The 283,161-nt window shown below is 42.9% G+C and overlaps 2 protein-coding genes across 7 annotated transcripts; one reads left to right on the forward strand and one right to left on the reverse strand.

Annotated features, from left to right (window-relative positions):
- Positions 1–39,102: 39,102 nt before the first annotated feature.
- On the reverse strand, positions 39,103–60,322 carry LOC133386880 (uncharacterized). The gene is made up of 4 exons (XM_061630652.1): positions 59,932–60,322; positions 59,513–59,601; positions 46,866–47,045; positions 39,103–39,152 (listed from the first exon to the last, which is right to left on the reverse strand). The coding sequence occupies exons 1-4, from the start codon at positions 60,297–60,299 to the stop codon at positions 39,103–39,105; spliced, it is 687 nt and encodes a 228-aa protein (XP_061486636.1). The 5' UTR covers positions 60,300–60,322.
- Positions 60,323–78,173: 17,851 nt separating this feature from the next.
- PLPPR5 (phospholipid phosphatase related 5) lies at positions 78,174–193,379 on the forward strand. Of its 6 annotated transcripts, none has more exons than XM_061633700.1 (7): positions 78,174–78,302; positions 79,274–79,462; positions 130,152–130,284; positions 132,721–132,971; positions 174,798–174,974; positions 176,063–176,182; positions 189,976–193,379. In XM_061633700.1, exons 2-7 carry the CDS (start codon positions 79,274–79,276, stop codon positions 190,006–190,008), a joined length of 903 nt encoding a protein of 300 aa, XP_061489684.1. In that variant the 5' UTR covers positions 78,174–78,302; the 3' UTR covers positions 190,009–193,379. The 6 variants fall into 6 exon arrangements, with proteins under 6 accessions (XP_061489684.1, XP_061489682.1, XP_061489685.1 ...); XM_061633698.1 differs by lacking the exon at positions 78,174–78,302 and adding an exon at positions 78,312–78,532; XM_061633701.1 differs by lacking the exon at positions 78,174–78,302 and adding an exon at positions 78,418–78,435.
- The last annotated feature ends 89,782 nt before the right edge of the window (positions 193,380–283,161 follow it).

The raw sequence follows: 283,161 nt of genomic DNA on the forward strand, positions 1-283,161 counted from the left end.
TGCCTCCCTCATTATTATGCAGAAATTCAAAAACATGGCTTTTATTTTCCAATTGAGAGAATTAGATGAAATCTGCAGGCACAGGAGTGCCTCCAGAGTGGATAAAGCCAAATGGCCAAACGACAGAGAAATATATCCACAGTATGATTTTTTTTTTCAAATAAGCCATCTATAACTTTTTAGTTTTGGTAGAATTGGATGGTGATGTTGGTTCCTTCTGAGAGGGTGAATTGTGTCAAATTTCAGGAGGATAGCTGTAGTGGTTTTCCTGCAAGGGTAGCCTTTACAGTTTTGGGATGGTGAAAAAAAAGGAGTCACTTAATCTTTGTGGGTAAATTATATGCAACAAGCATACACAAGAAGGGTGCCCCTAGATAAGAAACCTGCCAAATCGCAGACAAACTGATTGTGGGATTTTTGTGCTGGGTACCTTTAAAGTTGATGAGGGGATTAATTTCCTTCCCTGTCATTTTGTGGGCAATAATTTTATTATGAAAATAGCATCAATGTGCGGAGGTGCCCGAGACAGTAACCTGGATTTTTTCAGAAGGATGGGTACCATCCAGGGCCAGGGAGTTATGACTAATGAAAAAAAGAACTTCAGGGTTATGTTCTGCTCAATTGGCACAAAAAGTCATAGAGCCAAGTTGACTTCACAGGAGTGTAAGTGTGGGCCGATGGCACAGAGGCAGTAGAATGCCCAGTATTTTCCAAGCAAGCGCCGCTAAGAGAACTAGCAAAAAGCACTGTACAGACAAGAACAAAGCAATACATTACTTCAACATCCCTTCTCCAAAACACTGTGACTGGAGAGCTCCGGTAAAACAATTCCTTCCGATTAGAATCCAAATTACCTCAAATCACTTCAGATGTTCCTACTTTTGGGCACTTTGGAGACATCCTGTTTCAGCTAAGACAAGCCCCTGAATCTGTTTAATGTGGTTCACTTCCGTTTGGGATTTGTCCAAAACCAATGCACATCATTACTGCAAATCCAAATGATGCCAGCCCCCCTTTACATTCAAGCCATTCTCCTTGTTATCGGTCATCCAGATGGTGGTGGCATTGCTATGATACCTTTATTTGACTGGCTTTCAGTTGCCTCTGCATGCTCATATATCAACTTCTGTCCTGTCCTTGGTTTGAGGGCATAGAACATTCAAGTCGCCATCCTTAAGGAATGAGTTGTCCTAACTTAGATGCTTCCCAGTCCCTGTCTGCTTTCCCCACAAGTCATTTTAAAAACTGCACTGCTACCCTTGTAATGTTAACAGTGCAGTTCTGTTTGGTTCTAAAGCCCATCCCTTGCATTAAGACCCCATGTCTCCACCTGTCCCGTTGACCCTGCACGTGGAAGAGGAAGCAGTCCCAAAAATACTACCTTGGAAATCCTGGAATATCTAACGTTTTAAATTTGGTTTTCAGGACTGCACAACCACAGTTTCTAATGCCGCTGTTGCCAATATGTGCCATGACAGCTGCCTCCTCCCCAATGTGATCTGCATAGCACTTTATATCGGCAGCTTTCATGCCAAACAGGCAAGTCTCCATACAGTCAATATACTTGTCATAAAACCATCTCTCTGTTTTTCAAAATATTGTTGGACCTTCCACTACCAGATTCCGTCCCTGGTTCCCACACCAGGACGTATACTCTTGGCAAACAAGATATTTGACCTCTGTATTCCTCTCCACTTATCTGCTTAGTCCAGGTTTATTCAAATTAGAGAAGTTCTGTAAGAATTTCCCAATTTGGGGTGTATGTATAGTCTTGTGAAGTTTTATTTTGTATTGTTTTCCATTTATGTGGCATTGTGCAAAACGTCCCTCCTGGTCTTTTGCCTTCATATCTTTTCATTGTTTTATGTTACCCTTTTTATAAACAGTATTTTCTTTGGTAAAGGTAAGTAGGTTTTCCTCCCTTCTTTTAAAATTTTTTAAAGCGAATGCCAATATTGTGATTAATACATCATACAATTAATATTAATTCCACATATATAAGCAAATACAAGTTGTCAGAGCTGGCACCAGACTGCAGTGGGGCATCAGTACCCCTCCCGATACAGCCAGTGCAGGCTTAAATAGATGCTGAGTGTGTGCACATGCATGCCATCAGCCAAGATAGCAGCGGGGGCATATTGACACCCTACTGCCATTTTGGCTGATGGCAGGCACAGTGACAAAGGAGGTCACGCAGCTGGGCCAATTTAAGCCTGCTCTGGGGGAGGTGTTATCTGGGAGGGTGGAGCTCCTGCCCTGCGATCTGGGCCGGTGTTCGACTGCAGGACATGATGTGCGATTGCAACGCCTTGAGCCAATGCTGGTGCAGATCATGGAGCAGGACCTTCACCCTCCCAGCTGCAGGGGCCCTTGGCCAGTGCCTGACCTGGCCACCCACTGGCACCGGACCTGCATCTTACTAATATGAACAACTTAGTAATATTATTATTGTTAATATACAATAAATATAACAAATATCCCTTTATATACAACAGTTTATAAATGTCCCTTTATATACATCAAATTCTTGTTCATTACTTTCAGTACTGAAGTGTCAAGTGTGGTGTAAAAGCCTATCAGTTTTAATAGAACTAGAAGGGAACATTTACCTATAAACTTCCAGTAGTCTATTTTTTTTTTTAAAAAACCACATCATATTAAATACTAAATAGACTGTAACTTTTTATGTTATCGGTTTTTAAAAACATATTCCAGATCTCATTCATAACATAAGGAGAATACATACCTCAGCATTCCAAATATAGAATCCAATATGCAATCAATCAATCCTTCATTATCATAAAAAATGTAATATTAAAAAATTCAATTTTATCTTCTTCATACATCAAACTTTATTGAATGCAATAAATAAAAGCCATCTATACAAAACAAGTAACCAAAACAAAGACACTCACAGATTTTTACATACTATCATGCAAACCCCACTTACAACCATTTCTAGTACATATAACTACTCATATGCAGTTTACACATTTTATCTACAAAGAGGTGTTTTTTTTTGCTACTTTTGTAGACTGATGTGATCTTGGTAGATATCTGTGTCAACTCCACATTAGCCACATACACAGAATACATTTAAAGCATGTTATTCCCCCCTCAAATAATGGGAACTGTAGTTTACCCCCACAGAGCTACAGTACCCAACACCCATTAAAAAACTACAGTTCCCAGGATTTGGTGGGAGAAATAATGTGCTTTAAATGTATGGTGAGTATTCAACCTTTAACTGCCCTTCTCAGCATTTCTTACTGTAGATGGACTCATCAGTGAGTCAAATTCTCCAGTTTGTAGTTACATTAATTGAGGCTAGTTTAGAACGGAACTGGAACATTTGCAATCCTAGGGCAATTCAATGAGGTCAGTTGACTTAGCTGTTACTAGGAATGTGCATTCACTTCAGGTGAATCCCAAACCAAAATGGGCCACTTCAAACAGATTTGGGGCTTGCTGGAAGCAAAAAAGGATGTCCTCTGAATCTGTCTGAACTCATTTAGGTTCTCCCTAAAGCTTTGGGATTGAAGGGACATGGAAACACAGACAGCCAGTCAGCCAGTCTCTCTGTGGAAACCAGTACATTTTCACCCTAATTTCTCTATATAAGAAAAACGTCAGGGAGAAGGGAGAGGGGAGGGAATTGTACTTTTGTGACTGACAACTTTAGTTACTAACCGGCTCAGCCACACTGGAGTTTAATGTGGATTTGAAGCTGCTTGCATCTCTATTTTGTTGTGGCATCCACAAGATATCCTCATCCAAGTGGCAGCCTGCACTTTCCTGCTAGATTTGGATTTTCCCGATCCAGAGATAATCTGACAAGGGAAGAAAATCCAATTTAATACCGCTTGTTACTTGACTGGAGGCACTGAAGTGCATTGTGTGGACATTACATGTGTGATGATGATGTTTTGTTGGGTGCCATGTATTGCCACACCCCTTCTTCCATTTTGTTTCCATTATTTATTTATTTATTTATTTAATTTGTATCCCACCCTTCCTCCCAGCAGGAGCCCAGTGCGGCAAACAAAGCACTAAAACACTTTAAAACATCATAAAAACAGATCTTAAAATACATTAACAAAACAGCATTAAAAACATAAAAAAAAACTTTAGAAAAGGGTTAAAAACATTAAAAAACATATTTAACAATTCTGACACAGATGCAGACTGGGATAGGTCTCAACCTAAAAGGCTTGTTGAAAGAGCCCAAAGGAAAGGATTCAGGCTGCCCTTTTCCACCAGTTATTGCTGAAGGCATGTTTGCAGTATTCTTGTTTTTAAAACAGCTCTTTTGTGTAGAAATATTCTTGCACAAAACAACTGTATCATTCCTTTACATAAAATTGTAAGGTAGCAGTCATGCAGCTGCAGTTTGCATGGTTGATGATAGGTGCAAACTATAGCTTGATGAGGGGAAGCGGTGGGAAGGTTTAGCGGAGGAGGAAACCAGACTGAGAAGGAGACAGGTAGGAGTAAAGAGAGGAGGAAGGTTTAGCAGAGGAAACAGAGACAGGCAGGAGAAAAGGGTGGGGATGGGAAGTTTTGGTGAAGGGTAAAGGGAGGGTGGGTGGTGGGAGGGTTTGGTGCGGGAAGGCAGGGTTGGTGAGCAAAGCTTGTAGGGGAGCAGTCCCTAGTTAAAAATAAAATTTGCCTTTGCAGGTACAGGAGGCAGGAAACAAAAAGGGGAGGAAAGAAAATAACACCTTTTCATACAAGTGACTCCAAATTCTTGCCTGGATTGGAGCCACACACATTTATCTTTTCATTTTTACTGCTCTTTTGTGCAAATCGGATATATCGGAAAACTCTGCAATTTGTTTTGAAACTCACTTGTTCCACATCTTCATTTGTAACTTAAAATCTTCTAAATGCTTAAGAACTAGAGGTGAACTGTGTAAAAAGCTAAATCTAAATATATTTCTAAACTCAGTTTCACAGTGTGCTTGTTTTGATTCAGTGTTCAGGCCTTTAAACATGTTTTAGAGTTTTATAGGAACAAAATCTTACTACTGTAGATGAAACTTTGTTAACTTGCAGTCAATCTAAAGGGAACAAAGGTTAAAGTCCTAAATACATCTACAATGGAGGAAGCTCTTGTTGCAAGTAAGCAGGCATGGAATTGTATTGTACATCTATATCTAGTTTTCAAACCTTTGTCTTCCTTCCTAATCATGTTCCTTGATTTGCCTTTCTATGAGAGGCTCTTGAATGGACAAGTAAATAGAACATAGCTTCTCTTCCTGTGACCTGTTAGCATGCTCTGTCATTGTGGCTCTTGCATTCCAGCTTTGAGCATCTCTCAACTGAAAACAACGGAATATATATATATAAAAAACCTAGAGAGGATGTGTTTTGATATTCAGGGCCGAATGTATGCTGTAATTCCACTCAAGCACAGAAAAGCCACCAAGGGTAGCATTAGCCACAGAATCCAGCTTTTGAAGAACCACAGCTTACATCAAAAAGAATAGGAAAGAAAAAAGAAAGCATGTTTCCGGCCCTCAGGTTACAAAGACATGTTGGGAAGTCTGTGGGCTAGTAGGGGACAGCAGGGTGGGGCACTGGTGCTCAGGTGCCCTCTTCGCAGCTGAGTCACTGCTGCTTACCTGGATGGAGAGGAAAGGAAGTGCTGTTTACTACAGCTGTCGGCAATGTCTGGTAAAAAAGAAGTTGACGAAGAAGTTTCCAGTGGTCTAGGGCTTCATTGCTTTGAATGATACCTCTTTGCTGCCATAACTTGCAGGAAAAAAAGAATGCACTATGTCCCAACACTAATAACATTCACAGTAAATGATGCAAAAACAGAGAAAGCAAATGGGGGGTGGGGGGGAGAGATGTTTTTTGTTTCTTTACAGGGTTGCCAACTGACTGGTAAAAATGGGTTTAAATGTCTGCTTTCAGGCCAGAAAAGCAAAAAGCACTTTCCCCCCTCCCCCAGTCTTGGTTTTGTGGTACACCTTAGGTGACTGAACAGATTTTGTAAAGGTCCAACCCTGCCCAGATACAGAAAAACTCACTGAGTTCCACTCTCGCTCTTACTCCTATACCTGGACCTGCTCTAAGTTCCGTGCCCAGACTCCACACCCTGGCACTAAAATTATTGTTGGGGTTGGAAACCAGAGTCCTCGACTCCCTTTTCTCTTCTGCACTGTGAAGCAGTTGTGGAATGGGCCCCAGGCTCAGACAACTCTTCCTTTGAGTTCAGTCATGCTTGGTCAGTTTAGAAGTTAAGGGAAGACACAATGACCTCCAAAGTGACTGGATGGATAGGAACCAATGAGTGGGATGAGCCTGGAAAGGACAGCACTGCATCTTGAGAACTCTCAGGAAGACACAGGACTAGTCTGCTTCATAGATTCAGGAAATGGGTAGGGAAAAGGACCCTAGGAATGCTAGTGTTGCAGCTTGGGAGCTTTCAAGATGTTCTGATGGCTACCCTAAAATTGACTTGTCTGGCTGCTTCTTGCATTGGCTCACATGAAGTGAGCTGTGCTTACTTCCTCTCAGTCAACACATTTTCCCTGCTCTCAGGACTGCCAAGAGTCAAGTACAGGGGAACTGATGTAGCAGGCCTATAGCCAGCAGAGGTCCCAGACTCCGAGCTTTTTCATGGTTTTTAAAGTAAATCTCTAGCTCTCCTAGAAAGAAAGTTATGAAGCAAAATGTACAGGTACCCTTATAGGCAATTTCTGTGAGATGAGCCAGTCTGTCTACTGCTCCCTTTCAATGTTTTTAGCCAATGAAGTCAGAGCTGTAACTGATGAGTGAGTTGTTTGGACACCAGAAGATAGGAATCCCTGGGGACCTAAACAGCTGCTGTTTTTTCCCTCTCCTTTAGTGCACTTTTTTTGCTTCTGTTTCATTTTCTGTTCTTTGGAATCTCTGTAGTTTGTCCTTCATCTTTCCTACCAACAGGATGCATCTTTCCTCTGTGGTGGGTTCATCTGACATCAGGTACTTCCTAGCAGTTATTTTCTACAAATGTGTCTATATAATAAATGTGGATGGATGCTAAAGAATCCCCACCCCCACCCCCACCCCCACCCAAAATGACAAATGCAAAGTGTGAAAATGCAAAGAGGCTTGAGTTTGTCTCCTGCTGCGCAGAGGCTGACATCCAGGCAAGAGTTCACTCTATAGTTGACTACAGTACAATGGTATACATATCTGCTCAGAATAAATGTTTGTGTTTAATTGGGCTTACTCCCAGGTAACTGGGATCAGGAGTGCAGACTAGGTTTTGGTTTAGGGTGGGCATTGAGAGAAAGCAGGGTTCTGGTACCTTTAACAGCTGTGTGGCAGGCGAACTTCAACAGGTGATGCCTGTTGTAGAATGTAATATAGAAATACTACTACTACTACTACTACTACTACTACTACTACTACTACTACTACTACTATTTAGTCACTTTTCCTCATGAAATGACCCAAAGCAACTTACATTAAAACTAGAGATTCATGTTAAAATTCAGTGCCCATGGAATGCTACCTGGCAGCTGAAAAAGGGAAAAAACAGAAAACTGGGGTGAGGGGAATGAAGTATCCTTGAAAAGGACCTGGCTGGCTGGAAACGAACATTCCATGCTACAACATTTTGTTGCAGTCTCTGCTTTTTGCATGTAGCCATGACCAGTCAAGGGTAGCATACATCCACAGATATCTATCACCATGGTCTTGTGTAAACTAGGCCTCAGAAATGGGAACATGCAAGGCAGAAGTGTCCCCCTCAGGTTCTGCAGCCCAAGTTCTGCAATTATGGGACAAGCTTCATCTGTTCAAATTCTATCAGGGATTCTATCTATATTTTATTATGTGTGTGGCCACTGATTTATTTTTCGGCCCGCAACTCCACCTGCAAAGGATGACACAAAAGTACATATGACACAAAGTATATGCAAATTATATGCATATCAAAGTCATCTTTTATGAGTGGATCAGAGGGCCCAATCCACACAATGCACTGGGCCCAGAAAATCCTGTTGAAACCCATGCCTGCCCCCCAAGAAGCAAGAGCTAGCACCTGCATGCTGCTTTCAGCTGCCAACGATATTCCCCAGTGGTATGTGGGAAACACATATGAACAACTCCCACTCAAGGTGGTTTGCCTGCCTCACCATTTGTTAAAATCTTTTGAGTGTTGCTTATGTTGGGTTCAGTTGTGGTGTGCTATGCTGTGCCATGCCCTCCTGCCCTAATCAACACTGTGCTAAACATTCATCCTTTTCAATTTTTTGGTTGAAAGGCAAGTCTTGGTGCATGTGTATGTGCGTGAAATATTTCTTGGGGGGGGAGGGGAGAAGCTACTTTAATATTTACCCTTTGTAGCCCGTTTTCATTACTATTTGTCTCTCATCTCTGCTACTATTTCAGTGCCATTTTTTTCTGATTGGGAATTCTTTCTCTTCCCTGGAGTGATTCTAGCCAATCATATTTGTCTACATGATTATGTCACTGCTAGTAAACAAAGCCAATTGAGAGTGATGGTAATGCTTCCTATATCACTAGCATAAGTGGTCACGGTCAATCAGATTACCTTTGCTTCTCACTCAGTGGGTGGAATGCTTTTAACTTTTTCAATGCAGTTCTTAAAAACAAATTGTGTGTGTGTGTATGGACACACCAGTGGGACTTGGAATGCTGCTAAAAATGTTCACAAAAAGCACCCCCTATCAGCTCAGCCTTAATCCTACCATATCCCTTCTAGACCCAAAGCCCCAGTTAAAGCTGCCATATCAAGTATATTTCTTTCCTGGAGCTTGCTTTATTCAGAAGAATTGGCTCTGTAGGACAAAGGAAGAGTTGAAATTAATGCATCTTAAGTTAACTATACAGAGAGGGTTTTTCAAGCCTTCAGTTCTTCAAAGCTCTATTGCTGGCCAGCACTCCTAAGAACATAGCATACAGGGAGCTGCTGCAAGTCTTATGTAGGCAGACCAACAATCCCTTGGAACTGGGTGACTGTACCAAACAGTGCCTATCAGTGCATTGTTTTTCCAGTCTTCCTAACCAAGTGGGAAATGTGAAAGGTAAGTTCTCCATTGAAACAGGTTTGTCCTCTGGAAGGAACAGACAAATCATTCAGTTACTGAAGCCTTAATCTTTATTTAGGCTGTACATGCTTTGTGAAGGCAGCACAGTTTAAACTCATTTGAATCATAATCTACAACAGTGGTTCCCAAACTTTTTCTCCCATGGATCACTTGAAAATTGCTGAGGGTTTTCTCAGACCACTTAATGCTTTTTCTGCCTGTTGTAGCAATTGTAATGCACTGTGATAGATGCTGTATGATTTTTAATTGTGTTTTAATTACATAATTTATTTCTTATAGATTGTATTTTATTGCACTACAATCTGAGCTCTATGGAATACAATAAAATTCAGTACTTAAGAAATAAAAATACAATAAAAATCATGTCTAGCACAGCACATTACAATTGCTACAACAGGCAGAAAAAGCATTAAGTGGTCTGCCAAGACTCAGCAATTTTCAAGTGGTCTGTTGGGGGGGGCGGAGTCTACACAATATATTCGGGAATGCAAAGAAGACTACAGGTCAGACTGCCTAGAACCCTTTGGCAATAAGAATTAGGCCTACTCCAGGGGTTAGGAACCTTTGGCCCTTCAAGTGTTGCTAGACGCCAATCCCTATCACCCCTGCCTATTGGTCATTGGCTGAGGCTGATGGGAGTTGGAGTCCAACAACATTTGGATGACATCACATTATCTACCTCCATAGGTGGACGCAATATGCTCCCAAATACCAATTGCTGGAAACTGCAGGAGAACAGAGTGTTCTTTGCACCCAGGTCCTGCTTGCAGGTTTCCCATGGGCAACTGATTAGCCGCTGTGAGAATAGGATGCTGGATTAGATGGGCCATTGGCCTGACCCAGCAGGCTCTTCTTATGTTCTTATGTACCTGGTGTGGATACCGAAGACAATTGGAAGGTTACATCTACTACCGTTATGTACTGCTTGCATCTTGTGAGCTTTGTGAGTTTCATCTGGCTAACCACTGTCAGAAACTAAAAGCTGGGTTAGATGTACACGGCTTGATCCACCAATCCAATTTTATATTATGTTCTATTTTAAAAAAAACTATTCCTGCTAATGGCCAGGGATGGTGCCAGATGGCAGCCAGATTGGGCCCTGGCCGAGGGCCCCTGAAGGACCCCTCCTTAGGGTGGGAGGGTGGCGTTCCCGTTCCGTGATCTGTGGCAGCATTGGGTCCTACAACCCACTCCTGCTGCGGATTACAGAGAGGGTGCTCCCAGGCACCCCGCCAATACAAACAGCACGGGCTTCAGTAAGCCCGCCCACGCATCCCACCTTCTTCTCCCATCAGTGTGAATGCCATGTGCACTGTGCATGCATGCTTGCCGTGACCTAAGATGGCGGTGGGGGCTCCCCTAAGGGGCTGACACCACCACCACCATCTTGGGTGATGGCAGACATGTGCGCTATGTGTGCACCTCATTCACACAACATGAGAGGTAGGTGGGACACCTGGGTGGGCTTATTTGCCCTGCACCGCCTGTATGGGGGGGTATTGGGCTACGGTGCCATGGGCTCAGGACAGGCTGGTGCCCAAGAGCCCAGTCATACCTGGCACCAGCCCTGCCAATGGCCTTTGAATACCAAGCTATGGGATTAACATGGCTTCACAAATGAAGCTGTTCTCTGACGTTATTTGCTGGTTAATCCCCTTTAGAGATTTGCCTGCCTGTAAAACACATATATTCTTCCTGTCCTTCTTGCATTTAGTAATACTGCATATCGGAAAAATCTTAATACTGGTTGCTAAATGTAATCCTATTAATCCTTTGTTTAGTGGTAATACTTAATGTTATAGCAAAGAATTGCTGAGGTATTTTGAGTCAGTGTTGAATAGGAATTATATCCCCCCCCCCCAGGACCACATTCTATTCAGTGAATTCACACAGTAGTAAATGGGATTCCTCCAGGCTGTGGCTTTATTCAGAATATATAAAGTGAAGGCTACATCCATGTGATCCATGTCATTTAAATGAAGGCCACATCCATATGATTTAAGTCTCCAGGGTCTGCATTCGCATGAAAAAAAGGTGAATTGATAATTCAGGAGCAAATGACTTATCTTCTGATTAAAAGATAAATGGGGTTGAATGCAACTGTGCCCTTCCATTTACAGAAGAGCTTTTGATCCACCACATGCTTCCACTGTACATACAATGAACATGTATTATTATTGCTGTTGTTGTTGTTAATATACTGCTTATATGCCAGAATGGCTTCTAAGCAATTTACAACATAGAAACAGTTATAAAATACATACATAATTAAAATACCCAATTACCATTCAATCAAAACCTTAAACATACTTAAAATATACAATAAGACCAACCAGTCAAAAACACTACAAAACAGTTAAAAACAAAGATTCATATCAGTTAATAAAATCAGAAGTTCAAGTGCAGAGGAATGCTGAAGCTGGTAAAAGGCACTCCTAGCCACTGAGGTCACCTCGGCCTCTAGTGACAAAGATGGATCCACAAGCACCCCTAGACTGTGTTCCTGCTCTTTCAGAGGGAGTATGATCCCATCCAAAGCAGGCAACTGACCAATTATCCGAACTTGGGAACCACCAACCCACAGCACCTCCATCTTGCTAGGATTCAGACTCATTTAGTGTCCCTCATCCAGCTCACCACTGAGTCCAGGCACTGGTCCAGGACTTGCATGGCCTCTCCTGATTCAGATATTACAGAGAAATAGAGCTGGCTATCATCAGCGTACTGCTGATACCTCACCCCAAATCTCCTGATGATCACTCTCAAGGGCTTCATATAGATGTTAAACAGCATTGGACAAGATGGTACCCTGCGGCACCCCACAGCACAACTGCCAGGGGGCCAAAAGACAATCACCCAATGCTATTCTCTGAAAATGACCCTGGAGATGGGATTTGAACCACTGTAAAACAGTACCTATCTCACCAAGTCAGCCCAGAAGGATACCATGATCAATGGTATCAAAAGCTGCCAAGAGATCAAGTAAGAATAACAGGGTCACACTCCCTCTGTCCTTGTCCCGATAAAAGTCATCCATCAGGGCGACCAAGGTTGATTCAGTCCTATAACCAGGCCAGAGCCCAGATTGGAATGGGTCAAGATAATCTATTTCATCCAAAAGTACTTGCAATTGCTGTTCCCCAGCCGTCTCAATCACCTTCCCTAAAAAGGGGGCATTTGTGACTGGCCAGTAGTTGTCACAAATCAATGGATCTAAGGTGTGCTTTTTCAGGAGTGGTTGGCTCATCGCCTCGTTTAAGGCAGCTGGAACCACTCCCTCCCACAATGATGCATTGATCACACCCTGGATCCTCTCAATCATACCCACTCGGCAAAGTTTAATAAGCCAAGAAGGACAAGGGTTGAGAGGACACATTGTTGGCTGCATTGTTGCAAGCACCTTGTCCATGTCATCAGGCCGCATAAACTGAAACTGATCCCAAAAAGTTGCAGCAGATGTTGCACTGGATACCTCACTTGGTACTACAGTAGATGTGAATGGGGTATCAAGATTGCTACAGAGGCGAGCAACTTTACCCTCCAAGTGCCTTGCAAACAATTCACAGTGGGTCTCCTAAGGGTCTAAAACTCCATTTCCTGGAGTTGATGTCAAGAGATCCCTGACAATACGGAAAAGCTCTACTGGATGGCTACTTGAGGATGCAATGGTGGCAGAGAAGTAGGCCTTTTTCGCTGGCCTCACCATCACACAGTAAGCACGGTTATGATGTTTTACTCATGCCCAGTCACCTCACAGCACGACTTTTGTCACTTGCGCTCTAGCAGTTGTCCAGCCTGTTTCATTGCCTTTAGCTCACTGGTGTAACAAGGTGCAAACCGGGCTCCACATTACTGGAGAAGGTGCTCAGGAGCAACCATGTCAAGACCCCAACGTGTCTTGTTGTTCCACAACATACACAAGGGCTTCAACAGGGTCACCTGCTCTATCTACTGGGAACTCCCCCAGGGCATTCAGGAATCCAGTGGATTCCATTAGTCTCTGGTGATGGATCATCTTAGTCTGTCAACCACCCTTGCAGGGGAGGATAGGAGCTGTAAGTCTAAACTTCACCAGGAAGTGGTCTGACCATGTCGAGGGTGTGCCTTGCCCTATGCATCGGGCCAGTGACAACTTGAGAGCCCCATGGTCGTCATGGAGGCTATGAAGTCCCAAGCTGGAATATTAGAAGTAGCCTCAGCATGGACATTGAAATCACCCAGGACTGTTGTTCTGGGCTCCTCCAATACCACAACCAAGACTGCCTCCACCAGCTTGGTCAGAGAAACTGCCAGGCAGCAGGGTAGATGGTACACCAGCAGCAACTCTAGTTTACTGTCTCCTTGGCCAGACACCAGGTGCAGGCCTTCACAGCCAGCTCCAAGACAGTAGTTTCCTGGTGACAGAGATGGAAGTCCTGGAGATCACAGCAACACCTCCCCCTGTCCCTGCAGCCTGTGCTAGTGTTCCACTGAGTATCCAGGTAGGCAAAGGTAGAACAGATCAACTTCTCCCAGCTCACCCACCCAGATCTTGGTAATGCACACCAAAATAACATACAACAATCCATTATATTGGGGAAATTGCTTGCAAAAATGCTGATGAAATTTCACGAGGACTTTTTAAAAAAATCAGAACTGCAACTAACTGAATTTAAGCCTGGAAAAGTGGGAAACTGAGCAAAACTGAAATTGACAGATTCATCCATTCATAGAAGATATATACTTCAGCCCTGGACATGTACTTAGCATGCCAAAGTCTGTGGCTGTCTATATGGTCAGTGTTTTTCACCATACATAAAAGCAACCTATAATGCTTCTATTTCTAGGACAACACTGAAGTCCTAAACAGCATAGTCAGCAACAAAACGCTGTTGTAACTTTCCACAAAAACCTTCACATATAACGGACATCCTGCACTTGCTTTCATTAGATACTGTACATGTATTTCAGGCTGACCTGCCTTCTCTCATTATGCCAAGCTATCACCAACTTGCTGTGGTTCTATGTTTGGAAGAACTAGCCCCAGTTGATACACACATCTCCCATGATGCTTTCTAAGTACACTTGGGACAAGAGGAACTCTCCTTACTTTATGGGATGTCCAAAGGCAATGAGATTTCTACTCATTAAACATTTCTAGTGTGTATATAATGACAGCAGGTATAGCACAGGAGGGAGGAGAGCCTGGCCAGAGTCTGTGAGTTCAAATCCCCGCTCATGTCTCCTGGGTGTCAAGGGTCAGCTAAAGATCACTGCCACAGGGAGTGGCTCAGGGGTTTCGTGCCCTGCCAACCTGTGCAGCCGTGGGCAAGCTGCATAGTCCCAAGGAGCCTAGTTGTCCCCCAGCTGGCAGTTGCGGACAAAGAAGAGGCTGGCTTGTGCAGCTGTGGCAAGTTGAGCAGGCCCTAGCTAGCTGGGGAGGACTAGCCTTTGAATATCTGTTACCATGAAAACCCTATGAATACAAGCAAAAAAAGGATTCATAGGGTTGCCATAAGTCGGAATTGACTTGAAGGCATATAACAACAAGTGTGTATATAAATTGGGGTGGGGGGCTGGACAAAGAAAAGAAAAGATGATGGCTTTATACTGCTAAGAGCAATTTATGAAGTTGACAAACCGATTAAATGTGGCATAAAAAACCCAAACACAATAACCAGAGAGCCTGAAGCATTTTTCACTTCACTGGGTGCTTCTCCAGGTATAATCTGGAGATTTTTGGCATTGATTTTTAAAGGCAATTAGAGGGATTATTTATTTATTTATTCATTTGTAGAGACTTGTACAACCCCAAGACATTGTGGGAGGAACTGGAGGAAATAAACCTTTTCCAGTTCTGGGAAAAAAGAGAAACAACCCAATCCTCCAGTATAGCTGATAGGGTAACTCTGCACCATCAGCATTTCATTAAGTATTTGGAAGAATATACAGTAAGATGAACAGAAGTTATTAGAGTAGAGAGCTTGCAGTAACTCTCTCTGTCAATATGCTCCTGGAACACACACACACACAGAGCTGGTGTGCTTTCTGTTCCCCTTCTCTACTAGGCTCGGTTCCTTAAAGCCCTTGTCACCACCCCATCTTCTCGTCTTCACCAGCACAGGGAGATTAATCTGTGGCACTGCCACATAGGAATGACTCCCTGTGCAGATCACTAAGCCATATTTTTTCTGCTACTCTGATTAATGACTAGCTTAGATTTGTAGCATGATCCCATCTCAAATGGTCAGGGTCAGGCATCAAAAGAGGTGAATGAATGTATGGTAAGGAAAGAACCCAGAGTACAGCAACACAACCAAATAAAATGCCATTGTGTTAAAAGTACCCCACCTTCTAATGACTTAACCTGGAGGTACAAGCCAGCTCAGACTATTCTAGTAACAGAAGTGTGAAAGTTTAGCTATCATGGGACTTCTAATCACAGGAATTTTAGTTTGATGAAGGTCCTGACAATTCTCTAGCAGAGATTCCACATAACTGTTAAACCAATTTAAAGGGGTACAGCAGATACATTTATAGATCGCATGCACACCAAATTTGAGACATTTTTATCTGTTGCAAATGTATATTCTTTAACTATTTATTAAGGAGAGGAATACATATGTCCTGTTGTCAACTTTTATAGTAACCAGGGTGTCTTGGATTATATGCATGTGTATAAAATTCCAGTTTTCTGTGTGCTGTGGCAGCACCTCAACAATTACAATAGTGACAATTATGTCAATGACTGTGTGAGGCCCCAATGTAGGAACAGTGTAGTTTTATTAGACAGCCACGAGAGTTGCTGTATACTATAGCCAGCATGGATTTTTCACATTCCACAATGTTAAATTGAAAATACCCCCGCATGCCATTCTGATGCTTCCCATAAGCTCATTTCAAAACAAAACCTTACAAAACTTATAGTTCTGAACTCTGAAAAGCTTGCTTAACAAGCCTCTCAATTTTCATGGTGATAAACAAAACAGTCAGAGAGAATAGAGAGTTCAAAGTCTAAAGACAGAGGGAAAAAACCCAGAGTCCTTTTGGACTTTTTTCTCTGAGAGTTCTCATAATCTGTTGAAATTCATTAAAAATCAGCCATGCTCACAGAGGACATGTAATCCTGTTACTGACCTTGCCCCATACTCTGACCTTTATCTTCTGCAGTTTAAAGGTTTAAAAAATGTCTGGCTGATTTTTAATTAATTTAATAAATTTTGCATTGAACTGAATTATGATGTTGGGCATGCTCAGTAAGAACCAACTGTCAGTGTTCTAAAAGCCAGACTCCCAGCTGCTGGGCTTGCCTAATCAGGGGGCCACACCCACACCAGACTTTGATTTCACATGAGACAGTCATGGCTTCCCTCAGAGAATCCTGGGAAGTGTAGTTTGTGAAGAGTGCTGAGACTCCTATTCTCCTGGCAGAGCTCCAGTGGCCAGAGTGGTTTAACAGTCAGCCGCTCTGATTGAAGCTCTGTGAGGGGAACAGGGCATCTACTAGCAACTCTCAGCACCTTTCACTAACTACACTTCCCAGGATTCTTTGGGAGAAGCCATGACTGCCTAAAGTGAAATAAAGGTCTGGTGTGGATGTGGCCAGGGACAGCTTTGGTTTAAATTTGGGTGGGAGGCTACATGTGCCTGCTGTAGAATAACAAGGTGGGGGAGACCCTGAAAAAGAATAATACTGTTCACAATGCTTTCCTTTTGGAAAGGAAAGGGGCTTCCCCTATGCCCAGTGCCCACCCACCCAATCTCCTCCTCCCCTCCCCTCTCCCAGGTCAGTTTTACCTATCCTAAGCATGATTGCAGGGGAGTAAATCCTACTGAACTCAATAAGCATGCAAATGATTAATCCATTCTCAGCAAACATGCACAGGATCCCATTTTTTACCTCCTGGACTAAAAAGCAGAGAAATTTACTAATAGGCAAAAAATCTTATAGTTTAAAAATGTACCTATACCCAATCAATATTTCTATCAAACTTTAAAAAGCAGGGAAATTGGGCAGCTATAGTGAATGCAACAAGGGGAGCAGGAGACCTGACCTGTCTATTGTACTGCCCTATAAATTTGTCAAAATGCAAACACAATTTGGGTTCCTCTTTCACAGTCCAATCCACTTCCTATGTAATTTGGAAGAATTTCGTAATGTGCCTCTGAGCATATGGTGAGCGGTGGCAACACCTACGATCAGCCTAAGTAAACATTTTGTTTATTGTCACCAGACCATTTGCAGTCAGCAATCTGAAACCTTCCAATATTTTGCAAAGAGTATCTTATAAAAAAACAACAGTCCTCTCTTTTGAATGAGCCTGCGACAGTGGCCTAACAATTAGATATGGGTCTCCCCCTGAAATCCTTGCAAAGCCACTTGCTCTCCCAAGCTCAGACTCATGTCTCTAAAAGGCGATCTAGAATGTATCTATCGTATCGTATTTGTTTTTATTTTGTTTTTCACAGATGCAACCTCCTGCAGTAGCAATCAGGTAACTGTGATGATGAACAATACAAGGGTTAGGAAGTGCTACAGAACTGATATATAATAGCGATATGAACAAATAATGTTTCAGCCCTATATAGCAGGGCTAGTTAAGGTGGTGCTGTCCAGATGTTGTTATGATGGGAGGTAGAGGCCAACAACATCCAGAAAGCATGATGTTGGCTGTCCCTGCCAATCAATACTTATATACTGCAAACGGCTGTGCACTTGTCCCCCCAACAAGGTTCTTAGTCCTGCAGGGGTGTAATCCCCATTATGAATTAATTGCCTTAACAGTGTCAGCCGTGTTCCCCCATCCCATAATTAGTTAAGAAGAAGAAAGACACATAGCTGCACATCTAGTTCTGAGCAGACCCATCATGCCATTAATGCTCAAACCATTCATTCATTGAGGGAACTTTTCCATTGGCGCCAGTATTTAGACCCATCAGCTCCACACATTCAAATAAAGTTTGGTTCTTAATAACTGCAGTGTGTTGTTGCTTCTCCTCGGTTGAAAGCTAATTTTGCTCTTCTGAATTTATATCCCGTGCCCCTGCTCTCACAATGCCTACTTCTAGGCCTACCCCTTTTAAAATTTCATCATTTCTTTGGTTTTTATCCCAGGGGGGAGGTTTATTCCGAACCGGACCTTCCTCAGCTCCTGTCAGGTTTCCCCCCTCAGTCAGTTTAAAAGCTGCTCTGCTATCTTTTTAATTTTAAGTGCCAGCAGTCTGGTTCCATTCTGGTTCAAGTGGAGCCCGTCCCTTTTGTACAGGCCCGGCTTGTCCCAAAATGTTCCCCAGTGCCTAACAAATCCAAACCCTTCCACCCAACACCATCGTCTCATCCACGCATTGAGACTGCAAAGCTGGGCCTGTCTGGCTGGTCCTGTGCGTGGAACCGGTATCATTTCAGAGAAAGCCACCTTGGAGGTCCTGGCTTTCAGCATCCTACCTAGCAACCTAAATTTTGCTTCCAGGACCTCACAGCTGCATTTCCCCATGTCATTGGTGCCAACGTGCACCACGACCACTGACTCCTCCCCAGCACTGTCTACCAAATTATCTAAACGACGGGCGATATCCGCAACCTTCGCACCAGGCAGGCAAAACACCTTGCGGTCTACACGTCCATCACACACCCCACTGTCTATGTTCCTAATGATTGAATCACCCACTACAAGGATCCCTCCACCCCCTGGAGATATATCCTCGGCGCGAGAGGATAGCTGCTCATCCCCCAAGGAATAGGTCCCTTCTAAGGGATCGTTTCCCTCTTCCTCAGCTGGATGCTCTCCTTCCCCGAGACCATCGTTCTCCATGATAGCAGGACAGCTATCATCGTTGGAGTGGGACACAGCTATAATGTCCCTGAAGGCCTCCTCCACACACCTCTCTGCCTCTCTCAGCTTTTCCAGGTCCGCTACCTTGGCCTCAAGGAAATGAAGTTGTTCCCGGAGAGCCAGGAGCTCATTGCACCGAGAGCACACCCACGACTTCTGTCCAACAGGCAGATAGTCATACATGCTGCAGGCGGTGCAAAACACTGGAAAGCCCCCACACCCCTGCTGGCTTCTTACCTGCATAGTTTTGTTTAAGGCTTATTACGTCAATGGGTTGGAGACTGCGGTTTAGTTGAGGTTAGGGAACAGACGGGCAGAGTGGGGGGCCCTGGCCTCCTTGCCCTGCTGCCAAACTCGCCCTGCTGCCAAACTCGCCCTGCTGCTTAACTTGCCTTGACGCTGTGTCGGCTGGGGCCTTGACGCTGTGTCGGCTGGGGCCTTGACGCTGTGTCGGCTGGGGCCTTGACGCTGTGTCGGCTGGGGCCTTGACGCTGTGTCGGCTGGGGCCTTGACGCTGTGTCGGCTGGGGCGTCGGCTGGGGCCTTGACGCTGTGTCGGCTGGGGCTCCCTCTAGCTTGTGGAGCAGGCTCCCTTGCTAGGGTGCTCTGACTTTATATGTGTGGCTGGTTCCTCCCAGCTACTGCTGCCAGCCAATGATGTGTTACTTGAGGCTGATGGCTCAACTATCAGCTGGGGCTTAACTCTTTAGGATTATCTCTGGCTTCCTTCCTTTGAAGGTAGGAAGGCAGGCTTCCTTCCTGAGTGAGGGGCGGGGCTGTTTAAGCTTTTGGCTGCTTTTAATCTAAGCAAGGGGCTGCGACTTCCAGGCATGTCTTTTTTGTTTGTTGTTTTCCCACCTAGAACAGCCTGACCTTTCTTTAACCTAGGGAAACAGAGCTTGTGGTTGTGTTTCAGGAAGGCTAAAGCTGCCCTTTTTAGCAAGGACTGAGCTGACTCTCTCCCTGTATGTATCGGTGGAGTTTCCTTTTCCCCCTTCTCTTCGACTGGAATTTAGCCTTGTTTACAGTGTCCCCTGAAGCTTTCCTGCTAGAGTGGTGTTGAAAACTAGCTTTCTATAGGCTTCCTTCTCCTAGGATCTGTCTCCTAAGATATAGGTTCTTTCAGGATTTGGCTCCTAGCTCAGGGTGACCTTGGGCTGCCCTTATTACTTTTGCTCTGAGCTGTTTTACTTCAATTAAATAATGGAATAAATGGGAGCTACTTACCCTCTTTTTCGCTCTGTTGCTTAACTCGCCTTGACGCTTTGTCAGCTGGGGCCTTGATGCTTCGTCAGCTGGGGCTCCCTCTAGCTCGTGGAGCAGGCTGTTGTCCTTCATTTCAGACATGATAATTGCATGGGCCAGCCCTGTGATAGAGGAACTCTGCACAAGCTAATTAGCTTGAAAGAGAACACTAGAAATACTCCCATATGGGTGTATATATACACATACACACATTCTCTCTCTGGCTGTGTACAGATTTACCTATTGGTAGGACAAAAATGTAGTTTTTGTCAATATGGAATCGTTCATGCCTGTCCTTAACATGTTGCTTTCAATCTAGATTGATTGTAGATTCTGCCGTCCAGATGGATGGGTGCAGTTACTTGATATGTGTTTGAAAACCCTCCTCTTGCGATCTTGGTATATGCCCACCCACAACATCATTGGGCAGGTGTGGATACACTCCCCATTGCTGGGACTGCCTATATCTGTTTTCAAATGGACACACTGTGGTGTAATGCAGAACTAATATGCAAGAAGATTTTATTTAAGGAATGAAACCAGTTTTCATTCATGTCAAGAAGCGCATTTCAGAGGCAAAAAATATGCAGTAGGTCTAGATTGTGTGTGGACTAGGTAGAAAAAAATAAGAACCCAGGGTCTGTTGATTCTATAATAAAATGTATGCATACAGCCTCTCTCTCTCTCTCTCTCTCTCTCTCTCTCTCCATATACACATATATATAATGGTGTGAATGCACAGATTGGAATAGATTTCCCTGCAGGGGCTTGCACAAGACTTTGGTCATTCACAGAACAATTCTGAAAGCTGATCAAAAATGAATACTTTGTGTGCCTCTTCAACACCAGGTATTTCCCTTTCTCCCTGCCACAGGTGAACATGCTTTCCTATACTAGGCCGCAGCCTCGTAAGATCGACACACTTTTGCCATGCTTTATCTTAGTCGAGGTAAGAAAACACTTTAAGTGCATTTGTTGAATTACCCGTTTACCTTTCTCAACAAATAATAAAAAAGAACCTCTCATGAAAGCAACACACTCATATTTATCATTGCGCTTTCTGTGAGCTTAAGGAGCCATTCTTGGGTCATTATAGCAGCCCATCTATTTACTTGCAATCACTTTCCACAGCCATAAATGGTCCCGTTCCAGCATCACTGTTGTTTCATTCATTGCAGGAAGGAGAACTAACAGTCCTGCCTACTGACATTGCTTCGTGGCAATTTACATGGGGAAGGGAGCGGGGAGACTTGACTTTAATGTTTTTGAAATGATAGATTAAGCTGTGGGGAAGCAAAATCACTAAAGAGGGAGAACGGTGCAGTAAGTAGAAGTACAGAGCGTTATTCATTGTGTGTTATGTGGCATGGATCAATCCTGAGAGCTATTATAGGAATAAATAAGTGAGATAAAAACCAAATTGGAATGCTTTCAGATAGGAACATAGGAAGCTGCCTTGTGCCGAGTCAGACCACTGGTCCAGCTAAATCAGTATTGTGTACTATACCAACTGGCAGCTGGTCTCTGGGTTTTCAGACAAAGGACATTCCCAGCCCTGCATGGAGATGCCAAGGACTGAACCTGGGATCTTCTGCATGCTAGGCAGGTGTCCCATCACTGAGCTACAGCCCTTCCCATAATATGGTTAGCATGGTTGACATAATATGTAACACGATAGACTTTTAAAAAAAAGAATATCTGCACAGTTTTCTACTTAATTCAATTAGCTGAGAGATAGGTATTGGCTCAATGAAGACTTCCTGAAGAATGTAGCCTCACAACCTGTGGCACTAGATATAAAGAATAGCCTGGGACTGAGTCAGTTCATTTATACGTCTAGCACTCTCCTCTGATCATCAGTCAGAGAGAGGCGGACATCCTAGCTAGCCAAGTTTGGGTGTCATGAAAGCACAGCAGTTGAAAGTTATAGAAGAAGAGGAAGAGGAAGTAGTTGTAGTTGTGGTGGTGGTGGAAACAGTAACTGCTAGGGTGTCCATTTTCTCAGGTCAGGAAGGATGGAGCTTGGATAAGAACTGTTGCTTCAGCAATGAAGCAGCTCAGACTGGAAATATACATAGGAACTGGAGGCCCCTCCTGTTCCTGGCTCTCAGCAAGGCCCTGATCTGAACAGGTGCTTCCATGTAGGCCAAATAGCCTCACATGCAGCTAGCCAAGCACTTCAGTGGTGGCTCTGAAATCCTTTGTCTGGCTTGCCTTCTCCTCTGCTCCTGGTAGAGATGGGGGGGGATCTGAAAGCTGGCAGGAAACCAGGCAGCTGGCATGGAACCTCAAGTCCCGGGGCAGGGATATCTGGAACTATTGGCTATTTGGGGTCACTGGTAACGTGGAGATCTGCTGGAGGGTCCTGCTCTCCTTGCTTTTCCTCTGTGGAGACCTCAAACCTGAGGTGTGGGCAGGGCTCAGCCCTGACACAGGGAGTCATTGGGATTTCTGCCTCTGGTTCCAAAATAACTTGGTTGGTCTTGTGTACTATGAATCTTGACTTGGCAGGGGTGGGGGACAGAACACCATTTGCTGCTCTGAGGCAGCAAAATGTCTTAGACTGGCCCTACTGACAGCAGCTCTCTGACAACTCAAGCAGAGGTCTTGCGCAGTTCTATTACCTAAGTACTTGCTCTCCAGCTTCCATGCATTGAACCTGTGACCAAGCAGTCCTTGGCTCATTCCCTTCCCTCTATATTCCTCTTTTGCTGCAGCAATAAGATAAGGGAGATATCAGTCTCTCATAGTTCAATAAGTTCAGGCAACAGCATCATTCCTGGATGGACATAAGTTGTTTTTCAAATTTTATTTTTAAAAATGTATGTACCATCCTATGTCAGTTCAAGGTGGCTTACAATCTCATAAAACAAAATCCCCGTAAAACCATATAATAAAATAATATGACACAAGGCAGAGTTCAATTTAAAATCAGCTAGCATTGCTAAATGGTCTGATTGAACATAAAAGTCTTAATCTGTACCTAAAGGATGGCACGGGAGGCATCAGGAGAACCTCTCTGCAGAAGCTGTTCCATTAATGGGGTGCCGCAGCTGAAAGTGGCCTCTCCATAGTTGTGTCACTTCTGATGGTGTTGGAGATCACCCAGAGAATAGCCACTGCAGATGACCTCAGCACATAGGGTATGGAAGCAGATACCCTTACCTGTGTTTAAGGTTCCTTGGGACTTATTTCCAAGACAATAGGCTTAGATTAGAGGCAATCATGACATGACCCATTAGGACCTTTTCAGCTATCGAGGCCTTTTCTCACAGTAAGTTTGGGTGTGGACTGAATGCACATTTATAGGTCACTTTTTGCTCATGGACCAAACACTTGAAAGTTGCACTCCTATTGCAGGGATTAAGCATTTTTGGGGCAATGGATGCATTGTATTTTGAAATGGAGAAAATACATCTTCCCAGATAGTGCATCGATTGCTGTTGTAATTGCCATGTGATATTTGTTTTTGCAAGGATCCTGGGCACTGATTTGATATTGCCTGTGCCATCGTGAGTTTTCAGCAAAAACTAATTTTGTGACTTCTATTTTTTAAAGTATTTTTTTTAAAAAAAACAAAATAGAATTTCTTCTGCAGTGGTGTGCTCCTCCGTTCTGCAGTCCCTGCACTGGAGCTCTGGGTGACAGTGGGGTTCTGTTCTTGCCACTTTGCAAACGACCAGATTAAATCATTACCATAGAAACAAAGAAATGTTTGCCATGAAGAAAACTCTAAAAATTATCTCGGGCAAATTTCTTTTTAGTATGAAATACCACAATTCAACTAAAGTTAATTGTGACCATTGAAACCAGTGGAAGAAGTTGGCCAAATCTAATTCAGATCTCATGTTTTCCTTTTTTTTTTTTTTTTTCAATAATTTTTATTCAGATTTTCATAAAACATACAAGACAAAATCATAAAACATTCAAAGACAAAAAACAAAATCAAAAATAGTTAAACAAAAAGAAAAAAAGAGAAAAAAAAAAAACAAAAATAAAAAATAAAGAGTAAAATATTGACTTCCCATTTGTCAAAGATCAAATCAGTTATAAGTCTATAATATATAACAATCCTGTCTCTTAAGTCATATTATAAAATCACTTTCCTCCAGTAGTTATCTTACTTAATCATCAAATCTCATAAACATTACTTTATTCTTTCCACAAAAAGTCAAAGAGAGGTTTCAATTCTTTAAGAAATATATCTATCAATTTTTTTTTCCAGATAAGCATATCGATTAATCCATCTCATTACTAATTATGATAATCTTGTTGTCATAACCATAGTCAAAATAAACATTTCAATTAATCCATCACATCAGAATCTGTTAGGTTCAATAATTTCAGTAGCCATTGTTCTATTATCCCTATTAGTTCCATTTTCCATCTTCCATCTTCAGTAGTCTTGTTAAGTCCAGTAATTTCAGTATCCAATCTTCCATTATCAGTATTCCATAATAATCTTGCTGTCAAAGCCATAGTCATATAGTAAGAGTCTGATGGGAATTACCTCTATCCCAAATATTTTCTTGCCATCCATTCTGAATAGGTTGCTGAAATACTGCTGTAAAATCATATCTCTGTTCTTTTTTTCAAAATACACTGGGTCATCTCTTGAAAGTTTTTCCATTGTCACATGGCTGCAGTTAATTCCATAGATTTTCTCTATATTGGGCTCCATCACATCATTCCAGTCCAGAAGATTATCCATGCCATTGATAACTTTATCTCTAGAATCTTCATTAATTTCTTCAGAGATAACATTGAGTTCCAAACAATAGATTTTATTTCTAAAGTCCATAGACTCCAAATCTTGTTCCTGTTCCACGTTTGTTCCAATCTCCGGGATCTCCTCTCTCACAGGGACCCCTGTTCCAGTCTCCAGGGTCTCCTCTCTCACAGGGACCCCTGTTCCAGTCTCATGTTTTCCATGAGACTTTGGATGAATCTTATGGAGGACACTTATTAGACAGTTACTTGTTTCTGAGTAAACATTCATAGGATCAGGCTATTAGGGCATGAACTGCATGACTTTTTTTGTTTTTGCCATTTAAGATGGTCCCCAATAGTTTGTACTAGCTTAGTTCATTGGAATCCTATATTCCTCTAGCAGCAATGCAAAGACACAAGAGTAACATCAGAAAAATGAACTCTGATGTACTGATTCCTGTGGATGTGTATTTGGTTATACACTAACTAAACAAAATGGAGACAATAGTCAAGAAATTCGAAGAAGGCTAGGAGTGAGGAGGGCAGCTATGAGAGAACTAGGAAAGGTCCTCAAATGCAAAGATGTATCACTGAACACTAAAGTCAGGATCATTCAGACCATGGTATTCCCGATCTCTCTGTATGGATGTGAAAGTTGGACAGTGAAAAAAGTGGATAAGAGATAAATCAACTCATTTGAAATGTGGTGTTGAAGGAGAGCTTTGTGCATGCCATGGACTGTAAAAAAGACAAATAATTGGGTGTTAGAACAAATTAAACCAGAACTATCACTAGAAGCTAAAATGATGAGACTGAGGTTATCATACTTTGGACACATAATGAGAAGACATGATTCACTAGAAAAGACAAGAATGCTGGGAAAAACAGAAGGGAGTAGAAAAAGAGGAAGGCTAAACAAGAGATGGATTGATTTCATAAAGGAAGCCACAGACCTGAACTTACAATATCTGAACAGGGTGGATCATAACAGATGCTCTTGGAGGTCACTGATTCATACGGTCGCCATAAATCATAATCGACATGAAGGCACGTAACAACAAAAACAACAACAATTAAACAGCTTCATAACTTTACACCAGCAGGGATCCTGGCATGAGGAAACCTAAACTGAGGTCCCCGCTGGACTCAGCTGGCCACTTCTCTGGTATTCCTACACCCTACCCTACCCTCATCACCCACTCCTCCTCCACCCATTACACTGGTGTAATGACATTGCTATGGCTTTGTAATTCCACTATACCAAAATAAGTTAGAGTTGCAATGACATAAGGAATTTAGTAGTAATCCTGTCCTTATTCACCTAACATAACTCAAGGATATGATTAATCCTTTCTGATCTTTGCAGTGCTCTATGAATTATGGCCTCGACAATGGACTGGATGAGAGTTAACAAACTGAAGCTCAATCCAGACAAGACTGAGATGCTGTTGGTGGACGGGTTCTCTGATCGGATGGTGGATATATACCCTGTCCTGGACGGGGTTACACTCCCCCTAAAGGACCGGGTTCGTAGTCTGGGAGTCTTTTTAGACTCTTCCCTCTCACTTGAGGCTCAAGTAGCCTCGGTGGTTAGGAATGCGTTTTACCAACTTCGGTTGGTAGCCCAGCTACGTCCCTATTTGAGTAAAGAGGACCTTACATCAGTGGTACATGCTCTGGTAACCTCACGTTTGGATTACTGTAATGCGCTTTACGTAGGGCTACCTTTGAAGACAGTTCGGAAGCTACAACTAGTGCAAAATGCGGCGGCCAGATTGCTGACAAGGACCAAGCGGTCCGAGCATATAACACCTGTTCTGGCCAGCTTGCACTGGTTGCCAATATGTTTCCGGGCTAGATTCAAAGTGTTGGTATTAACCTATAAAGCCTTATACGGTGCGGGACCACGATACCTTGCGGAACGCCTCTTCCGATATGAACCGGCCCGTGCACTACGTTCTGCTACGAAGGCCCTCCTCCGGGTTCCAACTCACAGGGAGGCCCGGAGGGTGATGACAAGATCTAGGGCCTTCTCAGTGGTGGCCCCCGAACTATGGAACAGTCTCCCTGAGGAAGTACGCCTGGCGCCGACTCTGCTTTCCTTCCGGCGCCAGGTCAAAACCTTCCTATTCTCTGAAGCATTTTAAGTTACATTGATCTAATTTTAATAATGTTTATTGTATTGTTGATTGTATTTTAATATTATTTTGTTATTCATTGTATTTTTATACTATTTTATGTTCACCGCCCAGAGAGCTATCGCTAGTCGGGCGGTATATAAATTTAATAAATAATAATAATAATATTGTTATTCATTTTCATACTTTGGAAAATGTAACTTTGGGAACTTTCAGTATATATTTGTGTGTATATACACATAGCCAATGTTAGTCATACTCAAAATAGAGCCATAAGTATGACTAATAGTCAATGATCCCTTGATTTCAATGGGTCTACTCCAAGTATGATTAATCAATGTGTGTGTATATAATGTGTGTGTAACTATTTATTCGTATGTCACATGATATATTATGATTTTATATCCACCCTCTACCTGCATTTTCCTTTCCCAATGGCCAAATGGGGGAGAGAATGTTTATTCCATTTTTCCCTATCAGACCTCATAAAAATCCAGCACCACATCTTCTCCTGTCTCAAAGACAAGTGAAAGCGGCTTTTCATTTCCAGTGCCGTCCAATTCCAGAAGAAAAATTATCCAGCAGTGTTACACTTCGAGGAGCACAACTGCCTTCGATAATGTATCCTGCAATTTGTCTTCCATGTAATTACCTCAGAGTGTTCTGTGTGTGTTGTACTGCACAGTTAGCTGGTGTAAGAGTGGCCTTTCAGTTATTTATAAACTTAGGCTGGAATTTACTCACCTGTTCCATGTTTCAGTCTCTCAAAAGACATGTTCAACATCTTTAATTTCTGACATTTATCATCACAATGTTGAAATAAAAATATTAAATGGTGGCCTATCAATGGACACAGTTCTGGACCAATTTATGTGCCCATAGTGAAGTCATTGGGGGCCAGGACAACACATTTCTGAATCATTCGGACATTTGCACCTCCTGACATACAATATATCACAAGACCCCCGAAGTTCTATGAGGTAGCCTAGCCTCATAGATTACTTTTTCAATGCCAGAAAAAAGGGTGTGAAAGTCAAGAAAGGTATTATGGGAGAGGCGTTATGTTCAAGGGAAAAACATCAGAAAGCTGACAGATCTGTGGTCTGGTTCACACATGTACATTTATAACTTGATGATTGAGCATCAAATGTTAATTGCATGTGTGTATGTGTATGATCAAACCTGGTTGTTCTGCTAATACATAGTACAGGATCAGATGACCCTTCTCACCCAATCTGACCCATCACATGGAGGGGAGAGAGCATGTGCCAGTTCTCCTAGCTCACATAGTATGCTTGCCCTGGAAAGTATATTAATATGCCTTATGTGCATAGGTCAAAACAGAAGGTTGAAAACTGGATTCCTTCTTCATCACAAAACTGGTCACATGATTTTGACCTGTGTGATTAGACTGTATGCATGTAGGCTACATTCCGATGTTTTGTCCTCATGATGTAGATGTGCAGGGAGAGGAGAGTCACAGTAAGGGAGGACTTTCATGTACTTGTTCTTCTTCGTGAGATGGGAGGGACTGGGGGAGGGCCATAAAATACCAAGCACTATGTTGGACACTGGAGTAGCGGCAGGAACAGACCATTAAGGCAGCATTTGGTCTTTGAATGTGTTTATTAGGAGAACTTCACACTAAAATGTTGATGAATTTTCATGGGTTTTTTTTTAAAATGCATCAGAATTGTAGAGAACTGAATGTAAGACTGAAAAAAAATAAGAAATGGAGAGAGCTGAAACTGACAGATCTTCCATTCCTAGATGTGACAGCACACATGACTTATCCATGCAGCATCTCAAGCTGTCATCATGCAACACACAACTCAAGCCAAGAAATCAAATGAACCTACAATGACATGTGGCATGGACAGGCATAAGCATCACACAAAGTGGGGGAGAATGAAAAATGCCAAGTTGCAGAAGCAGTTGGAATGATCTGACAGGAATACTTGTAGACAGCAACATCGCTCCCCGTCCAAAATTTTAAAAACTAATTTAGAAAGAAGAATGAAGCAGCTACACGAAAGGGACCAGGAACTCTATCTTGAAGGGCATTTTGGGTTCAGTATATATTTAATTTTGCTGGATATACATTAGTATGTTTTCGATCTTCCTATGGATATTATATTGTACACAGGAAGAAGAGGAAATTAGTCAGGGCATCATATTGGAGACAGATGTCAGGTCTATCCCATACATTTAAAGTAGTCCTTTATCAGTTTCATGGCTTCTCCTGGAAACTGTAGTTTGCTAAGAGTGCTGAGAGTTGTAGAGACCTCTCACAGATCTACAGTTCCCAGTACCCTTAACAAACTACAGTTCCCATGATTCTTTGGGGGAAGCCATGTTACAGAAGTGCTTTAAATGTATGATGTGGTTGTGACCGTATACCATGAACCATAAAACCACAGTTAGGTTGCAGATTTGAAGTGAACGATTGCCTATGCCAGGCTCAGAAGAACAGAGAGAGATCCAGATGATGTTGCTTTAAACAGTGCAACCAGAATAAAGGGAGGAGGCTAGGAAGCAAGGAGAAGGCCAAGAGAGCAGGAAAGTCTACATAGACTGTGGCAATATGAGCAAAGAAAATGGAGAAGGATATGCACTAGGTATCATTCAAGTACACCGGACTCCATAATGTTCTGCAAGTGGTGTAGAGGGCCAGCCAGTGAGGAAATTACTGGCAGGAGCTGCAGGCCACTGTTGCAGGGTGTTCAAGGGGTAGAGGAAAAGCCTGCTCTTAGCAGGAACCATTGGGATGGTGGGGCCGTAGAGGGGGTGGGTGCAAAAACTGCAGCTCAGCCTAATTTTATGCAAGGTTGGCAAGGAGGGAAAACGGGTGGGATGGGGGGAGGTGGTGACTGAGAGATATAAAGGGCTACAACTCCCAATAACCCCAGCCAGCTGATGGGAGGTATAATCCAAAACATCTGGAGAGCACCAAGTTCGGGAAGGCTGCTTCTGAACCAGACAGCACACCAAAGCAATTCCAAAGCTGTCTCCGCAATTACATGGGAACCTTCTGCAGCTGAAGTAGCCATAGAGATAGTGGTGGTGGCCTGTCTCCCAGCACAGCCTTGTTCACACTGGGGTTTCTCTATTCCTTGGAGGGATTACATGAAAAAGTCAGGTTTGTATGGCCCATCGGCTCTTTATTATGAGATCAAGGCTTTAAGATATACCGAGTGAAAGACAAAAAAAGCCATGGAAAAGGCTTAGCTGTGGACCCTCTTCTCAGTATTACAGCTCAGCCTGATTGCAGATATCTGGCAGTAAAAAGGAAGAGCTTTCAGATCACAAAGTGTGGCCTTGAGCTCTGACCTCCTTTTTGAGACTAAGTATTGATGCTTCCCTATATATTCCATGCTTATAGTCTGTAACACCCAGCTAAATGCATTTTACTTGATTTTATGGCCATACATCCAGAAGTGAAATTCTGGTTTGAGTGTTGGCAAGGCACTTCTGGCAACCTCTATAACAGATGTGTCCTCATATGTATTGATTTTTCTAAGTGACATGTCAAATCTAGATTCTTGGCCTTCCTATTTGTCTTAATTATCTGGGTTTAATGATGTCTCTGGGCTTTTTGGGAAAGCATCTTCTGAGCTGTTGGTGCTGATAGGTATTATCTTCCTGGAATTAAAAGCTTGCTCTAGAGTGCAAAGGGGTGTTGCACATGAGTAATAATGCACAACAGTTTGATTTAGGTGTGTGTTTGTGTCTACCCAAAGCTAAGGATATGCATTTCCCATTCCATTAAGAAACAATATTAAGTCTGGGAGTGTAACCTGGCTATCACCACAGTATCATTTTCTGCATATGCAGCATTTTGCACATTTGACGGCTGCTCTTCCAGTCTGTATGGAATTTGTCCTGTGACAATCTCATGCAAGTTTCCATACACTGAAAACAGAACAGTAGTATCTAGTCTTGTTTTCAATTAGAGATGGGGGAAGAAATTGAATTCAGTTCACATTTTAATGCAAATCTATCTAATTTGCACTACTTGAAAGAATACACAAACTGAATCACAGCTATCCTTTGGAATTTGCAATTCTCTGAATTTTGCAATCCAGTTCTCCAACCAAAGATTGTGTTCAAACAGGTATATATTAGAAGTGTGCATGAAAATGCATATATTAGTAAATATAACATACAGAAATGCATTATATTAGGGGAAATGATTGCAAAAATGCATGATTTAGAGGAAATCATGTACAAAAATGTGTGTATGATAGAAATTGCACTACAATTCTGTCAAATTTAGGTAAGGACTTTAAAAAAAATAAAATTACAAACTGCTGCTGAAATGCAGCTAAATGAACTTAAGGTTGGAAAAATGAGATATCCAAAAGAAATCAAAAGGATGGATAATCCTTATTTTTGGTGTGGAGGAGTGTGGAGGACCAACATTCCATGCTCACAAGATCCCTATTAAATGTGGAATATGCTTGCTAGATAGAGGTGTATTTTTTTTCTTTAGGAACAACTGACACATCATCAATCTGCTATTCACTTATGCACTCTGTAAAGTTTTTTTTAATGCAGCCATTTCCCACTGAATCTTAAGATATTTTCTCGCCAAGAATCAAATTAACCTGGACAACTTACTGCTGATTCAACAGTATGAAGGTAATGTTGTCCTTGCTTTTATTTTTGAGGTTTTCTGGATTTTCCTGTCAGTGAAGGATACTTAAGAAGAATGCCCCAAATATACCTTCTTTCTGGTTTTATGTCTTTGTTTCCCCCTCTTTTCCTCAGGCCACAACTAGATGTAACAGGAGATGCTGCCATCAGCAGCAGTGCCATATCTTTTCTTCCTCTCTCCCCCAGTAACATTTAGTACTACAAAATGATTGTCATTGGCTGCCAGTTGCAGTTTCATCACATCATGTGTTTTGCAGTACTACAGTGTAGTACTACAAAGCATATGATGTGATGAAACTGCACTAGACATTACTGGGGGAAAGCAAAGGAGAAGGTGCAGTGCTTTTGTTTTTGGAAGAAGACATAAAGCTCCTATAACATTCAAACCTGGACCTAGATGGACACCAAAGTAATTTAAAAATATTTTCATAACTCTAGTAATAGGAGTTGTGTTTTTACAAAAATAAAAAAAGATTACTGCAAATCACTACATGGAGTGCATCTGTAGCCGTATTCAGACCTTCTACATTTAGGGCAAATGTGTGGGAAAGGGGGAGCAGGACCAAGCTGCTAGCCCTGCCTCCGTTTTGTGTGCACTACTGGCTTTGCTGAGTGATGCATGTGCATTCAGCACAAAGACTGCAAAGGGATAACTGTGTGTGTGCAATTCTAAACATGGAGGTGCTCTAGTTCTACACTTCTAGGTCCCTGCACAACTGGGGTTTCCAATTTTATGGTGGGTCTAGATGTGCAGAGATGCCTCTTTGCAAACATCATGTTGAATGTGGGGACAGCAAGGGGGAAAGGCCAGCAGTGTGGTTCTGCTGCTCCCTCCTCTACATGCTTACCCAATCTGTGGAGAAGGTCTGAAAAGGATATTATGTTATTACATAACATTATTTTGTGTTATAACTAGATTATATTAGTACACAAGAAAACAAAATGATTGAGAAGCTGCCTTATAGAATACAAATATTGTGTGATATCCAGTGATAATCATACTTTAATAGCATTATAATAAATAATTACAAACATAAGAAACATACAATCAAATGCTTGTATGTATTAGATAGTGTTCTTCAACATTTGGTCCCCTGATGTTGATGGACTACAACTCCCATCATCCCTGACCATTGACCATGCTGTCTGGGGATGATGGGAGTTGTAGTTCAACAACATCTGGGGACCCAAACTGAAACATGGCCAACCTTCAAAATTCTCATTTTTCTGAATTTTGTTGTGTTTACAAAGATGCATATATTTGAGGGAAATGTGCATAAAAATTGATATATTAGTGAAAATAACATACAAAACATCAAAATATGAGGAAACATTGCTTGCAAAAATGTTTAGGTTAGTCAAAACTGCATATAAAAGTGTGTTTACTAGGAGAAATTTCACTAAAATGCTGAACAATTTTCATGAGGAAACCCACACATTGCTGCAGAATTGAATTTAAGACTGGAAAAATGCGAAACTGAGAGAACCAGATCTTTCCATCCTTACTAAAGATCTGCTAGCTTAGGTGCTGTAAGATGTGGCTGAAGCCCTGTTATGCTGGCGGAATTCCAGACATGCCGCTGGCATGAAGAATTGCCAGAGGAATACTTTAGAATATTTACAAATGAAAGTGCATGCCAGTGAAATGTCCAAACCAGGGCTAGGATGTTGGCAGCACAGGGGACAGGCATGGCCCTTTCCCTCACGGATGATAAACCTTGATACTCATCCTAGATCCAATGCAAAGCATTTCTCTTCCATTGACTTCAGTGTTTTACAAACATGCATTTTGCTCACAGGCACCCTAATTGCCAGAACTGGTATGTCTTGCCGTTTTCAAGTAATTGCTGTATTTTCCAAGCAGTGCACCTTTCTCCTCCTGGGCGGGATGAATAAAGAATAAATATGATTGATTTGTTGATGACCAGTAGCTGTAGTCTAAATTAATCTAGGACTGGGTTTTTTTTTAGATAAACTAAAACTTTATCTAAACTTAGATAAATAAACTTAGAGAATTCATTCACCAGTACCGTGATCCTACCAAATCCAGACCTGGAAACTGGAGCCTCCATCCACTGCACAGTACCAAGGCGACAAATTTGAATGAATACTTTGTATATCTCATTCCCCCAGACAGACGTCAGCACTAATCTCTGCCAAAATTCTATGCAATGAATGGATTGGGCAGCCCCTTTAAATCAAGAGACGGAGCCACTTTAGAAGATAATGACACAGATCTTAACGGGAGATTCCAAGCAGACCTTAGATCTGCTCATAGTATACTGTGTACAATTTCCTCAGAGAGGGATCTGTTTTGATACCCTCCCCCTGCTATGTGGTTCTCTTTCTGTCTTTTCCCAGCTTTTGTCAGGATCCCAAGCCTTTTTGTACAGTGGAGCCATGTGCTGATGTTGCACTAATTATCCAGACTGCCTAGTGGGCTATTTGAACTTATGGCTGGATGAACTTAAGGAAATGGAGGGGGGGAATCTTTTGGATGAGTCACTTCTGACTTCACATTCATTTTCATGCAGTCTAAATTTTGAAAGTTATATATGGCAGCAGCTATTTTTGTTAGTCATTGTTGGACAGAGCAAGACTTTATTAGAAAATGTGAAGCTATATCTAACTCTGCCTGTATTTTAACTTTAAGAATGACGGCAAATTATTATTGGCAATGAACTGAGAAATTAAGCTTTGGAGCACAGATAATATGGCAATAAATATTGCAGAGGAAGATATCAGAACTGATTGTTTACTGAGAACAGAGCTATGAAGGCTGGGAAAAAAGAATGAAGACTAAAATAATGAATGTATCTAATTTTTATTGTTTGAGTTCCAAACTGTAAGACCACCAGCAGAGGATGACTGCATACATACAACATTTTATTCTAGAATCAATAGAGACTAAGTACTTGTATTTTCTACATAGTACAGACACAATCTAGATCTATTGTAACTTTTTCCCTATGAAAAGCGCTTCTTGGGAAAGTGGATTCATTCCAAAAATAAAAGTTAATTGCAGATTGATTCTGCATTACCCTGCAGTGTGTCCAACTGAAGCTGGATGAAACCAGATGTAGGCACTCCCAGAAATTGGTGGTGAGTATCCACACCTGCCCAATGACATTGTGGGTGGGTATATACAAGATTGTGACCACCACGTCCTTCTTCATTCACCTGGGGGATGTGGAGGGAGGAAAAGACCCAATCAAGAGGAGGGTTTTCAAATGTGTATCAGGTAACCACACACACCCCTTGTGGATAGCAGGATCTAGAATCAATCTAGATTGAAAGCAGCATGCTGAGGACAAACGTGAATGATCCCGTATTGAGAAAAACTATGGGCTGGTGCTTTTGCAGTCAATGACTGTTATTCATAGAATCATAGAGTTGGAAGGGGCCTTGTAGGCCATCGAGTCCAACCCCCTGCTCACAGCAGGAAATCCACAGCTAGAGCATCTCCCGCAGATAGCTGTCCAGCCTCTGCTTGAAGACATCCAGTGAAGGGGATCCCACCACCTCCCTAGGCAGTCGGTTCCATTGCCGAACTGCCCTTACTTTCAAGAAGTTCCTTCTAATGTCCAATCTGAATCTACGCTCCTGCAACTTAAAACCATTAGACCTAGTCCTACCCTCTGGGGCAGCAGAGAACAAATCTGTACCCTCCTCTATGTGACAGCCCTTCAGGTACTTAAAGAGTGCAATCATATCACCCCTCAGCCTTCTCTTCACCAGACTGAACATGCCAAGTTCCTTCAACCTTTCCTCATAAGACTTGTTCTCCATACCTGCTATCATCCTCGTCGCCCTCTTCTGGACCCGCTCTAACTTGTCTATATCTTTCTTAAAATGAGGCACCCAGAACTGAACGCAGTATTCCAGATGAGGCCTGACCAATGCAGAATATAGTGGGACTATTACTTCCCTCGACCTGGAAACTATAGCTCTGTTTATGCAGCCCAAAACTGCGTTTGCCTTTTTTGCCGCAGCATCACACTGCTGGGTCATGTTCAACTTGCGATCCACTACAATTCCAAGGTCCTTCTCACACGCACTACTGCTAAGCCGGGTATTTCCCATCCTGTACCCGTGCATTTTGTTTTTGTGGCCTAAATGCAGAATCCTGCATTTGTCTTTATTGAATGTCATTTTATTAATTTCAGCCCAATTTTCTAGTCTATCCAGGTCCCTTTGGATTTTATTCCTGTCTTCCATTGTGTTAGCTATCCCTCCCAGTTTCGTATCACCCGCAAACTTCATAAGGCTTCCCTCCACCCCATTGTCTAAGTCATTGATAAAATTGTTGAAGAGTATCGGCCCCAGGACAGAACCCTGTGGCACTCCACTCGAGACCTCCTTCCAGTCCGAAGCAGAGCCACCGACGACCACTCTTTGAGTACGGTTTTCCAACCAGTTGTGAATCCACCTGACAGTATTTCCATGTAGTCCGCATTTGACCAGTTTGCTAATCAAAAGGTCGTGGGGGACTTTGTCAAACGCTTTGCTGAAATCTAGATAGATGACATCTACAGCATTTCCACCATCTACTAAGCTAGTGACCCGATCGAAAAAAGAGATGAGATTAGTTTGACAGGATTTTTTCTTGACAAACCCATGCTGGCTCCTACTAATCACAGCATTGTCATCTAGATAGTTGCCAGTGGACTCTTTTATTATCCGTTCTAATATCTTTCCCGGTATTGAAGTCAGACTGACCGGCCTGTAATTCCCCAGATCTTCTTTTTTACCCTTTTTAAAGAGCGGGATGACGTTTGCCCATCTCCAATCCTCCGGCACCTCTCCCGTTCTCCAGGATTTCTCAAAGATGATGGCAAGAGGTTCCGAGAGTACATCCGCAAGTTCCTTCAATACTCTGGGATGCAGTTCATCAGGCCCTGGAGATTTGAACTCATTTAGGTTAACTAGGTATTTCCTGACTATCTGCTTATCAATCTCGAACTGCAGTCCCGACCCCTTACTGAGATTGCTACCGATGCAAGGTTGCACACTGTTCCCTTTTTGGGAGAAAACGGAGGCAAAATAAGTGTTGAGCAGTTCTGCCTTTTCCTCGTTATCTGTCAACATTTTGCCCTCCTCATTGGGCAGCAGTCCCACCGTTTCCTTGTTCTTTCTCTTGCTTCGAACATATCTGAAAAAACCCTTTTTGTTGTTCTTCGCTTCCCTCGCGAGCCTCAGTTCATTCTGGGTTTTAGCTTTCCTTACGCTATTCCTGCAAGCCCGAGCCGCTCGTCGGTACTCTTCCTTGGTGATGCGTCCTTCCTTCCATTCTTTATACATGCTCTTTTTTACTTTTACCTCCTCCAGCAGTCTTCCGTGTAGCCACATTGGCTTTTTCCGATGTCTTCCATTTTTCTTCCTCTTTGGAATTGTTTGCGATTGCGCTTTTGGTAATATGTTCTTCATGAACTCCCATGCGTCTTGGGCTCCTTTTTTCTTTAGTCTATCTAGCCACGGGATCCTACCCATCATTTCCCTGAGCTTGCTAAAATCGGCTTTCCTGAAATCCAAGGTCCATGTTTGACTATATTCTTCTTTGGCTTTCCCCAGAATCCTGAATTCCAGCATTACGTGGTCAGTTTCCCCCAAGGTACCGACCGCTTTAATTCCCATGACCAATTCGTCCGTGTTAGTTAAGATCAGGTCCAGGATTGCCGATCCCCTTGTTCCTTCTTCTACTTTTTGAAAGAGGAAATTATCAGCAAGGCCCATCAGGAATTTGTTGGAGGCTTTGTGCTTTGCAGAGTTTGTCTCCCAGCAGATATCCGGGTAGTTGAAGTCCCCCATCACTACTACTTCTTGCCTCCTTGAGATTTCGGAGATTTGTTTGAGAAAGGCCTTGTCTACCACCTCTTCCTGGCCAGGGGGGCTGCAGTAGACACCTACTACCATGTCGGTTTTATTTGTTTCTCCATTTATTTTTACCCAAATGGTCTCTACCTGACCCCTTTGTTCGCTCTCTTGGATTTCCATAGAGGTGTATTTGTCTTTGACGTATAACACTACTCCCCCTCCTTTTCTGTTGCTTCTATTCTTTCTGTAGAGTTTATATCCTTGAATGGCTATATTCCAATCATGGGAGTCATCCCACCAAGTTTCTGTTATCCCTATGAAGTCATATTTGCCTTGATGCACTAAGACTTCAAGCTCCCCTTGCTTGTTTCCCAAGCTCCGCGCATTGGTATACAGACAGCAGAAGTCTCTTTTGTCCCGATTGGATTCCTCCGTTAATATACCGTGAGCTTTGCCGTGCATCCCTTTCTCCCTCCCAGTGTCTGCTGTACCCTTCAAATCCCAATACTGAGGGAGCGGAAGAATAAATTGCCATCAAGTTGTTGGATCCAATTTTCACTTTTTTCAGCCAGGATTGCCAGTGGTCAGGGATTATGGGATGTCCAAGATTGGGAGGGCTGCAGGTTCCCAACCCGTCGGAAACTGTACTGAGCAAAGTGACGCTTGATAGCTGAGGGGAATTAGCTCAAGCTAATGGCAACAGTAGGATCACCTCAGCCTGCTTGAATGGCCAGCCACTTCAAACATGCTTGGAAAACAACACGATGGCGAAGAGTTGATATGACCAGTGCTGGTCTGATCAGAGCTAGCTGAAGACATTTTGTTGCCTGAGGCGAAGGACATGATGGTGTCTCCTCCCAATTCCATTGCCAGAAGCCAACTGGACCAGCAGCTGAATCTTACTTCGATACTGATGATAGAATATCATCCTCCACCACACCTGAGACAGCAGGCTAGATTAGAGTACCTAGGAGAGGCCATGTGGCAACAGAAGGGAATGGCTGAGGTTTCAGGGGGAACTGCTGCTCCTGAGTATCTGCCACCTGAGGTGGCTGCTTCACTGGACCTAAGGGTCTGGGTCTGATACATTAGTGATGAGAAAACTTTGGAAGCAACTGTTTGAATTCTCCTCTGCTGAGGCTTGGCTAAGGCAGAGTTAATGTTGCTTAGGGAACAGCTGACGTCCGTCTTCCTTGTAGTGTCTGTTCAGCCTGTACATTCCTAAATAAAGTATTACAAAGGCATCAGGAGTCTTTGCTTTCTTTGCAGATTGGCAAAGGAGCCTGCAAAGACTATCATGAATTTTACTGTCAGGGAGGAGAAAGCAGGCTGGCCAAGTGCATAGGAGATGAAGCACAAAAAGTCTCAGCAGGACAGATCACAGGGGCAGACAGATCCATAAGAGGGCTCTGAAGGAGGCAGAGGCTGTCACAATCCAGGGTCTGAAGCCAAAAGGATTGCAATCAGGGCAGCAAAGTACTAGAAAGTCCAAAAGCCAGTGTGGTGTAGTGGTTAGAGTGTTGGACTACTACTACTACTACTACTACTACTACTACTACTACTACTACTACTACTAGCAGCTAAGTCCAGAACTTGCCAGAGTTATAGCCAGATAGATGGTCCACGCAGTTGCCAGAACTACTGACAGTGAAAGTTAGTGTCAAGAAGATCTAGGATCAAGAGCTAGGTGGTCTGTCTGTGGAGCAAGAGCTGGAAAATAAGAAGCATGGAACACAGACTAGGAATCACAGAGCAAGAGCTTGGAAAATCTAAATCCTATGAATTGTTATTGATGTGGCTCCACCTTGCTTAGTTATTCTAGGCTTGATATGGAAGCAGGACTGTAACTCAGAAGGGGTGTAGCTCAGCGGTAGAGCATCTGTTTTACATGTAGAACGTCCTGGCTTCAATCCCAGGCATCTCCTCTGAAATCCTAGAGAGCCACTGCCAGTAAGTGGACCAATGATCTGACTCAGTATAAGACAGTTTCCTGTACTCCTTAGAGTCAGGCAACATCAAAAGTAACATGTGTGTGCATGTGTGTGTGTGTGTGTGTGTGTGTGTATGAGAGAGAGAGAGAGAGAGAGAGGCTATGCTAGCGCCTGAGAGAGAAAAGCCTTCCTCCTCCAATCAGGTATCTCACCAAAAGGAGCACTAGCATGCAAATTGGTTTGAATCATGGTTATGAACACACCTTTGAGAAGGACGTAAGGACTCTGACCTTGCACCTCACATTGCAACACAGAGAGCAGAATGGACCTATGCTCACTTTGGTACAGGTCAAGAACATTAAGATAAAGAAGAGGTCTTTGGTTCACAGATCATACTTCTGATAGAGGCTGCCCTGAGGATAGACATGAAGCTGCAGAGAAGAACTCCTAGAGCAGGGGTGGGGCATGCGGATGAGGACTGCATCCTAGGGTTGCCAGGTTCAATCCCTGAGACTGCTCCTGTATCTTTAGGAGAAGAGAAAGTCAGCCAAGTGCAGGTGTTCTTGCAACACTGTAAAGGGAAAAACCACAAGGTGGAATTCTCCCTTCCCCTTCCACAACTTTTAAAGGTACAAAGGACCTCTTGGAGGCTGGGCCTGGCAACCAGGAGGTCTTCTGTCTCTTTAAAAGTTGTGTGGGGGGAGGGAGAATTCCACCTTGTGGTTTTTCCCATTACAGGGTTGCAAGAACACCTGTACTTGGCTGACTTTCTCTTCTCCTAAAGATACAGGAGCAGTCTCAGGGATTGAACCTGGCAACCCCACTGCATCCCCTTGTGCCCAGCTTTCTGGGGGCCTTGTGCCAGTGGCTGGAAGGGCCAGAGGCAAATGTGGGTGGAGCAATGGATGGGATCTTAACAGGAGACTGCATTCCAGTCATGGAAAAGTCGGAGGCTTCTGCACACATGAGTCTCCATCCTCCATCCAGATTAGCAAGAGGCACTATCGTAGTTCAAGGATACATTCCGGCTAGGCAAAGGCACTTGAAGGGGGCACGGAGCAAGGCTGGTGGGGTGTGTGGCCTAGTGAGGGGGTGTAGAAGAGTCTAGGTAGAGAGGCCTTTAGGACTGCTTTGGCCCCTCAGCCTGAGGTTCCCAACCCCTGTTTTAGAGGGTCTTTCTCAGTGGAGAGCAAGTTTTGTCTCTACCGGTATGCCCAAGCACAGTGTATTCCTTTGCTCCACACTGGTGAATCCCAGCCACTCATATATGTTGGATGTAAATGTGTGTACTTGTGGACACAGTCAGGGTACTGACTGCAATCTGTTTATTGTGTCTCATAAAAATTAATGGAGCCACTGAGAATCAAGCCTGCCCCTATCTCCCCTCCCCTCTCCAGATTCCATTTGTGGTCCGTGCATATAGTACGATGCTAGAGATTTTAAAAAAGAAATGGGAGTTGATTTTTGTCTGTATGTTCCATATGGTTTCTGGCCCTAATATTCATCCCATCGTACGAGGCTATGTGACAATTAATTTGCTATTCGTTTCAGGAGAATGCTGGCTCTGGGGAAAGGACAAGGACTAACAATTTTCCTATCCTGGATTTGTTGTTTCTCTAACAAAAAATGCTGAGTTGTATGAGGCTTTGATAAGGCATAATGGCTCATCACAAACCCAGAAAGTAGGGCAGAATGGATGCCGTAAAAGCATCCACCTGTTGACTAGAGAGGCTTGATCAAAGGGGATGAAGCAGATTGCTGACAGCTTACCTTGTGTACCAAACAGATCAGATAGAACAAAGGGATGGCATTGGAGGCTGCCAAATAGCTTCCAGATTTGATACAAATACGAGTACAAGCATAATCTTAAAAATTAGTTTCCATACAGTGTAGAAAGAAAGAATTCTAGAAATAGACAAGCAACGGCAGGATAATGCCTGGAAGTAGCAGCAGCATATGACTTCTGTTCATAATCCAGGACTCAAATTGAATCATATAGGACTATACTTCTGTAATGACATATCAGTAGCAGGCAGCCGGATGGCAGTGCTCACCTGACCACCCGTGACCCACATTGCTGCTGCTTACTAGGAGGTAGAGGAGGAGGGACAAGGTGAGATTGGTGCACTGCAGACACAGGAATGGGTGCGCTGGATTGGCTCCTCTGGTGCGTTGGCACTGTGCCAAACTTATGGCCATCTCCTCCTCTTCCTCAGTAGCAGTAATGTGGGTGATGGGAGGTTGGTGAGTGCTATTGCCCCATTCCGACAATCGCTACTGTGAGGTACAGCCACATCTGCATTACAGTAATCCAAGTCCCCCCAACCCTTTTCAGCCTGGGGGTAAATTTGGAAACCTAAGAAACTGTTGTGGCCACAATACAGTACCCAATTCACAGAAGAAAGTCTGGTGACGCTTACATCACCTACCACCACCAATAGGCAAAACACCTAGATACATCTCACACAAAGACAAAAATGCAGGCAAAGTTCCCCCAAAACAGCAAAAAAGTCAAATAAAATCCTCATTTTTTAAAAAAAGGATGCATATATGAAATATACAAAATTTGGAGGGACAGGGAGCTTTAGTGAGCAAAAGGCGAGTGTCTGAGGGTGTCATGGTGCCCATGGGAGCCCACTTTGGGGATCCCTGTAGTAGTATTACATTCTTGATGGAACCAAGGCATGTGTCACTGTGGCTAAATCCAGCCTCCCCAGAAATGCACACAGTTGGTGTACCAGCCTAAGTTCAGCCAAGGCCTTCCTGACCAAAGCTACTAGCCTAGTGAACAGAACTGGCTGTACTTCTTTTTTGTTTGTTTGGCTCAGCTGTTGAATTGATGGTTGAAAAGATAGCCTGTGATAAGCACCCCTCAAGTCTAGTGCCTCACTTCCCCAAGCAAGTGCCTAGGATGCCCACCACTAAATTTGGCCATGGAATTGTATGAGGAAGGAGTAGAATTATATGCAAAGTACACAATTCTGTTAGACACCTTTAATTGTAATGGGTGAAGTACATGTAGAGGGAGGCCTTGTATATCACAAGGACCTTCCTGCGCATCTGTGCATGCACATAGTCACCTCTGTGGGCTTCCTGTCAATGAGGACCAGGCCTCATAATAGATGTATCAGGGATACAGGACACCTTTTGCACTGTATGCAGTTACTAGCAATGCTATACTTTGACCCTTGTTTATTTTTATTTATTTAAAGTGTTTATACCTCACTTTTTAGCCCAAAATACTGAAAACAAGACAATCCCTGCCCATAGGCTTACCATCTAAAAGGGATACCACAAAAGGAAAAAGGATGAGGAGGGCAGAGGAAAACAAGCAAAACCAAGCAACATTTTTTAAAAGTGATGCAGTAGTTCTTGTAATGACAAGCTGAAATGGAAACAGTTTAGGGAAAAGCCAAATGGAGCTGGCTTCCAAGCAGAGATGGACTGGCCCTGGTTTCCATCTCTTTCTCTGCTGCAGCCTGATGGAATGGATATTGCTAGGAGTAAGTGGCAGCCATTAGCTTTATATGGAGTAAAATTAAGGGACACGTCATTTGGGTGAGGCTGAACCTGTTCCCTGGTTCTTGGCAACAGCAGCCATCAAGGGCTCCTCCAGATGATCTGTTTCTTAAGTATTCGTCCTGCTTAGCTTGCACAAAGCCAGAGCTTGGAAAAGTTACTTTTTTGAACTACAACTCCCATCAGCCCCAGTCAGCATGGCCACTGGATTGGGCTGATGGGAATTGTAGTTCAAAAACGTAACTTTTCCAAGCTCTGCACAAAGCTTATGTTGACATTAGACTGTATCTGGTCTTTACTGAGCGTTCATTCTGATTTGTTTACGGAGCGGTTATACGACAATGATCATTCATCCTGAATTCATCCTGATTTGCTTGTGGAGTATTTATATGTCGGCCTGTAAATCTTTTGTTCATCTCACACTTTTCAATGTGTGGGGTGTCACTTTCTTAGTCCCTAAAAAGTTCATTTCTTGTTAAAGTGGATTTGTTAAACCAGGTTGACAGAGTACTTTGTTGTTGTTATTTAAATTATTATTCACTTGTTACATAAAGATTTCCAAGTGATTTACATTTTAAAACATAAGCATAAATATACAGATATATTGTACCATAAAGAGGAAAATCATATAATACATTATTTCATACAACGTAGAGAAACAACAACACCCTCCATATCCATGCTAGGAAGTTTTGGCAGCACACTCAGTCTATCAAATGCCTGGAAAAAAGGCAGGTCTCTACTTGACACAGAAAAGATGTCAGCGAAGGCTCCCAGCAAACCTTACTGGGTGTAGCATTCCACAGATTAGGAGCCACAACTGAAAAGGCCCTGTCCCTTGTCATTACCCTCCAAGCCTCCCCCAGAGCCCAGAGAAGAGCCTCAGATGATGATCTATAGATCCAGGTAGGTTCATATCAGGAGAGGTGTTCCAGAAGAACCTGAGCCGTAAAGAACTTTTAAAGTCAACGCCAACACTTTGAATGGGCTTGGAAGCATACAGATATCCAGTGTAACTGGAACAGAATTGGTTTTACATGATCTGTTTGCCTCAAACCTGTCAACAGTCAGGCACTTTAATCCACTTTAATTGCTCAAACCTAAATTTACAGTATGTGCTTGAAGTCCTCCTGCAAAATAGTGACAGTCTGGAGGCATCCTAAGAATCAGGACAGACCTAGGTAGGCTGAAGCTTTGTTGCTTAGCCACTATGGCGTGTGATAACTCATTAGAAGAGTGAGATAGAGAGTTCAGAAGTCCTTTCTGAAGCTTTGGTTTATTTGGGCAATATATGTAAACTGCAAAATCAATTGGAAATAATCTGAAATACGTCTTTCTGCTGGCAAAGGGGCCTCTTTTGTTAATGACTAAGCAGTAAAAAGTGCTGGCAGATTCTGTGTGGAGGACAGTCATTTGCCAAGGAGGCAAACAGGCTTGATTCAGGGGCTTAATTAATCTATTCACTCTGTAGATGATATAGTAAAACAAGGAAGGGCAAAAATAAGCTCTCACAGAAAGAAAGAAGTCCAGCAAAGTTTCCAGTATAATGCTGAGAGTTGCGGCTCCTGCTGCACCTTGTCCAGATTTGACATAAGGGTAAAACAATCCAGGAGAGTTCGAAGACAAAGGAAGAGGGAGGTAAAATGTGAATAGTTAGGAGAAGCAGAACAAAAATGAAGAGCAAATCTGGTCAATCTGCCTTATACCAGGTCAAATTGACAAATTCAAGGAGGATGACATTATCAATGAATACTAGGTTATATACTACTTCCAGCATTGGAGCCGGTAGGCCTCTATATACCGGTTGCTGGGGAACATGAGGGGAGAGTGGCATTGCACACTTATCATGTTTGCAGACTATCTGGTTGGCCACCGTGACTACAGAATGCTGGACTAGTTGGGCCACTGGTCAAGTCCAGCTGGGCTCTCCTGTTATTCTTGCATCAGATGATACATGCATCTATCTAGTCTAATGTTGCCTGTCTGTCTCCAAGGCCACACAGATAGAGGTCTTTCCCACTGTTTGCTACCTGATCCTTCTAACTGGATTTGTCAGGAGTTAAATCTGGAACGTTCTACCTGCAAAGCATGTGGTCCACCACTGAGCTACAGTCCCTCCGCATAAAAAAGAGATAGCCACTGGCCCGGTGACTTCACAGCTGAGTGGGGATTTGAACCTAGGTCTTCTGAAGTTTAGTCCAACACTATCTAAGCAGTACACCAGGCTTATTTTCATTTAAAAGCAAATGATTAGCAGAAGCCAAAGAGAGGCTGGCCAATGATGTGAATAGCCCTACTATTTGCTGGGGAGTGAAGCTTTAGCATTCCTTGTGGAACACTCCCTTTTTCCATGTCCCAACATACTGGAAGACAGTAGGCTAGTGTGAGCTACTTTAATATGGCCAGTAGCAGCTCCCTTCCTTGTACCCCTTACAAACAATGGAGGCTGGCGTCTCTTATGTCAATGGGGCAGTGAATCCGCTTTGGGTTTTAGCTGTCTAAGGAGCTATCCAAGATGCTTTAGTGCTTTTGGCACCTTGGACAGCTCAGACAAAACCCCAGAGCTGATTCACTGCCCCACTGACATTGGAGCTGCTAGTCTGCTCTGTTTACAAGCCTCCGTATTTTTTTGAGTAGACTGCTGCTTGTACTATTGTGTACTTTAAATCCCTCGAAGGTGGTCATGGAAAGAATGGCTTTTGTTTATGCCAAACGCATTGCCAAGATACATCCATAATAACAGCAAAACAAAGTGTGAGTGTGTAAAAGGTGTGTGGCAAAGATTACAAGGCTATTCTCTTCGCTGCAGGACATACGCAGTGGAGGCTGGTCCATTGGGGCAAATGGGGCACTGGCCCACCAACCTCAATCTGCCCTGAGCCACCCCTTGCCTGCCTGCCTTCTTACTTACAGCCAGTCCAAGGGGTGGCCCTGGTTGTCAGCTTCCTCTTCCTCTTTACAGTCTTGTCTTTGTAGAACTCATTAAGGACAAGGATGGGAATGAAACTAGAATTACTTGGCTTTGCTTGCGGGTCTCTGGCTCTGCCTGTCATTAGTCTCACCGCCTTCTACTCTACCAGTTCCAAAGGGCACAGCTACCACTGGACATATGGTTAAGGAGCATAGGAGTGGGGATATTCCACAAATGGTGGATTGATGAACAGTGAAGCCTTTGGCCTAGCAAAAAATGTAAAGGTACTGCCTTTAAGTTGATTCAGACTTATGGTGACCCTATGAATAGGGTTTTCATGAGGCTGAGAGGCAGTGACTGGCCCAAGGTCACCCAGTGAGCTTTATGGCTATGTGGGGATTTGAACCCTGGTCTCCCAGGTCGCAGTCTAACACCTTAACCACTACACCACACATGCTACCCTAAAACGCAGATTTCTAATTGTTTTTTTGTAAAGAATATGTTAAAGAATGGAGGAAATACAGTATATCATCCAGTCCTATGGTACTGTAAGATCTGGGACAGGGGCAGATCCACGTTTATAGAGAACATATTTCTCATGATGACGTTTTTGAAACAGAAAAAAAAGGAAGGAAATTACAATATCTGTCTATATAAAAATGTAAGCCGTCATGCCGTCATAGCGTGCTGGAAGGCGAGCCAGCGAGCTACGTGGTGTGTGGCCATGGTCTAGTCCTCAGCAGCCGTGGCCTACACAGAAGGCTGGGTGACTGCCCAGTGGCTGCTGCATCTGCAGAGAAACCAGCAATGGAGGCTGCAGCCTGAGTGAGAGGCTGGGCGGAAGAGGCTGGTGGCAGCTGTGGTGGTGGTGCTGGTGGCAACAGCAGTAGCTTGGCTGCGTCAGCTTACTGGGTGGTTGAGGCTGGCCAGGCAAGGCCGGGTGAGGCTGATGTGGTGGGAGAGGCTGGCCAGGCAGCTGCAGCCTGGACATGAAGCCCAGTGGGAGGAGATGGTGGTAGTGGTGGTGGCAGCAGGAGCAGCAACTCAGTTGTGCCGACTTACCAGATTGCTGAGGCTGGCCAGGAGAGGCCAGCTGCATGGGAGGCCGGCGGCAGTGGAGACTGCAGCCCGGGTGAGAGGCTGGTGGCAACAGAGACTGCAGCTTGGGAGAGAGGCGGCGGAAGAGACTAGTGACAGCTGCAACAGTAGCAGCAGCAGCTTGGGTGGGAGGCTGGACGGCAGCTAAGGTGACCCAGTTGGGGGGGGGAGAAGCGAGGGGATCAATGAATAAACTCCAACATTCGATAAACTTATTTGGTGCTTTTTGTTCCTTATTTCCTTTATAATATGTAACTTTGGTAAGAAATGCTACGTTTCTCCTGATGTCTGACTGCAGAGCTGCTGGACAGCATTTGCATAGCTCAGACGAAGGGTTGTGCTCGAGGGGACCTTTTGGAGACTCTAAGAAGCCCAAGGGCTGCATGTTCATTTGGGGCCACCACTCACCCTGCCCCACCATTTCATTTTTCCTCAGTAGGAGTATTCTAGATCTAATGATTCCAAAGGTCCAGGCAACATTACAACATGCCTACATCTGTTCCCTGCTGTCTTCAACGAGGCACAAGAGTCAGACTGAGATGGGGTTGTCAACTGATTCCAAGGCCAACCTTAGGGCTGGGACCTGGATGGTAGCCCAAGGTACCGAGGTGAGGAGGGCACCAAGCTGAGCTCAGTAGCAATGTTTTTTTTAATGTACTGTCTGCAGTGAGCCAATGAATATTCTATGGCCAATGAAACATTTGTGATAAATACAGTTGTATACTATGCATTGTCCCTTATAACTGCAATACACAATATTGCTGACTTTTTATCTTTGAGTGCCCCTTTACCACAGTTACATACAAAATGGACTCAGCCTGACTGCCTGTAGCACAGTATGTATTTATTTAATTCCATTTAAGAAACACTTCCCATAAAATATGTCAAAGTGTTTTCACAATAAAAACATCAACAATATTTTGTACATAATTTCATATATAAAAGCAATTATAACAATTAAAAACACCTTTATATATAAAAACTAAAACAGTTTCATGTGTAAAAACAATTTCAAAGCCCATGTAGACATAGATCTCAGTAGCAGTTTTTATTTATTTGTATTTATTTATGTGTTAGGTACAGTATTTATAGGCCACCTTATATCAAAGTTCTCTTTTCTTAGAATTGCTATTTTAAACCAAATGCATTGAGCCTAATATATCTTAATGTCTTCTTTCTTCAGCTAAAGCAAAATGTAATGAATAGTGAAACCTAAGGGTCGGGTTTCAAGGTCCAATGCTGACAAGAATCATCAAACATAAAAAGATCCATAAAAGTTTAAACTTATTCAGCAGAAATGAATCCTGGAAAAGTGCTATGTTCTGGCCAAAGTGGATAAGCTGTGTAAATGCAATTATGCCAAACACTGAAAGTGTTCAGAATCTCCTGGTACCTCGGATGTGTATATATAAGTATAACACTACCTGAATAAGCAGGAACTTTCAGGATCAGCCTTTTTTTAGGACCATAGGAAGCTGCCTGATACTGCATCAGACCATTGGTCAGTCTAGTTCAGTATTATCTACACTGACTGGCAGTGGCTCTTCAGGTTTCAGGCAGGGAATCTCTCCTGGCCCTACCTGGAGATTCCGAGGACTGAGCCTGGGACCTTCTGCATGCAAAGCAGATGCTCTACTGCTGAGCTATGGCCCTTTCTCAACACCTAATTTCCTTGGGCAGCAGATACTGGGGAGCAAGGAGTGGCAGCACAATGTTGGAGGACTGAGCTGGGTGTGCCACAAAGTTTGCACTGTTCCCTGTAAGATAGCCTGCAGTCCTCAGGCATGGCGGATGCAGCCAATGTGTTGAAGTTAGAATTGACAGGCAGTCTCGTCAGGTTCTGCATGTGATGGAATTGCATGGGGAACCATCTTGCCTTTCACTTTGGGCAGCAAAATGTCTTGGTCCAGCCCTAGGAATACCAGAAATGTGCACTGTTTTTTTTGAAATACCATTTTCTTTTCAAATATATGGGTTGAGTGGGAAGCAAGTAGGCATGCAGGCAATCCCAAAGCAGCAAGAATCTGCCAAAAATAAATAAATAAAGCTCCTGTGCAGGGTTAAGTCTTACTTAAGCCAGCTGAGTTCAATACATGCATCTAGCATTCTAGCCTCTCTCTCTGCAAGCTGTTAGCAACGTTTTCCAACTGGGTCAAAACTGTCTGGGTCTAATCAGACGTGATATGATTCTAAAAAGATATATAGAAATGAATAGTGGAAAAGGTAAAATGCACAACAAATCTCAAATTGCCGCCCTGGGCTCCTGCTGGGAGGAAGGGCGGGATATAAATAAAATAATAAATAAATAAATACTATGCCAAATATGCCAAACACGTTTCAACTTGATTTAAGTCTTCATCAGTGGCATCTGTTCGGAGAGCTTCTCTTTGTGCGTGGATTCAGATTATGCAATGCTTAAAAATATATATAAAACAAAGATATAAGAAAATGCTTTTTATTAACCCCAAAATGTACACAGCTGAAGCCCCTCAGTCAGACTCCTATGATAGGCCAAGAAATCATGAGAGATTTGAAAAATCATATAGCTAAAATGCTATTTATGTATGATGTAGTCCTGTCAGATTTTCAAGAACACCTTTGCAGTTATGATAAAAAAAATAAAATAAAAATGAGGCAAGCAGGAGTCTAATGAGAGGGGTGTCAAGAGTTGTAGACCTTGTGTTTCCTGCTTGCCTTTGTAAGAGTGTGCAAGACAGAGTTCAAACATTAGTATTGAATGTAGAGGAAGTCAATATAGGGAGATGGACTCATAGTCTAATAGCAATAGAAACTAGAAAGGTTCCTGTGAAATGATGGGAAAATGGCCTTTGCACATCTCAGAAATAATGAAACCAGTCTCCTTAGTTACAGTCAGCTTGGACTCAGACATTTGTCTTCATCTTTCTTCTAATTGGCTAGGGCTAGGTATCAATTTTCAAGCAAAGGGCTTAAGGCCTCTGCAGAGGTGCTGGCAATTGAAAGTTAGCGCATGCCCATGGACAGCTAAATACTGAGAAAGAACACATATCTCTACACATAAAGGTGACAGGTGGGGGAACACATTCTTCCTTGGTTAGAATCCTCAGGAATGTGGGAAGCTGATAAAGCAATCTTTTTGTAACTATGACAGAATGGCAGAGGCAGCCCATTGATGTTCATCTTTATTATAACTATACAATATTATATCCATAAATAGTTGGTTGCCATTAAGATCCACCTGTGAGTGTGTGCGTTGGAGGGTGGAGGGTGGTCTTCCTTCACAAAAGGTCCGAAGGGCAAACTGATGTTAACCTTGGTGGTTAAAAATATACAAAAAGCCATGATGGTCTCCAAAAATGCTGGTGTGCTGAGAAAAAAGGAACATGTCTGTCCACTAGGGATGGGGGAGAAATTTGATTTGGTTCACATTTAAAGCTGAATTTAAATGAGAAATAGGCACTGCAGAATCTGAAAAAAGCAGGCAAGAGCTAGACAGTACGGAGACGAGCGTAAAGCAACTGAACAGTAAGATAAAGTACAAGCAAATAAAATCATTTAAAAGCCAAATTAGAAATATTGCACAACACAAAATTCCTAAACTGCTTATTCAGCAATACAATCAGAAGGACAAGTCTTATCCCACCCCCATTAAAAGACGAGTAGCACAGCAGGTGATAACTCAGCCACCAAAAGGCTGAGTTGATAAACATGTCTTCTCCTGGTGCCTGAAAACTAACAATGGTGGTACAAGGTGCATTTCCTGGAGGAGAGCATTTCACAAATGGGGGGGGCACTGAAAAGCTCATTGTCATGTAGCCCTCTCCACACCTCCCTTGGATGAGGCGCATGGAGAAGGCCTCTGATGGAGACTGCAGGGTCCGGGCTGGTTCTTGTGGAGAGAGGTCGTCCCTGAGGTATTGGGGTCCTGAGCCTCATCCTGTTTTATAGGTCAAAGCTGGCACTTTGAATTGAGCCTGAACATTAATTGAGTGCAGTCAGGCCAGAACTGGTATAATGTGCTCAGACCTTCTGGCCCCAGCCAGAATAATGCACTAGTTGTAGTTTTGGAACTGTCTTCAAAGTAATCTAACCTAGAGGTTGCCAGAGCACAGACAACTGAAGCAAAGTTATGCCTGTGCAGATAGGGTTGCAGCTGGGACAGCAATGGAACTTTTGCCTCCAGTGACAGAAATGGATCCAGAAGTACCTCCAGGCTATACACCTGCTCCTTTAGGAGAAGTGCAGCCCCTCGCAGAACAGGTTAAACCTTACCCATCCGGTCTAGGTAACCACCCACTAATAGTGCCTCAGTCTTATTTGGATGGAACTTCAGTTTACTGGCTCTCATCCAGTCGATTACTCAAGCCAGACAGGGATCCAGCACATCACTGCCACAGCTGTAGATATAAAGGAAAAAATAGAGCTGTGTGTCATCAATATACTTATTTACTTTTATTATTTAACACAATTTATATACTGCTTGATTGTAACTAGAACCTCTAAGGGGTTTACAAAAATAAATCACACTTTAAAATTGTCAGTAAAAGACAAAGTTAAAAACGGGTAATTAAAATTTTAAAATATATAATTAAAATCAACAGTTAAGCTACAAATCAAATAAAGCACATGTGAACTTCTACATGTCTAGATAGTCTTGCCTGAACAAAAATGTTGTTTAGCAGGCATCAAAATGATATTGTAATATTGATGACAACATACTCCAAATTTCCAGATGACCCCACTCAGTAGTTTCATGTAGATGCCAAACAGCATGGAAGATAAGCTCAATCCCACACTGAAGGTTCCAGTTGGTCTAAAAACATAACAAATATAAGCATCATCATCAACTGGAACCAAAAAGATTGCATTGTTGAGACCAGTCAAGCCTCCCTAGAGAGAGTGTTAGAAAGTCAAGGTGCCACCATTAAAAAGGCCCTCTCCTTTGTGCAAGTGCTGATGATACACAGTTTCTCCTTTTCACCTTCTTCAGGTGAGGCAGTGGATGTGCTGAATCAGTGCTTGGTAGCAATAATGGACTGGATGAGGGCCAATAAAATGAAGCTTAATCCAGACAAGACTGAGATGCTGTTGGTGGGAATTTCCTCTGACCGGCTGAATGGTGTGCAGCCTGCTCTAGATGGGGTCACATTCCTTCTGAAGGAGCAGGTTCATAGTTTGGGAGTTCTTTTGGATTCATGCTGTCAATTGAGGCACAGATGGCCTCAGTGGCACAGGGTGCCTTCCATCAGCTTAGGCCGATGGCCCAGTTGTGACCCTATCTGGACAGGGATAACCTGGCTACAGTAATCTATGCTCTGGTAACCTCAAATTGGGTTATTGCAATGTGTTTTATATGGTGAGTCCACACTCCACTATAACAGACATTCTTAGGAGCCAATCAGAATGAAAAGGGAGGTTGTGTGTTAGCTACTAAGAGAGTCTTCTCAGTGGCTGATTCACCTCCTTTCACTCTGACTGGCTGCAGTCAGCATGAAAGGACAAGGGCCCTTCTCAGTGGCTAGCACACTCCCTTTTCATGCTGATTGCCTCATAGATAGGGACCTGGCTGGGACCCTGCTCACAAAAAAGGGGTCTTCGACCCTCCATAACCACAGAAGACTACACCCTTGCTCGTCCATTAACTCAAGGGTGGGGGATCTGCGGCCCTTCAGATATTGCTAGACTACTATTCCCATCATCCCTGACCATTGCCAATGATGGCTGGTGCTAATGGGTGCTGGGAGTCTTAACAACTTCTGGAGGGCATCATGTTGGCTACCCCTGCATTAACTGAATCACTAGTTTTTGAAATTATTTCACTAGACATGAAATTTCATGAAAAGTTTGTTTCATGAATTTCTTTGGAAACCATACGGACAGTGCATGAATGCAGATGACAATTTATTCATCAAATGGTAACATACCTTGACGTACATGGAACTGCTTGGTAGATCAGTATTGCTGTGCCAAGTGGGGAAGTGAATCTTACACATCAGAATTCTGGTGCACATTTTCTTATTGAATGAGGCAAGGGTTCTGTTATGTCAGCTTATTTGCCAGCATGCTGTCTCATCAGCCCAGGGTAGTACTACAGATCCCAGGCTATTTCTTGTGTCCCTTGGGGGAAATTATCCCACTGAAATTACTTATATGTTTATTGAAAGCTGATGAGACTGGGTCATTTGTTCTCAATTATACCAACTGAAAATTCAATTTTTATCTAACCAGCGATGCCAAAAAGTGCACCAGACTTTGACAAATGCAATGCAATTTACAGTCTTAAGTCTGGTGCCAATTTGTGAATGTGATTCAATATTATATTCACCCATCTTGGCAATAAATTGATGGTGGTTGTAATAATTTTCTAATTCATTTTCTAATGTATATTTCTTACATACAGAAAGCAGTGAAATACCAACTGCTTTAAAATCAGGGTGGACAGAAGACAGACAGTGGCTGAGTCATGGCCTGCTTGTGATGGACTGTTTAGTGACTGCTAGCTGCTATGATTTGTGTACAGCAAGCATGGGGACCCTGGGGCCCTCCAGATGTTGATGGACTTCAACTCCCTTCAGCCTCAGCCAGCATGGCCAATGGTCAAGAACTCCTGGCAGTAGAGACTGCTAGACAGAAACAACAAGCTGCCTGTTCTTGGCTGTACACTAGAGGTGTGGAGGCGGTGGTCTTCCAGATGTTGCTGAACTGCAACTCCCATAATTGCTGACCATTGGCCATGCAGGCTGAAGCTGATGGAGTCCATCAACATCTGGAAGGCCAAAGGATCCTCACACTTGTATTAAACAAATTAAAGGGGAAAAATCTATCAATGGTTACTAGTCATGATCGCCCAAAATAAACAGATATAAAATTTACGGAAATGTTGAAGCTTTGCATCATCATCTTCATCAGCTTTCACTCTGGGAATGAAAGGAGCTTCTGTTCATGGAAGGAGAGCTGCATGCATGGAAGAACCTCTTCCATGAGGAGAACTCTCCTTCCACAAGTGAAAACTTCTTGGTTCTAAGTCACAGTTCCCTCTCCTCCTTTTTTTGCTGAGCAAATAAAGGAATATGAGGGGGGGGGGTTGAAATATATACACCACTGTTAAAAATCTAACCTAAATTAACACTGCTATTTTTAATTGAATTTATATCCCACCCTTCCTCCCAAAGGTGCACAGAGTGGCAAACATAAGCAAAACAATTTAACAAGAAAAAGAAAAACATACTATAAACAGTTACAAGCAATCCAAAACACAATTGCTATTAAAAACATTCTGAAACTCAGTTAAAAATACTCTAAAACACAGCTTAAAAACATTATTGCTTAAGGAACGTGAAATGTATTGTGTATTACTTAGTTTATTTATTTATAAAAATACTTATAGACTGCCCCTCATACAAAATACCAAGGTGCGGTACAACCAAATATGCAAGTACAATAATACATAAAATACCATAAACATAATATTTTATTTATTTATTTATTTATTATTTGATTTATATTCCGCCCTTCCTCCCGGCAGGAGCTCAGGGCAGCAAACAAAAGCACTAAAAACTTTAAAACATCATAAAAACAAACTTTAAAACACATTAAAACAAAACATCTTTAAAAAGTCTCTTAAAAAACTTTCAAAACATCATCTAAGATTAAAAACATTTTAAAAAAGGTTTAAGAACATATTAAAAAGCAATTCCAACACAGACTGGGATAGATCTCAACTTAAAAGGCTTGTTAAAAGAGGGTCTTCAATAGGCACTGAAAAGATAACAGAGATGGCACCTGTCTAATATTTAAAGAGAGAGAATTCCACAGGGTAGGTGCTGCCACACTAAAGGTCCGTTTCCTATGTTGTGCAGAATGGACCTCCTATAAGATGGTATCTGTAGGAGGCCCTCACCTGCAGAGTGCATTGATTGACTGGGTATATAAGGGGTAAGATGGTATTTCAGGTATCCTGGTCCCAAGTTGTATAGGGCTTTGTACACCAAGACTAGAACTTTGAAATATAATAATTATTAGATGAAATTCAATGCTTGGTATATTGATCAAATGCACAAGTATAAATGTCTCAGACCCCCATCCACACTAGACATTTAGAGCAGTATCACATCTCTTTAACCAGACATGTTTTCCCCCAAAGAATTCTGAGAACTGTAGTTGGTTAAGATTGCTGACAGCTGCTAGGAGACCCCTATTTCCCTGTAGAGGGATTGATTGTATAACCGCTCTTACAGCTTGGCAGGACAAAGGAACACAGGAAGTGGCCTTATACCAAACATTTAAGCCAGTATCGTGGACACTGACTGGCAGCAGCTCTCCATGGCTTCAGACAGGAAGCCTTTCTCAACCCTACCTGGTGATACCAGGATTGAACCTGTGCCTTTTTGTAGGCAAAGCATGTGCTTTGCCAATGAGCACCAGCCCTTCCTTGGCCAATACAGGTGATTGTCTTAACCAAATCCCTGATCGTGATTACATGCATAATATGGTAGCTTACCATGCGTGGTAAAGAGTCATTTGTGTTTGCTCTTACACATCAGCACCTGTCTGCAAGATCCCTTCGTTCCCTCAAGGAAACATTTAAATCCCTCCTTTTAAATTATTCTTTTTAAAAGAATAAAAGAGTAACAAGTCTACTCTCAATTCCCTTGTGCTTTCTCTAATTCTGCACAGTGTACATGTGTCTTTTTTTCCAGTTGAGCACTCATACACAGTGGTGCTCTTTGCTTCTTGTTCACCTGAGTAGCTCTGAGAGCTTTGAAAGCATTAATTACTTTAGTCATTTAATCAAATGCTAAACAGCCAATAGGCCAAGATTGTGACTCAATATACCAAGCACGTTTTAGTTCACTGCAACCTTGGTCCCCCACCCGCCTTTTCTGTTTTTTTCTTAGCTGCTGCTTCTCCTCCTCTGCTCAGGTGCCAAACAAGCTTTCAAATCTCTTGGGAGAAGAGGAAAGCAGGATTTGCTGTGACAAAAATATTGGAGGTAGAAGCTGCAAAAATGTGCAGAAGGATTTCCTCTAACTGGTGCACTGAACGTTCAGCCCCATGGCCATCCCACCAGCAGCAGGTCTGAAAGTGCTTGCATAATCAATGTTCTGCTTCAGTTTTCCCTAATAATGCTAGCCACCCACAAGGAAGCTAAGAGTACAGGTGACATTGAGTCCTTCTTTTTTTTGGCACCACCAGCAGCTGTTCTATTCTGTCCCTAAACATGTGTGAGGTTTCTTTCCCAGAATGCTCTGTGACATCACATCAGTTCAGCCAATGGCTCAGGAGCCTTCTTTCTTTTATTCTTCCTATTCTACACTCATTCTTTGCTTCCACACAAATGAGTAGAATCTGTTTTTGAGCATATGAAGACCATTGGGTTGCTCTGAGCAGGATAGAGGTGCTGTGGCTGCTTTGTTGTGGATCCTGACATGCTCAATTTTTGTTTTTAACCTTTGTGATTTTGGAAAAAAACCCTTAAGGAACAGCATGCTTGAAATTCAAACTTATAAACTGGTACAATAGACAATTAAGGTTTTTTCCCTCCTTGCTAGTATCTAGGCTTGTAAGCCAACATTTTCACTACTAGACCTTAGTAAATGTCACTTCATATCTCAGTTAAGCAATGATCAGTTCCAAACATCCTAAGACCTGCCACTTCTTGTCTTACTTTAAAGAGGAAATGAAACAAGTTCATATCCTTGATCCTGGATGATTGGGTTGTTCTACAACTGAAAATAGTGCTTTCTTTTTTTAATTTGATGTTGACGTTATTAAAAGGTTCTGAAATTCAAGCTCTTTGAAAGGAAGCATCCAGACCAGAGTATAACAACATGCAAGGTTTAAGCCCACAATAATACCCAGAACAATATTTCATCAGATTCATAATCCCATATCTATAATACTGTATCAGAATTTCTGCATACAAGCATAATATCTAAAATGGAGCTGCCATTTATCAAGGATTGTCTTACTAATGTCTTCTTTACTCTCAAGTTGAGATTTGTTACAGCAGTTACTGAATATTATAGATCCCCATAGAACTAGAGATGGGCAAGTCTGTCAATTTTGGCTTCTTTCGGTTTCTCATTTTTCCAGTCTTAAGTTCAGTTCTCCATATTTCTGTATCAATTTGAGATTTCCTATTTAAGTCCTCATGAAAATTCATCAGCATTTTTGTGCAAATTTCTCCTAATATGCACATTTTTATATAAAATTTTGCCTTGTATACACATTTTAGCAAAGCAATTTTGCCTAATATAAGGCATTTGGTATGTTATTTTTGTCATGAACCTGTCCTAAAATGGACCCAGTTTGTTGCAGGACTCAATCCCCACCCAGGGCAATTGATCCTGGTAAGGCACAAACCAGTACTTGCCTTACCAGGCATGAGTAAGCCAACAGCAACCCTGCAAGGTAGGTAGACTGCCACCACCCCTTAAACTGGTCAACCACTCTAAGTCAAGGGGAAACCCAGAGCACCAGAAATAAACCTGCCAAGGATTCCAAAAGACAAGAGCCAAAAGTGCACTCCTTGTCCTGGAGCGTTAGGCAAATAACCAAATACACGGTAGTCTGTGGTCAGTAGCCAAGGTACCAAATTCAGAGCCAAATTCCTCCTGAAATGAACACATCTAGTAAACAGAAGTAGCTTTACTAAATATAATATAAGTGCACAATTAATAGCAGCAAAATGGTTCCTTAAAACCCACACCCAAAGGGACAAGGTAAAATACAGAGAGTTCAATCACAAAACAAAACAGAAAACTAACTAACCCATTCTATACTTATGAAGAGGTATGGTTGTATAGTCCCACATCTCCCCAGAGATGCATAGTTTGGGTAGCAGATGGAAATGGAACCCACACAGGTAACCACCTATAGGCAAGATGGCACCCAGGGGAACAAAGGCTAAAGATTCCACTCCCATACTTATGGAAAAGTTCCTAGCAACAGTCCAGAACTAATTAGCAAGTCAGGGGGATTTGTCATGATGCAATGCTTCTTCAAGTCTTCGTGCCTAACTGGCACATACTCCCCAAATCTTCCCAGGCCAGACTGGCCTTGAGTACAAGGCTCTTAGCTGATAAGCAGGTGTTCTTGCTTAGGCCTCACTAATTAGCTTCAGCTGTGAAATGAAACTGCAAAATCATTGCTCTCACACAGAGGCCCCATTTCAGACAAGATGAAACCCCACAGTTCTTTGCCACAGAGCCATTTTAGATTCAGGCTTTCTTGACAATTTTCACAAATATATGCCTTTATATGCACACCGTACACTAGTATATGAATCTTTATAAACATTACTTTTTATGCACATTACTTTTTTATGCACATATCCCCCTAATATATGCACTTTGGTTGGAGAACTGCACTGCAACATTTGAAGAAGTGCAAATTTCAAAGGCTAGCTGTGTTATGGTTACACACTGTTTTGGAAAATGTGAATTTGGTAAGTTCATATTTAAATGCCAACTGAGTTGAATTTCTCCCCCATCCCTGTGTAGAACTCAAAACTAAAATGCAACAACTGAAAACAACATCATCACAAAATATTCAGAATTCCATATCTATAATACTCAATCAGGTTTATCACAAAATAGTCCAATCCATCAGATTTATCACTTGGGTTAATGTTAACATCATCCTGTATTTATTACTGGATTGACCATGTATGGGAATTAAGTGACCTATACACTACATTGATTTTCTATATGCTATTGTGGGTTATATTTGGTGCATGGCAGGATTCTTTGAAGGTTTGTATCATATTTTATATATAGCATTTTAAGCTATTTTGAGGATGATTATAGAAGATGGGATATGATAACAAATATGCTTCATAATTAACAATAATAATATAATTAAAATATCTTACTTTTTTCTATCTTGGACTCCATAGGTCTTAAGATAGTACCTCTGTATGCTCCTGCAAAATATCAAGAGAAAACATGGCACCCAGGACCAGAGCTTGGAAGATTACTTTTAAAAAGTAATAAATTACAGTTACAATTACTTGGCCCAAAAAAGTAGTAATTACCGTTACAATTACAGTTGCTCTGAAAGTAACTGATTACTTTACTTTTTCTCAAAAGTAATCACTACCATTACATTTCAGTTACTTTTTTAAAAAACTCCTACAAGGTGCTGGCCTTGGCTGCTGCACATCTAAGAAGCCTAAAACAATATTAAAAATAAACACACACACACAGGGGGTAGTAGAATAAAAAATTTTATCCATAAGATTAACATAATGGCATAACAGAATCTCACATCCCCCCAAGCAATGATGATACCCCAACTCTTGAAATCAAATTTTACACTTGAAATGCTTTTATAATATGTTTCTGTTATGTCTCAAAAGAACAAGATGCTCAAAGAGCATGTCAGACAAGGAATGTCTTTTTACAGTCATTACGTTGCCACCAGTACTGAACAGGCGTTCTACTGTGGCGCTTGAAGGCATGCCTGTGTTGTGCTGCAAAAAACACCGCAGCACACGTGGAAAGCCATGGAGTGATGACACTTCCCTGCTGGGAGACCTCAGGTACCTCACCAGTTCCTCCTCAGCAGTGTCCACTGCTGACTTCTTGCCCTGGGGCAGAAAGTTAAAGAAGTCATTTCTAAGTCATCACCTTCCTGGTCTTTATCTGAAGACTGATCACTGTCCTCATTAAGTACACCTATCTTTATTTCAGCTTTCAACAAGGCTTCCATTGTGTATCTAAGAAAGAGAGAGGATATGTTAACACATATATGTTAGGAAACCATCATCTGCTCTTCATTTCCTGATGCTTGTCAAGTCCCCTGGTTCAGGGTCCAGCCTGAGCCTGTGGATGATGACATGGAAGGTAGGAAGGTGACCAAGTCACCACACTCATGGGGCAGCACAGCAGACCCTTAAGGATTACCTGCAGCAACCCAAGGTTGTGATGAGGAGCCCCAGGAAGAAAAGGCCCAGCCCCTGCCTACCACCTTAAGCCCTCTGATGCCTCCCTTGAGACAACATTTCCCTTGGAGTAATCCACCCAAAGGGCTTCCCTAATGTTCTTACTTGTTGGTATGGGTGGTGGCCTGACACGATTCCAGCCGATCTAGTTTGAAGCGAGGGTGTAGGCAGGCTGCCAGAAGAAGCCTCTTGTCCTCCCAGATAGCTGCAAACCGCTTTCTTAGGGCTTCGTGCACACCTCTCAGCAGCTGAAAACAGTATGTGTACCTCTCAGGTTTGTTTTCCAGTCCTTCTAACTTGCGGTCCAGATTGCAGAGCGTTGGTAGCAAATACCCCATGAACATGCCGTTCTCCCGTTGCAGGATATCTAGGGACTGGGCTAGTGGCTCCATAATCTCTGTGTATTCCTGTACCACTTCAATCTCAGCAGCTGTGATCCTGGACAAGGAGCAGTGGTCCATTATGGCATGCATTTTTAGTGGCACAGTTGACAGGAGCTCATGTAGTTGCTTCAACGCATCAAAGGTGGAATTCCACCTGGTCTTATTCGGTACCTTCAGATACACACCACACTGCGCACGGATATACTCAGCAATCTGGGCTGACTGGTTCTGCTTGGACCACAACTTGCTGCACTTTCCCATCAAGGAACGAAACTGTTTCTTGAAAGGACCAAGAAGACTACTTTTGGAGGAGCCAGAAAGCATGGCCTCTATGTCTTGTGTTGCCACAAGGTTGAGGGTGTGGCTAGCACATCTCTGGTGTGGTGGTAAAACAAAATCCTCTCCTGAGTCTGCAGCTTCTTCCTCTGCCTCAGGTCCTGTGTCCAGGATCTCACAGATAGGCACAAACTCCACCTCAGCCTCCTCCTCCTCCTGGTTATCACCATCATCGTCACTGGTGCCTGCAGCTTCCACTGGTTCTTTGGCCATGAAAACTCTGAACGCTTTCACAAAGTTGGAGCCATTGTCTGTAGTAGTGCACATAACTTTGTTGTGGATCCTGTACTGCACATGTACATCATGCAGTGCTTTTGAAAGGACATCGTATGTATGGCGCCCCTTCAGACGCTTACAAGCCAAGGCCCCGACCTCACGTTTCAGGGTAGTTGGGTTGATCCAGTGGGCTGTTACCCCAAAGTAACTCTTCTTGCCATTGGTCCAACAATCTGCAGTGGTTGCTATATATGCCACAGCACCCATTCGGTTTGCAAGAGTTTCTCTCATGTGGCACGCTCTCTTCTCAATTCTGTCTCTCAGAGTCTTGGCACATATGATGGTGAGATCTTTGGGGAGTCCAATGCGAACCAGATTAATGAATGATGGTTTGTCCACAGTCTGAAGTGGTAATGTCTCCTCTACAATGAAATCAATGATTCTCCTGTTGAGATTGCTCTGGGTGACAGGCTCCCTGCCAGATCCCCACCTCTCAAGGGTTGTCTGCTGCTGCTTCAGCATTTTGGGAGGCGGGGTGTCATGCATTGGTTCAGGAAGGCCACGTCTCCTTGCCTTTATTGCTTCTTCAATTGCTCTCAGCTTCTCAAGGTGTGCCCTCTGAGGAAGAAGAACAAAGCATGAATCCAAGAAAAAATGGAAGAGGAGCTTCACAATTTAAACATAAATAGACAATGGACACTCTTTGAGGACCAGCATGACAAAGGCTTACCTTAAAATGTTTCTTCACACTGGATGAGGAGGAAACAGCTGATCTCAGATTTTTGATCCTTGGAAGGCAGTAATTGCATCGTACAACAACATTTTTCCCACTCTGGCTCACAAATGTACAAGCTTTCTCAAAGCCAAACCATGGTACTTGCTGTTCTGCAGATGTGGCTGTGGGCAACTGGCACTGCTTCATGCCCTCCTCCTCATGCACAGGGCCTCCTTTCTGAACCTCACTTTCTAGTTTTGCCTCCTCAGGATCAACAAGCTGTGACTCAAGTGGCCGCACTAACTGACTGCTGCTCTCAGCAGCAAAACCTGCAATAGGCGTCTCTGTAATAAACAAGAGATAATGCTCCTATATGGGTGAACTTCAGCTGTGATGTGCCCCCATCTCTTCCCCATGCTGCAAGATCCCCCAGTCAGAGTGGAAGTAAGCAGGTCGATAGCACAATTAAAAGTGATCCTATTTGCATCATTTTTGCTCACTGAATAACCCTGCCTGGGCCAGTCTAACCTACTATCTCACAGGGTTGTTGGGAGAACAAAATGAGACTAGGGTTCAAATCCCCACATAGCCATGAAGCTCACTGGGTGACCTTGGGCCAGTCACTGCCTCTCAGCCTCATGAAAACCCTATTCATAGGGTCACCATAAGTTGGAATCAACTTGAAGGCGGTACATATATTTTTTATTTTGAATATGATGATTATGATAATAAATATGCAGCATTTCAAATTAATTCTGTATGAGAAGCATTCCATGCCAAGCTTGGAAAACCAAGGATGAGGTATAAAATGTAGACAAAAATACTTTTGACAAAATGCCGTTTATCTTTTATATCTATATCTATAATTAGCAATACAGCTGAATGATGTATGTAAAGTATTTTTTCTTTCCCTTTTCTTTTTTATTAATATTTTAGTACTACTGCTAAAGTTCTGATGAAACAATAAAGCATTCATTAGCCAAATTCAAATGATTAGAACACATCACATAAATTCCACTGAAGTTGGAGTTTTTGCCATAGAAAATGAAAAAAACATATAACCTATGATAGCCCAATAGACAATCAGAACTAATATAAAACCCTATTGCTTCTCATTTGCAAATCTTGCAAGATCTAAGGTAACTCTAGATCATGTGAGTTCAGGTGATGCATGTTATGTACATTTGTATAGATATTAGCAGAGATTGTCAACAGTCTATCTCTCTCTGGGACTGGGAATCTCTCTCTTTCTCACAGAACATGAGTTTGAGAGCTGGGGGACTGAGAGGAGGAGCTGCAAGGACCCTACTTCTCACCTCATCTCTGCCAAGAACAAAAAAATCAGCCTTAAACCATTTATTATACGCCTAATGATTTTTTATTTTTATTATTATTATTGTTATTACTGAGACAGTTTTTGTCCCACATACAATTCAGGCTTGTGATTAAACAGGACAAAAATACAAATAAAAAGAAAGATGGAGTTCAAATAAATATACAATAAAAAGCTAGCCGGCATTTTAAAAGGCAGGAGTGCTCTGTCTGGATAAATACAGCACACAGGTATGCATGGGAACAAGGGGGAGAGTTCAAAAAGGGGGGGAAGGAAGAGAAGTACTTCTCTTCCTTCCCCCCCTTTTTGAACTCTCCCCCTTGTTCCCATGCATACCTAGGCAAGGAGAGGCAGTGGGGGGGGCAGAATGGGCCATGGGGGGGCGGGGGGGCAAAAATGCCACGGGGGCGGAAGGGGCCACGGGGGGGCACACACACACACACACACACAAATCATCGTCACCCACCTCCACAGCTCTTCGCCATTCTGCTGCTGCCTTCTCCTCCGTTGTCCTTGCCCTGGCTTTTTCCTCCGGCGTCCATTTTTTCCTCTCAGACGCTAGCAGGCCCTGCCTATTCACCTCTTCCCTCATGCCTCCTAACACAGATCACGAGGGAAGAGACAGTCTGCGCAGAGGTCCAATCAGTGTGAGGCACATGTCTTGTGTTAACCAATCACAGCCAGGAGCTGACTTCCCCTTGTTCCCGCCCCCAAGTAACGTCCAATCTAACGTGGAAACGTTAAAGTTGCAGCTGAAAAGTAGGGAAATTACTAGTCGTTCCATTACTTGCCAAATGTAATGGAATTACCCACTCGTTATCTAAAATTGTAACTAATTACAAGTAACTCGTTAAAAATAACGAGTTACTTCCAAGCTCTGTCCAGGACTGTAAATGATGAGGAGACTTGTGCCCTCTTCAGTTGTTCAGTATGACGGTTAAGGAAATCTGCGAGGGGTGACTATGGGGAAGAGCATGCAAGCTATGCTACATGCATGCACACACACACTGGGCATCACTCCTGTCACTCTCCATGTATTTGGAGGGTGACTGTCTGAAGCAGGGAGCCTCCTCTACTTGTCAAGCATTGTAGAGCCCTGGAAAATTCAAGGTTCTAAAAAGTTCCCTGAGTGGAGAAGCCCATTCCTCCTACACCCCAGCAGAAGAAGAAATGCTCCAAGTTTTGTGGCAGCTTATTCCTTTTTTCCTGACCATTGACCATGCTGGCTGGAGCTGATGGAGAGTTTGAGTCCATCAGCATCTGGAGAGCCATAGGTTCCTTAGCTCTGTGTTAGAACAAAACACAAAGAAAAATGGTTTGCCAGCCTTGATTTTATTTATTTATTTATTTATTTATTTATTTATTTATTTATTTATTTATTTATTTATTTATTATCTTTATTTTTACCCCGCCCTTTTTCCAAAACTGGAACTCACGGCGGCTTCCAGATAAAAGCACACATATAATTAAAAACATACAAAAGTCTAGATTAAAATCAAATTAAACAATTTACAGTATTAAAACCATTCATACATACAGTTAAAATAATTCAAACTCAGTTTAAAATAATACAGTTAGGCAACAGCAATGCAGCACCCTTCAAGACCTGTCCTTAACAGCTTTCACTTCCAAAGGCTTGTTGAAATAAAAAAGTCTTTGCTTGCCGACAGAAGGACTGCAAGGAGGGGGCCATTCTTGCTTCCCTAGGAACGGAGTTCCAAAGCCTCAGGGCAGCCACCGAAAAGGCCCTATCTCGCGTCCCCACTAGTCATGCTTGTGAGGACGTAGGTATTGAGAGAAGGGCCTCTCCTGAGGATCTCAGGGCCCGGGCAGGCTCATATAGGGAGATACGGTCTGACAGATAGCCTGGACCTAAGCCATATAGGGCTTTATAGGTCATCACCAGCACTTTGAATTGTGTCTGGAAACAGAGTGGCAACCAGTGGAGTTTTTGTAACAGGGGAGTCGTATGGTCCCTGTAACCAGCCCCAGTTAACATTCTGGCTGCAGCACATTGCACCAACTGAAGTTTCTGAACAGTCTTCAGAGGCAGCCCCACGTAGAGCGCGTTACAGTAATCTAAGCGGGATATAACTAAGGCATGTGTCACCGTGGCCAGATCAGACGGCTCAAGGAACGGGCGCAGTTGGCGCACTAATCTTAATTGTGCAAAAGCACTCCTGGCCACTGCAGAAACCTGGGCCTCCAAATTTAAAGCTGAGTCCAGGAGCACACCCAAACTGCGAACCTGCGTCTTCAGGGGGAGTGTAACCCCATCCAGCACAGGCTGAATCCCTATTCCCTGATTTGCCTTTCGACTGACCAGGAGCACCTCTGTCTTGTCTGGATTAAGCTTCAATTTGTTCGCCCTCATCCACTCCACCACTGATGACAGACACCGGTTTAAAACCAAGACAGCTTCCTTGGAGTTAGGTGGAAAGGAGAAGTAGTGTTGGGTGTCATCAGCATACTGATGGCACCGAACCCCAAACCCCTGGACAACCTCTCCCAGCGGTTTCATGTAAATGTTAAATAACATTGGGGACAAAACTGAACCCTGAGGGACCCCACAGGCCAACAGCCAAGGAGTCGAACAGGAATCCCCCAGCACCACTTTCTGGGTTTGTCCCTCCAGGAAGGAACGGAGCCACTGTAAAACAGTGCCCCCAAGTCCCATCCCAGCAATGCGGCCCAGAAGGATACCATGGTCGATGGTATCGAAAGCCGCTGAGAGGTCCAGCAGAACCAACAAGGGCACACTCCCCCTGTACAGTTCTCTGCGTAGGTCGTCCACCAAGGCGACCAAAGCCGTCTCCGTCCCATAACCAGGCCTGAAACCAGACTGAAATGGATCTAGATACTCCGTTTCATCCAGGAATCCCTGGAGCTGGGAGGCCACCACACGTGCTATTACCTTGCCCAAAAATGGGATATTGGACACTGGCCGATAATTGTCCATTATGGAGGGATCCAGGGAGGGCTTTTTCAACAAAGGCCTTACAACTGCCTCCTTTAGGCACACTGGAACTCTGCCTTGTTGTAAGGAGGCATTGATCACTCCCTTCACCCACTCAGTCAGTCCCTCTCTGGCGCATTTAATGAGCCAGGAAGGGCAGGGGTCTAGAAGACATGTGGTGGCTCTCATCTCTCCAAGGATCCTGTCCACATCCTCAGGCTGTACAAATTGAAAAGAATCCATTATTATTGGACAGGCAGGAGCCAAAGTTACATCCACTGAGACTGTATCAACTATAGCATCCAAGTCGGAACGAATCTGAGTGATTTTATCTGCAAAGTGCCGTGCAAATTCTTGGCAGCGGTCTGTTGAATGGTCTATATTATCCCTACGGGGGCCAAGATGTAAAAGGCCTCTGACCACTTTTTTAAAAAAAAAAAATACTCTGATCATGTGCAGTTTTAAACTTGCTAAAATTATAGTGCTGTCATAACTATAGAAATAAAATAATGTTTGCTTCTGCTGTCCTGATGCTAAAGATGGCGACAGATAGATATTTTTTTAAAGTAAAATTGATAAAATGAGTATCTGTAACCTTACACTCCTGGCTTGCTGCCTCCTGACCATAAAAGGCTTTTAAACAATAATAAAAAAGGATATGGTGGTGACCAGGTGCTGACACTGGGATTGGCTTCACCAATGTGACTGCACAGCACCACTCCTTACCCCTCCCCTCTCCTTCCTAGTAAGCTACTTTGCTGCTGGGAGGCCAGGTGCATGGTGGCACCCTTCCTCACCAACTGCTCCCACAGACAGACTAAACCAGGGATGAGGAACCTGTGGCCCTCTAGATGTTGATGGACCATCTCCCATCATCCCTGGCCATTGGCCATGTTGGCTGTGGTTGATGGGAGTTGGTTTCCCATCTCTGGACTAGAAGAATGAGGATTGGCTTGAAACAATTTTATTCTCCTGATCTTCTAAGATCTTCTAAGTCAAACATGTGCACAGATCCATAGCCTAAATCTTTGGAACTTCCAGGACCATGTGACTTTAGGGCAAGTCATCAAATTACTAACTTCTTAATACAGTAGTGCCCCGCTTACCGGCGTTCCATTTTGCGGCATTCCGCTGATGCGGTGGCTTTCAATTCGGGGAAATTCCCCGTTTTAAAGCCGATTTTGCGATTTTACGGCATTTTGTGACATTTTCGCATCATTTTCGTGTGATGCGGCCCATTATAGTCAATGGGTTCCGCTTTACGGCGATTTCTGCTTTACGGCGGGGGCCTGGTCCCTAACCCGCCATATAAGCGGGGCTCTGGGACTTTCTCTAAATTATAAACTCTATTGTTACAGCCCCCAAAGTCCAGTCCTATCTGCGCCACTGCATACAGAACACCCCCAAGGACCTCCTGCACACTTCCAGGGGATTCTAGGCCACACTTTCAGTTCATGCTTTGAGCCAAACATGAGGAAACTATGTAAGAAAGTTTCAGGCATGTTGGGCACACCTCTTGAACTGTGCTATCCTTGTTGCTACTTAGGCTGAATGCATGGGAATCCTGCTGAGGCTTTGATAATCTATATATCAGCCTTTCCCAATGTAATGCCCTCCAGACGTTTGGACTACAACTCCCATAAGCCTCATTTTGTAGTCCAACAAAAATGTGAAGAGCACCAGGTTGAGGAATGCTGATCTATGTACTCATAGGTAAAAATGGCTGGGGTCTTTTTTGGCTAAGAGTTTGAAAAAAAATGGATAAAGGGAATCAGGTTTTTTTCCCCTGGGCCCTTCACATTTCCTGTTTTGAAAGAATGACTTTCTCTGTAAGAATATGTAAGTCAGTTGAGGACAGTTATGTGTTCGGAAATGCTTCCTGCACCTGTCTAGTTGCATTTTTTTCTCAATGAAAACTTTATTGCTTTTTCAGCACGCTGTCTTACTTAAGCAAGGTGCACAACAGCTGCTTGTCAGCATCTGGTTCCCCTGCGCTATGGTGAAGTGCAACTGAATGTTCATGTAGGTGACCTGCATGTATTTAGGTTTGTCCTTTTGTATTCAGGATCTGTGTTTGAAAGCTGCAAGGGGAGCCTCACTCAACATGAAAACACAGATTTCTTGCAGTGTTAAAACTTTAACGGCAAAATCCTAACGAAGTTTATTCAAAAGTAAGTCCCATTGATTTCAGTGTAGCTTAGTCCCAGGTAAATGGGGTTAGGACTGCAGAATTTGGTACTAAGAAAACTAGGCAAGTTTCTGTGATTCTTGTGGCTGCTGTGAATATTCTACTTCAGATTGCTGCCCTGGGCTCCTGCTGGGAGGAAGGGCAGGATATAAATCAAATAATAAATAAATAAATAAAATAAAATGCATCTCAATCATATATTTAGCTCATTAGGGAGTAAGCTTACCTAGCTTATGCATGGCACAGTACAACACTGTGTATATGAATGGCCTGGGGAGATATAATGCCTCTCTTTTAAATAGATAAACAGGAGTGCTTTTTACATTAGGTTTCTCATTAACAGGGCTAGATGGGACACATATAGAGATCTCCACTGTGGATAACTAGGCATGTCAGAAATTCAAGAGGCAGGCAATTTTGAGGTTTTATTCCCAGAGGTCCTAGGAAGAGGAATTGATTGTTAAACCACGAATTGATTGTTAATCCACTCTGGAAATTGTAGCTCTGTGGGAAGAACAGGGGTCTCCTAACAATTCTTAGCACACTTTACAAATGACAATTTCCAGGATTCTTTAGGGGAAGCCATGACTGTTTAAAGTGGTACGATACTGCGTTATATGTACAGTGCAGATGGGGTCTAAGGGCTAAACATGATTTTGCACAAAGTACATTGTAACTACATCTGGATTTTTTAAAAAAAAATGAATTCTGGGCACACACACACCCATTTCATTGGATCACAGCATGCGGGAATGGTATGTCTAGCCCTTATCTCCCCTGACATGATCCTGACAAAAATAATTCCATGCTATAATTAATATTGTGGTGGCAAGGGCTCCCAGTGGTGCAAAGAACCCACACCCCTATTATTATTATTATTATTATTATTTTATTATTATTATTATTATTTAATAAATACCAGACATAGTTACTAACTATGCATTAAGCATAACATGGTGTGTGTGTGTGTGTTGGGTTAGGGCCTGAGGTGAGGCAGGAACCTTGGTCCTTACTGGAGGGCATCGCTTGGCAGATACAGGACTGAGCTAGAAGTCCCCTGTACAAGTGCCATGCACAGTGAACAGTAACCAGTGTCCAGGAAGACAAACTGAATCTGAATCCCAAACCTAGAAAACCAGTTCAGAGAGGTATCTTTCAGGGAATCAGACCTGAATCCAAACCTAAAATTTCTCAGGCTGCAGAAACACTAGTTGTTTCAAAAGCAACCAGACCCTTTTCTTTGGCTGCATTTTGAAACAACACTGCCTACAGCTGGACACATCTCCCTTCCCCTCTGCTGATAAGGACCACCCACAGCAAAGCACTGGGCCAATCACTATATCTGCTTGAGCCTACCGCAAAGCATTTTCATTGGACACACCTGGAATGGCAATGGGGTTTGGCCACTGGACACATATCAGTCCCGAAATTTTGAGAAGGTGGCATGAGTACCAGTCACAAAATGGCTGCCTTGGGGGAGTGGCACAACACAAAATGGCTTCTGTAGGGGTGTGTAGGAGAGACTGAGCCAGTGCAAACAGGTACTGAGCAGGAAGAGCAGCCTCTCAGGCACTGAAGATTTTTTAGGAGATATTTACTAAGAACTTTCACAGGTGCCCTGGGAGGCACTGATAAGCAGCTGGTTTCTGCAGGCACTATGCTGTCAATCCCTGGTGCAGGGTTCTGTAACAATCTGGGGGAGAAAATAGGTGGGGAGAAGCAGATTTCCACCTATACTGTGCTTTCAGTTTCCCACCCCCTGTCACCTTTGTAAGAAATCAGCACAGCCTGCATGGGAAGACATGCTGCTACAGTATCCCACCTAATTCTATAACTAAAAAATTGGTGTGTTGATAAAGGGTCTGTCTTTTCTCCAAACCCATAGAACGGAGATTCCCAAACTGTGGTCTGTGGAGCACTAGTGGTCTGCAAGCTTCATTCCGGTGGTCCACAGCATGTCTACGTTAAATATTCATGTTGACGCTTATTGTATTTTGTAGCTTCTGTTATTTCTTATATTGTATTTTATTGTATTACACTTTGGAATTCTACGGGATGCAACTTGTAATACAATACATACAATATAAGAAATAAAAGAAGCAATAAAATACTATTAAAAACCATACAACATCTACCTACACCACACTTCAATTATGAAAACAGGCAGAAAAATAATTAAGTAGTCTTCCATGACCCTCAGCAATTTTCAAATAGTCCGTGGGAGAAAACGTTTGGGAACCACTGCTCTAGAAAGGAAGCAAGAGAGACATTGCACAGCAAAACACTGAAGATGGGTGGGTGGAGAAGAAAAGAGCTGGGTTTGGGGGCTGAAGGTTCTCCAGTCTCCTGTATTTTCCTTGAACCCCAAAAGAGAGTGGGTGGAGAGACAGATTAACACTCCAACAGCTAAATCCACTGCCTCTCATCAGAACTCCAGAGAGAGGCACTCCTGCATTCCTGGACACTTAGCCTACAGAGCCCCCAAAACTCACTTTTCTCTGCATCTCTCCCAGAAACTGCAGTCTTTTTGTCCCCTTTCAAAGACACACATACAGATAGAGACAAAATGACATCATCTGGGAGGGGAGAAAAACATGCCCTTTCCAGACCGTCCAGGTACTTCCTTGCCATCTCCTGGTCATTAAGCCAGCAATCTTCCTGACTGACCAAGAGCAGTGTGTATACCTGCTAACAGTTGATCCTTATGAAAGTTTCCCACTTATGAAAGCAATCCCAAGCACGGCAAAAATGAAATTGCTCCAGGAGAAAGCCAGTATTAATGTTTCATCAAGACCAGACTCTCGTGGTAGTCAATATTCCAGAAACATGACAATGAGAATACTTTATTCTGAACCTGCAGTGCCAGTGGATGAGATTCTCTGCAAGGTGCTTCTGCATAGGAAACTGTCAATCTCAGGTGTCATGTGTAATTAGGGTTGCCATATTGCCCGGTTAGCCGGGTTTTACCTGGATTCTTTGCATGCCATCCGGCGCCCGTTTAGCCCCTTAGGTGGCCCGGATTCTCAGCTTTAATTAAAAAAAAAAAGTTTATAGGTGGTCCGGTTCTTGAGATATACATAAAAACGTCAGCCGTCCCCCTGACTGTTAAACAGTACTGTATAGCACTTTGTAGCTTTAACCCCACCTGTTCAGGATTGCAGCCAATTAGTGAAGCCAGGGTTGCATTTGGTTGACCTGAGGCAGTGTCTAGAAAACCTCATTGCAATGCCAGAAAATTGTGGTTTCCCCCCCTGTTTATCTGAAAATCTCATAAATTGGGTAAGTATATACATTTCAGTTTTCCCCCCTCTTTTGTGCAGGAGTCAGATCCTGGGCAGTGTTTTGAAAACCTTCCCAATACTTGCTTTTGTAAAAGCAATGCTAATCCCATATGCCCAGAGTAAATCCCATTGAATTCAATAGGACTTACTTTTGACATGGTTATGAATGTGCTGAAAATCAATGCGACATTGGAGTGAATGTAAAAAAGAATTGTGTTTGTGTTCTAACTATTTCTGTCCCCCCTCCAGTCCTATTTTAAAGCAAGTAGGCAGGACTTACTTAGGTATTACAGTTTTTATTCTGTAGGAAACTAATACTGATTTTTTTTAAAACTAATACTGATTTTTCTGCAATGACCAACTGGTTTGACAATAAACTATTATATGGGCTGTAAGTATTTATACATCAGCAGTGTGTGTGTGCATGCGTGTATGGAGTGTTTCCAACATCCCTGTGAGGTAGGGTTGGAAACCAAGGCAGCTCACAACAAGAAATAAAGCCATTTAAAATCCAATAACTATAAAAACAAGTATAAACATTTGCAAAACAGCGTAAAGTGGCATGATTCGGAATTTTCGGTTGTGTGAATGAAGTTGCTTATCACTTGAGGTTGCATTTCTGTCCCTGTTTGAGTAAGCCCCACTGAATACACTGGGATTGCTTCTGAATAAATAAACCTAGGATTGCACTATAAATATCTTTACAGTTTGTGTAAATAATAAATATATTTGATAGTCATGCTTATATAAATATTTCTTCATTTATCCTATTTTTGGTTTTTGGTTAGGAATCCTGACTGGTTGTGAGATGCTTAGTTTTCTGCCTTACTCATAGGAATCTTGTTGTGGTTGGTATGGTGTTGCATTTAAGAAATCATGGTACGAAATGGCCTGAATCAGTATAAGGCAGATTCCTTGGTTCCTAAAAGTGGGAAAAGACTCAAGGGCCACAGTGACTTCAACATTTATTTATGTATTTTTATTTACAACAATTATATACCGCTTTATTGTAAAAAATCTCAAAGCAGTTTACAGAAAGAATTAAAACAATAAAATTATTGGCAAAAGCGTTAAGGACAGATACTTAAAAACATTCTAATGTCAATAGGCAAGGAGTTCCAAAGCGTAGGTGCTGCCACTTAACAGGACTGATTTCTTACAAGAGCAGAACAAGAGCAGCACATACTGTACTATGTGGCACCCCTAACATGGATCTCACTCATGTCAGCAATTGTGCTGCAGCATTCTGCATTAACTGCAGTCCCCAGGTCAGGTTAAGAACATAACTGGTGGTGAACTGGCGGTGAACATAAGAACATAACTGGCGGTGACCGACCAGGAGAGAGACCTCGGGGTTGTAGTGGACAGCAGGATGAAAATGTCGACCCAGTGTGCGGCAGCTGTGAAAAAGGCAAATTCCATGCTAGCGATAATTAGGAAAGGTATTGAAAATAAAACAGCCGATATCATAATGCCGTTGTATAAATCTATGGTGCGGCCGCATTTGGAATACTGTGTACAGTTCTGGTCGCCTCATCCCAAAAAGGATATTATAGAGTTGGAAAAGGTTCAGAAGAGGGCAACCAGAATGATCAAGGGGATGGAGCGACTCCCTTACGAGGAAAAGTTGCAGCATTTGGGGCTTTTTAGTTTAGAGAAAAGGCGGGTCAGAGGAGACATGATAGAAGTGTATAAAATTATGCATGGCATTGAGAAAGTGGATAGAGAAAAGTTCTTCTCCCTCTCTCATAATACTAGAACTCGTGGACATTCAAAGAAGCTGAATGTTGGAGGATTCAGGACAGACAAAAGGAAGTGCTCCTTTACTCAGCGCATAGTTAAACTATAGAATTTGCTCCCACAAGACGCAGTAATGGCCACCAGCTTGGATGGCTTTAAAAGAAGATTAGACAAATTCATGGAGGACAGGGCTATCAATGACTACTAGCCATGATGGCTGTGCTGTGCCACCCTAGTCAGAGGCAGCATGCTTCTGAAAACCAGTTGCCAGAAGCCTCAGGAGGGGAGAGTGTTCTTGCACTCGGGTCCTGCTTGCGGGCTTCCCCCAGGCACCTGGTTGGCCACTGTGAGAACAGGATGCTGGACCAGGTGGACCACTGGCCTGATCCAGCAGGCTCTTCTTATGCTCTTAAAACCAACGAGTTAAAAACAGATTTAAAAACACAATAGCTTCTACATGCCTGGAGAGGCTTGCCTCAAGAAAACTGATTTTAGCAGGTGCTGAAAAGAGGCGTCTGCCTAATGTCAATAGGCAAGGAGTTCCAAAGAGTAGGTGCTGCCACTTAACAGGACTGATTTCTTACAAGAGCAGAACAAGTACTGTACTATGTGGCACCCATAACATGGAAAGCACAGCTTGAACTTGGCCTGGTAGCAAATCAGCAACCAATGCAGATTTCAGAGCAGAGGTATTATGTGCTGATAGGATCTCACTCATGTCAGCAATTGTGCTGCAGCATTCTGCATTAACTGCAGTCCCCAGGTCAGGTTGTGCTGCATGGGGATTTCTGTGACCTTGGCTGACTGGCTGCTAGGATTTTTTTAGTTTGGGTTTTTGGTTATGAATTCTGACTGGTTGTGGGATGCTGAGTTTTCTGCCTTACTCATAGGAATCTTGTTGTGGTTGGTATGGTATTACATTTAGGAAAGTGTTACTGCCTTTTGTGTTGTTTTTTTCCTATCTGCATTTCACTTATTTTTAACCTCACTCCGTTACAGCCATAGAAGCAACAGCAGCATATGCAAGGTAATTAACTCTCATTAGTGATAAGAGCAAGAATTTATAATTATTATTTTAATTAAAACAAGAGGCTTATCAGTACTTTGAAGAGGACCAGATATTTATTTTCTTTCTGAGCCCAGGACTGGGTCTTTCATGATGCCCGGTGGGGGGTGGGGGGTGGGCGGTGGGAAGCAGGAGAGTAGTCGATAAGACAGACATCCTGGCATTGGTAATCTAATTAGCAAGGTATGTGTGGGGTTGTTGCACACTTCCAGGCCCAGTTTCATTTTGAGTATGGAGGTGGAACCTGTGTAGATGTGGTTGATCAAAGGAAGAAGAATTTTTGAGTTAAGCAAAGCTCTGCTTTTATAAAACCTAAGAAACATACAGATACTTTGAATGTCTGAGTGCCTGCACCAGTGGAATACTGGAGGAACTTGTAAAACTTGCTGCAACAGTATTTAGAACTGAGCATGTGGTGTGAAAGACTCCTTTTCCTAACATTTTGGCTTCTTGTTTTTCTCCACCCACCACATCTCTGAAATATATCATATATGTAATGGTTAACCATACTAAAAAATGTAAATAAGTTTATTTCGGTCAATGACCAGCAAGGGTGAACCATACTGCTGCCCTGACTTACTTTATGTTTGTTGCTATTTTGTGTTTTTATTATGTTTTTATATTGATTGTGTATTTTTATTGTTTTTATTATATTTGTAAGCTGTGCTGAGCTCTGTTTTTAACAGCAGAAGGGCAGGATATAAATCCTCTTAATCAATCAATATTCCATAGTGTTGGAAACTAGAGTCTAGGCATTTAAGGCTGAAAATGTTGCTTTTAAAAAAAAGATTTCTCACATCTTTCCCCAGTTTTTGGTGGTAATTCCTAGGCACAAAAACAAAACAACTGGACAATCCAAATATTAATATGCAAATAATTTGCATAATATGCAGATTAGCCTGCCCGGATTTGTGGAACTGGAATATGGCAGTCCTATGTGTAATAGATGTACACATGCATTCATTTCACTGGTGCCTTTACATGACCAACAACCCACTGGATTCATGCAGTCTCTCATGTGGAATTGACTTCAGCAGAGAAAATCCATCTTGTATGAAAACAGGTTCATTGATCAGGCAAATATTCACAAGTACCACTGTCTCAGCCACATTGTCTCATATAGCTGTGCCCATACAGTTATGCCCACTAGTGTGAATAGAACAGAGGGGGATATATTTTTTACACACACACACTCTCTCTTACTTGCAATTCCAAATGCATCATGTAGCTTACAGTGGAACAACATTAACTGGGCAGCACACACTGACTGGGTAGCACTAAATACTTCTTGTCTGAAAGCACTCTGTTAGAGCTCGCTTTATATTCCCTTTATTTATTCAGTACAGTTACATCCCCAACTCTACTTCCATTATGGAACGCAAGGAGGCATGCAAGGGCATGTTCCCAGGTAGCCTCTCATCCAGGTACTGGCCAAATCTAGGGTGCTTTCTGACTGTTGCTATTTTTAGGTGGAATTCACCTAAATGGTGGCCCAGGAGAGAGATTTCCCTATGGTAGCCCAGAGGTCATGGAATTCCCTCCCTCCAGAGGTGCATCTGGCACCCGCACTATACAGTTTTTGTATAGCACAGTGGGGAGGAGAGCCTGGCTGGGGAGTCCAGAGTCTGTGAGTTCAAATCCCCACTCATGTCTTCTGGGTGTCAAGGGCCAGCTAAAGATCACCCTCACAGTGAGTGGCTCAGGGGTTACGTGCCCTGCCACCTGAGCAGCCGTGGGCAAGCCGCAGAGCTTGGAAAAGTTACTTTTTTGAACTACAACTCCCATCAGCCCAATCCAGTGGCCATGCTGGCTGGGGCTGATTGGAGTTGTAGTTTAAAAAGTAACTTTTCCAAGCTCTGGAGCTGCATAGTCCCAAGGAGCCCAGTTGCCCCCCAGCTGGCAGTTGCGGACAAGGAAAGGGCTGGCTTGTGCAGCTGAGCAGGCCCTAGCCAGCTGGGGAGGACTACCCTCAGAGGGAGGCAATAGTAAACCCCCTCTGAATTCTGCTTACCACGAAATAGCTATTCATAGTATAGCCATAAGTCAGGAGCGACTTGAAGGCAGTCCATTTCCATTTTCAAAGATACACCTTTTTACCCTGGCCTAGGCTCCTGAGATGTATGTTTTCAGAAACTACCCTATTCTTGTGATTGAAATGTGTTTTAATTCTTTTTAATATTGTATTTTAGATTTTTGTAACCTGTCCTGTGACCTATTGGTCACGCCTTCCGGCAAATTCAGGTTGTGCTATTACAGCTGAGTGGGAGAACTTGCACAACTCACTCCCCCCAAATACTGGATGTTTTGCGATAAGGAAAATGATGGGGTAACGTTTGCTTTGATGCCACATTGTCTAACCTGCTTGCAAACAAATCAGAATAAATGCTCAATCAACAGGTTGTCTGGAAGTGCCTCTAAAATGGCTTTGCTTCAGCTAGGTTGCCACATGGTGTGCTCTCAGACCATGCTTTGACCTACTTGTTTTTACAGATGAGCAGTGGTGAAGCCAGAGTTTCAGAGTGATCCTTAGCACACAGACTGAGGATGAAGTAGTTGCTTTTCCTGTTGGGAAATCTTTCTGTCTTTTGCACTAATTTGGATAAAAGGCAGTTGTATTCTGTTAAGCTGCTCTTGTTTTAGTATTGGTGAACCTTGGAGCCAGCTGCAGTGCCAGGGCTTGCAAGCAGCTAGATGTGGCAGCAGGAGGAGGAAGAGAAGGAGCTTATTAGACAGCCACAAGAGTGGCTGTATACTATAGCCAGCATGGATTTTTCAGATTCCGCAATGTTAAATTGAAAATACCCCCATGCCATTCTGATGCTTCCCATAAGCTCATTTCAAAACAAAACCTTACAAAACTTATAGCCCTTAACTGAGAAATGCTTGCTTAACAACCCTCTATATTTTCATGGCGATACACAAAACAGTCAGAGAGAATCGACACTTCAAAGTGTAAAAAGAGAGAGAAAAAACCCAGACCAGTGTTGGACTTTTTTCTGTTCAGTTCTCATAATTTGTTGAAATTCATTAAAAATCAGCCATGTTCACAGAGTGCCTGTAATCCTATTACTGACCTTGCCCATACTCTGACCTTCATTTCCTGCAGTCTAAAAGTTTAAAAAATGCATAGCTGATTTTTAATTAATTTGAGAAATTTAACATTAAAGTCAATGGTAAGCCCTGGCATGCTCAGTAAGAACCAACAGTCAGTGTTCTAAAAGCCTCACAGCTGCTGGGCTTGACTAATCAGGGGGCCACACCCACACCAGACCTTTATTTCACTTGAGACAGTCATGGCTTCCCCCAAAGAATCCTGGGAAGTGTAGTTTGTGAAGGGTGCTGAGAGGAGACTCCTATTCCCAACAGAGCTCCAGTAGCCAGAGTGGTTTAATAGTCAGCCGCTTTGATTGAAGCTTTGTGAGGGGAATAGGGTGTCTCCTAGCAACTCTCAGCACCCTTCATTAACAACACTTCCCACAATTCTTTGAGAGAAGTCATGACTATCCAAAATGAAATAAAGGTCTGGTGTGGATGTGGCCTGGGACAGCTTTGGTTTAAATTTGGGTGGGAGGCTACTTGTGCCTGCTGTAGAATAAAAAGGTGGGGGAAACCCTGAAAAGCCATGATACTGTTCACAATGTTTTCCTTTTGGAAAGGAAAGGGCTTCCCTCTGCCTAGTTTTACACACACTAAGTATGACTGCACAGGAGTAAATCCGGCTGTACTCAATAAGCATGCAAATGATCAAACCTGACCCCCCCTCCCCCCCTCTCCCCATATGCCGAGAGGCAGGGGTTACCCAATTCTTCCAAGCTATACAGGAAGTGGATTGGACTGTGAAAGACCAACCCAAATTGTGTTTGCTTTTTTTACCAATTTGTAGGGCAGCACAATCTCTCAGCGAGATCAGACTCCTGCTCCCCTGGTGCATTCACTGTAGCTGCGCAATTTCTCTGCTTTTTAAAGTTTGATAGAAATCTGTGGGCTATAGGTTGGCGTTCTTAGTCTGCAATGGTTTTTTTTTTTGCCAGTTAGTGCCAATTTCACAAGGAAGGCTGATGCTTTGATTGACGAGCACGGGGGAGTTACTGCTTCCGCTATATGGGGGAAAAAAGCCACACACCAAAAAAACACACACCACAGTTAATAGGGGAGGAAAGACGCGAGCGAGAAGGAAACGAGTTTTTAAATTCCACCCACCTCTCCCCACCCCCTCCAGCTCCCATGCAGCCTTGGAAACGGCATTTGCGTTGCCGCCGCCGGTGAGTTATAGCAAGGACTGGTTCAAATCAAGGGAAGAGATTAAATGCTGGAAGAGCCGACGAGCCCAGCCAGGCAGCGTTGGCAGGCTCGGTGCATTGGCTACAGGGCGTCAGAAGCCGGGTCATCACCACGGTTAGGAAGCAACTTTGAGGGTGCCTGTGGCGAAGAATCACACGGAAGGTCCTGGGCAGCAGCAGCCTGGGAAGGATTGCTCCGATCCTTTCCTGCGGTGGGGTTTGAAGGGTTGCTGGATCCAAATCTCCAAACTAAGGGACGCTTGGGATTTTTTTTTTTAAAAAATACTGATTTATTGATTTTGCCTGCAAGAAATCTGCAAGGAGATCTAGCCTGCATAGAAACTGGAGACATTCGTCCACTCTGTTCTATGCGGAACGTTAACGCTGTGGGATTAAAGGAACGGTTTTTCTCTCCAGTCGCAGCGGAGGGGTGTATGTGGGGGGAGTCTGTGCGTGCTCTCCAGGCCAACCACTGCTTCGGTCTGCTTTCCCGCGGCGCCTTCCTCGCGCTCTCCTGCCTTGATCTGAAAGCCTTCCCTGAAACGAGAACTCTTATCTAGGACCCCTTCCCCCTCCCCAAGCGGCACTGGGAGGGGGGTCTGCCTGCCGCGGTGGGCACGTGCTTGCTTTCACTCCGGAGGAGCAGCTGCCGGGGCCGTGGCTCCGACCCCCGCCTTCCTTCCTTCCCTCCCCACGTGCGCGACCCGGCGCCAGGGACTGAGCAGCCTCCTCCCCTCCCCATGCACTTGATCGTGCGCCCGGACGCCTTTTCTTTTCCTCCTCCTCTTCCTTCTTTTGCTGCTCCTGTCCGGGACTGAACCGCCTCCTCCTTCCCCGGTGGATGCCGCCGGGAAGCGGGCGGAGCGCGCAGCCGGGGAGGGGGGCTGCCGCGGCCGCCGGAGTACATGCCAGTGCCCTCTCCTCCTCTTCTCACCAGAATGCTTTACTTCCAGATGGTGATCATGGCAGGGACTGTGATGCTGGCTTATTACTTCGAGTACACCGACACCTTCTCGGTCAACGTGCAGGGCTTCTTCTGCTACGAGAGCGCCTATCGCAAACCTTACCCGGGCCCGGAGGAGAGCAGCGCGGTGCCCCCCGTGCTCCTCTACTCGCTGGCGGCGGGGGTGCCCGTTTTGGTGGTAAGCAAGCGAGATCGGCAGCTTCCCTCCCACCGTCCTCTCCCCGTCATCTTCGAGTCTCTCCCCCCCTTTTCTTTTTTTGCACCCACCCCGGGGAATCTTTGCAGGGCATGCTTTTCGCCTTTCAAGTTGTTCAACTTGTTGACAAAGGTGTAGTCAAGAGGGGACGGGAATGCAGAGTAGTGCACGGGAAGAAGGGAATGAATGAATGAATGAATGAGAGCAGTGGAGAGGGGGAAGGTGATCTGCTATCTGTGGGTCAGTGTGGGGCAAGAGATCACCCTTACATGTCTGGTTGATTTCCCCCCCCCTCGACCGCTGAAATATTATTCGCCATTTGCCCTGATTCTTCTATTCCTATCTTGTGATCAGTCTGAATTTCAAATTTATTTCCCATTCATTCCATCTTTGAGATTGGGATCACCAGCTGGAGTCCAGCTGGGCCAGGGGTTGGACTCTTTTATCTTGGTTGGGCTCTCCACTCTTCTCAGCCATTTTCTAAAAACTGAGATGAGGGGGTCCTCAGATTTTCTTGTTCAAGCTAGATTCATTGTTAGTCTATTTTGGTGAAGAAATTACAAAATTTCCCATTCTTTTGAAAAAATGAAACAAAAACCCTGACAGGATTTTTGTTTTGCTTTTGTTCAAAGCATGTGTTAGTCACAGATCAGTGGGTAGTATTCTGGAGGAGACCAGGTGCTGATAATAGCCACATGTTAATATTTCAGCCAGCAAAAAATGACAAGCTTTGGTATTTTCTGACAGTAGATAGCAATTTAAAATGGAGCAGGCATCGTTTGGGGTTTCTGCTTAGTATGGTTAGAAGATGCCGCAACACTTGATGTGGTGTGCAAGTGAAATCTTTTAACCTTGTTATTTTCATGTGGTTTTCTGCACAATATATGTATGTTTAAAAGAATATATACATATGAGTAGACTGCTGTAGTGCAGTTCAACTGGATTCTCAGGGGGGTGAGGGAAGGAAGAAGAACATCAGCAGAAACGCAAGGAAGCATCTGCCTTTAAACAGCTCAATGTACAAGTTGTAGTGTCAGCTGACAAAAGCATTGGCATCATTTAATAATCCTGGACCATATTGAACAGATGCACAGAAAGGGGAGTGTGTGGCCATTAGGGCTGGATTATATATAGACAAGAACACACATGTATCTGTGTGTGTGTGTGTGTGTGCACACACACACACACACACACACAAATGCAAGACACTGCATAGAATTATTTCTGTACTTGAATCTGCAGATTTTCCCCTTGACAGCAGTAAATATAAAGGCCATAAAGATGAAAAATAATATTTCAGAAATGGTAGTTTCATAAAATTAGGAAATTCTGAATGAAAACTATAATTCAGAAAGAATTTCTTTTCCATCAGCATGGTTTTGCTTAGGAATCTCTTGTTTTAAATTAATGATACTTGCACTCCTCTGAGTCTACACAGTGATTTAAAAACAAAGAGCCAGCTTATGCCCTAATCATGAAATAATTGAAGCTTGGTTAGCACAGTTTTTCCTCACTTCGCAAATGTTAAAATACACACCATTGAATAAAAATACTTTGCGCTTCTTTCAGGCCAGAAATAACTTGAAATTGCAAAACTTTCCAAATAACACTCCCCCCCCACACACACATGTGAGAAAATAAAAAACTAATTCACTGTTTTAAACTATGCATCTGTCTGTTCTACTTAGCATACTACATTTTGCTTGCATTATATGACAGCTCAAAGAAGGGAGTGCACTTGAGCATAAAAATATTACCTGCTGTCACTTGAGACACTTAAGACTGTAACTATATGCACACTTACTTTGGAGTAAGTGCCACTGAACTCTGAAATACTTGCCTGAGTAAACATACTTAGGATTGTGCTGTAAATCAGTCCTGAACTTTTAGATGTACAGGGAGAGAGAGAGAGTGTGTGTGAAAAAATTAGTCCAGAATCACCATAGAGTGCTTTACTATTTTTTAAATGTAGGGTAGGCTGCAACCTACTCCATCAGGTACATGAAATGGAATTAGTAGCAGGTAGATAATAGGAGGTGGTGGACACCACTGTTGCCAGTGTCAGCAAGCAAGCAAACAAACCCCCAAAGACTTTGGGTTGTAATCAGCTAAGCCCTACTCAGAATAGAGCTGTTGAAATTAATGTTCCTAAGTTAGTCATATCTATAACTTCTATGGGTCTACTCTGAGTAGGACTAGCATTAAATACAACCCAGTGCATACTGAAGAAATCCGTTCCCTGATATGTTTGGTCCCTTATAGGAACCCTTTAGCAAGTCAAGGTATGGAAATGTACAGTGCTTTTGTTTCAAATATATTTGAGCAGTCAGTGGTTGTATTCTTCTCTGTAGATAATTCTGTTGAACCAAGTAGATCCATGCAAGTGCAGCATGAACCCAATAGTATGTAGTGTGGATCAGTTTCCTTGTATTATTTTGTTAACTTGGTTTTGTTAGGCGAGGAGGGGAAGCCAGGTATGTGAAGTTCCAAGGAAAGATAGGATCCTGAGGCTGGTGGTATCATCAGTCAAGACCTTGGTAAGTCAAAAGCACTCTGCAGTGGATCTCCAGTGATCTGCAGTGGATTTGTGGAGGTGAGGAAGAAAGTTCAGACAGAGCTGTTTATGTTTCCCTGTGCTTGGCTTTAGGAGGAGGTCAGAGATATCCTCTTCTATGCCTTTTCTAACATCAGTGTGGACTGTCCACAGACCTTCACAGGCAGAGCCAGCAGTATCCCCATGACTGCATGCGCAGATCTGTGCATAGTCACCTACGGAACAGATGATTGCTGCTAGATTGCAGTTGCACAAGTTTAGAAGGAGGTTCTGGGTTCAAGGTGGTTGGGAAATACATCCTGTGACCTTTCAGGAACTTGTGCCATGTAATCTATTTGCCCCATTTATTCCTTTGGAGCTTTCTGCAATGATTGTTCTTTTCAGCCATAGTGATGTTTTTCCTGATACTGGTATCCTATATCCAAGGACCACTTGAAAATTGCTGTGAGTCTTGGCAGACCACTTAATGCTATATGAGTTTTAATTGTATTTGTATTGCTTCTTTTATTTCTCATATTGTATTTTATTGCATTACAATTTAAATTCCATAGAATTTAATATAATATAACATGCAATATAAGAAATAAAAATACAGTAGCAATCAAAATGAATATTTAATATGTACATGCTGCAGACCGCCTGAATGAAGCTCATGGACCCGTGGACTACAGTTCAGGAACCCCTGATCTAAACCATAGTTTATATCAGGGGTAGCAAATGTGGTGCCTTCCAGATGTTGCTGGTCTCCAACTCCTGTCAGCCTCAGCCAACACAGCCAATGGCCAAGGATGATGGGAGGTGTAGTCCAACAACATACAGAGGTCACCACTTTGGCTACTCCTGGTTTAAATGATCATCTGAACCTTGTGTGTATGAGATAAATAGGCTGACAGAAATAAAAACTGAAGGAAAGAGTTATAGGCTGAGAGAAATAAAAACTGAAGGAAATAATGATATATTGAGTAGCTGCTGAGAATGGCTCTCTTAGCATTCCTCCTTGCTTGCACTTTTGTATGTGGGTAGCATAATCAAGAGAGTGCTCTCAGACAATTTTAGCAATGGTGACAGGATGTAAGAAAGAAGGCAGAGTCTTAAGTGTGTGAGCTTCAGACACTGCACTGCTTTTTTTGGATCAAACTCTGTGCTCCAAATTATGCCCAGAAGGCTATCTATCAGAAGCCAATTCAGACTGCAGGAAAAAGTAGCCGAGAATTTTTTTTTCTTTAACGATTGAAGGAGTTAATATCCAGAGGTCATAGTCATGTCAAGATATTTGTAGTATCTCTATTATGTCTCAGAATCTATTTAAGAAAGAAAAGAAGTACAGCCTTGCTTGATTCTCCTGTGCATGTGTGCTTTTAGAAAATGTGAACAGTTGTACAGAAATGGAAGTTTTCCATTCAGTGCTATTTACAACCTTTCCCACTATGCTGCCCTGCTCTTTAGTAGGGCTGGTTGCCTTTCTAGAGCTCTGTTTTTGACAGCTAGGAAACTGATGTTGGTCTAAACTTTTTGCTTCCAGCTGAAATGATTTGTAGATTACTTCTTCACAGAGCGCATAGATAAACTCTGGAATTTACTATTGCAAGATGTGGCAAGGACCAACATCTTCGGTGGCCTTAAAAGGAGATTTAGACAAATTTCATAGAGGTCAAGGCATGATAACAAGGTGATGTTCTATCTCCAGAATTGGTGGCACCATGCCTCTGAATACATTGCTGGGGAACAATAATGGGGGAGAGGGCTATTGTTCTCATGTCACGCTTGCGGGCTTCCCATAGGCATCTGGCTGGTCCCTGTGGGCATCAGGATGCTGGATCAGACCAGACTCTTCTTATGTTGTGCCGCGCAGGCAAAAAAAAGAGACAAGAAGTCACCTGACTGTCAGAGGCTGGCCGCAGCTGAGACTTGTCAAGAGGCTTGACACAGCTGAACCTTGTCTCCACAGAGCCCCACAGCTGTGTGAGAGGCACTTTCCTTCCTTGGCATGCCACAAAGAGGGAGAGAAGTTGGGGAGGAGGCAGCCAGAGGAGCAGCAGAGGTTTGGAAGGAAGATAAACTCAAAAAGTAAAGCATTTTCTCAGCATCTGTGATGCAGCAGGGAGTGACAGGGAAGTCCTTCTTGGTTACAGCATAGTGGTGAGCCAGGAAAATGAGCTCCTTAAGGGGACAGATATTGAGAGAGGAGGAAAGGTGAAGGAAATTTGCCTTTTAAACCCGGGGAGAATTCAATGATGAGAAGGGTCTCAACCCTTCTATACTAAGGGCCAAGGATACATCAAGACCCCTGTGAAGAAAAGATGAGGATTTGGGGCTCTGAGAGCACTCATAAGTTGGTTACTCTCATCTGTGGGAGATTTCAGAGCAGTAAGGATGTTACACTGATGTTGGGTGATTGACAGGTAGGCAGCCCCACCCACCTGCCAAACTTGGCCTGCAAGGGATGGGAGAGGTAACCATCTGGCCCACTAGCAAGATCCAGTTCTTCACCTTGAATTTAGAGGTTAGTACCCTTAAAGGTGAGGAGAAGCAGACAGTTTGCACTTGTCAAAATGCACCTTTTCCTTGCTCCACACAAATAACAGATTGCAAGGATAAATGAAGAGCAACAAAATGATAACAGTTTACAAAGATTATATGCTTAAATGATTCTGTGGCATCAGATGGCTAACTACCAACAGTATCTTGTCAAGACAGTTGCCTTTTAGATCAAATATTGTTTTTGGATCTTTGTAAAACAGTGATAAGAGAGTTGCCCAGTAAAGAGATGAAGGAAATTTTTATACAGTTTTGAAACCAGAAGGGGGAAAAACGAGCACTTTGCAAAGCGCTGACTTGTGGAGCTTCTCTGTGTTGTCCAAGCTGCTGTTTGCCTGATTGGGGAAAAACATATATTGAGTAATTTTGTCCCGCTTGTTGTATGGGTGCAGGAATTCTATTATATAGAAGTTTTGAATGTGTTTGTTTATTTATTTATATATATATATATATATATAAACAAACTGCCTTTTCATCGTTGTAGTCATTTTTTAATTGTAAGCTGTTGTTGGACAGGCTTTGCCTGGAAAAGTGGTATAAAAATATTTTAATTTTTTTAAAAAACCATACTGGTGTGTTTTCCCTAATGGAACGAATACTTTGGAGAGGCAATTAAGGTGAGAAAAAGTTAAAATGTCTCCTGCCCCAGAGCCACAGTCCCAATCCAGTTTCTACCTTCTCTGTGGCCACTTTCAGAAGAAATGAAAAGAGATTCAAAGAAATGGGAGATGTGATCTTGAATTTTCAGTAACCCTCTTCAGGTGTTCCTTTATGACAGGCTGTGGGGGACTTCTAGCCCACAGGCCAAATTTGGCTGTCCAAGCCTCCCCATTTGGCCTGTGAGACCATTTTCCCTAAACCACGACTACTTGCTCTGCACCTGATGTCATATGTGATGTCTTGTGTGGGGGAGATAGAGACAGGCCTGGATCCTGTGGCTGAAAAGCAACATGGAACTCGCCACACATCAGCTGATGGGCAGGGAGTTCAATCCTGCTCGGTTCAGGGGCATGAGCAAGTTCCCTGTGGGAAATTTGCTGGTACACCCAAACCAGCAGGATTGAACTCCCTGCCTGACAGCTGATATGCAGAGTATTCAGTTCTGCTTGGTCACTATCTCCCCCCTCAGGACCAACTTTGACAAGTAGGTGGGACCATCCATGTGTCAATTCCCTGATGTCATTATCATGTCAGATGATTGATAGGTAGATGATCCTGTCAAAGTTGGTCCATAACGTAGGGAGTGATAAAGATCTGGCCCACGAGGCCACAAAGGTTCTCTACCCCTGCTTTATGGGAATTATTGCATTCACCCGTCCTCCTCCGTTGCTATTCCTGTCGCATTGCATGAGTTGGAGGTCATGTAGGTTCCCTATCTGTTTTATTAGAATCCTAAATCAGAAACAACTTACCTTTTATGAGAGATCTGTTTCAGCTCATAATGTGGATGCATGTATGCTGATAGTACTGCATGCATGTGCAATTTCATATTTGGCAGGATATATAATCTGGTTTCCCTTCCCATGACAGAGCCCTGTTTGGAAATTCAACTGCCCCCCTCCAAATAAACACATCCAGGAACAAGAGAAGGTTTGGGGTGGTATTCAACTAATTCATTGTGGATTATCACTAGCGGAACTGAATTTCTCCCTTTGTGCACATCCTGTGCCATCCCCAAATCCAAAGAACAGAATGAGAGGCATGGGAAGAGGAGAGAGGGAAATGTTTCATTGCGCAAAGAGAAATCATTGTGCTGATGGAGTGTTCACCTTAGTGCTACGTTGAATACAACCCAATATATTTGGATTTGGTAGGGGGTGACCGGCAACACCTTTTAAAGCATTTGCAAGAAACAATTGAGAAAATTGACCCCAACAGAGAGGAGACACACACCGGACAAAAGGTGACCACACATGTTCCCAGTGATCAACAAGAGTTTCATTGAGAAGAAGGGATTAACATTAAAGGACTTCTGTGCAAGTGCCAAAGTAGTTGAATTTGGGTACCTGGTCTCCTGAACATTGGCCATGTAGGTACAGAATGTAGTTCAACATTCCAGACCTCAATTTGTAATGCAGCCAAGAATGATAAGCTGGGCAAAGGCATAAACCAAACCAGTTTCATATACAAATTTTGGTGACATCACTGCTTTAGACCTAAATGGTCTCCCTACCCCTCGTTAAAATAAAGGTGTCAGCGAATAAGGAGTAACATCATCCAATCATATATTATTTGCTTATAAATATAACTGTGCATTCATTTTTTCTTTGCTAGTGCAACAATTCTACATCATTTATTGTTGTTCCCATATGCCTCTTTGTAGCTAAAATGCAGCATTTCATGGACAATTTTGAGAGGGGTAGCTGTGTTAATCTGTTGCAGCAAACACAACAGTCTTGTGACTTTTTAAGGACTAGCATATTTATTATGGCATAAACTTGTTTACAAATCACAAAAGCTTATGATCAGTTTGTTTGTCTTAAAGGTGCCACAGGGGTCTTTGTTGTTTCAAGGAAAGTGACACAAGCCTGAAGACCTGACGATATGTCAACTTCTCACATCCCAAGACTTTCTCCCCAAGCTACAGCAGCTAGAAATCCCCTTTCTTGGCACTGTCTCCTGTCCTTGATGGCACATAATTTAGTGGCTACTGCTGTGAACATTTTTTTGCATCATTTGAATAGAATGAAAGAGGAAATTTCTTTTGCAAAGCTCTCCATTCAAGAGATTGCCACATGTCTGTAAAAGATGGAGCTCAAAATATTGATTTTGGGCTCCCATTTTGTTTTTAAATTTCAGATTCCTTCTTTACAGTTTACTGAAATGTCAATTTTGGTGCTTGATATTCTTTCATGACTGACACAGGCACGCCCTGGTGAGGTGCAGATATAATACCTGCTCCCTGCGAACCAGGGATGGGGAACCTGTGGCTCTCCAGATGATATTGGGTTACATTTCCCATCATCCCTGACCACTGGCCATGCTGGCTGGGGCTGATGGGAGTTGGAGTCCAACAGCACCTGGAGATTCCGTTTCTGCTGAAAAAAGACATATGGGGTCTTTTAAAGCACAATACACTATGTGTATCTTTCTCTTTCTCTCCCTCTTTCTCTTTCTAGAGTGAATTTTTCCTTTCCTTCCATTCCTTTCAGTGTTAACCATGGTTTAGGGCGATATCTGTACCACCAAGGTAGATGGTCATTAGGTTTTCTTGTAAACCACTTTACATCACATTTTCAATTTCTAGATTTCGAGGGAACCATAGTTAATATTAAACATGATTATTGTTGGTGCACACGGACTCTAAACCATGGTTTATAGCAACAAGGGAAGAGAGGAATCCGCTTGTGTTGGAGGAACAGGAGGGAGATTACATTCCCAAGGCTAGCTGTCTTTCTGCAAACCATGCCTTTCAGGGCTTTCCATATGCATGTACTCCAGATTTTTGTTAATCACTTTCAACAGTAGATAAGTAACACTGGGCTCATCCAGATGACTGCAAAATGTGTGACACGCCCGCTATGTGTGTCCATTATTTTTCGGTCGTCCAAATGACGTCTCGCGTTGGTACGCATTTTTGAGGGTTAAATCCGCTCCTTGCAATACTGGCAAAAATGCGATTTGCTGTTTAAAATCGGGAATCATCCGCTGTGCCTTCAGGAGTTAGGATGCAATACCACGGACTTTACAGCTGATGGGCGGTTCTTGGGCGTTTCCCCTTGCCCCTTCTCCTTATTCCAGCCAATCATGTATCTGCACTTTTGCACATGTGCGAGAATAAGCCTGGGAAAATTGAACCAATCAGCGCAATGGTGGGGTGTTGGGTGTGTGTGTCTGCAACTACTGCACAGATGCATTTTATTTTTTGCCAGCCTGCAAACTGGGCGGCCGCTCTGGGTGATATCTGCAATGCACAGCAAGTGAGAAAGGGGTGGTGGTCAATTGCTGGGCTTTTTGCTTCAAATCAGAAAAGCATACATTTGTTTAAGTGTAATATTGCAAATACAAACAAGAAAAGGGCTGCTGGTCGGTTTCACGCCTGCTCCAGAAAGCTTTGTCAATTTCATTCTCTGTGGGAAGGAAAGGGAGAGGGGGGGGGTGACACGTTTCTTGCTTTTTTGGAGAAATAAGTGCAATTGCCAGCATGTGTATCTCCTTAAATATCAATAAAGGCAGAAAAGCATACATTCATTTAAGCATAATATCGCAAATACAAACAAGGCAGGGGTGAAACCGACCAGCAGCCTTTCCTTCCTAGGCGAGAACTCCTTTACAGCCATATTGTGCTTCGTTGCAAAGGGGGAGAGGAGCATACGTCATTTTTTTGCTGACCAATTGGTTGATAGGGGGAGGTTTTAGAGGCGGAGCTTGGAAAAAGCGAAAAGAACGTAGGGGTCTTACCGCTGCGTGTGCAGGTGCAAAAAAGTGTTTTTTTTAATTAGGAAAGAGTGAACTAAAAGGCAAAGTGAGGACTATCAGATGACAAACTGAATATGGAAACCGTGGGTTATCCCGCTCCGTTTGGATAAGCCCACAGATTGCTACTATGTGATGCTGATGCAAGTTTCATACTGCTTTACCTTGAGAGGATTCAGTGCAGCTGCCTTTTATGGCAGCTTTCTTTCTCGATCCTGAACACTTTACATAAAATTATGTTCTGTTTATTTCAGTCAGATTTAATTCCATCTTTCAAATTAGAAAAGCTGTGATTACAAAGATAGTAACTTTGAATCTTCATACCTCTAGAGTAGGTCTACTGATATCAGAGTATCAGTTCCATTGTTTTCAACAGAACTTAATAAGGCATTGCCTGTTTCATATAATGTACAGGAAATGTACCCTGTAGGAACAGTAATTTCTGCTTTATGATGACTTGCACATATGAAAAAGTGATCACAGAGCAAACGCTGCAGACAAAGCATTTGTATCTCCTCTAATAGAGGCAGTTCATACCTTCAGCTGCGATTTGATGGATGTGTTATTGAGTGATGTACAGTACATCTATGTGTCAATCAGCCATTATTTTCATGCAGTGCAATGATGCTATTTTCATGTCATGTCAGGTTCCATTTGGACTTAATATTATCACTAATGTGTTCAGGATCAGGATGCCAGTCATTATAATCTATTCCAAATGGGCACCATAGATAATAATGAGAGTAAATTTGATTCTTTTTTGCAGCCCATTTCTAAAGCAATTTTTTGCCAGCCTGTAACTTAGGATGTGGTTTACCAACAGTGACATGTTGATGTTGTAAGTGCATACTGTATGTCAGTGCAAATATTTAAGACGGAGCTGTTCATGCAGGCTATGTAGAAGTACACAGTCAACCCATGGTGTGTGACCCACACCACATTTTAACAGACGGATTCCCAAATAACAAGGTATTTCCTTAGATCTGGCATAGAGAGCCACTGGCCTACAAGTTTCATTCTGGCCACCAAGCTTCTTAATCCAGTCCTTGACATTCTTTCTAAGACACTCACTCTTCTCCCTACGCCTTGCCTCCCCTCACCATTCTGAACAGCCTTAGATGCTTCATATATTGTATGACAGTCTAAAGAAAACTGGCGGCTTGTTCAGTGAAAATCACAGTGGTTTGAGATTTATTTTTGAAGGCTGCAGTCTTCAAAATAAACAATTAAAGTGATCTTCCATAGAACTGCTTTACCTGCTGAGTTCAGTTCCATTTGAAATGATCCTGGTCCACCAACATGAATGAACTCACCATGATTAGGTGTTATTTCTTTGTTCTGTATTTTATTGCAGTCTATCTCATCTTAAAGAAACAGATATTTGTATAGCTAAGTTTGACTACTCGCTTCTTAGGTTGTTAGCACCCAGCTATTAAGGAGCCAGTTTATTCAAGCACTCTGCAAAGGAGGATTGTTGTAGTGTCCAAGAGACCTCAATAACCTTGGTTTCAGATGTGTGTGTGTGCGTGCGTGTATGTATGTGTATACGCTGACTGCCCAGGCTCAGGCTGTAGGAAAGCAGAGCTCTGATGCTGCTTCAGTGACAAAACTGATCCAAATATAGGAGCAGCAGCTGCATCCCAGATGTTATCTCACGGGGGCTTTGCAGACCCATCTGTTGGAAACACTTCTGCAGCTGACCTTGCATGCCTTTCCCCTACTGGTCTGGAGTCCTCAGTCTTATCCCCTGCAGAAGAGGGATCTGAATCCAAGGCATTTCCTCTAGAACAGAGATGAGGAACCTTCCCTCCCCCCCAATGGCCACATTTCCTTCTGGGCAACCTTCTGGTGGCTATATGCAGGGGTGGACAGGGCTAGAAGCGAATGTGGAGGGAGCAATGAATGTGAATTTTATGTTCGTATAGTACCCTGATTTCTACACACACACTCACGCACCTCTCTCTGCACTCCATCCAGGTGTAATGAAATATGGCACAAGTTTATGACATTCAGCAAATTACCCCTCATATGCCCCATTTAGGGTTGTGAGAGACTCTGTGTATTCTGTCTACCAGATTAAGAGCTGTACAGGAGGAGGCGTGTGCAACTCAGCAGCTGCTACTGTTAAGAGCTAGAGAAGGGAGTCTTGAGTAGCTGAGCTGAGGTGAAGTATTACTTGTTCTGAAGAATCTTGCTTGTGTAGTGCGTGGTTACTTTGATTATTCTGCTAAGTGAATAATAAACCTACCAGATTAGCACAGGTGGTGTCAAACTTTATTGCTTATCTGAACTCATCATAAGAGAACATCTGTTCCCCCCCACCCCCCGGCAAACACATGGGAGTGGCAGGACACCAGGCAACCAAGAAGCATGATCAAGAGCTCAAGGGCATCTTCCAGTCAGGCAGAAACAAAGGATGGTGGATGAGAGATGTGGCATGGAGAGAGTCCAGAGGGTGAGATAGAGAACCTGCATTTGACCCCTGGGCCAAAGGTTGCCCATCCCTGCTCTAGAAGGAGGAAATGTTGACTTTCTCAGTTTGCATTGAGCATGATACTATCTATAACCTCATTGCACACAATGATAGATCAAATCAACTTGCAGGTCAGATATCACTCAGAAAGCATGAGTTCTTCCCTCTGCTAGACTATGCCTATTTTGTTGTCTGTTAAGCAGATAGGGACTTTCAAATAATCCTCACTTCAAACAAATTGGTATAATTAGGATCCATTAATAGGGAGGGAGGTGCCACAAACCTAATATGTTGGCCTCATGAGTGTAGAGTTATGCCATATTCAGCCCCTTGTGTGAAAGTTACCCCACCCACATTGTTTCTGTCTTTCCCTTTACCCCTCTCAGTTATCTACTTATGGCAAGGAAATGAAGGTTGGGAGCTGTGCTTACCTGATATTTACATATTAATTGGCTTTTTTTGGCTCTGAGGTTAATTAGTTTAAATCTCTCACACTGTGATTGATTGAGGAAGCCATGGGGGTTTTGAGGTCACCAGCCTGATCTTTGCATGCCTTGTCTCTTTAAAAAAAGTAACATTTTGTTCATATAATTGCCTTGGCTTGGGAACATGCTGATCTTTGGCTATGCATGTTTCAGCAGATGCTGTTTGTAATGCAGCTGTGCATACCTTAGTGACCAACATCCAGTTAGGGTAAGTTTTAGTAGATGCATGTATCTTTTGTTTAATTTCTCCAAATGTAGTGGATGATGATAGATTATTGTGGTGGTGGTGATGAGCATCATCATCAGTGCAGTATAGTCAGAAGTAAAGTCCCAGTGAGTTCAATGGGACTTAATCCCTGGTACATTTGTGTAGGGTTGCTGTGTTAATCTCTTTCATTAAGTTACTGTTATTATGTACACTTAAGAGTATTCTGATAAGTAGTCTATACATTTTTCTAAATCTACTATATATTTTGGGAAGTTGTCTGTTCGCTATGTATTTGGACACTTCTTTAGATAATCATATGTTTGCATGATAGTTCCTGAGAGCAAGAATCAGGTTTTTGTCTCTGTTTGGGTGCAGTTGGACACCATTTTGAATCAAGATGGCGGATTGAACCTTTCAGAATTGCACTGATTTTAACCATTGATTTCAAAACTACGTTGAGTTTTTGGTTTCTCAGAATTCTCAAGCTATGCTAGGTATGAGGCTGCTAGTAAATAAATAAACAGAACCATGTTTGCATCTGCATATGCAAAGTCTGATCTCATTTTCCAAAGACTGGTTTAGCCTCTGCTACAGAAGAAAGAAGAGAGAAGGACACTTCTCTAAAATAGGAGGGGAGGATTTCTGAGCTCCTCCGATTTGGGGTAGAAAAATAATTGGTAAGTGATGGTGCCAAAACAAATTATTAAAGCCTGACTCAGTCTCAGATTACTAAGAGCTTCTTCACACACTATGCAGAAATTGTGATTACTGTAGCTAATATCCCAGGGCATGTGCCAAAACCCCCAGATTGGCTGTGGTTCCACAGCATATGTCAAGTAAGTGTTGGGAGGAAGGGACGGATATGCATAGTTAAAGGTAGGCCTGTCTCTAACCATGGCAACTTGGTTTTCTGATCTGCTGTTGCACTTCTTTGCCCTTCCAGAAAACATACTCAGAAGTGATTTTAAGATAATTGATTCATGCCTCAATACTGTAGACAGCAGTGATTTTAAACTGTCCCAAATAATTGTGGGCTCCTTGGAAATTTACCAGGGATTTCTCAATGGGACAGATAAGTAATTGGGAATGGGTTTTTCTGACACCATGACTGATAATCTCTTGTGTGGCCATCAGAAAGTGTTAGCTGACATCTAGGAGGTATTCTCAGTTCATGCAGAGTAACAGAGAGGTGCAACAGGACTAGTGGACCGTACACCATTTGAAAAGAATGCATACTCCGGTACGGGTGACTAACCTTTGACCCTCCAGATGTTGCTGGAGTACAACTCTCATCATTCATAACTATTGACCATGACAACATCTGGAGGGCCACAGATTAGCAGCCCCTACTCTAGAATATATTCTCTGGCACAGGCAGGGGCTCTGTGGCAGACAAACAGGAATTTGTCAGCAGTCTAGTTGACATGGAGAGGGTTCCCTGTAGACTGAAATTTTGAAAACCACTGATCTAAGGTCTCCTGCATGGTTGTATAGCACAAAATGCCTGGTTCACACACTTAGTCCTATGATGTGAGGATCAAGGTTTAAACAACCAGCAAATAACAGACAAGAATTCCCCTTTTGCAGCTGTTGAATGCTACCTTTATCCTTAAAAGGCTGCATTTCTGGCTAAGAGAGGTGGTTAATGCAAGTAAACTGATGTACAAATTCCCAAATCCCATGGTACATTGTTTTTAATCTGAAATCAAAAGTCAAACCTGCTTATAACACCAAGTGCTTTTATTTGTTGTACATCATATGTGACCAAGGATTTGGAGGCCAGTATTCATATGTAAATAAATTTCAGCCAAAGTAAAACTGTGATTTTGATGTAGTATGCTTGAATTTTTAAATGCATCAGGTTTCCATGGAAAGGAATTAAACGTACATTATGGGGATTATACACAGTATACGCACATTGCTGAATAATACTTGCACTGGTCTGTTGCATCAAAAGTGTATTTTGTAAATAGTTACCAACGTCTCAAATTTGATTTCTGTGTCTTACCTGTATCTTCTGCTTCTGTTTCTATTTCTGTTCTTTTTGTAGTTTCTTTGATAGTTTAAATTTTTTAAAAAAGTGTTGTGACACCTTAGAGACTTTGAATAATTTCCTATCTTCCAAAGAAGCTGTGAGACACCAGGCATGAGGGACGTGCACTTTCCTTCTCCAGTCTTCCAAGTCTTGCCTGATGGGGAGACATGATTGCCCTCATGGGGAAATTCATCTTCTGCCTCTGCATCAAGTGAACACACATCCTGCCTCTTCAGCTATAGTGTGGGAGAGGAAGCATATAAGGTCACATCCACACCATACATTTAAAACACATGGCTTCCCCCAAAGAATCCTGGGAACTGTAATTTTGCCATCACAGAGCTACAGTTTTCAGCATTACAACTACAGTTCCCAGGATTCTTTGGTGGAAGCCATGTGCATTAAATGTGCTTTGAATGGTATGGGGTGGATCAGCCCTTACACTCCCTCTCTCATCACTTCTTTGGAACATGTGAAGCTGCTACTATTTAAGAGGCATTTAAGCTGTTTTTCTAATGCCAGAAAACCTGTTTGAAGATCAAGTTGCATCTAGAAGATTTCCTTGTCATGCAGGAGCCGCTCACACAGTCAGTTGTGCACATGACTTTATGTATAGGCTTGTGGAGCTGCATGAATAGTATGTTTCCTTCCACTCAAGGCCCTTTGGCTCCGACCTTAAATGATTTATTGTAGCATGAGTTTTCTAGGCAACAGCATATGAAAGTTTGTGCCACAATAAACCAGCTACTCTCTAAGGTGCCACAGCACTTTAAGGCTTACTGTAAATAGAAGTGCTGCCCGATTCTGAATATTGCAGACAAATCGTTTTGACTTTGGCTAGACATTTAGTAACACACTTATTTTTTTAAGTTTATGAGCATCATCGTGTTGTGTGTAGCTTCTGATTTGGCTCCTCTCAAAGTCTTAAATACTTTGCAGTTTGGAGGCTAATGAAATAGATTGAATATGTACTCTCTCACACACAAGAGCTAAATGGGATATTACTTTGCAACACCTTATAAAAGATACAAAGTTCAGTAACTCTTGCAATCTGCCTATGTGTTCTTTTCAGCAGGGCCTACTGACCTAGACATTTATCTGTGTAATAACTACTATACATTGAAGGGTATGTGTGTGGTTTGGGAAGTCTGCCCTTCCCCCAATGTCCTGTTGCACATACAGTGTCTGTAATTAGGAGAGCATTATTAATTGTGGAGAAGCAGTAAGAAGACTTTGTTATCTTACAGCCTCATAGTAATTTGAAGCTATTTTTAGTTCGGGTGTACAATATTTTTTTTCCAGGTTTAAGAGATCGGCAAGTGTTCACAGCTCCTGACAAAGGAGTCTCAGCATTAAAACTGAGCTAAATAAACATCTTTATTTCAGGAAGCACCGGAGTAGGGATGGAAGAATCTGTTAATTTTGGTTATCTCCATTTCTCATTTTTCCAATCTAATTTCAAAAGCTCTCTGCAAGCAATCAGGTCAGACCTCTGGCAAGAGCAATCTGTCCATTTCTCAGTAGCCCAGTGGGCAGGGGGAAGGAGAGAGGGAGGAACTGGGATGGGAGAAGAGAGAAGGAAGGGAACCAGCCCTGTCCATTGCTGGCTTCAACCCCACCCACAGTTGGCATGTGGTCCCTGAGGGAATGTGCCCTCGACAAAATAAAGGTTGCCCATCTCTTACGTGATTCTAAAAGAGTAACCATGCTAAATCTGTAGCAGCAATATTGCAAAAATAGTGTATGGACTGAAGGCAACATTAATACAGTAGGAACAAAAGATAATAGAACAACACATCCTCATTGCTGAAACATTAAATTTATCAATGAAGATCATAACCAGATAGGAGATGATTCACCTTTTGTAGTGAGAGAACCATCCATGTTCCTTGTACAAACTCTGAGAAATGTTATCAGTCTTGTTGATGATAGACTTGTTCCATTCCATCAGGCTGTAGGAGAGAGAGAGATGGGACTGCAAGGCCTCTCCATCGCATCTTCTGAAAGACCAGCTCCATCAGGTTCCTTCCTCAGCTGTCATCTACAGCAATCATTCCATCAAGCTACAGGACAGCATTTCCCAACCGTTGAGCCCCCAGATGTTGGACTGCAAATCCCATCAGCCCCAGCCAGCATGGCCAATAGTCAGTGTGGGAGTTGTAGTCCAACATCTGGGGACCCAAATGTTGGGAAAGGCTGCATAGGAGAAGGAGGGGGATGGAATTGCAGGGCCTCTCCATCAGTGCTGCTGAAAGATTGCTGCTGAAAGCAATCTTTGGGTTATCCTGCCCTTGAAATCTTTCCATTCTAGCTGATCATTACAGGAATAGTGCCAGTTTGCTTTCTTCCCTCCTCCCTCCAAACCCCTTTTCCTTTTGTGTTATGTCTTTTAGACTATAGAGCAAGATCAAAAATGCTAATGTTAGTGATGTTCTAGTGTCCAAATCATTCATTCTAGAATTTAGTTATCAAAATGAAGGGTAATTGCTTCATCTTTAATAATGAGTGTGAAATAAAGTAGTCAAGCATATTGAGGAAATAGCCCACAAAAAGTAGCTATTCCTACCTTCATTATTTGTACCTTTGTAGTTGTTACTACTCAAGTCTTCCTGAGAGTGAAACACTTGCATTTAGTGCATATCTGAAAGAATCAGTTATAGGAAGCTGACTTATATCAAGTCAGATATATCAAGTTGTTGATCTATTTAGCTTAGTATTGTCTTCACTAACTGGCTTTGGCTCTCCAGGGTTTCAAACAAGGGCTTATCCCAACCCTATATGGATATGCCAGGGAATTAACCTGGGACCTTTTGTGTAGAAAGCATGTTCTCTACTGTGCTCGACCCATTCATCTGCTTTCCTGTCAGTTAGTGCAGCATATTCTCGTGAAATCTGAGAGACATCAAATCAAAGAGAACATATCAATCGTGCATATTATGTGTCTGCAGTTCAGGATTTCTTTAATTATAAACCTTTGAATATTAGGATATTTGTTTGGGGTCCAAAGGAACAAAAAAAGAAAGAAAAACAAACCGTAGTGGTTTCAGTTCTGAAAACGTGATTGCAAATAGTTCCTTTCTTTCTTTCTGCTTTAAGTAGTACATAGGTGAGGCTTGTTGGAGTCATGCTGGCACTAAGTGGGATATACTCTAATCTATTGTCCCTTTGTAACTCAAAATAAGATGCTGTACATTTATTTCGGTAAACCAATAGTTCTTGTGCAATAGAGATTTGTAGCACTTAGCTCTGAAGAGGGGTAGTTCTCCCAGCTTGTCAGGGTGGGGCAGCTTTCAGTTGGCATTACCAGTATGCCGTTTGCACAGTTTGGAAGGGGGATCAATTGATGGAGAAATGGTGTGTATGTGTGTGAGAATGAGTGTGATGTTTGCAGCTTCGTGTTCATTTTGTGGCCTCTCTACCTTCTGTAAAATGTATGTTACTGCAGGAAATGAGGAGCCAAAAGGAGTCATTTGTTGTTTGTGACTCAGAAACCCCAGCTCTGCCTTGGGCAAGACTCTTGCTTATTTGCAGGCATTTTTCCAGGAGTGGCAATATGGTGGGCCAATGGAATAGAAGGGTCCACTGGTGAAATTCTGCTTGTATACTCTTGCTTCTGAGTTCATAAGTGTAGTGCTTAATCCTTGCTATGTGAAAGGGTGCATGTCTATTTTTCTTTTCTAATAAATCATCCCTTTGTTAATCAATAAAATAATTTACTGGTAATCTTACCTGTCTGTGTGTCACTTGATCTGGTAATAAAGTTTACTGAGGCTCTGCATCTACTCCTTGAGAGTGATTGCTGGGAACTTGGAGCTTTGCACCCTTTGTTGGCTCCTGGGTTTTTAGCAACCTGGCTCTTACTTTTAACACTCTAACCCTCCGGAGTAGATTTGGGGAGGGCGTTGGAAAATGGGAGGGAGAGGAAGTTCTGTTGCACAAGCAGAAGTCCTTGTGTGAACAGGAAGTCTTTGTTGAAAACAACCCATAGTCTGTCATAGCTCATAGCTTGTTGACATAATAAATAAATTTAATGAAAGAAGTTAAGTCTGAGAGCTTAAATACATTAATGCATGCTTAAGTATCTGAGGTTTTTGCTTATAAGTTCCATGGATGTTTTCCTCTGTAGAGATTATGTACCACACAGAGAACAAAACAGTGGAATACTTAACAAGTGCAATCATTGTCATAAAAAGAAGACAGGATAAGCTGTAATAAAATCTAATGCAAAACCTTTCACTGGAAATTTAAAGTGTTCATATCCTAGGATTCTTGCTGTACAGGGTGTCTTCATTTTAATCTCTGACTCTGTTCAATGGTTTCATTTTTCAATGGGCCATTTGATCTACCCAATCAGACTTTTTTTATAGGAGAAATATAAAGTGATATGTTCCTTGAAAATGGAGTATCGCATGTGTGTTATTTTTATGAAGTGGAATGATGGGTAAGCAAATGCCAAGGGAAAAGAAAAGTAACGAGTTTCCATCTGTTCTACTTGGCATATAGCTTTGTGGAATTTCATGATAATTTTCCCTGTTTAAGGGGAGCTGATGGATGTTCTATTCCGTTCACATTGACATGCACTCTATTGGCATATTTTCTTCCTAGGCTTTGCCCACTCTATGAACAGGCAAAAATCTCCAGCTTTTTCTCCTGTGAGTTTAATTAAACCAACTAATGTCAACACTAATGCTGAATAAGACAATAACTCAGTAAATGCCATCTTCAAAAAGCTGGCTTGTATTCTGTGTTCCTGTAGGTCGAACTCTACTCATAGGATGTTGCCACTGATGGAAGAGGAATAAAGCAATTCTTGTCAATTCCCTCTACAGCCCCCTTATGCTACCTAAAGATTATTTAACTGCTGTTGAACAAAAGCTTGGTGACAGTGAGGCCTGGGATGTGAATGCAAGCACACTGAAATTTCAAAAGCAACAAATAAGTGATCTTGTAGTATCTGTGCAGATGCTAAAGCTATATTAAAATTAACATTTGACAAGGAGTGCATGATCTGATCTGCCTGCAAAATGCAGATGAATTAAGACAGTAGGTGTCTTGAAGGAAATGTTGCAGAAGACATTTACAGAAAGCAGCTGTCTGAAATTTTATGCCGCCCTAACACTTCCAACAGCTTCCTTGGTGAAGACAAAAAAAAAGAAAAAGGCATCCCACGAACTGCTAATGTAATGGAAGCATAGTGCTGTTTTGTATGCAGGATGCCATTTACAAAAACTTGTTTTAAATAAACCAGTTTGTTATCATCTTTGAACATTTTCTATACAGTGGTTTTGCTTGTCAGTATTATACTAGGCATTAATTCCATCAAACCTTACCTGTTGGTTTGGTAAGAAAATGCTAAGAATAAGATGGATATTAATCATATGGAAGGGGGGGAATCCCTCTTTTCAAAAGACATATTTGGAAGGATGACAGTGGCAGGACAAACATGAGCTACAAAGGTAGGTTTACAAGCATATTATGCAAAAACATTGCAGAGACGTTTTGGAAATAATTCACTTTAAAGTTTAGGTGGCCATCTAGAGGCAAGTCTGCTGACAGTTTGATGGAACAGAAGCACCAGAGGAGATACGTGATTGAAGGCAGTAGTTAGATGTGTCAGAACAGGTATCACATAGGATGGATATTATGTAATATATGTGGAACCTACAAGAAAACCTTGCTTGCAGTGTATTCTCACCTCCTAATTGGTGTACTCTTGCTCAGAGTGTCAGCCAGCCAGCCATGCTCTCTATTCCACACACACACTCTTACCCCTGTCTGTTTTTCTTTTCTGACAGTCAACCTTCCACGCACTAGCATTTGGTGAGGTGGTGTGGGTGCTGCTTACCTGATCTCCCATCACCGCTGTTGCTGTGGTGTACCTGGAGGAGGATGCGGCGAAGTCAACGTGGTACAAACATGCTGGCAGGAACACCAACCTTGCCGCCATGTTTCCCCTCCTTCTTGCCCTCCCAGTATACCACAGCGACAGCAGTGATGAAAGGTCAGGTAAGCACCACCAACTACTATTACTTCCATGGCTACTGAGCATACTGTTTTGGAAGGTTTTGCCCCCTTAGATATTCTGTTGAAAGCTTTTTGTATTTCTGCAAACCTTGAGGTTTCCCCAAGCATGCTCTTGTTTCCCAGTGGCCTTTTCTTTTGCTATAATCCTGCTGGCACTTATCACCTGAGTTCAGTATAAAAAAAGTGACTGAACATTTGCATAGTGCATTTTGGTGTTCAGAGGGCTTCACATTCATTATCTATTTGTAAAGTGTACAGCAATACTGTAAGGACACTCAGGATTATTATCCTCCATATTGCAAAGAGGAGGGGGTACTGAGAGAAAAGGGCTTGCCTAAGACTACCTAGGAAACATATGGCAGATGTGAGATGTTAAAAAGGCTACTAAAACAACAACAAACCACGCTAATGATAAATCTTATCCTTTTATTATGTATGCAGAACAGATGCCATATTTTAAGTGTTAATGTTGCAATAAGGCTTCTCCACAGTATCTCTTTGCTGTTTTATTTCTGATAAAGTAAAGTAGAGCATTTGTGGCTTTCTGTAATAGTGGTTGGTATAATAGCTGCAGTGAAGTGGCCATTTTAAAAGTGTGCTTAGATTTGTATTGCAAAGGAAGTTGATACTGAGTACCCCTTTGGAATATACTTGTTCTATCCAATTTTGTGTGATCACCTGACCATAGGCTATTGGGTCCCCAAAACAACACATTTGAATCGATGCATGATAATACTTGAATGTGTTACTTATTCACCTATTAGAAGTTTCCGCATTCAGTGCTGCTACTCATGGAGAACCACAGCATGGCTTTAAATTCATATAGCTGAATAGGGAAAGGAATATGAAGCAAGAGCATCCTAGGAGAGTATTGGAGATGCTGTACCATAAGCTATATACACATGCACAAATGGTCTGAAGATCTTAATGTGCTTTACTGCTGCTTGTTTGTGCAAGAAGCAGTGGTACAGGAAACGACAGATTGAGGTTGATCTAGGTTCATATCTTCTGTTGTTTTTTGACATTAGATAAGTGAATGTACACTTGTATGTGTATTAGTAGAGAGGTGAGATACTTATTCATGAATAGCCTCTGCAGAAGTTCATAATTCTGTTTTGCCTTGACTGGACGCAGAGGGAGAGCCAGGTATAAGCATCCAGTGCTGTTCATCTGAGATAGCCTTATATAAATAAACTAAGATTTCACCCTCTGTCCCCCATTTGGTAATATTTTTAAATATTACCAAAATTCAAATGCTGAGCATCCTCTTCGATGATGGTCACCTGAGAGAAGAGTCTCATTATGTATCACGGCAATCCCTACAGCCTCATATCCCAGTTTGCACACACGGCTGTCAGGAATTTTAGCTTTGCAGGTTGTATCAATTCATGCTGCCAGTTTTTAGAAAGCACTAGATTGCTAATTTACCACCTATAGCTGACTCATCCGCTTCAACAAAATGTAAACCTAGAATTGTGGGTTCACTTCAGGTTTTGTACAACAGTAATTGCAGCAGAATATTTTTATTAATAAACATCTAATAGTACATACTAAGGTAAGCAAGAGTAGTACTTAAACAATTCTTGTTACAAAGTATAGATCTCAATAGTTCAAAATACGAGAGCATTTCTCTAAGTTCCCAGCTCTTGCCAGCTCTTGTAAGATGTTGCCAGCATAGTACAGGCAAGTGACCTTCAGGTGATAGAAAACTCGTATGTTCGACCTTCAGAGTTTATTAATCCAGTTTCTCAGAATCTTATCATCTAGCGATAAAACTGTCCTATCAATTAGGCTCAGACTCTGAACTATCTTATTGTTTCTTAACATTCCCACAACTTCAATATATTGAAAGGGAATTTTCTCATACTCACTAAGTGGTTTCCCTTAAAAATTCCTCAGCAACATAACATGGAGACATTTATTCTGGATAAAGCAATTTACTTTCAACAAGTCTTAATCCTAACATTAATACATCAACTTTTCTGACTATTCTTATCAGGACATATATATATTCAGCTTTCTTTCATGGTTTGACCAAGAATGCAGAGTAGCAAAAAGAAACCTTAGGTTACAACTTCGGTTAATACTTAAGTATCCAAGCGACCAATCCCAAATTTCCCTTTTCAAATCAACAAAGGCCTCTTATAGAAGCTTTCTGCGACAAAAGAAAATGGACTTCGCAATACTCCGCTGGCAGAAGTTAGACAGGGCGGTCTCTACAAGACAAGAGTGCCAATTCTGGAACCTAGTTAAGTTGGGGATGGGTCCGTTCAACCCTATAAAAACGCAACAAATCCCGACTTCAGTTTGGTATGCTCACTTTCATAGTCTTTATTCCTCAATTATTTATTTATTTATTTATTATGAGATTTGTTAGTCGCTCATCTGGCTGGATAGCCAGCCACTCTGGGTGATGTACACGATAAAACAGTATATAAAACAGTTAAAAATTTAAAAACACAGTAAAACTAGCCCATTCCAAAGCCTGCCTAAAAAACCAGGTCTTCAGGGTCCGGCGGAAGCTCATTATAGACGGGGCATGGCGTAGATCATTTGGGAGAGAGTTCCATAGGGTGGGGGCCACAATTGAGAAGGCCCTCTCTCGGACTTCCGGGAAGGGTGACTTAGCCTGTGCCTGCTTTTGAGACGGGCTCCTGCCTCAAAAGAAGCTTATTCAGATATATCAGTCAGATTTTTTTTTTTTTTGACTGATTAAACTTCTCCCGGGTAGGGAGAAACGAAGAGATTAACCTCAAAGCCTATTTTTGTTGGGACGACCAGATCTCATTAATTTATGGGACGAGGTCCAGCCGACGAAGGTGGGACGGATTTTCAACAACAAGCTCTATCTGATAAAGCGAACGTTCATCTTATCTTCTAAGAGAGAACGCACTAACAGGCAAGCACCCTTCTTTCTATATTTTTCTTTTACTTGACTTAAATTGTTGCTGTTTAAAAGAGATTTGCCAGATTGATCGGTTTTTGACATCTCACTGGGGAGCCATAACTTCTCTCTGCTACTCACTAATTAATAGCTTATCTCTGTTTTTGTTGCAAAAAGCTGTCCTGGATTTGCATTCTAAAGATATACACAGAAGAGGGATTTCTATTCCAGATTTTTATTTTGAAGAATATTATATTGTCTGAGACTACTCTCTTTTTGGTCTATTTTATTTTGACGAATCTGTTTCCTGACGACCGCCATTAATTGTTTCGATCCTGGGAACTGCATTTTGTTTACTTAAGCATGGAGAGATAAGGCTGTCTGCTCTGTTTATACTGTGATGTCACCAAGTTTGGAGTATTAACCCAATTGTTGCTGAAATAAGAAGTGGTTTTCCTATATTTTTCTTTTAAAATGGCAATTAAGAAAGTGGCTGAGAATCTGGAAATAACTATGTTTCAGAAAATAATGGATGAGATTGAGATAACGAAACAAAACCTGCGACAGGGTTGTAAGGAGCTGAAAATTGAATTGAGTAAAATGAAGCAGGAGATTAAAGATATAGGGGTCCCTGTGAGAGAGGTGACCCTGGAAGGGGTCCCTGTGAGAGAGGAGACCCCGGAGATTGGAACAAACGTGGAACAGGAAAAAGATTTGGAGTCTATGGACTTTAGAAACAAAATCTATTGTTTGGAGACACAGGAGATTAAAGACATAGGGGTCCTTGTGAGAGAGGAGACCCTGGAGACTGGAACAGGGGTCCCTGTGAGAGAGGAGACCCTGGAGACTGGAACAGGGGTCCCTGTGAGAGAGGAGATCCCGGAGATTGGAACAAACGTGGAACAGGAACAAGATTTGGAGTCTATGGACTTTAGAAATAAAATCAATTGTTTGGAACTCAATGTTATCTCTGAAGAAATTAATGAAGATTCTAGAGATAAAGTTATCAATGGCATGGATAATCTTCTGGACTGGAATGATGTGATGGAGCCCAATATAGAGAAAATCTATGGAATTAACTGCAGCCATGTGACAATGGAAAAACTTTCAAGAGATGACCCAGTGTATTTTGAAAAAAAGAACAGAGATATGATTTTACAGCAGTATTTCAGCAACCTATTCAGAATGGATGGCAAGAAAATATTTGGGATAGAGGTAATTCCCATCAGACTCTTACTATATGACTATGGCTTTGACAGCAAGATTATTATGGAATACTGATAATGGAAGATTGGATACTGAAATTACTGGACTTAACAAGACTACTGAAGATGGAAGATGGAAAATGGAACTAATAGGGATAATAGAACAATGGCTACTGAAATTACTGAACCTAACAGATTCTGATGTGATGGATTAATTGAAATGTTTATTTTGACTATGGTTATGACAATAAGATTATCATAATTAGTAATGAGATGGATTAATCGATATGCTTATCTGGAAAAAAAAAATTGATAGATATATTTCTTAAAGAATTGAAACCTCTCTTTGACTTTTTGTGGAAAGAATAAAGTAATGTTTATGAGATTTGATGATTAAGTAAGATAACTACTGGAGGAAAGTGATTTTATAATATGACTTAAGAGACAGGATTGTTATATATTATAGACTTATAACTGATTTGATCTTTGACAAATGGGAAGTCAATATTTTACTCTTTATTTTTTATTTTTCTTTTTTTTTTTCTTTTTTTCTTTTTGTTTGACTATTTTTGATTTTGTTTTTTGTCTTTGAATGTTTTGTGATTTCGTCTTGTGTGTTTTGTGAAAATCTGAATAAAAATTATTGAAAAAAAAAAAAAAGAGAAGGCCCTCTCTCGAGTCCTCACCAGTCTAGCTGTTTTGACAGGTGGGATCCAGAGAAGGTCTTCTGACGCTGATCTTGTTGAGCGGCATCCCTGTCGATGCTGGAGGCGCTCCTTCAAATAAGCTGGGCCACAACTGTATAGGGTTTTAAAGGTTAAGACCAACACCTTGAATATCACCTTCTTATACTAATCTCCCGGACATGGACATTACTAGTCTCCCAGTGTGGCCCCCAGTATCTATTGAAGAAATTAGATCTCTTAAGATTCGTTGAAAAATGGTAAATCCCCTGGGGAACATTTCCTACCTCCCGAAATATTCAAGCATTTCCCTGATTGGTGGGCTCCCATCCTGGCAAGTTTGTTTTCCAGAATCAATGACTCTGGCATCATTCCTGAAGGATGGAGACGGAATATTAGTGTCCCAATCTATAAAAAAAGTGACCCTTCTGAACCCTCAAATTATCGCCCTATTAGTTTATTAAATGTGGCGTCTAAACTTTATAGTAAATTTCTCCTTCAAAAGTTAGAACAATGGGTGGATTCAAACCAACTTATTCCCCCTGAACAGGTTGGCTTCAGAAAAGAGTCCTCTCCGATTGATCATTGCCTAACCCTTCACTTCTTGGCAAAACAGAACATGATTGGCCCTACAAGACATCTTTATGCGGCATTTGTTGATCTAGCTGCAGCTTTCGACTCCGTGGATAGGAATATCCTCTGGACCAAGCTATATAATATGAAAATAGATTGTCGGCTACTATTTCTCATAAGGGCCTTATATACTGACACTAACGCCGGGGTCAGAGTAAATCAACATGGAGATATGACGAACCCGATAGAGGTGGAGAGGGGTGTTAAGCAGGGGTGCCTTTTAGCCCCCTTGCTGTTCAATCTGTTCTTAAATAACATTATCACTGATATATCCGACCCCCAATATTTTCCACCCTCTATTGGGCAAAGGAAGGTATCTGCATTATTCTATGCAGATGATATGGTTCTTCTCTCTTTAGTTCCTATCGGCTTCAGAAAGCTGATGAGAAGACTCCAGGATCTTTGTATAAATGAAAGGTTAAATATAAATTATGGGAAAACGAAAATTCTAGTTTTTGGAAAGAGGTTCGCGAGTCATCGATGGTCAATGGATGATTATCAGTTGGAACAGTGTCGTGTGTACAAGTATTTGGGAGTAAACTTTTCGGACACCCTCTCCTGGAAAACCCATCTGCAATCCATAAAGCAAACAGCGGCAAAAACGGTGGGTGCAATCTTAAAGTTCTACCGCTCCACTGGCGGTAATCTGATCCTTCCAGCTTTAAAAGGTTGAAAGGCCAAAGTAATCCCCCAGGTCCTGTACGGTGCATCGGTATGGGGTTGGGAAGATGAAATAATCTCATCCTTAGAGACTATTCAACCTAATTTCCTTAGGCGTCTACTGTTCCTCCCTCCAGGAACTTCATCAGCAATGCTGCATGCGGAGACTGGTCTCCCTCCGTTGGGCGCGCATATTCACTTAACTCTTCTGAAGTTTTTGAGATCACCCATAGCATCGCAAGGCAAGGAATTATTAAACCTCTGCTTTGACCACCCATTTTCACGTAATATATGGGGTAATAAATTAGATGATCTATTACGTAGATTTCATCTAACCATTCAGCAATTTAATACCCTAGGATCAAGCAAGAGATTACGAGAGGCGGTTTTCCAACATTGTGAGTATTTAGACCATCTAACTCTACTTAACTCCTGGGTAGCCCCATGGTACTGGAGATTCAAAACTGATCATAACTGCTCCCCATATTTTATGCAGCCCCTTCCTATTAGCCTCAGACATGCATTTACAGCTTTACGCTTTTTCACTCTGCCCAACGCTGATAGAGAGGGGAGGATATCTAGTATCCCAAAGGAACTAAGAAAATATCTGTGGTTCCAATGGGGAGGAGGACCTTCCACATATTTTGATACACTTCAATTTATCAGAACCTTAGAACGAAGTTCTTGAAGAAGTGGTTAGACACCTACGGGATGTCTACAGATGCTGATAAAATAATCTTCTTAATGTCTGACTTAAAGCCGGAGGTAACCCATAAAGTAGCTCTTTTTGTGACAGCAGCTCAGAAATTAAGAGCTAAATTTGTTTTAGAACTCCACTCGAAACAGAAGTTCTAACCGGTTTTAATGGGGAGACGGTTCTCCCATTAACTCTTTTTATTGCTCTTATTTATCAGTATTCTTTATTTATCAGAATCCTTGAACGATGTTTTTAAAGAACTATGATATATGATTTGGAAATTTTAATGAACACCTCCGATTCTATCATATTTTAATTCTTAGAATCTGTATATAAATTTCACTTTGCTTTATTTTATTATGTCGTATACCGCATTTTTTTGTGTGTGTTGGCCTATGGCCCTGCAATAAACTGAAACTGTATGTATATTCAGCTTATGTCTATGCATTTCTTAACCCAAAATTTATTGTCTCTAAATTGATAAACAAAACTTTAAGGACCTTTATGCCCTTGAATGATAGATCGAGGATTTTCAAAACTTCAGATGAACCTTTATCCTCAAACATTAAGAGTTTTATGATCCATCATTCTTCCAATGTTTATTTAAAAAACAAACAATTCCACCTTGTGAATGAAGCTGATATCAGTTACCCAGCATTCATGATGGGCTTACTTTGAGGCTTTATTCTTCCTTAATATCATCATAGCTTTTACTTAAGCATTTCTCATGAACCATTCACATTTTGCTTTCGCTTCCTTTTGTTATAAATAAAATATATTCTGCTCCTTGCCTGAGGATGAAATAATACCATTGCCAGTAGCCATTCTTAGCAATTCCAGAAAAACTGAAGCAGCTGTGCCCAGAAATTCAATTCAGTGCTCATTTAAAGCCAAATTTCTCAAATGAGGAAGGTGAGAGAAACCCAGCAGGACCTACACCTTGCTGCTGTGGCTTCCTGAAAAACTCCAACTGCAGGCGTCCTCGGGTGTCAGCTGCTACTCCCTGCAAGGCCTTGGTGCCAGCTGAAGCCAGTTGGGGGTAACAAAGGAGAAGACAATTGCTTGAGGGTGGGGAAGAGAGCTCCCTTTTATAAAAGCCACCTCTAGCCATGGCTTCTCCACCCCCCTGTCAGGTTTCTTTTAACATGTGCCGGGGTAGGAGTAGTCAGGGGCCTGCCATTGACGTAATATTGGGCAGGGGACGTAATAGCTGTGGGAGGCAGACTGGCCGTTACAGGGGAAGGGATATAAGACATCTTCATGCTTGCATCCCTTCTGGTCCCCCTTCCAACCCTCGGGACACTGGTAGCTATGCTGGGAACTCCCTGGATCTTACTGTCCTGCTGATGAATGCAAGGTCAGTGACTAATAACGCCACTTTAATTCAGGACTAAATTCTGGATGAATGCTCTGACGTTGCTTGTATTACCAAAACCTGGCTAAATGGCCAAGGCAGAGTAGGTCTCTCCCAGCCAGGTTTTGTGGCACTCCAGCAGACTAGATCCAGGGGATGGGGAGGTGGAGTCGCAATTGTCTGCAGGGAATCTATCTCCCCTGTCAGGTACCCTGTCCCTAATACCTCCAGCTTTGAGTGTTTGTGCTTGGCGTTGGGTCAGGGAGACAGTGGGGATTCTGTTGGTGTACCATCCACCCCGCTGCCCAACAGTCTCCCTCCCTGAACTGGTGGAGCTGGTCTTGGTGTTGGTGTTGCAGTTCCCCAGGTTGATGGTCCAGAGTGACATCAACATACATGCCGAGGTTAGACTCACGATCAACCATGGTATCCTTCTGGGCCGTCTAGCTGCGATGAGATTGGGAGGCACTGTTTTACGGTGGCTCCGGTCCTACCTGACAGACAGGACCCAGAAAGAGGTGCTTGGAGACTACTGCTCGACCCCCTGGCCGTTGGCCTGTGGGGTACCGCAAGGTTCCATTCTGTCTTCCATGCTCTTTAACATTTATATGAAACTGCTGGGAGAGGTCATCAGGAGATTTGGAGTACAATGTCATCAATATGCTGATGACACTCGGCTCTATCTCTCCCTACCACCTGATGGCAGGGAGGGAATGCTCATCCTAAACCGGTGGCCTGGAGGCTGTGAAGGGCTGGATGTGGGCTAACAAACTGAAACTGAATCCAGACAAGACGGAAGTACTGCTGGTCAAGGGGGAAACTGCATCAGGGACAGGGTTGCAACCTGTTCTGGATGGGGTTGCACTCTCCTTGAAGGAGCAGGTCCACAGTTTGGGGGGAGTCCTGGATCCTGCCCTGCTGCTTGAATATCAGGTGGCTGCAGTAGCCAGGAGTGCTTTTGGCCAACTCAGACTGGTCTGCTAGCTGCATCTGTTCCTGGAGGCAGTTGATTTGGCCACAGTGACACATGCATTGGTGACATCGAGGCTTGATTACTGTAACGCACTCTATGTGGGGCTGCCTTTGAAAACAGTTCGGAAATTGCAGTTGGTTCAAAATGCAGCAGCCAGAATGTTAACTGGAGCATGGCGCAGGGAGCATATCACCCCTGTGCTTTATCGACTCCACTGGCTCCCAGTTTGTTTCCGGGCACAATTCAAAGTGCTGGTTCTGACCTTTAAAGCCCTAAACGGCCTTGGACCAATGTACCTGAGGGACCGCTTATGTACCTGCCCGGGATTTAAGAACATCTGCCTCTGGTCTTCTCTGCGTGCCTGGAGTGAAAGATGGTAGATTGACAGGCACATGGGAGAGAGCTTTTTCAGCTGTGGCCCCCAAGCTTTGGAATACCCTACCCCAAGAAGTCCACTCTGCTCCCTCCCTGTTGGTTTTCTGGAGACTTCTGAAGACAATTTTGTTCCGGAGAGCCTTTGGGAGGGACTGAAGGTGGAGCCTGACACTGATTTTATGCCTTCTATGTTAAATTTTACCTTTGTAGTCCCTTTAGTACCAATCCCTATATATATATGTGTGTGTGTGTATATATATATATATATATATATATATATTGTATTTTATGTATTTTAATTTAGTTTAATGTTTTTGTGATTTCACTGTTTACAATTTCATTATGTACATGTTTGATTTTATTTTTGTAAGCCGCCCTGAGTGCTCTATTATAGGGTAGAAGGGTGGGATAGAAATATTTTAAATAAATAAATAAATAAATAATAAATGTACAGTTTCAGAAACAATATGAGAACCAAACGATAGCCATTCTTCGAAAAATCTGTCACAGGCTTAATGCGTAGATGGTATGGTTGATTTAAAAGTGCTCTGTGACTGAGTTAGTAACAAGACAGTAGCATGCTTTGAACATGCAGTCTGTTCATCCTTTTAAATATCAAGTGGGGCATATGTGTGTAGGGATATACCAAAATATGCTGTTTATCAGGCAGCATGTTCCACAAATGGATTTGGATCCTGAGTTGCCCTTCTGTGAATAGAAGGAACTCTGATCCAAGTAGAGGCTCCTAGTGGTGGAATGACAGCATACGGATCTTCACCAGCTTCCCCTGAAGTCCCCAGTGCCATCTCCCACACTGTTCTGTAGGGTCCTCAAAAATCCAGATCCGATTTTTGGCTGGCACAGGGGACTGCAGGGGGATGTGGGAACTGGTGAAAATCTCCCCCCACTCTTAGCAGGAGCATCTTGTGAGTAGAGTTCTCACAGGAGCTTAGGAGGATCCAGGCCATGGGGTCTGATGTGTCAGTTCTTTCTTCCAATTGTTTTTAATGCTCATGCATTTCCAACCTTGGCAAGTTAGGCTGCTGTGAAGAAAACACCTCTTTCACAGAGATTGAAAGGGCATGCTAAGACAATGTATAAAATATTAGAACAAAACATGCAACTCTATACTGCAGCTTGTTTTTCAAAAGGCAATTCAAAGGCTTGGAGACTGAGTAATAGATCTTATCACTTGGTGTTTTATGAAATGCTCTTAAATTTCTGGATTTCCACCTGAAACTCCCAGGTCAAAATATCTGATTAAAATGTTCTTTCCAGCTACTCAGTCAATCTTTGTTTATGGTTTTTTCTAAATAATCTTCTTAGCTACACACTGCAATTTAGTCTCCCCTGCTTATCCGTGACAAGTAGCAATTTTCTCCTGGTGACTAGAGAGAGATTCCACCATTACTTGCTTCTGTCCATTGTTAATAGTGATAATGTTACTGCAGAAAATTCAGCTGATGTGCAACCCACATTTTGACCTTCTTCAACGTAGCTGTATTATAGCTTTTAATATGCCTCACAGGTAGGGATGGGGAGAATCTCTCATTTAAAGCCAAATTTCTTAAATTTACAATTTCTGAAACAATATGAGAACCAAACCACAGCCATCCTTTGAAATTCACACTTTTCTGAATTTTGCAATGCAGTTCTCCAAAGTTTACAAAAATGCATATATTAGAGTAAAATGTGCATTAAAAAAGAATGTATTCATGAAAATAACATACAAAAAACATTATAAGGAGAAATTGCTTGCAAAAATGTGTACATTAGTTAAAATTGCATAAAAAGTGTTTTTTAGAAGAAACTGGCACTAAAACACTTATCTTTTCGGCGCCAGGTCAAGACTTTCCTCTTCTCCCAGGCATTTTAGCATGTGTTTTTAAATTGCTTTTTAAAAATGTGTTTTTAAATTTGTATATCTGTTTTTAATCTTTTTAATTGTTGTAAACCGCCCAGAGAGCTTCAGCTATGGGGCAGTATGCAAATGCAATAAATAAATAAAATGCTGAAGAATTTTATTGAAGATTTTTTTAAAATTGCAAATTGTTGCTGAAATGCGGTGAACTGAATTTCAGATTAGAAAAATTAGAAACCGAGATAACTGAAAGTGACAGATCTTTCCATCCCTACTCACAGGTCACTTGGTAATCCCCTAGCCTCTACAGAGAGTAAAGATCTGTCCATATCAGTTTGTTATTCTGTCATAGTAACTCTTTAGGATTCTTCAACACTTGATTTCTGGGGGCAAAAGCTGACAGGAGCTGAGGAACATCTGGTTTTGGATGAGTCATGAGGATGATGGGGGCAAATGCTTCAGGTTCCTGATGTGGGGATTAGGTAGAATGTATTAATGAGAATACAGGGGGGAAATGGTAGCTAGTGTATTTAAAGACTGTTGTCTTCAAATGGCTGTCTTTCCCCCCCTAAATTGTCATTACTGCATTTGCTGGAAAATTGCAATATAGATAGATAGATATAGATATAGATTAGTTAAAGGGAACTTAAAAGGCAGAATCAAGAGAGCCCAAGGTGTTCAGGATGCATAGTTATTTAAATTCATGGCAACAGAATCTCTGCTACAATGTATACCATAGATCGTAAGGTCAAACAAATCTTAAGAGGATGCCAGCATGGTGAACAAGCAGTCAAGGAAGCTATAAAAGGCTTCTTTTAAAGTAGTGCAAGTCTTGTTAAAAGAAAAATTTAAAAAGAACCAAAATTCTTGTAAATCTCTGCCAATAACGTAAGCAAAATAAAAATTAAGAAGCATCTTGATAAAATCATTAAATCAAATCATAACAATTTATTTAAATATACAAGACAGGAAACAGCCACAGAGACAGTAAAACCATTAGGCGGGAGAGGTGTGAAAGGACTGCTGAAGAAGGGTAGGGAAAATTGCATAGAAAAATGAGTTCTTTAAATCCATTTGCCTAAGATGTTACACAGATACTCGCCCCTGAATCACTTTTTTTAGGAAAGACATTTGAAGTACGATGCCAAATAGAGGTGATAAGAGATGAAGAGATGAACTGGCAAATTAAAAATTAACAAGTCACGGTCTGGACTGCACATATCCAGGAGCTCTTGAAGAACTCAAGTGTGAAATTGTTGATCTAACAAAAATAAGGAACATGCCACTAAAATCGTCCTCCTTACCAGAGTATTGGAAGGTAGCCAGGGCAACATCAATTTTTAAAAAGGGAACCAGATGATGTCAGGAAATTACAGGCCCATTAGCCTGACACTGGTGAGTTGTTGGAAAGTTTTATTTAAGCTGGAATTCAGCACATAGGAAAATCAAGTCTTGATGAGGAAGAATCACTGTGACTTCTGCAAATGGAAGTCATGTCTCACCAAATCTTCAAGAATGTCACTGCACAGATAGATACGGAGGACGTAACCTGATAGACATTATATGCTTGCACTCAGGGCAGCTCCAGACATGCCGGGGCCCTTGGGCACCAGCTTGCCCCGGGCCCTGGCGTGCACGCATGCACTCACACACACACACACATGCACTCACACGCATGCACCTACCTGTCTCTCAGGGAGTGAGCTTCTTCCGCCTGCCGCTTTGCTGGCTCCATCTCTCCTGCCTTTTGCGGCTGTGTGGGCTGCTATGCACGCACGTCGCTGCCATCAATTAAGATGGCACCGAAGGCTTCGGCCCCTTAGGGAAACCTCGGCCGCCATCTTGGTTAATAGCAGTCCTGCACACACAGTCCGCACAGCCTCAAAAGTTAGGAGAGACAGGCAGACAGAAAAATGTCCCTCTTTGCAATTCGCGGCAGCTACTCTGCCATGGATCATAGAAAAGGAGCGCTACTCGTCCTCCCCCATCCTATTGAGAGCCCCCTCAGGGGCCTCTGTGGTTCCAGGGGCCCTTGGCCAGGGCCCGACCTGGCTGTTCTTTGGGACTGACCCTGCTTGCACTCCCAAAAGCTTTTGACAAAGGTTCCAGAGTAAACTTGCCAGTCATGAGACAATAAGACAAGCCTTCTTATGGCTTGTTCATTGGTTAAAGAACATTAAAAAGAGGGTAGAAATAGACAAATTTTTACAATACAGTGATATATACAGTGCTGTCCCCCAAGAATCTATACACTAAGGGTAGCCAACATGATGTTCTCCAGGTGTTTTGGGGCTCTAGCTCCCATCAGTCCCAGCCAGGATGTCTAATAGCCAGGGATGATGCACATTGTAGTTCCAACAACATCTGGTGGGCACCACATTGGCTACCCCTTGCAATACACAGTGAGAATCAACCCAGAGAAAAGTCCTGGTCAACCTTTAATGGAAACTTGAATCTATGCTATAACATGCACCGTTTCATAATCATTCATAGAAACTGTTTGCAAGGAACCTGACTATGAACCCTGGAGAGAAATAACATTAAATGTTTTGTTACTTAAATGATTGTGCAAGATCAAAAATTGTTTACTCCCTTGGTACTTGCATACATGGTGGGTTTTTAAACATCATAATATATTTTTAAACTAAGACACTGCCTTTAGCAGAAAAGGATTGAAAGTCAAAATCGTATTTGCAGATCTGAAAATGAAGATGCAAACTTAGCAGGAAAAAAATAAGAAAAATAAAAATGTGTCGTTCATAGCTGGAAAAGACAAGGAAACCCCTGAAAAACATTTAACTAATATCTGATACTAAAATCTAGCAAGGTTCAGACTAAAATCGTATTCACATTTATCTGGGAGTAAGTCTCCTTGAACTCAGTAGGGCTTACTTCTGAGTAGATGTATATAGGATTACACAAGCACATTGTGTTCAGGTTCAGTTTGTGGGCTTCCCATGGGCATTTGGTTGGCTGTAATGAGAACAGAATGCTGGACGAAATGGCCTTTGGCTTGATCCAGCAGGCCCTTCTTACATTTTTATGTTAATCCTAACCCTGGCCAGAAATAAAAATGAGTATTATTCAGACTCTTCAGAATACTTGTGTAAACTTTGAACTGGTGTAGGGTTGCCAGGCTCAGGACCTGAGAATGATACTGTATCTTTAAGAGAAGATAAAATTCAGCCAAGTGCAGGTTTTCTTGCAACCCTGTAATGGGAAAAACCACAAGGTGAAATTCTCCCTTCCCTCTGTACAACTGTTAAAGATACAGAAGACTTTTTGGAGGCTGGGCCTGGCAACCAGGAGGTCTTCTGTATCTTTAAAAGTTGTGCAGGGGGGAGGGAGAATCCCACCTTGTGGTTTTTCCCATTACAGGGTTGCAAGAAAACCTGCACTTGGCTGAATTTTCTCTTCTCTTAAAGATACAGTATCATTCTCAGGCCCTGAATTTGGCAACCCTAAACTGGCGTGATTTAGAACCTTAATCTTTCAGGGTCCTAAATTGTGCAGGGAGCTTTCCCAAGTAGAGCAGGTTCCCCACTGCAGAAGTTCAGCCCCCAAGATGTGGAGGGCTGTGGGAGTGGTGACAGTGATATGGCAGATGGGGCAAAGGTAGGAGCACACTCCTGCTCCTCCTTGCCCATGACGGTGTTGTTCAGGGAAATCACACCTGAACAGGGAACTGTAAGCACAGGACTGGGAGAGGAGATCCCTCAGCTTTTCTCCCATTGAGTGCTCTTCTTTTGTTTTCTTCTCTGTCTTATCCAGATGCGGGTTCAGGACTGGGTTCAGGCCCCCTCCCAGTATGATCTCTCTTTCTTTAAAGCTATGCAAGGTTTTAAAGTTGCTTCTTAAAAATGCAAGTTCAGGGCATACAGTGCTCCTCAGAGAGTGCTTTCCCTTCCTTCTCAATCGTGCCCTTAATAAAAAAAAGATACCTTCCTTGGGGACCCTGAAAAATATATTTACAAGGAATCCCATATCATATTTGATCCACAAACCCATTCCTTGTGGTTTTGAGGTACCAGGCACTTCACGCCAAATTCTCCCTTTTTGTACAACGCAGAATTGTTTTGTTTTGCTTCTAACAGAAGAAGTGTCTTGACTATATACTATACTATATACCAGTGGTTCCCAACCTTTATGAGCGCGGGACCCCCTTTGTAAACTCAAAAACTTTTGTGACCCCCCCATATGCTAATTGTAATTATAGTCTCTGTTAATTGAAAAAAATACATAATGAAGTGTTAAGTAATGTCATTTTTTATTCATCTCAACAACAAATATGATGGTGATATTTATTATCTGCCCTTTACCAGAAGGTCCCAGGGTAGATTACAGAATATAAACAACTTCTAACAAATTTTGAAGGATCATCAACTTACTAAGTAACTAGGGGCTTCATGCGCCAACCCCATACGCATATATATATACACACACACTCCCCAAATATGCACACATATAACTCGGAGCTCCCAAAACACTCACATCCACACTCAACACCCACACCCAGGGACACACATGCACACACACAGGGACTCCAGAACAGGTCCCTCCCCAAATGAATCTGCTCAGTTAATTACTTCTGAAACCCACAATGAGAAGAAGAGTGAAACCAGGCCATATTCACATCATGTATTTATTCCGCTATTATTCCACTTTAAATACTAATGGCTTCTCTCAAAGAAGCCTGGGAAGTGTAGTTTGTGAAGGGTGCTGAGAGTTGTTAGGAGTCTCCTGTTCTCCTCAGAGAGCTACAGTTCCATGAGTGGTTTAACGTTCCAACCCTCTTCCCAGGAAACTCTGGGAATTGTAGATCTGTGAGGGGAACAAGGGTCTCGTACCAACTCTCAGCACCCTTAACTACACTTCCCAGCATACTTTGGGGGAAGCCATGACTGTTTCAAGAGGAATAATAGTGGAATAAATGTACAGTGAATGCAGCCCAAGAGTGTCCAGGTGACCAAATGATTACTGTTAACAAGTTCTTAAAATCAAGCTCATACATCCATGGTATAACTGAGTTAATGAGAAGGCTGGTGCTGTTCTGCAGCTGTCAGAGATTGGAAGTCTGGTTGAAGAGATGTACGTTTCAACCTTAAATCTGGTTGCACATCTAACTTGTTTCGATATTTTGATTTCAATGCAACAAGTGCATTGGCTTCTTCTCTCCCCCCCCCCCCCCAGAAAAGGGATTCCTCTTACTTTTCAAGAAGCTATCATGCTGGGAGGAAAGAACAAAACATCCCTTCTGACATTTTCAGCCCAATGTTGCTCCCCCTTCATCAGAGAGGAGAAAAGCCCCAGTAAAAGCCACTCCTGCCTCTACTCCCTTGTCCCTTCACTGCAGGTTTTCAATCTGTGCTGGCTTCCTCCTGCATGCCGTGTTTGGTGGGAAGGTGTGCAGTGTAGGCACTCTAGAATGGGAGTGATCCAGACTGCATGTGTAGTGGTTGCCTGGCAGAAAATTACCAGATATAGAATGCATGTTGAGTAGTTTTAAGTTGTGCAGCCACTACGCATGCAAGCTGAATCACTCCTATTCAAGAGAGCTTTCAGTGCACACCTGCCTGTTCAGCCCAAACCATCTAGTTCAGGAGGAGGGCGGCTAGTAGGTGGTGGAGCAGCAGCGTTATGTCTGGGACTGGGGAAGAGAAGCGTTTAGCACAGTTAACAAACGTGCAGTTGCAGCGCCTTTAGTTTTGAACTCGTTTAAGGATTTCTCACAAAATTCTCTGGCATGACATCACACACACGCAGACACACACACAGACACACACACAGACACACAGAGCCTCATCTGCTACCCACCCAGGAAAGATAGGGTACCCGAAAGCCTGTTTGTGGGCACGAGATTTTACACAGGTGTTGACTTGAGGGGGGGAGGTATCTTATCTGATTTTGCTTATCTAATTCTATGAGGCACCATATACATTTGAGAGCATAACACTAACACCACCCCAGGAGTAATCCTGCCTCCGTGTAGTTTTCTGTTGCTCCAAAGACCACTCACCCTACATGCCCTCACCTGCAGCCCGCCCCAGCCGTAGCCCTGTGCTCACCGCTTTGCTCTTTATCCCGCCCTTCCTCCCAGCAGGAGCCCATGGCAGGCAAGCAGGGCTGGAAGCGGGGGTGGGGTGGGGTGGGGTGGAGGAGGAGAAAGAAAGGAAGGAAGATGACCCCGTCGGGGAGAAGGGAGGGAAAGATGGTCAAGTAGCTGGGCTGCCTGGCCAGAAAAAGACACAGCAACAGCGGAGCTCCAGCCGATTGTGTTACTTCCTCTCTGCAACCATGCGCCCCCTTCATGGATTTAGGCGGGAAGGGTGAGCTCATCCCATGCAGTGTGAGGAGACAATGGGAGTGTCATGACATCGACAACGTCATGGGTAGGAGAGGATACAGCGCTGGCGGAGGGGCAGTCACCATAGAGATAGAAAAGGGATAGAGGCAACACTCCATCTGTGGCTTACCATTATTTGAGGTTCCTTTTTTTAAAAAAATTGTCTTCTTCATGACCCCCTTTGGATTGTTTCGCGACCCCCCTTGGGGGCTGCGGCCCCCAGGTTGGGAATCACTGCTATATACTATATACTATAATTTCAACAGAACACTTTACCCCATGATGAGAGAGCAGTGGTTAGAACAGATTACTGAGCAGAGAGGCAAACTTCCAGTGACTTGCCATCTTCAAAGAAAGATAAACTGCTTTTCTAAAAATGAACTTCTTACTAAAGGTGAAATAAAGCAGTATAGCTATATTGAGCTACATATGTTCAATATGTATCATCTGTTCAGCTGCACATGACAATTATTGGAGGACATTTGGTCTTGTAAAGATGTCAGTTGTGTCATCCCTTTTAGACCTCAGAATTTATTACTCTGAGTCAAAGAATATTAGGTTTGTTCTTGGATGTTTAATGAGAGAATCATTCATACAGTGAAGCCATATAATGCTTCACCTTTAGCCTGTAATTTCCAAAATTCAAATACATTTGGTTTCTTTCAGTAGGTTGAACACAGGGATAAGCCAATGTGATGCCTTCTGGATTATGTTAGACCCAACTCCCAACAGCCCCAGCCAGCATGACAAAATGGCCATATATGGAGGGTGACTAGCTCTGTTTTGAAGATGAGCACTTCTGCTTTTAACTCAGCACTCTGCTTTTAACATGGTAAAATAAGGGCTTTTAACTTGATACATTGCCACAGATATCCACTCACTAACATAAGGCAGCTACTAACACTGCTGGATAACTCCTACTCAAGACTAAGTTACAAGGCTGAATGCAATAACAAGAAATTGGATTAATGATTACAAGGGCAAAAGCCAAAAATAGAATAGGGATAGAATCAGGAATCGAAAGGATGCAGGTCAGCATATCTTTTGTCTCTGGCTATTGGAAACTGAATGCTTGCCAAGGTGGAGCCTGGTTGATCCAACAACACAAACTATATATATTTTTCTGTAGGTTGTGTCACATGCATTGGTTTTGTTGGAAGATGGAAATGGCTTCTGAATGAATGAATGTATGAAATCATGAAGAATATCTTCCAAGGCTTTTAATTTAGATTTGTACCATAAATCAGTAACAAATGTGTTTTTATTAATATGGGAATTCCATAATCTTAAAATATACTATCTTTTTTATTTCTGAAGTCCATACAAATCTGCATACCCCAACTATTAGGCTAATAGTTTGCATCTGAAAATTTTCTGATGTCCTAGAGGAGGAATGATTCACCTGTGGCCTGCAGGTCAAATACGGTCCACCAGAAGTCTTGGAGTAATTCACAGAGTATGAGAGAAAGATAGGGGATGGGGTGGGATAGATAGAGTTTGGAGGCAGAAATTGGAAAGGGATCTGTTCCCCCATCTGCTGTGTGTGTGTTTGCACATCTGTCCTCCCTGTCAGTGTGTGTGTCTTTGTGTATGCATGTGTTGGGTGAGTATATGCACATGACTCACATGAGGCTGAAGGGGTGGCCAGCCCACGATGCAATCCTTGGCTCCAAAGCGAGTGATCTAACTTAGCTTGTTTATTTTACATGTATTTAGTAAACAAAGCTAAAAACATTGAAACTGCCAAATTTGCTGTATATTGCATTTGCAATGGTATCTTTTTGTTGTTACTAATGAATTTATGAAATGGAAATTTTTCTGCACTACATCACTGCCCCAAATAATGAATATGTTGATTTTCACATGAGAGGTAACTGAGAGTGGTTCTTCAACCCTGGGTTCCCAGATATTGTTCCACTACAACTCCCATCATCCTTGGCCATTGGCTAAACTGGCTGGGGTTTGATGGGAGTTGTAGTCCAACAACATCTGGGGACCCAAAGCTGAGGAATTTGCAATAATTATACATACCCTGATAGCATCCAGATTAGATTACTGCAACTCTATAGAGCTGTCTTGTACAATTGCTGATTTTAACAGCTATCTTGCTTGTGCTTAAAGAGTTGCAGTTGCACTGGCTATCCATTCAGATTTGTTTCATGACACAATTCACAATGCTAAGTTTTGGTCTTTAGAGCTCTACATAACCTGAGCCTGGAATACCAAAAGGGCTTGGAGTATCTGTTGCTCCCATATGAACCTGCCTGACCATTAAGATCTTTTTTGGAGGCCTTTCTCAGAGTACTTCTACTTTATAAGGTTTGTTGGGTGGCAACATGGAGCAGGCCCTTTTCAGTTATGGTATCTCATCTATAGAATTCCATTCCTTTGTCAATTTATCAGACACCTACCTGAATTCCATTTAGGTAACAGCTTCAGGTGCTTATTCTTTCTAGTTGTTAATGGTATTTGGTCACTTCCAGATGACCTGCTTATTGAGCATCCTGATTCGTTTGCATATAGTTTACAGGGAGATAGTATGATATCAGTTGTTTATTGAGCATTCATTCTGATTTGTTTGCAGGGAGGTTATACAACATCATATCAAGCAATTATTACCCCACACTTTCTAGCACTTACATTTTTTCAGCACTTTCTGTGGGGTTGTTTTGGAGAGTGTTCAAGCAGATTTCTTATGCCAGAGCACCAAATCCACTTTAATTGGACAACCTGAATTTGCCTGTATGTGCTTGAATCCCACCTGCATAATAGTGGCCATCTGGAAGCAACCTTTGAGTTTAGTCTGTTTAGGTTATATACAAAACTGTCCTTAAGTCGGAAATTCATGTGTTCAGGATTGCAACCTGAAACCTTTTACAGTTTTTATTTCGGTAATTTCAGTATAATTCTTTTATTTAAAATTTGTTTGGTTAAGAAGCAGGATAGAAAGAATTTTAATAAATTAATAAAATGAAACCTGCATAAGACTCATGCCAACTCTTGTTAACATAAACAAGCATCAAGAGATCGACGCAATTTGATGAGGATTTTCCTTGTTATATCATTGAACAAACTATTATGATGAGAACACTGAAACTAAATATCCATTTTAGGGGAAAACAGAAGGCTAATGAGAAACAATACAGCCAAGATTTGGATCATTAGGTGCAGGTGTCAGCAGCTGCCTCAGAATTAGAAATAATATGGGAGAAGGGAACAGCCACGGAGAAGAATGTAGGTAGAAATCTACTGAATTAAATCTACAAGGCCAATAGATAAAAGCAGCAAGACAGCTTGTAATTGGCAGTAAAGGAGATTCTGGAATAGAACACTGAACATTGTTTGACCTTCCCAGTGGGAGGAGTGATAATGGAAGCATAAATACTAGCTAATGCTGGAATACAATTCAAAGTTAGGACCATCTGAATCTTACTGAATGAAGTGGGAGTAAATCCAAAAGCATGACACTACTGGAATAGTGGGAAAGGCTGGTTCTATATGCCTCCACACCAAAGGATAGTTCTGAGTCAACTTGCTGGGCCCATGGTGGAAAACACAGCATTTTGAGAAGGCAAGAATAGGCTCTGGCAGCCATTCTCCTATGATCTGTTGTGCTAGGGTAACAGAGCACTTTAATCTACTTCAACTGGACACATCTAAATGTGCAGTATGCCCTTGAATCCCTTAGACAAAATAATGACAGTCTGGAGGCACCCATAGTTTCAACATCGAACAAAAAACTAGAGTGGCAGGAATCAAGTAAACTAACAGAGTCTAGGTGTGCCTCAAACTTTCATTGGCCAGTCACTTTGTTCTGACATTTTGTACCACTTACTTTGGCTCCCTGTTTTGTTTCCCTCCCTGTAAGCAAAGAGCAGGGAGCGCTGCCTGATGCCAGGAGTTTATTGGTAGGATTCTCAGCCAGAGCTGTAGACCAAGGTTGGATCCAGTCTCTTGGCACAGAGCTCCAGAAATTACTGACAGACTTCACAGAATCCAATAGGTAAGGCAAACAGATCAGGTGAGGGAGAAAGGGCTCTAGGAATCAGGAGGAACAGAGAATCAGATGAGCAAACCAGAGGCCTAAACTGGTTTTGACCTTAAAAGCCCTGTATGGCTCAGGATCCCAATATCTTTTGGAGCACCTCTCCTGATATGAACCTACCTGGACATACTCGTCTTCAACTGAGACCCTCCTCTGGGTGCCACCTCTGAAGGAGGTTCAGCAGATGGTTGCAAGGGGGAGGGCTTTTTCAGTTGTGGCTTCCCGCTTGTGGAATGCTTTTCCCAGTAAGGTCCAAATGGCACCATAACTAATATCCTTCCAGTGCCAGGTTAAAACCCGTCTCTTCTCGACATTTGACAGATTATGATAAACTTTCTGCTATTTATGGATAATTCTTTTCTGTTGCTGGGTCTGTTTATGGGTCACTGTAATGTATTTTTGGTTTTACACTATGCTTTTGGCTCCTGATTTTTGTAAGTCACTTGGTAGTAAGTGACTAATAAATTCAAATACATTAATAAAAGAACCCCATTACCCAAGAAGTTGGGAATCCTGAGGTAACAGCTGGCTGGAGTTTGCCCAGAGAATTCTGCTGCCATGTTTCTTCAAGCAGGAACAGCAAACTGGAGCATATTCCTCTGATCTTGTATCACCTACACTAGCCATTTATATGTTTCTGGACTCAGTTAAAGATGTGCTGGAAATGAAGCGTCTATATATGATGCAGCATATAAACACTGATTTTGTTCTTTATATTTTCTTTGGGGAGGTAGGAGGTGGCCATGTTTACCTCAGAAATACACAGTGCTGTCAAGGCTTCACTCAGTGCTTCACATAATGAATACCACTTAAGATGTTGTTTTTGATGACAGCTGTAGAATTGGATATAAAGAGCTCTCGTTGCCATTGTTGGCATTCTGATTAATTCACATTCAAGGTTAAATTCAACTTTACTCATCTACTTTGCTCGATTCATGACTTCATAATAGAATTGAAGGCAGAGGATATCATGGGTGATATCCATATGTGAGAGACAAAACACAGAAAATCTTATTTATAAGAATTGTAGAACTGGTGTGTGTATATGTTCAGTGAGAATCCAAAATTCATTTACCTCAAGGCTTCTGTGCCTAGGTTTTTCAACTAGAATATCTAACATCTGCAGTCAAGAAATTCCAGATTATCATTCATTGTTTCTTATTATCTCTTTTTCTAGCTCACAGGTTGTATTTATCTTAAAAGCTAAACAAACAGACAAACAGAAATCCAGTGATTTCTCTGGCCCTTTCAGAAGGTTTATAGCACTGTGCATTGAATGTGCATGTTTCTTACTGATTTGTTGCTGGAGGATCCTCATATCTCACTTTCTGTTGTAGGAATATCTTACGTCCCAGCATTCTACTGGCAGGGGTTTGTTGCTGTTTTTTCATTTGGCACTGATACTCTTATTTATTTATTATTTATTATTTAGTATTTGATTTATATCCCACCCTTTCTCCCAGCATGAGCCCAGGGCGGTAAACAGAAGCACTAAAAACACATCAGAACATCATAAAAACAGACTCTAAAACACACCAAAACAAAACAACTTTACAAACCTTTTTTTAAAAAAAAGTTTTTAAAACATCTTTAAAAAAGGGTTAAAAACATATTGTTTTTTTAAAAAAATATTAAAAAGTAATTCCAGTACAGACACAGACTGGGATAGGTCTCAACTTAAAAGTCTTGTTGAAAGAGGAAAGTCTTCAAAAGGTGCTGAAAAGATAACAGAGATGATGCCTGCCTAATATTTAAGGGGAGGAAATTCCACAGAGTAGGTGCCGCCACACTAAAGGTCCATTTCCCATGTTGTGCAGAACGGACCTCCTGATAAGATGGTATCTGCAGGAGCCCCTCACCTGCAGAGCACAGTGATCGACTGGGTGTATAAGGGATAAGACAGTCTTTCAGGTGTCCTGGTCCCAAGCTATATAGGGCTTTGTACACCAAAACTAGAACCTTGAACTTGGCCCAGTAGCAAATGGGCACCCAGTGCAATTTTTTCAGGAGCTGGGTGACATGTTGGCGATACCCTGCTCCAGTGAGCAGTCTCTCCACCGCATTTTGCACCAGCTGCAGCTTCCGGACAAACCTCAACGGCAACCCCACATAGAGCGCATTACAGTAATCCAAGCTGGAGGTTACCAGTGCATGGACAACAGTGGTCAAGCTATCCTGGTCCAGAAACGGCCACAGCTGTCTTACCTGCCGAAGCTGGTATAAGGCACTCCTAGCCACTGAGGTCACCTGGGCCTCTAGCGACAAAGATGGATCCAGGAGCACCCCCAGACTATGGACCTGCTCTTTGAGAGGGAGTATGACCCCCTCCAAAGCAGGCAACTGACCAATTATCCGAACTCGGGAACCACCAACCCACAGTGCCTCCGTCTTGCTAGGATTCAGACTCAGTTTATTGGCCCTCATCCAGCCCACCACTGAGTCCAGGCAGCGGTCAAGGGTTTGCACGGCCTCTCCCGATTCAGATGTTATAGAGAAATAGAGCTGGGTATCCTCAGCATACTGCTGACACCTTGCCCCAAATCTCCTGATGACCACTCCCAAGGGCTTCATATAGATGTTAAACAGCATGGGGGACAAGATGGTACCCTGCGGCACCCCACAGCACAACTGCCAGGGGGCCGAAAGACAGTCACCCAATGCTATTCTCTGAGAGCAACCCTGGAGATAGGATCAGAACCACGGTAAAACAGTGCCTCCAATACCCATCTCACCAAGTTGACCCAGAAGGATACCATGGTCAATGGTATCAAAAGCCACTGAGAGATCAAGTAAGAATAACAGGGTCACACTCCCCCTGTCCTTCTCCCGATAAAGGTCATCCATCAGGGCAACCAAGGCCGATTCAGTCCCATAATCAGGCATGAACCCAGACTGGGATGGGTCAGATAATCTGTTTCATCCAAGAGTACCTGCAACTGCTGTGCCACAACCCTCTCAATCACCTTCCCTAAAAAGGGGGTATTTGCAACCGGTCGGTAGTTGTCACAAACCAATGGTTCCAGGGTGGGCTTTTTCAGGAGTGGTCGGATCAGTGCCTCTTTCAAGGCGGCTGGAACCACTGTCTCCCACAATGATCCACACCCTGGATCCACTCGGTCAAACCCCGTCGGCAAGCTTTAATAAACCAAGAAGGGCAAGTGTCAAGAGGACACATTGCTGGCCACATCATTGCAAGCACCTTGTCTATGTCATCAAGCCGTGTCAACTGAAACCGTTCCCAAGAAGTTGCAGCAGACATTGCACTGGACACCTCATTGGGGACTACAGTAGATCTGGATGGGGCATCAAGACTGCTATGGAGGTGAGCAACTTTACCCTCAAAGTGCCTTGCAAGCAATTCACAGTGGGCCTCCGAAGGGTCTAAAACTCCATTTCCTGGAGCTGATGTCAACAGACCCCTGACAATACGGAAAAGCACCACCGGACAGCGGAGGATGTGATGGAGGCAGAGAAGTGGGCCTTCTTTGCTGCCCTCACCGCTACAGCGTAGGCACGTTTATGATGTTCTACTCGTGCCTGATCAGCCTCACAGCACGGCTTTCGCCACTTGCGCTCTAGCCGTTGTCCAGCCTGTTTCATTGCCCTTAGCTCACTGCTGTACCAAGGTGCAAACTGGGCTCCACAGTGCTGGAGAGGACGCTCAGGAGCAACCGTGTCAAGAGCCCGATGTGCTTTGCTGTTTCACAGTGTGACAAGGGCTTGCTCTATCTACTGGGAACTCCCCCAGGGCATTCAGGATGACTCAATGACTCTCACATGGCTGGGAGAACCTTTAAATGACTCAATTACCTTTAAATGACTCAATCACATAGGCAAGGCTGATCACATGGGTCTTTCTGGTGCAGTAGTATTCCAAGATCCACACTATCTGCAGATTCCTTCCATGTGGTTGGGTTATTTAAAAGGTTAAGCTCACCGGTGAGCAACCCATGTTGCTGGGAGAACATTTAAAGGACACCCAATATTCATTGGATCTATGTCATATAATTGATTACACATGGGATGCTAGAGAATGTGTAATTTCAGGGATAAATGACTCCAATCTTTGAAGCTAGTCTAGAGATATTTCAAAAGGGGCAGGCATTAAAAATGACTCTTTCAATAAAGAAGCAGCATGTGACACAATTTGCTTGCAATACACTACAAATATCTAATGTCCTGCACACTTTTGTCATAAGGGTAATTTCCTGGATAAATGTCTATAGACTGTTTTTTCTATTTTTAAAAGCTTTCCCTTTTTTATATAGTACGGCATGTTACGTGGTTCCTCTGACAAGTTTGCTCATACCACTGTTTTGAGTTTTATCGTCATATTCTTAAATCTTAACCATGTTCAGTCTTTCATTATTCACATTCCACCCTTGCAGTCTAACTGTCTTAAGCTATTGGTGCAATTCTGAAATTGTTATACAAAAGTCTGAGAGGCTTTCTTTAAAAAATTCATCCATGCTGCATATTAGCAAACAAGAAAATAGTAAAATGCTGAGTGAACATCAACCAACCAACAGCTTTGGGTTTGCTTGGGGTCTTTTCCCTAGCCCAGAGCTCTCTCATCTGTTGACGCTCTTTAAAGTCTTATGAATGTATATGTGAGATAAGCATGCCTCTTTAATGCTTTGTTGTTGTTTAGTCACAGAGAAGCTTTGGATGCTGGGGAAAACAGAAGGCTTTACTAAGACTCCCATTTGACTGTAATTTCAATTTTTTGTCTACCAGTTGCTGGGACAGTGTTGTAGCAGACAGGTTAGGGATGGGGGAGCAATTTTGATACTGCTTGAATTGTAATGAGTAGCTACCCAGTTTGCACATCTTAAACCAATACATGAACTAAAACACAGCTGTCCTTTGAAATGGGCACTCATCCAAAATTTGCAGTGCATTTCTCCAACCAAACCACATGTACAAAAATGCATATCTTAGGGGAAAGTGTGTATTCAAATAATATATTAGTGAAACGAACACACAAAAATGCATTCTGTTTGATAACGTTGCTTCTAAATGTTTGTATATTAGTCAAAACTGCATGCAAAAATGCTGATGAATTTTCCTGTGGATTTTTTTTTAATGAAAATGGTTGCAAAAATGTGGATAAATGAGAAATTGAGACAAACCAAAATTGGCAGATTTGTCCATCCCTGACCCAGTTCCTAGGCTGGTATAGCATAGTGGGGAGGAGAGCCTGGCTGGGAGTCCAGAGTCTGGGAGTTCAAATCCCCACTCGTGTCTCCTGGGTGTCAAGGGCCAGCGAAAGATCACGCCCACAGTGAGTGGCTCAGGGGTTACGTGCCCTGCCACCTGTGCAGCCATGGGCAAGCTGCATAGTCCCAAGGAGCCCAGTGGCCCCCCAGCTAGCAGTTGTGGACAAGGAAGGGGCTGGCTTGTGCAGCTGTGGCAAGCTGAGTAGGCCCTAGCCAGCTGGGGAGGACCAGCCTCCGAGGGAGGCAATGGTAAACCTCCTCTGAATACTGCTTACCATGAAAACCCTATTCATAGGGTAGCCATAAGTCGGGATCCACTTGACGGCATTTCCATTTTCAGCTTGGCTCTTGCTTGTGAGCATCCCATAGGAATATGGTTGGCCACTGTGAAAACAGGATGCTGGATTAGATGGGGCTTTGGCCTGATCCAGCAGAGTTTTTCATATGTTCTCTACCCATGCAGGGATATTCTAGCTGGCTGAGAATGGCAAGTTCTTCTGATCCTGTAACAACTTTCTCTCTGAGTGGTCATTGGGAAGAAGCCCATGATTCCATGGTGATTCACCCCCAAATAATCTCAGAGGAGATTCATAAGATTACAGATACACACTTTATAGCACAGTGGTGCGCTTTTAAATTTCCTTTAAAAAAAACTTCTTTCAGGCAAATATATATCAGCAAATAATTTATTTCATGTTAGAACAATCAACATGCAATTTTATTTGAGCAGGATAAATGAAACTATTAGATTTGACAAATCAAAGTTGCCTACAGCGCCAGTTATTTACATAACTGTTAGGAAGACCTCACAAAGCTGATTGATGGATATTTTCCCTGTTGATTGAATAGTTTAGTAAGGCCTCCATCATGAAATTAGTTCACATGTTATATTTATTTATTTATTTATTTATTGCACTTGTATACCGCCCCATAGCCGAAGCTCTCTGGGCGGTTTACAGCAATCAAAAACATTAAAAACAAATACACAATTTATAAACATATTTTAAAAACAATTTAAAACACAATTTTAAAATTCAAAACAATATAAAAACAATTTAAAAACACATGCTAAAATGCCTGGGAGAAGAGGAAAATCTTGACCTGGCGCCGAAAAGATAACAGTGTTGCCTTTACTTTTATATCTTTGCTAGCTGCACCAAAAAGATAACGGTTGCCTTTACTTCCTGGTAACTGCAAGCTACCCTTGAGAAATAGCCTGAAGTAATTAGTTCTAATTAATAAAAAAATCAGTTCACTAACAGGCAAAAAACCTTGCGGTTTAAGAATGTACCTATAGCCCACAGATATTTCTATCAAACTTTAAAAAGCAGGGAAATTGGGCAGCTATAGTGAGTGCACCAGGGGAGCAGGAGACCTGACCTCCTCTCTGAGATATTGTACTGCCCTACAAATTTGTCAAAATGCAAACACAGTTTGGGTTGGTCTTTCACAGTCCAATTCATTTTCTGTGTAGCACTTTAGACAGTCATGGCTTCCCCGAAAGAATCCTGAAGTGTAGTTAGTGAAGGGTGCTGAGAGTTGCTAAGAGATGCTGTGTTCCCCTTACAGAGCTTCAGTCAGAGCGGCTGATTGTTAAATCACTCTTGCCTGGAGCTCTGTTAGGGGAATAGTAGTCTCCTCTCAACACCCATCACAAATAACACTTCCCAGGGTTCTTTGGGTGGCCCCCTGATTAGCCAAGCCAAGCCAAGCAGCTGTGAGTCTGGCTTTTAGAACAGTGACAGTTGGTTCTTACTGCGCATGCCCAGGCTTATCAATGACTTCAATGCTAACTTTCTTAAATTAATTAAAAATCAGCTAGGCATTTTTTTGACTTTTAAACAGCAGAAGATGAAGGTCAGAGTATGGGGCAAGGTCAGCAATAGAATTACAGGTACTCTGTGAACATGGCTGATTTTTAATTAATTTCAACAAATTATGAGACCACTGACAGAAAAAAGTCCAAATGGGGTCTGGGTTCCCCCCCCTTTTTACACTTTTGAACTCTTGATCCTGTCTGACTGTTTTGTGTATCTTCATGAAAATTCAGAGCGTTGTTAAGCAAGCGTTTCCGAGTTCAGGACTATAAGTTTTGTAAGGTTTTGTTTTGAAATAAGCTTATGGGAAGCATCAGAATGCCATGGAGGTATTTTCAGTTTAGCATTGCAGAATGCGAAAAATCCATGTTGGCTGTATAATATTCGTAACGGTAGCTGCAGCTTATGTCTAGTGCAGGATTGAGTAGAAGTTAGTTGGGGATCTACTGGTAGATTCCTTGGTGATTTTCAGATAATCTGCAAGAGTTTCTGATATCCAGTTGTTGAACAGCAACAACAATAACAAAATGACTCTCCCCCGCCCCCGAAGCTACAGGAGCGAAGAAGGCTAACTGGGTGTGGATTTTTGTGTGAAAGAATTGTGCAGTCAGTTCAGATGTAGTACTAACTAGGGTCAGAATGTGCTAGCCTTAGAGGCATCCTGCTTTTTAATTCTGTGTTTCTTTTGCACCTGGTTCTGGTTGGTAGATCTTGGTATTCTGGTAAAAACTAAAAGAGATCCAGTGTAGTGCTCTTCATGTTGGACTGCTATTGCCATCACACCTGGCCATTGCCCTTTAGAGGTACAGCATCTCCTTTCCATGCAGAGGGTCCCAGGTGAAGTCTCTAGGTAGGGCTAGGGTAGATTCACTGTCTGAAACTCTGGAAAGCGGCTACCAGTCAGTGTAGACAGTACAGAACTAGATAGACAAATGGCCTGAGATGGTGTAAGGCAGCTTCATATGTTCCATGCTGGCTAAGGCTGATGGGAGTCAAACATCTGGATGGCACCAGCTTGGCTACCCCTGCTCTAGTGTAGTAAGGGGACAGATGGCAACTTACAGCCTTTTCTCAACATCAGTGCACTCAGCGCCTCACTGGGTTAGACACTGGCTTCTTTAGGGACTACTGGTAGACTCTTTTCAAGGTATTTATTGAAATCCTTTTCTTCGTTTTTTTACTCTTCAAGATCATTGTCGGAGAAACTGCAGTGTTTTGCTTACAGATGGCCACACGGGATTTTGAAAACCAAGAAAAAACAATATTAACTGGAGACTGTTGCTATATAAACCCACTGGTGCGCAGGACCGTCAGATTCCTTGGTAAGAATATTTTGTATTATTTTCAGATCTTCACAACTGGCCACCTGCCAATCACTGGATATTTTTGCCCGCACAGTTTGGAACTGTGGATCCTGACACAGCACTTGTAAAACGCTGTGTTGAGCACTTTGTGAGTCCCAATAGTCAGCAGATTGTCAGCACTTGCAAAGCACCATGCACAGAACTTTGCAGGTGCCGCCAATCAACTGACCAGCAGTGCTTGCAAACCCCGTTTAGGCCCAGCCACATCTTAACCTGCCCCACACCTGGCATCAGGTATAAGGTAGGTGGGCTTGCTTTGCCCAAAACAGCCTTGTGGGCCAAATGGGGAGGCCTGGTGAGCCTAATTAGGCCAGAGGGTCCGCACTGCTTCCTTTGAGGATCATGTCCTTCAGGAAGAAATTCCATTGCTAAATCAATACCAAACTATGCAACTCTTTAACTCTTAAATATTATTTATGAGCAGCAAGTGCAAATTTACACTCTTCCTTGCAGATTTGTCCATTTCTTTGAGATGCCAATGCCAGTCTTCATCCTAGATGTAAAATGATACAGCCTTCAAGCCCATCTGGCATGGTCATGCTAGCAGGGGCACATGGGAGTTGTAGTCCAAAACATCTGGAGGGCACCAGGTTGGAGAAGGCTGATCTGTGGTACTATTTTGGGTGTTGTACACCCTAGTCCTATAAATCCCAAATACGAAATGTTGGCATGAGTGAAAATGTATACCACTATAGTATAGTTTTGAGACCTATGAGAGCGTTGGAAGTGGGGCAAGAGCAACTCCTGTTTGGGTTCTTTTGTTTGTATTCCAGAAGGAAGATAGAGTTAGGGTCCTCCAGATGGCTAGGCTTGCCTACCTTTACCTGTGCTCTTCTCTGCCTAACTTCCTTCCATTGTAAACTGATATGCTCAGGGAAGCTGACCTGCCCCTCCTTCCTTTGTCCTCTTCTTCGACTGTCCGAGGAGAGAGGTTGCTCTTTCTCCTGAGCCATGAGGGCAATATCCACGTCTGGGTATTGCACCTCCAATTTAGTTAGTTAGAACTAGGTATGCCTTTCCTATCTACTATGTATTTTTATAAATAAAGTAGCTTTTCTTATTTTGCTAAGTCTTGAGTCTCAGTGATCTAAATGCAAGGTAAAAGCCTGCTACTTAGGTAAATACACATACTGGCACACACGCAGCTCAGACTGCTGATGATCTCTGCATATATACATATTTCCATAACAGAGAGAACAGTTGTTTTTTCTTGAAAACCTTTTCAAAAGATTTGAAAAAAGAGGCAATGATTTTCAGCTTAAGCACTAGCTTGGTATTCCCAGAAAGAATTCTAAGGAACTTGATGAAGCCCTGTGAAAAAAATTGTCACATGATAGCACATCTGCTTTTTCTTTTCAGTAATGTAATGAATACTTGACAAACAATAAACACCCGAGGCCTAATACATGCAGCTTTGATAATAAAAGCTTCAAAATAAATAATCCTCAGTTTGTTGATATTTTTGTTGAATATGCAATGAATATGAATTTCCAATTTCAGTGGAAGATAAATCCAGAGAGCTTGTGTCTAGTAATATGACGTAGTCAGCACTTCAGCTAACGTACATGGTTGGGAGGGGGAGAAGGAAGTTGGAAGATGTTAGAATATATTAACAGTTCCCAAAATATACTGGCTTGAATAGACTTGAGGAACTACATAGCTTGTTGCCTGCGATGAACTTTTCCACACAAAACAACAGTGTCTAGTCTTGGGGTTCACTTTTACAGAGATTTACTTAAATTAATGACTAGCCTTGAACATTTGAGCTGCCAGTCTGGAATGAATGTGCTTGGAGTTCATCTGCAATGGCAACTGAGCTGCCCTCTTCATAAAGTCTGTTGAGACAGAGCTTTTTGATATCTTATAGCAATGTCCTAATTACCAAGTTAGCATTCCATCAACGTAACAGGCCAGTATTGATTTTAGTTCATTCTTTGTCCACTAGCTGATTTTACTGATCCGTTTTTTCCCCTTGCAAAAAAAAATTGGTATTAATATCAATATTTTCAGGGGAAATAACAATAAATTAAAGGAAATATTGATAAAATGATCTTCCTTAATGGCAATATTTTAGAGGCGGATTTCTTTTTAAAAACATCTGTTTTCCAAACTAGCCGTGGAAGATCACTTCATAAAAATCCGACACAATGATAGAGGATAAGCAAATTGATGGAAAATTTGGTACCAAATCTGAATTGGGTGGAATTCTAGCACATCCCCAGTATACAGTGCTTCCAATTCCAGGATTATGTATTAGTATTAGCATTGTGTGGTTGGCCAACATATGCTGGGCGGTATTTTTGTGGAGGAATTGTCATCGCTCTTATAAATGATGTTTGGTCAAAACTGCAGAATTATTAATTATTCCTTTTCCTTTTGTTTTTTTTTCTCTAGGCATTTATGCATTTGGACTTTTTGCAACAGATATCTTTGTAAATGCTGGACAAGTAGTGACTGGGAATCTTGCACCACATTTTCTTGCACTTTGCAAACCCAACTACACTGCTCTTGGATGCCAGCAATTTACACAGTTCATCAGTGGTGCAGAGGCTTGCTCTGGAAACCCAGAGGTTATCATAAAAGCCAGAAAAACATTTCCATCCAAAGAGGCAGCTCTGAGTGTATATGCAGCGACGTATCTGGCTGTAAGTAAATTAGAACAACCTTATTTTGTTATGTTGTCTCATTCTTGAGCAACTACTGCTTCTTATTCTTCCCAGTTTATTTAAACTGGTTCTGTCATCTCACATATGCCACATGTGTTATGAAATACCTTTGTCCACTTTACCATGTGCAGATGCTTGAGACTTGGGAAAGGGTCAGATTAGGGTTACCTGTCTCATCCCTCCAGTAGCTGCATGTTGGAGCATTTGGTTGGTATTGCAGCCTATGAGTGTAGAGTTCAGTCTGTTTAGGTCAGTCGTGGGCAGAAGGTAGATTGGGATTTACTAGTAGGTCTGTGGGTGATTTGCAGTAAATGTGCTGGGATTTCTGATACCCAATGGTAGAACAATAGCAACAACAAAATGACATCCCCCCACCTAAGTTAGGCTGCAGAAGTGAAGCAAGCTAACCAGATGTGGATTTTTGTATGAAAGGCCTGTGCACTCACTTCAGTTCTGGTACTGGGAACAAATCCCTAGGCTCAGAATGTGCTCAGAGGCACCCCTGCTTTTTAATTTTCATTTTGTTTCTTTTGCACCTGGCACAGGCTGATAGATCTTGCGATTCTAGAAAAAACAAAGTAGATCCAACAAGCCTGACGTGTAGCAATTCCTGGTTTAGGCCATCTAGATAGATAATCTCTACGCTCTAATTTGTGTACAGATCTGTGTACATAGGCTGCTTCAGTGGGAGGGTTTTCAACTCCCTCCTTTGATGATCTTTAGGAACATGTAGATTTTTCTTTATCAGTATGTATACATGGCAGTCCAATGCATTCATTGTCTCAAGAGACTGTGTAGGGTCACATCCACACTATACAGTTAAAGTTATGTTATTTTTTTTTATGTTACGTTTTATTTCTAGGCCGCCTTTCGGCCAAATAGGCCCCCAAGGTGGCTTACAAACAGATAAAAATACAAATACAAAATACAAATAAAAACAATACAATTTACAAAAAAAAAAATCAAACTAATAAAGTCCTAACATCTCTAAAAAAACAGGAGCAGCAAACCAAAAGCATTCATCTTCCTGGTAAAGGGCAGTCCCCAGAAAAACGTCACTAAGAGCAGGGGTGGGGGTCAAAGCAGGTGGAAAAGCATGCCCCTTGATGGTCCCAGCACAGTCCCATCCCTGCAGCAGCATGTCTCAGTCTGCAGCTCTTCCTGATAAGGCCCAGGCAGAGGGGTGGGGCAAGGCAGGTGGAAATATTATACCACTTTAAGAGCCATGGATTCCCCCAAAGAATCCTGGGAACTATAGTTTGTTAAGGGTGTTGAGAGTTGTTAGAGGACCCTTTACAGAGCTACAATTCCCAGCAACTCTAATTAAAGTTCGCAGGATTCTTTGGGGAAAGCATGACTGTTAAAGGGTATAACACTGTTATCTTTTCAGCACCAGGTCAAGACTTTCCTCTTCTCCCAGGCATTTTAGCATGTGTTTCAAATTGTTTAAAATTTTTAAATTGTGTTTTAAATTGTTTTTAAAAGATGTGTTTTAAATACGTATATTTGTTTTAATGTTTTTAGTTACTGTAAACCGCCCAGAGAGCTTCGGCTATGGGGTGGTATATAAGTACAATAAAGAAATAAAGAAATATAAGAGTCCTTTACATGTGTGGTGTGGATGTGACGTAAGGCTTTTAGAAGCTAAATACTAATTTGTAACAAATTATGGTCTATCTATTAAGACAAATGGTCTATCTATTAAGTTTTCAAGTTATTTGTAGTAGTAACTGAGCATTTTTATATAGTACCTCGGAGCATCCACAGTGTCTCACATGATGGTTTCAATAATCCTTGCAGTAACTCCTTCTGGGAGGAAGGGCAGTATATCCATTTAATAAATAAATTAAATAAAAATAAATAAATAAAATAATAAAACTCTATAAAGATAGGTTAGTATTATTATCCCCATTTTACAGAGGAATAACTGAGGCTGAGAAAAAATGGCTTGCATAAGCCCACCCGGTGAATTCATAGTAATGTGAGATTTGAATGGAGGTTTTTCTGGCTCACAGCTACCCATTCCTTAGGAAATAGGAACACGTATGCCACTATGCTAGCTTTCAGCATAGCAGACACATCAGACTCCCTTCTAGTGTAGGTGCTGAATTATTCTAGAGCAGTGGTGGCCCATGGGCATACTTAAGCTTGCTTCTCTCTGTATAGAGTTTTATTTTATTTTGCCTACTTAGGTTTGCCTCTGAATTTGCCCCATGTGGCCATTTTGGGCAAACCACATCCACCTGTCAGTCACCTGACATCATACAATGTCAAGCCTGAAGATTCGATCCCCAGTCTAAGCACTGAGTGCTAAGAATGGGAAGTTGAGGACAAACTGAGAAGGATCTAATCAGTTTGTTACTTAGAGGCTGGCCCTCTTTGTGGTTAAAGCGTCCAGTGTAAGAAAACAATGTCTGGTTAATGAGTCTTGTAACAACATTTGAGCCATGTGGGGTCTTAATGGGTTCAGAAAACGTCATTTTATTAAAATGGGTACACAATATTTTACTATTTAATTTTAGATTTTAGTTATGCATTTCAAAATGTGTATTCACTGTCTGTTTTTAAATATGTGTTTGTTTTATTGTATTTGATATGATCTGAAGGACTTAGTCAATACAACTTGATTTATGACTAAGTGTCAAGATTGGAAATAAGTGATCTCTTAGCTCTTATCTTAGTGCTAAGCACTACAGAGATAAGCCTCTGCTTGCTCTTTAAAAGGCAGCAGGCAGCATCTTATCTCTGATCCCAGCATTGGGCACCTCGGCCAAGCAGAAACTTGGATGGCCCCACCTGCAGAAAACAGAGAAGGGGAGTTTTCTGGTTTGGCTTTGTGCAGTGCCCTGGTCACATACCAGCCAAAGAAAAGCCCTCCCCCACCTCTCTTTCCAGCAAAAGGTTTTTGTTTTGTTGTGTTTTTGCTGGTTTAGCCCTGCATGGGTGCCTTGGAACACAGTGCCCAAACTCATTTGGGAGCCTTTCGTACAACCATCGTTGGAGCTGGGGAGAGGGTGATTGCCACTGCTTCCCCATCTAGCTCTGCAATGGGGTTCTTTATGCTACCCAGAGGGTGAAGGTACACTTGTTACACCAAACATATGTGTAGTAGTGTACAAATGTAGCTATCTAGCTGTCCATTGTGGAATGTTGAGGCCAGATAAACAGGGAAGCACTGGGTTGGCAGAGGAGGGTGCAAATGTGTATGCATCTGTCCCTGCTGTTGCCACTGGCCTGTGCCTCCCATGCTGCTTAACTGCCCTGACCCAGCAAGTGGCAGTGCCACCACAGGCTGGAGGACGGCACAGTGGCAGTGCCCCACCTCATCTGCCTCAGCTGATACCTATCTATCTGTCATCATAGCTCACACTGTGGACTGGCTGCCTTTCAGAAATAAGGCATACATTACCTTTGATACAATTTCAGTGCATGCTAAAACCTTTCTTGTTCCCCATGGCCTTTGTTGGCTGTTGATGCTAGCTGCTGTAGAATTTCAAGTTTCAGTATTTTTTTACTGATAGCTTGATTGGACTTGATTTTAATTGTATTTCTGTGCTTTCACATTGTATTTTATGATACTACTCTACACTGAATGTTCACATAACAGGCAGCATATAACTGTATCTTAATACCTAAAATAAAATATATACCATTCAGCATGTTTGCACAGTTTGTGACCTGCAAAGCCAAACCTAGTATACCAACCAGATATGGCAATCCACCCAGGCCTCCTGTTTTTGTTGCCTGGGAGTACATATACTGGAAAACTCTTTAAACGCCTGGCAAGCTATCGTGATGGCTTATGGGTCCCAATTTGTGTGCAGGTATGCTCTAGATCAGCCTTTCCCAACCTTTGGGTCTCCAGATGTTGCTGGACTACAATTCCCATCATTCCTGGGGCTGGGACTGGGGCTGATGGGAGTTGTAGTCCAACAACATCAGGGGACCCAAAGGATGGGAGAGGCTCCCCTAGGTGGGTAGCTACCATAGTGCCCTCCAGATGTTTTGGAATACATCTCCCATGATTCCTGACCATTTGCCATGCTAGCTGGGGCTGATATGAGTTGTAGCCCATAATATCTCTAGATGCTTACTTCCTGGATGGTGCTGTTCAGAGAGCAGGATGGCTCTGTGTTAAATCCAAGCCATGGCCTGAAAGCAACCTTGCCAAAGCTAAACAGGTCTGTGTCTGGTCAGTGCCTGAATGCAAGATTGCTTGGGAACCCTGCATATACTTTTTAATGTGCTTACCATTTCACCTACGTTCATATGTGAATTAATTCTTCAGATGGACTACAATAATTAACTAAAATAGCTAAGAAAAGATCTGCAAAATGCATCCATTGTCAGATTGCATTTGTCCCCCAAATTAAGCAAGTGCATGTTTTATCCCATCAAATGGAATTTTTCTCAAGCTGCCCCATTAATGCCTCTGCTGGGCTAACAGAGAACAACATGTAGTTGATTTCATGTAGCTTCCCTTAGTTTCTGCTAGCCTGGTTTAATGTGGAGTTCCAGCCACAATAAGTCTTCCGCATGAGTGAAAAAAGGCCTTGGGAGGGCAGCTTGACAACACTGATGTTGACATCTGTGGGTCTATTTAAACAGTCAGGAGAGCATGATCACATTTCAGGGTGTTCATATGTACTTTATTTAGGTTTGTAGGTAGAAAGTTTTACATCTGAATCAATTAGGAGGTAACTGATGGAAAGCAGTCAAGAAGAAAAACCCTAGGCATACTCATGTATCTATTATCTGTCTGCCTCTCTGTCTGTGTCACTCTATATAGATTAGAGCTACAACTATATTTATAATCATACACAATACCAGTCTTCGTCTGAAGTATGTGTATATATAAGTTACAGATTGCTGTACTCTAACTATTCAGGATACAAAGCAAAACTAAAATAATCTCTAATGTCTCATAAACATCAGTTAAAATTAAACGTAATGAACCACAACATAAAAGGTAAAGGTAAAGGTGTCCCCGCACTTGTAGTGTGAGTCGTTTCCGACTCTTAGGGTGACGTCTTGTGACGTTTACTAGGCAGACCGTATATATGGGGTGGGATTGCCAGTTCCTTCCCTGGCCCTTCTTTACCCTCCAGCATATGCCGGGTACTCGTTTTACCGACCACGGATGGATGGAAGGCTGAGTGGACCTCAACCCCTTTTACCCGAGATTCGACTTCTTCCATTGGAATCGAACTCTGGCCGTGAGCAGAGCTTCGGCTGTGTTACCGCCGCTTACCACTCTGTGCCACGGAGGATCTTGAACCACAACATAACACAAACTAAATATTCTAGCTCTCAAAATGCACTTTATACAAGGCAATTGTATGGTTAATGATGGCTCTGATGCAGAGATTGTTGTAATGCTAAGGAAATAACCATGCCTAGTAGGTCCAGATAATGGACCAGGATATGCATTCTTACCCTGCATCACAAGTCAGCTGGGAAGGCACATCTTCAGTTGCAGTGAGCTATGCTGATTGACCCATCCACATTGTGATATAGCCATGGTATCTTTTAGCTTATCACTCTGCATACCAAAATATTGTAGCATCCAAGTGAAGTATGTGAAGGTCAGATTTCTGGATCATCCTTTTCTGCCTGCCTTTATAGGAAGTGGGAGCCCATGTAGATCACTGCATGTGGAACCACTCTTCCATACACATCTAAGATGCCTGTTGAATTGGGATGTAATAGGCCTAAGATAGTCAACCCTAGCCTTCATCCAGTATGCCAGGACTTTGCCACCAGAAAGTGCTTCCTCTTCAATGAGTTTAGTAAGACACAATACAGCATTAGGAAGATCTGCAGAACCAATGAGAAAATCTGTTGCAGGCTAGATAAGTCACTTGGACTTTAAGCTGCTTACCTCTGGAATTGTCTGAAATCAAAAGGATGCAGACAAACTGGAACAGGTTCAGAGGAGGGCAACTAGGATGATCAGGGGACTGGCAACAAAGCCCTATGAGGAGAGACTGAAAGAACTGGGCATGTTTAGCTTGGAGAAGACTGAGGGGAGATATGATAGCACTCTTCGAGTACATGAAAGGTTGTCACACAGAGGAGGGCCGGGATCTCTTCTCGATCGTCCCAGAGTGCAGACCACGGAATAATGGGCTCAAGTTGTAGGAAACCAGATTTCGATTGAACATCAGGAAAAACTTCTAAACTTTTAGAGCCATATGACAATGGAATCAATTACCTAGAGAGGTAGTGGGCTGTCTGACACTGGAAGCATTCAAGAGGCGGCTGGACAGCCATCTGTCATAAATGCTTTGATTTGGATTCCTGCATTGAGCAGGGGGTTGGACTTGATGGCCTTATAGGCCCCTTCCAATTCTACTATTCTATGATCCCCAAATCCCTCCCCCCAGCTACACTAACTGATCCCTACTATATTTTTAATCAAGATAAAAATGACTGCTTACAGTATCAGTTTAAAGTAAAAGAAACAATGTTACCTTCTGTGATGTGATACACACAACTCTCAGAGATTCATAGCCTCCTGTTATGCCAGAGGATAGGGCTTAGAACCACTATTAGACTTAAGATCCTCAGCTCTTCATAGGATAGGATGGAGGACAGCTTCTTCCATCCCACTGTCTCCTACAAACCATTTACCATGCTTAGGGCTGCCAACAGGGAGTTTCAGGGGTTATACATGCACCCGGTCCTAAGCCAGCAGGGCCCCCAGACTCTTGGCTTTCTTTTTTTTAAAAAAAGTAAGGTAGTCGGACATTTCTAAAGAAACTTAGAAAGCAAAACACATAGCCTTCGGTACTGAGATGGCAGCAACATTGCTGAGGATACTTAATCACTGTTGTTAGCCAGTCAGAGGAGGGAATGCTGGAATCAGAAAAGCGGCCTCCCACAGCAGCAGAAAGATCAGGAGAAGCTCCTTGTTGCTGGTAGCCTGATGCCAGGCAGAGGAGGATATCGGGGTATGTTTGTTTAAGCATTTTCCTCTGCATTTGCATTATTTCATTTACTCTCCAGGTGTGCTTCCTTTGCAGAATAAAGCATGATTGACTGGCTTTGGTGTGTTTTACTCAGAATTAACTGTCTTGAAATAAATGAGGTTTCCTTCATACTGAGAAAAAATGATGATATTGTAAAAAAAACCCCACCCCATTTTCCATGTCTTCCACACAGCCACTACTGGTCTGCTTGACATCACTGGGCTGTTATCTATTAATATACATTAACCATAAACAAAAATATAAAACGAACCAGCAAAAAAACAATCGAACACCTTACAGCTACAGCATGTTGAAATTCTTATAGACTGTACTTTAACACAGTCTGTAAGAATTTACTTTTACTTTTCTGTGTATCAGGGTTGACAAAATGTGTGTATGGGGGTGTTCTGTCACCCCCTTGCATTTGCTGGGTGGGGAGATAATGAAGTTAGATAAGCAATAAGATTTGACACCAGCTGTGCTAATTAATGTGGCTTTTATTCAGATATCAGCTTATATTTAGCATTACATTAAGACCCTTCATAGCAGATAATACTTTACCAACCCCAGCTATTGCGGGGGGGGGGAAGGCCCCTTTCCCTGCCAGAGAAGGGGGGCTCATGTGAGCCAGTTCAGTATCCCTTTTTTGCCTCCACAGAGCCTGTACTATTGATGTGTGATGGTTGATGTCTTCTGTCTCTGTCTTTGTCCCTTTGTGTGCTCTGTCTTTATAGTCAGAGAGGTGACTGTTTAAGTCACCTCTAATAATGGCCCATAGATGGCATTAGCACAACACAGATACTGTCCAATTGTTTACTACCTAAGCCATGACCATGTGCTGTTTACCCTGTTAACTTCAAAGGAGAAACATACTTATTGAATGAGTCATACTCCAGTCTTGTGGCAAGTGACCTAATAGGGAAAGGATGTGTGACTTTCTGTGAGAGAGTTCATAGCTCATAGTCTGAAGCTAACTAATACACAGCTCTACTTTTGTGCACTTCCAGACCTCCCCAAAGGGGCTACAAATGGGGCATTAAAGGGATAGATTGATATTCCACATATTAAGAGACAATACAATTTCCTTTTACAATACAGTGGATTTTGCTGAGAGCTGTGAAACTACACATATTTATTATTTGTATATTCGTATCTTGATTTTCCTCCCAGGAACTCAAGGCTATGGACTTTTGTCTTACCCTCCCCCATTTTATCTTCACAACAGCCCTGTGAGAGGCTGGACTGAGAGTTGGTAGTCCAGACACCAGAGTTGTGAAACTACACATTTTTTACTTGTTGTTATTTATCAGAGCTGGCCATTTATTTTGTTTGTGTTTGGTATATTGCTGTAAATATCAGGACTGTGAAACTTTGCCATTAAAGCAAGGGGTTGCTGTTGTAGCTTTCTTTACATGGTCTGTGAATGATATTATATATTTGTATCTTGCTTTTCCACCCAGGAGCTTAAGGTGTACATTTTCTCTCTGAGCCCTTTTTCTTGACAACAGCCCTTTAAGGTAGGGTAGGCTATATATACATACATTACTTCTTGGGATCAGTGTCAGCTGACACATCCTGATGATGTAGGCAAGGTGCTTGTAACAATGCAGCCAGCAACGTGTCCTCTCAACCGTTGCCCTTCTTGGCTTATTAAAGCTTGCTGAGGGCATATGACTTAGTGGATCCAGGATGTGGTCAACATGTCTTCGCAGGAGGGAGTGGTCCCAACCACCCTGAAAGAGGCGGTGATCTGACTGCTCCTGAAAAAGGCCACCCTGGACCCATTGGTTTGTGACAACTACTGTCTGGTCGCAAATACTCCCTTTTAAGGGACAGTGATCGAGATGGATATGGTGCAGCAAACACAAGTACTCTTGGATGAAACAGATTATCTTGACCCATTCAAATCTGGGTTCAAACCTGGTTATGGGAATGAATCAGCTTTGGTCGCCCTGATGGATGACCTTTATCAGGAGAAGGACAGGGGGAGTATGACCCTGTTATTCTTACTTGATCTTTCGGTGGCTTTTGATATCATTAACCATGGTATCCTTCTGGGCCAACTTGGTGAGATGGGTATTGGAGGCACTGTTTTACAGTGGTTCCAATCATATCCCCAAGTCATTTTCAGAGAATAGCATTGGGTGATTGTTTTTCAGCCCTCAGCAGTTGTGCTGTTGGGTGCCACAGGGTATCATCCGCAATGCTGTTTAACATCTATATGAAGTCCTTGGGAGTAGTCATCAGAAGATTTGGAGTGAGGTGTCAGCAGAACGTTGATGACACCCAGCTCCATTTCTCTGTAACATCTGAATCTGAAACATCTGAATTGGGAGAGGCCGTGCAAACCATGGACCAGTGGACCTGTGGACTTGATGGTTGACTGGATGAGGGCCAGTAAACTGAGTCTGAATCCTAGCAACATGGTGGCACTGTGGGTTGGTGGTTCCTGAGTTCGGATAATTGGTCAATTACCTACTTTGGATGGGGTTGTACTCCCTCTGAAAGAACAGGTTCATAGTCTGGGGGTGCACTCGAATTCATCTTTGTCGCTAGAGGCCCAGGTAACCTCAATGGCTAGGAGTGCCTTTTACCAGCTTTGGCTGGGATGACAGCTGTAGCTGTTTCTGGACTTGCACAGCCTGGCCACTGTTGTCCATGCACTGGTAACCTCCAGGTTGGATATGCACTCTGTAATGCACTCTGTGTGTGGCTGCCATTGAGGTTGGTCCAGAAGCTGCAGCTGATGCAAAATGCGGCGGCGCAACTGCTTGCTGGGACAGAGTATTGCCAACATGTTACCCTGCTGCTGAAAGAATTGCACTGACTGCCCATTAGCTACTGGGCCAAGTTCAAGGTTCTGGTTTTGGTGTATTGAGCTTGGGATCAGGACACCTGAAAGATTTTCTTACCCATTATATACCCAGTCAGTCACTGCACTCTGTAGGTGAAAGCTTCTTGCAGATATCATCTTATTAAGAGGTTTGTTCTGCACAACATAGGAAGCTGACCTTTAGTTTTGTGGCACCTACCCTTTAGAATTCTCTCCCCTTAAATATTAGACAGGCACCAACTTTGTTAACTTTTTGGTGCCTACTGAAGACCTTCCTCTTTCAACAAACCTTTTAAGTAGAGACCTTATCCCGATCTCTGTCTATGTTGGAATTGCTTTTTAAGATCTTTAAGATTGCTTTCTAAAAATCTTTAAAGAATTGTTTTTTAAAAGATGGTTTGAATGATGTTTTGTTTTAATATGCTTTTAAAGATGCTTTGTTTTAATATGTTTTAAAGTCTTGTTTTTAAGAAGTTTTAGAGTGTTTTTAGTGTTTTTGCTTGACCCCTGAGCTCCTTCTGGGAGGAAGGGCAGTATATAAATTTAATCAATCAATCAATCAATCAATAATACATAAATACATAGGCAGCAGTTCTTGCCAATAGATGGGGGGATGCAAGGGCCCTGATCCACGTACATTGTACCAGGTGCAGGAAATCCTATTGGCATCCCTGTCCATGCTAAAAATATTTCTTGGAGATGTGTTTCTGCTTCTCTTCTTGCTCTGTGTTCCATTTTCCTCTCTCTTCTTTTGTGGCTTATGAAGTGAAAGGTCTCCTCCCTTGCCCCTGTTCTCCCCCACCCTCCTTCAGTACATTTGGGTTTGATTCCCAACATCTGAGATGGGTGGAAAAGCAACCAGCTTCTCTTCCATCCTCATCACACCTTGTGGGCTGGTTCAGACTAGCATATGTCAGCTTAACAAGGCCAAGCTATGGACGAACTTTTCCCCCACTCATGCAGGCCCTTCGCCTCTCTCTCATAAGCCATGACTAAACTAAGAAGTCTTTATTTAATTACAGTTTCCCATTCATCCAAATGGGAAACCATGATTTAATACCCTGACTTCTCCTGAAGATTATAAACCATCGTTTCCCAGTTCAGATGAAACAGGAAACTAGGGTTAATTGAAGACTTCTTGGTTTGTTTCTTTGATTATGCTATGACAGGAGGGTCAAAGGAGCTGTGTGCAACAGCAGGGGGCTTATTAAGCTGATACATGATTGCCTGAATGCAGTCTGTATCTGTTTCTCGTGCACATTATCCTATGGTTATCATGTGCATTCTGAAAAGGCAAAGGATGACCACTGGCTTACCCTTAAGAGGTGCTTTCAAGAACTATGTCTCTTCCTAAGCCCCCACAAAAGATCACCTCATACCAATCAAGCATGATGTAGTAGTAGTAGTAGTAGTAGTCAGCATTCCTTAGAGCTGAATGATTGTTCAGATTGTTTTAAAGCTTTCTTCAACCTTACGTAAACGTGACAGACCAATACATGTGTATTAGGAGTGGAAGTGAGCTCATTACTACTCATAGTTGTTGGTAAAACAATACAGTTTTGAAAGATGTGCTTCCTACCACTGAAACCCTTACTACTAGGGGATTTCCAGTTTTGTTGTAGGAAACTGGATTGTTTCAGATCCCAAACAAAAAAACAACGTACCCATGAAGCCAACTGCATTTCTCTTTCTCTGGCTTCTTCCCCAAAGCACAGCTCACTAACCCTCCCTGTGCCACTACAGCTGCTTTTATCCTGTCAAACCGTCTCCCTTACAGTCAATAGCTTTTTGCTGCTGCTTATTTCAGGAATAATCCTACAATGGAAACATTTTCCTTTTCCTCAGATCAAGTACAAATAAGAATTAAAAATGAGTCAGATCTCACACAAAAGCAGGCTGTGTCATACTTTCTTTTGTGGTCCAAAATCTTTTCACAGATTCTCAGATGTATGCCAACTAGAACTATTAAGAATTAAGACGGGAGGGAGAAAAATACCCCCCCCAAAAGAGGGGAGGAACACTCTTGTTTTTCTCCATAGTACATTCTCTGACTTTTAAGTCTGAAAAATTATATGAAAGCTACTTTAAAATGGTTTTTGCTTTCAAAAAATCTGCTAGCATGCACTTGCGTGCTTTGTTCTTCAGTGCTTGTAACTCAGATTTCTATCATTGCTAGTGGTATGCATGGCTCATATTCACCAGAAGCCATTTGTTCAGTGTTGTGGGTCCAATTCTGTGGAACATCTTCCTGGCTGAGATCAGACGGGTCTAGAAATGGAAAGGCCTAGGGGAAAAAATGTAAAAAATATGGGGGGGGGAACAGAAAAACCATGTTTCCTCTCCCCCCCAAAAAAAATCTGGAGTTTTTTCTGGCCTTCATATCTCTAGACAGGTCTGCTCCTTGTTGAACTTCCAACACTTGGTGAAGAACTGTTTTTCTAGCAGGCGTTTAAAGTATTTTTTTTCTGATTTCATGATTAATTTTAACTGATTTTTATGCTGTATCCCTTTGGTATCACATCTGGAATCCCTACTGTATGTTGCAGAATTGAATGGTATATAAATGATTAAAATAAATACATTGTAATGATCAAAGTGCGTATAAATGAGATTTTAAAAATTTGTTCGCATCTAAGGCCTTGGTCAGATAATCTGCACAACTTATGTTTTACTATACTTGCCATGTATGGGCTTGATGAACTTCCTGTTTTTGCTTCCTGTCAGGCACCCAGCAGACCACAATACATGGGAGCTGGGTTGCATTTGGATTCATGGCTCACCAGGCTACTTATCTAGGTAAAGATCTATGTCCTGTCTTTTGAGGTTTGGAAGAGGGAACAGGACACTGTCATGGTTGCAACAGTGAGACAAGTAGGCAGGTAGACCCAGTAGTGGCTGTTGGAGCGGGATGGGGCAGTGTTGCTTCCCTGGCATCTCAACACAGATGTCGCTGCTGGGAAGGGACGAGGCGCTGGGGAGGTCAGGGTTGGCATGGCATCAGGAGCATTGGATTGGCTCCTGCTCTATGCCCTTACTGGGCCAACCTCCCCGCTCCCTCAGTTCCCCCTCAGTTACCAGCAGCAAGCTCCATGTTGGGAAGCCAGGTAAGCAGGGCCGGCCCACCAGCCACTACTGAGCAGATCAGTTGGCATATGTGTGTAGGGAGGAGGGGAATTGCTTGGGTATCAGGCAAAACTCCTATCCCAGCCCACCAGGAACATTCTGGGAAGAAGTGCACAACTTGAATACCATCATAGATTCAAATTCATTTTGAAGACCAATGTAAGCTGAAGCACCTTGCACATAGGTATTGTGGGATGGGGACATGGTGATTCTGGGCCACATTCACTCCATACATTTATTCCACTATTATTCTGCTTTAAACAGTCATGGCTTCCCCCATAGAATCCTGGGAAATGTAGTTTGTGTTGAGAGTTGTTAGGAAACTCCTGTTTTCCCTTACAGAGCTATAATCCCCAGAGTTCTCTGGGAAGAGGGACTGTTAAACCACCCAGAGTTTCTCAGCACCCTTCACAAACTATACTTCGGGGGAAGACATGACTGTTCAAAGTTAAATAAATATATGATGTGAATGTGGTCCTGAATAGGAGCAGTGAAGGCATTATTTGGTAACAATATAATGGCAAGTGTATTGGAGTTGGACTTGAGAGATCAGAGACATACCCCTGCTCTGCTGTGAAATGTCTAGGCCAGAGATAGAGAAGCTGCAGCCTTCCGGAAGTTGTTGGACTCCCAACTTCCATCAGCCTGTACCAGCATGGACAACATCTGGAGGTGACAGGCTTTGGGCCACTGTCTGCTAACCTAACACAGGGATTCCCAAACTGTGGTCCATGGACCATCAGTAGTCTGTGAGCTTCATTCAGGAGGTCTGTGATTAAAAATCATGCAGTTCCTAACAGTGCATTGCAATTTGTATTACAATTGCTACAACAAGTAGGAATTGTGGTCCACCAAGTCCTTCAGCAATTTTCCAGTGGTCTGTGGGGAAAAAAAGTTTGGAGACTATTGCCCTAGCATTTTTCATGGTTGCTGTGAGGATGAAATGGTGAAAACTCATGTAAGCAACCTGATCTCCTTGACAGATGGGTGGGATAAAAATATAAAATAATGCCCAGTTTTGCCCCCTGTGTTGCCACATGCATTTGGCACTCTTGACTGCGAGGAGCAATGTGTTATGTCTCAGGCAGTTTTGTCCATATTAATTGTCTCCAGGGTATCTTCTAGCTTTTAAATATCTCAGTGTATTGTTTAATTAACAATAGGCTCCCTTTTTGCCACTGTTTAGTGTGGGTGGATACGCTGCTATGGCAACTTTGACTTTCTGTTCTGCTGGGTATGTAGCCTTCTTCCAGCAGTTTCTATATTGCCTATTTGGAAGACTTTATGGTTTTTTATTTTACACTGTTGGGTTGTTGTTGTTTTTAACCAAAGATTTCTCAGGAAAGACGGAAGTGTTGTAGAGGTTTAGGAGGTTGCCCTGCCGTCTCCCACATATTTACAAAATAAATTCACCATATGAAGAAAAGTAAATAAATCAAATATAGATATGATCAGTCTCTGAATTTATTCCTTTACCTGTGGCCACAGGTGACATGAAGGTCTTTACCCTTCTGCTTGCAGTACATTTTAATGTGGGTGATATGATCTATTCTTTTAGGGATGTTGGATTTGAATCCTTGACATCCACTTACAAATCCACGCTTCAGTAATACTACTTCACTCTTCCCCCCCTTTCAACAGAAACACAAAGGCCCAGTACAGTCATAAGAGTTAACTGTGGCTAACACTAATCATGGTTGTTGCCTTAACCTTGGTTAATATCCCAAACATCCATTGGCCAAAAAGTTTTCATGTCACTTTAAACCATAACTTAAAATAAACCTATAGCTTAATATGCATGCCCGCGCCTCTCCTTCCTTTAGCCCTGTGGGGAGGAAACAAACCAGAGGTTGGCTTCCCATTATATGTGAACCAGTGCTTTCCTGAAACAAACCACAAGTGGTAAGTCAGGAACAAACCACTGGTTTAGATGCAACATGAGGTCATCTTCTGGTTTATTCTCCCCCAGCTGAGCAAAGCGCCCATGATTTCAGCTGCCTATTCTCCTTCATCCATAATTTCTTATAAGCCATAGCTTAAAGTTATGCACAAACTGGACCAGTGAAACCACAGTTTAATTAAGTCTGGCCTCTGTGGAGTATGTATAGGAGACTTTGCAGGCACAGAGGTGAGGAAACTGTCTTAACCATTGTTTGCTTGGTGCAGTTGTAACCTTTAAACTATGGTTTGCTAACTGACTTCAGACCATGCGTTCAGTCTGGTTTGCCATAGTTTAGGTTTTCAGACAAACTGCTTAATCATGGTTAAAGGAAACAAATATTTGCATGGGACCAATATTATTTCTCTTCTTGGCCAATCTGATGTAAGATTTGCATGAAGGCTGTTCAAATGTGTACTGAACATAATCAGCCATCTCTTATTTAGCAAGCATTCTTTTAAAAGTATGTATGTTTATCAATTGAGTGATGGTCTGAAAAGTAGAAAGCATGTTGGGAGAACTTTTCATAGTGTGACTGTGAAAAAATAAATTCAGAAATGGCAAAGAAAGGCCACATAAATCCATCTTGGCTTTAAAATCACATTCTATCCTAGCAGGTTAAAACTCAAACAGCAGCCCAAAAATTGATTTAATGAGGAGTAGCCAACGTGCCCTCCAGAAGTTGTTGTACTCCAGCTCCCAGCTCCCATCAGCTCTAGGCAGCATGGCCAATGGTCAGGGATGATGTAAGGTGTAGTCCAACAGCATTTAGAGGGAATCAGGTTGGGGAACTATGCCACTAGAGCTATTGAAACAGTTTATTTCTGTTTAGGCAGCCTTTCCCAACTAGTGGGCCACCAGATGTTGTTGGACCACAACTCCCATCAGCCTCAGCCAGCATTGCCAGTGGTCAGGAAAGATGGGAATTGTGGTCCAACAACATCTGGTGGCCCACTAGTTGGGAAAGGCTGGTTTAGGCTGGCGAGCTTATGTCAAGTAAAGAAAAGTTATCAGACAAGCTTCAGCTACATCTATAGCCCTTCCCCCAATGATGAGTAACTCCTGTCCACATACTTGTTTTGATGTTTGAAGCAGGGAGACATTTGTGCATAGAGCTCTGTGCATAGAGACTTTGTCAGGTTCTGGAACACTGATTGTGAAGGGTTCCAGAACCCTGAAAGCCTCCGCAGACAGATGTCTATGCACAAATACTGTACCTCCCTGCTACTCAAGATGTTTATACAGTAGGGCCCCACTCATATGGCAGGTTAGGTTCCAGACCCCGCCAAAAAGCGGATCAGCTGTAGCGCAGGGGTCTGGAATCTAACCTGCTGATCACGCCGGAGGAGAAGATCAGCTGTAGTGCACTACAACTGATCTTCCCCTCCTCTGGCAAGATCAGCTGGAGCGCGGGGAGCTCCAGGCCCCCTCCAGCTGATTGCCCTGCTGGCACTGTATTAGCGGAACACTGAAAAGTGGGGCGCCGAGGAGTGGGGCCCTACTGTACAAATGGGCAGGAGGAGCTACAATTGTGGCTTACTGCATACTGCTTGTTAGCCAAGGGTGGGGGAGGGAGAGAAGTGTTGGTGACATCAGAAACCTCTACAGGCCACACCCCTCACTGGCCCTGCTTCTGTGAATGCTTTTGCCTGGGTGGAAAGTGTCCTTGAACTCTGATAATGCCTCTTTTTTGTCTGGGTGGAGTATAGAGAGAAGTTGTGTGAGTGTGTATAATCTAGCCTACTGTACAAAGGTACATTCATAGCTGTGCCCTCTTTTGTCTCTTGTCCTGCCCACTACTGGCATGTGGCCCTCAGAAGATTGTCCACAAGGGAATGTGGCCTCCTCAGCCCTGTGTTAGAGCAGCAGCATGGAAGGAACAGCTGCATATACTTTCCTGCTTGAGCATTGTAAGAGTCAGGAAAAAAGCATCCGGGTCGACAGCTGACACGTGTACAATCTGCCTGTGGTTCAACAGCAAAATAAAAGGACACGGGACACACACATACACATTACTTTTCCCTTCCAGCTCTCGTTGTTGCTCAAATTCCTTGATAAAAAAGCAGGGCTCCTAACCCTATCAACTGCTCTTCCGACTACAAAATATTGTCACAGCTGTGATTCTGGTCAAGAGTAGAAACTGCAACATTAATTGGCTAACTCCTCTGAGCAATTGATCTTTTGCCCTCGGAGTCCAGTTGCAAGTGAAGTCCTCCATCCCTCTCCCAGGGTCTCTGCGGGGAGTGGCGTGGGCACTGTGAGCTGCCGTGTCATCAGTATGACGGTGACCCTGTCGTCTCCCTCAGTTCCAGATGGCACAGTCTTTCAGCTCACTTCCACCCCCGCTCCCTGCCTCCCAACTGCTCGCTGAGCGGCTGGGTGATAAATAGCTGCTGGCTGAATATCAATGCAAACAAGACAGAGGTGGCCCCACAGGAAACATTTAGAGGAAATGCCATCATGGGTACCACTTGGAAGAAGGCTTGTCCATGAAAGAAAGAAAGATAGATAGATACTCCTTTTATATAGCTTGCTGTCATTGTGGGTTTGTTTTTTTTTTAAAAGTCCCTAACTGTTTCCAGTTAAGTCAAGTAGTCGCCAAAAGGTCTGTGTGTATTTTTCAGACAACGCACCCTCATGAAATGTTTTTTCCTTACTTTTGACTCTAAAGAAGGACCATAGAAATCCCAGGTTTATTCCCTGGCATCTCTAGATAGAGCTGGGACTGGGAGAGACTCCTGTTTGTAACCCTGAAGAGCCAATGTCAGTCAGATTTGACAACACTGGATGGACCAATGATTTGACTTGATATAAGGCAACTTCCTTTGTTCCTGAGTTGCAATTACAGGTCATCTCCATGTTTAAGAGGCCTGAGTTAGGATTGTGCTGGTGCCTGAATGCCTCATCCCAGTACACGCTTCTCAAGGGCTATTCAGTATTGATGCAGGTGTCATCTTGGCTACATGCCAGTGTTTTTCCCACCTGCCCATATAAAGTGTTCCTCTAAGAATGCCAGTTGCTCGGAATCATAAGTGGGGAGAGTGCTGTTCCCATGAGGTCTTACTTGTGGGCTTCTCGTAGGCATCTAATTGGCCACTGGAAACAGAACACTGGACTAGATGGACCTTTGGCCTGATCCAACAGGGTTCTTCTTATGTTCTTAACAGTAGTGTAGTGGCAAATTCAGAAGTGCAGGGTCCCTTCATGATAGTCATACCACCACCACCCTTATAGCCACACCCCCTTTTCCACTTTCCCTTGCTCTCCCAGTCATCTTGTAAGTCCACACTCCACTACAATATACATCTCTAGGAGCCAATCAGCATGAAAAAGGAGAATGTGTGTTAACTACTGAGAAGAGTCTTCTCAGTTGCTGACTCATCTCACTCTGATTGGCTCCAATCAACATGAAAGGACAAGGACTCTTCTCAGTGGCTAACACATTCCCCTTTCATGCTGATTGGTTCATACATAGGGACCTGGGGGACCCTGTTCCCCAAAAGATAAGGGTCTACGGCCACCTCCACCACCCCAGATGACTACACCCCTGGTTCTTAAGAACATACCAGGATGTATGTTTTCTTAGGAACATACCAGGATGTTTTGCTGATTTCAAAACAGAGCTAAGAGGAAGTAGGAAGGGAACTACCCTATGCAGTCACATAGAGCAGTCCCCTTTCTAGTTCTTTCCAGTTCCATTTTCAAAACCGCAGCTGACCACCTGGGCTGTTTCTGTCAAGATCTCAGTAAAACCACCACTTGGAGAAACATGTCTGGAATTTAAAGCACATTTCCCTTTTAAAATCCAAGCAGTGGTTTTGCTTGGGAGATTGGCAGCCGGCTGCATAGCTACCCTTGCTTCAATCCAGGAGAAGAGATGAGGGTTGCCCACTTCTGGGTGTGGAGGGTCTGGGGATTACAGACTTCGGGTCCAAAGTCCATGCCCAGCAGTGCTACTATCCTAAATTGTAATTAACATTAGCTACAGTTTTGTACGAGTTTTCACGTAACAAGTAACCATGATTAGTTGAATGCAAAAACAAAGAGGGGGTGGAAGAGCATGAGCCCACATTGCTGTGTGCACTGTGGTTTAGCTTTACATGCAAACATAGCCATTGTCATTTATTGTTTATCTTACAGTAATACTGCTTATGTAGCAGAAATCTAAAGGATGAGTTGTGTGCATTTCATAAATACTTTATTAAATGAAAACCTAAATTGATAATGAAGCATTTGAGCTCTTCGCTGACAGGTACATTTTTTTAGATATAAAGCATTGCAGTGTTAATTATTCATTGCCAGTATTTGTTTACTTGCCTTGATGCAGACACTGCTTTACCTATGAAAAGTTCAGCTCATTGTTGTCATCTGATAATTTGTGTAATAAACAACTATAATTTGGCTGGGGCAGTTTCAGGTAGATTCACCACTTGAATCGTCATCATCACTATTAATAATAATGATAATAATAATATAAATTATTAGTAGTTTTTCTTTATAAAAACGAAGCCAAGGTGACATACAATGAAAAGATTAAAACCAATATAAAGCTAACACAAATAAAAAGCTTAAAAAAAAACAGTACAAGGATAAGATGGTGGAAAAACCCACCCCCTAAAAGAGGCTACAACTTCAAAAACCCTCAAAAAATTAAGAGCTGAATGCCTGGGAGAAGAGGAATGTTTTTGCTTAGTACCTAAAGATAGGTAATGATGGTGCCAGGCATGGCTCTCTTCCATTACATGAAGGTTTCTCTTACAAGATTCTGGGAAGCCATAAATCTTGATGAAGCAATTGGGGCTGCAGTCTTGCTTATGGTCAGGGCCAAAATGGAGGATCAACAGGGATCTGGGTCTGAGACCTTGGGTCTAGGGTTGGATGAACCTGTCAGTTTTGGTTTCTCTCTCATTTTTCCAAGCAGTCTCCTCTAACATAATACATTTTGATACGTTATTTTCACAAATCTATGCAGTTTAATGCATGTTTTCTCCTAATATATTTGAATTTTTCTACCCATAATTTGGTTGGAGAACTGCATTGCAAAATTCAGAGATGTGCATCTTTCAAAGGATAGCTGTGTTTTGGTTTGAGCTGCTTCAGGAAGTGCAAATTATGTAGGTTTGCATTCAAATGTGAAGTGAGCCACGTTTCTCCCCCATCCCTAGCCTCTGCTGACCATCTGAGAACCAGTAGAGGGTGGGTGCAATTTAGCAGGGAAAGGGGTAGATGGGAGAGTGTTGCTTAATCTTACCCAGAGCTTTTCCCCTCTGGGCCCATTACCCCAACAGTTTCTCTCTCAGCAAGCATGAATCTGGGATCCTTAGCTGAGTCAAGCAGCACACACCCTTTCCCTGCTTGACCCTTCTCTTTCCAAATCGCGCCTTCCTTTGTCACTTTTTAAGAAATTTGGTGGAGACCTAAGTTTGTATGCTCTCATGTCTCACCAGAAGCTTAGTCTAACCCTTAGGCTGTCTAAATCCTGTTGAAGTCAGTGCGATTTAAACAGCCAAAGTGTGCACAAGATTGCTGCTTTTGTCTTCAAGTAAAGGAAGGGGAGGAGAAAACAACCGTATCTTTTCCTATTTGCAATTTTGAAGGCATATCTCTATACACAGTGATGAGTACATTGATCAAGAAGCCGGATGGAGTTCCGCTTCCGGTAAGACGCATCCATCTCTTTTTTTCTCTCCTAAAGTGAACTTTAAAACCCTACTAAGGGAGCTGTTTGAAGAATTGAACTTTTTATAAGGATTGAGGAGTAAGGAGCAAGGAATAGGAAGAGTCGTGGGTGTAATCCTGATAATAATTTACAACTCTAATCTCTGATTGCCGACTTGTTTGTACAAGGACGCTGACATGCAGGAGGCACCGCCATTAATCTTCCCTGTTAACATTCGCGCCTGACGAGTAACTTGGAACTGTCGGACACAATTGCATGCTTGCCCATAGCAATTATTCCTGTACTATCTTCAAACCAACTTGGCGGAACCGGAGAACAGAGCTTGTTTTTATTAAACTACTCAGAGTACGGAGTGCGGAGACCAAATGGTTATGACCAGAAGGAACTATCAGGAGCTGGGATTAACGCTGAAAGATACTGAAATGTTAAGCAATGCTCAAACTAAAATTACGAGCTACTTTCCCCCCGCATGTGACCTATCATCTTCACCATCACAGACAATATTAACTCAACATCTGACTTCACAGCGGGATGACAAATGGACCTTAGGACATCCCTTAGCTGCTAAATCCTTTGTGACCTTCTCAGCTGCTAAAAGCCTTGCAGAGGAGTTGCAGGATGTGGGTCTAAATTTTTCCTTGAATGTATCTAATGACAAACCCCCGTCAGAAATCATAACCATTGACTCCTATTGTCCTTTTAAAGGGCAATCAATGACCTCTCCAGAGAGCGAAAACGAGCAGGGAATTTCCCCTCCACTTGATTCTGGTCAACAATGGTACTCTGCCCTGATTGATGAATTCAAGTTGATTAAAGCCTATATGTTAGAGACTAACAATCTACTCACTACGTTGGTGCGGGCACTAATGACATCCCAATGTGAAATAACAGGAGCCCACAGCCCCTCACTGTCACCAGTTCCCAGTCCCGAGCAGTCTCACAGTCACTCCCGTGGAGCGGGTAAGAAAAGGGGCAGAGGCAGGAAGAAACAGTTACCTCCAACCCCAAAAACAAATGAACCAAAAAACCCGAAGAATATTAAGAATTCGAAGTCTCATAACCTAGAAAAATTGAATTTCAAACCACTATTTAAACTGTTGGATTCCTCAACGGAGGAGAATCCCCAAAGAGTTCATGGACAAACAAACTTGAGAAAATCTGTTTCTTTGAATACAGAGTCATCTTACGATCTAAAGAGCCCCTTTTCTGATGTGGATAAGCCAGAAAGAGTTTTATTAGTGAAGAGCCATCCAGCAAGTAGGGGCAAGGAAAATAGAAATTATCGGAGCCCATGGTCCCTAGAACTACAACCGGAAAAGCTGGTCATTTCCTGTAACCGAAGTGTATGTGGACGATGCCCCTTATACCCGAGCATCTCATTTCTGGACAATTGCTTTCGACAATTTACGCATGCTTCGAGACGCATTAATTACATCAGGTCAATGACTAACATCTCTCATAATCCGCACGACTGGTGTCTGATTGTCACTTGCCATACGTGTAAGGAAGCCAACCAAATTCTCAGCATAAGAGACAGTCTAGAAAAAAGGGGGATTTTTGTCCAAAGATACTACATCATTGCTGCTCCCCCGTCGCCGCTAATCGGTTCTTTCGCTCAGCCTTCACTTACAAGCACTGCTATATCAGATGTAACCTCAAGGACCAGTAATTGCCACCACTCGGCTCACTCAGTCTCGGATATTTCAGATCCCCAACTTTCTCCAGCTGGCGAACCTCTATTGATGCCAACCTTACTGCAGGATCTGGAACCAGAGGAGCTTCAGCTTACGGAACTGTACTCTCAACTCCCAGAGTTTGAACGACCGACACTTATTAATAAGCTGTGCCAGCTGATCCAACGTCTCCGAGCGGTAGACAGTACTCCAACTCTGCTAGATGTCCCCGCCTCAATCATTCCAGCTGGAAATCCACTAAACTCTATCTCAATGGATACTAGGAATTATAAAGATATACCACTTATTCAACCATCAAGGGCAGCTGTGGAACGGGGCAAAGCTAGGTTCCTACATCCGGAGAAACGAGGTACCTTTACCAAGCAAAAATCATCCTCAACAGAAGCGTGGGGTTTCAGTAATATCCAACCTGGCCACTCCCAGAATGGTGCAGTTTTATGGGATGCTGCAGGATCCCTAAATCAAATTTTGGAAATAAATTGACATTCTTTAGCCCTAGGTACCTTTTTTTCCAGTGATGAGACAAACATCCCGCAAGACTCGTTTCACACTCACAGGCCTCCTCCACCATCTAATCCCGCCCTTCAGCTTTTGTCGTGGAACATAGCTGGCTGGAGAAACAAACAAAACGACCCAGAGCTGATCTCGTATCTTAATAAATTTGATATAATACTTTTACAAGAGACTTGGGCAACCTGCAAACCTTCCCTGAACGGTTTTTCTTCTAGGCACCTTCCAGTGATGTCTTCGGCTTCAAGGAGAGGTAGAGCAGAAGGGGGCCTGGCAATTTTGATATCAACTGGCCTGGCTATCCAAGTCAATGATTTGCAGCCCCTGAATTCCATTGCCATGGCAGTCCTTCTGAAACTCAATGCTTTAACTATACTGTGTATCAATGTATATATGCCTCCTAATTATTCGCGAGCTCATGCGGACCAGATATGGGATGAGTTAGATAACTATCTGCTAGATCAGGAGTCCACCCATCCTGGAGCGTATCTGATTATCATGGGGGACTTCAATGCGAGGATAGGCCCCAACAATGCTGCACTTTTTTCTTCAAATTTATGGCGGGGTGAAAATTGTGAACATCTCATCCCTACCTTTAACAGACAGTCGAAGGACAATAGGATTAATTATGGGGGGATCTGCCTAGCACGTCTGGTAGGCAATCATAACCTGACAATTCTAAATGGCCTTGATCAAATAGATGGCTGTGCGGAATACACCTATATTTCTAACCGCGGAAGCAGCGTAATCGATTATGCGATTATCTCATTTCCACTATTTAAACTAATTTCTGCTTTTGATGTAGGTAATAGACAAAACAGTGATCATCTTCCACTTAACATTAATTGCCTTCTCCCTGATAATCCGCGCCTAACAAATCACTAGAATTCCACACTCAATAATGCCTTCTTATCCCCGATGGCAATGTCCATTTCGAAGAACTTAAAGAATTCTAATAATTTTCAAGATGCTCTAGATGAGTATTCTTCTCTAATCTTAAATTTAAATGCCATCCTTTTCCCGAACCCGCACGCTGCTAAAACAACCTTGAGTGCTAACCTGAAATGGTTCGATACTGAATGTCTGGCCCTTAAACGTCAGCTAAGGATGGCCTACTTGAAATACCGACACCAAAATCTCAACCAGCTGCCTCTTGAATACTATGCTATCAAAAGGGAATATAAATTGCTGCTGGCCAATAAAAAAAGGATGGCTGTGCAGAGGGATTGGGAGACTTTAATCTATGTATCAAGATTTAAGGACTCCAAAAACTTCTGGTCTATTATCTCCAGTGCCTTTAAATCTTCATATTCTGCATTATGCAATATCCCCCCTCAAGTGTGAGAACAACATTTTACCTCTATCTATGCGGAACCCCGAGGTAATGACTTAAGTCCTTTTTATCCCCCTGATCTTATGGCCCTTCCTCCCTGGCTCCCTGTTTCTCAGGCTGAAGTTAGAGATCTAATTGCTGGGTTGAAAACAGCTAAGGCGCCTGGCCCCGATAATATTCCTCCAGAATTGTTAAAAAACTTCCCAGACTGGTGGGCTCCCATCTTAGCCAACCTCTTCACCAGAATTAACAACACTGGTCAATTTCCGGCTGCATGGCATGAAGCAATAGTTGTACCCATATTTTAAAAAGGGGACAGAGAGGACCCCCACTACTACAGGCCTATCAGTCTACTATCGGTAATAGGTAAACTTTACGCAGCCTACTTGAAAGTTAAACTTGTCTCCTGGATGGAGGAACATGAGATTTTAGGACAAGAGCAGGCCGGGTTTAGGAAAGGACGTTCGGTTCTTGACCACTGTTTTGTACTGAGTCATCTTGCAGAAAAATACGATAAGCCAAGGGGAAACGGACTCTATGTGGCTTTTGTTGATCTTAAAGCCGCTTTTGACTCCATCCCCAGAGATAGACTCTGGTCCAAGTTAGCAAACACGTCCATTGACAAAAGGCTCCTATTCCTGATCTATAATCTATACCAACACACTTCTCTACGTGTTCGTTGTGGCCGTGAGGGTGGCTTATCTAATTCAATCCCCTCTAACATGGGGGTGAGGCAGGGCTGCGTTCTAGCCCCCCTGCTATTCAATTTATACCTAAATGACCTGAAAGCATGCTGCCTTTCCCAGGAATTCCATGCCCCAAAAATTGCTGAAGCAAGATGCCCCTTGCTTTTATATGCAGACGACGCTGCCCTTCTCTCCTTCTCTAAAGTGGGACTTAAACGACTATTACGGGCCTTTATGACCTATTGTAGTGAGAACCTGTTGTTGATAAACTTTTCCAAAACAAAAATCTTAGTATTTTCTAGATGCATACCATCCTCCTCCTGGACAATTAATGGTCATCAAATTGAACAGGTCTCTCAATACAAATATTTAGGCATTATCTTTCACTCTTCGTTGAGTTGGGCTACCCATATAAGAGCGGCAATTTTGAATGCCCGGAACACAGTAAAGGGTCTGTTGTGATACTTTTTTCCTAAAGGGGGGCAGTATGTGCCAGCTGCTATTCAGGTCTTTAAAGGTAAAGTCATTCCCCAGCTCTTATATGGAGCACCGATTTGGATACACTCATTCAATTCCTCAGTGGAAGCAGTCCTCTCCCTTTTCTTAAGGTGAGTGCTGGGTGTACCTAGGTGTGTTGCCTCGGCAGCCCTTAGATTAGAGTGTGGTTTTATCTCCCTAGAGTGTCAGGCATGGTTGATGGCTTTTAATTACTGGATCAAATTAGCGTTTAACCCTCTCTCTGGATATCTTTCTGCCCTTTGGAATGATGTATACATATCTAACTTGAATAAAAAATTTATTGCAAAACTCCCACGGTTAGGTCTCTCGGGAGAATATCTATCATCCCAGTCTTCTAACACGGCTAAATTTCTAATTCGGACCCGACTTAAAGACTTAGATCTGCAATCTACTATAGCCATGGCTTCTAAAACATGTTCTCCCACTTTTTTGAAATTAAAAGCGGATTTTGGCAATTCCGCCCCTATTTGGATTTCCTTACAGTTCCTAAGTTAAGGCTGGCCTTTACTAAGGCTAGGTTTAATTCTTTACACTCAGCACTGTTGGAAGGAAGGTTTGCGGGCCGTCCTTATGAGCAATGCCTTTGTCCATGCGGAGCGGGTTCTATTGAAACCCTTCAACACATGCTCCTAAAATGTACCATATATTCCCAGATACGTAATAAATGTCTATCCCCTTTACTTGCAAGTCAGGTATACAACCCTCCTGATATTATAATATCTTATCTTTTATCAGGCGTAGATAGAGGGATCTCCCAGCGCGTAGCTAAGTTTATCTACGCAATTCAACAAACACGATTATCCTTGTTTTCTGGCTAAGAAAGGTCTCGAAATTTTAGATTTGGTACTAATGTACTTTGGATGCAATTTCATTTTAATCCGAACTTTATTTTACCCTTATTTTATTTCTATATGTTGTATAATTTGTATACTATATGGGTCTTTGACCATAATAAATTTTGTTGTTGTTGTTGTTGTTGATCAAGAAGCCAAGAATTTTTTAACACTGAAATGAAAAATAACAGCCTGCAGTCAAAGAGTTCGAAATCTGTGAAATCCCACTCCTCCGCCCTCTACATGTACTTAGTCTCACATTCTTGACCTCCCCTGTCACTTGTACTTACTATCTTATGCCTTGGCAGCAGCTGGATATAAAGACTGCTGGGAAAGGAAAGTGTTATTCACCCTTGTATCTTGTACAGCCTGCTTCAAAGATTAGGTCTTTATCAATTTTGATAAAGCTCTGAGCAGCTAAAACAGGAGAGATTTTATGTGTGTGTAAAAAACAGGAAAGCTGTTGGTTAAGGCTGGAACTGGACATTACTGATATACTGATGCCATTGAAAACAGAATCCCCATATCAGCCCTCCCTGTAAAAGTAGGATGTTTTGTCATCATGCTGCAAGCTGTATTACCACGGATCAACTGCATTGGTTGCCATTTGTGGGCAGGGAAGTGTAACAGTGTGCCGATGTCACTTCTTGAGTATTGCTAGATATTATGGAAAAGGAGGTTTTCTGTTTTCAGCAGCCGGACCCAGAACTAGGGATGGGATCAACTGGCTGGTTCAGCTTCAAAAGCATTCCATCAGCCTAACAGGTAGTATCTATTCACGTTCATTCTTTGTCCGTTATCTGTTGCTTTTGTCTGTTGTTATATGCCTTCAAGTCAATTACGACTTATGGTGACCCCATGAATCAGCGACCTCCAACAGCATCTGTCATGAACTCTTCCACTCCTGTGCAAGGCAATGGAAGCTCTGAACCTAAATTCTCCGGAAGATCCTCCAGCTCCCTCAGCATCTAGAATTACGGCTGTGTGTCCAGACCCGAAACTCAAGTCAAGGGTGCTAAAACTTCCATCACTGTTGCCTAAAGTGATCAAGTCCGAATCTGATGCCCCGCTACAAGTCACGAAATCGGTTGCAACTGCCAACAAATACTATACATTGGAACAGCACATCATGGAACAACTCAAGGTTCCTCTGGTCAGTGCCCCCATAGTCAATTTACTAAATCCGTCCTTGAACCCAAAAGACTCGGATGCCCACCTCAAGGATCCGTCAGAGTGCAAGTTGGATCTAGGCCTTAGGAGGATTCATGAGGCCAGTGCACTCTCCATCAGAGCAGCAGCAGCCTCCTCGGTCTTTGCTAGAGCATCCCTGCTGTGGCTAGAGGACCTATTGGATGGCCCTCAGCAGGATCCGGCTCGAATCCGGAAGTCTCTTCCGAAAATCTTGAGAGCAGTGACCTTTATGGCAGATGCATCCATGGACACCATGCAGTTTTTGGCAAGGTCATTAGCAGCGAGTGTTTTCACTCGAAGGACTCTATGGTTACACTATTGGGAGGCCGATAGTGCAACCTGCTCTAATCTCGCATCTGAGCCCTATGTGGGTGGCAAACTCTTTGGTGACGACACCCTAGCTGGGGACTTGGAGTTGAAGGAAAAGAAGAAAGCTATGCCTTCTGCCAAAAAACGAGACAACAAAAGATTCTTCCGTAGAACTTTCCATCCTTATTTGCCCTCCCAGTCCTTTTGAGGCTCCAGGGCATTTGGAAGAGCAAAGGAGTCCCGTACCAGTCGCCCCTTCTGGAATAGGCAATGTACCCAGTCTAAAAGCCAACAACCTTTCCCCAATAGATTGGGTTTTGGATCCCAGGCTCAGGGGAATCAATTCTGATGTCAGGGTTCCTCAGGTGGGAGGATGCCTTCAACACTTTGCCCACCACTGGAGGGACACGTATTTGAACCAATGGGTACTGCACACCCTCAGATACGGACTGAGGCTGGAATTCACCTCCCTCCCTCCAACCAAGTTTATCCCCTACCCCCTCTCAACATCTCCGGACAAGCGGGAAAGGACTCTTCAAGCGATTGCCCACCTTCTGCAGATTGCGGCAATAGAGTCTATTCCAACAGGTGAGAGGGTTTCAGGAATCTACTCAGTATTCTTCACCGTCATGAAAAAAGATGGATCTTTCAGGATGGTACTCTATTTGAAGAACTTAAATCAGTTCATAAAATACCGCAGGTTCCACATGGAAACTTTACTGTCCATCAAGAAGGCATTGAGAAAGGGAGACTTCCTCTCATCTATCGATCTGAAGGAGGCCTATCTGCATGTCCCTGTTTTTCCATCTCACAGACATTACCTCCAGTTTGCGGTGGAGGAGGATCACTTTCAGTACAGGGCCATGCCCTTCGGTCTGGTGTCTGCCCCCAGAGTATTCACGAAGATTGTGGTTGCTCTGGTGGCACACCTCAGTATGTAGGGGGTCCATGTCTTTCCTTACCTGGATGACTTTCTGCTCCGATCTCCATCCCTCCACAAGGCTTGAGAAGATCTGCACATCACCCAAGCATGCCTCAAGGATCACAGCTTCCTTGTCAACCAAACCAAACCAAACCAAGAGCCAGCTTTATCCAGCCCACTGCATAATACATTTGGGGGCCACCATAGACTTGCAGCAGGGACTCATAACGTTAGCTCAAGGCAGAGTAGACAAGATAATTACAGCTGTCATACAGCTATTATCTTCACCCTCGGCAGATCTTATACACCTGGCAGGTATCTTGTGGTCGATGGTCTCAACCTATCAGACACGTCACCACTCTCGACCACTCCAGTGGGCGCTACTGCCTTTTCAAAGCAACATTGCGGCCCAACGTCACTGGAAGTGGTCCGTCGCTCCCTGCTATGGTGGGCGCACAAATCTACTAAGGGGAGTGCCATTCCAGGACCCTCCATGGACCCTGATCACTTCAGATGTCAGCTGGAAAGGCTGGGGAACCATTTGCGATGGCCAGATGATACAAGGGGCTTGGTCACCACAGGAGTCAGTACTTCCAATCAGTCTTCTGGAGCTTCATGCAATTCGGCTAGCCCTGAGGCACTTCGCGGAGATCCAATGATTGGGGGCAGTGCTGGTCAGGACAGACAACGTATTGGCCAAATCACATTTGAATCGTCAGGGAGGCACACGCTCCCCACAACTACAGAAGGAAGCTGCCCTGCTGTTCCAGTGGGCGGAAACACTTGATCCTCGCGGAATACTTCAAGGGGGAGAACAACTGCCAAACGGATTGGCTCAGCAGACAGAAGGTGCATCAGGGAGAATGGAAGCTTCACCTGTTGGCCTTTCAGGAAATAGTGAGACCCTTCGGCAGAGTCGAGGTGGACCTATTTGCCACACACCTCAACTGCCAGGTGAAAAGATTTTTCTCCAGATAAATGACACCAGAGGGGGAAGGCATAGATGCTCTGGCATCCCAGTGGCCCCAAGGACAACTCTATGCCTTCCCACCTCTTCTGATCATTCCTAGGGTACTTCAAAAGATCTGAGCCAAAAGGGCAAGAGTTCTACTGATAGCTCCTTGGTGGCCAAGGAGACCCTGGTTCCCAGAACTCGTTAATCCGTCGATCGATTCTCCGTGGCAAATTCCCCTCAGGGACGACCTATTGTCGCAAGAACAGCTTCACCCAGACCCAGGATGGCTGGTGCTTCATGTCTGGAGACTGAGAGGCAACGCCTCTTAAAACGAGGCATGCCAGCTCAAGTGGTGGAAACTATGATGGCCTCAAGACGCCCTTCCACAATTACAATATATGAGACTCCATGGAAGGCCTTCTCGACGGGGTCACAAAAGAAGGGTTTAATTCCAAGGAAAGCAGGTATAAATGACATTCTCTGCTTCCTACAGGATGGCTTGTTCTTGGGTCTTAGGCCAAACACTCTTAGATGCCAGGCTTCAGCCCTTTCAGCTGTTCTGTCTACATCTCCAGAGAAACCACTGGGATCTCATCTGTTACTCAGGCGTTTTCTACGTGGGGCAACGGCATTGGCACCTCCTACGATCCATCGTTACACAACTTGGGTTCTACACAAGGTGTTAACAGCCCTACAAAAGCCCCCTTTCAAACCCCTAAGTCAAATTTCCCTATGTCTTCTATCCTTTAAGGTCTTGTTCTTTGTGGCCATGACTTTGGCCCGGAGAGTGTCTGAGTTGAATGCTCTGTCTGTTGACAAGAATTTCTGTGTGTTTCATAAGGATAGAGTAGTCCTACGTACTGTCCCTTCTTTTTATCCTAAAGTACTGTCTACCTTCCACTGTCAGCAAGAGCTGGTACTGCCTTCTTTTTGTCCTAATCCCATTCAACCCACAGAGAAAGTGTGGCATTCACTGGATGTGCGAAGAGCCCTGAAATTGTATATCTCTAAAACAAAACATCTTCATCAGTCAGATAGTTTATTTGTCTCCTTCCACCCAGCATCTTTAGGGAAGAAAGTGTCTTTGTGCACGCTCGCTAGGTGGATCAAGGCATGTATCACACTGGCCTACACCTCTCGGCCGGCCAGGATAGTGACCCACTCAACTAGGGCAGCAGCCACATCGGCAGCATTTTCATGCCACGCACCTATCACAGAGATTTGTAGAGCAGCTACGTGGGCCGCACCTAATATGTTTATTAAACACTATAAGATTAACAGATATGCATCAGCAGAGGCAGCTTTTGGGAGGAGAGTGCTACAGCACGTTCTCCCAGATCACTAGTGTAATCAGCCCAGCGATGTTCCCACCCTACATGGGTCAGCTTTGGTATGCCCCACCTGAGATCAGCTTTTCCATGCACAGGGAAAAGACATTTGGTCTTACCGTAAAATGGTTTTCTCTGTGCATGTCAAAAGCTGATCTCAGGGCCACTCCCTAGGAGAGCTGGGCTGCCATCACTGTCTTTTTCATCTTAGGCCTAGAGCAGAGAGCGTATGAATGCTGTTGTCTCCTGTTTCATGCCAATGGTTCCTGTTATTTCTCTTTGTTCTTTGCTCCTGTTGGTTGGCTTGGTATCAAAAACTGAAATAAGGAGCTGCGCAGAGCAGGAAGCTTGTCTCAGTAGCTTGTAGCAACTCTATTGGTATGCCATCTGTTCCTGGTGATTTGTTTCTTCCAAGTATTTTAAGAGCAACTTTCAACTCACATTCTAAATTTTCTGGTTCTTCATCATATGGTTCCTCCATGAATGAATCTGTCATCCTTGTATCTTTTATAGAGTTCTTCAGTGTATTGCTTCTATCTTCCTTTTATTTCATCTCTGTCAGTCAGTGTGTTCCCCTGTTGATTATTCAACATCCCTACTCTTGATTTAAATTTCCCTTTAATTTCTCTCTTCTTTTGGTATAAGGCTCTTGTTCTACCTTTTTGTTGTCCTCTTCTATTTCTTTACAATAACTATTATAACAGTTCTCTTTGTCCCTATGTATTGGTCTCTGTATTATTGCATTTAGGGTTCTGACCTTGTTTCTGTCTCCTTTTGCTTTTGCTGTCCTTCCCTCTTTAACCATTTTAAGAGTTTCTTCAGTCATCCATTGAGGTCTTTCTCTCTTTTTAACTAGGGGTATTGTCTTTTTGGATTCTTCCCTGATAATGTCTCTGACTTCACTCTATAGTTCTTCTGGTTCTGTGTCAACTAAGTTTAAAGCCTCAAACCTGTTCCTTATTTGATCTTTATATTCTTCTGGGATGTTATTTAAATTGTATTTTGGCATTATGATTGCTTTGTTGTTCTTCTTTAGTTTTGCTCTGATTTTCGATATTACCAGTTCGTGATCTGTACTGCAATCTGCTCCTGGCCTTGTTTTTGCAGAAAGTATGGAACTTCTCCATCTTCTTTTACCAATTATATAATCAGTTTGACTCCTATACTGACCATTTGGTGATGTCCACGTGTACAGTCATCTTTCCGGTTGCTCAAAAAATGTGTTTGCAAGAAACAAATTATTGGCTTCACAGAATTCAATAACTCTCTCTCCTGCTTCATTCCTATCTCCTATGACCCATTTCCCCACAATTCCTAGTTTTCCTCTGTTACCTGCTTTTGCATTCCAGTCCCCTAGTCCCATGATTATCAGTACATCTTGTTTTGGTGTGTGATCAATTTCTTCCTGTACTTATGCATAAAATCTGTCCAATTCCTCTTCTTCTGTGTTTGCTGTTGAAGCATAGACTTGGATGATGGTTATGTTAATAGGTTTCCCATTTAATCTCATTGATATCACGTGCTCAGACCTTGCATTATAGCTGCTTTTGCTACATCACCTCACTATTAGAGCAATCCTAGTTCTTCTTAATTTCTCATTTCCTGCATAAAATATTTTGTAGTTGCCTGATTGAAAGTGACCCATTCCTGTCCATTTTAATTCACTCATGCCAAGTATTGTAATGTTGATACGTTCCATTTCTTGCTTGACAATTTCTAACTTTCCCTGGTTCATGCTTCTCACATTCCATGTATTGTGTGCGTCGTACAACTCCCGACTCTCCTTTCGCATCTGTGTGCATCAGCTTCTGGGCTTCCTTTTGACTTTGACCCAGCTATGTCATTAGTCACAGCGCTACTCATACTTCTCCTTTGTCCTTACCCAGTAGCTCGTTGAGTGCCTTCTGACCTAGGGGTCTCATCTTCCAGCATTATCTCGTGTTGCATTTTGGATACACTGTTCATAGGGTTTTCGTGGTAACAGGTATTCAGAGGTGTTTTACCATTGCCTTCCTCTGAGTTTGGATGCATCTTAGTCTGGTGTCTCAGCTTTGACCATTCCGTCTTGGGTGCCTTTGCTAGGAGTCTAGCCTCTTGGTCTAGACTCCTGACGGCATTGCTCTCAGCTTCTTCAACACTCTCAAAACCCCTCACCCTGCTTTTACCAGTCTGATTTTTTCCTCCCCCAAAATATTGATATTTATATAGATATTTTGAAAATAAAATATTTTGATAGGAAGTTGATAAAAGAATGGAAAAATTTATAAAGGAAAGAAAAGTGATTTCTCCCCCTCCTGTGCTATTATAGGCTATTACAGGCTTTGTTTCATTCTCCCCTGCTTGGAGTGTGGATTATTTGAGTGGGGGGAGGGCAGAGAAAGAGAGAGAGCTGTACTACTGTGCTGTGCTGTGAGTAAAATCAATAAAAGAATGATATTTTCGAGGGAATATTCAAGGGGGGGAATCTGGTGTTGGGGGAAAGCTGCTGAATTTCAGAGCAAAAGGGATGATTCTGAATAGATTGAGAATATATGAAAAATCAGTTGCTAAATCCAATTTCAATTGAATTCTTCTCCATCCCTACCCGGCATATATCTGTCATAACACCTAGTTGCAGCCTAAGGCCCGCTTCAGAATTTTTGCTAGGTTTGTAGTTGGAAATTGATTTAGAATTCATTTTGTAAGGTTGATAACATCCTTTTTTGAGGCAGCAGGGGAAACTAATGAATACACGTCATGCTGGTATGGTTGTAAATTGGTCCAATCCTTGCTTTAAGAGATTGATCACCTAGAGTGACACATTTGGAGTTTGTGATTTTGGGAGCAACCATACTTCCAGTGTAACCTCAGGCAGAGTCACCTTCGGACACAAGGGGCGATTCCGCGGCTGAGCTAGTACTGCTTCCTAACCCCTGCCAGTTTGCTGTGGCCAGGATACGAAGTGGGGTGGCAGTGAGCTTCTCACGTCTTTTGTTCCTTGCTGCTTTACCATCCCTCCCCGAACAACCTGTTTCATGGGTCCTATCACCAGCAGACATCTATACTCTTGAAGCTGTATGTGAGCATACCGGGGGCCTCCAGCTATCCTGCTGGGGGGGCTCCCTCTCCACTGGCAGAGTGACACTTATGCCACACATACTGGCCTCTCACCCAGTCCTTTGCCAGCTTTTGGATTGCACCCTAAATTAGTTTATGTATGTATGTATGTATGTATTTTTATTTTACAAGATGTATATACCGCTTAATTTTAAAATACCCTTTAAGCAGATTATTGTTGTTGCTATTGTTGTTGCTGCTGATATCAATACTACTAGTAGTATTTTAATTTATTACCTGCTCTTCATCCTAAGGTCCCAGGGCAGGTTACAGAAGTTTAGAATACATCTCTAAAAATAACTTAAAATCGTGACATCACAAAAAAATAGGGTTGGTCCTAAAAGACTACATCTCAGATGTCACAGGCCAGGGTAAAGAGGTTTACATAAAATAATATAAAATATTCATTAAAAATACTGATTAAATCAACAGACTTTAAAAATAATAAAATTATCAAAATACAGATAAAATCAGCAGCTTTAAAAAACAAATATACCTAATGGAAATATCTTGGCGGTGACGACCTCGCCTCAGTTGTTCATGCTCTAGTGACCTCTAGATTGGACTACTGTAATGCACTCTACGTGGGGCTGCCCTTGAAGACGGTTCGGAAGCTGCAGCTAGTGCAAAACGCAGCAGCCAGATTATTGACAAGGACCAGTTGGTCCTCACATATTACACCTGTTCTGGCCCGTTTGCACTGGTTGCCAATTTGTTTCCGGGCCAGATTCAAGGTGCTGGTATTGACCTATAAAGCCCTACACTGTGTGGGCCCGCAATACCTGATGGAACGCCTCTCCCGCTATGAACCTACCCGTGCACTTCGTTCGACATCTAAGGCCCTCCTCCGAGTACCAAGTCATCGAGAAGCTCGGAGGGTAATGACAAGATCCAGGGCCTTCTCTGTGGTGGCCCCCGAATTGTGGAACAGTCTCCCCGAGGAGGTACGCCTGGCGCCTACGTTGTTATCCTTTCGGCGCCAGGCTAAAACCTTCCTATTCTCCCAGGCATTTTAAATGCATTTTAAATACATTTTAAATATATTTAATATATTTTTATGTATTTCAATGTGGTAATTGTTCTTGTTTTAATATTGTTTAGTGCATCTGTATTTTATATCGAGTGATTTTGCTGATTTATTGTATTATTGTACTATTGTATGTTGTACACCGCCCAGGAAGCCATTGGTTATGGGCGGTTTATAAATGAAAATAAATAAATAAAAATAAATAAAAAAAGTGAGAGAGATAATGCTTGCTGGCTGTGTGGTGGGGGGTTGCACTTGGTTTGATGTGCAAAGATCCAAGTAGTGTCCTCTGCTTCCCTCCCCACCTCCGTTACCAGCGGAGAGACCACCATTGCTATCTTATGGATAAAAAGAATTATTCTACTACCTCTGTATGTGCGTGTTTATTTTTAATGTTGTTTTAGGCTATTTAGATGTGCAGCAGCCAAGGCCAGCACCTTGTAGCTGCTTTTTTTTAAAAAGTAACTGAATTGTAATTGTAGTGATTACTTTAGAGAAAAAGTAAAGTAATTAGTTACTTTCAGAGCAATTGTAATTGTAGTGGTTATTACTACTTTTTTTGGCCATGTAATTGTAACTGTAATTTATTACTTTTAAAAAGTAATCTTCCAAGCTCTGGTCGCACAATACAATGAAGGTGCCTGCATAATACTGGTAGGTGGGGAGTTCCAGAGAATAGGTGCTGCCACACTACAAGATTTCTTGCAAATATGGAATGAGCATTATATGGCACCAATTAAAGTGCCAGTGTCGTAGAGTGAAGCATGTGCTGTTCAGCAGACTACAGGAAAGATAAAAATGGTTTAAAAATCAGAGGGTTCATGTGTGTGTTTTTAATTTAAATCAGATAGTTTGTTTAAAATAAAACATAAGTTCCTCTTGTTAAAAAATAATTTGGTTAAAATTCTGAATACAAGCACTTGATACAAGCATGTTATTTCCTTAGACTAAGTTAGTCTGCTTCTGTCAAGCGCGTTGCAATAAAAGCTGGGGGGGGTTGTATGCGTCAAGAACAAGGGGAAATATATTTGTGAAAGCAAGCATTATAAATATGACACACTGGGTCATATATAGTGCTTTGCTGGTTTGGCTTGATACTGTGCGGGTCAGGGACAGGCATGTCACCACAGACACAGGGATCCAGCTCCTGGTTCCAGGAGATGTTGCCCTTTATTATCACTAGGATGAGGATTGTATTCACCCTAGTGGTCTTGTATGCTCTTATTTTTATAACTACCACAGCTGTTCAGTTTGTTCCATTCTCACATTATGTATATTTACTTTTATAAACAAGGGATTGTATTCAACTAAGTCCTACTCAGAGCAGACCCATTAAAATGAATGAACCACGTTAGTCACCTGTGTTCACTTCAATGGGTTTGCTCTGAGTAGGACTAGCATTGAATACCACTCGAGGATATTTCCTTTTTTAAACATATAATAAAAATGTGTCACACTGTATAGTTTGCAGCTCCACAGATAAGTGGCGCTAAGAGAACTGCAGTGTGAATGCTTCCTTCCCTCCCTCACCTGCATGCTGCTTGCGCTGCTCATCACCGTCTGCCTCAGTAAGCAGGGAAGGCAGCAGTGGCGGCGGCAGCCTTGGGAAGCTTATGAGCAGGCCACATAGGTGGGGTGCTGGCAGCGGCAGCCTGGGCAGAAGGCTGGTGTGCAGCCTAGGCGCACTGCACAGCAACACAGCTTGTCTGAGTTATGGAGATATGCAGAGATCCTCAGCTGCATGTGTGCCAGTGTGTGTATTTATCTAAGTAAATGGAAATAGACTGCCTTCAGGTTGATCCCGACTTATGGCTACCCTATGAATAGGGTTTTCATGGTAAGCGGTATCCAGAGGGGGTTTACCATTACCTCCCTCTGAGGCTAGTCCTCCCCAGCTGGCCAGGGCCTGCTCAGCTGGCCACAGGTGCACAAGCCAGACCCTTCCTTGCCCGCAACTGCCAGCTGGAGGGGGCAACTGGGCTCCTTGGGACTATGCAGCTTGCCCACAGCTGCACAGGTGGCAGGGCACGTAACCCCTGAGCCACTCACTGTGGGGGTGATCTTTAGCTGGCCCTTTACACCCAGGAGACACGAGTGGGGATTTGAACTCCCAGACTCTGGACTCCCAGCCAGGCTTTCCTCCCCACTGTGCTATACCAGTAGCAGGCTTTTACTCTGCATTTAGATCACTGAGACTTTGTTGTTGTTTTGGATACTCTGTTCATAGGGTTTTCATGGTAAGAGGTATTCAGAGGTGGTTTACCATTGCCTTCCTCTGAGTTTGGATGCATCTTAGTTTGGTGTCTCAGCTTTGACCATTCCGTCTGCTAGCAGTCTAGCCTCTTGGTCTAGACTCCTGACAGCATTGCTCTCAGCTTCTTCAACACTCTCAAACCCCCTAACCACATTAAGGTGTGCATCCTAAAGGGGGTACTGAGACTTAAGACTTAGTAAAATAAGAAAAGCTACTTTATTTATGGAAATACATAGTAGATAGGAAAGGCATACCAGTTCTAACTAACTAAGTTGGAGGTGCAATGCCCAGACGTGGATATTGCCCTCATGGCTCAGGAGAAAGAGCAACCTCTCTCATTGGACAGTCGAAGAAGAAGACAAAGGAAGGAGGGGCAGGTCAGCTTCCCTGAGCATATCAGTTTACAATGGAAGGAAGTTAGGCAGAGAAGAGCACAGGTAAAGGTAGGCAGGCCTAGCCATCTGGAGGACCCTAACTCTATCTTCCTTTTGGAATAGAAACAAAAGAACCCAAACAGGGGTTACTGTTGCCCCACTTCTAACAGTCTGTAGTGGTGGTGGCGGCGGCAGCAGCCTGGAGAGGTGGGTAGAAGGCTGCTGTGTGTCCTTGGTGTGCAGCGCAGTGGCAGTGTTTGTCCAGGGTGGCATCGGCGCAGGGCAACAGCAGCAGAGGAACAGACGAGGCAAGTGGGTTAGTGAGTGGGGGTGCCTGGGGGGGGTTGGTGAGGAGAGGTGTTCGTTGGGGGTCTCTGGGAGGTTGGAGTGCTTGTGAGCGGATTGAGAGGGGGCAGGACCTCCCCCAGTCATTGTTTGAAAATAAACTGTTCTACCCAGTAACTACCAGGCCTTCCTTCTGACATACATGATGAGCAAATGTTTTATCCATTAAACGAGCAGTGTACCATGTAGCATATTCTAAAGTTATACATGGTTGTGTCCAACAAAGTTTTATTCAGAATCGACTCACTGAAATTAATTTACCTAAGTGAGTCATGCCCAATAAGGACATAAGAGAAGTCTGCTGGATCAGGCCAATGGCCCATCTAGTCCAGCATCTTGTTCTCACAGTGGCCAGCCAGATGCCTACAGGAAGCCCGCAAGCAGGACCGAAGCACAAGAGCACTCTCCACTCCTGTAGTATATCAGCAACTGATATGCAGAAACATGCTGCCTCTGACAGTGGAGGCAGAGCAGAGCCATCATGACTAGTAGCCACTGATTGCCTTACCCTCCATGAATTTGTCTAATCCTCTTTTAAAGCCAACCAAGTTGGTGGCCATCACAGCCTCTTGTGGGAACGAATTCCATAGTTTAACTATATGCTGTGTGAAGAAGGATTTTCTTTTGTCTGTACTTGAATCTTCCAACATTCAGCTTCATTGGATGTCCATGAGTTCTAGTGTTATGAGAGAGGGAGAAAAACGTTTCTCTGTCCACTTTCTTCATGTCATACATAATTTTATATACTTCTATTATGTCACCTTTTACTCTCCTTTTCTTTAAACTAGAGTCCCAAATGTTCCAACCAACCTTCATAGTTTAATTTCAGTGGGTCAGTTACAAATAGAACTAACATTGGATACAGCCTATAAATTATACAAAGTTATACCCTCCTAGATAGTGTTAATGCTGTCTTCAGTTGTAAATATTTAAACATGTTATAGTAGTTAGATTAACCAAGAAGTAAGCACTTCCTTCCTTCCTTCCTTCCTTCCTTCCTTTCTTTCTCCTCTAAGTTGCTCAAGTTAGCATCTCTGCCTCTACTCCTCTTATCCTCACATCAACCCTGTGAGGTAGGTTAGGCTGAGAAATAGTTACCCATTGTCAACCAGTAAACTTCATGGCTGACTAGGGATTTTTAACACACATTTTCCAGGCCAAAACTCAAACCACTACATATGAAACCAATGAATTATTTTAGCCCTTTCTTGTTGATTTAAACTGCCTTGATTTAAATCAGTCTGCTGCACTACAGAAGTATCATGCTGACATTTCAAATGAATTTTTGAGTAGTTATTTCCACAAGCCATTTTCTCAGCAAGATGAGTTTACCTATCATCTTCCAGTATGTGTAATGGTGAAGAAGATTTTTTCTGACCTCTAGTGGATTTTATCACAAATTACTATATTATTATATAATTTTGTCTAACTTTACAAAAAAAATGTTTACTATGTTTGAGGGAAGTAATGAACTTGTTTATTAGTGTGTCATTGGATGGAGGGGATAATCATTTATTTATGCTTATAAGAGGTAGCTACAATACAATATGGGAATTCCCTCCTTTCTGATATCCGCTGAATTGGAGAGTTTAATCCAATTATATAAAATGTTATTTTTGGACCTTGTTTTCTGATGTTAGAATTTTAAAATTGATTTTTTCTTTAAAAATAATAATATAAATTGGTGTGTGTGTGTGTATGTGCCTTTCAGTACACACACACACATACACATGTCTTTCAAACAATGTCAACAGCATATGTAGCAAGAACAAAGGTAATTCTTTTTAGCCCCATTCCTCCACTCACCTTTCCCTCCCTTCTCTGGCTACCCGAACTGGCCCATGACAATTTGTGGTCTGAAGTGGCAGAGCTAATCCTGCCCCCCAGCCTGGCCAGGTACCTAGTAAAGGCCAACCAAGTTATTTTGGCACCTGAGGCACAAAATCTCCAAAGTGCCTTTCCTTGGGAATGAAAATATAACAATAATTAGCAGCCTCATCCCCAGTGCTGCTTGGGAAAAATCAGTGCACTTCTGAAATCAGTGGTTAAAATCATGTGCGAGGCCCCTCTCATATGTGAGGCCTGGGGCAATTGCCCTCTGTGCCCCCCTCTTAAAAAGGCCCTGGTTGACACTGTTACTGTTCTTTTATGGACCACCTTATTTACTATAATTCATATTCTCTCTGTACATGCACAAGAATCAAAATAATGACAGATTCAACTAACCATCCCTCTAGCAGGAGCAATTGCAAGGATTCCCACTAGAGGAACATGGCTTTCTCTCCCTCCCCTCCCCTTGTGCCTCCCCCCCAATCGGCCTCACAGTGCATGGGGGGAGGAGAGTGTTATTTTATTTTTTATTTGTACTTTTTCCTCGAATTTGGTACCTCCCCCCAACTTGGCACATTAGGCGGCCGCCTAGTTCACCTATATGGACCTATATCTATATGTGATCTTGCTGCAGAAGGGAGGATCTGCCACAGTTTGAGGAGTACAAATAAAAGGAGAGCTGTGAAGTGAAAATCATGTTGCTTCCCAAATGCAGGGAGGAAGAAGGAAAAGTGCTATTTACAGATGCTCTCTCTCTCTCTCTCTCTCTCTCACACACACACACACACCCCACACACACACTTCATTTGGTCTCTGAGTTAGGCAGAATTGTTTTCTTTAGCTTGCCATTCATAAAGGAGCACATTCACAAGCCGTTGATTAGCATTATCATGTCTCTCTCAAGATAATACCTTTTTTTCCCCTTACTACTTTTTCTTCTTTCTTATGGAAATGTGTGTTAAGCAAAATGACTAAGTGTCATGTTCTGTGAGGGTCTGGAAGTTTAGCATTCCCAAGGAATCTGAGTGTGTTAAGCACAGATGCATGCGTGCACATATATACACATGGGGAGCCTTGCAGAAAGTAGCCAGACAACAGAAGCAAATTGTCCACAAGCATGGGCTGGGGCTATTCTATATAGCAAGCAGTTGCAGTTGCCATGAGAATGGTCCCAACCATAAGATCTTTTCTCAAGCTGCCGCCAATAATGGAGGAAAAACCAAGTGTAGGATGAGGAATTGGTGTGATAAGATGCTTACACACCAAAAAGCTTGCCGACTGATCTAGCCAGCATATAAATAAATACCATTTCAATGTTGGCTGCCTAACTCTGAGCTAACCTGTCCCCCTCTTCCCCTCAATACAGTGTCATCTACTACCAACTGCCTGACAGAAGTTAGTAGAGAAACCAAGAGAAGGAGGCAAAGACAACATCGGTCTCCTCCTGTTCTAACTAGATTATCCTCCTCCCCACCCCCTACAGGGTCATTGACTACCAACTGCCCATTGGGTAGGAACTGGAAAGAAAGAGAGGGATGCAAAGACAACACCAGGATCTATTCCTGTTGATTTTATTTTGTTTCAAGTGTTTGATTTTAATGTATCCGTTGTCGTTGTCATTATCATTATTATTGTATATACTGCTTGCATGCCATAATGGTTTCTAAGCAGTTTAAAAGCATAAAATAAATTATAAAACCCATTCATAATAAGAAAAAACAATATGACAATTCCACCAAAACATTAAAAACATCCACAATTAAAACTGTTAAAAAGAGCAATTAAAGCACTGCATTTTATAAATGGTTTCAGCTGCTTTGAGCACTTCAGTCTAAAATATAGGGATATAAATCTACTGTAAAAATAAATGAGTGGCTTTGAATCAGGGTTCAAATTTGTACTTTCTACATTTGTGTGGGTTTTTTTTAAAAAAAAATCCCCCACACCACTAAGTGTGCCTCTTTCAGTCTGAATAACAATGTTTTTCTTTCCTTAAGAATGAAAACTCATATTGCTCTCGGGTTTTTTTCCCTGATTTCCCCCCCTCCCCCAGATGTATATCACCAACACGATAAAGGCCAAAGGAACGAGACTGGCAAAACCGGTCCTTTGCTTGAGCTTAATGTGCATGGCATTTCTTACTGGTATCAACAGAGTAGCAGAATATCGAAATCATTGGTCAGACGTGATAGCAGGATTTCTAGTTGGTGTGTCTATAGCAGTGTTTCTGGTAAGTACAGCTGTGCATGAATCTTTCTGTTACTATGAGCGTGGTTATGAAGGGGTTCCTCACTTCCTTTATTCATAAGTGTGCAGGCAAGTTGCCTGAATAACAATAATTCATAAATATAAACAAATACACAGTTATTACTAACCCAGAGCCCAGAATGTGTTTCAGTGCACGCATGGAGCACCTACATGAGAGATCACCCATTCTCATCATTGGCTTGAATAATTACCTGCATGCATTCCTTTTGCCTGCAATGAAGATGTCCCATCCCCTGATATGAATGGGGAAACTTCTGTAAAAGGAATTTGATGTGTGCATCTGCACATACAAATGATTTTTATATTGGTTCTTATGTGTGTGTTTTTAAAAGGCCATCATCTAAACCTCATTGTTCAGTTTCTACTCTGTATTGGGATGCTTCAGTACAAATGTGACTGAGGCCAGCATGAGTTCAAGAAACCTTACATTTGCCAGCAATATCACTCAATTATTATTAATGCAATTTATTAACTTTCCTTTAAAAAAAAACTTCCAAGTTGTGTATAGTAATTTTTAAAATGGCATTTTGTTGCAGCCATCTGATGCTGCTGAACCACATGAATCTCCAGCCCAAGCTCAGTACAAAAGGTTGCTACATGGTTAAGTTATTCTACCCAGGAGTTCTCTATGGTTAGACTTCTCAGTTCAAGGAATAAAAGGATCAGTGAATGTGCATGTTGCTTTATGCTGAAAATGTGTTAGAAAACACTGGCATGCAATCCCTGACATATGTAAGGAATGGTAACCTACACTGGTGTCTTCTTAAAAACTATCCTAAGCATATCCTAACTAAGTTAATTTTGTTTGTGGAGATATTTTTGAAATCTCATTCTGTTTAAAAGAATGACTTAAGCTGCAATCCAATACACACTTACCTGGAAGTAAGTCCCATTGAACCAAATGGAGCTTACTTCTGAGTAGGCAGGTATTGGATTGCAGCCTTAATAATTAGTATTTCTGTCTGAGCACACTGTACAGTTGATGTAGATGTTCATGATCTGCTCTATTACACTCTTTCATAATATCTAATGTCTTTCTTCTCTTTGCAGGTTGTGTGTGTGATAAATAATTTTAGAGGTAGACAACCAGAAAATGAACATTCTCACATGGACAATCTGGCCCAAATGCCTATCATCAGCATCCCTCGAGTAGAAAGTCCTTTAGAAAAGGTAATGGATCCTCTCCTTGAATCTGAAATGCTGTGGTTGCCTTTCTAAATTCTAGTGACATGACAAGTGAATCTCCTGGTTCATAGTCACAAACTACCACTGAATGGCAGGACAACTGCACTCTTGGGATACCGAGGCCCATTTTGTGTGTAATGCAAGCAGTTTAGTGCAGAGCTAGGGAACCTAAGGACGGAGCTGAATGTGGCCCTCCAGACCTTTCTGTCTGGCCCTCAGGAAACTCCCTTGGCCACATCCCCTTCCCAGGCCATACCCGCTCTCCCCAGGATGCACTCTCAACAGTCCTGCTCCATTTCTTCCTGATGTGCTTTTGCCTGCCTGTAATGTGTCCCTGAACCCTGACCATGGGGGATGGACCGGTGTGTGTGTAGAAACCGCTGACTCTTGCATGGATGGAATATAACCTGCTGTGCAAAGGCAAGAGTCACATCCATTGCTCAGCCCACTTTTTCCTCTGATCCCCACTCACCACTAGCATGCAACACCTGAGAGGTTGCCCATAAGGGAATGCGGCTCTTGGATTGAAAAAGGTTCCCGACTACTGATTTAGTGCTACATGCATGAGCAGCATCGAGTCTTGGGCTTGTGAAATCCCATCTTCTCCTCTGGAACAACCGCGAGGTGAAAACTGGGAGCATCCACTTGTGCTTTTCAGTTGACTAGAATTGTTTGTTGGGTCTAACCTCAAGGAAACCCTAGTAATTGTGAAAGAAGTCCAGAGGCATGCTGTGGTTTATGATCCTGGCTCTTTAACAAACTAGGGTTTAAACTTGGTCTCCTCCAGGTGTTTTGGACTCTGGCTCCCATCATCCCTGATGATTGGCCATGCTGGCTGGGGCTGATGGGAGTTGGAGTCTAAAACAACTGGAGGGCACCAGGATGGGGAAGGCTTATTTAAGCTGACCAGAATTCCCCTGAGTTCAGCTGCAACAGTGAATTCTAGGTAGTTTAAAAGCAGAAGTGGATGTTAGCGAAATCCTTTTATGGCTATGCCAAGGAGGAGCAGGGAACATGCGATTTCACATTATGGGCAAAATAGGCTTGGAAGTTTCAAACTAAAATACAGTGGAGGGTACCTGAGAGCTTCCTCACTGTTTTCCCCCAACATGCTAGTCTTTATATCTTCATTGAGAAGAAACTTCCATCAGAAGGAACTCAAGAAGTATTCAGTCAAGAGACACTTGCATAGAAATGTTCCATATAACATACAGTTTTCCACAGGGTTTTCTCCTATGGGGTCTATTTCTAGGCACAGAACTGCTGGTCAAGTGAGCACATGTTTGGTATAAGATAGGGTTAGACAATCTGGTGTCACACTACACTTCCTTGGGTCAGGACAGCAGAATTGCTAATTGTCAGACGTTACTATTGCCTTAACAAAAGCAAGCATCAGAAGGCTTGTTGAAATCACAAGTAATTCTAGGAGATGTATACATGGTTATAGTAGGGAGTAAGGAATGTTTTTCGTTTCAAAAGGATGCTACTCAGTTACAGAACAGAAAGTTTGTGTAAAAATGATTTTCGTTGCAAAATGACTATAGAAATAGATAATGGGACTGGATAAAATATTTTATGAAGTATTGATTACTTTGAGGAAAGTTAGATTACTCCTTAGGTGTACAAATATGCCATTATTCATTAACCTAGCGTATAATATACAGCCAATGTGATGGTAAATCTATAATTTATTTATTGTTTAATCTTATCCCCACCCTTCCACCAGCTGAGGGCATTTTGGGCATCTTGCATGCCAATAAAAAAGGATATTTTATTATTGTCCATTATAATTTACCTTATAGTTACTGCAAAATCCTGCATTTCAGTGTGAGGGCCATTTCAAACCTTATGTAATTGCTGTAAGCCGCCCAGAGAGCTTCGGCTATGGGGTGGTAAATAAATAAATAAACAAACAAACAAACAAATAAATAAATAAATGTGAACCTGGGGTTTCTGCCAAGCGCACCCTCAAGAAGGGGTTGCAGACAATGTCTGCAGACATGTATTTGTAGCACTTTACATTACATTTGCACTTAACATTTTTAGGTGTACACTTAAATCATCTTTGGTGTACACCTGAAAATACAGGCTCCAATCCAGCGCCAGTCACTGGCAACTAGTTGCACAAAACAACTCTTTGTCCCGGATGCAGATGCTCACTCCCAACTTGCATGAAAAGTTGTACCCAGCCAGCACAACAAGACCAATGTAGTGCGGGTGGGGTGTGCATGAGGATGCATGTCTGTATTGCCAGTGTGCATGAAAGGCTGCTTGTGAGCATGGAGATTGTTTGGATTGGAATGGTGATGCATGTGGTGGGTTAAAGAAAGAGATGTGGGTTGTTGTTTGGTTCATTTCTTTTACCACTGCACTCAGTATCCTTTTCTTTAGGATATAACCCCTTGATTGAACTGAAATCTGTGGGAGTTACAAATGAGCATGGACAGGTGTAAGAGCCTTTATGTGTTTCATTCCGTTCCATCAGAGAATAAACAGATTTCTTTTTTGGAATTCTTCAGCATGCCATTTAAAGCGTAGATGTCTAAGTAAGCCTTCCTGACACTTTGTCATAAGGAGGTCACCATCTCATTTGCTCAAGCAAGCATTTGGTTGACGCACATGTCTCCTGTATAATCCATTCTGTTAGCTCTTTGCAAGATTTCAAAACAAAGCAAGATGCTGGCTGCCTCGGGAAAGGCTTTGGTCCGTCCCAAAGTAGCTATGGTGGGGGCAGCCAAATGTCCCATTGAAAGAGGTGCGTGGGGTGAGAAGAGCTGCACCCTCCCCTGGATCATCTTCTTGTGTTCCATCACTGCAGGCTCTTTTCATCGCTTCCACTCTCAGAGCTGGACTGGGAGAAAAAATACTAGGGGGAAGGAGTGTGGAAAAGTGAAGAAGAGAGAGTTCACCTTCCCCCACCCTTGGACTCTTTCTGATGTTAAAAAAGTCAGTCCCAACTCCCTGCCCTGTAAATGAATGGGGAAGTTGTTATGTGCAGATGGTTCCTTTTTGAATGGAAAGGAGATTATGCATGGCTGAGAAACTGGGCAAATTATAAATCCCAACACCATGTTAAATTGAATTAATTATTCCAAATCTAGCATGGGATGTGACCCTATGTGTCTGCCATTGGATCGTGTAAGGGGGTATCCTGATTGGTCAAGGAATCACTCTTATGTGGAAGAACTCTACAAACACCTCAGTCTGCACACAGGACCACTTTGCACACTCTCCAAATATGCAGCTGGTGGGGGACAAGAGCAGTGAGCATAATGGGGGCAGAGCTGGTTGAGTGAGCATGTGAGGGGTGTGTGCATTCCTCTTACCTATTTGTTAAATAACCCTGAAGTATGAATTGGGGGAAAAAAGCCTTTTCTTTTAAGGCAGGAGTAGGGAACCTCAGGCCTGGACCAAATGTGTCCCTCCAGGTCTCTGTATCCTTCCCTTGAGACTCTCCCCAGGCAATGCCCCCTTCCCAGACCTCATCCCTTACCTGTCCTGCTCCATGCCCTCCTTGGGTGCTTTTGCCTAGCTGGAATGTCTCCTTAAATTGAGATAATGCCTCTTGCTTGCCTGGATGAAGAGGGGTGTGTGTGTGTGTATGTATGGAGAGAGAGAGAGAGAGAGAGAGAGAGAGAGAGACCTCTGACTTTGGCATGGCTGGAATGTACAAAGGTAAGAGTCACATCTGTTGCTGCACCTACTTTTGCCTCTGACTTCGCCCATCACTGGCATGCAGCCCCTGAAAGGTTGCCCACAAGGCAATGCGGCCCTTGGGCTGAAAAAGGGTTCCCCATCCCTGCATTAAGACTTTTTTTAAACACCCTCCACCCCAGGTCTTTATTCCCAACAGTTAAATCTGAGTATGAGTAACTGGATTAATCCCTAGCTAGACTTGCCTCTTTTATGACTCCTCTCCTTTTGATCTCTCCATGCTGATGGACATTAACTTGAGGTAGACCTGGCCATTTTTACGTATATGTGTGTGTGTATATATATATATATATATATATATATATATAATAACTGTAATTTTAATGATGACAGTGGTGATGATGACAGTAATAACTTAGAAAATGCAAGGAAAAAACTATAACTGGAAATCTTTTATAAGATTTATGGATAATAAAGATAGATTCAACAGTTGTTAGGAGCTGTGTAGCTCAGCTCCTCTGCAGTTCTGTGACGTGACTCACACAACAGTTGGGCTGGGTGGTCCCTGTGCTGCTGATACCTGCATGGCGGCTACCCAACTCCTCCGACGGTTGGGCATAAAAGGTTGCTGACAGTGGTAAGAGATGAAGCAGGATATAGTCAAAGCCTTGACAGGTCATGAAATTATTGTCGTCAGAATTATCTTCTCTAATTGGCCATGAATCTCTACACTCGGTGTAAACTGTTGGGCTTGCTGTGCTGCTGCTCTTAAAATTTTAGATTCTGACAGCTGAAATGAGTATGTGCAAGTGCAGCAATCAGAGCAAAATGCAATCTGAAAACTCAATTTGATGAGTGTAGCCATCCAGGTCTCTCCTTCTTTGTCTATCCACCTATATAACCAGCTAGCCATACTATCTAACCTATATTGCCTTCATTTGCCATAATGATGCATGTCTTTTACTGTCAAATGTGCTGTCAATTCAGCTCGGGATCTTCCTAAGGCTGCATCCCTTGAGATACCGGGACACCTTCTGAGAGGGAAAAATGGCAACCTTTCCCTTCAGCATGTGGGAGCACTTTGCACAGATCCCAAGCTTGTAAAAGTTAGCAGGAAGGAAAACTAACCCATTCCAGTACCTTCAGAGGCCCACTTTTCCTTTTTGCTTTTTCCCTTTGCATTTTCTTGAGCATATACATACACACTGGTTAACAAGTGATATAATCATTGGCAACCCAAGAAACTAACTGGAAAGAAAAAAGAGCACTTGCCACATTTCTTTCTCTCTCTTTAGCTACCATAGATTGCCTGTGCCAGCCTTTCCCAACCTTTGGGTCCCCAGATGTTGCTGGATTACAATTCCCATCTTTCCTGACCATTGGCTATGCTGACTGGGGCTGATGGGAGTTGTAGTCCAACAACATCTGGGGACCCAAAGGTTCCCTTCCCCATCTTATTTGCCTACAATCTTCAACTCACTTACTAAAGGAGTTTTTAAAAAGCAGGCAAGCACAAGCTACTGCCGCATTGACAGGCAAAGGCAAAAGGCCAAGCTTCTGAATTTTATACCAGCCACTGCCCATCCCTGATTTCCCAGTGGTCAAGAGCGATCTTGCATTAAAAGCAGACAGACAGAAAATGCCAGCAGTGATTTACAACAAGGCTTTGCTCTGCTTGAGTAATGATTCTCGTAATCCCTTTCCCACTGAACACAGTGGAACGTAGTTCTGCATAAACATGCCTAGGATTGTGCTGTTTATCTATTAGAAATGCAACACTTTCAGCGGTGGCCTGTAGGGTATTGTGTTGTTGTTGTTTTGCACAAAACATACACAAGCATTCTTCCACTGTATCTTTAAAAAATGAACTTAATTGCAAGTGTTACCTAGCATGGACTGGAGCTTAATGGTAATGACCAGCAATTAATTATATGCTCATTTCATATAACTGACGGTCAAGTGATCAGATTTAACTGCGCTAGAGAGAAGCTTTATTTGTTGAGCATAAAATCTGGGTAACTATGTCTCTCCTTGAAGGATTACTAATTAGCATGGCTTTAACCTCAGCAATGAGTATATTTATCCTTAGGATTATATGATGAAAGGCAAGGAGTATTCCCCATGTTCATCTTTCCCTCTGCAAACCTCTTCTTTATGACTTCCAGGTTTCTCCCCGACCCAGATGTGTTCTACTTCTCTAATCTTTATCCAAACCACCCCAGAATTTTGAAAACAAACAAAATACCAAAACACCTATTTTCCCACCTCGTCCATTTTCCTTGTGACTTACAATCATTGCATCAGGAACTTGTTTGAAGGCCAAAGTTTGAGAATTCAAGTAGGCTACATCTTGTGGGGAAAGAACCAAGAACAGATGGCAGAATGGTTTGGGGAGGCTGGGCCCTATGTCTCCGCTTATCAACAAATGAAATTCAGTGCGAGGCAGAATTTCCAATGCAGAATAGTACAATTAGTATGTGTAGGACAGAGGTGGATTACTTTGTCCCTGGGCCAGGGTATGGAGAAGACAATGAGAAATAGCTTCTAAGTGGGCCTTACACAAATTTTATACAGAGATAGAATGGGGCAGATACGGCTCTGTGACTGAAGCTAGATGAAAGTGGAAAGTGATTCTGGTGCTATACCCAGCCCAAGCTAGCTGGTCACCCTGGCCTTAACATAGAAATTTGACCAGGGGCATAGGTCCTTTGACAGGAGCAAAAGGGAACAGTACCAAGGACCCCTTTCAAGAATATATATTGTGTGGGGGGGTTGTGGGTTTTTTTTTTTACTTTTTGAAAACTGCCTGGTTCTTTTCATCATGACAGAACCCTTCTAGTTGTGGATTTCTCAGCAGCTGATGAGCAAAGCTCAGTGACAGAACAGCCTATAGGTTTGGAAACATCAGAAGAGTCCTGCTGGATCAGGCCAAAGGTCCATCTGATCCAGCACTCTGTTCTCACAGTAGCCAACCAGATGCCCACGGGAAGCCTGCAAGCATAACCTGAGTGCAGTAATGCTCTCCCCACCTTCAGTTCCCAGCAACTGGTATTCAGAGGTGTGCTGCCTCCAACAGTGGAGGGAGAATGTAGCCATTGGGGCCAGCACCTGTTGATAACCTTATCACAGTCACTTGTAAAGATACCTGCAGTAGGTCCCTACTGGATAAGAAATGAGTCCCTCCTTCCACATACACACAGATGCACACCAAAGTGCACTACTCATGACCCTTCTGATTTTCCAAATCATTTGAGAACAAAAGAGAAGAAAAAATTATAGCTTTCAGTTTCTTCATCCTTTTATTATTAGTAGTAGTATTTATTAGATTTATATCCCGCCCTTTCTCCCAGTAGGAGCCCAGGGCAGCATCCTTTCACATATACATGTGCACAAGGCAGCTGCTAGACCTTTCTGGGTGCTGACACCAGCTGTCCTGTCCAGAGTCGGACCCAAGAGGTTGAGACGTTGGTGCAAGTAAATCTTGTTTTATTAGAGTAATGGATACATCAAAAGCAGTGCGCTTCATAGAATTCCTACAATAACTCACTAGAATTCCCTAACAACACTTTAGACATGCTCTGCAATGCAAAAGAGAGTTGACGCAACACCCCCCCTCCCAACTCAGCAGACTTATATAGGGGAAGTTTTGGAGTGCAATCTCTCACTCCTTCATACCCCCGCCCTCTGACCAGTACGCTTTTCCCGCCGTCGAGAGCGAGGTGAAGGGGGGCGAACTTCAAGGGCTCGTCTGACAAAACAGGGTCCTTATCAACAGACAGGGAAGTAGAAGGCGAGGAAGCCTCAGACATCTCTAAGTTACGGGTGGACAAAGGGGGAGTTACTGCTCTTCACAGCTTGGCAAAGGAGGAGTTGCTGCTCTTTCGGAATCCTCCCCTAACGGCTCCAAGAGGGCACTATCCTGAAGGGGGGAGGGTTCACCCGTGGGAATTGGCGGAGCATCTAACACACTCCCTTCCTCCAAGGCTGGAAAAGACACAACAACAGCTGGACCTTCCATGCCTTCTGGCCGTGGAGGCGCCTGCAATTCATGCCTTCCCCCTCCCTGCTCGTCGAGAGAGTGCGGAGGCTCGACACCAGCCATTCTCCAGACCCCTGAGCTGCTGAAGGCTTTACCCCCCCATCCCCTCAGTCCTAACAGGCTATTGTGGTGCTGCTCCACCCCCAGTATTTCCTTCCTTCCTTCCTTCCTTCCTTCCTTCCTTCCTTCCTTCCTTCCTTCCTTGTCTCCCTCTCCCCCAGAAAAAGCTCCTGCAGTGCTGGGGAGAAAGAAAGAACCCCCCCCCAGGTCATGGTGGTGCCTCCCCCTCCTGTCTTCCTCCTGAGGTACCCCATTCGGGCTCTGAGGTGGATTCCTGCAAGGTCTGGCTTCCATGTCTCGGCTCAATCCATTTACCTCTTGCGCCCCCTAGCAGCTCAGACTGTCATCACAGCATGACAACAGTCCAGTACAAATATTTATATATATTTTTCTTGTGGGAAGTACTGACTGTTTTTATTCTAGCCAATCACAGAGATGTAGATAAATATTAATGTACAAACTATCCATAAATTAAGGCGACAATCCTATGACCACTTGCCTATTGGTATGTCCCATTGAACATGGTGGGATGTATTTCTGAGTAAACAAGTATAGTATTGCATTATTACTCTCAAAAGAATTGGAAAAGATACTGAGGTCTCAAGCCAAAAATGGGATGCAAAACTTTTTTTTTTTAATTTAGCTATTTCATCATGATAAGTCACATGGGATTGTTCTCAAATTCTGCTGCAGTGGTCTTAGGATATTATCTCAATTTAGCATTGGTTGTCTTTGCATGCTATGTGTCTTTACATCACTCCTAAATATATTTTTTTCACTTCTTAAAAGTACTTTCACTTCTTAAAACTTGAAATAAAACCAGATTATAGGCATATGATGTTATATATGTGTCTGAGGCAGGGTGTTATAAATATACCATATCAATTTACACAATTTGTGTATTATCCTGCATTTCAGCTGCACTTGATTCCCAGAGCAGTTCATGGCAATTACAATCCATACATTTAAATACAGTACAAAATGCTGATTGGGATGGGGTGGGGTCTGATTCTCAGGTGGATTTGGATCTAGACACAATTGAAGGGGCAAAAAGTATTCCACAGGCAGGGGGCTGGGTGGGTGTGTTGTTTCTGTTTGTTTGGGTTTGTACACTAGTATTGCTACAACAGGCAGACAAATCAAGACCCTCAGCAATTTTCAAGTGGTCTGTGCAAAAAAAAAAAAAAAGTTTGGGAACCACTGAGTTAAAAGTCAAATGAACTCCCTCCACATTATGTGCTTCACTTGCAGTGCTAGCTAGATGAAAGAAATTTGAAAATAGCCTAGTGCAATTTTATTTGTATAATTGTTGTGCGTGTTGCAGAATCAAGGCATTGATAATGATCAAGAGGAGCCGTTCCAGCAGAACTCTTTTAAAGCACGCCTCTTTAGGCTTTTCTCCTGGATAATAGGAGTGGACCAATTTGAACATCTTCATATAAGGCAATAAACGTATGTGCGCAAACAAGCGCACTGGTGTGTTTAAAGTGTGCTCTCGCAAGGCCGACATGTTAGCCTTCAGTGCAGGCTAAGGATTTTGGGCGAAATGGACTTTTGTGAAGTTGCTTTTGTATTCTATGCTTAGTTTCCTTTTGCTGTAATCGGGGAGAAAAATGATTACAGGAGTCATTTGTTGAGGAGATGTGCATTTTTCAAAATTTGCAGTTCAGTGCCAGCATGTTCCATAAGCTGCTAAGAGAGTGTTTTGTGCTGTGAAATATCAGACCTAGAATACAAGATATGGCATAATTGATATGCCAATTGTAAATATTTAAAATAGGTTGCGTCCTCATTTTTTCAAAATATACTTTATATGACCATGATACTCCTTACAATATTATTTAAAAGAATAAAAATAATAAACATGTAGCATAATGCTAAATACACTGATATTTTTTTTCCAGAAACCTGCACTTAAGGTTCAGCCTTTGCATTCTGCTTTCCTAACGGGGGTGATTCACTACCTGTTTTTAGTGGTTTGATCCTTTTTGGTTTTCATGTTATGTCAATTTTACTGGATCACCTCCAATGATGTTTTGGTAGAAAATAATCATTACAGTGCATGCTGTGTCTTTAATCTTTTCTGTTACTACTACCACTTACTGCCTATGATGATTAGAACAGAACACTCATGTAGTGCTCTATAGAAAGCCAAAGAGAAGGTTGAGTCGAACTAATTGTGAGCACTGACGGGTAGAAACAAAACATTGCATTTTGGAGCTCAAGCGTACATGCTGTTTTCTTGCATGGCATTTCAGTTTCTCTGCTGTTCCTGTGTGAATGGATCTCAAGGATTTGCTAAAGATTGTGTGTGGTTAGAAAACTCCAGCAAAATAATTTGTCAATGAGCGGTTTGCCACCTTGCAACTGAGACACCAGATGCAGCCAGAGACAAGACAGAGGTGGCTTTTCATATCCATCCCTTCCATGATCAAAGGCCTGCTCTAGAATGTGTTTCACCAAGTATTGTTTTAAAGAGCATAGCTCATAATAACTAGACATGGGAGGCATTTCTAAATAATCATGAGTGATTATTTGAAGGATCAACAATGCTGCGTTAGGGGGTGGCAGCGGCGACAGTGTGTTTGCCCAGACAAGAATGGGGCATACACACAGCAGGGCTCCTTCACCACCAGCCCAGAGTTCCCCTGACCTCACTGTCATCCCATTCCAGTGAAAACAGCAGCCGCCACTGGGAAAACACTGCTGCCCTCCCCCCCATGTCACTGCTGCAAAGGCTTCTTCAAATACATGAAGGACTGTCCCATACAAAAAGGCAAAGACTTGATCTCTGCTGCCCCAGATGCTAGGAATAGATGTGATAGTCTTAAGTTATAGGAGGGTAGATTTCTGTTTAGTATTAGAAGAAGTGTCTTCATAGTACGAGTAGCTCAGTGGAACCATTCACCTTGCAGGGTGGGTGGGATCTCCCTCCCTGGAGGTCTTCAAGCGGAGGGTAGACAGAGAGTTGGAGTAAATGGCCTACAAGGTCACTTCCAACTCTATGATTGTGTGAGACTTTAAATGGCTGGGCTTCCTGTTGCTTTATAGTGAAATGTGTACATCTGCCACCCCTGGCTTAGGAGTCAGGATATACATATTACCCCAGCATGGCTATAGAGATGGAATACAACTCCATGGGTGTTATGTTTGTCTAGGCCGCATCATGACTAATGTCGTAGTTAACCCCCTGCATTCTTCAGAGGCAAAGTCCAGCTCCCTGTTTTTCTCAATGAGGAACGCAGTAGCTCTTGTTAAAGGCCAAGCTGAGGAAACAGATAGCCACACCAAAGTGTGGGCTTTCCAGTTTAAGTTCTTCAAGTTCAATAGCCTGAGTTGGAAGATAGAGGACCTGGAGTCTGAACATGGCAGGCAGGTTGCACTTTCCTGTTGATGATGCAAAAGGAGACATCAATGCTAATAGAACATATATGAAACCTGGCCAATCCTTGACTGTCATACTGCCTCTCGGTTAGAGTGTCAAATCTTAGCCAAACCTGTTCTTTCTGCTCCTGAAGAAGACTCTGAAGAGTAAGTATATATTGTTGATGGTGGCTGAGTCCCATCTTCAGGACTTAAGATGTCTAGAACCTCAACCATACATTCCAAATCAAATCCAGGTAGAGGCAGCAGGCTCATGGCCCTCCAAGTATAACTGTATGCACTTTACATGCACAATCAGGACCCCTGCACAATTTGGGATCTGATCTTATATATAGGTGCATGTGGCTAGAACCCTGTTCTGTCCCACTTTTCCCCTCCACATGTACAGCTGTTGTGATTTAGAAGGTCCTGGGAGTTAATTCATGTCCTGGAGACCCAGACCAAAATCAGAGAAAGTTAGTCACAGTAAAGTCCCATTTTAATTAATGGGACATAAATTAGTCACAGCTAACATATCTTATTGACTTCATTGGGACTTAAGCACCTTGGCAAAGTATGCCCTGTATGCTTGATCTAGATCTTTTTTCTTTTTTGTTGGCATCAGCTTTTATGGTTAAAACCCAAATGACATAGGTATCTTGAATGTCACAATTTGCCACAGAGTACTGGGCTGTAAAAACAATACCACACAAATCCGTGACTATGGGTCTCCATCAACTAATATGCCAGTACTGTCAGAATTAAAATTCTGTTTTTAAAAGATTGCGGTTTGAGTTTCATATACAAACCTTTTATAATTTTTGCAAATGCTCACAAACAACAGGGAACTATCCTGTGGAAAGAACCAGAGTAAAGAGCAGCTCAAATAAAAGGGGACATTTCACTGATTGAAAAAGAAGTGTTTTTAATATGTACTGTCAATTAGCAAATGCCATTTTCATTTAACATTTTGCTACTTCATTCTGTCCCATATGGCTCTCTGAGAGTAATTAATCTTTTAAAAATAAGAAGAAAAGGAAGAAATGCAGCATTAAAATTGTATTAACAGCAAAACACAATCACTGATCTGCTATCAGATTCTGTAGCATTTGTTCCCTGGAATTTAAATCTTAATTACTAAAAGGTAGCAATAGAATTACACCTAAGTTATGCAATATTCAGATTGTATAGTGTAACAAGAGAGCCAGTGTGGCATAGTGGTTAGAGTGCTGGACTATGACCTGGGAGACCAGGGTTCGAATCCCCACACAGCCATGAAGCTCACTGGGTGACCTTGGGCCAGTCACTGCCTCTCAGCCTCAGAGGGAGGCAATGGTGAACCCCCTCTGAATAGCGCTTACCATGAAAACCCTATTCGTATGGTCGCCATAAGTCAGAATCGACTTGAAGGCAGACCATTTCCATTTTTCCATAGTGTAACAAAACATAAGTTAAAGTCACAATAATGTAGAATTGAGGGTGGAACTAAATGTTGTGATACGAAGAGGAAACATGAAGTTCTCGGCCCCATGTTTTCCTTGTAAGGAAAATGGGTGGGGGGTATTTCTGTTCTGCTCTGTGGTGTAGCAAGGCAAAGCCCAACCAGGGTATAAGACAAGGGAGGCAAGGCTTAGGCTGGATACAAACGGACACTGTGAGGAACACAAAGCTCTGAAGTTATACCAGCAAGAAACAAGCTGAAACTGAGCCCTTATATAATGGTAGCAACAAGTGCAGCATGGTTGTTAGCACCACCTGTGCAGCAAGATGCTGCATTCCTTAAAGGGGCCCAACATTCTCCAGTAATCTCCTACTGCAATGGAGTGGAGGATCCTCAAGTCCTCCTGGGTCTTATCAGAGCTTGGAAAAGTTACTTTTTTTGAACTACAACTCCCATCAGCCCAATCCAGTGGCCATGCTGGCTGGGGCTGATGGGAGTTGTAGTTTAAAAAAGTAACTTTTCCAAGCTCTGGATCTTACACAGTAGAGTCCTCTGAGTTAGAGGATGGCAGTGCCACATCCTCAGGCTAGGGGTGAGGTGAGGCCCCAGCCCTGGCAGCTCATCTGATAACAGCACTTCCACGGCTGACCTGGCATGTCCTTGCCCTTACGTTCTGAGTCCTTGCCTATATCACCTGATGAAGAGGAATCTGACTCCTGAGCCCTGATAATTTCCAAGGGAGAATTGTTGGGTAGGAGGATAGTGCTTAACCCTTTCCCTGCCTGGTGATTCAGCCATGTAAATGAGCCCTGAGCTGGTTTTATTGCATTTTTCCTCAGCCAGCCTCCAAACCTAGAAGTCAGTCTGAATAGAGGAAGAACAACCCGTGGGGAGGGAGGGAGTTGCAGGGGAGAATTGCTGAATGTGGGAGGGATAAGCATCTCACAGTCATTCCCCCTTAAAATGCCCCCTGAGCTTCTCATATTCCATTGTGTCGGCAAACGTAGCTTTGCTCTAGAATGGGTGGAGGCTTTTGTGAAGTATTTTAGATTTCCTGCAGGAAAATGTGGTTGCAACACCAAAATATGGCAAATTTCTGAAAGCATGGGGATGTCCCCAAAATGATAGGGTAGGTGAGGAAAACAAATAGCATCATTTTGGCAGTTGTAGACTTCTAACTTTTCTCTCTCTCTCCCCCCCCCTTTTTTTAAATCCTTGTAGAACCACATCACGGCCTTTGCAGAAGTCACATGATGTTGAAACGGATGTCTATTCGCTACATTGGACGTCATCTCTTTTCACAATTCACTCATAATAACTGAAACATTTTTTAATAGAAAAGAAAATCAAACTTTTATCTGGTTTTACAACCTGATTAGCAGCACTAAAATTTACATCAGCCTATGAAGAATATGCCAGAAATGTCAAAAAGTTAAGAATATTTTCTAACAGAAAGCATTGCACCATTTAGGGACTGAGGGCATGGGGGGTATTAGAAAAGTGTGAATCTGCCCACATTACATAAATAGATCATTTCCCCTTGCTGGGGATATTGTTTTTTTACCTAGTCATGCAAGTATCCAACGGCACACCATTATGTCTGGTTTTTCATTATTATTTTTTTAAATTTAGCATGACACTTGTTCCCATTCAAACAGATTCCAGAGTATACACATTTTTTAAAGAATTAACATCCAGTACTAAAATGCTGTTTGCACTTTGTATTATGCTGTATTTCACATATCACATTTATATCTTAAGACTGGTGCTTCTGCTTTTGAAGAAAAATGCCAATTTTTACTGTAATAAGTATATTGTATCATAATTTTAAAACACGTTAATTTATTTGGATATTTTCCTGACTTCATGTGGTTGAATAGTTGATTTTGTAGTTCTTGAATGTCTACAATGTACCCTGTAATTAGGATTAGAAATGAGAACATTTAGGCATTGGGATATCCTATTATTTTAGCGATTAACAATCTCTTACTGAAGGTTAATGGCTCTGTTCTTAGGCCCAGCATATTTTTTTCATTCATAACATAAAAGTAAAATGATTGCTGTTCATTGATAGTACTTGAAGGTTAATGTGACATAGCCAAAGGCCTGTTCTTCAAAACTGATCTCAGAGCCTTTGATCTGGCATCAAGAGGGAGCAGTACACAGGATCTGTTTGGCTCCCAGCCCAAGGGGACCTCACATCCTTTTTCTCTGTTTTTGAGATCTGACCTCATACTTTGTGCTGAAGCAGTTGTCAGTGAGATTTCCCCTTCAACACTAGAGAGTTAAGCTTTACAGGGCAAGGAGAAGGTTGGCCAACATAGGGTCTCAGCAGCGGTCGATAGAGTGGGCAAGAGTTCCTAACACTGGCACATTCTTGCTGGAGCAAGGGGTTTCCCTGTACTTTTTACCAGTAGGTGGACTAGAACTGCCTTTGTTTGCCTCACACAGACTGCCATGACCCTAATAGTACCAAATCAGTGTAAATGGTCTGTAAGGACCGAATGGTCATTTTAATACCTAATGAAACCATGTTCTATTGTAGCAGTCTCCTTTCTCTCAGTCTGACTTCCTTACATCTCCTCTCTTCCCTTTTCCAAAAAACGAAGGCTCTACTACTTGAGTCAGGTTGTAGCCCTATTGTACTACAGGAGTAGAAAGACCAGTGCTCTGGAGCACTAATTCCCATTTTTACTGGAGGGGCCTCAGTAAAAGCTGAATTTGGTCAGAAAAGGACTCACCACTTAGCCCCAAAGCCATCCTTGTTGATTTGTAGAACTCTCTAGCCTAGTTAGCTGTATTGTTGACTCCATCCCACAGTGTGAAGAGCACCATTCTAGAGTGCTTAAGCCACTCTTGAAAATGGGGTTTAGGCTCCCAAATAAAAGGTCTTTCTACATTGCCTTTCAAACACCATAGCAACCAAAGTCAAACTAGGCTATATTACATTCTGTATATGCCAGGAGGTTTCACATTTGAATTTCTCTAGTCTGGAATGCTACAGGTGGTGGTGGGTGGGTACTCCTTTTTTTTAAGGACTCATGAAAAATGGTCTTGAAAATGATAAGAAGTTTAACCAAAGTACTATCAACCTTCCAATTATTTATTGTATATCTCAGGAAATTATTCAGATATGCCAGGAAAGTATGTGACAAGAGAATAGGGGGATACACAAGAGAAGGTGGGAAATGGGCCTAGTGAACAATTTTGCACATATTCCTATTTTTTTTAATGCCACAAAGGAACATAAAATCCAAGCCATCTTCATATCATGTGCTCAAAACCATGTGCTCTTCGCTCCTGCTGAAGTGAAATTTGTACAGTAATAGTACCGGCGAAAGTCCAAGGAAAATGGCCCCTTCTTTGATATTCCCATGTAATTTATGCTTTGCTCTGTTTCGCAATAGGAGATAAAACTGCAACATAAATATTGTATGGCTCATGTACACATGTCAAACATTTAATCAGATGAATGTGGCACTTTTTTTTTAATTCCTATGGCCATTTTACAATCTTCAGCACAGCAGGTTAAATGCTGTTCTGACCAATGGAAGACCCAAGCTATATGATAATCAGAATTACATGGCTTAGACTTTTTTCTAGATTTTATTTTTACACACTGTGGATTGGTGGGGGCAGTTGTGCTGTTCAATATTCCCTCTTGTGTTTTGTCATTTTTAAAACGAACCCTTCCTGAATATCTCATACTAGCATGCCATACGAAGAAAGGCTATAACATAATCTCTAACATGCTAGTTTCCTGAGTGCAGGATGGGTCATTGTTGATCTCATTTTATGTGATCTCCCAACTTGCAGTGTGAACTAATGAAGTCCTGCAAGCACTTGTAACGTGTGGTTCTGCTGATCATGTAGCTTGACTTGAAGTGCATTATATTTCTTTCAGGGATTGAATACACCCATCCAGCCCATACAATTGATGGGAATGACCATGCAGCTTAAATAACCAATTTAGCTGTTATGGGAGCATTCTAAGAGAAAAGACATATCTTCTCTAGGTATGATACAATTCCTACACTTCCGGTTGTGTGAGTTTGGGATCAGAGGCGGCTGATATATGGATGTTTCCCAAAGATTATATCATACTATGGACCCTTTAAAAAAAGAAGAAAAGCATATTTCTGATAGTGCTTATAAGAAGAATCGAGCCCTTAACTATGAAAGTGTAATGTGTGTCACAAGCGTCGTTTCTTAGAGGATCAGTTATGTTTGATAAATCATAGCATATCCCATATGCTCACCATGCTTGGTATGTTTATGTTTCTTGGTCTAGCTGTTTAGGACCCACCTTATGTAAAAATGTTCACAATGAGGATTTCAGGGAAATCCTTGGTTGGTCATTGCAGTACAGCAATTCTGCAGATTTTATATCTGATTCATAAGTTCAGGAAGAGACTCTTTTATGTTAAAAGAAAGACTATTCTTTTTCAGCATATTGTCTTATGTAAATCAGCATGTAACTGAGTCTGTCTCTCAGGATTTATAAACAGCCTAGTATTTGGGTTAAATTGATCATGTTATCTTTGTGAATCAGCAGTAACAGGGTGGGAAAGAGACACTGCTGTGTACTGTATTTTTAAATAAAGTAATTTTTTTCAAGCATATAAGTATTTTTCTTAGACAAACCCTTGAGGGACTCATGGACTTGTCAGGCTGTGTGTATGTAAGACGTAATGAATAAATGCTGGCGTTTATCATGGAAAACAATGCAATGATCTATTATGGTAAAAAAAATGGACACTATATGTCTAGAGGGCTGTGTTGTGCTTGAGTCACAAAGTATGAAGGCCTGCTCTTGAAAATTCTCTTTGGACACTGTCTGATTATGGTATACATCAGGGATGGGGACGCTGTGGCACTCTAGATGTTGATGGACTGCATCTCCCATCATTCTGGACCTTTGGCCATCACACTGGCTGGGGCTAATCGGGAGTTGAGTCCAACAGCATCTAGAGGGCCACAGGTTCTCAATCTCTCACATAGAATCTTTGTATTGATTTACTGATTTATACCCCACCTTTCCATCAGATGATACTAAAGGTGGCTTACAAGCGTCAGTTAATAATAAAACCCAACAGCCCTTAGTCCTCTGGCAGACTGGTGGAGCCAGAGCATGTTTTCCTTCATCTCTGTAGTCCCAGGGCAACTGGCAGATGAAGCCAAGGTTTCTTTCTGGGAAGTGAGGAAGGGGAGACAGCGCCTTTCTCTGGCCGATGGATGGCCTACCTCTTGTCATCTTAGATTCTTCATCTTCTGAAAAGCCCATTACCTTATTTAAGGCATTTCAATTTCTCTCTCATAGATCAGGCCTTTACAACCTCTGAGACTTCTAGGGTAAATTAGCCTTGTATTGAAATGCTGATAATTTGTTATACTGAACTGTATGTAATGTATTGACTATATCTTACTTATTGTATTTTATCATATTTTACTGTAAGCCGCCTAGAGTGGCCATTGGCCAGATAGGCGGCCTATAAATTAAAGTTTATTATTATTATTTATTATCATTTTTCAACATTGAGAGATCCATTTTCCCCACCTAATTTGGTTTTTTGCGTAGTGGTCATTATCCAGAGGTACATGGAAGAGCACATGTAGCAGAGCTTTTCCATGAATTTCCCTTTGTAAATTGTCCTGCTGAACTTTCCAAGCTGTTTTTAATACTGCCTCCTTGTTGGTTCAGGGGCTGCTGAAACTCCCATTCTACTATATTGTGTATGATCCAGCCAAGATTGAGCATTTTGAAGACCCATTTATTTCAACGAGAGAGGTAACATACAGTGCAAGTTCCATGGGTTCATTTCCCAGGGAAATGAATGAATCACAAATAATTCACTTTCCCATTTAAGTCATTAGGAAATATCTAACTTTTACATGGATCATGCCCATTTCTGTGATGTATTATTTGTTAGAAGTGTGACAATGCCAACTCCCATTTGGACGTCTTTGCATGGGGAGAGAGAGAGAAAGATAATCTTCCTAGCTGGCTGGGCTTCCACTGACCTGTGCCCATCTTTTCTGTCTGCCTTCCTTCCGTTATAAACTGATAGGAAGCTATTCACACCTTCGACTCACCTTCCTGTTTCTCTCTTCTCTGCAGACCACTGGAGGAGAAGCAGCCATGTTCTCTTTGTCTCCTCTCTCTCTAGCATGAGGGCAATGTCCAAGCATGGCCATTGCACCCTCCAACTTAGTTAGCTAGAAAGAAGTAGCACCTTTCCTATTCAGTGTGGATTTCTATTAATAAAGTAGTATTTTCATATTTTAAAACCAAGTCTGAGTGATTTAAAACAAGGTAACAGCTCGCTTTCTCAGGTAAAATCACACCCATGCAGCACAGAGCGCTGAGCAAGCTACACTAAGATAAACTCTGCTAATTTACTACAACTCTTAATTGGTATACCAGCTATTAGAGCCATTGTTATCTTTGCACCAGATTTAGGTGTGCAAGATGCTTTACAATTCTAGGTTGTGCAAGATATATTGATTTAACCTTTTCCTTAATAACAAACGACTTGTCAAAATGATCTTGTAAGCTCATATGCGATTCTGTTCCCATTGTGTATTATATCACTGATCAATTTGCCTTGCTTTCTGGTTAATAGTTTAGCAATGAGGGGAAGTGGCTTGCTGGGTGGGTCAGAGCCGCTGTGCTAGCTTCCTGGCAGCTTGGTGGCTGTTGTTTCTCAGAAGGAGGGGCAAGGTGGTGGGGAGGCTGGCGCAGTGCAAACACTGACAGAAGCACCCAATTGGCTCCACCACTGCGTTTGCAACACACCAACCTCCCCACTACCTTGCCCCTCTCCCTCATGGGGAGGGAATCGCAGTAGCGGCTCCAGCCCACCTGGAGAGCTGCTTCTGGTCACTAGATGTTCAGTGATGGGAAGGCAGGAGAGCAATGGCACCCTGGTCTCCTACTGGGTGGGATATAAATCTAATAAATAAATAAACCCACTGACCACTACTGCTTCATTCATTAACTGAGGTTCTTTGGATCTACCTGCCATCTGAAGTTAGGTGGTTGGTCAGAGAGGAGGACTCTTTCAGTCATTGAATCCCACTTATGTAGGACCCTCCCCAGGGAGGATTACCTGGCACTAACTTGATGATGACACTAAGCTGTAATATAAATTCACTGATGTTTTCATCAGTTTTGCTCAGCTTTTATGCCAGATGTTTATCTTGATTTCCCCAACCCGGTCCTCTCCAGATGTTTTGTATTACAACCCCCATCAGCCCCAATGGGAATTGTAGTCCAAAATTTATGGAAGGCACCAGTGTAGGGACGGCTGCTGTGCTCTGCTCTGTTGTTTCTTTATATGTGGATTTATATTTTATACTATATCTCCTATATTTGCCTAAGCATGTAATCACAGCAGAGGGCAGGCCTCATCTCAGTGGAAACATGGAGGGGAAGGAGCAAAGCAGGGACATGGCCCCGAACTATATCTGTGCATAATCTAACACTATCGAGATCCTCTCCTGCTCGGGTGAAGCGGTAAGGACAGAGAGGAACAGTGAAAGGAAAAAAAGTGATAGCTTGAAACAACAGGAGTGATCTGAATAGATTGGGAAGGAAGGAATGCTGAGGACTGAATTGTTTTTAAAAACTGTTTTAATAAGGAGAAATAACAGAGATGGGTACAACATGGAAGCTAACACCAAAAAGCTAACACAGGTGCAACAGAGCCTTTCCTAACTCCCTTGCTGCTGCTTTCAAACCTCTCCCATTGTTTAAAACTAACACTTCTCCCCCTCTCATGTCCCTCCATTCCTGCTTTACTCAAACCTCTCCCATGGTTTAAAATCAACATCTTTTTCCTCAGTGTTTCTCCATCCCTGCATTGTTCAAAACTCTCCTGTTGTTTAAAATGGGGTGTGTGTGCACAGGAAACTGCAGAATAGGAGGGAGAGGAGGCATGGAAATGGGTGGTCTGTGTGCAAGAGGAAGTTGTGAAAAGGAGAGAAGAAAAGGGTCAAAATGAAAACAGGTACAGAACGGGCTGAAGAATAGTGGTGGCTTCATAATAGGGCAGAAGGTGAAAAGGTGCTTAGTAGTTACAATGTGTGGGAGGAAGAAGATGGGAAGGTTACCATGCAGGTGGTCTATGTGTAATGGAGAATTTACAGAAAAGGAGAGGGAGGAGGAGCCATGGACATCGGGGTGAAGATAAAATGGGTGCAAAGTGAGGCTGCAGAATAGAAGAGAGAAGTGGCTTCAGAAATGTGGTTGGGAAGGTGAAAAGAGAGCTTAGTAGTTGCATGGTGGGAAGGGGAAGCTCTAGGGGTTATCATGGCAGGAAGGGGGTTGGCAATTGAAGCAAGCAGGGGTACAGCCCCTAGTATATTATATAAGTGTTATTGAATGCTGTCCTACTGTCATACTCAATATAGGCCCATTGAAATCTAACTTGTCCAGTGGATGTACTCTGAGTAAATCAGATATTAGCCATTATCTTTATTGGATGTCACTCTGATAATTGTTGCCGGTGACCTAAAAATATTTTAAATTAAGTTAAATTAGAGATCAACAAGGGTGCACACTAATATTGCAGGGAATTTTCTCCACCATTCTTGTTTTTTCATGAAGGAATGAATTTGTGAAGTCTGAGGAACCAGTGTGGTGTAGTGATTAAAGTGTTGAGCTAGGACCAGGGTTCAAACCCCAACTGAGCCATGAATTTCACTGGTTGACTTTGGACTAATCACTGTCTCTCAGACATACTTCACAGGGTTGTTGTGGGGATAAAATGAGGAAGGCATGTATGTCACCTTGAGCTCCTTGGAGAGAAGATAGGATAGAAATAAAATAAATGTGGAAGAATCTCAAGTTATCTCTGACGAGTTCCTCCATCGGCAATGTTTGAAATGTGAATTTATGACAAGACATACGGAGATACCAGCTGGGTGCACATCCATACTGATGTCCTTAGACGTATTCTATGGCATTTTTGCAATTATGAAACACATAAGGCATATGGAGGCAGCAGCTGGGCTTGCATCTCTTCAGCTTTTACAAATGCTCCTTTTAGAAATATATATTAAAGGGTGGGGATAATGTCACTTATTTTCCACTGCAAATTTCATGGCTATTTGCAGTTTCTTTTTCATTCTAATGTGCTTTACAGGGAGCAGTTGAAGGCCATTTCCACATAATTTTCCACATTTGTACCAGCAGGGAGCCTTGCAGATTATTTAACAGCATTATGTATATATATTTCCACCGCCCAAAATCCTCCTATATGCTATGCTAAATGCAGGTGTGATCATATATGCTCTCCTGCTTTAGCATAACCTATTCAGTAAAAGCGGGGTGAAAGACAAGCAAGCATCTGTAGTGGAGCAAAAGGCAAAGAAGAAAGAAGGGGGAGAGACAAATCAAAGCTGCTGAGCAGAGCTGCAGAAATTTACATTAATTTTTCCAAGTCACAAAAAGTATTGCTTTACAGATTGATCTATTCAATAAGGCTGTCGTCTTCTCCTCCCTTTTTGGCCTTTTTTAATTTGTATTCCTTTTTTCCAAATACTGTGCCGAGCTGTTTGCAGCAGGTTCTGAATACAAATTACATAAGGCATCAAGTGTTTAAGATGCATCATCATGAAACCTCTTAGGAGGTCCTCGGCTGGGCAACTCGTTAACGCCAGAATGGCAGGATGTGTCAGCTGGACACGGGCCTCCCAATGGTGGTGGTGCTGGCTGGGGACTGTTCTCTTCTTTGAATGGCTAGCACTTTTCTCAGTCCCAAGACTGAGGGGAAAATGGATTGCCAGAACCGTATTAGCAGCCGTAACAGATATTGGTGCACTGGTGTCATCATGTGCCTTGAGTTCTACTCCTTTTAGGGGCCAGTGATCACAGTTCTACAGACTACATAGGCACTGAGGTTATAGGCACACACTTTGACAAGAACCATTACCTCTAAACTTAGTTTGTTTATATCTTGCATGGCCGAAAGGTGTGCTTAGTTTGTATTAGAAAGCAGGATTTTAGTGTTGCAGCTCCAACCCTCTGGAATCAATTACCAGCTGAAATTAGACAGGAGCCTAGAACCATGATGTTTAGGTGCCTACTGAAGAATTTTTTGTATCAGAAGGCTTTCCTGAAGTGTGACCCGCCTCATCCCAAAAAGGATATTATAGAGTTGGAAAAGGTTCAGAAGAGGGCAACCAGAATGATCAAGGGGATGGAGCGACTCCCTTACGAGGAAAGGTTGCAGCATTTGGGGCTTTTTAGTTTAGAGAAAAGGCGGGTCAGAGGAGACATGATAGAAGTGTATAAAATTATGCATGGCATTGAGAAAGTGGATAGAGAAAAGTTCTCCCTCTCTCATAATACTAGAACTCATGGACATTCAAAGAAGCTGAATGTTGGAAGATTCAGGACAGACAAAAGGAAGTACTTCTTTACTCAGCGCATAGTTAAACTATGGAATTTGCTCCCACAAGATGCAGTAATGGCCACCAGCTTGGACGGCTTTAAAATAAGATTAGACAAATTCATGGAGGACAGGGCTATCAATGGCTACTAGCCGTGATGGCTGTGCTCTGCCACCCTAGTCAGAGGAAGCATGCTTCTGAAAACCAGTTGCCGGAAGCCTCAGGAGGGGAGAGTGTTCTTGCACTCGGGTCCTGCTTGCGGGCTTCCCCCAGGCACCTGGTTGGCCACTGTGAGAACAGGATGCTGGACTAGATGGGCCACTGGCCTGATCCAGCAGGCTCTTCTTATGTTCTTATGTTCTTATTGATGGAATATTAACTATACAATTGTAGTAATGTTTTTTTTTTACTTTTTAGAATCTGTATTTAAAATAACAATACTAATATCCCACCTGTTCTCCAAAGGGCTCATGGTTCTACATGAAAGGGTTCTTTTCTGTATTTATTTGGGGAGAAAGATACACATTCTGAGGAGGTGCTGTCTGAACTATTAAAAAGAGAAATTTCAATCAGGTTGTGTTTCTTGGAGAAATCAAAGTTGCTGCTACATGCCTGACAAAGGTTGGTTTTCAAGGCTAGTCCTATGCAGAATATGAATATTACCCACTGAAGGTAATAGATATGGCTAACTTAGGTTCATTAATTTTAATGGGTCTACTTTGAGTAGGACTTAGTTAAATGCAACCCAAAATACATAAGCTACCCTCAGGTGTTTGCAGATCGGAGAGGGGTTTGCAAAGCAAACACTCTAAATACTGATATCTCCTTCAAAGAAGCTTTCTGTCTTTTCCGTAATGAATTTTCAGGCAGTTTATAGTACAGTAAAATGCAGGCCTCTTGAAGTAGCATTAGTACAGGTGTTTTCTCTTTTGAGGTGGCTTGCTTCATCCTTCTCTTCTGTGTTCTGAGAGGTGGATGCTACCTTTTTAGATCTGGGTAATATCAACTGACTGATTTCAGTCAGATCCTGAGGTTCTAAAAATAGGCCTAATGGGCTAAAAGTTGAAGTGTTAGTTTTAGTCAAACAAAACCAACCCATGTTAATTTGCCCAGATGACACTTAAGCTGTAAAATAAGGTCTTGCAATTGGCTGATCCCCTTTCATGCTGTAAACAGGAAGTGAAGGATCATACTGGAGAACTGTTTTTGGATAATCAGTATCAAAGCAGGCAGAGAGTGGCTCTAGAGGAATTGAACAAATAGGCAAGAAATACCCTGCATGGTATAAGCAGATGGAATCTTCAGACAGAGCTTCTGCTGACACCTGTAGCACAAATGGTATCAAATCTGCACTCCTGCTGGCAAAAGAGTATGGGAGGAGTGTGGATATTCTCTCTAATAGTACATCAGGTAGGTCTAGAGTGCCTCCAGTTGTTGGTTGCTCTTCAGCGTCTGCCCTTTGAACCTCTCCAGTAGGTGTTGCTGTGGATTTTGTCTTTTAAGGTCACGGTTTTGGTGGCAATTCAATCAGCTTGATGTATTTCCAAGCTGAATGCATTGTCTGTGGCAAAACATCTTTTTGTCTTCCATCTGTATAGGGTGGTGTTGTGTTTGGTTCCATCCTTTGTTCCTAAATTGAACTCCATCTTTCATTGAGAGCAAGAAATCGTTCTGCCTACCTTTTGTAAAGATCCTGTCCATCTCGGAAGAAGGCTTGGCTCTTGCTTGACATTCAGAGGACGTTAAAGATGTACATCAATCACACAAGGGACATCAGACTAACTGAATCCTTATTTGTGTCTTTTCATCTAAGTTGCTTGGGAAAGAAAGTTTCCAGTTCCACTCTTTCATGTTGGCCATGAGTCTGTATTAAATTGGCTTATGAATACTTGCACTTAACTGTTCACTCTGGGGTCGCTGGTCATTCCATGAGGTAGGCAACAACTACAGCAGCCTTTTCCTTTAATGCTACTTTACTGGAGATTTGCAGGGCTGCAACTTGGTCTTCGCCTAACACGTTCATTCACCATTACAAGGTCAGTGCCTCAGCCAAGGCAGCCTTTGGCCAATGTGTACTTCAATGTGTTATCATTCCCTGAGATGCAGTCAAAGTTTATGTCCCACCCTGTTTAGACTGTTTAGTACTCTTCGGGTACATCCGACTTGTTGGACTACCATCAAGGGAGAAGAGGACTTGGTCCTTACCTGAAGGTAATTTATTCTTGAAGATAGTTCATCGAGGCCCACCTTGCTGTTGTGCATAGTTCAGCTTCTCATTGCATGCTGTTTGCTCATCTGTTAGCACCGGCTGTGATTACTCTGTGTCCTCTGTTTCGGACTCCAATGCTATTTTTTTCTGGTGGTGTCATTTGCACGTTATTGCTCTTCTTTGATACTACTAAGTATTTGTGGTTCTCAATACAGTTGTGGTTAATCTTCCACTGCTTGGAGTGTGTTCTTTTTTCCATAATGGGTGAATAGGTTTTTCCAGCTTGTTTCCTTTAATCCAGGTACCTTCTTAGGGGACTTGCCATGAAATGAATTGTGGGTCATGCGACCAGGGCCATCTACTCCCCTTGCAACTGTTCTGCAAATCCTGTCTACGGACGCCTGGCAATGCTCTAAACCCACTTAATGGACTATCATCCAGGAGAAATTACCTTCAGGTGAGGATCTGCTTGCCCCTCTTTTTAGCCTACCAGCTTACTGATGATAGGCCATTTCATTTGTATCCTACCTTTTCTCTAAGAAGCCCAGGGCACTGTATAAATTGGAATGTCCTGTTTATAACTTTACAAACAGTGGGTAGGGTTAGTGCAAGAAAGACCACCTAATGCAAGATGCAAGACAGAGCCATCTGCCTTGCAAGCAGAAGGTTCCAGGTTCAATCCTCGGCATCTCCAAGTAAAGGTAGGAGAGACCCTTGTCTGAAGCCCTGGAGAGCTGCTGCCAGTCAGTGCAGACAACACTGAGCTAGATTGACCAACAGGTCTGACTCAGTATAAAGGCAGCTTCCTATGCTCCTGTGTAATGGTCTTCACAAGTGATTTGTAAGCTCATTCAAGTCCAGCATCAAATTTAAAGGCAAACATACCTAATTCACACTTTCCAAAACAATAGGCAAACCGAAACACAGCCATCCTTTGAAATTCACACTTCTCCAAATTTTGTGGTTCTCCAGCCAAGCAATGTATACAAAAATACAGTTTACAGGTTAAAGTCTCCATATAAATGTATATATTAGTGAAAATAACATAGAAAAGGCATTGTATTAGGAAAATTGCTTTGCAAAAATGTGTATATTAGGAAAATTGCATTCAGAAATGTGTATATTAGCAGAAATTCACACAAAAATGCTGTTGAATTTTCATGAGGCCTTTTTTTTAAAAAAAAATTGCAAGCTGGTATGATGAACAAGACTGGGAAAATGCAGAACCAAGAGGAACCAAAGCTGACAGATTCACCCATTCCTCTCTACTACACGATACTGGTTCTCAGAGAGTACATGGCTCACTTCCTACCACTACCAGGCCAAATGTATGAATGGGCCCTGAGAAGCTTTTTTGTATTGTTCTTTCATTCCCTCCTTGCCACTATAATCTCCAGTGCTATGTACAGATCATGGTGCTGATTGGGCTTGTTGATTAAGGTAATATTATTAATACCAAACAATCAAATGTATTGTATTTCTATTTAAATTATAGTAATTATTTCTAAACTTGCACATATACATAGAAATTCACTATGATGAAATGTAATGCTTTTTTAAATTATAATTTCTAAATTTGCATCTAGACATATTTATTACTATATGTAAATGCTATGCAAATCTACTATCTGTGCTATCCTCTTTTTTGGCGATGCATAAGTGACCACTCTACCAATCAGACATGTGGCAGGAGAGAGGCAGCAGGAGAAGATTGAATCAAGTTGCATCTCCTGCTTTGTTTCCATGACAGCAGATTGGTTGGATTTAACTTTTTTCCCCAAAGGGCTACATGAGCTCAGCCCCTAAACAGGGCTGGGAAATTGTGCCCACGGCTCCCATTTGTCTATGTGATTCCCCATTCAGCTAGAGAACCATTCTCTGAAGTCTGCTTGTCTGACCTTATAGCCTCCAGTTGGTGATGGATGCCAAGCTATAAAAACGTAATCACAAGAATATTTCTAAAAACATGTATTTCTTTGTTGTTCTTGTTTTCATCACCCTGGGCTCCTACTGGGAGGAAGGGCAGGATATAAATCAAATAAACAAATAAAATAAATAAATAAATAAATATAACCCAGAACACAGCCAAGAACTGTACTTTTGAGTCTTACTGTGAACATCTCTTTGTACCTCTCCCTCCTGGAAACGGAAATGGTACTTTAAAATTGTACTATAAATATAATAACCATATCCATTTGGATCAGACTTCTGTATTCTAAGTGAATACAGAAATGCAGTCTCTACACCTGTAAGCAGTAAAGATGGCAGTAAAGAGAGGAAATGCATCATCTAAGATTGTTCCTGCTTTCAAGATAATTTAGCTCATAGGGGATAAAATATAAAATGCTTTGAACAGAACACTGGTTATTAAGCAAAATAGCCATCAAACAAGTCTAAGCAAATATGGATTGTAGCCACAATTTAAAAATCTATAGATTTTTTTAAAGGCATCATATTGATCTCGGCCATCTGCAATGAGTGCACTCATTTCCCTCTATCTAAACTTTTCCTTAAACTAATCTATTCTGAGATATTCTGAGATGGAATTCTAAAATATATACATACATGCATTCTTACAAGCATGCATGCATGCACCCCCCAACACACACACACACATTCAATATAGCCATATGAACAGAAGACAAAACCTGTTCAAATTCAAGATTTTAAAAATTATTATTTTAAAACAGGCTTAAGACAGGACAAAGTGTAATCTTAGCTGTAGGGATGGGGGAGAAATTAGATTCACACTTCTAAAACAACATGAGAACCGAAACCCAGCCATTCTTGAAAATTCACACTTATCTGAAGTTTGTGATGCAGTTCCCAATCAATGTGTACAAAAATGCATGTATTAGGGGGAAATGTGCATTAAAATGAATACATTAGTGAAAATAACATTCAAAATGCATTATATTAGGAGAAATTGCTTGCAAAAATGTGTACATTAGTCAAAACTGCATACACAAGAATAGAAGAAATTAGCACTAAAATGCAGAATTTTCACGAGGATTTTTTTAAATTGCAAATTGCAGCAGAAATGTGGAGAACTGAATTTAAGATTAGACAAATGACAAAACTGAGAGGACCAAAACTGATGGCTCCTTACACCACTAGTTGGCTGTCTGTAATAGGATGGAAAACTTAAACTCTCTTGGTATTTCTAGTTTGTAAAATGTGCAGTAAATAAGAATGGATAAGCATGTGTAGATACCATACATTAATCTATTTTTTCTGCTGCTTCATTCCTGGACAGAAAATAGTACCTTCGTTTATTATGGACAAGATATAAAAAGCTTTTACCTCTGGGCTAAAAACAACTAGACCAGCAAGATTTTGATTAAACGCAGCACAATAAATGCTGATTACAACTGAGGTTTTGATTAGCTGTGCTGGTAATAAAAATTCTACTTGTTCTATTACTTCTGTTCTTCTGTGATGAGATTTCATCTTTCAACATAATGCATTTGGGGATCCCTTTCTGTTTCTCATTGTTAAGTATCACAGCAGCATACACAATATGTTTCTCCTAAAATGGCTACTGCTATGGAATGCAAGGAGTATTTTCACACAGAAATTACTTAGGGGTACTGTTAAAGGGTAACAAATTGACAGTAATATCCAATCCTATGCACATTTAGGCCCCATCTCCATTATACATTTAAAGCTGTATTATACCACTTTAAACAATCGTGGCTTCCTCTAAAGAATCATGGGAACTGTAATTTGTTAATAGTGCTGAGAATTGTTAGAGACCCCTATTCCCCTCACAGAGCTACAATTCCCCAAGTGGTTTAACAATCCCTGTTCCCAGGGAACTCAGGGAATTATAGGCTCTAAGAGGGAATGGTGATCTAACAACTCTCAGAACCCTTTACAAACTACAGTTCCCAGGATTCCTTGGGGGAAGCCATGACTTTTTAAAGTGGTATAATACAGCTTTAAATATATAATGGAGATGGGGCCTTATTCAGATGTTATTGCCACTGAGTTAAATGGAGCTGTCTTCCAAGTCTGTGGGTATAGGATTGCAGTCTCACAGTGCAACACTATACATGCCTATTCGGAAGTTCAATGGGAGTTATTCCTAGGTAAATGCGAATAGGATTGCAGCCTCATCATACACATTCCACCATGAAAGGAAGCTGCCTTTTTATTAACATTAGGGCCAAGTAGTAAGATCTGGTATGTTTGACAGATAATGTATGCAGCTTCTGTGATTCTTCATAAAAGAGGTCCCAGTGATGACACTCAATACAGGTGATTAGGCACTCAAGAAACAGAGTAGCCCCATATATTCATAGGCAAACAACATGCTAATAAGACTCATCATAGAATGGCGGCGCTCTTCCTCTAGCTCAGCCTTCGGCAACCTGGTGTGCTCCAGATGTTTTGGACTACAGCTCCCATCAGCCCCAGCATCGTACGACCAAGCTACCTGATGGGAGTTGTAATCCAAAACATCTGGAGGGCACCAGGTTGGCAAAGACTGCTTTAGCTTGCCCTCCTGTTATATTTGCTGTGACTGATCCATGAACATTGCCAGGGAGGTCCCTGGTGCCAGCTCTGATGAGATTGGAGAGAACAGTCCGCACTTGACAAGATGCAAAGGAAGACATCATCTATCTTGAATGGTTGTGTGGAAAAGGGAATTTTGGTTTTCATGAAATTTTGTAGTAGAGTACTCAGCGCTGCTTACAGCAGTAAAAAGTGTATAGTACAATCTAAAGCAGCAGTCAATAAAAAAAAATATTGAATTTTGGACTGCACCAGCCAGCCATGCCTTCTATCAGGATATTCCATACCATTCCTCATCCTCCCTCATTTTCCATCCTCCCCACAACAGACACTTAGTACTCTGTGGCCACTGAACATGCTCATTCAGTCCTCATATACAGTAGGGCCCCACTTCTATGGCAGGTTAGGGACCAGACCCCGGCCGTAAAGTGAAAACCGCCTAAAAGCAGAACATCGATCAGCTGTAATGCGGGGAGCTCCGCCTGACAGTGCTTGGCCCCTGAAGCTCCCCCAACAACAGCTGATCTATGTTCCGCTTTTCCGTGCATCGCCCTCCCCCCTGCTCACTCGCTCACTCGCCCTTGTTATGGTGGGAGAATAGTGCCCCCCTTCCGCAGCAGGCACCCTGCCGTGGATCACAGGGAGGGAGCTTCCCACCCACCCGTGCCTGCTCGCTCGCCCTCCGCTGCCTCCCTCGCTCGCCCTCCGTTGCCTCCCTCGCTCATCCCCCCTTGCCCGCTGGCTCACCAGCTCGCCCTCCGCTGGCTCCCTTGCTTATCCCCCTTTGCCTACTCACCCTTCCCCCTGCCGGCTCCCTGGCTCATCCCCCTCTGCCCGCTTGCCCTTTCACCACCACCCCACTCGCTGGTTCGCTGACTTGCTCAGTGCTCACACATTGCTTACCTTGAAATCTTAGAGTGTTGGCTGCAGCGCTTCTATCTTTGCCGGGTCTCCTGGCACGGCCAGAATACAGAGAGACGCTGAATAAGACTGAATCACCAACAATACTGTAAAATGGTGCCCTACGCTCTTCTCGGACTCAGCTGCTGAGCGCATCGTCAGAGCTTGGAAACATTCCTTGTTTCAACTACAACTCCCATCAGCCCAACTGTAGTTTAAAAAAGGAAGATTTCCAAGCTCTGACGATGCGCTCAGGGCATCGGGCGCCATCAATTTGTGCACTCAGCGTCTCTCTTTTCCCAGCTTTTCGCGTCATACCACAAAATTGCAAAATCGCCACATAAACGGAACAAGTGCCGAACATATGGAACATGGATACAATTCAAAACCACCGCATTAACGAAGCGTCGGAAAGCGGGGCCCTGCTGTACATATATCTGTGTGTACATGTCTCTGTGTTCTCCCCCTTAGAGTTTTTTGCCTCAAAACTTTTTTTTGCTTCCCACAAGCCTACTGATATTCCCTTCTTGTTTCTCAGTAGCTTCATTTTCACTACATCCTTGTCAGAACTCAGTCACTGAGCTCACTATTGCCTCACACACTGATGCTGCAGACCACATGATGCAAGAGTCAATGCCTCTTTGGACTCTGTGAGTCACTTGCCTGCTGCTATTTTTTCATTGCCCTCTTGTTGCACAGTGTGGTGGGATTATTATTGTTGTTGATTTTGCTTTAAGATTTCTGTACCGCTTTATATTTTAAAAACAAAAATGTTAACGTGGTTTACAACCTAAATGAAAACATCAAAGAAAGCATTACAAAATATCAAAATAAAACATTTTCCATGAAGTTCAAGTACAATATTAACAATTTATTCATGAAGAGGAATATCAGCAAAAGGAAGCAGTTGTTGTTATGTGCCTTCAAGTCGATTATGACTTACGGCAACTCTATGAATCAGCAACCTCCAGTAGCATCTGTTAAAACAACTCTGTTCAGTTCTTGTAAGTTCAGGTCTGCAGCTTCCTTTATGGAATCAATCCATCTCTTGTTTGGTCTTCCTCTTTTTCTACTCCCTTCTGTTTTCCCCAGCATTCTTGTCTTTTCTAGTGAATCATGTCTTCTCATTATGTGTCCAAAGTATGATAACCTCAGTTTCATCATTTTAGCTTCTAATGACAGTTCTGGTTTTATTTGTTCTAACACTTAATTATTTGTCTTTTTTGTGGTCCATGGTATCAGCAATGCTCTCCTCCAATGGAAAAAAATGGAAATGGACTGCCTTCCAGTCGATCCCGACTTATGGCTACCCTGTGAATAGGGTTATCATGGTAAGCAGTATTGAGAGGGGGTTTACTATTGCCTCCCTCTGAGGCTAGTCCTCCCCAGCTGGCTAGGGCCTGCTCAGCTTGCCACAGCTGCAAAAGCCAGCCCCTTCCTTGTCCGCAACTGCCAGCTGGGGGGCAACTGGGCTCCTTGGGACTATGCAGTTTGTCCACAGCTACACAGGTGGCAGGGCACGTAACCCCTGAGCCACTCACTGTGGGGGTGATCTTTAGCTGGCCCTTTACATCCAGGAGACACGAGCGGGGATTTGAACTCCCAGACTCTGGACTCCCAGCCAGGCTCTCCTCCCCACTGTGCTATTCCAGCTGTTACCTCTCCTCCAACACTGCATTTCAAATGAGTTGATTTTTCTCTTATCCACTTTTTTCACTGTCCAACTTTCACATCCATACATAGAGATCGGGAATACCATGGTCTGAATGATCCTGACTTTAGTGTTCAGTGATACATCTTTGCATTTGAGGACCTTTTCTAGTTCTCTCATAGCTGCCCTCCCCAGTCTTAGCCTTCTTCTGATTTCTTGACTATTGTCTCCATTTTGATTAATGACTGTGCCAAGGTATTGATAATCCTTGACAAGTTCAATGTCCTCATTGTCAACTTTAAAGTTACATAAATCTTCTGTTGTCATTATTTTAGTCTTTTTGACATTCAGCTGTAGTTCTGCTTATGCGCTTTCCTCTTTAACTTTCATCAGCATTCATTTCAAATCTTTACTGGTTTCTGTTAGTAGTATGGTATCATCTGCATATTTATTTATTTATTGAATTTATTTATTGAATTTCTTAGTCGCCCATCTGGCTGGCTATCCAGCCACTCTGGGCGATGTACAAAATAAGCATACAGATACAATACACATTAAAAATCTGGACACTCCAGTTTTCACACCTCCTTCATCTTGGTCCAATTCTGCTTTCTGTATGATATGTTCTGCATATAGATAAAACAAATAGGGTGATAAAATCCACCCTGTCTCACACCCTTTCCGGTTGGTTCCCGATTGGTTCCTCCATATTCAGTCCTTACAGTAGACTTTTGTCCAGAGTATAGGTTGCGCATCAGGACAATCAGATGCTGTGGCACCCTCATTACTTTTAAAGAATTCCATAGTTTCTCATTATCTATACAATCAAAGGCTTTGCTGTAATCTATAAAGCACAGGGTGATTTTCTTCTGAAATTCTTTGGTCTGTTCCATTATCCAACATATGTTTGCGATATGATCTCTGGTACCTCTTCCTTTTGTAAATCCAGCTTGGACATCTGGCATTTCTCGCTCCATATATGGTAAGAGCCTTTTTTGTAGAATCCTGAGCATTACTTTACTTGCATGGGATATTATGGCAATAGTTTGAGAATTACTGCTTTCCCAGGGATTCCCTTTCTTTGGAATTGGGTTGTATATTGAACGCTTCCAGTCTGTGGGCCATTGTTTAGTTTTCCATATTTCTTGACAAATTTTTGTCCAAGTTTGGACAGATTCAGTTTCTGTAACTTGTAGCAACTCTATTGGTATGCCATCTGTTCCTGGTGATTTGTTTCTTCCAAGTATTTTAAGAGCAGCTTTCAACTCACATTCTAAGATTTCTGGTTTTCATCACACTGTTCCTCCATGAATGAATCTGTCATCCTTGTATCTCTTTTATAGAGTTCTTCAGTGTATTGCTTCTATCTTCCTTTTATTTCATCTCGGTCGGTCAGTGTGTTCCCCTGTTGATTATTCAGCATCCCTACTCTTGATTTAAATTTCCCTTTAATGTCTCTAATCTTTTGGTATAGGGCTCTTGTTCTACCTTTTTTGGTGTCCTCTTCTATTTCTTTACAATAACTGTTATAACAGTTCTCTTTGTCCCTATGTACTGGTCTCTGTATTATTGCATTTAGGGTTCTGACTTTGTTTCTGTCTCCTTTTGCTTTTGCTTTCCTTCACTCTTTAACCATTTTAAGAGTTTCTTCAGTCATCCATTGAGGTCTTTCTCTCTTTTTAACTAGAGGTATTGTCTTTTTGCATTCTTCCCTGATAATGTCTCTGACTTCACTCTATAGTTCTTCTGGTTCTCTGTCAACTAAGTTTAAAGTCTCAAACCTGTTCCTTATTTGATCTTTATATTCTTCTGGGATGTTATTTAAATTGTATTTTGGCATTATGATTGCTTTGTGTTCTTCTTTAGTTTTACTCTGATTTTCGATATTACCAGTTCATTATCTGTACTGCAGTCTGCTCCTGGCGTTGTTTTTGCAGAAAGTATGGAACTTCTCCATCTTCTTTTACCAATTATATAATCAATTTGATTCCCATATTGACCATTTGGTGATCTCCATGTGTACAGTCATCTTTTCGGTTGCTTAAAAAATGTGTTTGCAAGAAACAAATTATTGGCTTCACAGAATTCAATAAGTCTCTCTCCTGCTTCATTTCTATCTCCTAAGCCCCATTTTCCCACAATTCCTAGTTCTTATTTATTTTATTTATTTTTTATTTATTAGATTTTTATACCGCCCCATAGCCGAAGCTCTCTGGGCGGTTCACAACATATAAACATCCAATACAATTAAAACATTATTAAACAACTAAAAATGCAGAAAAATTATACCAAAAACCAAAACATAATTAAACACATAGACGAGTACAAAACTCAATACTAAAATATTAACTGTTAAAAAAGTATTAAACTGGTAAAGATGTTAAGATGTTAAATATTAAAATAATTATATATTAAATGTTAAAATGCCTGGGAGAAGAGGAATTCTTGTGGACTATTTTTATGGTGGTCTGTTTACAAGGGCATGGATCTTATGCTCACAACCCACAACTGCTGTTAATTGCCTTGAACATGTGTGTGCAATACACACAGCCACTCTCTTCCCCATGTTGTGTAGAGGAGATTGATTTCATACCCCTACCAACATCCAGGGTTATGGAGATGGAATGGGAAGGGAAATCCCAGCAGTTCCAACGATCTGTTTGCCACCACAGAAAACCACGTTGTTCCTGATAGCTATTTCCAAGCCCGATCCTCTTCAAACAGTGAGGGAGGGGAGTCATGCTCACTGTTCCTACCCCATATGCGATCAGGGAATTCCACATCCAGGGGGCACCACTGCAGGGCGGGATTTCACCTCCCCCAATCACCACGCTTGTCGCCCCCTCCTCCCAAGGGGGCAACAACACGAGACTAAATCATGCCTTTTCGTACACGCGCTAGTCCGCCCAAATACACGCCACCTCAAACAACAGTAATTCCTCTTTCTCACGCACGCCACCCCACTCCGACCCTTCTATTTCCACGTCCACCAAGAGAACGGTGGGCTTTCACCACGACGAATATCCACGTTGCCACCACTCTGTCCTATCCCACCTTCTCTGTTCTTCTCTGTCCCCTGCTTTTGCATTCCAGTCCCCTAGTCCCATGATTATCAGCACATCTTGTTTTGGTGTGTGATCAATTTCCTCCTGTACTTCTGTGTAAAATCTTTCCAATTCCTCTTCTTCTGTGTTTGCCACTTCTCACTATTTTAGCAACCCCGTTACTTTTTAATTTCTCATTTCCTAGATAAAATATTTTGTAGTTGCCTGATTGAAAATGTCCCATTCCTGTCCATTTTAATGCACTTATCCCAAGTATTGTAATGCTGATATGTTCCATTTCTTGCTTGACAATTTCTAACTTCCCTGGTTCATACTTTGCACATCCCATGTTCCCATTGTGTACGTCGTACAACTCCAGACTCTCCTGTCACATCTGTGTGCATCAGCTTCTGGCTTCATTTCGGCTTTGACCCAGTGGCACAGTACATTCCATGAAGGGTTCAAAAGCTTTTCCATTGCATCATATGTACCTTAATTCATTTTTAAGGAAGGAAAATCCTTTGTAGATTTTAGACAACCTTAGGTGTGGAGTTTATTTGGCTGCTTTCATGAGAACACACACTTCAGGTGAGAGGAAGTGCTGACATGTTTTCCTGCCCACAGTTTATTGCTGATTTGCTTGTTGGCCGTATGCAAGTCTGAAAGAGCTTAGTACTTTTTGAATATCTGCTTTTGGACCAGAATGCTAAGAGAACACCATTTCTTCTACTTAAGGCAGGAGAGGAGAACTTGTGCCCCCATCCAGATAGTGTTGAACTCCAACTCACATTGGCCCCAGTCAGGGATGATGAGAGTTGGTATCCTGCAATATCTGGAGGGTCACAGGTACCTCTCTCCCTGAATTACATACAGCATGATAGATTCAGCATTGGACCAAGAGTTCCTTTGAGTGGAACTCTGCTTGTATGATGCTCTCATAGGGTGAAGAGGGTTGGGGAAGGGATTTTTGCTAGTTCTTCCTTCCTCCTGCAGCCCCTTGAAAAGCCACTCTGAAGGGTTGGGGGAGGGATACTCCATAACAGCATTAGAGGTAGTGCTTGGGGGCTGTAAAGGGAAGGGAAACTGGTGAAAATGCCTCCTTTTCATCCACTGGGAGCCTCTTACACTTGATCTCGGTCCCTTTCATTTGCAGAAGGGCAACTCTAGATCCAACCCTTATGCATTACTTGTGGCAAAGCTCTCACTGAAGTTGTGGAATTCTGCTTTTTTAAAAAAAAAAATTGACCATTCTTTTTCTTTGGATGCATACTCCAAGATTAAAACTTAATACAATAATATATAGAAAGATCTTTCTTGGTTATTATTATAACTTTAATTTGTATGCTGTTTTTCTCCATAGATATGCCCAAAGTGGATTACAGCAGGACAGTATTATATATCAAAGCACCAGTGCTAGAGTGCACAGTCAGTGGGACTATGTGTCCTGTGTTACAGAGGACAGTCCTCTGTTTGAAGGACTGTCTGGTCCATGTCCGGTTTAAATTTAAAGAATCATAAGAGGGGAGAGCAGAAACCTTGAAGTTGCCTATTGACAATTAGCACCTGGGCAGCAGACTGCGTAGGCACAAAGTCACAGTCTTCCCCACTATGGTGAGATGTATTGTATTTCTATTTAAATTATAGTAATTCTATCTAAATTTGCACCTATACGTATAAATTCACACATGCACATTTTTGCAAACCAGGAAGAGTGACACCTTCACCATTAGGTCCAAGGCAGGTCATAACCATATAAAATACATTATTAAAAACAGTTTAAGACCAATTCACTAATAAGGAAAAAACCTTGCGGTTTAAGAACGTACCTATAGCCCACAGATATTTCTATCAAACTTTAAAAAGCAGGGAAATTGGGCAGCTATAGTGAATGCACCAGAGGAGCAGGAGACCTGACCTCCTCTCTGAGATATTGGACTGCCCTACAAATTTGTCAAAATACAAACACAATTTCGATTGGTCTTTCATAGTCCAATCCACTTGCTGTGTAGCTTGGAAGAATTTGGTAATGTGCCTCTGAGCATATGGTGAGTAGTGGCAACATCTGCCATCTCCAAAGATGGAAAATTATATTGTTGTAAGTTTGTTGGTGTTCTTCTTACTTTGCTTCTTTCCTGTGTTACTAATGTTTCTACAGAGAATCTAAACTAGAAAATTTTATTTCCCTCATTATAGTATTCATCCTACAAATCTGTCAAATTTATTTTTATTAATTTCAACGCCTTTCTATTGGTCAGTGACATATGACAGTGAAGACAGACTTTTATGTTTCAAATTGGAGGTTATGTTCTATTTTGGGTGCATTAACAGTTGAATCTGAAACTGCAGTTTGATGTAAAATCAGACTGATTACAATATGTTGCTACTTCAGCAATGACTCTAGCTGTTGGAAAAAAGAAGATGCATGTTTTCAGCCTGCTATGTTTAAACCACTTTATTTAAGGCAAGATGGGCACTGTCAATTAAAAACATAGAGCACATCTAGAATTTTGCTAGAATATATTTCACCTCCCATCGTTTTATCTTGTGCAAATTGAGACACTCCTGATGTCCACTGGAGACTCTTCTGCAGAAGTCAGTGCCATTATTCCACAATTATGTTTGGAATTTTTTTAGTGTAAATTTTGCAAAGTGTTGCTGTACTTCACATATTCCCAGATATAGAAACAAAAGTGACTATCTGAACTATATCAACTGTCTTAATGTTGCTTCCTCCCTGCTAAAACAAGATCAGCACGGCACATTTCTTTCTATTATTTGGGCTAATTGCAGGTGTTGCCACCACTCACCATATGCTCAGAGGCGCATTACCAAATTCTTCCAAGCTACACAGCAAGTGGATTGGACAGTGAAAGACCAACCCAAATTGTGTTTGCATTTGTACAAATTTGTAGGGCAGTCCAATATCTCAGAGAGGAAGTCAGGTCTCCTGCTCCTCTGGTGCATTCACTATAGCTGCCCAATTTCCCTGCTTTTTAAAGTTTGATAGAAATATCTGTGGGCTATAGGTATGTTCTTAAACGCAAAGTTTTTTGTCTATTAGTGAATTTCCCTGCTTTTTAATCCAGGAGGTAAGAAATGGGATCCTGTGCAAGTTTGCTGAGAATGGATTGATCATTCACATGCTTATTGAGTTCAGTGGGATTTACTCCCCTGTAATCATGCTTTGGATAGGTGAAAGTGACCACAGGGGATGGGGAGAGGAGGAAGAGGAGGGAGGGGAGGAAACGCAGAGGGGAGGATTGGGATGGGAGCAGGCAGAAGGGGGAGGGGAGGAGGACAGGTTTGATTATTTGCATGTTTATTGAGTGCAGTGCGATTTACTCCCGTGCAATCATGCTTAGAATAGGCAAAACTGACCAGGGGGGAGGGAGGGAGGGCTTGACTGGGCAGGGGAGGCGGAAGAAGGAAGAGGGGAGGGGAGGAGGAAGGGAGAGGAGAGGGAAAGGAGGGGAAAAGTAGCTCTGATCATTTGCATGCTTATTGAGTTCAATGGGATTTACTCCTATACAATCATGGTTAGGATAGGAAAAACTGACCGTGGAGGAGGAGGAGAGGGAGGGGAAAGGGAAGGAGCATATTGGAGGGGGCAAAGGGAGGGGGAGGGGAGGGCAGGTTTTATCATTTGCATGCTTATAAAGTTCAATGGTATTTAGTTCTGTGCAATCATGCTTAAGATTGGTAAAACTGACCATGTGGAGGAGGAAGGGGAGGGGGAGAGGGAGAAGGAGGGGATTGGAAGGTGATGGGTAGGGAGGGGCAAAGGAAGGGGGAGGGGAGGGGCAAGAGGGAGGGGAAGGGAGGGTGGGTTTGATCATTTGCATACATTTTGAGTTCAATGGGATTTATTTCTGTGCAATCATGTTTGAAAATGGAAATGGACTGCCTTCAAGTCGACTGGACTTATGGCAACCCTTTGAATAGGGTTTTCATGGTAAATGGTATTCAAAGGTGGTTTACCTTTGCCTTTCTCTGAGGCTGAGAGGCAGTGACTGGCCCAAGGTCACTCAGTGAGCTTCATGGCTGTGTGGGGATTCGATGCCTGGTCTCCCAGGTCATAGTCCAACACTGACCCGGGGGAGGGGCAGGGAAGGGAGGATGGGGAGAGGGTGAAGGGAGGACATTGGGTGGGTGGGCACTGGGCAGAAGGGAAGACCCTTTCCTTTCCAAAACGAAAACATTGTGAACAGTATCATTGCTTTTCAGCATTTCCGCTACCTTTTTATTTTACAGCAGGCAGATGTAGCCTCCCATCCAAATTTAAACCAAAGCTGTCCCTTGCCACATCCACATCAGGCCTTTAGTTCCCTTTGGACAGTCATGGCTTCTCTGAAAGAATCCTGGGAAGTGTAGTTACTGAAGGGTGCTGAGAGTTGCTAGGAGACACCCTGTTCTCCTCACAGACCTTCAGTCAGAGTGGCTGACTGTTAAACCACTCTGGCCACTGGAGCTCCCTTAGTGGATCAGGAGTCTCCTCTCAGTACCCTTTACAAAGTACACTTCCCAGGATTCACTGAGGGAAGTCTGGTGTGGGTGTGGTCCCCTGATTAGGCAAGTGCAGCAGCTGTGAGTCTGGCTTTTAGAACACTGACAGTTGGTTCTTAATGAGCATGCCCGATGTTATAATTGGGTTCCAGTCAAAATTTCTTAAATTAATTAAAAATCAGCCAGGCATTTTTTTAAACTTTAAACTGCAGAAAATGAAGGTCAGAGCATGGGGCAAGGTCATTAACAGGATTACAGGTACTCTGTGAACATGGCTGATTTTAATGAATTTCAACAGATTATGAGAACTCTGACAGAAAAAAGTCCAAAAGGGCTCTGGGTTTTTCCTCTCTCTTTTTAGACTTTGAACTCTTGACTCTCTGACTGTTTTGTGTATCACCTTGAAAATTGACAGTGTTGTTAAGCAAACGTTTCTGAGTTCAGGACTATAAGTTTTGTAAGGTTTTGTTTTGAAATGAGCTTATGGGAAGCATCAGAATTGCAGAATGTGAAAAATCCCCGCTGCCTATAGTATACAGCCACTCTCATGGCTGTATAATTACATGAATAGGGCTTGTCATAACAGTCCTGAGGCGATGGTGACACAACTCCAGAACGTATCCACCAACTCTCTTCTATCTCTTCTTGCATTGGAAGATCGGGAGTGGTAGGCAAACTGCCTTTCAAGAACTGCCATTCAGGAAAGTTGGGCCACCATTATTTTTTCATTGTGAACTTCATGACACATTTCCAAGAATCCCTGGGGTTCCCTGCAACACTGTTTAAAAATGCCCACCACAGAGTATACCCTTAATAAAACAGAGGAATTACAGCTGGAATTTATATTAATCCTAACCTTCATTTAACCTCTAAAGTCTCAGAATATTTATGTGTTTCTTTTGGAGCTACAGGCTAACATTATTACTCTCTGGACTTCATTCATCTTCTCCTATTCAATAAAAGAAAAATATTACTTTCACTCTGAAGTGAGTAGGCTTCAGGGATATTTTTCTTTGGTCTGCAATTCTTTGCGGAAATGATTGAAGAATGCTGCCTTCATAAGCAATGGGAGGTTTATTAAGATGGTAACTTTGTCTATGCTCATTCATGACTAAACCTAGTTTACTGCAGGACATAAAAACTGGGATCTGACCTTTTGTGTTTTTAAAAATCCTTTGTCATTTTCTGCACTGTTATTGTGGAGAACTGGCTATATGTCTGTTAGATTCTGCCCACCTGTATTTGGTCAAAGCACCCCGGATCAACTTTTCATCTGTTTTCCTGAGTCTCAGCCTTTGTCTCATGTCCAGTGATAGCTTCTCCCCACATTTGTGACCACACTTGTAAGAAGTCAAGGGGTATAGTAACCAAGGTCCAGCAAGTTATTTTGGCACCTGAGGTCAATCCCACAAGCCCTTCTCCTCTTCCCTGGCAGAAAAATGCAACAATAATGCAGCCATACCACCATCACTACTACAACTACCACTAATAACAACAACAACAATTAACAACAATCACAATTTGCTGCCCTTTTGGACACTCTAAATGAGCTACTTCACTCTGCCAAATGGTAGGGCTGGAAAAGAGACCTTGCTCTGAGATAGCCTTCCCCTGCCTAGTGCCCTTCCAATGTTTTGGCTACAACTCACATCATACCTGACCATTTATTATTTGTTTTACTGAATGTGTACCTTGCTCTTACTCCCAAAGGATCCCATTGGCCATGCTGGCTGGAACTAATGAAAGTAATAGTATAAAACAGCTGAAGGGCACCAGGTTAGGAAAGTCTGCTCTGAGCCTTTTCTAGGTCTGAAACTAGATGGGCACAAAAATGAGCCATGGCCTTCTCAATGGTGGTGTCTGTGCTATAACTTTCATTCCCCAAGGAGGTCTCTCAAGCCAGCTACACTGTACATTTAAAACAATGTTATACTGCCTTAAACAGTCATGGTTGCCCCCAAAGAATCTTGGGAGTTCCTTGGGAAGAGGGATTGCTTGTTAAAGCACTATGAGAACTGTAGCTCTGTAAGGGGAATCAACCAACTTCGACCAACTCTGAGCACTTTAACAAACTAGTTCCCAGGATTCTTTGGGGGAAGCCATGACTGTTTGAAGTGGTATAATACTGCTTTAAATGTGTAGTGCAGATGGGGCCTTAATTTCTTAAACACACACTAGAAATTATGGGCTGTATTCAAATAATGCATCCCATCAGAGCAAGCATTTCCACTTCTGCAATGGGACTTTCCCCCTCTCCCTGCATGCACCCCACGTCCTTCATAAATCTGCTCTGGAGGGTTGGAGCAACCACTAGAACAGATTTAGAAGGTGCAGGGAGGAGAGAGGGGAAGTTGAGAGGGAAGTCCTGTTGTGCAAGTGGAAAACCTTGTGCTGATGAAACTGACTTAGGAGTGGGAGGGTGGGCGAACAAGCAAGCATGCATGCTAGTGGTGAATGGACAGGCAGGTGAGCAAGTGGGGGTGGGTGGGAGGGCAAGTGAGTGAGTGGGTGAGCAAGCAGGCTGGAGGGTGAACGGGCAGGGGTGTGACCGGGTGAGCAGGTGGGGGGCAAGCAGGAGAGCAGGCAAGGGGTGGAAGGGTGATTGGGAGGTAGGGGTGAGTGGGGGGCTGGCAGGAGGGCAGGCAAGTGAGTGGGCAAGCAGGGGGCTGGCAGGAGGGAGAGTGGGGTAAGTGAGTGAGTGAGCAAGCGAGTGAGTGGGCAGGGGTGGTGGGGAGCAGGATGGCAGGCAAGTGAGTGAGCAAGCAGCTGGGTGGGCAGGCAGGGGGGCAGGAGGGTGAGCAAATGGGCACGGGCAGGCTGGTGAGTGGGCAGGCACCCTGCTGTGGATCGTGGAAGGGGAGCGCTACTCCCCCACCCCAATGAGGGGCTATTCAGGGGCCCCTCAGGGACTCCTGTAGGCTGCAGGGCCCATGGCCAGGGCCCAACCTGGCTGCCCTTTGACACCGGCCCTGTCAACAGGGGTCTGGATTTTTTCCTCTCATTTTACACTTTGGACTCTGGATTCTCTCTGAGTGTTTTGTGTATAGCCATGAAAACTTAGAGGGTTGTTAAGCAAGTGTTTCTGAGTTCAGGAGTATAAGTTTTGTAAGATTTTGTTTTGAAATGAGCTTATGAGAAGCAGCAGAATAGTATGGGGCTATTTTCAATTTAGCATTGTGGAATGCGAAAAATCTATGTTGGCTGTAGTATACAGCCACTCTTGTGGCTGTATAATGTATGTTTTTATGACTGGCCTTTAGCTATTTGGAGCTGCCTCAATTCTCAGATAAAACCCAAAGTAGCTTTTGTCAATATGAGGTAGTGCACCAGAGTGATTTAATAAAGTATGCAGAAAGACTAAAGCTTTAAATCGAACGGCAGATTAATGCAATGAACACAGAAAAGAGTTCATTCTTAGGCAGTCACACAATCACTGATATTCAAAAATAAAAAGATATTTTAGAATCTGACTGGAAAGCAAACTTTCTTCACCCCATGGCAGGGATAAGGTTGCTACTTATATAGTTATAGGACCCTTGGAGTTAAAGCATGTGTCTTCCAAAATTGTAATAGAATCAATGTTGTCCAAGGGACAGTGAGGGAAAGGGCAAATAAGGAAGCTCATCCCATCATAACAATTCCCAACTGAGGATAAATCTGAATTTCCTGGGCACTAAATCCAGCTCACTTCATTCCTCAACAAGTAGTAGATGCAACTGCAGCTTTTTAAAGAACAGAGGACTTCAGCAGCTGTACTGTCAACAGGAACTATGCATACAGCACCGGGTTCTATATGTGATTCCTCATCTGGCTAAGCAACTATGTGCAGAAGTTTGCTTATGTGTGTGCATCTCCCCCCCTGCCCCAAGCTGGTTTGTAGCATATGCTCATTCAATTGAAAATTCTCTTATTTCCTTCATTATGTCAGAAAAGGCACATATCATGAAATTTTGTAATATTCAAAATGATTTTTTAATTACAGCCAGGTTATTAAGCATTTAAACAGTCTTAATTTGCCAGACAGTCCTTTTATTCATACATATTGTGTTCATGTTATTTCTTTATTTAAATTCAAATCAAGTCACAGGTTTTAATAGACATCATCTGACTTTAGCTCAGTGGTAGAGCACATGCTTTGCATGCAAAAAGTTCTGGGTTCAATCCCTGGCATCTCCAGACAGGGGTGGGAGAGACTCCTGCCTAAAACCCTGGAGGCGCCGCTGCCACTCATCACAGACAATACTGAGCTGGATGGACCAGTGGTTTGACTTAGCAACTTGCTATGATGACAGCCGGATTTCTGGCTTGGGGCTTCTTTCTTTTCTCCTATTTGGAAAGGAACCCTGTCATAATTCTTGAATTTTCACCGCTTGGATTGTTTCAGAGAACAGTCCTGTAAAGAAGTGTTGGAGGACGGGTTCCAAAAGTCACAACTTCTGTGCACTTGGAGGGAAGAGCCATTGTAGTCAATCACACTTTTAAAGAACAAGCTCTCTTGATGGGTGACACAGCTTCTGCAGAGCTTATTAAATTTTCTAATGATTGATGCTGTGGAATCTCATCACAAAAGGGAGGTGTCAATAGAATCCCTGATGGAATTGCTGAACCTTTTGATCTCTGAGTTCAGAACTCAGCCCACGTTTGTCGTTTACTGTACTGTGTATTCCAGGCTAAGACCATTTGGTTTTTAAACCCTTTCCCCAAGGATTTACATTTCAGTGCTTATTATATTGCAGAGAGCTTGAGAACTGAATATATTGTTCCAATTCCCAAGAGTTTTATTGCCATGTTTATTATACTGCAGGGGATGTATTTTACCATTTCATTTCTTTTTCATTTTTCACAGAGAGAGTAAATAATGGTTGGATCTGACTCCCCCCCCCCATAAAGAGGCCATCTTCTGAATTTCTTAATTACTAGGAGGAATATGGCTACATTAAGCATTATGCTTTGTAAGCTACATGAAAGTTTACATAGGATAATGTGAGCTTGCATGGCTCATATGTGAGCCCCAGGAAAGTCAGGGTTCCTGCTGTTGTGTAATTATTATGGAGTCTATCATTCGTAGCAAATTCCGATCTTGCTTCCTGCATGGGGTGGAGGGGGTTCTATAAAATGTCTGCATCACAGAACATTGCAGCTTCTTCACCCATTACAAGATGGAAGAGCATGAGCAATGAGCACAGCTGTAAGCAAATGCAGAACACTGGAAGCGGGAGACAATAGATAGCCAGGGTGGGAAACATTTTTCAGCCTGAGGGCTGCAATATCTTCTGAGCACCCTTCCAAGGGTCACGTGCAAGGCCAGAGGCGAACGTGGGCAGAGGGCTGAATGCAAATTTTGCCTTTGTACAGTCAACTAGTTTCTACACCTACTCATGCACGCCTCTCTAGCCTCCATCCAGGGAAGCAAGAGGCTTTATCAGAGTTGAAGGACACATTCCAGCCAGGCAAAACCACTTGAGATGCAAAGCAGGGCCAGGGATGGGTGTGGCCCGGGGAGAGGGGGTGTGGCCCCTTGCCTTGCTCTACACTGAGAAAATCTCCATGTAGGAGAACATGTTTATCTAAGCAGACAACATGTGAATTACCTGGGACAGTTGCTGGCAATAGCATCCTATGTTGTGGTCTGTTTATAATATGTGCCATCGTTTATCCCATGTTGTGATGTCATGATGTCAATTTCCCTGCTCTTGCTCATGGCTGCCAATGACTTCCAATGAGTGCAGAGAAATCCACAACATTGTCATAACCTGGGGTAAGGGATACTATGTGTCATGGAAGAGGAGGGGGAGAGCTAGACCCAGGGATGCCATTTTCCGGAGCAGATCAATGCCACTCATTACATCCTCTGTACATAACTCTCCACCACTATGTATATGTAAGTACATATGTATGTATAATTATGAGAGACATGTGAGTAGGGATATGGATTGGGCACAGCAGAAACAAAAGCACCCATACTACCATATGTTCATTAAAATGTATACCACACCTGTTAGCTCTTCCGGTGATTATCGGCACTTGCAAAGGACTGTGTGCAGGGCTTCACAGGTGCTACTGATTAGCTGACTGGTAGTGCCTGTAAACCCTCTTTGGCTCAGCCGCATCTCTACCTGCCCCACACCTGACATCATAGATGAAATCAGGTGTAGAACAGATGGGCATGACGTGACCAAATCAGCTTCATAGGCCAAATGGGGAGGCCTGGAAGGCCTTATTAGGCCCATGGGCCGAGGTTCCCTGCCCGATGGTAAGCTTCCATGGCATGGGCATGTTTTCATTTGCAGTAAATTTGCCTATGAGCCTTCCTTATGGAGCAAAGCTTGCAGTTGGGGTTCTGCTTCCAGAGGTCTGCTATGTGTCCATTCAGGGAGTTCCTCTCATGTCCATTGATTAGGAGATTTTGGTTTGGAATCTTGTCCTGTCTTTTGACAAATGCACGTTCCTGAACAAACCCGTCAATTTTGTAAAATATTGCTTTCATTAAGATGCCTTTTGAGTGATAGGTGACTGGAATGTTTCTCCTTGGAAAAAAATACACCTTTGTACAGTAAGTGGGGGGGGAAATAATAATTGAGGAAAACAGAGATATATGACTGCCGCAGAAACCCCTATGGCAATAATCTTTATTAATAGTACAAATAAACTCTTTGTATTGAGAAGCTGAAATGAAGTTCTGTATCAGCAATAATGCCATTGAGTAACATTTTAAAAGAGTTGAGTGCTGCTAATTTGAAATGAATAATTCACTGAGTGAGTTTACCTGTTTTTCTTTATTTGTAGATTGTTCTTGAGTTCATCCCTTACTCTCATAATTGTGTTGTAAATTAGGAGCTTCGGGAGATATGTGTGCAAGGAAGTTGGGGAATAGTCTGGCTTAAGGCAAGCAAGACGATGTAGAAGGACATGATTATGATAAGACAACATAGTGAATTATATTATTTTGTGGGGGGAAAGTAATGGAGGAGAATAGTGAAAAGATATAAACATCATAGTCTGTGAACAAGTCCAGTGCTCATGTAGTCCCACCTTCCCTTCCTCCTTCCCTCACATCCTCCAATTTACTCTTCTTTTGATTTAGGAGAAATTCGTAGTTTGGCGTGAATGGTGGCTGGTGGCTCCATGTCAGTGGAATCTGCTCCAGGTTTTAGTCCGAACTTTCAAGGAGCTGAACCAATAGGAGCGGATTCCACTGCCCCACTGACATGGAACCACCAGCCACCACTGTTTGGTGTTAGATTTGAACCAAGCAAACTGTGGTTGATGCAAGCCATAGGGTGCCTGCCAGCCAGGATTGTGAATCCAATTCAAGATGTGGCTTGCAATTCTGGTTTGTGGGCAACCTATGCCCTATTCAAACCATAGCTTGTCCAGTTTGGATGAAACAGCAAATGATGGTTTTCTGCTAAACAAGAAGCAAGTGAAGACATCATGGCATGAGGAGGGAGCACAAGAGCACATTTTATATTGTTTTAGTTGACAGGCTTTTGTACTGTTTTAAAACTATTTTTATGGTATGTTTGTAAATTGCTGAGAGAGAAAGAGAGAGTGAGCCCAGGGCTTGTTTCCATAGGCATTATGTGGACCAACCCAAAGTGTTCCAAATGTGGCACAAGGCAATGAGGTAAAGACCAAACATGAGTGAAAATCTAAACCCAAGGTTTGACTCTGTGGCCCATATCTGCAGGGCCGGTGCTATCATTAGGCCAACTAGGCAGCCGCCTAGGGCACAGACCTCAGAGGGGCACAGTACTGACCTTTGAGGGGCACCATTTTATACAGATTAGTTTTTCTAACCCTTGGAAAAAATGCAACTAAAATAAATTGAGCAGTTTCAAATTTTGTGCTTTTCATTTTTTCTACAAGACATCTGTTTTTGAAAATTGAAGTTAGCCATTTTTTTGGGGGGGTGCAAGTAGTTAGCCTTGCCTAGGGCGCAAAATAGCCTGGCACCAGCATTGCATATCTGGCTAGGTGATATTCATGCAACCTGCCCCATCACCATACAGATAATGTCGCTTGTGGCACACAGGCTGTTCAAGCTGGAGCCTTTATGCACAAGGTCCATTTGGGGCAATTCTTCCTCAGAATGCATTAAAATCCTCACAAATATTGATTCTGTCTGGCTATTTGATCCTGTCTGGATGTTTGATCCAGTGAGTGTATTTCTAGACAAGACTGGCCTGAGGTAAAGGAAAGGGGACCTTGTGTGCAAAAGGCCCCAGGTTCAATCCGCAGCAACTCCAGGTCGGACTGGGAATGCCCCTTGTCTGAAACCCTAGAGCATCACTCCCAGTCAGTGTAGACAATATTGAGCTGGATGGACCAATGGTCTGACTCAGTGTAAGGTAGCTCCCTGTCCTAGTGTAGGTCAGGACAGCATTCCCAGCTCTGTCTTCTAACACAGGGGAATGGCTGGATAGCTTAAGAGGAACATCCAAGGGGTGATAGCTGCTTTCCTCCAGGATCTCCCATCAGAGGTAATTGCCTTGTGCTGTCTAATGGTAGGACCACCCTAGCTTCAACACTGGTTTCTTTAGCCAAATACTTATTCTGCACTAGCAGACTGATATTTTAATAAGCTTTATGTTCTGTTCCAGTTTAGGTTCAATGGAGGCTTTCAAAATTCAGGTTCTGTTCTGATTCAATAACTTTTTTTTTTTTTACAAAGGTTCAGTCTTCTTTTTGTGTATAGTTTCTCCCTACTTATTCCAAATTTCAGCCATTCCATCTTCTTTTCAAAGCCACTCTCCAGCCTGGTTGGCCTCAATCACTTATCTGCTTACCTTGACTGTCATAACAGGCTTGACAAATTGAGTTGTTTGGAAGAAGACATTTTCTATAATGAGATTTTTTTTAAAAAGTCTCCTAACTGTGCTATATTTTACTGGACCACAGAACATAAAATGTATACTTGTCTTATGGTCGAATACTGTGGCCCATTTCACAGCAGTTCAGGGACTGGGCGTGTTCCTGGATGCCATTTCAGAATCCAGGTTGGGGGAAATCTCATGATTAAATATTCTTCCCTGCACAAAGAAAACTGGTTCTCGTAGAAGCAGGATCTAGCTTTGCCTTTACCCTGACATGCTGGTCTTCATTTTGCAAGCCCCCATGCAGAAGCATCTGAACATGTAGTCCCATCCCTGTAATCTGAAGTAGCAGGGACAAGTTTACTACTACATCTTTGGTTTGCGTGAACTAGGTCAAAGTGACTGAATAGGCATATGACAAATCATACTGACTGACAAAACCAAATGTAAATATGTTTTCAAGTTCACTGCATTAATTTGAAGTCGAAGTAAAAGCACACACCACCACCATCATAAGTTGCAACTAGATTTTTAAAATGTTTTTCATTTTATTTAAGACATTTATATACCACTTAATCATTCACATTTCTAAAAGGTGTACAGAAAAAAACCAAGCCATACAGAAAATGAAACAATCATAAAGTGATGATGATCAATCAAACAATAAAATCATCATAAAACCAAACACTACTTGAAAATGCCTGCTGGAAAAAGAAAAAAAATCTTAGTCATGCACCTAGCAAGAATGGTGTGAGTTAAATCTCAGTTGGGAGGGAGTTCCACAGGCTTAAGCCCACTACACTAAAAGCACAGCTCCTAGTCGTTACAAGCCATGCATCTGAGCCGTGGGGGACTGTGATGTCCCTGTATATATAATACTGTAAATATGGTAAGTCCGGGTTTATTAGAGTATATGTGGTAAGTAGACTGAGTGAGGGGGGGAGTACATGGGTTGGAATGTTGATGAGTGTTGTATTATGATTGGCTGAGAGTTGTGAGTATCTGAAGGTATAAATGAGAGGATGACAGTTGAGAGGAGTTCGGTTGGTTGGGTTTTTGTGAGGCTTTGAGAGGGTTGTTGGGTAGATTGGATTAGATGGGTAGTGAAGCAGGTTATTGACAACTAGAAACATAAAGAGTAATGCATCTTATGAAACTACATGCTTGTTGACTATACCTTTAAGTAATCTTGTTATTCCCTGTGTATATAAATAAATATTTCTTGGTTTACCAAAACGCCTGATCCTTAGCTGGGTTTACACAGACCAGAAGGGTTGGCAGGGCATATACCAAGGTTGGGAAACAGTATCAATGGTGGCAGCGGTGAAGAGATAGTGTAACATCATCAGGTATCCAGAGCAACTCAGGGCTGTAATCTTTATAGGCACAAAGATACAGGGGGGATGAGGCCTGCAAGTGCACCCAGACACAACATAGCAATAAGCCAGGAGGAGACTGAGGCACAGTCTCAAGGGATTATTGTTTACAGGGAGTGTCTGGTGGTGCTGTCTAGCAGTGGGATCTTGTGAGATCTTTGCTAGAGCCGGTGAGAGAACTGTTTTGAGAGCAGGACCCTGAGGTGGGACTGTGACAAGGCAGTGACCACAGGTGGGGGCCTGACAGGGACCAAAAACAAAGATTCCCCAAAGACCTCAGTCATTGGGCTGGGATATAAGGAATCAAGTCGTCTTCAAGATATCCTGGACTTAAATTAATACAAGAATATCGAATATGGCTTAGTAACATATGGGCAGCCAGTGCAAGCTTTTAAGCACCAGAGTTAGATGCTGGTGGTAATCTGTCCCCATCCACACTTTAGCAGCAGCATGGTGACCTCTGACCTAAAAGACCCTCCTGAACTCTATGATCATTCCACAATGATCATATGAAGCTGCCTTACACCAAGTTCAGACTGTTTGCCCACCCTACCCACTATTGTCTTCTCGGAGGGGCAGTGGCTCTCCAGGATGCCCGCAGAGGTCTTTCCCATCAGTGCTATCTGATCCTTTCAACTGGAGATGCCAGGGATTGAACCTGGGATGTTCTGCTCATACAGGAGCTGGGTTAACTCCAGTGTGTGCCACTCCAACGCATCTGGAGGATACCAGGTCGATGAAGACTGTTTGAAACATTATGAGTCATGGAGTTTGATTTTTCTTCTCTTCTTTACTGTGAAAGACTTGCTTTAGATAACCTTTGTTTCCTGAACCCATAAAGCTAGTGTGGTTTATTGCATGGGTAACAAACATGGTTCCCTCCAAACATTGTTGGACTTCAACTCCCATAAATCCCAGCTAGCATGGCTAATTATCAGGAATGATAGGAGTTAACAGTCTAGCAATATCTTGAAGGGCACTGTCAGACACCTATTCTGGGTCTGGTCTTGTAATAGATCTCTCACACTGGCCCCAGCACAGGTCTCTCATGATCCCACTACTAGGCGCCACCACCTGACACTCTGTAATGCAATACTGCCCTGAGACTGTGCCTTAGTCTCCTCCTTACTGATTGCTATGTAGTGTCTGGGTGCACTTACAGGCCACCACTGCCCTGTATCTTTCTGCCTTTAAAGATTATAGCCCTGGGTTGCTTTCGGATACCTGCTGCTGTTACACTATCCCTTCACCACTGCCACCATTAATACTGTTACCAGCTTTGGTATTTGCTCTGCCCACCCTTCTGGTCTGTGATATCCCAGCCAAGGATCAGGTGTGTTGTTAAACCAAAACTATTTATTTATTCACTAATAGGCAAAAAATAGGCACATGTTACCAAATTCTTCCAAGCTACACAGGAAGTGAATTGCACTGTGAAAGACCAACCCAAACTGTGTTTGCATTTTGACAACTTTGTAGGGCAGTACAATATCTCAGAGAGGAGTTCAGGTCTCCTGCTCCCCTGGTGCATTCACTATAGCTGCCCAATTTCCCTGCTTTTTAAAGTTTGATAGAAATATCTGTGGGCTATAGGTACATTCTTAAACCGCAATGGTTTTTTGCCTATTAGTGAATTTTTCTGCTTTTTAATCCGGGAGATAAGAAATGGGATCCTGTGCCGTTTGCTGAGAATGGATCGATCATTTGCATGCTTATTAAGTTCAATGGGATTTACTCCCATGCAATCATGCTTAGGATAGGTAAAACTGACTGGGGGGCATGAGGGAGGGCTGGAGTGGGCAGGGGAGGAGGAAGAAGGAAGAGGGGAGGGGAGGAGGAAAGGAGAGAAGGGAAGGAGGGGAAAGGCAGGTCTGATCATTTGCATGCTTATTGAGTTCAATGAGATTTACTCCTATGCAATCATGGTTAGGAGAGGTACCGTAAAACTGACCATGGGGAAGGAGGGGGAGGGGGAGGGGGAGGAGGGGATTGGAAGGGGATGGGGAGGGAGGGGCAAGGGAAGGGGCAAGAGGAAGGGGATAGGAGGGAGGAGAAGGGGGGTTTGGTTTGATCATTTGCATACTTTTTGAGTTCAATGGGATTTATTTCTGTGCAGTCATGTTTGAAAATGGAAATGGACTGCCTTCAAGTCGATCCCGACTTATAGTGACCCTATGAATCAGAGCTTGGAAAAGTTACTTTTTTGAACTACAGCTCCCATCAGCCCATTCCAGTGGCCATGATGGCTGGGGCTGATGGGGGTTGTAGTTTAAAAAAGTAACTTTTCCAAGCTCTGCTATGAATAAGTTTTTCATGGTAAATGGTATTCAGAGGTGGTTTTACAATTACCTTCCTCTGAGGCTGAGAGGCAGTGACTGGCCCAAGGTCACTCAGTGAGCTTCAGGGCTGTGTGGGGATTCGAATCCTGGTCTCCCAGATCGTAGTCCAACACTGACCCAGGGGAGGGGCAGGGAGGGTAGGAGGAGAGGAGTTTGCATGGGTGGGCACTGGGCAGATGGGAAGCCCCTTTCATTTCCAAAAGGAAAGCATTGCAATCATTATCATTGCTTTTCAGCATTTCCCCCACCTTTTTATTCTATAGCAGGCATATGTAGCCTCCCACCCAAATTTAAACCAAAGCCATCCCTGGCTACATCCACACCAGGCCTTTATTTCACTTTGGAGAGTCATGGCTTCTCTCAAAGAATCCTGGGAAGTGTAGTTAGTGAAGGGTGCTGAGAGTTGCTAGGAGATGCCCTGTTCCCCTCACAGACTTTCAATCAGAGTGGCTGATTAAACCAGTTTAAACCAGTCTGGCCACTGGAGCTCTGTCAGTGGAATAGGAGTCTCCTCTCAGCACCCTTCACAAACTACCCTTCCCAGCATTCTTTGGAGGAAGCCATGACTGTCTCAAGTGAAATCAGAGTCTGGTGTGGGTGTGGCTCCCTGATTAGGCAAGCCCAGCAGCTGTGAGTCTGGCTTTTAGAACACTGACAGTTTGTTCTTACTGAGCATGCCCGACACTATCATTCATTTCAATGCAATGCTAATTTTCTTAAATTAATTAAAAATCAGCCAGGCATTTTTTAAACATTTAAACTCAGACGATGAAGGTCAGGTATGGGACAAGGTCAGTAATAGGATTACAGGTACTCTGTGAACATGGCTGATTTTTAATGACTTTCAACAGATGAGAACTCTGACAGAAAAATGTCCAAAAGGGCTCTGAGTTTTTCTCTCTCTCTTTTTAGACTTTGAACTCTCTATCTATCTGACTGTTTTGTGTATTGCCATGAAAATTTAGAGGGTTGTTAAGCAAGCGTTTCTGAGTTCAGGACTATAAGTTTTGTAAGGTTTTGTTTTGAAATGAGCTTATGGGAAGCATCAGAATGGCATGGGGGTATTTTCAATTTAACATTGCGGAATGTGAAAAATCCACACTGCTATAGTACACAGCCACTCTTGTGGCTGTATAATTAACACAAGGAATAATCAAGATTACTTTAAGTTCAGTCAACATGCGTGTGGTTACATGTAATAGTTTTCTCTTTATATATCTTAGTCCTAAAATCTTCCTCACTACCCACCTAAACACAAATCCACCCCTCCAAAACCCAGAACCAACAACAACCAACAACTCCCCTCTTCAGCTGTCATTCTCTTTTATACCTTCAACCACCCAAACACTAGGCCAATCACAACTCAGCATTCCTCAACATTCCATCACATGTACTCCCCCCTCTCACTCACTCTACTTACCACATTTACCCTACAAAACCAACACCATAATTACTGTACAACATTTACAGGGTCATCTCAGGCACCATGTTGGTTACCCCTGGTGTAATGATCAGAGTGTTGGACTAGGACTAGGGAGACCCAGGTTCAAATCCCTCCTCATCCAAGAGGCTTACTGGATGACTGTGGGCCAGCCACTCTGTCTTGGCCTAATCTATATCACAGGAGGTCTTTGGAGAAATGGTGGAATAAATATAAATACGTTTATTGGCAAATACATTCATGTAATTATGCATCTCCTATGTGCTGTAGAGTGATAGTGCCATGATATCCTCAAGATCCTGCTAAGAATGAGATGACAGTGTTGTCCTTGGCGCAGTGGCGTCACTACTGGGGTGCAGAGGGTGCGGACCGCACCCGGGTGACACCCTGAGGGGGGTGACATCCAGAGCCACCCCGCCCTGCGCCATTGCCCCACGCCAACTCCTCCTCGGCGGCAGGCAGGCGAGACCAAAAGCAGGCGCCCGCTTGCTGGCGGTGAAGCCGGGACAGGCCTCCCACCACCAGCCTGGAGTGTGTGGTGAGTGTGTGTGTGCATGCGTACATGTGCATGCAAGACCAACCACCCCCGTTCACGCACCTGGGAGGGCACACGCCGGAGGTCCTCATCCCCCCGCACTCCCTCTAGTGATGCTGCTGCCTTGGCGGCAGCCATGCCACTCTTGTTACATCCAATTCCAGCCAGAAGGTTAAGCCCATTGATTCTCAGAAACTTGAATACCACTGTCATTAACACATTCCTAAATTGTACAGCAAAATTGCACAATGACAATAACTTGTAACCCTGACTACAGCTTGCAATGTGTTTATTAGCAAGTTGCTGTTTAAGAAACTGCTTTAAAGATGTCTGCAGGCACTGGGAAGCAACTGATTAAACAAGATATGCTTTCAACGTACAATTCTTACCATTGTAAGATCATAGAAGACTATCGCATACCATATCAGACTGCACTTTTATGGCGAAGTTGACAGACTTTGGCAGATAATGTTTTCTATTAAGTTAATTACAGCCCAGACAATCCATGATTAGTGCTTGGGAATGAATTTTGGTAGTGCAATCTTTTGCTGCCTGAAATGGTTAGATGCATATTTTATTACTATACAGCAGATTTTCTTAATTATCTCCTGCTTCTCACAACCCACTCTTATGCTTGACTTCCATTCCAGCTGTCTTTACTACATGGGCTGTGACAGCTATTTTCTCCTTGATGTCAGGTGAATTACTACAATTATATACATAGTTTTTCTAAGGTCTCATCTTGTCTGTTTTTTCTTATGTCTTCATTTAGTGTGTTCATGTTCCAAATGTCACTGGGTTGCAGAATCGTTGATTTTTTTTTATTAGTTTCAGATTTTGTTGGAATTAAAGGTTAGGCATCCATCGGACTTGGAAGTACTGAGGTTTCTCTTCTAAACGTGAACTGTTATTAATTTGTAGCAATAGCAAGAAATGTTGTATCAAAAGACTCATACATGCTTAGAAACAAATATTGCAGTTTATTCCCAGTTCTTTTTCGGGGATCACCTGCAGTTGTGTGTTTCAATGGCTAACAGTCAAAATAGGGTTTAATGACAGGAACCAGTGAACAGTTCATACCAAAGTATTGTGTAATTTACGTAAGGATGCTCTTAAAAATGTACCAGCTATTTTACTTTTACAAAGGAATGGGAAATCTTTTTCAGCCTGGGGGCCACATTCCCTCATGGGCAGCCTTCTGGGTGCCACATGCCATAGGGGTGTAGAGGGCCCAGAGGCAAAAGTAAGTGGAGCAGAAAAGCCAGAGGTTTCTATATCCCCATTGCCCCACCTTCTGTACAGGCAAGTTTACCCAGTCCTCATAGATAGTGAGCTCAAGACAGCGAGTTCACAACATACTTAAGCCAGATTACAGCCCCAATACCAGCACTCTTTTGTGCCACTGTAGCACAGCAGCCCTCAAAAACACACACATTTTCCTTGCTCCTCTAAACAGCTACATGCACACACAGAGAATTAAACAGTCATGCTATGACATTCTTAAACATAAAATCCTTACTACAGACAGCAATCAGAATAATTCCTAGAAATCATTCAACAGGTCATATCCGTACAAGTATGCAAAAATGCACAAATCACATTGTAACAGTTTAACAGGCATTGTCACAATCTTGAACCCAATTAAAGGATTCAATCTTTGTGGTGCCCTTTGAATCATTTTTGGCCCTCCCCCTGATTGTGGATCAGGGCTTCTAACTTAAACTTCATTCTTGAAGTCATCTTTACACAGTACCTCAAGGCACCTCTCCAGGGACACATCTACTCTCTCACTAGCACACTGTAGGCTGTACTCATCTTTCTCCCACTCTCTGCCCTGGAAAATGTCCTTGGCCCAGTTCATCCCTTGCCCCAAACTGCAAATCAAAGTTCTGCAACAAGTCTTTTTCTGGAGGCATCTTCTTCAGGACTAGCTAGCCTAGCCCATCCAGGTTGACAGAAATAAATGTTCCTCTTTGTTCTCTCACCCTATCTCCAGGGTAAATCATAGGCTGAGCTTAAGATGGAAGCATTAACAGCATTAACAGTCCATCAGATCTTGCTTTCCAAAGCCCATAGCTTTGGGGGTACAGACACAGAGGACAGGCCGCTCTCTGTGTCTTTCCAGCTTCACCCCCAAGGCAAGACTAAAAGACACAGGCCTCTCTCTGGCTCCATGGTGGGGGGAGGAGGGCCTTTCCCCTGAAAAGAGTTCCAATAGCAACAGGATCTCTCTTTGCCACATCACTTTGGATATGCAGATTGACCACTCAAAAAACCTATTAACTCACAGGCTGACTTGGCTGAACTATTAGAGTAACAAAAGAAACTAGTCAGACCAATGGAGCAGGTTTCTTTCTTTACAGATTTCAATTTCTAGATATGAGATCACAGGCTTGAAGGGGACCCAAAGAAATCATCTATCTCAACACCAATCCCATAACAATATTTTGCCATTTTAATGAGCCAATCAAAAGCAAAGATTAACTACTACTAAGATTATGGGGTTGTGATTATTGGGCTGAAGTCCTCTTGTACTTCTCCACCCCTAGGAATCAAGTGGACACTGCTTGTGGGAGTGGTAGATGCAAACTGCCTCTGTCCAATTCCCAACCCATTCCACTTTCCCATTGTGGACCTCATGCAACATTCCAATTCTTAGGCATTTTCTGAGAGGCTCCCAAACCTCTTTTCAGGCTTTTCAGGGGGCACAGGGGCTGAAGAACGGAGAAGAGGGTGCAAACGCCCCATTGCATGAGTGGATCTCCACTTGCATTACAATGGGTATAGCACATTTTCTTTGTTTACTTGGAAGCCGTTTTGAAGCTTATGTGTTAATCATAAGAGGGAGAATAATTTAAATTTAAAAGTGGACTTTGAAGACTGAGCTGAATATTACAGTTTAGTAAACAAAATTCATCTTGTACTTCTCTCAGGATCTCAGAAAGACACTAGCATGAAGAGTTCGGCAGTACACCAATTTATTTAATCTGTTGTATGGCTGATAAGATAAGCAACTGACTAACGTTATTAATTTGTTGATGGCACTGTAAAAAAGCGTAAAGGATGTGATCCTGCTGCAAGCACATAAACTCAATGCCATTTGATGTTGATGGGACTTCAGCCATTGACTTCTTCTATAGGTCACTGCAACTTTAAAGTTGCATGACAGTATTTCAAGCACCAAGATTTATAAGCTTAAGCCCACAAGCCAGAATACATAAAATTAGCAGTGATGCATTGGGTTAAATAAGCTAACACTTGGCAAGAGATCCCAGGTGTATGTGGGGCTTGTGTTTTTTAAAAAGTGTAAAGGGAAGGCTCTTGCCAGTCGGCTTACTGAGAAAGAAAACGTGTCAGCAATAACCTACACAATCAAAGCATGACACAGCCTAAGGGGTTTTTCTTGAACAGGGAGATACATGATTAAGAATTGTGAGCCTCAGAAATAAGATTCATAATTAGATACCTCTTCCCAATCGCCATAAAAAGGGGGTAAACTGAAGGTGTTGGGTTACAACGCCCTAGTAGAAGGAATTGCTGGGCGGGCATGGTTTTGTTGTGGAGGAGTACAATGGCTTTATTGCACAGCTAGAAAGCTTCCTTCTTTTTATATTCCAATTTTTGGCAGTGGCATTTTTTTTAAAGATGTCTATATTGTATGTGAAATAAAAAGAATAAATCCTCATGTCTTGTGGAGAAGGTTGCTTGCTCTTAAGATAAATGACAAATATGAATATACATAGGAAGTGGCCTTATGCTGAGTCAAACAATTGACCCATCTAGATCAGTATTGCCTACACTGGCTGGTGGCAGCTCTCCAGGATTTCAGACAGAGGAGATTCCCATCCCGACCTGGAGATGCTGGAGATTGAACCTGGGATCTTCTTCATGCAGTGTATATTGTCTCATACTGTGCAACAAACATCACTCAGTGTAGGACTGGTATGAGATTTCTACAGTATTTAAAAGGAGCTGGGGTAGTCTTCATTAAATGAAATGTTGCTTAATGAAGAATAATCAGATTTATGAGAGAAATACTAGTATGAACATGAAAAGAGATGTTTCAAGAAGCAGGCAGACAGAGCAGGAAGACCCTCAAAGTTCTGAAGAAGCATCATTCAAGATTAAGGAGCCAAGGCCAAGGTAGGTGGGTTGTCAAGGTAACAGTGACCTGCCCTCCTTTGTGACATCTCTTGCTGCTGGCTTAAAAGTCACCAACCACAAATGTCTAGTGTGGGAGGAGTAAATCTAGGAGGGGAGGAGGTTAGGAGAGTGGGAGAGTGTCAGTGGTTTTTAGAAAGGGGAAAGTTTAATGGTTTTGTGTATATTTTCCTTTATTTTTTCTTTATATTTTTATTTTCTTTATTTACATTTTTCTATATTTTATTTATTTATATTTTTTGTATATATTTTGTGTATATTTTTGTACTTTTTATAGATGTTTAGGGGTAGGATTAAGGGGTGTAGTGGGGGTAGCTAAGATGAGTATTTAGGTAGTTTAGACAGGGCTGAGGTGGCAGTGGAGAGTTGTCTTTCCAAAGAGAAACATCATCATGTTAAAAATGTAAGTAGGATTTCTTCTGCTTCTCTTTATATTCTGGGGGGGGGCAGGTTCCCCATTGTAGCTTTGCCCCCCTGGAGCTTCCTAACCCAGTCACTCCCCTGCTCTCCTGAGTCTAGGGGCTTCCCTTTATGGTCCACTTGTTCCTGCCTCCACCACCTCCTGAGCTACAGAGACCAGGAGAACTCTCCCTCTATAGTCTTATTTGGATATATCTACACAAGAGAAATGACCCTCCGTGGCACAGAATGGTAAGCAGCGGTAACACAGCCGAAGCTCTGCTCACGGCCGGAGTTCAATTCCAATGGAAGGAGGAAGTTGACTCTCTGGTAAAAGGGGTCGAGGTCCACTCAGCCTTCCATCCATCCGTGGTCAGTAAAATGAGTACCCGGCATACGCTGGGGGGTAAAGAAAGGCTGGGGAAGGAACTGGTAATCCCACCCCATATATATGGTCTGCCTAGTAAATGTCGCAAGACGTCACCCTAAGAGTCGGAAATGACTTGCACTACAAGTGCGGGACACCTTTACCTTTTACACAAGAGAAGCATTCTTATATCCTGACTCCCTTCCTGAAGAGCTTAACTACTTCAGACTCTTCCTCTGTCCTTCCATTTTCCCTCCCATCTTATTCCCTCTCCTCCATTTTTCACCCCTCCCACTTTCTATCTCAACACACTTGGGAGTGCGCCCTGTTGAACCCAGTAGGATTTGCTTCAGAGTAAATACATATAAGATTGCATTGTTAAGAATGCATTGTTGATTGTGTACAGGGCCACTAAACTAACAGTGACATGCCCTGCATTGTGATACATTTTTCTGCTGGATGATCTACCAGGGAACATTGGCAAGTTCAATTCTTGGAGGGGAATAAGATGAGGGAGACAGAGGTAGTGAGGAGGAGGAGAGAGAGTGTGTTAGATAAAGTCATTTTATTAGTTAGGAAGCCATTTTATTAAGTAGGGGGTTATAGACTATGGGAAGAAATGTGCAAGATTGTTGTAGAGATGAGGAGGTGTGACATCCACAAATTACTTCTTAAATGGCATATTTAGGGTCTATGGGAGATCATGTATAGGGCTAATATTGAAGTCCACCCAATCTGCATGGTGGATGGAATTTGTCATAAGTGCAATAGGAGCTGTGAACTCTCTAACAGCAGGTCATATTCCTTCTCTATTAGATCATGAGAGGTACAAGACTGGCCAGGAGGGATACATCTCTAAACTCATGATGTATAACTCATTCTACTATAAGGAAGGGTTCATGTACACCATGATACTATATCTAACAGCCTGTTACACAGATCTGACAGGAAGATGGAGACAAGCATAGTGGCGGATGCCAGGGAGGGGGAGGAGACATCACCCCTCCAAGCTAAAGATCTATCCAGGCTGTGAACCATATGAATTGGCAGTAACACTGAAGTAGGAGTGCACCCTGTGATGGAACAGAGAGTATTTGAGAATCATTTTATTAGTTAGAGAATCAATTTATTAGTTAGGGAGTTATAGCTTTAGGGAGTTAATGTGAAAGAGAAAATCATATCTTTTAAAATGTAAGTTGGATTTCTTAGTGGTTTTTCTTTTCTGGTTCTATCACTGTCCATCAAGCTTTAGATCCCCAGAGGATCCTTCTCAGTCACTGTGGAATTATTCTCAAAAGATCATGCTCAGTTTAAATGCTTCAACTAAAATGGCTTGCCATTTTCCTTTGTGAGTATAATGACAAGAAGGTCATCTCCAAGTTTGGGAGGGCTTTTGACAAGATTTTCTTATTGGGTCCTACTCCTGTCTACAAGATGCTCATGACAGCAAATTCATATGAAGTCTAGAGGTGTCAGGTGCTCCAAGTTCAGGGCAGATGTGTCAACCCAGTTTCTCATCTTCTTCTCCTCCCTGTTCTGTCCTAGGTTGAAAAGGCCACTCAAGTTCCTTCAGAGTTGCTGCAGACAGTGCAGCGTCCACCTTCTAGTTAGGAAGAAGGAAACTGATATCTGAGTCATCTCTGTGAGGTCCGATTACCAAGTAGTGGAGATGATTGACTCTGATAGTTCAGGCGAGGAAATGTCCTATGCCGAGGAGGAATTATTGTGAGGCCAGTGAGAAACTGACTAGTTGGGTCAGAAGGAGACTGGTCACCGATTGCAAAAGATTTTGGAGGCATCCCTTTAAAAGATGGGAGAAGATCATTAGTTTGCTTTACTTGTGCCGTTTCCCATTGTTTCATCAACAGAGTTTGTCCCCACATCTATTATCTACCCTCTGAAGAAATGGGAAAGAGAAGGTACCACCACCACCATCCTCACTGAGAGTCAGCGTGCTGCAATAGATAGCTCAGGGGCACCAAGGTGCAACCTGTGGGCACACACATGCCCACAGAGGCTTTCTCTGGCACCCATAGGGTGCCCCACTGAATTTAGAGTTGAAACAAACATTCTATTGTAGGCAACAGAATAGGTTGTAATTTGTGCGTGGTTGCAGTTTGATGTAGAGCCTATGATAGTTTTCCTGTTTTTCCCAGTGTGCCTACAAATCCAAAAAGGTGGGTGACTCCTGAATTAGGAACCTGGGAGAAGAGGGTTTAAATCCCCACTCACCCTTTAAGCTTAATTTGGTGACCTTGGGCAGTTACTATCTCTTAGCCTAATCTACTTCACAGGTGGTGAGGATAACTTGGGCAGGAGAAGAATCATGTATTTCTCCTTGGAGTCCTCGGAGGAAAGTTGGTTGCTGAGGAGCTGCCTGTAATGTTCCTCCCACTGGCACCACCTGTCAGGCTCCCACCCGTGGCTCCCACCAGGGAGAAACGTAGTTTTTATTTTTCTTTAGCTTACCCTAGCACAGATTTCACAAGATCCCACTGCTAGGCAGCACCACCAGTCACTCCCTGTAAACAATACTGCTAGAGACTTCACCTTAGTCTCCCTTCTGGCTTATTGTTACTTTGCATCTGGGTGCACTTGCAGGCCACAACCCCTCTGTATCTTTGTGCCTATAAAGCATACAGCCCTGGGTTGCCCTGGATACTTAATGATACACTATCTCTTCACCACTGCCACCATTTGATGCTGTTTCTCTGCACCTTGTTAATTACCCTGCCCACCCTTCTGGTCTGTGAAAGCCCCACCCAAGGATCAGGCTTTTGGTAAACTGATAAAATATTTATTTATAAACACCAGGAAATAACAAGATTATGTAAGGTATGTTTAACAAGCGTATGGTTTCATATAGTGTCATGGCTCAGGAGAGAGAGCAAAGACAAAGATGTCTCCTCTCTCCTCAGACAGTCAAAGAAGATGACAAAGGAAGGAGGGGCAGATAAGCTTCCCTGAGCATATCAGTTGGGTAGAGCATATCAGTTGGGTAGAAAGGAAGTTGGGTAGAGTACAGCACAGGTAAAGGTAGGCAAGCCTAGCCAGCTGGAGGACCCTAACCATCTTCCCTTCGGAATGCAGACAAAATAACCCAAACACGAGTTGCTCTTGCCCCACTTCCAACAATTCTCCACCCTGCTTATGATACCAGGCAAACATTTTATAGATGCAGTTTGCCACCAAGAATGTCCATTTGCCCCCACACTGACAATAAAAAAAATTTTATTTAAAATATTTTAATTTTTTAAAAAGCCCAGCCCATGAAGAAACCAGATCCCCACCCCCCACATGTTATGATGCCAGCCAAACATTTTGGATTTTGGAAATCATCCCTCCCCTGACAAAAAAAGGCTCAGTCTGGCCCATGAAGAAACCAGTTTCTCTCTCCATCCCTTATGATGGCAGCCAAACATTTTTAGAGTCAGTTTGCCAGCAAGAAACTCCTCTCCCCCTCCATCCTGACAATAAAAAGGCCCAGTTTGGCCCATGAAGAAATCAAATTTGCTCCTGCCCTCCTTATGATGCCAGCCAAACATTTTTAGAGGTGGCTTGTCACCAAGAATCTCCTCTTCCCCACATCCAGGTCCAATCTGGCCCATGAAGAAACCAGATTCTCTCGCACACATACACATACACCTTATGATGCATAACTAACATTTGGGGGGGGGTTCCACCAAGAATCCCTTTCTCTTCCCTCCCTCCTATATTAAATAGGCCCCAGTCTGGCCTATGAAGAAATCAGCCTCTGCCCCCCGCCCCATACCAGCCAAACATGCTTTGGGGGTAGTTTACCACGACTCCTCTCACTGAAGTAAGTGTGTGTATATTTGTAAAAGGAGGAGAAACTAATTCAGTCTCAGAGAAGAGCTACAAGCTGCTTGTGAGTGCATGCATCTGATTAGCTCAGATTGAAATGCATGTCTCTGAGTGGTTGGGAAGGCTCTTCACTGTCGCTCTGGAACTTTCTATGCGTTATTGAGGGACTCCTGATTGGCTAGAGTTTATTCCAAGAGAAATAAAAATGGAGAGTCAGAGGGGTCTCCTGTCTTCCCTAAGCAACTCCTACTGGAATTTATCTTTTTTTATATATACTCTTGGAGACAATGGAGTGACCATGGGGATGCCTGTGATTGGCTGTGCTGTCCAGAGATGATTGGCCAGCACAGGAGATGGACAGAAACAAGTCCTGAATGTCTCTAAATGTGAGTTAATGCATTGAATATGAATGTAAGGAGCAGAGAATGGACTGGGCTATAGGTAATGTACTGAATATGAATGTAAGAAATAGAAGGGGCATGTAATACTCTCATCTCCCTGATCCTGTAAAAGACTTCTTGAAGCCAAAACTGTTTTAGCACATTTGGAAGGGCAGCACATAATTAAATCACCAAGGAGACTAATCATCTACTCCAAATGAACATATTCTTTAGCTACTGAAGTCACACATAATATCCTCTTAATATGTATGTTTGAATGCTTGTCACTATTCAAAGATATCATTGGCATGAACATCCAACAAGACCATCCCAGTGCTTTAGCTGAATTATTTTTTTCTGTTGTGTGTTCAACCATTTTTTATTAAAGCTGTCTACATCTCCTAAAACAGTCAGGGGAGAAATCCACAAGGTTCTTTCTCCCTAGCCAAGACAGCAGCATCTGGGACTAGAGATGGGTGAGAAATTTGATTCAGTTTGCATTTTAAGCCGAATCTATCAAATTTGCATTTTCTTAAGCAATATGGGAACCAAAACACAGCCATCCTTCAAAATTCACACATTCAGATTTTGTGATGCAGTTCACCAACCAACGTCTACAAAAATGCACGTTACGGAAAAGTGTGCATAAAAATAATATATGAGTGAAAATAACATAAACATGTGTTGTGTGACAAGAAATTGCTTGCAAAAATGTGTTCATTATTCAAAACTGCCTACAAAAATGTGTCTATTAGGAGAAATTCACACTAAAATGCGGGATAATTTTCATGACGATTTAAAACAAAATTTGCAAATTGCTGCAGAAATGTGAAGAACTGATTTTAAGATTGCAAAATTGACAGAGCTTTCTGCCCCTGCCTGGGACCATTCTTCCCAAGCCTGCAATGAGGGATGGGGGATGAATTGTGGTTTAGTTTGCATTTTCATATGAACCTACCTAATTCACAGTACCTGAAACAATACGTGAACCAAAACACAGCTATCCTATGAAATTCACACTTCTTTGAGTTTTTGGATGCAGGGCGGTATCCCACTATAGAGTGCTGCTAGTGCAAGGACTATTACCTGTGCAGTGGAACTTCCTCATCCTCTCCTCTCCCTGCCTGCACCCTGCATACCCTATAAATCTGCTTCGGAAGGTTGGGGGAAAACCCAGAATAGGATTTGGGAGTCATGGGAGGGGGTTGCACGGGGAGAGGAGAGGAGGGGGAAGTTCCTTTGTGCAGCCAAAAGTGCTTGTGCTAGAGAAACTGTTTAGTCAGATACCATCCATAGTTCTCCAGCTAACAAAATGTGGAAAAAATGCATATATTGGGGAAAGTATGCATAACAATTGCATATATTAGTGAAAAATAACTACAAAAATGGATGGCTGTAAATGGCCTTGAGACGTATATGTAAAAGGCGATTCATAAATTAACAAGTCATAAATAATAACTATTAGAGGAAATTGCTTGCAAAAATGTCTATATGAGGCAAATTTGCATACCGAAGTGTGTACATCTGGAGAAATGTGTCCTAAAATGCTGACACATTTTCACGAGGACTTCATTCAAACAAAATTTGGAAACTGATACGAAAATGTGGGGAACTGAACTTAAGACTGGAAGAATGAGAAAAAACCAACACTGACTGATTCATCCATCTCTCTACCTGCAATTCGTAGCCATAGGCTGAGGAAAGAAATGGTGGTCTATATGGTTGGCTGTGCTAAAAGCGCTTCTATCTGTTCTCCGTGCATCGGGTGGCACGACAGGATGAGGAGTGTGAATGAGAGAGATATGAGAGGCTTGGTGAACCAAGGGAAACCCAAGGGAAGAGTGCCGGTAGTGAAATGAAGCTGAAAAACCCTCAAGGCTGATCCCTGGAGGGTGCGTGGGAGGAATGCAATGTCTGCCTACAGTTTGGTATGTCAGTGCTGCTTGATGAACAGTTCCTCCAGGGAGGGGGGCGAGAAGGGAGAGAGAGAAAGATTTGTATTGTTTCTTGATAAGGGCTCCCTCAGCTAAAGGAGGTCGGAGAACCTCTCATATCCAAGTTGTAAAGCATAAGGCATTTGTTGTTAGGCCTTCTGAATTGCGCAGCAAATGCAGAGTGTGTTCAAGCTATTCTGTTTTAAACGTGCACGTGAATAAATGAGAGCCAAAGCTCTGCTAATTCTTTTATGTGGATGCAAATTGCTGGTGTGACTTTTCAGCAGATTGAGAGCTTAAAGGGACAATCAATGGGATGCAAATCCATCCAGGGGCAACAGCACAGTTGGGGGCACTGCTTTTAGGCTAATCATTTTTAGGGAACGCTAGGCTGCTTTTAGTTTGGTGTTCTACCTATAATATAAACAACAAATTTTCATCCCTGTACAGTGCTAAAATCAAGGTACTATCCCCATGTGTTTTTTTTTTAAGAAGAGGTCTAGTTCTGTTTTGCAGCACACAATAATGTGCAAATCTTACTGACTCAGCGGAGCACAGCGACAGATCAGAACCAAGACCAGAGCTTTTTATGCATTGTATATCTAATGACTAGGTTTGGAAGATAACATTTGTGAGGAACAAGCTCAGAAGTAATAATAATAATCTGGCTCTCATCCAACATTAAGCTACCTAAAGGGAGAACAGGAGTGCAAACCATTTTTTTCAAACAATGAAATGTATAGGTTTCTAACCCTCTGCTCTGCTTTTGGGTTTGTGCATCGTTGTTTCAGAATATTGCTGTGCTTTTATTTGTAAACAAGAAGTATAAAGGTCAGCATCCCGATCCAGATAAGGAGATATGTGTATCTAAGCTGATGTGTGTATGCATAAAAGGCACTTGTTGAACTGGGAATGATGGTCATATGTCTGATGTGCATTCAGATGCACATCTAATCAAGGATGCAGTATCTTCACTATATTGGTTTGAACTAGATGGAAATTCTGATATGAATTTGAATATACACTGCCATACATGTTATAACTCAGTGTGACGCATGATAACACTTTATTTATACACATCTAGAGTTGGGTTGGACACAGCACAGGAATGACTGAAGTTAAACATTTGAAAGAGCAAACTAGGATGCTTACTCCCAGGGGTGTAGTCATCCAGGGTCTTGGGGGGGGGGGTTAGACCCCTTCCTTTTTTGGGAGCAGGGTCCCAGCAGGATCTCTATGTCTCCAGCATCCTACGAGCCAATCAGCATGAAAGAGGAGTGTGTTAGCCACTCAGAAGTGTCTTCTAACATGCTCCCTTGTCCTTTCCTGCTGGTTGGAGCCCATCAGAATGAAAGGAGGAGAGTCAGCCACTGAGAAGACTCTTTTCAGTAGCTAACACTCCCATGCTGATTGGACTGCTAGGGACGTTGTGGGAGAAGGCATTAACAAGGATCTCATTCTCAACCCAGCAGCAAAACAACAGGAGTGGTGGTGGATGTGACTTTCATGAAGGGACCCTGCACTTCTGAATTTGTCACTACAGTACTGCTTACTCCAATTAGATCTGCTCATAGGTGGGTGTGCTAGTACAGTAGGGCCCCACTCATATGGCGGGTTATGTTCCAGACCCCCACCTAAAAGCGAAACCCGCCAAAAAGTGGAACTCATTCAATAGAATGGCACCCGACGCCTGAAAAATGCTGTAAAAGCTCAACAAGTGCCGTATGAGTGGGGCCTTACTGTAATTGAAAGCCGCTGTATTAGTGGAACGCCACGAAGTGGGGCCCTACTGTATTCCATTTCAAGAGGCAAGCTGGAGCTTTTACCTGCAAACAGATCAGTTTAAGTGTAAGTGACCAAACCTGGTATTTCAACTGGCATATTTACAATGAACAACCTTTCCAGCAGTTTTACTTCAGATCTTGCAAGTAATATTTCTTATCTCTTTAATGGAATACTGGCTTTTGTTTGTTATGTTGTATTTGGAAATAAAAGGTGTTTGATATAAATGTAATATCGGTTTATTTCCTCATGACCTGCTTCTAACCTTCCAGTGGCTCTGATAATAAAAGCCTATTCAAGCTGGATTATGCCTTTCCGATCATATATTTTATGCATAGTTGCTGTAATGGCCCATATACTGTTGCCATCCTGTATTACAAAGCATTCCTTCTTTGAATTATGTGCTTGCAGGCCTTGACACGTATCTCTCTGTAAAATGTAAAATGGATGTCTCCCTAGTTTAATGATCTTGTTGGAGTCTGTTCCTTCTCCCACACTATCTGCCTTTGTTTTGTTAAAGTCTGAAGCGCTTATCTCAAGGTCACATAGCAGTGTGAGCCCCTCTCCCAGGAACCAAGATGTGCCTTACTTTGTTATTCTAAGTACCCCTCTTTCCATATCTATAATGTTACTTTGTCTAGCAAGGAGCCGAACGTCCTGGCTCATTCTTATCTCAAGCACCCCAATTCTGTTGCTTAGATGTTACTATGACTGGCAATATTTTATGTAATTTTATGACGTATCACCCCCCTTGCTTGTTATCTTAAAGAAGCTATATAATCTTTGTCTTTTCAATAAACGGGGTTCCCATTTCTGAAGGCATCTTGCTTGAAGGTATTGGGTCCCCTTTGCAAAGGTAAATCTTGTGTGTGTTGTATTATTCTTAGTCTCTGGTAGTGGATAATTGCACTCAACTCCGCACCTTCCCGGGTGTACGTGAGCTGAGAAGGCAGTGACGGCTTGCGTGTTGGGTTTGAACCTAACAATTGGGGGCTCGTCCGGGATCCCTTGTGCGGAACCACGTGTGGCCAGGGTGCTCCCCCTCTTTCGACAACAGGCACCACGAGATTTTTTTTCTCAGTTGTCGTGTGAGGTGGATTGGCTGACAGCGTGTGGGTAAAGCACAGTTGAGGAAATCTCTACCAGACGCCATGGGTCAAAAGGGGAGTGTTCCGGTAAAGGACAGCCCTTTGGGAATCATGTGCAAACTCTGGGAACAGAAAGAGTTGCTGGTTCTGAAAGGTTTAAAAAAGAAATGGATGATTGAGCTCTGTGAGGAGGTGTGGCCATGGATAACTGCAGTTTCAGTCCCGGGTGAGCGGTGGCCGAGGGGTGGCACCTTTGAAACCACTCCATTACTGGGAGTATGGAGGCGGATTGGGGATTGCCACCCAGATCAATTAGATTTCTGGCTTCTGTGGAAGATAGGAGCGCAGAAATGGAGGGGATTTACTTTAATGGCTGTTAGATCTGTGACCAGTGAGGACCCCCCTCCAAGTTATTTTACTGATGATGAATCAGACAAGGGAGCGATTTTGAGTCGTTCCATAATACCCTCGGCTCCAGCTGCGCCCCCCAACCCCAGGGGCGAAACTCCCAAGCTGAAGCCGGGAATCCTTTCCTCTGACTCCGAGGATGATTCAGGGGAACAGGATCCAGGGGAGGGGGCCTCAGGGGCAATGGTCATGCGCTTGCGAAAGAAGCAGGAGGAAAGGAGAGGGGGGCATGGGAATTATCAGAGGAAGAAATGGATTTGATGTTAGCTAAGGAGTTGCCTTTGGTAGTGAGAGATCAGCCGTATGTGGATGGAAATGGAGACATCCAACATACGGAAGTGGTGGAATTAAAGACTTGGCTGGAATGGGATCTCAAGGAGTGGAGCAAATTGGCTGGGACCTTTGGGGAACAGCCGAGAAGAGTAAGGGAGTTATTGAGTAGGTTGTTTGAAAGCCACAATCCGACATATGCGGATGTGGAGCATTTGTTGAGAAGGGTTTTGACAGGAGAAGAATGTAGCAGATTGTGGGTGCTTGAAGCCACTTGGGCAGCCGAAGCAGCTACGCACACGGCTTGGCCAGTGAGAGCCCAGGCGGCTACAGCTTGGGTTGCGGGGGACTGGATGCAGCCCCGCCACGCCCAGTTGCAGGCCGATAGGGAAAGGATTTTGGGACACTTGGAACATATGTCACAGAAACCCCCCAACCAGGCAAAATTTTTGGCAATTAAACAGGAAGCTACGGAGTCCCCGAGACAATTTTGGACACGCTTGTTAGAAGGAGTGCGTAGCTTCACGAATCTGGACTCTGAAAGGGCACAGGACCATCCTACCCTAATTTCAAATTTTGTTCATCAAGCTCAACCATCGGTTCGAGACTATTTTTTAAATTTTAGACCAGGATGGGGGGGGGGGAAGCTGTGACAGTGATTTTGGAAGTAGCGGATTTCATTTGGGATAAGGAGAAGGAAAAGACTAAGAAAAAGGAGAGAAAAGAAGATTTTCAAATGCTGGCAATGGTGATACGAGGCCAGCCGCCAGGCAGAGGATTTCGAGGAAGAGGTAGAGGGTTTCCACGGGGGCCTCGGGCCGGAGACCAACGTGGCAGGGGACAGTTTTCACAGTCTTGGCAGGGAGATAGGGCGTGCTTCCAATGTGGGGATTTTTCACACTTTAAACGGGATTGTCCATGGAGAACGGGGGGTTCCGGTCAACAACAACAGCAATCTAGTGATTTTTATTCAGGCTTTACAGGAACGGGCGAGGGTTTCCCTCCCCCACCGCCACCGATCCAGCAACAGCAGAGGCAACCAGCGCAGCAACAGACACCGGCTGCCTGGGCACAATATAGTACACCACCCGCCTCTCAATGACTAAGCAGGGAGGGAGGGGAAGCCTCCGTTTCTGGGTTAATGAATCTTATGTCACTGGCTGGTCTTTTTCTCTCTCTGTCTTCCCCGACTATGGAACCCAGACTTTCTCTTAGCATACAGGGGCATAAAATGTCTTTTTTGGTTGATACAGGTGCCACCTACTCCCTGGTAAATGTTGCGCTTCCTGGATGGCTAAATAATGATGTGAAAATTACTATGGGAGTAGATGGAACACCCACGCCAATGTGTCTTACCTCTCCGTTGGAGGTTACATACAGAAACAAGGTTTTTACTCATGTTTTTCTGTATTCTGCAATGTGTCCTATTCCCCCCATGGGCCGTGATATGTTGTGTACGCTTGAGGCAACCTTAACCTGCACTCCGAGAGGGGTGGGTTTGCTAATGAATTTATTAGGATCACAGGATGATACCTTTAGGGAGAAGGTAGAGGGGTATCAATTAACAGAGGACTTGAAGGATTTGCCTACAGAACTTTGGGGCACTGAAGAGACTGATGTGGGACTACTACTCTCAGCACAACCAGTAAGAATACAGGTAAAACCTTTCCTTCCCCCTCCAAGGGTCACACAGTATCCATTGTCGATGGAAGCAAGAGAGGGAATATGACCCATTATAGAGGGCTTTATTGAGAAGGGCATTATACGACCTCAAAGGACTCCATGTAATACGCCTATATTACCAATCAAAAAGCCACTGAAGAAACCAGGAGATCCGGTACGTTGGAGATTTTGCCAAGATTTGAGAGTAGTGAATAAGTATGTGATTCCCTTGCATACTGTAGTACCGGACCCAGTGACAATTATCAGCCAGATACCATGGAACGCCAAGTGGTTTATGGTAATTGATTTAAAAATGCTTTTTTTAGTATTCCCTTGCACCCAGATTCTCAGTTCTTGTTCGGGTTCGAATGGGACCAGAAATCTTTCATTTGGACCAGAATTCCACAAGGGTATTGTTCCTCGCCTGGAATATTCAGCCAATGTCTTTGAGAGGACTTAGAGGGGTTCGCCCCAGAAAGGGGTTCAACTCTCATGTTGTATGTGGATGATATTTTGATAACAAATGAACACGAGGAGGCGCTGCGGCATGATGGTAAGACTTTTCTTCTCTATCTATACTCAAGAGGGCATAAAATCGACCCAAAGAAAATACAGCGGCTGTTGCCGAAAGTTAAATATTTAGGCTTTATCTTGACCCTGGAGGGACGTCAGATGGACCCGGAATGGGTGTCTACAATACAGAACTGTCCATTGCCCCAGACAAAGCGACAGCTGAGAGGATTTCTTGGACTGATTGGATTTTGTAGACCATGGCTGCCCTCTTGTGGGGAATTGAGCAAACCACTACATATGTTAACAGCAAATAAAGCACCAGATAAAATAAACTGGGATCGGGACAATGAGCGGGCTTTTGAGCTACTTAAACAGAGTGTGGCCACATCTATGTCTTTAAAGCCTCCGAATTATAACAAACCTTTCCAACTGTTTGTACATGAGCGCACAGGGGTTGCCAGTGGGGTTTTAACACAGATGTATGGCCCCAATCATTTTCCCATAGCCTTTTACTCACAGCAGATCGATAACGTTGCACGAGGCACACCCACCTGTACACGTACACTCACTGCAGCAGCCTTACTTTTTAAAAAAGTGAAGGGATTGACTCTGGGACAACTGTTTGGACTTCACATGCTCTTTCAGCCTTATTGCGCAAAGGGACCATCCAGGTTTTTTCGGCACAACGGCAACAACAGCTTGAGGCTGAGCTGTTAGAAGATCCAAATTTGCATTTTGAACGCTGCGGCCCACTAAATCCTGCCACGCTTCTACCTAATTTGCCTACTCCATTCCCAGACCATGACTGTGTACAAGTATTGCAATCCACGCTACAGATCAGACCGGATCTGTCAGATGAACCGTTACCGGAACCGGACCTTGTTTTATTCACGGATGGAAGTTCGTATTACCAGGATGGAGTAAGGTACACAGGTTTTGCAATAACAACTCAACGGCAAGTCTTGGAAGCAGCAGCATTACCCGGAAGGTGGGGTGCCCAAGCAGCAGAGATCTATGCCCTTGCCAGGGCTTGTCAATTGGCTTCGGGAAAGAAGGTGACTATTTACACCGATAGCAGGTATGCATTTGGGGTTATTCATTGCCACATACACCTTTGGTGTTATAGAGGCTTCACTGCGGCAGGGGGCAAACCAATCCAACATATGGAACTAGTTCAGAAGTTATTACAGACTATTTTAGAACCACAAGAAATTGCTGTAGTGCATTGTAAAGCACACACAAAGGAACAAGACCTGGTGACTTTGGGAAATGCATTAGCAGATCAGATTGCAAAACAAGCTGCTCTTCTCCCTCTGGCATTACCAACCTTAGCATTAGTAACAACTGAATTTGTTCCACATGTAAATGTTTCAGTTCCTCCACAGGAAATTAAGCATTGGATTGATTTGGGAGCCACCCAACAGAAGGAACTTTGGATGATGCCGGACGGTCGGGCTTGCCTACTCCGGGCACTATATCCTATGGTGGCAGCATGGTTTCATGAACACGGGGGCCACCATGGCACACACGCCTTAGTGGAAACTATTACTTGAACTTGGTATGCCCCGGGAATTCAGCCTGTTTGTACAGCAATAGTGAAAGCATGCCACATTTGTCAGGCCAACGGCCCAGCCCTACCGAATAGGGCTCCACAAGGGGGTAGGCCGATGCTGGCCGCTCCCTTTATGCACATACAAATGGATTTTGTAGACTTGCCAAAAGCAGAAGGAAAAAGACATTTACTTGTTATAGTTTGCCCCCTTACAGCATGGATAGAGGCATTTCCTACAACGAACGCCACCACAACCACAGTAGCACGCATATTGCTGAAGGAGATCATCCCACATTTTGGAGTTCCGATGGTAATAGATTCAGACCATGGCACGCATTTCATCGGACAAATATTGGCAAAAATTGAGGAAGGCTTAGGAATTAAACATTCTTCCATACTCCGTATCACCCACAATCTTCGGGGGCCACCGAGAGATGTAATCAGGAAATTAAGACTGCTTTGGCTAAGTATACACAGGAGACAGGGTTAAGATGGCCTCAGGTACTCCCTATTGTGTTATTTCATTTACGCACTCACCCTACTCGGGCTTTGGGGCTTTCACCGTTTGAATTATTGTATGGGAGACCGCCTGAGAAAGGAGGCTCCATGACAAATGTGGATGTTTCATTATTGGGGGGGAACACATAATGGCATCTCAGTATCTTTTGTTACAGCAAAGGCTGCGTGAACTTTGGAGAGCCGCCAGATACGCAAAGTTGGTGCCCCTCGAGGACCAAGTGCACCCGTACCAACCAGGCGATTTTGTTTGGGCTAAGAAGTTCGTGAGAGGGGACTCGCTACAGCCGAGGTTTACGGGACCACATCAGGTTCTCCTATCCACACAGGCAGCGGTGTTCCTGGAAGGAAGGAAGTCTTGGATTCACCACTCCCACGTTAAACCGGCCGTCGTAACGGCCGCACTGCCGCCTTTGGTCCCGAAACTTAGACTGGTGCACAGCGGAGAAACCGGACAGTGGCAAACGGAGCATTTCCCATTTCAAAACATACAAATAGACTGAGCCTTTGCTGATACAACATACTGGAGCCCCAAAATGTCTTGTTTTGTGTTTCATTGTTTTGTTCCATTGTGTGCTTTATTTTCATTTTTCTCATGTGTAAATTGCACATGCTGCCCTATTGCAACTAAGGTATGTGAGGATGCTGACTATTATCATCTAGTGGGATTGAGAAGAACAGTCCCAAAAACTAAGGACTGTCCAGATCCCTTTTTGTATGATATTGATCAGATCAGTGAAGGGATGGTAAAGGCAGATTTTGCAGATGCTTCCTGCCATAGAAAAGCAATCATATTACAACACTATTACACAGGGAAGTGGGAAATATATTTCACACATACAGACACGGAATGGTCTACTCGGTTGGCCCTACGATGCAAGAAATATGTGCCCTTGCCTAATTATGGATGCCCTCCTGATGTAGACAGTTCTACAGTAAGGAGAGAAAACACATTAATTTCTTATAGATCAAGTAAAACTAACATTAAGTTTTGTATAAGTGAAAGTGAAATGTCATGCTATACTTGGTTAAGAGAAAAGCTTGGGGAAGAAGAAGGGGCTACCCACCCCCCATATTTGGTGCCCACGGTAGATCAAGCGCAAGAAAAATTAAATATGAAACCAGTTGCGGGTTGGAATGGGAATACCTTTGTAGCATTAATGGAAGCAGCGGCCCCAAAGAAAGGTACTTGTTATGTTTGTGCTCACACCCCTCCCCATGGACAAGCGGGAGTCCCCTTAACAGGGGCCCCACTTCCTTTAAGGGAATATCTCTCCTTCGTTTCTCTTTCTCCCTCTGAGATGCTAGAAGGGGGCTTGGTTATCAGCGGATCGGTAACAGGAGAGGTTTGTGTGAGCAGCAAACAGCAGGCACAAGGGAGGATGCTATGTGAAGGTATAATATTCCCACTCGGAAATGGCAACTGGACGTTCACGAATGGGACTTACCAACTCAAGGAGATGCCCTGGTTATCAATTTGGCAATGTTTGTTACAGTTAACTTTTTCTGATCATCGTTTGGCTCCTTTCTTGGGGAATTTAATACACCAGCAAAGTCCGACCGGCTTGTGGTGGCTTTGTGGACACGCAGCGGTAAGAAAATTACCACAGGAGGGGTCTTGGACTTGTGCATTAGGGAGGGTGGTCCTGGGACTCCGAGTAGCCCCAACACTCCCGGTGTCTCGAAATCGGAACCGGAGGGGGACTGGAACGGCTGTTTTGCGAGGGTTCCTTCCCCATTATGGTGTAGCTCAAACATATTTAGAGCTAGTGGAACTTTCCCAAGCCTTTGAGAGGTTCATGAATGAGTCAGCCATTTCCTTTTTGGATTTAACAAATGAGCAGGGGCAAATAAGAACTGTAGTTTTGCAAAATCGATTAGCCTTGGATTTTTATTGAGCTCTCACGGCGGTGTTTGCTCGTTAATCGGGAATGAATGTTGTACCCATATCACGGACAGCAAGGCCGATGTTGTAAAACATTTGAATGATATTGCTCAAATTTATTACCAGGTAGAGAAAATTGGCCAACCTTCTCCGGTGGATGGCTTGTTTGACTGGTTTTCAAACTGGCCAAGTTGGCATAAAATATTGTTTTATATAATATGTGTAATAATCATTTTAGTTGTAGGTTGTTGTTTTGTACAATGTATACCTAATATAATCCAGCAAATTTCTAGTTGTTGCTATAAGTCTTTTGCTTCACTTGTGTTGGGCAGAAATATTAATTTGGTTTTGATATAAAACATTGGTTTATTTCCAGGTGACCTGACCTTTTCTTTTTCCAGAGGCTCAATGAATAAAAGCCGGTTTAAGCTGGAAACGTTCCCCTCTCCCCCTTTCCTGTAACCTTCCTAAGCATATTGCCTCGCATATAGTTGCAAAATGTATCATGAAAGAAATGCTAAAGTATTCCTATTGCCCTATAAACCTTGACATGTAAGTCTTTGAAATGCAAGCCCAGCAATACTAAGGTTGTCGCCACTCAAGGGGCGCCCAGTTGCAGCTGGTGCCCCATCCCATATCTATTCTTTTTTTCTAGATGCAGAGTGCTTATCTCAAGGACATGTAAAATATGCAGACCCGAGTCTGAAAGAGATTTTGATATCCCTGCTGTGTTTCTCCCTGGCACCCCTTCACCTCCTTTTCTACATATCTTAGAGGTTATTGTGACAATTAATGTTTTTATGGTTTATGATGCTGCTCCCCAATATTGTAACCTCCGGGGAAAGGCTATATATTCTCTGACCTATCAATAAACGGGGTTCACATTCTGAAAGGCTTTTGGCTTGTAAGTATCGGGTTCCCCTTTGCAAAGGTTAAGTGTTTGTCTTACTTGGCCTCTGGTAGTGGGTAATTGTACTCATCTCCGCACCCTTCCCGGGTGAATGTGAGCTGGGGTAGACAGTGACGGCTTGCGTGTTGGGTTTGGGCTCAACAATTGGGGGCTCGTCTGGGATCCCTTTGTGCGGGGCCACGTGCTACCGGGGTGTACCCCTCTCCTGACAACAGGCGCCATGAGAAAATTTTCTCAGTTGTCGTGGAAAGTGGGTTGACTGGTGGTTCGTGGGTAACATACAAGTTGAGGAAAACCTCTACCAGATGCCATGGGAAACAAAGGGAGTGTACCGGTAAAGAACAGCCCTTTGGGCGTAATGTGTAAATTGTGGGAAGACAAGGAGTTGCCTGTGCGCAAAAGAGGCCTAAAAAAGAAAAGAATGATTGAGCTCTGTGCGGAGGAATGGCCGCGGATGACTGCAGTGTCGGTGCCGGGTGAACGGTGGCCGAGGGGTGGATCCTTTGAAACCGCTCCGCTACTGGGAGTGCGGAGAAGGATTGGGGACAACCACCCGGATCAATTGGAATTTTGGCTCCTATGGAAAATAGGGTTGCAAAAATGGGAAAGTTTTACTTTAATGGCAGTAAGAACTCTGGCCAGTGAGGAACCCCCTCCAAGTTATTTTTCTGATGAGGAATCAGATAAGAGAATGGTTTTAAGCCGTTCTATTATTCCCTCGTTTCCGGATCCGCCCCGTACTCCTGGGAGCGGAGATCCCAATCGGAAGCCGGGGATCCTTTCATCTGACTCAGGCAATGATGCAGATGAACAGGATGGAGAGGAGGGAACCTCAAGGAGTATGGTCACGCGCATGCGAAAGAAAAAGGAAAAGGAAAGGGAAGCAGCGGAGGCTACTGAGTTTCCATTGGTAGTACGCGGCCAACCGTACGTGGATGGTAATGGTGATATCCAACATACGGAAGTGGTCGAGTTGAAAACTTGGCTGGAATGGGATCTTAAGGAATGGAGTAAGATGGCTGGGACCTTTGGAGAACAGCCAAGGAAAATTAGAGAATTGTTGAGTAGGTTGTTTGAAAGTCACAATCCGACGTACTCGGATGTGGAACATTTGTTACAAAGAGTATTGACGGGAGAGGAACGTAGCAGATTGTGGGCAATTGAGACTATGTGGGCTGCAGAGGCGGCAACACACATGGCTTGGTCGGATAGGGCTCAGGTGGCTGCAATGTGGGTTGCGGGAGTCTGGACGCAGCCTCGCCGCGCCCAATTGCAGGCTGATAGGGATAGAATTTTGACACACCTGGAGCGCATGTCACAGAAACCCCCTAACCAAGCTAAATTTATGGCTATAAAACAAGAAGCCAATGAGCCCCCCCGAAAATTCTGGTCGTGCCTGCTAGATGGAGCACGGAGTTACACTAATCTGAACCCTGAAAACATGCAAGATCACCCGACATTAATAGCTAATTTTGTTTATCAGGCACAACCGGCAGTAAGGGACTACTTTTTGAATTTCAGACCAGGATGGGGGGGGGAAGCTGTGACTGTGATCTTAGAGGTGGTGGATTTTGTTTGGGATAAAGACAAGGAGAAAAGCAGGAAGAAAGAAAAGAAGGAGGATTTTGAGATGCTGGCTCTTGCAATAAGAGGCCAGCCTCCAGGCAGAGGCTTTAGAGGAAGAGGAAGAGGTTTTCTGAGGGGGCCAAGGGCCGGAGAACAGCGAGGCAGGGGACAAGCACGCCAGTCGTGGCAAGGAGATCGAGCTTGTTTCCAGTGTGGAGATTACACACACTTTAAACGAGATTGCCCGTGGAGGACGGGAAACACAGAATACACGCAACCACAACAAAGTAATTCTTTTTATCCAGACTTTACAGGTTCATCCACGGACTTCCCACCTCCGCCACCGCCGCCGGCCGCCCAACAAGCACCGGCCACATGGGACCAGTACGGTGGCCGCCAAGCAAGCCACCAATGACTAAGCCCGGAGAAGGAGGGGTTGGGGTCGGGACTAATGAATCTTATGTCTCTAGCAGGATTTTTCCTTTTGCTGTCTTCTCCAACCTCAGAATCTAAACTTTCTTTAATTGTGCAGGGGTTAGAGGTATCATTCCTGGTCGATACCGGAGCTACGTATTCCCTAGTAAATGTAGCGCTCTCGGACTGGTTAAGTGATGAAGTTAAAATGACAATGGGGGTCGATGGGAACCCCACTCTGATGTGTCTTACTTCCCCTTTGCAAGTGAAGTACAAGGATAAATTGTTTAACCATGTTTTTCTTTATTCTGCTTCGTGCCCCATTTCTTTAATGGGCCGGGACATGCTGTGTAAACTTGAGGCTACTTTAACTTGCACTCCAAGGGGGGTGGGTCTGTTAATGAGCGTATTGGGAGTCTCAGAGGGTCCAATAGCTAGACACAAACACACTGAACACAGATTACCTGAAGACTTGGCTGACCTTCCACAGGATCTCTGGGGTACAGAAGATACCGATGTGGGATTGCTTCGGTCCGCAACCCCTGTCAGGATACAGGTAAAGCCTTTTCTCCCCCCACTGAAAGTTGCTCAATACCCTTTGTCGCTGGAAGCCCGGGAGGGCATACGCCCTATAATCGAGGGCTTCATTGCAAAAGGCGTTATTCGACCCCAGAGAACACCATGTAACACGCCTATTCTACCAATAAAGAAACCCCCAAAGAAACCGGGAGATCCAGTACGATGGAGATTTTGTCAAGATTCGAGAGTGGTAAACAGGTATGTGATCCCTTTACACACGGTTGTGCCTGATCCGGTAACAATCATTAGCCAAATACCATGGGACGCGAAGTGGTTTACCGTCATTGATTTGAAAAATGCCTTTTTTAGTATTCCTCTGCATCCAGATTCACAATTTTTGTTCAGGTTCGAATGGGACCAACTCTCTTTCATCTGGACCAGAATCCCACAGGGGTATTGTGATAGTCCTGGGGTGTTTAGCCAATGTTTGCGGGAAGATCTTGAGGGGTTCACCCCAGAAAGGGGTTCAACTCTCGTTCTGTATGTGGATGACATTTTGATCACAAACGAACACCAAGGGGCGCTGCGATATGACGGTAAGGCATTCCTGTTGTATTTGTATTCCAGGGGTCATAAAATCGACCTGAAAAAAATACAGTGGCTGTCTGACAAGGTGAAATACTTGGGCTTTATTTTGACTCTGGACGGGCGACAAATGGACCCAGGAAGGGTTTCTACTATACAGAACTGCCCGCTTCCTCAGACAAAGCGGCAATTGAGAGGCTTTCTGGGACTGATTGGGTTTTGCAGACCGTGGCTGCCATCTTGTGGAGAGCTAAGTAAGCCGCTACACATGCTTATGGCGAGCAAGGCTCCTGGCAAGATACAGTGGAGCCGGGACAATGAGAGAGCATTTGAACTGTTGAAACAAAGTGTAGCCACCTCAATGTCTTTAAAACCCCCGAATTACAATAAACCCTTCCACTTTTTTGTTCACGAGAGAGCGGGAGTTGCGAGCGGGGTTTTAACCCAGCTATATGGCCCTAATCATTTCCCGGTAGCTTTTTATTCACAGCAAATCGACAATGTGGCCCGTGGCACCCCCACATGTACACGCACACTGACTGCGGCTGCTTTATTATTGACTAAGGTAAAAGGACTGACTCTTGGCCACTTCACCACTGTATGGACTTCACACACACTTTCAGCTTTGCTAAGAAAAGGCACCACACAGGTCTTTTCAGCACAGAGGCAGCAACAGTTGGAGGCAGAACTGCTGGAAGATCCTAATGTGCGATTCGAGCATTGCGGACCGTTAAATCCGGCGATGCTTCTACCTGATCTGCCCCCACCCTTTCCGGAGCACGATTGCGTACAAGTTTTGCAATCCACTTTGCAAATAAGGCCAGATCTCTCAGACGAACCGTTACCGGAATCGGACCTTGTCCTGTTCACTGATGGCAGCTCATACTATCACGATGGGGTAAGACACAAAAGTTTTGCAATAATGACTCAATGGGAAGTGCTGGAGGCAACTGCACTCCCGGGATGGTGGGGGGCACAAGCAGCAGAAATATACGCCCTTGCGAGAGCTTGCCAATTGTCGGCCGGGAAGAAAGTCACCATTTACACCGATAGCAGGTATGCTTTTGGAGTAATTCATTGTCATATTCATTTGTGGAAATATAGGGGGTTTACTACAGCAGGGGGAAAACCTATCCAACATTTGGAATTGGTGCAAAAACTGTTACAGACTATTCTTGAACCCCTACAACTAGCTGTAGTACACTGTAAAGCGCATACCAAAGAACTGGACCCAGTAATATTGGGAAATGCCTTGGCGGATCAAACCGCAAAACAAGCAGCGCTCCTCCCATTAACTTGGCCCACACTGGCCCTTGTAACTACCGCCTTTGTTCCACCAATAACTGTTTCAGTACCTCCACAGGAATTAAAACAATGGACTGACCTGGGCGCGATGATGAAAGATCAGCTATGGATTATGCCAGACGGCAGGGCATGCTTGCCTAGATCCTTGTACCAGACGGCGACGAAATGGTTCCATGACCATGGAGGCCATTACGGAACACGCGCACTGGCAGACACAATAACTCGCTCCTGGTACGCCCCAGGTATTCACTCGGTATGTACAGCAATAGTGAAAGCATGCCACGCTTGTCAGGCAAACGGTCCTGCGATGCCAAACAGGGCCCGCCAAGGGGGTAGACCGATGCCACCCGCACCATTTTTACACATTCAGATTGACTTTGTAGATCTCCCAAAAGCGGAAGGAAAGAAACATCTGTTGGTTTTAGTTTGCCCTCTCATGAATTGGATCGAGGCTTTTCCGACCACAAACGCTACGGCTACAACTGTAGCACGAATATTGTTGCGAGAGATCATTCCGCGGTTTGGGGTTCCAGAAGTCATAGATTCAGACCGCGGCACACACTTTACAGGACAAATTTTGGCCAAGATTGAAGAAGGTCTAGGCATCAAACATCTGTTTCATACTGTGTACCATCCGCAATCCTCAGGGTTTACTGAGAGACAGAACTAGGAAATTAAGACGGCATTGGCTAAGTATACCCAGGAAACCGGGTTAAGGTGGCCTCAGGTACTCCCTATCGTCTTATTCCATTTGCGTACGTGCCCAACTCGGGTTTTGGGGCTTTCCCCGTACGAATTAATGTATGGTAGGCCCCCATCGAAAGGGGGGTCCCTGCCAAGTGTGGATGTTTCACTATTGGGGGGGATCATATAACTGTATCGCAGTATCTTTCCTTGCAGAAAAACGTACAGGAGCTGTGGAAAACCGCCAGATATTCCAAAATGGTGCCCTTTGAGGATCAGGTACATCCGTACCAACCGGGAGACTTCGTCTGGGCAAAAAAGTTTGTGAGGGGCGATTCCTTACAGCTGCGTTACACGGGACCACATCAGGTCCTGTTATCGACCCAGGCAGCAGTTTTTCTGGAAGGGAGAAAGTCTTGGATACACCATTCGCATGTAAAACCAGCCGTCGTAACTGCATCTCCACCCCCACTGGTGCCTAAACTGCGATTGCAAAGAAGCGAAGAAACGGGACAGTGGCAGGCGGCCCAACTCCCCTTTCAGAACGCGGACATTGACTAAGAACTAACAAACAGAAAAGCGGGTCCCTGATGCCGCAAAAGATGGCCTATCCATCTCCACATGCATTACTCTTTGTGGACATTGTTATTACACTATTTTCTTATGCACTGACCATATGTTGTCCCCCGGGTGTTAAGATATGTGATGATGCTGATTATTACAAGTTAATTGATTTTGGAAGGACGGTACCACGAACCCAGGACTGTCCTGACCCGTTTTTGTATGATGTGGATCAGATAACAAAAGGAATGGTAAAAGCAGACATAGCAGGGCGGCTGTGCCATAAGGCAGCCATAGTTTTGCAACACAATTACACAGGAAAATGGGTTACATATTGCACCCGGGTTGAGACCGAATGGCCGATTAGATTAGCGTTAAGATGTAGAAGATACCGCCCGCTGCCAAATTATGGGTGTCCTCCTGATGTAGATGTGAAAACCATTAGAAAAGAATATAACATGCTCTCCTTCCACTCCAACAAACCAGGGAAGTTAAAATTCTGCATAGGTATTGATGAACCCTCCTGTTATGCATGGCTGAAACAAAAAATGGAGGTACAAGGGGGCTTCCGGCAGACACCAGCCAAGACATTGCCTAAGACCAGCCTGGTAAAGACCCAGACACAACGAGTAACGAAAACAGGCGATGGCTGGGATGGCAATACCTTTGTGGCTCTGTTGGAAGAAACAGCCCCCAAGAAAGGTACCTGTTATGTCTGTGCACACACACCACCACACGGACAGGCGGGAGTCCCCTTAACAGGGGCCCCTTTGCCACTAAAGGAATATCTTTCCTTTGCATCACATTCCAGCTCCCAAGAGCTAGAGGGAGGGCTGGTCATCAGTGGGCCCATCTCTAGTCAAGTTTGTGTGAGTAGCGAGAGGCAGGCGACCGGAGGAATGCTGTGTGAAAGCTTGATTTTCCAAACGGAACAAGGGAATTGGACTTTTGTAAATGGAACACGTTCGGCAGAGGGCACAACTTGGCTGGCCATTTGGCAATATTTGTTAAAACTTACCTTTTCGGAATACCATTTAGCGCCTTTTTTGACGGATTTAGCGGATCACTTAACACCAGTGGGACTTTGGTGACTCTGTGGACATTCAGCGGTAAGGAAATTACCAACAGTGGGATCTTGGACTTGTACACTGGGGAGGGTTGTCCCTGGACTCCGGGTATCCCCCTCACTCCCGACCTTAAGGCGGAACAGGAGAGGCACAGGGGAAGCGGTGTTGAGAGGTTTCTTTCCCCAGTACAGTGCCGCTAAAACTTACCAAGAGCTCGTAGAGCTCTCTCAAGCCTTTGAACGTTTCATGAATGATTCGGCTATTTCCTTTTCAGATCTTACAAATGAGCAGGGGCAAATTAGAACTGTAGTTTTACAGAACCGGTTAGCATTGGACTTTTTATTAAGCTCCCACGGGGGGATCTGCTCGTTGATTGGGAGCGAAAGTTGCACCCATATCACGGACAGTAAGGCTGATGTCATTAAACACATCAATGACATCGGAAAAATATATCATGATGTAGAACGTATTGGAAACTTTTCCCTTTTCTCCAGCCTCTCCGACTGGTTTTCCGCATGGCCTGATTGGCATAAAATTGTGTTTTATGTTATATTGGTTATAGTGTTGCTAATATCTGGTTGTTGCTGCTTGCAATGTATCCCGAATTTAGTCCAGCTTGCTGAACATTTTGCTTGCTGAAGCTCACTTCCTTAGTCTCCAGAAAGCCACAGCCAAATTTTGTGGAAATGGCATTAAGGCCTTTATGGGAAGCAAAACAAGAAAATGCAGCTACCTGAGTGAATAGATATTCTCTCAGGGCTGAAAGGGGGGACTGTTGGGCAGAAATATTAATTTGGTCTTGATATAAAACATTGGTTTATTTCCAGGTGACCTGACCTTTTCTTTTTCCAGAGGCTCAATGAATAAAAGCCGGTTTAAGCTGGAAACGTTCCCCTCTCCCCCTTTCCTGTAACCTTCCTAAGCATATTGCCTCGCATATAGTTGCAAAGTGTATCATGAAAGAAATGCTAAAGTATTCCTATTGCCCTATAAACCTTGACATGTAAGTCTTTGAAATGCAAGCCCAGCAATACTAAGGTTGTCGCCACTCAAGGGGCGCCCAGTTGCAGCTGGTGCCCCATCCCATATCTATTCTTTTGTTTCTAGATGTAGAGTGCTCATCTCAAGGACATGTAAAATATGCAGACCCGAGTCTGAAAGAGATTTTGATATCCCTGCTGTGTTTCTCCCTGGCACCCCTTCACCTCCTTTTCTACATATCTTAGAGGTTATTGTGACAATTAATGTTTTTATGGTTTATGATGCTGCTCCCCAATATTGTAACCTCCGGGGAAAGGCTATATATTCTCTGACCTATCAATAAACGGGGTTCGCATTCTGAAAGGCTTTTGGCTTGTAAGTATCGGGTTCCCCTTTGCAAAGGTTAAGTGTTTGTCTTACTTGGCCTCTGGTAGTGGGTAATTACACTCATCTCCGCACCCTTCCCGGGTGAATGTGAGCTGGGATAGACAGTGACGGCTTGCGTGTTGGGTTTGGGCTCAACACTTGCAAGGAGGCCTAAACCTACACTGATGGAAATGGCATTAAGTCCACTCTGGAATTCTAAAGAACAAAGTGCAGCTAACTGAGTGAATATGTTTTCACTCAGTGCTGTGAGAGGGGACTGTTGTATTTGGAAATAAAAGGTGTTTGATATAAATGTAATATCGGTTTATTTCCACATGACCTGCTTCTAACCTTCCAGTGGCTCTGATAATAAAAGCCTATTCAAGCTGGATTATGCCTTTCCGATCATATATTTTATGCATAGTTGCTGTAATGGCCCATATACTGTTGCCATCCTGTATTACAAAGCATTCCTTCTTTGAATTATGTGCTTGCAGGCCTTGACACGTATCTCTCTGTAAAATGTAAAATGGATGTCTCCCTAGTTTAATGATCTTGTTGGAGTCTGTTCGTTCTCCCACACTATCTGCCTTTGTTTTGTTAAAGTCTGAAGCGCTTATCTCAAGGTCACATAGCAGTGTGAGCCCCTCTCCCAGGAACCAAGATGTGCCTTACTTTGTTATTCTAAGTACCCCTCTTTCCATATCTATAATGTTACTTTGTCTAGCAAGGAGCCGAATGTCCCGGCTCATTCTTATCTCAAGCACCCCAATTCTGTTGCTTAGATGTTACTATGACTGGCAATATTTTATGCAATTCTATGACGTATCACCCCCCCTTGCTTGTTATCTTAAAGAAGCTATATAATCTTTGTCTTTTCAATAAACGGGGTTCCCATTTCTGAAGGCATCTTGCTTGAAGGTATTGGGTCCCCTTTGCAAAGGTAAATCTTGTGTGTGTTGTATTATTCTTAGTCTCTGGTAGTGGATAATTGCACTCAACTCCGCACCTTCCCGGGTGTACGTGAGCTGAGAAGGCAGTGACGGCTTGCGTGTTGGGTTTGAACCTAACAGTTATAAACTTGAAAATAGATTTATAATGAGGGACACTCCCTGGGATAAACTTCATACTGCATTAGCTGTTTTTGGTGTGTTCTGGGACATATATCCCAGGAAGAAATGCTGATGCCCAATATTACAAAAAACTGCTTAGCTCCTCATGGACGAAGAATGCACATTGTTGGTTAATATGTGTGATATGCACATCACATCTTATGTAGCTGCAGACATGGTTCATATGCTGGGAAGCCACCACCTATTGCAGGTCCCTATGGCATGTACGCACAATGGAATAGCTTTGTGCAGCAATTTCAAATGGGCTAGTGTAGAGATGCGTACATTAGGCATACACTCTCAATCTGCACTGCATGCTGCTTCCCAAGAACATGAAGGGAAATTTCAGTTCCCTTGAAATGCTGTAAACAAAACCTAATCCATGTGTGTGAGAGGGAAAGCAGTCCAATTGTAAAAGGGGACAACTGTACAGGTGTGGTGTAGTGATCAGTGCTCACGTCTAAACCTTAGCAACTCCTGAGAGAGTTCCCTTACAGTGCAAGCCTCTATAGAGCCACTCAAAAGGAAGACATCTATATTATTTATTTTGTTTAAATGTTTTCATACTGCTTTCTATAAAAATATCCCAAGGTAGCTCACAATCAGACAACGTAAAATACTGTTGGGCACACCCCAATCTCCGAGCGGTGTGAAACTTCCAGGGGTCTAGAAAAACAAGGAATTGGGAATCTAGAATTGTTTTTCTAGATTCCAGTTTGTTTTGACATACTGCTTGGTTTGTTTTAGACTTCCGGGGGTGCCAGTGCTTACCCAGGGTTTGGTTTCCTTGGAAAGAAGGTCAGTGGAGACTGTGATGTCTTTATGATATATAGTTTATTTACACATATTCACAGCCTGAGCATAAGATGGGTTCTCAGCATTAACAGTCCATCAGATCTTGCTTCCTGTCGCCCATAGCTTTGGGGGTTCAGACAGAGAATAGGCCTCTCTGTGTGTGTCTTTCCAGCTTCACCCAAGACAAGACTAAAAAACCATAAGCCTCTCCTTGGCTTCAGGATAGGGGGGAGGGCCTCTCCTCTGAAAAGAGTTCCCGTAGCAACAGGATCTCTCTTGGCCACAGCCCTTCAGACATGCAGACTGACCATTCAGTAAGCCCATAAATTCACAGGCTGACTTAGCTTACATTAACAATGGAAACTAGTCTGACCAATGAGCAGGTTTCTTCCTTTGCTGATGGTGTTTCTTACAGGCACACAATTATAAGCTAGGGGTCTCACAGATATCATCCAAAGCCACCCCTACAATCCTACAACAATACAATAAAAACAATAAACATAACAGCAACAAAGTCTGGATGAAATCAACACACTGGTATCAATGGCTAGCAAAGGTCTGTGAGAAAAAAGTGTTCAGCAAGCACCAAACACCAAGAACATGAGGTGTTTGCCTTATCTTTGAGGGGAGGTTGTTTCACAGGCTTGGCACCACAACAAAAAAGGCTGCCCAAAGGTTGTTGCAAGACAGACCTCTGAAACAACCAGGAAGGCCTCACTGGAAGTTCTTAATGACTGGGAAGGTCTACACAGGAAAAGGCATTCCTTCAGGTAGCTAAGGCTTTATAGGTAAGTACCAAATAGGAATGGGGGAGAATATCCGCCAAATCAGACCTGGCACCAGATTCCAGCTGAATTTGATCGTTTGCCATCCTTTCGGAACGGTACTTATTTCTTGCTGTGGGCCGTGGCTATAATTGGCATGGATTTTGTGGCCGCGGTTGCAAATTGGCAAGAATTTATTCTTTTGAACTTCTCCCTATTTTATGTTGAGTTATTTTCGTAATCGCAGCTGCTGCATTCGTAACTGCAGTTATGACGACTGTTTTCCTGCTGCCAAAAAACCACGTGGAACACTGTGATGATTTATGTAAGCTAGCTAAAAATTACGCAATGTTTTTCCTGCCACCAAAAATCCACGTGGAACACTGTGATGATTTATGTAAGCTAGCTAAAAATTACACAATGTTTTTCCTGCCACCAAAAAACCACGTGGAACACTGTGATGATTCATGTAAGCTACCTAAAAATTACGCAATGTTTTTCCTGCCACCAAAAAACCACGTGGAACACTGTGATGATTCATGTAAGCTACCTAAAAATTACGCAATGTTTTTCCTGCCACCAAAAAACCACGTGGAACACTGTGATGATTTATGTAAGCTAGCTAAAAATTACGCAATGTTTTTCCTGCCACCAAAAAACCACGTGAAACACTGTGATGATTCATGTAAGCTAGCTAAAAATTATGCGGTGTTTTTCCTGCCACCAAGAAAACACATCAAATACTGTCATCATTTACATAAGTATCTATGTTGATAACTATGAAATTTTGGCCACCAAAAAACAAACAAACTGCAGATCGAATCACCCAAAAACGCACACAGCAGATCAAATCAGCAAGTGCGAGAGCAAGCAGGAACAAAAAAAGGGTGGATCAAATGACAGACTATTGGAATGCAAGGGGATAGGAACCATGCAGCGAACCCCATCCCTAGTACCAAAACTGTAAACTCAGCCCAATAGCACATTGGCACATTGAATTCAGTGAGATTTACTGTCAGGTAAGTGGGTATAGGATTGGGCCTTCATGACTTTTTAGAATACTTCATGAACAGGGGGCAACTTCTGTGCAACCAAGCTGAAGGATGACAGGCAATGACTGGGTCTATCCTTACAAGAAGAAGATGGGGAATGGTTCTGTGACATATGGCAATTTCAACTGCCACCTCTTCGCTCCACCTTCTAGTAGTTTACAATACTGGTGATGGATTAGCCCATTAATGAAAAGCAAATGTTAAAAGCCCATATAGCAGTAAGCAGCCACCTCCAAGAGACATGGCCTGCTGGCACTTGCAGGCACTCTCTCTCTCTCTCTCTCTCTCTCTCTCTCTCTCACTCACTCACTCACTCACTCACTCATATAATGGCATTTAAAATCACTTAGACAGATGGGGCAGGAGTGCCTAATAAAATGTGACATTTCATTTTATTACCTATATTTATTACGTGAATTCTTAACAATCCATCTCACTGCAAAACACTCTGATTTTGACAGGCGGCAGTTGATACCAGCCCAAGATTGTTTTCACGGGTCAAAAATGGGAACAGAGAACACATAAGTATTAATTGCAACCGTGAAACTAGGTTCTGTGGGTGCAGGCAGAGAGCATTTGATGAAAACACAACCATGGAAATCTTAGCATGGCAGTGACTCATTCTTGCCAAACTTATCTCTAATCCAATCAAGTAAAAATCATTTCCATATCTATTTTCTTGCTCACTTTGATGAATTTGACTTTCCATAATACAAAAGAGAGGTGGGTGAGAAAGAATGTAGTGTAGTGCGTAAAGTATTGGGTTTGAACTGGGGAAACCTGGGCTTAAATCCTTGCTGAGACATGATGCATTTACTGGAAGGACATGAGCAAGCCTGTTAGAATAACAGTAATATTAGGAGCAACGAACAACACAATCCCATGTACACTGTCCTGAGCTTCTAAAAGGACCTATCTGGATGGGTACAAATGTAAGCTGCCTTGAAGACCTTGAGGTGGGTATAAATGCTTTAGACTAATAGAATACCAGAATCATAGAGATGGAAGGGGCCTATAAGGCCATTGAGTCCAACCTCCTGCGCAATTCAGTAATCCAAGTTAAAGCATACTGGACAGATGCCTGTCCAGTTGCCTCTTGAATGCCTCCAGCGTTGGAGGGCCCACCACCTCCCTAGGTAATTGTTTCTATTGTTGTACCACTCTAACAGTTAGGAAATTTTTCCTGATGTTCAGTCGAAATCTGACTTCCTGCGACTTGAGCCCATTATTCTGTGTCCTGCATGCTAGGACAATCAAGAAGAGATCCTGGCCCTCCTCTGTGTGACAACCTTTCAAGTACTTGACCAGTGCTATCATGTCTCCCCTCACTCTTCTCTTCTCAAGGCCAAACATGCCCAGTTCTTTCAGTCTCTCCTCATAGGGCTTTGTTTCCAGTCCCCTGATCATCCTTGTTGTTCTCCTCTGAACCTGCTCCAGTTTGTCTGCATCCTTCTTAAAGTGCAGTGTCCAGAACTGGATGCAGTACTCAAGATGAGGCCTAACCAATGCCAATTAGAGGGAAAATAGTACACGCAATTTGTAAACTATATTTCTGTTTATGCAACCTAAAATAGCATTTGCCTGTTTTGCAGCCACATTGCACTGTTGGCTCACATTCAGCTTGTGATCAACCACAATTCCAGGATCTTTCTCACGTAGTATTGCTGAGCCAAGTATCCCCCATCTTATAACTGTGCATTTGGTTTCTTTTTCCTAGGTGTAGAACTTTGCACTTACCTGTTAGATTTCGTTCTGTTGTTTTCAGCCCAATGTTCCAGACTATGAAGATCACTTTGAATTTTGTTTCTGTCTTCCAGGGTATCGCTCCCAATTTTATATCATCTGCAAATTTGATAAGCATTCCTTGTACCTCCTCACTTTAAGTAAATATAAACTAACCATAACAGCAGGGAATTCCCCACAGTATTGATAGTTCCAGTTAGGGATGGTTGGAGAAACCCTAATCCCATCTGTATGTGCTCCAGAATTAGGCTGCTTTCACACTGCACTTTATTCCATTAAACTGAGTTTGGGACTCTTCTTGAGGGGGTGGTTATGGGCAGAAGTGGCCCGCAGAGTGTGGCAGAGCTGCTATGATAACTTTGTGGCAGGTGGGTCACGGTTGCTTACCGGGAGGGGCAAGGCGGCAGGGAGATTGGTGTGGTGCAAACCCATCAGCAGAGCCAATCTGGTGCTTCTGTGTGCTTGCCCAGCACCGACCTCCCTTCTGCCTCCCCCTCCCCCTCTCCCTCCTGGTAAACAACAGCGATCCACCTGCCAGGAAGCCATCCCCCACACTCGGCTATGGGGCTGGGGCTGTCACAATGAGCTCCTGTGCTTTGTAAGATGAGAAAAGGCGAATAAGAGGCGACGTGATAGAAGTATATAACATTATGCATGGCATGGAGAAAGTGGATGGAGAAAGGTTTTTCCTCCCTCTCTCCCAACACTAGAACTTGTGGACATTCAATTAAGCTGAATGTTGGAAAATCCAGGACAGGCAAAAGCAAGTACTTCACACAGTGAACAGTTTAACTATGGAATTAGTTCCCACAAGACGCAGTGACATCCACCAACTTGGGCAGCTTTGAAAGAAGATTATCTAGACAAACACATGGAGGATAAGGCTGTCAATGTCTACTAGCCATGATGGCTGTGCTCTGCCTCCATAGTGGGAGGCAGTATGCTTCTGAATACAAGTTGCTGGAAACTATAGGAGGGGAGTACTCTTGCACTCAGATCCTTCTTGGGGGCTGCCCATTCTCCAGTTGGCCACTGTGAGAGCCGGATGCTGGTCTAGATGGGCCATTGGCCTGATTCAGCAGGTCCTTCTTATGTACCACTATACCTCTGATCAGGAGTAATTGGACTGATTTCCCAGGCATCCCCTGGATTGCTTGTTTCCAGATCAGGTTCTTTGGCCCTTCCATGTAACAGAAACATCAAAGAGAAATGCCAGATGCTAGGACCTTGAGATATTTGTTCCTGCAGTGAATGAAGCACACTCTTACGTTACGTATCAGAGGGTTGGGCAATGAAAAGTGCTCAATTCCCACTTTTCAAGTCCTGGATATTTCCATCCATGTTCCTATATGAGAAACATCTACGGATGTTGGAACAATGGGTTTTAGAGGAATTTGCTGCTACCTCTAGTTCAGTAGGGTGACCAAAACTCTAAGTGAGGCCTCCATAAATAGTTGGGCAACTTTTGTCTTTATTTTATTGAGAGATAAAACCAGATGTTAAAGCCCTGAATATAGCATTACATTTTTTTAAAAAAAAAAACCAAAATCAGAAAGTAAACATTTCAGCGGGGCACTCTGAAAGCATAATTGCAAGCATTGGTCAGGCTATACTTTTCCATAGAAAACTGGCTGTTAAGTGCATGTTTTTTCTTTCTTCAGATCAGTCATGGTTGGGTTAGGCAGCAATCAAGCCACTTAGCATTCATTTACGAGCTAAATTGGGAAACTGGGAGCAGCATATCATTAGCCTTTTAATAAGAAACCAAATTGAAATCTGCTCATCAAGTGGCTGAAATATTATACAAAAACACAGTTCAAATTAGGGAAGAATATTTTTTTGATAGAGGGATGGATGGGTGAAACCAAGCTAGAGGAGATACCAAGAACCATCAGGTATTACTTAATGCACACACATACACACAGAGAGAGTCTGTTTGAAACTGTATTTTGAGGATCTGTGTGTCAAGCATGTCTTCTCAAAAGTAAGTCCTATTGAATTCAATGGGTTTTACTCCTAGGTAATCTACTTCTTAATAGACATGGTTAGGATTGCACTGTAACTATAGGTCTGACAAGTTTATATTCCAGATTATTTAATATTGAAAAGAATATGTAAAATCTTTATTACAGTCCAAGACCAGTGGTATAATTACAGATCCTCTGAATGTCAGAGTGGAGGTAGAATACAATACAGTGTAGCACAGTGAGAAAGCTAAAAGGCTAAAACCGGGTCCACATAATAATCTAACTAGAACCTTGATCTGATAAACAACGCAATTGAACATATTACTCTGAGCAGCTTTTCCCACAAGAAGTATCATACAAAGTGGATATCAGACATCATTTTAGAGCGATTAATTCAATGATTGCATCCCAAATCAGTTTTTTTTCAAAAAAAAGTTAGATTTTTTTAAAGTGTATGCTAAGTTTCTTTTCAATACTAGAAACTTAGCATACACTTAAAAAAATTCTAACTTTTTTTTGAAAAAAAACTGATTTGGGATGCAATCATTGAATTAATCGCTCTAAAATGATGTCTGATATCCACTTTGTATGATACTTCTTGTGGAAAAAGCTGCTCAGAGTAATATGCTCCATTGAGTTTTCTCTACAAATGGGTTTTTCTTCTGTTCAGGTTTTCCAGTTTTTGGAAAGAGAGAAATGGCATCATCATTTTTATTATAATTTTCTGTATGAGGTTGCTCCACCCTGTTGTAAATAATAAAATAATAAAAACATCTAAAAATCATCACAGCAGCAGATAAGAACAATATCAGTGGACTGAACAATTGCAAGTATAAAAGCAGATAGCATGACTGACAGTTGGAAAGATATGCATTTGTTGCTCTCCAGTTACATTGCTCTCCCTTTGAGTGAGCTGGCTTGTAATTGTTGGCACTGACGCTCAGACAGAGTTCTAAGTGACAGAGTAAACTTATGTTCTGGCTTTATCACTTTACAGGTGGGGGCTCACATGACTGAATGCTCCCCTATTTTATAAATAAATCCCTGCACACAGAAATATGGTTGTCAAGGGAAATTCTCCCTGACAAGCTGGTTTTCTATTTATTAATTAATTTTTAAATTTGTTTGTATGGAGAAGCATCAACCTGGAACATTCCAGATGCAGGTTTATCCTCTGATTGAGCAATTACTGGCTACAGTCTTCTCCTAGGAGCTTCTCTGCAGATGAAGCTTCAATCCTTGCTGTCAAACAGTCAAAGCTGGGACCTGGAACAATAAATGAACTAGATCTGTGCTATTATACAATTCACTAATAGGCAAAAAACCTTGCGGTTTAAGAATGTACTTATAGCCAACAGATATTTCAAACTTTAAAAAGCAGGGAAATTGGACAGCTATAGTGAATGCACCAGGGGAGCAGGAGACCTGACCTCCTCTCTGAGATATTGTACTGCCCTACAAATTTGTCAAAATGCAAACACAATTTGTGCTGGCCTTGGCTGCTGCACATGTAAGTAGCCTAAAACAACATTAAAAATAAACACACAGAGGTAGTAGAATAATACTTTTTATCCGTAAGATAGCAATGGTGGTCTCTCCGCTGGTAAGGGAGGTGGGGAGGGAGGCAGAGGCCACTACTCAGATCTTTGCACGTCAAACCAAGTGCCACCCCCCCCACTCAGCCAGCAAGCATAATCTCTCTCACTTAACCACCTCCTGGACCCTGCCCTGCCACCAACTAAGGGACACTCACCCAAGCAAACATTTTCCCCTGAGATGCAAAAAAGTTAAAATACTGCAAATGCAGAACAGTAACCAGAGAGGGTGGTGGAGGCCACTTTGCCAAGTGCAAACACAGTATTCACACACACACACACAGAGAGAGAGAGAGAGAGAGAGAGAGAGAGAGTCATCTTTCACCTCCACGGTTCTTTATTTCCATTCTGCTGCTGCCGCCTTCTCCTCCTTTATCCATGTTCTTGCCCTCTGGCTCCTTTTTCCCTCTACTCCATTCTTCTCCACCACCGTGCATTTTTTAAAACAATTGTTTTCTCCACTCCACCCCGTCTCACTCTCCACCTCCTCCCTCATCGCCTCCTACCCACCCACAGAGCACAAGGGAGGAGCGACGCTGCACAGAAGCCCAGTTTGAAGCACGATTTTCAACCACAAATCAGAGCAGAAGACTTCCCCTGCTTCCCCCTCCCCCAAGTAATGCCCAAAAATAATGCTGGAAACATTACAATTACTCCTCAAAAGTAATAAAATTACTCCTATTACAATCAAAATGTAAAGGAATTACACACTCGTTCCTCAAAAAAGTAATGAATTACTTCCAAGCTCTGATGAAAATTTAGAGGGTTGTTAAGCAAACATTTCTGAGTTCAGGACTATACGTTCTGTATGGTTTTGTTTTGAAATGAGCTTATGGGAAGCACCAAAATGGCATGGGGGGTATTTTCAATTTAGCATTGAGGAATGCAAAAAATCCATGCTGGCTATAGTATACAGTCATGTTCAACAAAACAGTAATGTAGCAACAGCCACTGACTGTGGAAGAGGCCTAGGAAGAGATGGGAAATAGCAGTCATTTTGTAGCCCTGTCTTCACTATGCTCCATCAAGCTAGCAGCCACACAACATGTCAAGCGAATCTCCAAGAGAGCTATGCTGTCTTGTAGGATCCAGAATAGCCATTCAGCAGCACTGATAGGGAAAACTTCGCCAACTGAAAAGGGAAAAAAAAAACACCAGCCAATCTAAGTTAGGGTTTGATACACAGCGTACAGAGAAGTTCACTACCAAGTCAGAAATGTCCTTTTCATTTCTCTTCTCACTGCCAGCATTTATATGTTGTGGTTTAATGACTACTCTTTCCCAACAGGCTTTAACATTGCTCTCATTTTCTTTTTTCCCAGTAGGAGGTTGGAATTGAAACCCTGATCCCTTCTCCCTTTTTCTGCTTGGATTGACTTGTCTTGGGGGAGGGTAGGTGAACGGGAGTGAGATAATCTCTCTAATTATAGGAATTTGGCTTTCTTTATAAACTGGAAGTTTTAAGTTGGTTTACAAGATCACATTCTAAAATGTCATTCAAACAACAAAACAAAAACAAAACCCCCAGCGTGAACTGTCTGCATCTTCCCCAGGGGAACATCTAGTGATGGAACTTGCATTTGTGGCTGCTAAACTACCCTATAATTAAGAAACTGTTGCTTCCTTTCTGCGCATGTTGCTATGGGATGTAGAACAGCCGAGAATGATACTCATTTTAAAAAACAACAAAGCCTTTTGCACTGGCACTGCCAAGCAATGAAATGAAACGAGCATCTACTGTTTGTTCTGATCACTACTCACCTCTTTTTAAGTAAAAAAAAAAATCAGTGCAATAGACATTATGGCAGCTCTGCTGAATCTACCAAAAGCCCATCTAGTCCAGCATCCTGTTCTCACAGTGGCCTACCAGATGCCTATGGGAAGCCTGCAAGCTGGACTTTACAACAGTGCCCTCTCCACTTGTACAGCTCAACAACTGCTATTCAGAGGCATGTCACCTCTGATATTGGAGGTACCACACAGTCATAATGGCTAGCAGCCACTGAGAGCCTTAACCTTCCAGAATTTGTCTCTGTTTCTCCATCTGCAAAGTAGAAACCCTTCTCTTGAGCTGAGATCCTTGGGTTAGCCACCCTGCTGCTGCCCCTTTAAGCTCAGATGAATTAGACATCTGATGGAGCATCAGGGGCTCATAGTCTCCTAATAAGAAATTGGGGGGGGGAGGCCATGCTTTTATAACAGAGTGATCCCCAAGTGCCCAGAAGGAGACAGGTGAGAAGGTCGGTGGTGGTGGTGGTGGTGGCGGCGTGGCGGCAGCAGCAATGCAAACAAGGACTCATCTTTATTGGCATTCTGCTGCCTTTTGAAGACACTGCCCCTTTTTACACAGGCTTGATCTCAACCTGAGCCTCCTGTTTTAATTGCTGTGTTGTTCTAATGGGGTTGTTTTACTGTCTGTTTTCATTAGGGATGTTTATATTTCAGTGTTTGTGTAACTGGTTTTTATCCTTGGCAAATCACTTAAAAGCCCTTTTTAGTGCTAAGTGGCATATAAATAAACAGAATAAAACGTCTTTAGATTTCATTTGTGAATGGATGGATGCAGGCCCAGGGTAAGCATAAGGCACCCTGAGGCAGCTGCTGGGGCCTCAGTACCCTTGCAAGTCCCACCAGCACTAACACTTACCCTGGACCCCCTACACTGGACACATTTTCAGTTCCCCACAATGCCCCTGAGCAACCAACATAGTGTTACTTTGAGGCATTGGGGGAAATTTTGAAGGGTGGCTAAGCTGCCCATGACAGGCATCAGGTAAGTCTATGGCCAGGGACCCTCACCTCAGCAAAGGGCCCTCTGTGGAAGGGGGCCCATGAAAGACACTTTGCTGAAGGCCCTTAAAGTGGCAATCCTTCAGCTTTTTCTGCCCTCTTCCAAAGTTCCCTGCAAGTCAGGAACGTCTTTGTCTCTCCCTCTTGCTCCCTTGCAATCACAGAGGGCTGGGAAGAGAGGTGGAGATTTTTGTTGAACTGACTTTACCATAAACAAAAGAAATAGGAGGCACCTCCATGCCCATTGACAAGACCTTAGGGTCACATCCATGCCATACATTTAAAGCACATGGCTGTCCCCAAAGAATCCTGGGAACTGGGTTACCCGTCACAGGGCTACATTTCCTAGCACCCTCAACAAACAACAGTTGCCAGGATTCTTTGGGAAAAGCCATGTGCTTTAAATGTATGGTGTGGATGTGACCATGTTTGTCTGTGGGGTTGGAAGAGACGCAGTGTCTTTTCATTCTCGCAGTGGTTTGGGGACAGTCAACAGAACACAGAGACACCTCTGCTTTTTCTTAAACTCTCCATAGCACAGGACTAAGAAACCCTGGGCTCTTCCAGAAGCCTTCTCCACGTGCCAGGGGATGGATGGGGACAGAATGAGTAGTTAGGTCAAATGGAGGCTTGGCTGGTAAGCGAAGCTGACATTCATGGAGCCCTCCAGCTATTAGAGGTACAGAGCCTCTCTCTGTCTAGGTCTGGAAATCCTAAGTAGCAACAGCAGCTGAACTTCACAAACTCCTATCAGCCTAAGCCACCATGGCCAATGGTCGGGGATGATGGGAGCTGTAGTCCAGCAATATCTAGAGGGCACCTGGTTGGCCACTGTGAGAACAGGATGCTGGACTAGATGGGCCACTGGCCTGATCCAGCAGGCTCTTCTTATGTTCTTAAGTTGCCTAATCCAGTACATACTAATAGTGAACTCATTCTCAAGCGTGGATGCTCATAAAGCCAGAACATCACCATCCATGCACAAGAGGGAGGTGTCACATAGTTTGGGGAAACACTAAGATTTACCAAAGGACAAAACTCTTGAAGCAAAAACCTCGGGGGAGACCCTAAACGATCCAAATAAGGACCGAGGCATGGTCAGTGGGGGCATAGAATACTGCCTGGCAGTTAGGAAGGCCAAACTGAAAACTGTGTGGGGTGAGGGGAAATGGTGTATCCTGCAAGATAGCATGGCTGGTTGGCTGAAACACTGAACTGGAGCATCTGTATGGAAACATTCTGTTGTTGGTCCCGCTTGGGTGAACTAGTTCCCTCATAGTTGGGAATCTATGCATTAAAATTAATGTTCAAGTTTGGGGACTCTGGTGCAATCGGCAAACAGATCATTTGTTTTCCTTTTGTCCCAGGCTGTGGACACACTCCCGCTTACTCTGCAGCCAGTGAGCTCCCACTGCTGGTTAGGGAAGTGATGTACACACGACGTTAGCCACAAGCCAGATCTATCTTGTGTCTGTCCTATCACTTATGAAATATTGTGTTTGATGCATTTCCCCCCTACACCGGTTCAATCTGAATTGTGAAAAAGAATGACCTAGCTGTGTTTTAAGCTGGAAATGTGTACACAACCACACTTACAAATAGTTTCCATTTGCAAAACCTATGGATTGGCTTTCCAAGTTAGGAACATAGGAAGCTGCCTTATACTGAGTCTGACCATTGGTCCATCTAGCTCAGTACTGTCTACACTGACTGGCAGCAGATCTCCGGGGTTTCAGGCAGAACGTCCCTCCTAGCCCTACCTGGAGATGCCAGGGATTGGACCTGGGACCTTCTGCATGCAAGGCAGATGCTCTGCCGCTGAGCTACAACCCTTTTCCATTGCAGAGAACTTGCAGAGAAGTCAAAAGCCTCATACAGTTCTTGACGTGTTAGCTTGGAGGTATTGTTTTGTACCTTAGTTGGGGCTTCCAGTGACATGTTCCCCTCATTATAAGATTGCTGACAAGACCTAATCGTGTCCACGGCTCAAATCCATGTTGCCTCCGAGCCAAATATTCATATTCTCGAAATGTACTGATCTTTGAACAAAACTACCATTGCTGGATGTTAGATCAATATTGAAAAGGACATGTTTGAAGGGGTTAGGCTGTAAATTAAGGGGACGTGTCTCTCTCCTGGTCTCTCGGCACATACTGGAAGGTCATAGTACTAAGTTGGATGTACAAACCAATTATTTTCATCATCTGGTGCAAACTGCTCCAGCCCTCTGAGAAGCAGAACTAGAGAATTCCTATAGCAACCTTTACATCACAAAATAGAAAGTGAGGCGCAATTTCCCCACATGAACTAATTCAAACAAAAAGGATTCTGATGATTAAGTGGCAAGAGCTCTGCAAATATAAATTTGACTGTAGAGCAAATACTGGTTTTAAAATGAAAGGCATCTAAACGGTATCTTTATGTTACTATTTATTTACTGCATTGTATTTAAATACATTTCTACTGAAGCAGTGAAGATTGTTGTACCTCAAGGATCTGACTGCTTCCCCCCTCCTTTTTTTTTTTTTTTACTGATTTCTGGCTTCTTCCTCTGAAGATTTAGGCAAACTGAGCCGATGCAGTAGGTGTTTTGCATTTATATTGGAATGTTGATCTTTGGTTCAAATTGTTCAATTTGTACTTTGTAAACCCTCCAAGTACAATGCATGTGCACAAAGGAACCTCATATTAAAAACAAACAAACCACCAAGCAACTGTTTATCTCCCACCGCTTCCCCTCCCCCTTTTCATCCTCCCCAAAAGTATAACTAACAGATGGTTTAGCAGCTAGGACTCAGTTCTGGTCGTAGGCCCGGTGAGTGATAAATCAAAGGAAAAGGAAGGAAGTGGGATCATGTGGGTCTGCGGCGTAGGTGTCAGAACCAGCAAGGCCAAAGAATCACTGAGCCTTTTCTAGGTTTCCATGGAGTGGTTGCCCAAAATACACTGTAACAAGCTCAGCACTCCAGCTCTCTTCTTTCCGAGCCCATCAGAGTGCTGCTGTTAGTCTAAATCTTTAGAACGAAGAAAGCCCTCATCAGTTTGGAAAACAACATCACATCCTTGAGGTGCAATTATCTTTGCAGTTTCTGTTTGATGTGAATTTGTTTTCATTGTTCCTCAAAGAAACATTCCGTTCTTGATCTTGGGTGATTGCCAGTGAAACCCACATTGAAAGAGTTTGAGTGCCTACCCGATGCCTATAGCTAGTCCAGTTAAGACAGAACAGCTGCTGGGACATGATGGGAGTTCATACAAATGTTACCTAGTGTAAGAGTGGAGGATCTAGGTCCCTCCAAATGCTGATGGGCTACAATCCTATCATCCCTGACCTTTGACCATGCTGGCTGGGGTTGATGGGAGTTGGAGTTCAATAATATCTGGATGGCCCAGATGTTTCCCCAACTCTGCTCTAAAGATCTGGGAGTTGATAATTTTACCTATGAATTGCTTCCCATGCAGCATCCCAATGTGATTTACAATATAATATCATATATACAACAACATATATTTAAAAAAACAGTTAAAACAATTGCATATATGGGGTTGCCGGGGCCCTTGGGTACCAGCCTGCCCTGGGCCCCTCCACTCCTCTTCCGTGATCCGCGGAACTTAAGCATCCACGAACTACAAGACAGGAGCTTCCGTGCCGCCTGCCATCCCCACGCTTCATCTACCTTTCTGTTGTTTTTTGAGGCGCGTGCAGGTTTGCCATCAATCAAGATGGCGGCCGAGCTGTCCCTAAGGGGCTGAAGCCTCTGCCACCATCTTGGTTTATGGCAACAATACGCACGTGTAGCACGCATGCGTGCCATCAACCAAGATGGCGGCAGAGGCTTCAACCCCTTAAGGAAACCTCGGCCGCCATCTTCATTGATGGCAAATCTGTGCGCTGCAAAAAACAACGGAAAGGTAGGTAAAGCAGGGGGATAGTGGGGGGATGGCAGTCCATGGATGCTTCCACAGATCACGGAAGGAGAGTGGAGGGCCCCCTGAAGCTCCAGGAGTCCTCGGGCCAGTGCCCCACCTGGCCACCCTTTAGAACCGGCCCTGGGGGTTGCATTCAACTAACTCCAACTCAGAGTAGACCCATTGAAATTAACGAACCTAAGTTTGATATGTCCATTACTTCAGTGAGTCTACTCTGAGTTAGACTACCACAGAATATCATAATCACAGCAATTATGGAATAGTAGAGTAGGAAGGGGCCTATAAAGCCATCAAGTCCAGCCCCCTGTTCAATGCAGGAATCCAAATTAAAGCATACCTGACAGGTGATTGTCCAGCTGCCTCTTGAATGCCTTCAGTGTTGGAGAGCCCACCACCTCACTAGGTGATTGGTTCCATTGTTGTACCACTTTAACAGTTAGGAAGTTTTTCCTGATGTTCAGCTGAAATCTGGCTTCCTGCAACTTGAGCCCATTATTCTGTGTCCTGCACTCTGGGATGATCGAGAAGAGATCCTGGCCCTCCTGTGTGTGACCTCATTTCAAGTACTTGAAGAGTGCTATCATATCCCTTCTTAAGGCTAAATATGGGGGTTTGTTTCCAGTCCCTGATCATCCTTGTTGCCCTTCTCTGAACCTGTTCCAGTTTCTCTGCATCCTTCTTAAAGTGTGATGTCCAGAACTGGATGCAGTACTCAAGATGAAGCCTAACCAGTGCCAAATAGAGGGGAACTGGTACTTCAAATGATTTGGAAACTACTCTTAATGCAGCTTAAAATAGCATTTGCCTTTTTTGCAGCCACATCACACTGTTGGCTCATATTCAGCTTGTGATCAACAACAACTCCAAGACCCTTCTCACATGTAGTATTGCTGAGCCAAGTATCCTCCATCTTATAATCTTGCACCTAGTTTCTTTTTCCTAGGTGTAGAACTTTGCACTTATGCCTGTTAAATTCCATTCTGTTGTTGTCAGCCCGACGACCCACCCTATCAAGATCACTTTGAATTTTGTTGAAAACAAAACAATTACACAACAGTTTAAAACAGTGCAAACATAAAATCAATTCAGCTCCAAGACAGATACCAACTGGGATAAAGATTTTAGAAGGGTTGTTGAAAGAATATCTTTACCAGGTGCTGAAAAGATAATAGAGAAGGCACCTGTCTGACATATGCAATGGGAGTTCCAAAAGCTAGGTGCTGCCACACTAAAGTTCTGCTTGTGACATCATGCATAACAGACCTCCTGATAGGATCTGCAGGATGCCCTCCCCTGCAGAACATAGTGATCAGTTGGGTAAGTAGGGGATGAGGCGATCTTTTAGGTATGCTGCTTTAGTCCAAGAAGCCTAAAATTGTGGAAAGACTCAGGTGGCAGCCAAGCATGTTGGCCTATTCTCCTAGACAATATGGATTTCACAGGGCACTATGAGGGAATGGAAGCCCTTTATTTCTGGAATTACCTTCATTTATCTTAGGATATAAGTTTGGGCAATTTCCTCCTCCCTCAGCATCCTCCTCCGCCTCATGTTCCAACCCACTTTTTCAGGGTTTGCAGTTCTTTACACAATTATACATGTGATCACATCAAAATTACTTCTTTTTTACAGTGTTTTATCAATGCACAAATGCAAACATTCACATCCGAGAGAAAAAAACGTAAGTGAACTGAAGGAGATGAAAAGTGAGGTAGACTTTGCATGCTTCAGCTCCACAATTACTTTTAAAAATTATCCCAGTCTAATGACTCCTCCAGATGACATATTAATTGATATTAATCTTCATCCTGATTTGCTTGCACAAAGGTTACACCTAGTTTAGATTATATTTGGTCTTTATTGGGCATTCATTCTGATTTGTTTGCAGGGATGTTATACAACTTTCTGATTTGCTGCAAGGGGTTTATATGTCTTCCTGTTAGTCCTGCATTCTTTCCCCCTCCTCACTGCAAAAAGTCTGTTTGTTGTGGTTGGGCAACAGAGCACTTGAATCCACTTTAATTGCACAAGCCTACATTTCTGGGTATGTGCTTGAATCCCTCTCACAGACAGTCTGGAGGCACCCTAACTGGAATGTAGGGGAAGAGCAAGCCTATGGAGCAATCCAGGAATCAGGCCAAGGTCCTATAACATACACCTCTTCATTTACATCTGTCTAATATAGAAAACTGTCAAGTATTGAGATTATATGCATATGGTGTGATTGGCTTTTGGAGTGCCTTTGTATCTAAGGAAGGTCATCCACAAACACAGATACACTGCTTTGCAAAAGTAATCAGACCCCTGACCAATGGTCTCATATTACTGAATTACAAATGGTACATTCTAATTTTGTTCTGTGTGATATTTTATTTTGAAACACTGAAACTCAAAATCAACTATTGTAAGGTGACATTGGTTTTATGTTGGGAGATGCTTGTAAGAAACATAAAAACCTGAAACATGCTGAGGCTGATCGGGCACAATTAAAACATCATCTGTACCTACAGTGTGGCAGTGAGGGCGGCGAAGGCCTACTTCTCTGCCACCATCGCATCCTCAAGTAGCCGTGTAGTGGAGCTTTTCCGTATTTTCAGGGGTTTGCTGACATCAGCTCCAGGAAATTTTAGACCAGTCTTTCCCAACCAGTGTGCCTCCAGATGTTGTTGGACCACAATTCTCATCTTTCCTGACCATTGGCAATGCTGGCTGAGGCTGATGGGAGTTGTGGTCCAACAACATCTGGAGGCACACTGGTTGGGAAAGGCTGTTTTAGACCCTTCAGAGGCCCACTGTGAATTGTATGCAAGGCACTTTCAGGGTACGCCTCTGCAGCAATCTTGATGCCCCATCCACATCTACTATAGCCCCCAGTGAGGTGTCCAGTGCAATGTCTGCTGCAACTTCTTGGGATCGGTTTCTGTTGATGCAGCCTGATAATGTGGGCAAGGTGCTTGGGTCAATGCAGCCAGCAACATGTCCTCTCGACCCTTGCCCTTCTTGGCTTATTAAAGCTTGCCGAGGGGATTTGACTTAGTGGATCCAGGGTGTGGTCAATGCGTCATTGTGGAAGGGAGTGGTTCCAGCTACATTGAAAGAGGTGGTAATCCGACTGCTCCTGAAAATGCCCACCCTGGACCCACTGCTTTGTGACAACTACCACCCTGTCACAGATAGCCCCTTTTTAAGGAAGGTGATTGTGGGTTGTGGCACAGCAATTGCAAGTATTCTTGGATGAAACAGATTTTGACCCATGCCAGTCTGGATTCAGGCCTGGTTATGGGACTGAATTGGCCTTGGTTGCCCTGACCTTTATCGGGAGAAGGACAGGGGAAGTGTGACCCTGTTATTCTTACTTGATCTCTCGGAGGCTTTTGATACCATTATTTATTTATTATTAGATTTATACTCCACCCTTTCTCCCAGTAGGAGCCCATTGACCATTGTATCCTTCTGGGCCAACTTGGTGAGCTGGGTATTGGAAGCACTGTTTTCCAGTGGTTCTGATCCAATCTCCAGGGTCATTTTCAGAGAATAGTATTGGGTGATTGTCTTTCAGCCCCCTGGCAGTTGTGCTGTGGGGTGCCACAGGGTGCCATCTTGTTCCTGATGCTGTTTAACATCTATGTGAAGCCTTTGGGAGCGGTCATCAGGAGATTTGGGGTGATGTGTCAGCAGTACACTGACAATACCCACCTTTATTTCTCTGTAATATCTGAATCGGGAGAGGCCATGGAAGCCCTGGACTGCTGCCTGGACTCGGTTGTGGTCTGGATGAGGACCAATAAACTGACTGAATCCTAGTAAGATGGAGATGCTGTGGGTTGGTGATTCCCAAGTTTGGATAATTAGCCAGTTGCATGCTTTGGATGGGGTCACACTCCCTCTGAAAGAGCAGGTTCACAGTCTGGGGTTGCTCATGGATCTATCTTTGTTGCTAGAGGCCCAGGTGACCTCAGTGGCTAGGAGTGCCTCTTACCAGCTTTGGCTGGTAAGACAGCTGTGGTCGTTTCTGGACCGGGATAGCCTTAGCACTGTTGTCCATGCACTGGTAACCTCCAGGCTGGATTACTGTAATGCACACTATGAGGGGCTGCCCTTAAGGTTGGTCCAGAGGCTGCAGCTGGTGGAAAATGCAGTGGCATGACTGCTCACTGGTTCAGGGTATCACCAACATGTCACCCTCCTGCTTAAAGAATTGTACTGGCTGTCCATTACTACCAGGCTATGTTCAAGGTTCTGGTTTGGTGTACAAAGCCCTATACAGCTTGGGTTAAGGATACCTGAAAGACCGTCTTACCCCTTATATACCCAGTTGATCACCATGCTCTGCGAGGGCCTCCTGCAGATACCATCTTATCAGGAGGTCTGTTCTGCACAACATAGGAAATGGATCTTTAGTGTAGTGGCACCTACCCTTTGGAATTCCATCCCCTTAAATATAAGAGATGGATTGATTCCACAAAGGAAGCCACAGACCTGAACTTACAAGATTTGAACTGGGTGGTTCACGACAGATGCTCTTGGAAGTCACTGATTCATAGGGTCGCCATAAGTTGTAATCGATGTGAAGGCACATAACAACAAAATATTAGACAAGCAACATCTCTTTTTGGTGCCTACTGAAGACCTTCCTCTTTCAACAAGCCTTTTAAGTGGAGACCTTATCCCAGTCTGTATCTGTGTTGGAATTGCTTTTTAATATGTTTTTAAAACTTTATAAAAAAACAGATGTTTTGAATGATTTTTGTTTTAACATGTTTTTAAAGATGTTTTGTTTTAGTATATTTTAAAGTGTTTTTATGATGTTTTAGAGTGTTTTTAGTGTTTTTGTTGTTGGGATAAGCAAGCTTGTAACCCTTTTAATTGGGAGATATCCCTTCTAGCCAGAACTTGGGGACACCTCTATGCTTGTTTACTGTGTTGTAACTTCCTACTGGTGGGGTTATTTCACTTCTTCTCTTCCTCTTCTTTGTTAAGAGATACTCTTCTCTTATTAGCATAATTCTCCATTAAGCCACAGGAGAGAGAAGCGTCCAGATGATCCCAATCATGGACTAAATCTCCTACCTACTTCTATCTTTTCTCTCCAAGCTAGAGCCTATGTTTTCCTGAACATATGTAAGGCTGTGAGTAAACATTCTTAATACTTTTTACCAAAGAAGACTGTCTCTGTTGTTCTTTTATTCATCTAGTCTGTATGAGGCGAAAGTGGGCTGGTTAATTCTCATTCAGCTTTTGCAAAATATACACTATGCTAAGATTTAAAACTACTAAACTGTTTCTATTTCATTTAAACCAAATATTTGTTTGCTGCCCTTGGCTCCTACTGAGAGGAAGAGCAGGATATAAATGTAACAAAATAAATAAATAAAATTATATATTACCAAGGATGAACTTTCTATGAACTAAAAAGGTTCATTTGGACAAACGTGGACTGAACTAGTTCATTTTGTAAAAGTATGAAATTTAACTGGAACTAATTTCTTTTTGAACAGGATGAACTTGGACTTGAACTAATTCATTTTTAAATGAACTTTCTAAGCACTGTTTGGTTTCTCCTAAACTGAAAAACTCTTAGATGCTCACATTCCTTTGGATGCCCAGATTGGACACCCACCCTCCCTTTTGTTCTGAAAGCTTCTATAGGTAAGTGTGGTAGTGGCTGATGTAGGTGCTTTTTCCCTATTGATAAGAGGACATGTCCACACCCTTTTGTGATAATCTTTTGTGCTCTTTTACACGTGGCAGCCATTTTGTTATCCCACAACCCCAAGGCAACTATTTTGTGTTATGCCACAATAGTCATTTTGTGACTGCTGCACACTATGCTTTCTCAGAATTCCAAATGTGCCCACCTAAAAGGGTTGCTGATCCCTGCATTATTGTAATGAATACAGCAAAGACTTTTAATTAGAATGTTTGGAGATTTTATAACTAAAATGTAATTTTTATAAAAAGTGTGGAGGTGGAACTTGCACAGCCAAACATTCCCATTTCTCTCTTGGCTTCTTCTGTAGAGAATTGGCATGCCCTGGGTTTTAAGGGAGAGAGGAGAAAATGTTTTGTTTTTCTGTTTTTAATAGTAATCAGCTGTGCAATATGTGTTGCCAAATTCCAGCTTTCTGTGCATTATGGAAGTACTTTAAAAATATCCATACTAGTCCAAACCACTTTCATATAGGGATAAGAATCAGGCCAATGGTCCATCTAGTATAGCATCCTGTTCTCTCAGTGGCCAGTCAGATGCTTATGGGAAGCCAGAAAGCAGGGCCTGAGTGTAACAACATGGAACATTGTGGCAATCTTACCATTTTATCAGCATTGACTTCTCTGTGATTCCTGAATCAGGCTTCCCTTTTAGGAGGAACTGTGCACTCTGTAAAATAAATATATTTCCTATTGTGGAAAATGAAAAATATTTCCTTTGCAGAATGATTTCACAGTTCCCCAAAAAGAAGGGTAGCAAAAATGAAAATATGGCACAAATAAGTGCAGATTTTTTCCAAGTAGGACTTTTTTTGGGAGGGCACATATATATATCATGTCTTACATTTTGCCCACTTGGTGAAACAGACTGATGTTCAGTGCTTTTTCTCTTTGAGTTCCCCTCATCCCACAATAGGCATTTTGCTTATCTTAAAAGTGTGTTGATAAAAAGAGAGTGCATTATTCAGAATTACTTAGGTAGCTACATAACCCGATTTTCCCCTTGTGTTTCAGGCATAATTCTAATAATTCTAGCTGTACATGTAATTCATATAATACAAATGGCAGGGAAGTATACAACAGCCCATGTAGAACCCAGAGCTTGGAAGTAACTAGTTACAAGTAACGAATTACTTGTAATTTATTATTTTTTTGAGTAACGAGTGGGTAACTTCATTACATTTTGCTGGTAATAGAACGAGTAGTAACTTCATTACTTTTGAGGAGTAATCGTAATGTTTCCAGCATTACTTTTGCATATTACTTGGGGGGGAGCAGGGGAAGTCTTCTGCTCCTCTGATTTGTGAATAAAAATCATGTGCTTCAAATGGGGCTTCTGTGCAGCATTGTTCTTCCTTCATGCTCTATGGGTGCTTAGGAGGCAACAAGGGAGGAGGTGGAGAGTGAGACGGCGTGGAGAAAACAATTGTTTAAAAATTGACAGGAGTGGAAGGAGAAAAGAGCTGGAGGCAATATATATATACAAAAAATATCTGTGTTGGGGTATCATTGCTGGGGGTGGGGT

The sequence above is a fragment of the Rhineura floridana genome, chromosome 6 (assembly GCF_030035675.1).
Source record: "Rhineura floridana isolate rRhiFlo1 chromosome 6, rRhiFlo1.hap2, whole genome shotgun sequence".
Lineage (NCBI taxonomy): Eukaryota > Metazoa > Chordata > Lepidosauria > Squamata > Rhineuridae > Rhineura > Rhineura floridana.

What these genes read in the sequence shown, in the direction of transcription:
- LOC133386880 (XM_061630652.1), bottom strand. Translation starts at nt 60,299, where the DNA reads ATGCATGCCATAATGGACCACTGCTCCTTGTCCAGGATCACAGCTGCT. An exon ending in GCCACCACCCATACCAACAA is followed by an intron (nt 59,602 to 59,931) that starts GTAAGAACATTA and finishes TCTCTTTCTTAG; the next exon opens with ATACACAATGGAAGCCTTGT. An exon ending in TGGCCAGCCTCAGCAATCTG is followed by an intron (nt 39,153 to 46,865) that starts GTAAGTCGGCAC and finishes CTTATTTTCCAG; the next exon opens with CTCTTGCTCCACAGACAGAC.
- PLPPR5 (XM_061633698.1), top strand. Translation starts at nt 78,347, where the DNA reads ATGCTGGAAGAGCCGACGAGCCCAGCCAGGCAGCGTTGGCAGGCTCGG. An exon ending in TGCTCCGATCCTTTCCTGCG is followed by an intron (nt 78,533 to 79,273) that starts GTGGGGTTTGAA and finishes CTTTACTTCCAG; the next exon opens with ATGGTGATCATGGCAGGGAC. An exon ending in ATGCAGCGACGTATCTGGCT is followed by an intron (nt 132,972 to 174,797) that starts GTAAGTAAATTA and finishes CCCCTCCCCCAG; the next exon opens with ATGTATATCACCAACACGAT.